The sequence below is a fragment of the Heloderma suspectum genome, chromosome 4 (genome assembly GCF_057233095.1).
Source record: "Heloderma suspectum isolate Gila_16-S chromosome 4, 16-S_ref, whole genome shotgun sequence".
Lineage (NCBI taxonomy): Eukaryota > Metazoa > Chordata > Lepidosauria > Squamata > Helodermatidae > Heloderma > Heloderma suspectum.
The window spans coordinates 113749891-113992895 of NC_139461.1; the positions used below are offsets into that span (position 1 = coordinate 113749891).

A 243005-nucleotide genomic window follows, 5' to 3' on the forward strand; every position below is an offset into this window, starting at 1 on the left:
CAGAGTGGTGTGCAATTTTTTTCCCAGCTTATCCTCACAACAAACCTGTGAAGCAAGTTAGCCTGAGAGAAAGGAACTGGCCCAAGATTCCCAGTGAGCTTCGTGGCTGAGGGGGTGGGATCTGAACTCGGGTTCTTCTAATCCAAGTTTAACACTATGTCCACTACACCATTTTTGCCAAGTGACCTAGTCCATGGACAAGATGGACATCTTATAGCTAAGTAACTCCCAACTAGTCTCTCCTCTGCTGTGCTCTCCTTCAAGGAGTTCAACTTCTGTGGTGTCACACATTCCATTGTTCAACTGCTCTCATAGATATATGTTGAAACAGGAAGCCAGACAACACAACTTTTTGCCTTCAGCTGGTTGGGTCTGTCCAGTCCAACCAGCGGATTTTAGCAGAAGCTCTTTAGAGCTAATTTTAATATCCAGGCATAAAAATTGCATAGTCCTCTGCTGAAGGGAAAAGGCATCCCTGTTGAAAAGTGGCTGCTTACAACAGGTTGGCTCCCTCATTATCAGCCTTTAGATGGATGGACAGTAAAAAAAATATACTGTTGGTGTTGGGCCAAGCTTATTGTGATGAATGCTGCTCTTTGATTTAGGGGCTGCCCTGCTTTATTGTAATGTATGTATTTTATCAGTTTTGTTTTAGTGTTTCTGCAGAATGGTAGGCGAAGCTCTCCCCATGACCTGAGTTCGATCTCAGCTGAAGCTGGGTCCCAGGTAGCCGGCTCAGGTTGACTCAGCCTTCCATCCTTCCAAGGTCAGTAAAATGAGTACCCAGCTTGCTGGGGGGAAGGGTAGTCACGACTGGGGAAGGCAATGGCAAACCACCCCGCTACAGTCTGCCACAAAAACGCCAGCACAAGCGGCGTTCCTCTAGGGGTCAGTAATGAATGACCCAGTGCTTGCACAGGAGGAACCTTTCCTTGAGCCTCGTGTGGCGCAGAGTGGTAGGCAGCAGTATTGCAGCTGAAACTCTCCCCACAACCTGGGGTCTCGGGTAGCTGGCTCAGGTCGACTCAGTCCTCCATCCTTCCGAGGTCGGTAAAATGAGCACCCAGCTTGCTGGGGGAAAGGTAGTCACGACTGGGGAAGGCAATGGCAAACCACCCCGCTACAGTCTGCCATGAAAACACCAGAGAAAGTGGTGTCCCTCTAGGAGTCAACAATGACTCGGTGCTTGCACAGGAGGAACCTTTCCTTTCCTTAAAACAACTGTCATATTTTATTGGGCTGGATCCAGGATCTGCCTTCCACAAGAAGAAGGGCTCTGTTCACCAAAATTCCCCTCACCCAGTTTTTGGGGATCCCCCCTCTGATTCATCAGGGTTTCCAGATTCTCTTTGTAGCACTTTCAGGGAGCTGGAGGGATGGCTGTGGGAGGGAGGTGCAACAAAGTCCTCTTCGATCAGCCCTGTTGATCCAGAATAAATCTGGATCCAACCCATTGTTATCTCTGATCAAATAGGACTTGTAGGCTTTTGAAGCACTACGAAAGCCTGCAAAATCTGTTTAGTAGAGATGGCAGTAAGGTAAAGATTATATACCACAGAAAATGATACTTTTTCATATACCAAGGGTGTAATTGTATGTATGTTTAGACAGAAAAAAAAGTTCTGCAACTCCCAGCATCCTCAGCAGCCATACTGGAGTTGCACCCTAACTCTCTTGGGGGAGGGGGGCAATCTGTTTGCAGCTAGGAATATCTGTCTCAGTATTAAAGTATTTGCCTATTAATTATGAGCTAATTGATTAAATCTTGATAAATGAAACAGTTGTGGGGGGGGGGAATCACTTTTGTTTTTAGGTTAATCATTCATGTGTTATAGCTGGTACTATATTGGAAGGGCATTCCCTTCTGTGTGTGAGAGGAGCAGGGCCAGCCCAACTATTAGGCATAGTGAGGCAATCTCCTGGGGTGGCAGATGTAGGTTCCTCCTGAACTCCTGTGAACATTCCCCCTTGTTGGAATGTGTAAAAAGAAATATTTTTAAAATTAAAAAAGTTAATTAACATTAACTGATAGCACCCTTTTAATCAGTTTTTAAAAAAAAGTCTTACAGCAATTAATCTCGAATTGATTCACCACTGCAGCCCTGGTCTACACTACTGCCATACTTTTAAGCCAGTTTCTACCATGAGTAGCATGTCTACTACTCAGAAGTAAGAAGCAAGCTTCATTAAGGACTCACTTCCAGGTAAGTATGCATAGTTGTTACAGCTCCCAGCCAAAAGAGAAAAAAACACTAACTCTGTGAAGGAGGTAGGGCAGCTTTCCCCAGCCTGATGCCCTCCTGGTGTGTTGGACTACAGCTCCCATCATGCCCAGTCAGCATCTGGGTGGGCATGATGGGATCTGTAGTCCAACACACCAGGCTAGGGAATGCTGAGATAGGGCCCTGTAACCAAGCCCCGAAGCCCAGCTCTCTGGGATTATAGGAAAGAGGGACGAACAGATGTCACGTTCAGTCCTGTTATGGCCGCAGTCCTCTGCAGAATACCTCCCGCTGACCTCAGTGGGCCTTACTTCTGAGCAAAGGAAGTATGTATAGGAATGCACTGTACGGCACGTTTGTGTTTACAAATGTACGTATGGCCCCACCGAACTCAATGGGACTTCCGAGTAAAACACGCATCGGATCGGGCTGCGCGCGTGTATTGCAGATGTGCCCGTGGGAACCAAGCCCGGGCTGTTAAGGGCTGCCCGCGATACTTTGCAGACTTACTTGAAAGCCTGTCCCCACTGAACTCAGCGGGGCTTACTGCCGCGTAAGAAACACGCACGGGCCGCGCACGGTTTAGTCCCATCACCTCCTCCCCCCGAAAGCCAACCCGCTTCCTTCCTCCGCCTCCTGGCGGCCCTTGTCCCGAAGCTTTGGGAACTCTGATGCCGCGAGTCATCCAGGGCTTGAGCCTTCGTGGGCTAAGGGGCGGAGGGCGCTCCTGTGGTTCCCTGCAGGGGGAGAGGGGGGCCGCGGAGGTTTAGTGCGGCGGCGGCGGCGGGAGAAGCAGCAGGTGCTGCGGCCGCCGTTGTTACCTTTACCTCCGGGAGAGGAGGAGACAGAGGCGGGCGATGGGTCAGGGGGTTGGGCTTGCAGGTTGACTGCAACGCGGAGGCATCGGCGGAGCAGCGGGAGCGGGAGTGAGAGAGAGAGAGAGAGAGGGAGGCGAGGCGCTGCCGCGAAGCCTCCCCTCCCCCTGCCCGAGCAGGGACGCCTCTCCTTGCGGACAGCCGAGCCCACCCGGCGCCGAGGAAGGGAAAGGCGCCGCCGCGCACTGGATCCGGCTTCGGCTGGGCGCAGCGAATGCGGCTCCTTTCGACGCCCCGCCCGCCTCTCCGATCCCCGGCGAGGGGAATCGCCCCCCGGCCGAGCCTGATGTGCGGCACTCGGGGCTGGCGAGAGACCTCGACGCGCCGGTCGCCGGGTCCTTGTGCTGCCCTCTCGCGCTGGATTCCCAGTGACCCGAAAGGGACCTTTTAGCCGCGACCGCCGCTCTCGGCAGCAGCTGCTGTGCCCGGGCCGCCCGGCTTCCCGCACAGTGTCGGTGGCCGGAGGGGAAGAGAGAGAAGGGAAGGGGGCCGCGGCGGAGGAGAACCACGAAGGTCTGAAGGGGAGGGAGGCAAAGCGGGCTGGGAGTGGCGGCGGCGGCGGCAGATGGGCGCGCCTTGAAGCCCGGGGAGGCAAAGACGCGAGAGCGGCGTCTCCGAGCGCGCCTAGGCAGATCCGCGGACACCTATGCGTGAGGGGTTGGCGGAGACTCCTGCAGGGAAATCCTCCTCCCCCCCCACCTCCGGCCCGTCGTTGCAGCGTCGCGAAGCCCTTGGATCGCGGCGGCAACGACGACAGCCATCGCCAGTACGCGCCGTGCGTCGCCCGCCGCGGTCCCCTCTATGTGAGCCGCGCCGGCTGCCTCCACCTCCTCCTGCCGGATGGCGATAGACCGGCGACGAGAGGAGGGTGGCGGCAGAGGAGGAGGCCGGCCCCTCCCGGAGGAGAACGGGTCTTTGCCTGCCGGAGAGGCGGACCCTGCTGCTGCCGCTGCCGCCGCCGCCGCCGCTTCAGCCGCACCGCCTGCAGGGGGTCTGGCGGCGGAGATCCAGAGCCTGCCTCTTCCGCCTCCCTCCGGGTCCTGCAGCCCCCTGCTCTTGGATTACGATGGCTCCGTGCTGCCTCTCCTGGGGGGGCTGGGCGGCGGCCACCAGAAGTTCCTCATCTTTCTCACCTGGATCCCGGCCCTCTTCATCGGCTTCAGCCAGTTCTCGGACAGCTTCCTCTTGGTGCAGCCCATCTCTTGGTGCAAGGGCACGGATGGGCAGGGCAACTGGACAGGGCACCCCGCGCTGCCCGCGAGGGGCCTCTCCACTAGCCCGGGCTACAACCACAGCAACATCAGCAGCAGCTATAGCCGGGGGATGATGGCTGCCCCGGAATTGCCCACCCCAGAGGGAAAGAACGACAGTTACTGCCATTGCAGCGAGAGGTACCACCGCATCACGGCTGGCCTTCAGCAGAATATAGTGAGCAAGGTAAGGAGCCCTGGCCACATGAATGGCGGAAGCGGCCCATCTAGTACTGATGGCTGGACTGGAAGCTGCTCTCCTTTAACTGCGAGTGAGCTCTTGAGATCTTCTGCATTCTAACCTGCAACCCAGTTGTGCGGGTGGAGTGTGTGGAACTCTATAATTTCAACTGTAGAGCTGCAAAGGACTTGAGAGAGAGGTCGTCTTAATTTTGGGCTTCCCAGTGGTGCGGGGCTTAATTTGTACCAGGGGTCAATTCCTGAGTTGCACTCGCTTTGCATGCAGAACCAGGGCAGCGCAAAGCCCTTTTCTGTGGCAGTGCTCCACATGGTGGAGGAGGCAATATTTGGGCCGGTAAAGGGGGCACAGCATCTCTCATAGCGTGCAAAGTATGGAGGCCAGCCCCTGTGCTGACAGGGATAGGCTAGCCCTGATGTGTTTACTTTTCAAGTGCTTGTGTGATGCTTGGGGCTTGTACGTGTTGTGATATGCGTGCGGGCTGTTGTCATGGGGAAGGGCCTTTTGGCGGCATCCATGTGGCAGTTCGGACATCCAGTTGCGCCCCGGAATGTGTGACGTAATCGCAAAGTACCTCTGAACAAAGGTAGGGTGCCTTTCCCTCAGTGCAGCTCCTATTCCTGATTAAGGTCTTTTGTAGATACTGTGTATGAGAATGCTGGTGGTGGTGGTGGAGTTGAGTGGCAGCATTTTTCTGAGTGGATCCCAAACAAAGGCATTGGGATGAACAGAGGAAAGAAATGTTAGCTAATTCTGTAAGGGTTATTTTGGAGTGCCTTACTTCTGTATATCGTAAGTCTTTGAACAGTATTCCTGTAATATATTTTTGCCCAGAAGTAGAAATGTGTTCGGTTATGTGTGAGGACATCCCAGGAGTGTCCTCTACTCTCAGCCTTCTTTCTGTCATTTTAGAAAGCTTGGCATGTTTCCAGTCCATAAGATATATCGAGATATGTTTTCATGGCCCCTTTACACAAATCCTGGTGATTCTGTTTCAGCTTTTGACACAAGAGCTTACAGAACACTGATTTACTCCTCTTTCCTGTGCCTGATCAACATTACCTGACCTTACTGGATGAATGTTTGCTCCTGTGGTAAGAAGGTGCCTGGGCTCACCCTCCCTCTCTACCTATATCATATGCTGATGTGAAAACTTATCAGTAGGTAAGGGTATAAATGTCAGTGTTATTACTGGATATAAATGCCAGTGTTCTAGGTGTGGATCCCAGTGTGTACATTTCTCAACTGCGGGTTGCGCCTTTTACCTACATGTCTGACACTGCAATAATGGGTTACCCATTACAAATACAGCATCCTCAATGTGTTACTGAGGTATTTGTAAATGGGAGGCAAGTTGGCACAAGATGACTTGAAACACGAGGAAATAGCCCATCTGCAAGCTTAAGGCTGCAGTTCTAAACACATACTTGCTAGGGAGTTAGGAGTAAATCTCATTATGATTGCACTGTAAGGCAGCTTACTGTGCACTGACAATGATGAGAAGGTGCCAGCCTTGTTAGCTGATCCTGGATTGACGTGTTAGGGATGCTACAACATCTTGCTGTGTTCTAGAGTAAACACACTGTTGATTCCAGAGTAAGGCTGTGGCTGCATTTGGACAGTTTATTATTTAATTATTGAAATATTCATAAACTGCCTTTCATTCTTCCAGCTTTCAGAGCGGTATACAAAAGTATAATAAAAAGTATCATACAGATTCAGTAAAAACAGTAAAACCACACTTCAGTGCTACACACAAGTCTTGGGTTCATGCAGTCTGTTCTCCTGCTTTTCTTCTGGCCTGGCTGTGAGAAGGAGATTGGAAGCTTTCATTTCTGTTTTCAACTAATGATTGTTTCTCATTATGCCAGACTGGAAAATGTGGCTAATGTTAACTGTGGTTTAATGAAAGAAGCCTACTTCAAACCATGGTTAATGATCCTGACTTTTTTTTCATTAAACTATAGTTAACATTAACCACAGTTTCCAGTTTAACCATATGGGGAAACTGTGGTTAGTTGAAAATGGAAGTGAAAACTTCCAGTCATCTTGCAGCTGCACTGGGATGGGCAGCACAGAAGCCCAAGGCTTCTGTACATAACACTGAACAGTGGTTTAGTGCAGCCTCCCCCGACCTTATGCCCTCTAGATAGTTTGTGCTACCTGATAATTGGCCATGCTGGCTGGGGCTTATGGGAGTTGAAGTCCAAAACATCTGAGAACACCAGGTTGGGGAAGGCACACATGTTATAGCAATAATGTATTTGGGTACAGTGCTGACAGCCAGTGCTGAACCTGAGCTGTTTAGCACTGAACAGTATGGCAGAGGGAGGTTTCAGGAGGGTGGGAAAGGAAAAAAGGTTAAAAAAAATCCTCCTCTCTAAAACATCCCCCCCACTCCACGCAAGTCCTGAACAACACTACAAGGGTCCTGTTCCAGGATGGCTGGAGCCTTGAACAGGAGCATTACTGTTCAGTCTGGCAGGGGGAATCACTACAACATTTTGTTGAAGTTCTGCACTTGTATTTCCCATATTTACTAATTACTGTATATATTATGAGATTTCATTTTGCTTTTGCTGATGACCTTAACCCTAAGTACAAGTTGGAGGGCACCTCTCTACCAACTGCCTTTCTAACGTTCCTCTAGTAAACAACTGCACTGTAAAATGAAACTGTTACATCATGATTGTACTTCCCTTAATCCCAAACCATCAAAGCTCAGCAAAATCCAGTCCTCCTGGGAGCTGTGTGTTTGGATTAACTGTGCTGTGAACTGGGCATGCAGTAATCAAGTGACTGCAGTGATACCACCTACGCTGGCTGGAGGCGATCATTGAAACCCATTTCGGCTCTCCTTTAATGTGTGTGGAGGATCCATCACACTTTTTTAAAAAAATAAAAGGAGGTGAAGATGATGTATAAAGCAAGACACCTTGAAAATATTGTGGCCACAGTGGCTCCAAAATGCTATAACACCCTGGTGTAGATGTAGCCTTCCTGATCTCTTAACTATGGTGGGGAAATTAGGAGCAGGTTCACACTCTTGCATCTTCCCCTCTCAAGGGGCAAATCCTGCATTTCCTTGTCATTGTTAACCACATGGTGCAGTGTTAAGGCCTGTGAAAATTTTATGGGGGAAGGGAGGAAATTGGCCTGAGAAGAAGCATATTTTCTGAGACCAATTTCTGTTCCCCATGTGATCCTTTAAGCTGTGTCTGTGTGTCCATCCTCCTTCACAGCCTAAAGGACTTTTGTGGTGGGCAGGAATTGATCTTGGACCATAGGAACATAGGAAGCTGCCTTATACTGAGTCAGACTTTTGGTCTGTCTCGCCCAGTATTGTCGACACTGACTGGCAGTGTTGACACTGACTGGCGGTAGCTCTCCAGGGTTTCAGGCAGGAATTTTTCCAGCCCTACCTGGAGATGCGAAGGATCAAACTTGGGACCTTATGCATGCAAAGCAGGTGCTCTACCACCGAGCCATGGCCCTTTCCCTGTGCTCCTTGGCCTTGCCTACTTTGCCCCCAATGTGTCCAGTTGCTCACTGTGAATCCAGATAATCAGTTTGGTGAGATTGGTTCCAGCTTCTTCCTTCTGATGGAGTGGACAAGGTGCTTTCATCTGTAAGGCCGACCACCTGCTTACTTGATCCTTGCCCATCTTGGCTCATTATGAGCTGCAGAGAGGCTGGGTGAGGTGATCAGGGTGGTGGTGAACGCCTCCCTTGAGGAGGGAGTGATGCCATCAGCTCTCAAGGAGGCAATGATAAGACCGCTTTTAAAAAAGCCCTCCTTGGATCCTCAAGTTCTGAACAACTTTCGCCCAGTTTTGAATCTGCTGTTTTGGGGCCAGGTGATTGAGCAGGTGGTGGCAATACAGTTGAAGACACACTTGGAAGAAGCCAATTATCTAGATCCATTTGAGTCGGGCTTCAGGCCTGGGCATGGGACAGAAACGGCCTTGGTGGATGATATGAGAGGAGGTCTTTGGATAGGGGCGAATGCTCCTTCCTTGTTCTCCTCGACCTCTCAGTGGCTTTTGATACTGTTGACCCTGGTATCCTCCTGGACTGCCTGGAGGAGTTGGGAATTAGAGACACCGTATTATGGTGGTTCCAGTCCTTCCTCTCCAGTAGGTACCAGACGGTAGCACTGGGAGAGTGGGTTTCGGACCTGTGGCCACTCACTTGTGGGATGCCACAGGGTTCCATTCTCTCCCCGATGCTATTTAACATCTATGTGAAGCCACTGGGGGTTATCATCAGGAGGTTTGGGGTGCGGTGTCATCAATATGTGGATGACATGCAGCTCTACCTTTTGTTTAAATCTTCACCAAGGTTGGCTGTAGAATCCCTGTCCAAATGTCTGGAGACGGTGAGTGGCTGGATGGGGAAGAATAAGCTGAAGCTGAACCCTGACAAGACGGAGGTACTTTTGGTGGGAGACCAGAGGAGTTTCGGGGGATGTTGACCTGGTGTTGAATAGGGAATGGTTACCCTTGAAAGACCAGGTCCACAGCCTGGGGGTCATTTTAGACTCCCAGCTGTCCATGGAGGCTCAGGTGTCAGCTGTGAGCCGGACAGTGCTGTAATAACTCCATCTGATACAGCGGCTGCACCCCTACCTTCCCGACCATCTGCTTCCATCAGTAGTACATGCCCTGGTCTCCTCTCGTCTAAGACTACTGTAATGTGCTCTATGTGGGGTTACCCTTGAAGATGGTTTGGAAGCTGCAGCTGGTACAGAACGCGGCGGCTCGCCTGCTTAAAGGCAGCCTCCGGTGTGATCACATCACTCTGGTGCTGAAGGAGTTGCACTGGTTACCAGTTGTTTTCCAGGCCAAATTCAAGGTGTTGGTTTTGACCTTTAAAACCCTATATGGTTCCGGCCCATCCTATCCTAAGGAGCGCCTCCAGCAACACCAGACAGGTCGCTCGGGTGGCCTTCTCTCTGTCCCATCAGCCAGGACAGCTAGGCTGGTGAGGATGAGGGAGAGGGCCTTCTCTGTGGTGGCCCCCACTCTGTGGAACTCCCTCCCTAGCGAACTCCGCCGTGCCCCCTCTTGAATGAGCTCTAATGAGCTTTTGCCATGCATTAAAAACATCGTTGTTCAGGCAGGCATTTGGGGTGGGTAAGGGTATTTTTAGAAATACGATGTTTTAATGTATAATTTTATTGTTTTAAAACTGTCTGGTACATTGACCAGAGTGGCCGGGTGACCGGCCAGATGGGCAATTAAGAAATTTAATAAAATAAATAAATAATGACATTAATCATGGTTAGCATTAAAAAGGCTTTGCAAACCGTCTTCTAGACCTGGTATTAAACTTTGATTAGAACAATGATTTTTTTAGGGAATGGAGGGGGAATTCATACATTGCGCGGCACAAATGTTATGAGAAAAGAAATGGTCTGCTTCATTATAACTTTCTTCATTATAAACAGAAGTTTAATTAAAAACGTATTGTAATAGGTACAGAGGTACTCTTTTTATCTTTTTGTAAAAAAATCCAAATATGAAAATTATATGTTGCAAGAGTGATATCATTTTGGTGGGTTGCCTACCTGACAGCTATGTTTGAGTGCAAGTGTGAAGGTTTGAGGCCTACAGAGGCAAAGGGGAAAATGGTCAGGTGTAGAGGCCTGGGGTTTTCTGTTGAGAGGGAGTAACCCTGAGAGGAGTAGTTTCGTTTCTCCAGTTGGGTGTCAGTTTCATTTCTCCATTTAAGTTTCATTTCTTCAGGTTTGAAGCAGTACTTTCGTGTTTGAGGGAGGAGGGTATATAAAGAGAGCGAGAGAGCCAGTAAGAGCAGAGACATCCGGAGCCTAAAGTGGGATTGAGTCTGAAGAGTGAGCAGGAAGAAGCAGCCTAGAAAAGTCTAAGAACAGCTAGGGTAAAGGAACTTGCATTTTGCAAATTTTCTTTTCTTTTAATGCCTTTGTATCAGGCAGCTCTATTGTGTAAATACCTTTAGTTGTGATTTGCTAGCTTTAAACCCACTAATAAACTGTTGTAGTTAAACCCTGCTGTGCCTAGAGTGTCCGTCATCCCACACCTACAATCTAAACCCCATGTTATTTGGAAGGGGAAGTTTAAAAGAAGGAAGGTGGGACTCTTAAGGAGGCAAGAGATCCTTAAGGGGTTGCTCAGGGGGTCCAGGTCATAAGGGAACCTTGACAGCGAGTTTACATATGGAGGCAGGACGTTTTCTTTCTCTTCTGAACAGTCCCATCTAGTTATCTCTAGGTGCAGGATTATGTGGAGAAACTCAATTCTTGCTACAGTTGTGGGAATTGTAATAAAGTGTACATTATACTTAAAGATGTAAAGACCCAGAACTACCACCGCCCTCCAAGAAAAACCAGTTTTATTCCTGCCTTTCACATCTCTGTGATAGTTCAAGCATTCTACTGAGAGTCGGGGTACAGTGTACAGTGACAGACTTGGAAGACTTGTGTTCAAATCCCAGGTCTCATTTGATGACCTTGGGCCAGTCACTGTCTTTCAGTTTAATGTTTTTTAGGGTTTTTTTTTTAATGAGAATAAAATAGTATACTGCCCCATTAGCCTGCCCCAAATTCCAGGGAGAAAGGGGTGAGATGCAGACCAGAGTCATACATAAATATATAGTTTACATGCAGTTCCTTACCCCTGATCAATCAAAAGGGGAAGAAAAGCTGACTGCTTGCATGTTTGAACAGACATTGAAGTTTACCTAGAAATCTTTTTCATCGGTATGTTTTTAGTTAGTTATTTCCTTATACTCCATTTATTAGTCTCCAAATAACAAAAGTTTTCTGGGTGATGTACAGTTTAAACAAACGGAAGTCACAGTTCTAGTAATGCGCCAATCAACAAAACAGCACAAATATGCTATAAGAATATATAAAGAGCTCTGCTGGCTTGGACTAAAAGTTTTATCTGGTCCCAGCATCCTGATTCCCACAGGGGCCAACCAGATGCCTATGGGGAGCCTGCAAGCCAAAGCAATAAAAGATACCATTTTAACTGTTTTGTGTTTGGGCTGCTGTAGAAGCAGGCTTTGGGAAATAGTTCTGAACATTTTAAAACCTTCTTGCCACATTCCTTGGCATGTGCAGTATTGTCTTGCCTGTTCCACAGCCTCCATGAACATGGAGCACTAGCACGTGCGATGAAGGGATCCTCACACTGTAAGGAGCTTTTAAACTCTTGTGCTGCACCAGCACAAATAAGGGCTTGTTTCTTCCCGCACATAGGGTGCACAACATGCTAAAGGAACCTCAAGTCAGCATTGGTGGGCAGGTCCTGCAGACAAGACCCAAGTTCAACTCAGTATTCTGCTTTACTCACCCTCGTCATTTGTAACTAGCCAATTAGGGGAGATAACATAGCCCGGCTTTCCCCAAGCTGGTGCCCTTCAGATGTGTTGAACTGTAACTCCCATCATTCCAAGCCAGCATAATTAATTGTGCTGGCCGGGAATGATGGGAGTTGCATTCCAACACATTTGGAGGGCACCAGGTAGAGCACATGTTTTGCATGCAGAAGGTCCCAGATTCGAACTCAGGTATGTCCAGTTAAATGGGTCAGAAAGCAAGTGATGGGAAGACCTCTGCCTGAGACCAAGAGATGTCCTGCCAGTCAGAGTAGACAATCCCAGGCAAGATTAACCAATAGTCTGGCCAGATATAAGGCTGCTTCCTGTGTTCCTAACATCTACAGCAGGCTTCCTCAACCTGGTTCTTTCCAGAAGCGTTGGATTCAGTGGAGGCTGGTGGCGCTGATGTCAATGGTGCGGTGAATCCACTCCAGGTTTCAGTCAGAACTCTAACGGAGCTGTCCAGAGTGAAGCAGTCAGAAGTCCTTTAGAGTTCTGACTAAAACCTGGAGTGGATTTTCTGCCCCACTGACATCACCACCACCAGCCTCCAGTGGCTGGACTACAACCCCCATCACCCCTGATCATTGACGAGGCTGGCTGGGGCTGAAGGGAGTTGTGGTCTAAAAGATTTGGCAGGACCCAGGTTACAGAAAGCTGTTTTACAGAGGGGAAGGGACCTGGGGCTCAAGGAAGGCATGCCCTCTCATCTAGGAACTTTGCTGTCATCCTGATCCCAGATGCTGTGTGGCTGCTGTGACTTAGTGGTGAAAGATACTTTCTCCTTTGTTATTAGTCACTTCTTCTAGGGCTGAATCCTGGGATTCAGAACAAGTCCTGGGGCTGAGCCTTCCCTTAAATTAAGCTGTCATCTGTAATCATTAGGGATTGAACTTGACAATTCAAAACACGAGTTACTTTGTGCAACTCAAATAAATACGCTGGAAAAGGGCTGATGTTATAATTCAAAGCTGTCCATCAGTTTATTTAATCACAGATCTAGGTGGATGTCTTGACTCTGATCATATCTCAAAGCTTGTAATGTGGTGCTTCAGTAAATCTCTTGATCTAGATTTATCTATCTGTTTTTATTTAAAGAAACATCTAATGGTATTTGGAATTACTGTTAAAACTTAATCCTGTTCCATAGCCTTTTATTCTTAGCTGATATAGAAGGCGTTTGCAGTTTAGTTACAAATGTCTTTGGTCACCAAAACTCTGAAATACTGCTGTGCATGACTTCGTGCTAGCTGGCCCTTACAGGAGATTTTAAAGATGCTTATCAGTAAATCGTATCTTCAGTGTAGAGGAAAGAGACATTGTTATTTGGATATCAGGAGAGATATAAAGCTGTGTAGAAAGTATAACTGCAAAGAGTTAACTATCCGTTACTGTTCCTCCTCTCAAACCAAGGTCTCTAATTAACATAGGCTGCAATCCTACATTCCTGACCAGGCGCCCTGCAGATATATTTGAGTTCAACTACTATCAACCCCAGCCAGTCACCCTGCTGGCTGGGGATAATGGGAGTTGTGTTCCAACGCATCTGGAGGGCTCCAGGTTGGGAAGGATGCTATACATACACTGGAAGGAAGGCCCACTGAAGTCAGTGGGACTTACTTCTAAGTAGGCATGCACTGAATTGCACTGAGAGACCCCTTGTGTACCCTTACTTAGATCATTGGTTTTCCCAACTCAGAGGTTTTCCAGGTTTTTCACATTCATTCCTCCCCCCCACGCCAGTGTTGTCAGCTTGTTTGAGGGCTGATGCTGACACAGGGAGGAGCTGCCGCATGGGCCAGGGCTACTTGTGTTATCCCCATGGTGCAGGAAAGAATGGTGCAGTGAAGCTCATCGTGTGGCCTAACTTCTTGGTAAATCCCCACAGGGGCGCCAAAGGCTGTAAGAGCTAATGTCCTTAATGGGATTAATTTCTATATAGAATTTTGAGGTGTCTCTGTACAGTTGAGGGGAGAGAAATCTTTACTTTTCAGGGTTAGGAAGAAGTAGATGTTGGAACTGGGCACAGAAAAGACATTTCTTATTGCAGAACCTGTTGTCAGCCAAGGCTGATACATAGGATTGCATAGATGTTTTTGTTCGAAAATCTACCATTATTAAACCATTTGTTCAGTTCCAACAGCATGCTACATGTTGCACAGATGACAGATCAGAGACATGGCTCTTGCCTAGTGGCTTTCATTCTAAGTAACTGGGGGAGCATACACTGGATGAATTAATATGGACTAGTTACTTCTTCACACCGTTTACCCACCCTGTTGTATTCTCAGTTGTGCATGTGAAAGGGTCTCTCCCTGCTTCATTGAAAGTTTATGGAAGAAGTAGGGATTCTAATCAATTTCAGGGTAGTAGCATCTATTTCTGTAAGATTAGAATGTACTCATATTTAAAGTAAGGCAAGTATAAATTAAGGAAGAGACCAGTGCCCATAAATATAAGAGGTTCAAGTTTTGTTGCTTTTAAAAATACAAATAATGGCAAAATCCAACACTGCGCGAGCAGACTTCTACTCATACAATGGGACTGTCTCCTTCTCTTCCCTCTCCCCACTTGTCAGGCTCCTGTGTTCCCCCGCAAACTGCCCCAGAGGGTCCCCCAACCTTCAAGTGCAGATTTTGAGACCTACGGGGGAGTGTGTGCCTGCAGCGACAGGGGAGAATCATCCCTCCTTGTTCCTTCAGCAGGATGAGCTAATTAGCTTCCACCCATATGCTTAAAAAAACCTCCCCACTCATTTCCCAGGTTTTACAGCACACAGTTGTTACTAGTGACAACAAAGTACGTAAATCTGAAGAAGTGGACTTGCTACTAAGTCTTCCTTTACATTTTGTTTTATGTCTTTCTGTTCATTTAAATCATACTGACACTGAAAAAATAAATCAAAGCTCATTTGATCTCAAAAGTGCTTGGGGAATTGGCACTAACTCTTGTATGCTGAATTGCTCATTTTACTCTAGTAAAAATATGTACGTTATCATGCTCCGCATAGCACACATTCTAATGGCCTAATCCACAACTCAATTAATCCAAAGTCCTGGGAATTAAACCAATTTTCAACACTCTCTTGACCACATTTATTTGAAAGTTTCCTTTATTGCATCCCATTATTTTCAGTGAAATAGATTTCCAAGTTTTAAAATAACAAACTGCATAGTGCAGTGGTTTTCAAACTTTCTACTTTCAGAGAGTTCTTTCCACCTCGATTTGCTGTGGTGCAGTTAGGTAATTTTAGACTGTGGACTTCATGTTCTTAAGTCCCAGGGCTTTGGTTTAATTGAGTTGTCGATTGGTAAGGTGTATTCCTTCAAAATGTGGTAAGTCAGCCCTGCTGGGTTTGAGGACTCTCCTGCTCCTTCTGCTGAGTGCGTCCATTGGTCATCTGCCCAAAATTCCTGTCCTGATGCCACCAGTGTAAATTTACCTGCCAAGTAAACCAGCCAGCCCTGTAACCTGTGCGTGATACAGAGGATTCTGGGTGTGTTCTAGAGCCTTCCTGGTTCATGCAGGCCACTGACCAGGCCTAGGGAACCTAACATAAACTGTGTGGGAGCCCTGGAACACACAAAATACTTTCCTGGGGTGCAGGTTGCAGGGAAAGAATAGGAGTGAATAGTAGTGTTCAGGAAATGACAGCCACTGCTACTGAGGATACACACGACTTCAAATGTGGAAGTGAAATTTGTGTAGGGAACTCTTGGATGAAGCTTTCTTAAACATACTTGGGATAATAGTCTTAGTTGCATGAAAATAAATAGGTGGAAGTACAGAAAGGAATAAAACATGGGGGACCTGCAACAAAGTGTTGCAGTATGGAGTGCTCCCTGTTCAAAATTCCAACCACTCCATTCCAGTAACCCCCCCTCCCCAGTTTTCTATGGTCATTGAGCATGGTCAATCCTTAGCACTGCTTTTGAGGTTTCCTCAAAATACCTCAGGTTGTTTGTAAAATAAATACTTCTGCAAACATTGAGGTTCCCCTGCATCTGCTGATACTTCCCTCTTGTGTGTGGATGGTGCTGTTTTGGCTACATAAACAACGGCACACACAGCCTGAACACTGGAAATAGAGGGAATGGTAGAATTCACCAGACATTTCTGTTGTATAATTCCTATTGAAACTGATGGGAGATGACCAAGCTACTATTTGTTAAAGTAAGTTTTTCATAGGGCAATTGGGTGTCTAGAGTGTGACGAAGGGCCTTTCCAGATTGCAAAGCTTACATTTGTTACTCATTTGTTAAGGACGATCCAGACATCTTTCATCCAAGTAGTAGTTCTGTTGCAAGGGACATCACATTTTCTTAGCATGCAGATGTATCACTGGGGAAGTACAGTCAGTGACTGGTGTCACAGGGGGCAAGAAGCAGGCGTAGTGCATACTCTAATAGTGACTCTGAGTACACCCCTTGACAAGTGAGTGGTTGCAGTTCCATCTGTTCCTACATTTGGGTGGTCTGATTTTCATTGATAAGGATCCCACAGTGAACTACAATGTGTGCCTATACTCAAAAGACCCCAGGGGTCCTTGCAATATAAGAGTCCTCCAGGCATACCCTACCTGTCATAATGATGAGCATTTTGCTACAAGGAGTAGTAGTGGTGGTAGTAAATACTATTTAGGCTGCAATCCTAAATACAGTTATGAGGAAGTAAGGGAGGGAGCCTCATTGAACACAATGGGACTTGTTTCTGAGTAAACATGCATAGGATTGTGCTATTTGTGTTTCTATAATGTTTTGAGTGCTTAATATACATTTACCTCTGTAGTTCTTATGCCAACCCTGTAAAGTAGGCCACTTGTAAATCCCGCCCACCATTTCAGATTGGGGAGCACAGAGAGATAGAAACTTATTTAAGCCCACCCAGTGAATGCATAGTTTAGTTGAGATTTCAACAAGTTTTCCAACACATAATTTGTGCTGTTAACTACTAAGTTACAACCCATTCCTTGTGTTAGGCTATGTTACTGATTGAGAACAAGGAACCAGTAGAGTGACAGTTATTCCAGCAAGCTCAAGTAGTATGAACGCATTGATTAGAATTTGGGGGCATTCCGAGATCCAGTAGTGGTCAGTATGTATTTAAATGTTGGGGATGTACGAAACCCCCCTTACCTGGCTCCACCGGGTTCCGCTGGGGGGCTCCGTCCCTCCCCCCGGAATCCTGGCCGGCTGGCTCCACTCCACGGGGATTCCATGGAGCCGCCGGCTGGCTCCGCCAGCAGCTGGACATCCGGCCGCTGGCTAGCAGGGATGCAAATGGCGGTGGCTGTAGCCACCGCCGTTTGCGTCCCTGTAGTCAGCCATGATAGGCTACGTAAAGAATTACGTAGCCTATCATGTCTGGCTTAAAAAAAAAACAAAACCACACGCGTACGCAAATGGCGCGGCTATGGCCGCCGCCATTTGCGTTCCTTATTTTTGGCCGTCTTAGTCTACGTAAATATTTACGTAGACTAAGACGGCCAAAAATAAGGAACGCAAATGGCGACGGCCGTAGCTGCCGCCATTTGCGTACGCTTTTTTTTTTTTTAAAGCCAGACGTGATAGGCTACGTAAGTCTTTACGTAGCCTACCACGAGTGGGGGGAAAAGAAAAAAAAAACAGATTGCAAATGGCAGTGGCGGCGGCCGGTCGGAAGACCAGCCTCTGCCGAAGCCGCTGCTGGAGCCGCTGCCATCCGGAACATCCGCCCCAGGTAAGTCTCGTCCTGGGGGGGATCCGCGGGGGGATGGCAGGCTGTTCTGCCACGGAGTTTGGGGGGCCGAATGCATTGGCATTCGGTGTCACCGAGATCTGTGGCGGAATGCTCTGACATCCTTATTAAATGTACAGTAAAACATTTTGCTGAATAATAGTTACTTTTTCCCCTCCTGCCCGCTGAAAAGTTTTGTGCAACTCAGATGCCTGTCTACTCACTTACTAACAGACATTGCTCCAGCAACAGATAATGTCTTACATGTTTCGTTTCTCTTGTTGTCTTGGTTTCTAAGTGTAAATCGCAAAGGAAAATTAAGATTACAAACCTATACAGACTTACCTGGCCATGTCCCATTGGCGCTTGCTTATGAGTAGCCATGCGTAGGATTGCATTGTGAGAGGACTTAAATTTGTCCATCCCAGTGAAACTAAGAGCTGCACAAAGCAGAAATTTCAGAATTGGTTCAAACAGTCTTGTAAATTTTCCATACAAGTAACTAGCGCACAATACTTGTGTCATTTAGTTGTGGCCTATTGATGGCCTGAAAGAACTAATTCCCATCCAGGTTTATAAAAGCTTCCCTTTCCTGGGGGAGATCTTCATGAAAATGGAATGAGAAGCATGTTGGAGTATTACCCAGATTTTCATGGAATTGGCTTTGGTCTATCGGGGACACAGCCGAATGTCGCATACCTTTAAAATCCAGTTTTCAGGGGTCACATAGTGCTTGAAAGGAACATACTTCCAGGTGGTGTGGGGGAACGGAACGTCATCAAACTGGCAGGGGCTGCTCAACCAATGAGAGAGGCTTGTTTCCTGCCCCATCCAGGCTCCCCCCTGCTACTACATTATTATGAATGGAGAGCAACTAATTTTCCCAATGTGTGTAGATTTCCCTGAAGAAGCCAAAATCTCCAGTTCTTTAGTGCAGCATCTGAAGACTCCCCCGAGAGCTTCCCCCACACCCCAATTTTGCCTCATTCCAGCAATCTGCCGTGGAGTTATTGCTCCCACCCCATTTTTCTCCATGTGTGCACTTTTGTCTATTGCTTCCAACCCTGCCTCCTTCTCCCTTTCTCCTTCTCCCTGCTCGCAATGAGAAGCTCCCCTAAACCCAGAATTTCATTGTTGCGATAAATCGAGGAGATTGGACTTTACATAACAACAGAGAAATGACTTTACATCAGAGAAATTATAGGACATCAAAGAAGCACAGCATTGCAATAATGATTTAAGAGAGCAAGGGAGAAGCAAAAGAGTGCTTTAGGATGAGTTATAAAGTTAGCCTTTAACCCTTTAACTTCAGGGGAGTGAGAGTTATTTCTTACTTCTGAGTAAACATGCACAGAAGGGGGGATATGTTAAAGATTAAAAGCAGGCTAGCTAAGGTGAATGAGCGTCCCCACTACTGCGGTAACATGAGGGGTCACTGCTGCGCTCCCAGGGATTTTCTCAATGGGAAAAGCTACTCCCATTGGGGAAACAGGAGGGAATGGGTTATCCCACCCCGTTGGCCATGTCACTGCCAGGTCACAAAGGCATTCCCAGGATTTAATGCGGGGGGGGGGGGGACATAGCACACTGTGGTGAAACCACTAGGGAGCCGCTTTCAGTAAAAAAAAAAAAAAAAAAGTTGGAATCAAAGGAGTTTCAGAAGATGGGGCTTTTCAAGAGAGAAGCAGCTTGTTGGCAGTGGGTTGGTGATGACATCATCTGCCACAAAGGAACTCAAATGGTTGTAACTTCACACTAAATCACTCGTTAAGGCAGCCCCTTAGTCACTTGGAAGCAATCTCTTTATTTGCCACTGGTGACCAGGCAAGGAGCTATTTCAAAGCCTGAATACATACATACATACACACACACACACACACACACACACACACACACGGAGTTTGGGGGGAAAGAAACAGTGAGGTCAGAAGGAAATTAAATACAGCAAGTATAGACAATGATAATGACCTTATTAACGGTGGCCATTCATAAAATAGTTGTTGGGCTGCAACACAGCTGTCTTTGCATTGGTGAGCTGTTTAAGACATGTAGTGTGATAACCTTTTTCCCTGTTCAAGCCCCAGGAAACAGAATTGAACCTCTTGATAGATTGTAATTCAGCTGTTTTGCATTGCGATCTGTCTTTGAAGTTCCTTTGTTCAGGAGGAGGCTGAAATGCATGTTCCCCCGATGTGTGTGTGTGTTTTTTTAATATTGCCATTTCTGATATCAGATTTGTCTCCATTTATTCCTGTTTGTCCTATGTAGAATGTAGAATATGGCAGTGCTGGCATATATCACCTTGGAAGATGAGCAGGTGTATGGACCCCTGATGTTGTGGATGATATTATCAGTTCCTGTAGTAGTGTTGCCAAGAGTAGACATGGGGACAGAGTTGGCATCTGGGTCTGCCACAGAGTCTGGTTCCTCTTAGGTGGTCTATTGTTGCTGGAGAGTAGCTGTTTTAGGCACTGTGTGTGTGTGTGGGGGGGTTGTTTGTAAGCAAGTACAGGCCTAACACCCAAGGCCTGTGAGAGGGAAGTATCCTTGTCCAGGATGGGCTGCATTTATCTATTTAAATATTAAGCCAACTTTTAAGGGTGGAAGCATATTTATTTATTATTACATTTACATCCCACCTTTTTTCCCCAAGGAACCCAAGGCGACTTAACATGGTCCTGCTGCTCTCCATTTTATTGATGATAATGTTTGAGTGGTTTTAGCCGGGAATTGTAGGTGACAACCAAGTTATATTTTATTGTTTTCTCTTCTGGATCTGTCCTATTAATCCTGGGTCTTCTGCCACTGCCCTAATAGTATTTGCTTTTCAGGATACAGATGTTTAGTACGATCAAATGTTCGTGTTCTGACTCGTACTGGAAAGTGCACTTTCAGAGGCAATTGCTTAGAAGGCATTTAATTTCTACATAATTTAGTGGTTGATCTCTCCCCCTCCCCTTTAATAGGGTCAGATTGTAAATATAGTGCAGTGTGATATAGCGGTATGTATTTTAAGTGCAGCGCATTGCTCTGCTGCAATTATCGCCCTTTAAAACCGTCTTTTACATTTCAGCTTGCACTTTTGAAGGAAAGGCAGCATTTTATACCTTCCAAAACACTCCTAAAGAGGATCTAAATTTAGAAAATGCTGAAGCAAATGCAGCTCTTTTGTCTTCAGCATATCCTTTTACCCTTAAGTCTGACTGCTTGGCTATGGCCTTTTGAAAAACAGGGTGGTTTTTCCCCCCCATGCAGTATGTACAAAGTTGATACTCATTTGTTGCAGAAGATCCAGATGTCTTCTATCAATGGAACACTTCTGTTTTGGAGACATCACATTTTTCCTGCACTCCAAAGTATGATAGTTCTGGCTGGGGAAAAAATACGATTCTGAGGTGTTTCTTCCTCCCCCTCCCCATAGCTTGCACATTTTTTGCTATCACAACAGTTGTGAGGCCTGTGAGTTGCACAAATGTCACAGGCACCAGTCGGATAGGGCCTATGACATAACTAGTGATGGAAAAATAATGCACACATTTCTACTGTCATTTTGTGAAATGTGATTGTTTTTGAAAATATTTCTTTAAAGGCTGAATGCTGCGATGCACTAGTGTTCCAGCACTTAACCAGCCCATACACACCGCCCATAATCATTCCATTGCCACTTCCCCTTGGTTTTCCTTTGTAAAAATCTAGTTCTTTGAATGCTCTGTGACTGTTTTGCTACTGGCACACCATATCCCCGGATTTTTTTTAAAGCTGCCAATGGCATTATATCTATTACCCCAGCATTATGCATACCCCCGCTTTGTAGTGTAGGATATCGTGCCACTGGAGCTGGAAGTATGCCAAGAAGAGAACAGAGACGAGTGTGTTTTTAAGAATTATCCTCCTTGTTTCACTCCATTACACATTCTGTCCTTGACACAATTGTTCTCTCACACGCACAATTATTCTTCCTTTTGGTAGTCATATCCTCTCTCTTAAATTTTCCACATGAAAGTGCATGGTTAATGAAACTTGTTGGATTCCTGGTTTCCAAAATATTGCTACAACAAGCAATATTCTTGCTGTATAGCTGGTGACCAGGAGAAGGGCAAACATAAACCTGTATGGCAAAACTTGCTCCTGTCTCCTCTGCTTTCAAATTTACCAGTCTGGACCAGGGTGGGAGGTCTTGAACAGGGGTAGGCAGAAGCTGACTGTGATCCACTTGTGAATCACTGGCTATTTCCTGGTGGACGACTTAGTGTCTGCTGATTCCTTCATTTATTTCATTCATTTATTACATTTCTATACCACCCAGTAGCCGAAGTTCTCTGGGCAGTTTACAAAGATTAAAACCATTAAAATATATTATAAAAACCATATGCATACAAACATATAAACAGGACAGCACACACAGAGACACACAGAGAGCCAATGTGGTGTAGTGGCTAGAGTGTTGAACTGGGAGTCGGAAGATCCGAGTTCTAGTCTCCACTTGGCCATGGAAGCTCACTGGGTGACTTTGGGTCAGTTACAGACTTTCAGCCCAACCTACCTCACAGGGTTGTTGTTGTGAGGATAAAATGGAAAGGAGGATTATGTACACCGCCTTGGGTTCCTTGGAGGAAAAAAGGTGGGATATAAATTATATATAAACAATTTTTTAAAATCAACAATACGAAAAACCCAGGACCTGATTAAAACCTCATCATCTGCTGCCAGATGCCTGAGAGAAGAAGGAGGTCTTAACCTGGTGCCGAAAAGAACAATGTTGGCACCAGGTGGGCTTCATCGGGGAGATTGTTCCATAATTGGAGGGGTCACCACCAAGGAGGCCTTCTACCTTGTTGCTGTCCTCCAAGCCTCACTCCGAGGAGGTACCTGGAGGAGGGCCTTAGATGATGAATGTAGTGTATGCGTAAGTTCATGCCTAGAAAGGGGATCCATGATTTCTGGGGATTCTTGTGGAGAATGCTGGTCTAGGTGGACTTGGTCTGATCCAGCAAGATACTACTTGTGTTCCTGGCCAGGATCATTTAACACAGATCTCTAAACGCTTGAAATGTAACTCTTTACAGTCTTAAAATTTAAAACATGTTGCGGGGCCTCAAGGACTCTGGCTGAAAAGAAATAAATAGACCATGCGAAATTGAAGTAAGCCCACCTGTGGTCATCACTATTGTCCACCTTGGAAAGTGAGGCAGATCTGTGCTTCCGAACATCCTATCATGGGCTTGTGCCCATGATACTCTTTAATAGCACATGTTCTGGCTTATATTTGGGTAGTTGCCACTTACGCCTTCGTTATGCTTGAGCAACCACCCCCAGTGTGGTGCCCTCCAGATGTGCCATGCTGGTTGGGGGGTTATGGGCATTGTAGTCAGACACATCTGGAGGCTGCCAGATTGGGAAGATTGGGCTAGGTCCTAAGTAGAATCGTATGTGCAAGAACCCTTGGGGCTCTTGCACATGTGGCAATGCTGATGGCCTTAGTCTTGGCATTCCTTCCATTTCCATGCTGCTAGGCCCTTTGGCTTTTAAGATCTGTATGGCTCCTCTATTACACCGTTTCTCTCTCTTTCATGCACTCACTCCTTCGTTTCCACACTCACTCCTAGCATGGTAGTTTGGCTCCGTTGGCTTCCTTCTGAGCCACTTATTGGGCTGTAGCCTTCAGTGAGCTGCTGACCATTCCTACTTTCTCTCTCCTCACTACTTTAGAGCATCCTTCTCAGTTACGCATCAGATTCTTGCTTCTCTGTAGCATCCAGTCTTCTGGTCTGTCTTTTTCCCCTTATGGCAGAGGCGGGCAGCTTGTGGCCCTCCAGATGTTTTGGCCTAAAAGCCCCTTCATCCCTCACTGTTAGCTATGGCGACTATGGCTGAGGGGATTTGTAGGCCAAAACATTTGAAGATCCTCAAGTTAGCCACCCCCAGACTTTGGGGGAGAAAGCATGTCCCTCAAAGGCCAGCCAAACTGGGAGCATTGAGTGAGGTGCCTCAGATACCAAATTTATGGCACAGCACAGGTGCAGGAAACCTTTGAAAAAAATGGCATCCAAAATATCAATCACAGGCTTTAGCAGTGGAGGGCAGGAGCTCCAAGATGGTGGCCACACTGAATGCCATGTGGAGTTTGGCTTTAAGGCGGCACTGCCTTGTGTAAAGTGGTGCCACCCTAGGTCACTTTACGGAAGTTGGCACAATTAGCATGCCTGATACCAACCTGGAGGCTTGCCATTACTATCAGAGGAGGCAGAGCGAGCTAGTCAGCTATGTGGACAGATAGGTCACAACAAGTCCGCCCTTTTGCTTGTGGTGAAGAGGTTGAGGCCAGCTATACTACTGGATTCTCTCCATTTGCACTTCTTGATATTGTCAAACACAGGAGCAAAACCAAGAAGATAGATGTTGGAACTGGGAACTGTGTCATAATACCTACTATGTTTTTTTTGCAAATTGGTGAAGCTGACAATTATGCCAGGGCTCTGTTGATGCATTGTGCCCTGTCCCAGTTTCCACTAGACTCCCAAAATCTAGTTTAAGCGGTCTGTGTGGCATTTAAATGCTGAACTTTGCGGCCAAGGGGGGAATTCCGTCAGTGACAATGCTGTGAACCATAACAAGCAATATTATTAGGGCTGACAGAATGCCAAAGGGGCAGGTTATCTTGTTAAATTAGTCTGTACGTTTCTCTGCTGCACTAAGTAAACAAGTAAATTGAGATGGCAGATGACTTGAATTTCTGCTGTGCCTGTTTATATCCACTAGTAAAAATGTCAAATGAATAAACCACATTTAAAATAACCAAGGATAGCAGTTTTAGTGGGGTTGAGAATGACATTGTGGCGTAGTGGCTAGAGTGTTGGACTGGGAGCCCAGAGATCCGGGTTCTAGTCCCCACTCGGCCATGGAAGCTCACTGGGTGACTTTGGGCCAGTCACAGACTCTCAGCCCAACCTACCTCACAGGGTTGTTGTTGTGAGGATAAAAGAGAGAGGAGGAGGATCATGTAAGCCACCTTGGGTTCCTTGCAAGAGGAAAAAAGGCGGGATATAAATGCAATAAATAAATAAATAATGGAATTCCTGCTTTGCACATTTTTCTCCTCAGAGTCTAAAATGCAATCTTGTTGCAACAAAAACGTGCTTAAATTCACATTTTCTTATGGATTAAATGCGTTTTAATAGCATTATGTGACAGCTGAATCTCCATTCTTGCCTTCCTAGAATTACAGTGAAATCCTATGCATGTTTACTCAGAAGTAAGTCCCATTATGTTCATTGGAGTTTACTGCCTGGTAAGTGAGTTTAAAAATACAGCCTCTGGTTCTTAAGCATCAATATTATGCTGTGGTATTTCCTTTGAATGAATTGCAAAGCATTAAACACCTAGACACCTCCCTACAGTCATCTGATGAATAAAATATTTTTGAAACATTTCTACAATACTACTGAAATACGTAAGTTCATGCAGACCTGGGCCCAGATTTTCAGCACTTCGCCTTCATCTTGGCACCATTAAGAGGACAGAAGAAGAGACAACAGGGAGACAGGAAGGGAAGGGCAGAAGAAAAAGCAATTAATAAATGACAGAATCTCTCTCTCCTGTTTTCTACCTTCACCACATTGCTTCTCTTTCTCTCTCTCCCCTCACCCTGCCCCATCCACCATGCAGCAAAAAGTGCTGGGGCATTATTAAGGCAGCCCTGCCTGGACAATTATCCAGGGCTGGCATCAAGGGTAGGCATAGTTGGGCACCTTCCGAGGGCTTACACTCCAGCAGCCCAATGAGAAGAGTCCCATGAAGTGGCTCCTTGTCTTCACCCTTGCAACCTGCTTATTCAACTGCCTCTCACTCTGGCCCTGACAAAGGTGGTGGTGAGATGGTGAGGAGGAGCAGCAGTAGATGCCCTAGCCTACTTGCTCACTGGCTCTCTGCCAGTCAAACTTACAAGTGGTAGCAATGATGAGAAAGAGGATGAGGAGCAACAGCAACTGGTGACAATGGTGGTGAGAAGGTAGACTCACTGAGGGAGGGGCCAATTGAGGGTGCCTTGCCAAAGAGCCCTCCAAAACCTGGATCTCACACTGCATGTTCCTATTCATATCTATTCAGAAGAAAGTCCCTTTGAGTTCTACAGGGTTTCCTTTCAAGTAAGTGGTTATAGGATTTTAGCTTAAGTCTAGGAAAGGTGTCAAAAGTTCCCCCGTGTTTGTTACCTGGGATGGGAGGTGTCATGGGGTGCTGTTGCAGCGGTCTCTTCAGTCCTTTTCATGAATGTGGAACTCATGACACCTTCACCAATCTGTAGCCCTTGAAACCAGGTCATGAGGCACCTCATGTTGTCCAATCATATCCTGGAGGAACAGAGAAAGACTTTGTTGACAGTTCAGATCCTAGGTGGATAAGGCCAGGAGTTATGCAGTGATTTCAGAGTTTATTGTCTGCCTCCTGGATAAGACATAGACCTAGTGTGCACAACGTGGCAACCCACTGTGAGTTGCCACCCTTGTTTGTTTCAGGGTGGCTTGTTGTGATGTCCAAACCCAGTTCTCCTTTCTCAGCATGGTTTGTTAACCACACACAAGCCACCCTGAGAACCCATGGCTTGTTGTTGGGTAGTTCACAGTGGCTTGTCTTGACATGTGAACCCGGCACGATGGCTTGTGCATAGCTTGTCAGAAAGGGCTACACAGCTGCCTGGCAAGAGTGGCAGAACACTGGGTCACTCCTTGTAATCTCGCTAGTGCCACCTCCCACCACCCTTACCATCCACCCCTCCACCGATATACTGATAATAAATGCAACTTGAGAATGTCTTTTACTCATTCATAAACTTTTAATTTTTTAATTTTTGGTCCTTCGCAAGTGTGCAAATTTGCTTGCCCACTATTTACATTTATGAGTAGTACAGTTGTTAGTACAGTAGACCAGCATAATGATATCTCTTCTCTATTACATCTTGAAATGGCACTTCGCAATTTACAACTCTGCTTTGTCGCCTCCTTAGACAGTGACACTTTCCCCCCCACCTTTGGGGAGATTTGTGCAAATTTAACTCTATTTTATTTTAACAGTCTGGGAGATTTATGCAAATGTACAATAACTACTGTGCTTTAGCAAATTTGCACAAATCTCTCCAAAGGTGAAAAAAAAATCTTCAAAAAGCCCTCTACGTTGCTAATGAGCGTATTTGCACTCATTAGCACAATAGCGTAGTAGACTGCTGAGATGGTGCTCCAGAGGCCCGTGGGATACGTACTGAGACCAGGCGGGAAGAGGGAAACAAGCTACAGGCAAGGCACAGAGCACCTGATCATCTGTCAGGAGTAACGTGGGTTAGTGGTCAAACAGACAAACCCACTGTGGCTTATTTTCTGCATGGCTTATCGTGGCATGTGAATCAGCCCATAGTATTCTGACTACTGAAGTTGTAGCATATCTAGGTAATAGGGTGTTCAGCCCTTGAGGTGCAGAAAGGAGCACCAGTTTTCCAGGATCTAACACCCAACTTAAATACAACTGTGCACAGTGGTCACCCTGGGCTTATTGATTCAGGTGTATATGGGTGTTAGCATTTTGAGAAGCCCCTCAATATCAACCCTTATTTACTTAGTTGAAACATTTCTAGAGTGCCCTTCATCCTAATAGATTTCAGGGTGGCGTATAGTAATTAAGGCACAATATAATAAAAACAATATCTCATCCTTCACATAAAACTGAGAGGCAACGAAACCGCAACACTGTGACACAGGCAATAAAACCAATTTAAAATCCCTGGGCAAATAAAAATGTATTGACTTGGTGCCGGAAGATTGTAATGCCAGTACCAGTCCGACCTCCTTAGGAAGGGTGTTCCAAAGTCAGGGTGCCATCATGGAAAACGTCCTCTCTTTTGTACAGCCGTGGTGTACTTCATCAACTGATCATACTCAGAGAAGGACCTCCTCTGACAGTTTTCTACAGTTTCATACAGAGAACAAAGCCTTGCTTATAGTTGCATCATAGCCCGACTCATGATCACCCTTGGGCTGATTGATTCAGGTGTATATGGGTGTTACAGAGCATTCTGAGAAGCTTTAAATTTGAAATGTGAGATAAGAAGGCTTGGAGCAGCTTACTTCAAGAGTAAGAACTCCATGAGTTGGGAGAGCTTTTATGTTGTCATCCAGGGAAGGGTAAAACTTGGAGTAGAGGGATCTTCTGAATAAGTAGAGCCTGTAGTCCAGGGTTCCTCAACCTTCTTGGGTGGGTGGGCACATCTGGAATGTCGAGTGTGTGTCGTGGGCACTCTCACAAAATGGCTGCCATGAAGGGCTCTTGGCCATTCATAAAATGGCTGCCATGGGGGCCATGGCCAGTTACAAAACACATATTTCCCATAAGGCAAACCAGTAAGACTAAAAGAAAAGTAACTTGCCCGAAACTTAAATACAGGGCAAAGGTAGGGTCCGAGCTCCAAAACAGAAAGCCATTCTTTTAAACCCAAATAAAGATTGTGCTGGAGGGCAGCCCTTCACTTTGCAGCATGCCAGCCTCCCAGTTAATTTTTTGTTTAATTAAATAAAATCTTAAGAAATAATAAAATAAAAATCGTAAGGGGCAGGGAACCTTGTTGGTGCCAGGAGAGGTGTCTGTGGACTCATTGGTGCCCATGGGCACCACATTGGAAATCCCAGCTGTAGTCCTATGAGGAAATGTTGAGGGAGTTGGGTATGTTTAGCCTGCGGAAAATGGGTTGCTCTAGGGCTGTGATGGCGAACCTATGACACGCGTGTCAGCACTGACACGCATAGCCATTTTCGATGACACGTGGCCGCATGTGGTCGCATGCCGAGAAGTATGGGGCCGCATGCCGAGAAGTATGGGGCCGCATGCAGAGAAGTATGGGGCTGCATGCCGAGAAGGACGTTTCATCCTCGGCTACTGCACGGCCAGGTGCAGTAGCCGAGGATGAAACATTTGCTGTTGTGTAGTGTAGACACTCTGTGCTGGAGGTCTGTAGGCCAAAACAACAGAACTCCGGCACAGAGCGTCTAGTTCTGGGACTTCTGGTTAGGCCGTTAGGGGATCTTTGACCTCACTTCCGGCCGGCGGAGCAGGAAGCAGCGGAATGCCGCGGGGGACACATCTCTGGGGGCCCTGTGATCGCCATTACCAGCAACCACATAACCACAGCAACCATCATCCAATCTACTGTTCTGGGGTGTCGCGGATTTCTAATTGACCATCATTACTGAGATAAGTGAGGGGGAGGCTGGGAGAGGCGAGGGCCTGTGCCATGGGTGCCGTTTCCCGCCATTAGAAATAGCGGCAGCCATCTTAATTTATATAAGGAACGCCATTTTGCAGCATAGTGCAGACTCCATTTCACCACTATTACTGTTGTGCATCCTTATTAAGCCCTATTTCTGCTTATTAACCCTGCCCTTTCCTAAAAGACAGTTACATGTGCCATCTTGTGGTCAGTTAGGCTAGTTAACCCCTAATTGCCTGCAGGGCTAACAGGCTATCTATAATTCTATCTTCTGTCACTGCCCCCCTGATGGAGAACCCAAGAAATAAAAAACCAAGGTTAAGTAAAGGAAGTGGTAGTAGCAGTAGCCGACCCTTTCAAGAGACATGGACCGAGATGTATGGCATTATAGAAAAAAATGGCAGATCATTTTGCGTTCTATGTACTGAAACGGTAGTAAGCAGAACGTGGAATATAAATAGACATTTTGAAACTAATCATTCCCAGCTCTTGAAAAAAAGTGAGGATGAAAGGAAGGAATACATTTCCAGGCAGCTACACCTTTAGCAAACACTCTTTCCAACAGCACAAGAGACGACTCTACACATGGACATCACCAGATGGTCAATATCGAAATCAGATTGATTATGTCCTTTGCAGCCAAAGATGGAGAAGCTCTATACAGTCAGTCAAAACAAGACCTGGAGCTGACTGTGGCTCAGATCATGAGCTTCTTGTTGCAAAATTTCGGCTTAAATTGAAGAACATAGGGAAAACCACTAAACCATTCAGGTATGACCTAAATCATATCCCTAATGAATATACAGTGGAGGTGAGGAATAGATTTCAGGGATTAGACCTGATAGACAGAGTGCCTGAGGAACTATGGACGGAGGTCCGTAACATTGTTCAGGAGGCAGCAACGAAATCCATCCCAAAGAAAAAGAAATGCAAGAAAGCCAAGTGGCTGTCTGATGAGGCTTTACAAGTAGCTGAGGAAAGAAGGGAAGCGAAAAGCAAGGGAGAAAGGAGAAGATATATCCAACTGAATGCAGAGTTCCAGAGAATAGCAAGGAGAGACAAGAAGGCCTTCTTAAATGAACAATGCAAAGAAATCGAGGAAAACAACAGAATGGGAAAGACTAGAGATCTCTTCAAGAAAATCGGAGATCTCAAGGGAACGTTTTGTGCAAAGACGGGCATGATAAAGGACAAAGAAGGCAGGGACATAACAGAAGCAGATGAGATTAAGAAGAGGGGGAAAGAATACACAGAAGAACTATACAGGAAAGATCTGAATGTCCCTGATAGTCATGATAGTGCGGTCACTGAACTTGAGCCGGACATCCTCGAGAGTGAAGTCAAGTGGGCTTTAGGAAGCATTACTAACAACAAAGCTAGTGGAGATGACAGTATTCCAGTTGAGCTATTTAAAATCCTAAAAGATGATGCTGTTAAAGTGCTGCATTCAATATGCCAACAAATTTGGAACACTCAACAATGGCCGCAAGACTGGAAAAGGTCAGTTTACATTCCAATTCCAAAGAAGGGCAACGCCAAAGAGTGTTCAAACTACCGCACAATTGCGCTCATTTCGCATGCCAGCAAGGTGATGCTCAAAATCCTCCAAGCTAGGCTTCAGCAGTATGCGAACTGAGAACTACCGGAAGTACAAGCTGGGTTTCGAAGAGGCAGAGGAACTAGAGATGAAATCGCCAACATTCACTGGATCATGGAGAAAGCAAGAGAATTCCAGAAAAACGTCTATTTCTGCTTCATTGACCACGCTAAAGCCTTTGATTGTGTGGATCACAACAAACTGTGGCAAATTCTTAAAGTGATGGGAGTACCAGACCACCCTACCTGTCTCCTGAGAAACCTGTACGAGGGTCAAGAAGCAACAGTAAGAACCAGACATGGAACAACCGATTGGTTCAAAATTGGGAAAGGAGTACGACAAGGCTGCATATTGTCGCCCTGCTTATTTAACTTATATGCAGAGTACATCATGAGAAATGCCGGGTTGGATGAATCAGAGGTCGGAATTAAGATTGCTGGGAGAATTATCAATAACCTCTGATATGCAGACGATACCACCCTAATGGCAGAAAGCGAAGAGGATCTCAAGAGCCTCTTGTTGAGGGTGAAAGAGGAGAGTGCAAAAGCTGGTTTGAAACTCAACATTAAAAAAACGAAGATCATGGCATCTGGCCCTATCACTTCCTGGCATATAGAAGGGGAAGAAATGGAAGCAGTGACAGATTTTATTTTCTTGGGCTCCAAGATCACCGTAGACGGTGACTGTAGCCATGAAATTAAAAGACGCTTGCTCCTTGGGAGAAAAGCTATGGCAAACCTAGACAGCATAGTAAGAAGCAGAGACATCACCTTGCCGACAAAGGTCCGTCTAATCAAAGCTATGGTTTTCCCAGTAGTAATGTATGGCTGTGAGAGCTGGACTATAAGGAAGGCTGAGCGCCGAAGAATTTATGCTTTCGAACTGTGGTGCTGGAGAAGACTCTTACGAGTCCCCTGGACTGCAAGGAGGTCAAATCAGTCAATCCTAAAGGCAATCAACCCTGAGTGCTCATTGGAAGGACAGATACTGAAGCTGAAGCTCAAATATTTTGGCCACCTAATGCGAAGAGAAAACTCTCTGGAAAAGACCCTGATGCTGGGAAAGACTGAAGTCAAAAGGAGAAGGGGACGGCAGGGGATGAGATGGCTAGATAGCATCACGGATGCAATGAATATGAACTTGAGCACGCTCCGGGAGAGAGCGCAGGACAGGAAGGCCTGGCGTGCTATGGTCCATGGGGTCACGAAGAGTCGGACATGACTGAACGACTGAACAACAACAACAACAACACCTTTATAAGAGCCAATCTAATTCCATCCTTAAATTTATGAAAGGCTCTACAAATTTAACATCTGCAAGTTTGAGCATTGCTCACTCCATAGCTCAGCATGGAAAAGCACTCAGTGAGGGAGAATTTATTAAAGAAACTCTCCTAAGATGTGCACCAGTTCTATTTCACGATATGCAGAATAAAGATGCAATTATTAAGAGAATATCTGAGTTACCACTCAGTGGAAATATCATAAAAGACCGAATAATGAGACTGAACACAAACGTACAACATCAATTAAAGAGAGACACAAGTAATTGTAAATATTTTTCGATCTCTCTTGATGAAACTACTGATGTCACATCACATGCTCAGTTGGCCATTACTGGTCGATATTCTGATGGTCTCACAATGAGAGAAGAGTTGATAAAGTTAGTATCAGTGCCAACAAGTACATCAGGAAGCGAAATATGTAAGGTTGTTATACAAACATTCCGTGACCTAAGCATTGATATCTCTAAAGTTGTGTCATTGACGACAGATGGGGCACCAAACATGGTGGGGAAAAAAGTCGGATTTGTCAAATTGTTTACGGAAGCTATTGGACATCCGATAGTACCTTTTCATTGTATTATCCATCAGGAGGTTTTATGTGCCAAGGCAGGATTCACCGACTTAAACGACTTAATGTCAGTTGTTACAAAAATAGTTAATTTAATAGCTGCTCGCCCCCTTCACAAGCGAGAATTTTCTGCACTTTTACTGGAGGTTGATTCCACCTACAGTGGACTGCTGATGTACAATAATGTAAGATGGCTGAGCTGAGGCAAAGTTCTTGAGCGCTTTGTGGAGTGCTTTGAAGAAATTAAGGTATTTCTTGAGGATAAGGATCTGGGAAACTTTTCTCAGCTCAGTGATGATAAGTGGGTCAACACCCTGATATTTCTTACAGATCTCTCTGTTCATATTAACAAGGTTAAAGTTACAAGGTTTTGGCAAAAGTATTGACGTTATGTTTGGATACATAAAAGCTTTTGAAAGTAAACTTAACATTTTCAAGCGAGATGTAGAAACTAAAACTTATAAGTATTTTCCTCGAGTAACAAAGTATTTTGAGAAGGCCAGTGCAGCTGTACAAAATGAAATGGAACCCTTGCATATAAAGTACCAGCATGTTTTAGACTCGTTACTTGACCAGTTCAGTGATAGATTTAATCAATTTAGAAGCCTAGAACAGACCATAAAAATAATTAAGTATCCTGATGTAGTAGTCTACAGTAGTTTGGAATTAAATGGTTTCCAATGGATGCAAATTGATGATTTGGAGATGCAACTTGCAGAATTTCAAGACAGTGTTTGTTGACTTGAGGTCAAAGCTTGAGAATCTGGAAAGGTGCCGCTTGGAGAATCAAGAGAAGTGCCACTACCAACAGGAAATTTGGAGTGCCTGGAACCGATTACCAGACACTTTTAGCACCCTGAAAAATATAGCAATGGCTTTACTCACAATTTTTCCCTCTACGTACTTTTGTGAGACCTTATTCTCAGCATTAAATAATATCAAAACCAACAAAAGAAACAGATTGACAGATAAAGTTAGTAGCGCTTGCTTGGGCTTGAAGTGTACAAAATACCAACCTTCAATTGAAGGTTTAGCCAATGAAATTCAGCAACAAAAAAGTCACTAATAGGCAGGTTAGTTAAAGAATTCCCCCTCCCCCTCACTTATCTTAGTTCACGGCACCCCACACAAGTTAAATAATATCAAGACCAACAAAAGAAACTGACTGACAGATGAACAAAGAAGTCACTAAGCAGGTAAGTTAAATAATTAGTTTTTGGTTTATTAAATACAGTTATATATTACAATTATACATTTTTGTTATTTAAACTATAAATATCGCAAAATTATGGTTTTTTTCTCGAAGTGACACACCACCCGAGTTATGCTCGGTTTTTTGGCGAATTTTGACACACCGAGCTCAAAAGGTTGCCCATCACTGCTCCAGGGTTATCCAAAGGTTGTTTAACCCTCAACCCATGACACCTAGGTTTGCATGACACAACAAGCTGTGGTGCGCCCTTGCTGCAGCTTGCATATTCAGTTAATTAACCCATGGTGGCTTATTGTGATGTGCAAATTAGCACATTGATGATGGAGCAAATTTGTCTTCTGTTCCTTAAGAGAGTAGGACCCAAATCAGTGGGTTCTAATGAAAAGAAAAAGGATTTCAGCTAAACATTGGGATGAACATCCTGATGATATGAGCTGTTCGATAGTGGAACAGACTGCCACAGAAGGTGGTGACTCTCCTTCATTAGAGTTTTCTAAATGGAGAGAACTGGTTTGTACATAATGGTGGCATCAAGTGGCAAATAGTGGCTTAATAAACCCACATTGCCCATGTCCCTGCAAAGTTAACCCATGGTTTGTTGTTAGGTTAACTTTGGGTTGTTTAACTCACGAATAACCCAAAGTGTCCAGGTTCAGATATCACGCGAAAAACCTATGAATGGAACATTTGTAGGTTGTTTATGCAAACTGGAAGTGGCTTGCACACAGCACGCATCCCCACAAATTGTGGGTCAATCAATCATTCAATCAATCATGTGAACAGCCCCAGACTGGATGGCCACCTAACAGGCTGTAGTAATGGATTTCCTGCATCAGCAAAGGGGTTGGACTAAATGACCTTTGTTGTTGTTGTTGTTGTTTATTCATTCAGTCGCTTCCCACTCTTCGTGACTTCATGGACCAGCCCACGCCAGGGCTTCCTGTCAGCCATCGCCACCCCCAGCTCCCCCAAGGTCGAGTCTGTCACCTCCAGAATTTCATCCATCCACATTGCCCTTGGTCGGCCCCTCTTCCTTTTGTCTTCCACTTTCCCTAGCATCAGCGTTTTCTCCAGGGTATCCTGTCTTCTCATTATGTGGCTGAAGTACTTCAGTTTTGCCTTTAATATCATTCCCTCAAGTGAGCAGTCTGGCTTTATTTCCTGGAGTATGGACTGGTTTGATCTTCTTGCAGTCCAAGGCACTCTCAGAATTTTCCTCCAGCGCCACAGTTCAAAAGCATCTCTCTTCCTTTGCTCAGCCTTCCTTATGGTCCAGCTCTTGCAGCCATAGGTTACTATGGGGAATACCATTGCTTGAACTATGCGGACCTTTGTTGTCAGTGTGATGTCTCTGCTGTTCACTATTTTATCAAGATTTGTCATTGCTGTCCTCCCAAGAAGTAAACGTCTTCTGATTTCCTGGCTGCAGTCAGCGTCTGCAGTAATCTTTGCGCCTACAAAGACAAAGTCTGTCACTGCCTCCACGTTTTCTCTCTCTATTTGCCAGTGATCAATCAAGCTGGTTACCATAATCTTGGTTTTTTTGAGGTTGAACTGCAACCCAGCTTTCGCACTTTCTTCTTTCACCTTTATGTTCCTTCTAATTCTAGGATTCTAATTGGGGTGGATGAATCATAGCAGCAGCCTTTAGGAGCTGCTAAAGCTGTGCCCTCCAAAATGGACTCATGGGTTCAGAATGGAACCCGAGGGACTGATCTGTCTGGTAGTTAAGAACATAAGAAGAACCATGCTGGATCTGACCAAGGGTCCATCTAGTCCAGCATTCTGTTCACACAGTGGCCAGCCAGCTGTCCTTGGGAAACCCACAAGCAGGACATGAATGCAACAGTACCCACTTGCCTATGTTCCCCAGCAACTGGTGTACATAGGCATACTACCTCTGATACTGGAGGTAGCATATAGCCATCATGACTAGTTGATAGCCTTCTCCTCCAGGAATTTGTCTAATCCCCTTTTAAAGCCATCCAAATTGGTTGCCATCACTACATCCTGTGGTAGCAAATGCCATAGTTTAACTATGTACTGTGTGAAGAAGCCCTTCCTTTTATCTGTCCTGAATCTCCCACCAATCAGCTTCATGGGATGACCCCGGGTTCTAGTATTTTGAGAGAGGGAGAAAAATGTCTCACTGTTCACATTCTCCACACCATGCATAATTTTGTACACCTCTATCATGTCTCCCCTTATTCACCTTTTTTCCAAGCTAAACAGTCCCAGCTGGTTTAACCTTCCCTCATAGGAGAGATGCTCCAGCTTCTTGATCATTTTAGTTGCCCTTGTCTGCACTTTTTCCAACTCTACAATATCCTTTTTTAGGTGGTGTAACCAGAATTGTGAGTGCATCATAGATTTGTATAAGGGTAGTACAATATTGGCAGTTTTATTCACAATTCCTTTTCTAATTATGCTTATCGTGGAGTTTGCCTTTTTTACAGCAGCCGCACACTGGGCTGACATTTTCATTGAGCTGTCCGCCACAACCCCAATCTCTTTCTTGCTCAGTCACTGCTAGCTCAGAGTCCATCAAATTATACTTTTAAGTTGGGATTTTTTGCCCCAATGTGCATCACTTTACACTTGCATACTTTGAACTGCATTTGCCATTTATGCCAATTCTCCCAGGTGGGAGAGATCCTTTCGGAACTCCTCATGATCCCATTTTGTTTTAACCACCCTGAATAAATGGGGTGTCATCCACAAACTTGACCACCTCACTGCTCCCTCCTAATTCCAAATCATTTGCTAGTCTAGTTCCCTGACCACAAGTCCCACACTCAGGCCAGCATCACAGCCTTGAAGCATGAGCAAATCAGCTTACATGTAGTTAAGCTTTGTTTCAGTTGGGGATCGAGATGCAAAAACAACAAAAGATAACCATGGGAGTTTGGGGGAAATGGTTTGCCACTGAAACTAAGCTTTCAGCCTTTGCCGTGCTATGTAGATAGTGGTGCATGATTTGAACATAAGAAACATAAGATGGCATCTGGTCATGAATCTGTTCATTTACATACGACGAAGAAGAAGCTCTGTCACATAACTGTGTTTTTCAAAATATTCAGTGTAGTCGCCTACGGGGGAAATGAGCAACTGTGCTGAGTTGCTGTGGGAATGGCACCTGGCTCTTTAAAATGAAATAAATGTGATATTTCACACTCTTTTTGTTGGTGGAAGCTACACAGATTATGAAGACACCTACGAGTATTCATTAAGGGATTGCCTTCTAGTATGTGGGCTGGCAAGCTTGAGGATTTGATTTGTGTGAAAGCATTTAAAAGAATTGTGAGAAGTTAGATATTCTTTGTGTGTTTCCTCCTCCCTCCCCCCCACGCCATTCTTTCCTAGCATTTGATTCAGACATTTTGAATAGGCTACTGGGTGGCGGCTTTTAGCTGGAGGCAGCTCCCAAGAGTTCCAGAAAGATCAGAAATTTGGGCAAGAGCCACCAGTGCAGGAGGTAAGCCTTCAGAGCCACCCACGCCAAATACCAGCTGCACTAGTGAACTGAAGCCTAATCAGAGGGAGGTTCCACCCCTGCGACCAATAAGAACTTCTTGGGGGGGATTGTTTTCCTGGGGCAGCCGGTGCCGGTCCCTGGTTTTAGGTGGCTGTTGGGCAAGTTTCTCTCAGTGGGCTCCCTTCTTCCTTGCCCCTCTCACCTTGCCCATTCACTGTTGCCCTTTCTTCTGGGCCCAGTATGCACAACTGCAGCGACAGCACGAAGTGAGCAATGGATGCTGCACCTTCTCCTTGCTCCTGTCACTGGGTGCTCATTCAGAGAAAGCTGGTGAACAGGTAGTGACAGGGAGGAGGAGGGGGAACAGCAGTGCCAGGAGCCTCTAGTGCAGGGGTGGGCAACTTGTGGCCCTCCAGATGTTTTGGCCCACAACTCCCATCAGCATTAGCCAGCATAGCCAATGGTGAAGGATCATAGGAGTTGTAGGCTGAAACATCTAGAGAGGCCACAAGTGGCCCACCCCTAGGGATTGGCACTGGGCCTGCTGCTGGCACATGAGCCTTGGCAGTTGCCTGACAATGCTGATTCTGGGAACGGCCACTAAGTGGCTTGCTGCTGTGAACGGGGTTGATCCCAAAGAGGGTCTGTCCTTTTGGGTTGTCCAGTAGGAGCAGACAGTGTCATGGGTGGGAAATTGTGGTTACTGGAGGACCATGGACAGAAACCAACCCTGCCCTTGTGTGTGTGACCAGCCTACCGCTTGCGGAAACGGCGACGTAGCGCTTCCAGGGGCAAGCCCTGAAATGAGCGAAAATGCTCGTTTCTGGAAGGGCCAGGTCGGTGGAGCTCCATAAGGGCTCCATCGATCTGCCCCTTCCAGAAACGAGCACTTTCGCTCATTTTGGGGCTTGCTCCTGGAAGCGCTATATCGCCGTGTCCGCAAGCGGTGGGGGCTGGCTATGCGCACAAGTGTAGAGTTGGAATCTTCTCATACTATTAATTGTTAGTGATTATGGTATTCCCTGTGATGGCATTAAGTGGTATCCAGCCCTTTATGGTGGTGGGTTTACCTAGCAAGAGCGTGCATTCCCCTGTTAAGAGGGAAGGTTTTTAGCCTGGTTAGAATGGACTCTCTTTTCCTTCTTTGTTTGTTTTTCTGGTGGTTATTGAAGATTTGTGTGGCTTTAGCTATTAGATTAGATATAGTTGTGTAAACTGATGATAATTTCTTTTTATCTTTTCCAGGGTCTTAATTATTCTGAGGTTAGAGCGTTTATATTGTGAGCTTCTGAACACTACTAGCTTCCTCACAAGTACAGAGACCTCTGCGCACCTGTAATAGCTCCGGGGGCGGGGGGGGGGGAGCTGCCTTCACTTGCAGCTTACCTCCTGGCATTGACTTGCTTTTTCTGGTAGAGTGGAATTCAAGAGAGACTGAAAGAACTGGGCATGTTTAGCCTTGAGAAGAGAAGACTGAGGGGAGATATGATAGCGCTCTTCAAGTACTCAAAAGGTTGTCACAGGCTTTCTTCACATGGAGCTTTTATCCCGCGATTGAGATTGCTCCCTCACCGTGAACCTCCAGGGCATCTCCTGCACTAAATGCCCTTTGTTCCATTTTTAAATAGATCGCAGATAATAAGCTATCAAATTACCCTGTTCTGTTCCGCTTGAGTTCCCTCTGTGAAAAGAGGAAAAGCAGCAAGAAGAGGAGCGAGATCAATGAAAGATAATGGAAGACTCAGATTCAGGGAGAAGGGGGGGGGAAGGGGAGGGAGGAAAGGAAACAGGTGAAAAAGGGAGTTGTTGTGATCCTGCATTTAAAATGGAAGCAGAAGGCCCCATTTTAAATGCAGGATTTTAGGCTGGTGTAGAGATGCCCACAGAGAAGAAGGCCGGGATCTCTTCTCGATCATCCCAGAGTGCAGGACACAGAATAATGGGCTCAAGTTACAGGAAGCCAGACTCCGGCTGAACATCAGTAAAAACTTCCTGACTGTTAGAGCAATTACCTAGGGAGGTGGTGGGCTCTCCCTCACTGGAGGCATTTAAGATGCAACTGGACAGCCATCTGTCAGGGATGCTTCGACTTGGATTCCTGCATTGAGCAGGGGGTTGGACTCGATGGTCTTATAGGCCCCTTCGAACCATACTATTCTATGAATAAGGAAGCTGTTCTAGTTTCTCCTTCTCCTTTGCTTGATCTCTTTGTCCTCTGCTGTTCTTGTCTGCAATTCGGAAGGGGAAGAGCAAGAAAAGTAGCAGATGTCAGAAATAACTCTCAGAAAAAGCAAGGCACAACTGAAGTCAGGAAGTGGTTGCCTTTCTCTCCTTGCTTGGAAGAGGGTGTTAGCCACAGGCAGTGGTCAGAAGCAATATCTGCTACAAGCATCTGAGAGCTTCTTTACATGTGGAGTCTTGTTCAGAGTCTTACTGCGTGAATTGGATGTAAGATGCTTCATAATGCCATGCTGTAAAGCAGAAGCTTTAAGCAGCTGCCTAGCAACTTGGATCTAGCAGACTTTATCCAAACCACATGAACATCTTATACATTGTTTTGCATTGATCCACCAGTTCAGGTTCTGCAAGGCTTATTTTAATCAGCTCAGATCCTTGTCAAGCTACCTTACAAAGTTCTTTGCTTTGGTTGAGCCATCTCAGATCATGGACAGCTTATCTTAATCACTAATAGTGAAGATAAGAACACCTTTGAACAAATGCAAAGTCAGGGGATGAATGTCAAAAGTGGTAGAGAGGTAGGGAAATTTCAGAGTGGTAGGACTTTAAAACTGGATGACTCCTGCTCAGAAAGTGAGAGCTTTGCATGAGTTGCTGTCTTTAAAGGGATGGCCTCCCCAACTTTAAACATTTGCACTGCAGCAGTATATCCACCTTGGGTGCTGAAGTGATGTTGCGGCAATATTGATACAATGTCATGTTTGCAATGTTGTGCTGACTTAGCTATTCGCAGGTTTAGGATTGAGCTGTCAGTCATACAGGGAATGCCAATCTCTACATGAGTCTTTCTGTCCCTGAAGATTGGAGGGAAGGACTTTGCTTAAGGCCCCACCAGTTCATGACATCTCTAGGAAATGAAAACAGATGTTAGCTGTAGTGGCCCCGTTTTATAAAATCAGCTTTTTTTTATGATCTGCCTTGGCACAGTTCTTGCAGATATTCTAAAAAATTATGTACAGCATTTTTTGTTTGAGTCAGGTTTCATGGATTTGGGATTTGGACCCCTTCTTTATATAATTTCAAAAGTATATAATATCTAGTTATTCACTTATACTTACATAGTTTCTTCATTAATTGCTGCATAGAATCTGGATAAAATTAAGTAAAAATTAAAAAAAGAAGTAAAAATGCATAAATAAAAATCTTGCAGTTTTTCTACTGAAGATGAATGACTCTTTCTGTTCCTTAGGTGCAAGTTCTCGTTGGCTTGACTGAGGTCAGACACAGATGTGACATTTGTTGCTTAAATGTTAAATGCAATTAATGTGGAAAGTTTTAAAACATGCAAAGATTAGCTGCAGGGGGCTGAGCAGCAGCAGGACTGCAGAGAATGGAAAGGGAGGGTGTAACACCTCCCCCACTTCTGATGAAAATTGCCTCCCAACAGCTGCTATTTGCGCCATTTGAGGCTTTGCTCCCAATGCAAATCAAAGCTTTGGAGAGTTGGTATTCATCAGGACCATGGAAAGGGGGGAAGAGTTAAACTCTCCTTCTCCACCTCTTGTATTCCTGTTGCTGCTTGGTATCCCCCCCACCTCTATTTTATATTTTTGTAAATGTGCATGTTAATTTCATTCATGTAATTAATTATCATGTCTGGTTTCTCCATGAGATATGCAAGTGGCTGTTGATCTCATAAACTAAGAATGGGATTGTGTAAAATACAAGAGGGCTGGATTAGGACCCCAGACAGGCTGGTTTTGGCCCCTGTGCCTGAGATTCTGCACCCCTGGTGTATATATTGGGGTTATAGTTGTTCAGCTGAAGGCAGAACATCTTTTCCTCTTCCTTTTTGTTGCACCCCTCTTGCATAACAGCGATGGACTGCCTTGAAAAGGTGAGAAATAGCAGGTGACTATTCAAACTGATTTACATTGCTTGGATCAGGGCCAAGCCACTTTGCCACCTGACACAACGGTGCCACTGCCATCTTGACTCTAGCACACCCTGCCGCATTGTCAGCAGCTACTTATTGCAGGTGCCACGCTGCTGCAGAGGAAGCCACTCCAAGTCTTGCGAGACTTTGCCAAGCCAGCGGCTAAGTCTTGTGAGAAATCTCACAAGACTTGGCCAGGTGAGACTTGGGGGAGGCCTATATAAGGCCTCTGCCCATATGCCCCAGCCTCCCTCTATGGGCAGCTTCTGCCCAACTTTCAGGTGCTGGACATCACTGGTAATGAAGGGCCTGGTTGGCCAGTTGCCACCGTTTGCGTTCTCTTTTGATTTAAAGTGCAGTTGCTACTGCACATCATACAAAGAAGAAAGCCACCCACCAGCTATGCTCTATTGTCTGGCAGGTTGCCAGCCTGGCTGTGGAGTGTCCAGCCAGTGGCACAGCAGAATGCTGGCCTGACTGTGGACTGCCCGGCCCACAGCAGGGTTCCCCAGGTGCAGCAGGTTCTGGCCTGGTCCTGGAGCAATTGCACAGTGGCAGGGCTCCAGCAATGCAGCAGTTTGCCAGCCTGGCCCTGGAGTACCTGGCCTGGCAGCTGCCGGTGGCGGCGGCCGCAGCAGCTGGCAGGGAAGGCATGCCTGTTCCTGCAAGGTGATTGCATAGTGGTGGGGGCTTGGACAGGTGGCAGCAGAGTGTGTGTGTATATGCTCACTTGACCACCGCTCCCATTTTGCCTCCTGTGTCACGAGGTTCTGTGTACTTCACGGTAGGGCCATCCTTTTCTGGTTTCAGAAACTCACAGCTTGAGACTTGGTCCTGTAGACACACTTTTTGCTGCCTAGTAACTGGATAACATAGCAGTCGTATCTGTGTATTTGCAATGCAGAAAATTGTACTAATACAATACAGTGTGATACATCAGCAAACCGGCAAAAGCTGAAGTTTCAATTTCCTTTGGGTTTGTCTCAGTATATAGGAAGAGTAGGGTGTCTCTTCTTCCTGTACCTTGGCAGTATGTACAGAGATCAGAATCTTGTGTCATTTACAAATGTCCTTATGCAGAAAATTGTGGCCAGGCTGTGTTTGCATGAAAAGAGCTTTTGTGTATCTGGGGGAATCCTGCTGGTGTGGTTTAGCCATTGTGCCTTGTGATGCAGCAGCTATGGGCTCCACATGCCCTCCAGCTAGCATCCATGACTGGAAATATTATCCCAACTGTGTGAGGGCAGCAGGAGAACAGACACTCTGGTGCCATGTTCTGTACCCCCTTCAGCTCATTCCCTCTCTCCCAGAAATTCTCAAAACAGCTTGTTGAGCAGGTTTGGATAATGGGGCAGAGTTTCACTCGCAGTTTCTTATTATGATAGATCTGTTGTGAATCTTTCTTTGATAGTGTGTTGCTTTGATGAAGATGCTCTATAGCAGGATCTCAGACACCCTCTACACAAATGCATATGCATGCAGATACAAAACATGTCTTAAAATGAATATTTTTTTACAAGCATTTAGCCCAAGATATTCAGTCTTCATTTACAACCCAGCATGCATCGCTACTGCACAAACTTCCTTCACTTCTGTGAATTTTGCATGCGGTTTCTTCTCATTTTGACTGGAAATGAATGGAGATTATGTGGGAGTAGTGCCTAATGAGTTGTACCTGATACCTCTCACCACCACCCTATGAAAGAATTTGAATATCTTTACAGGCAATCAAACTCAGTTACTGTATTTACTCTGCTGCTTACCCTAAAAGCAATAGGTTTTTCCTCAATTGGTTTGAAATGGGACTTGGATTTGTTAATCATACTTGGTTATCATCCAGCCCTTTTATTATAAGTGAAATGTGTGTTTTTTCAGTCCAAGTTGCCCATTCTGGAACAGCTTCCAATACTAATAAATATTGATATAAATAATATGCTTGGATTCGGGGTAGTTAAGCTGATTTATGGTGAATTATTCATCTGGGTTAAACATTTAGTCAAAGAAATATCCTCAAAAAGCCTTTTATACTGTGATAATATAATGTAGCCTTCCCTAACCTGCTGCTGTCCAGATGTGTTGGACTAAAGCTCTCAGCATCCTCCAGCCAGCCAGCACATCTGGAGGGCCCCCAGTTGGGGAAGGCTGCTGTAACGTTTATTTGATTAACTAGAAGGAAGATAAATGAGCTTTAAAAGCTCTTAATTAGTTAACAGCCCAGCTGAAATGTTAGTGCAGAAGTCATCTTGTTAACTACAAGACAAATAGTCACCGTAGATGACTAGCACAGATGGCATTTTATTGGGTCAGCTTATGATACTGAGCAAGCTTCCCAGAACTCTAAAGACTTAAAGGAAGCCTAACTTCTCCAAATGGATAATTACAGACGATCTGGCCAGGCCTCTGCACATGTTTGCTTGGGAGGATGATGCAGTAGTAAAACAGACATACACTATTCATTCTTACACTATTCATTCTTACATGTACCTGGGTATCTATCTACACTTAAGAATAATAAATCCACTGGGAAACTGGCTTCAAGTCATGCCCTTTAATATAAAAAGCAACTAGAATTATTATATGAAAAAAAAGCTAGAAGAGTCTTGGGCGATTCTAGGAAAAAAGGGACTAGTATGATGGACATAGGATAGACATATGTCTAAAACAGGGGTATCGACCTCAGGCCCATGGGCCAAATCTGGGTCATTTGGGGTCCCAGTCAGGTCCTCTGGGATTTCCTAGATGGCCATGCCTTGTTCCCCAGGCCATACCCCCTTTCTCTCAACTGCCAATCATTTGGAGGCTTCCTGGCTTTTGCATGTCCCCCTCCCCTTCCCCCAGCTGTAAATGGCTGAAATGTTGCTCCTTAGTTTCTGGCAGTAAGAGCTTTAAGCTAAAATGTGCTGTTGTGGGGGGGATTTTGTTCCTACCCTGTTTGCCTGTGGCTAACCCCCAAAACTGGAATGCAGCCACTGAGAGCTTTTCCCAAAATTGAATTTGGACCTTTAATTGAGTTCGATGCCCTGGTCTAAAAATTATAGATGTATCTATAAAAATGTTTTGTAAACCCATAACAGTGGAGAGAAGGGGCACAGAGAATGTTTCCTCCTCTCCTGCTACTAGAACTGGGCAAGCAGTAAAGCTGATCAGTATCAGTCAGAACAGGCGGAAGGAGATACTTAGTCATGCAAAGCACAGTTTGCTCCTGGAATGTCATGCCACAAGATGCGAGGATGACCACTAGCGCGGATTGATTTTTGTTTTGTTTTGCTTTGCTTTGTTTTAGAAAGGTTAGAGACAAATACATTATCAGGCAAAATAGCCACAGTAGCCAAATGGAGCCTCCATTTTCAGAGGTAATATACCTCTAAAATGCTAGATGCCGAGAACTAGAAAGAGTGGATGCCATCACAATCGTACCATGCTTGTGAGCTTTCAGAGGCATTTGGCTGGCCACTGTTGGGAACAGAATGCTGGGATAGATGAATGATGGTATTGTCTAGTAAGGTGATTCTTATATTAAAAGAAATACATAAAAATGGATGAGTTTGGGGTAAGATCCTTCAACATACCATTTGGTATCCATTACTAGTCAGTGCAATGAAGCTGCTAAGGGATCCAGCCATGGCTCTATGTAGTTCAGTTTGATGTGTTTCAGAATAATGCTGTGCCTTTCTCTTCTTTTTTTTTAGTGGGATCTTGTCTGTGATTCTGCCTGGAAAGTCCACATTGCAAAATTCTCTCTGCTTGTAGGATTAATCTTTGGCTACCTAGTAACAGGATGTATAGCTGACTGGTAAGTGAGGATTCACACATAGATTAAAGGTGTAAAAAATAATCTGTCTGCCTAAAACCATTATGAAATTATTCTTCGCAAGTGACACAATGTACAATTTCTCCTCCTTCAGTGCTGTTACCTCTTCCATAGCATACCACTTCAATACGTGTCCTAAAAGCAAAAATATTTCACAGTTGACTTGATGTTGATTGATGTTGTTGTTATGCAAAATGAAGTAATTTTAAATTTTTAAAGAAAGTGTTTGAGCAACAACACGGATGGTTTAAGCTGATATATTTACTCTACAGCTGGCTGTCAGCCCAATTTTATTAAACTGTAGTAGCTTTGCAAAGGAGGCAGGGATGGCTGCCCAGCTCTCTCCCAGTACATAACAACATTTAAAAAGGGAAATATTAGAATGGGGCAAGGAAGATAAAAGTATCACTTAACTATAAATGTGAATGCCTGGAGAAAATGTGGGAAAATGGGGCAAAAAACAGAAAAAATCAGAAAAAAATCATTCCCATCCAAATTTCCCAAAAATTCCTAAAAAAAGAAAAGAAAGAAAATTTTCCCCAAATTTTCCAAAAATTACTGGGTGAAAAAAGGGGGAATTTCCCCATTTTTTCTGCCTCACCCCCTATTTTTCTCTCCTCCTTCCCACCCAGTCTTCACATCTCTCCTACATACCTGAAATATCCTTCCCTGTGATAGAAGTTTAATACCATTATAGGCGCATAAAGATTTCGTCATATACAAATCTGAATAACAGGCAGGAAAGATTGCCGTTTTCTTTAATAAGTTGGGGGGTGGGCTTTCATTGTGTTTTTGAAATTCTTGTATTTTCCAAAAACATACACCTTCATTCTTGCATCCCAATTCAACTTCAGGTGTGCTTTTGAAAAATATTTTTACATGGCTAGTTGTGTGGGAATGCAGATGGGGATCTGCATTTTTATATGTATGCCATTGAAAGCAATGCAGTTCAGTTAGCATCCATGCTTCGATATGCATCCTGATGTACGCTACGTTTATGCCTGTAGCTTCCAATGTATGCACATGGATTTTCTTAGCTGTTTTATAATCTGTAACAAGAAGAGCTACCAACCTCTGGCACTTTCAAATGGCCTGAATTTCATTTTTTTAAAAATCTCCAAAGTATGAATTTTGGAGTCCTGTGAGTGAATTTCATATTTTTTCACATAATTTGGTGATGCTGCTGTAAAACCTTCTCAGCGGGTCTGCTTCTGTGGAGAACAAAGGCAGGGGTTGTTGGGATGCACAATGCTAATCTTTGCCACAGTCAAAAAATCTCCTGTATTGGATGCCAATGATTTCCCTGATTTTCAAGGCTAAAAAATAGTTATATTGCAAACGGTAACTTTCCTAATGATGATTTTGCTTACATTTAAATAGAATGAATGAAGAGAAGTGAAATTGTTGTTAGATGATTAGGAGCAGCTTACTGTTGCTAGGTAACCATCAGAGACTGGGACTATGGTTTATTAAACATGTTAGGTACTTGAGACTAGATTAGATGTTAGGACTTTGATCTTATCTGGATAATGGCTGCACAGCTATCATAGATGCCATCTTCACTTGCATCTGCTTCACCAGCTGGAACTGGGCTCTTTTGCAGAGCAGGCGCTCTTTAAGGACCAAATATAATTTCTTAAAAATAAAAAACAAATCTGGAGGGACTTCTAGTATTTCTGTTGTTGTTATTTTCTTTTTAGCCTTGTCTTTTTGTTTGTGGTCGGAGAACTGGGGTGGGTAAGAGGTGAATGGAACCAGAACAAAGCATAATTTGTGAGAGAGGTTTATTCTGGGATGTATTAAAAAGAATGACACTAAGGTATTCCTTTAGCCATTTGAAAGGTAGCCATGCAAATCAGTGGCCATCCAGAGTCATTTTCAGTATATCCAGTGTATCTGGGGAGAAAGTGGGTAATAGGGATCCCCCACAAATATTAAGTGAATGAAAAATGATTTTTAAAAGTTTTTCCTCAAAGAAGATATTGACCCTGAAATTGATGAAAGTTATGAATCCTGAGTCTACAGAATAAGGCCGGTAAAAATAGAATAATGTAAGAAATCTAGAGAACTATTTTAAGTGCACCAAAAGCTTTTGTACATCCAATATGTCTTTCTCCTCTCCCCCCACCCTGAAAGCAGATCCCCAATGCCTTATGAAAAGTAGTATATACATATTATTAATGAATAAGAAATAAAATTATAAAGCCCTATTTATCTTAGGACCAAGGTTTCTGAAGGACGAGCTTCTCCCATATGACCCCAAGTACTTATTAATATTGTCATTGGAGGCCCTTGTCCAGGTGCCTCCAGCACCTGAGATGAGGTTGGTGGCAACTGGAGATAGGGCCTTCTCGGTTGTGGCTCCCTGGTTGTTACGCCCTCAACTGGTGTAACTCTCCTAATCTTTAGTCACTGTGTAAAAACAACATTGTTCTCACAAGCTATTAAATTTCTTACAATATGGAGCAGGTCCTGAGCGCAGATCTCCTGTGTGATACTGTTCCCTAAGTGTTTCTGCAGAGAGGGTAAGCATCAGAATTGTTTGAAAGGTGTCTGGGAATGTTGCGTCCAGAGCAGAAGTCTCATTTGCAAAATATCATTTTGAGTATGCGATAAATCGCAGTTGGCTTTGTTCCTCTTTTCTTTCTGTAGGGTTGGTCGTCGGCCAGTGCTGCTCCTCTCTGTGTTATTCATTTTGATATTTGGACTGACGGTGGCTCTCTCGGTGAATGTGACAATGTTCAGCACTCTCAGGTTTTTTGAAGGGTTTTGCCTGGCTGGAATAATCCTTTCACTGTACGCACTGCGTGAGTATTGCCTTCATAATACATCCTAGGTACTTTGTTAAAAAGCTTATGCTCTGCAATATGCTACCATTTCTTGTAGACTATATTTCAATATGACTATAAAAAAAGACAAGAAAAAAACAGTTGCTAATTCTGTATCTGTTTTGTTGCTCAATCGTTTCTTGTCACGTCATTGAAAAACTAGTTAAACTTGCCTATGCAGCTGTTGCATTGTCGCAGTCTCAGAGAGAAACAGGAGTGATTTAGTTGTTTCTTCTTAAAATCTGTCCACCTCTATAAGAGCATAAGAAGTGTCCTACTGGATCAGACTAAGAGTCCACCTTGTTTGCAAGCAGAGTAGCACTCCAGGAAGCCTTCCGAGGTGCGATCCTGCTTGGAAACAAGGTACACACTTCCCATATGCCTTCTTACCTGAACAAGCACAGTGGTTTTTGTCAGCAGTGGCAGCAAATTTGATGAGGTGAGGCGTGGCCCCCTGACCACCAGAAGCTGCCTACCCCTGGTGATTTTTACTTCAGTGAGAGGGTTAATAAGTCATTCATTTCCTCTGTGCAATATTTTTTTCATGCAGCTGCGTCATTCTCAGGGCATGAAACCATGTGGGGAATATAATGGCAGAAATGGTCAACAGCAGTTTCTATGATCTCAGTGGCAGCAAGAAGGAGTTCCTCAAGATGGGGGAGGCCTGTCACGCTGCTACAGTTTAGCTCCCTATGCCACTTCAACTAAATATTCACCGATTTCCAGGTAGAGGCCAGGGCCCAAACACACAACACTGTGTTGTGACACCGCAGTGGTGCAGGCAACTTCCTAAAATTGGAATTTCTATGTTCTTTGGAACTGTCCTCCTTGCTTGAATTCAAGTCTACCGTGTCTGTGTTTTTATTTGTACACTGCGATTGCATATACCTTCTACCATTCTACTTTAATCCAGATTGGAAACAGCAGGGAAAGGAAACAATAATTTTTCTCTGCCGTACGCCCATCCCTCACAAACCTACCCCATTTGACTCATAGTACTTGGCTAGATGCCCACTTCTTGCAGTTACACCTGAAAATGCAGCACAGGATGTATTGTATAACCTAAGAGGTCATAGCAGTAGCATGGCTCCAAAGAACGGCGAGCAGAAGGAGAAAATGTACTGGAACTGTTTTGTGAACTCTTTGCACAAGGTGATGGAACACTTCTCATGATGCAGTTCTGCAGTGTACTGGGCTTTGTGCTGCAGTATGAATACATGTTGAATAAGAAGATATAGGCTGGAGCATGGAGTTCCCCAACATGGTGTGCTCCAGAGGTGAACTACAGCTTCCATCATCCCCAGACAGTATAACATTGGCCGTGTTGGTTGTTGTATGATGGGAGCTGTAGTCCAACATATATGAAGGGCACCAGGTTGGGAAAGGCTCCTATAGCGTACAAGCTCTAGCAGCCCACAAAATGTTTTGGGGAAAGAGCTTGTGCAAAGCCTCGTGCAAAAGCTTGCACAAATGGAAGAACTTCTCTGGATTTGTGGTTGCTATTTTCAAACAACACTCTTTCACTTGATCAGCAACAGCCCTTCTATGAGTAGAAGAAGCTTTCTCCTAGCGGAAAGGCATCTTTGGGACCAAGCCAGTATCAATACAATATGGCATGTTTGTTTGTTTGTTTGTTTATTGTTTTCTTCTTTTTTAAAATGCATACTCCACTTTTCCACCATGAAAGCTCTCAAAGCAGCTCACAGAAACAACACTGCATCACATTTAAAGCATTATAGTCAATATACAGAGATCTAATTTATTGAGCTTACCAAGTTAAAAAGAAAGGGAACAGAAAAATAAATCTTCAACCAACCAAGAACCTTGCAATTGATTTATAGTCCTAGTATAAAATACTATTACAGAATTTTATCATCTGTATAGTCAATCGCCTGAGTCTCCAACATTTGAACTCTTTTGCTGTTTTTAGCAAATCTGGTTACTTTACAAGTTAAAACCTATGCTCCCCACCCAGCAAAAATTGAAACTGTAGTCTCATGGGCCAGTTGCTGGGATTCAGAGCACTATGCAACCAGTTCCACATGCCTAAGGGTGCTTTAGGTTTGTGTTGCTTGAACAGCAGTGTCTTTGCCACATGGCAACCCCTTTAGCATGTGAGAGGAGTTTTAAAAGCAGTTTGTGACATGACCTGAGTGTATACTGATCAAAGAAAAAGAGTCAAACATCCCAGTGGATAAGCCTAAGCATTTGTGTATGCCTAAAATAACTATTTAGATCTTTTGGGTGTGGCTAAAGTAATTCTTTGCTCAAAAGTAAGTGGGTGTTTTTTTTAAATGTCAGGTCTGGAGAACACTTTGGGGAGTAAAATGATTGCTGACTCAGCTTATATTGCTGTATTTTTAGTCATCTGAGAAAGGAATATTTTAGTGACAGCTGGATTCTTTAAAAAGCTCAAACTGAGGCAAACCACATGTTGCAATAACTTCTACATTTGTTGTAACAATGTATTGGAAAATTCATGGTGGACAGGTGAAGTACTGCATCCCTGGATAAGAATGTAAGAAGAGTTGTGCTGGATCAGATCAAGGATCCATCTAGTCCCACATTCTGTTCACACAGTGGCCAAACAGCTGCTTGTAGGAAACCCACAAGTGGGACATGAATGCCATAGCACCCTCCCACTCATGTTCGCCAGCAACTGGCATACATAGTCATACTGCCTCTGATACTGGAGGTAGCATATAGCCATCACGACTAGTAGCCATTGATAGCCTTTACTGAGTTTTAAAATAAGACCCTGAGAGCTGTTTCACACATTGGATGCATTTGCATGGCACGATAAGAATTCTAAACTGAAGTCTCATGGGCCAGTTGCTGGAATCCAGAGCATGGCGCAACTAGTTCCTGCTGCAAGAAGGAATGGCTAAACAAACCATGGGCCTTCCGTCCATGGTTTGTTTATTGTGACATGCAAGCTGGAAACTCTGGCTTGTCTTTCCTGAAACAAACCATGGCATATGACTCTGGCTCATCTGGGAAGAGGCAAGCCAGACCTCCTGGTTCACAAGTCACGATAAACAAAACATGGCCAGAAAGTTTGCGGTTTGTATAGCTGCTCTTGATTACAGGAGAAGCCAAACAGGAGCAATTGAGCAGCATGCACCAAAATTCTTCAGAATTTTGGCTTATCATGAACAAGGCCATTAAATGGTCCTAATCCCACTATCCCAGAGTTACCCCCAAGTATACAATCAACAAGACAATTCAGCCAATCCCCGCTCCCAGTCAAGAGTACCTGTATGATACAGGTCTCTGCTGCATTTTTGCTTTATACATTTTGAAAAAGTGTAATGTGTGAAGTGGCCCTGAGGAACTTACATACCAAATAGCTTGCCTTATCTACATGGGAAAGTGTCTGAACAGCTTCTAAAACAATCAGCAAATTGGTTTTTTTAATTTACCCCTTGCCTGTCCAAAACCCCCCATACCAACCTATTCCAATCTCTTTTGGCCACAAATGACATCCTCCTAACTAAGAGTAACATGGGCTATAATTAAGTCTTCCTGGGCATGTGGCAGGGCAAGTAGTCACAGGAAGCTTGTGGGGATGTGGCCCCTTTCGAGGTTGTTTCAGATCCCTTCTCTGAATCTTCACCTTTCATTTAAAAAAAAGAAAAGTCTCTAGCCCATTTACTTGTAGAGGTGTAAGGATAAGCATGTATGCAGTATTCTACCCAACTGCTCGCTAGGAAGCAATACAGTTAAATAACTTGAAACATACTTGGCTATTTGTATTTATATTCTGGGCTGTTTTACAATGACTGCCCCCCCCCCCCACGCCAGGTTACCTCATCACAAAATATCTGGCCATTGGGCTGCTATGTGTGAAACTGGCTTTAATTGAATTGGTTAAAACAAACTGGTATCAGAATCGGAGGATCTATTAAGGAAGGATTCAGGGACCTTTATCCTCGGTTGGGCCTTTTTACGTTTGTTCAGCTTTTATCACACTACATTTCCCAGAGTATTTGGAATGGTAGAGTTGGGAGTAGTTTATTTGCAATGACTTAGCTATTAGACAATGTAGCAGTTATAGGACTTAGCAATTACATTATCATATTATGTACTGCATTGGCTCAGAACAGAATGGACATGAACCCTTAATAGCATCTTGCCACTCCATATTAACTTACCTTTACTTTCTTCCCCAACACTGCTCTTTTGTAGTTGTCAAGGGTAGTTGCTGTGGGTGGCTGTGGGGTTGGGAGGGGGGCGGAATCTGCTTCCAAAAGGCAATGCTTCCATATAAGCAAAGGCACAGATTTGCACACAATTGCAGAGTGTTCAGTCATTTTATGGATAGCTGAGCTGAAAATTACCCTGTAGAATTAGGAAGCCTACACTGGAATAAGCAAGTGACTGGGCTCTGTAAATAGTTTTGTTATTGCGGAGAATGAGTCTCCCTGCCTTTTGGTACAAGGCAGCTGATGTCGCTGTGCTTTGAACTGCCGTCAAGAAAAAATGCTAAGACAAGATAGTCTCTGCCACAATTGAAACAGACGCTTTCACATTGTGCTAAACACTCTACTAAACAGGGCTCCAAATGAATTGGGGGGGGGGGTGAGAAATCAGCTGTATATTAGTTACTTAGAGCACAATCTTATGCATGTCTACACAGAAAAAAGTCCTGCAGCGTCCAGCATTCCACAGCCAGCATGGCTGGCTTGAGAATGCTGGGAGATGTAGGACTTTTTTCTGTCTAAACAGACATAGGATTACTCCCTTATAAATTTCACAGTTTAAAGGCCATGCCTATCCTGTTCCCTGTAGTCACAACATAGTGGAGATGAAGGCAAGATTTCCACTTGGTGGTTTATTTGTTTTTTGTACATGTAGAAAATACACTGGGAAGCATGTACTGAAATAGATGCACAGTTCTCTTAAAAATTGGGCAGTGTCAGCCCAATCCTTTCCCTGTCACTGCTTCTATGCTTTTCAAAGAGATCAGTACCTAATTTTACACACTATGAGTTGGATCCAGACTTAGTCATCCTTAGTGTAGACTTATTGAAATCAGTGGGACTTTGCATCAATTCTGACTAAAGTTCCATTGATATCAATAGTTCTGCTCTAAGTATGACTAAATTTGGATCCAACCCATAAATGGGAAGTGTGCATTTTATGCCTTACTCCAGTGGTGGACAACATGTAGGCCAGAACATCTGGAGGGCCACAACTCCCATCATATCTAGCTAGCAGAGCCAATGGTGAAGGATGATAGGTGTTGTAGACCTCAACATCTGGATGGCCACAAGTTGCCCACCCCTGCCTTACAATTATCAGTATTTCCTTTAAAAAAAAAAAATCCGTAGAAGGAGAATTGGTCATCATAAAAGGACTTAAATGCTGTGGTCATATAAAATTGCACAGCAATTTAAAATAAAGTTAGTTGGCCTGGCATATGGAGCCTAGAAGCTTTTAGGGTAATGGGGCAAGGACAGGTTTGGAAAATGACGTAATGCAGGAGAATGAAACCAACAGATAAATACAGTGACACAAAGGCAATCATCCAAAATGGTTCATAGCAATGTTTTGGAAAGAATTTTGACTTTCTTGAAGGCTCCAGTCTTACTCATGGATATCTCTGGCCCTTTGAGCTCTTAATTTATTTTTTTTTAAGAATACACTTTACTCTTAGAATACCCTTGATAAAGCAGTTCTGGGCCTGTCCATGATGCTGGCAATGGCATCAGAGATAGATTGCAGGCAGGATGAACTCCTCTTCACCCCTTCTCCTCGCCACCCCATTCACCACTGAGGTGATGGTCTTGTAGTGGATGGGGCAGAGGAAGACCAGCTTCTCTGGGCACTTCAGCAAGAGGCATTTAGGGTAGAATCACCATATCTTATTCACTCACATTTTACCGGGGCAGGGGTGGGGGGTTCTGACTTTTCTTGAGAAGGATGGAAGATTAGTGTAATCTCCACACATGTAGATGCCCTTAGACCCAGAGTCCACATTGCATGAATCATGTAGTGTGTAGCTGAGGTTTGTCTTTTTTCTTACTCTAGTCTAAGTGCATCTGGACCAATTTGGATGAGGACCACCACACTCTGGGAGGGAAAGGTTAATCCTCCCCCACTATTTTTCCTGACCCCAGCCCTATTAGCGGCGGGAGGTTAAAAAAAAGAAAAAATAATCCACTGATGCCAATTGATACTTCTTAAAATCTTTTTTTAACCCCCTGCCAAGGGAGGAGGGATTTGGGGGGGAAATAGTGGGGAGAATTTAGCCCTTCCCTCCCTGAGTGTGGTGGACCCAATCCAAATTGGGGCCATGCACATTTACACTAGGGTACAAAAAAGACAAACCTCAGCTACATGCTACGTAATTAGTGTTACGTGTGGTTTGGCCTGTTTTGACATGGGCAGTGAGTGATGTCTTGGGCAGGTGAACCTATCAGCATACATTCACTATGAACTTTGTGGTGGATGCCATTTTAGCACCCTGTTGGTTTTTTTAAAGGATCTTTTAATTAAATGCTAAAATGCTTTTCAAGCTGTAATTTTTTGCTAAAAGTGCTAAAAATGCTTTTCAAGCTGTAATTTTTTAAACCATTAAAATATTAGTGAAATACCACTTAAAGAAAAGAGTGTTATAGTGGTATAATGCTAATTTTTTTAATGCTGGAGAGAAAACTTTTTCTGGTCACTGCCATTTTAGCAAGGTGGTGTCTTTCTAATTACATTCTTACAATCTATAGTTCTGATAAAAAAAAAGTTAAACACTTGGTTTTTGTTACTTTGACATTTCATGGGTAGCAATGGGAAATCATGGTTAAATTAATAAGTGCTTAGTGCTAAAGAAATTATTTTTTTTAAGGAGTGCTTTGGGGTTTTTTTTGTTTCTTTCGAATGGCTGCTTAGGTGAATTGGACCTTACCCTTTTTCACCTGCAACAGCTAACAGCAATGGTGTGGATGGAATATAGCACAATGAACATACAGACAACGTGCAGTATCTCTGATAGTATGGACCGTCAATTGCAATTTCTCTAATAGCCTACAGTGGAGAGCAATGATTATTGGTGTTTGGAGCCATCCATCTTGAAACAGCCTCTGTTTGAGGGAATGAGTGTGTGGGGTAGGGAAAGGTCTGGAAGTTTCTGTCTCTCCTCTTCCCTCCCCAACCACCAAAGCTGATAGGTCATTTGCTAGCATAGAATAAACACTGGCTGCATTCGTACAGTGCTAACATTCTATCCAGAGACATGGTCAAGTTTTTCAACCTTGCTTTCAGTTTGCACAATTGATCTCTACCCTCTGCTGAGCTTTGGTGTTGCAAATGCTGACAGGCATCTTGAGCAACGCTCTCATTTTTGCGCTACCCTTTATTTACCATGATGGATGAATGAAAAAAAGAAGAGAGGTGAAGAACGGTGCAATTTGTAATTGATGTTGTCTTGAAATTGTGGTGCTAAGGATATTCTGTATAATAAAAGGCAAAGGTGTCCCCAACCAGTCGTGTCCGACTCTAGGGTGCGGTGCTCATCCCCGTTTCTAAGCCGAAGAGCCAGCGCTGTCCGAAGACGCTTCCGTGGTCATGTGGCCGGCATGACTGAACACCGAGGTGCACGGAACGCTGCTACCTTTCCTGCCGAGGCGGTACCTATTTATCTACTTGCAATTTCTTGCTTTCGAACTGCTAGGTTGGCAGAAGCTGGGACTGAAGACAGGAGCTCACTCCATCATGCAGCACTCGGGTCTCGAACTGCTGACCTGCCGACCTTCCAGTCTGCAGTTCAGCTTCTTAACCACTAAGCCACCGCAGCCCCGTATTCTGTATAATATATCTGTCCAAAAGGCCATAACGTGCATTCGGTGATAGCTTCACAATTCTGAGATGAAATAATGTCGCACTTGGGTTAGATATCATCTGTCACAGAGTCAGACTCAAGCAGCAGTTTTCTCTCCACTCATCTCAGATTCAGACCCAGACCTGTGTGTGACTCATTGCTCCGCAGATAAGATAGTACAGCAGTGTCTGGAGCCAAGATGGGGAACCTCAGGGCCGTGGGGTCCCAGGGGGCCATGATTCCTGGCCTTGCTCCCTTTTCCCTGATTGCCAGTTGTTGTGATTTCCTGGCTTTTACGCAGTTTTTCCTATTCTTAAAGGTTGAAGTGCCTCTCCTCAGGCTCATCTACTGGCACTAAGAGCTTCAAGCTAAACCAGACCGGCATTTTTTGTATTTTGACCCCACCCTTTCCCCTTTGGCCCTGCCCACCACTAGAATGTGGTCTCTGAGAGCTTCTCTGAAATTCGCCTGGCATCTACATTGTGCTCGTTTCGGCGTCAGGTGAAGACCTTCTTATTCTCCCAGGCATTTTCATTTTTTCATGTTGCTTTATAGCAGGTATTGTATTTTAAATTCTTGCACTGCTGCTAGCTTCTGTTTGACTTGTATTTTTATATTGTCGCTTTAAACTTTTATATCATGTATTTTATTGTCTTGTATCGCTCCGAACTGGGAAGAGCAAATGGTGCTCAGTGTACGTAAGCATGAAGGGAAGCATGTTAGCTCAAAATGACGACCACAGCAACGCCCCTAACGATCAGATGTGAACTGGCTGTCAGTACCCAGGATGATGGTGGATAGTTCAAAGAAAATACCAGTTCAAGTGTGTAGCATCAATGAAAAGGTCAAATTCCATGCTAGGGATCATTAAGAAAGGGACTGAAACAGAAGCAGCAACGCATAGTTCTGCTGTATAGATTTGGAATGCTGCATACAATTCTGATTGGCCCATCGCTAAAAAGATGTGCTTATACTGTTACAAAGGCTTAGGTAGGAAACAAAAGAAAGTTAACATATATCTAATTCACTTTATTTCTTGCCCCTGATTTTACTTGATTGCCAGCTATAGTTCTTGGCTTTTGCTTAGTTGCCAGTAGGCAGACCCTCCTGCCAGGACTTCTCCTCAGACAAATGACAGATGGTGTCCCGATAGCATCTTCCATAGCAAGCCAAACTAAGCAGGGTACAGTGCAAGAGAGACAGAATATGTGTCTCTCTCACCTCTGAGGCTTCCTTCTTGCCTACTAGTGCAATTTTGGCATGGGAACACAATCTTAGCATCCCATGCCCATGCCAGGTAGATCAACTTGCAACATACCAATCCTGTTCCTCATTCTAAACCATGCTGGCTGGGGATGATTGAAGTTGTAGTCTGACATATCTGGAGGGCACCAGGTTGGAGACGTCTGCTCTAAACAGAGCTCCCAGGTAGCCCATGCATGTGCGGGCTCAAGTAGAACCAGACATGTGGATAGCAGCATTCAGAATCTCAGTGAACAGGGTCTGTTAGCTTAATGCCCTGGCAATTCTAGTTACTAAAGAGTGGAAGGAAACCATTGATGGCTTTCAGGAAAAAAGCTTAATAAATCTAGCAGTGCCTTGGAAATCATGCATTTTCACTACTCCGGCAGTATTCCTTACAAGAAGCTAGGCACAGAATGAGTAACTTTGGATACTGGCAAAGATGGCTTCCCCTATATGTATTGGTTATATTGTAACAGAACGAATGGTTAACAACATAATCACTCCTACATAATTTGCAGTTACAGCATCTTTCTCAAGGAAGCAGTGGATTCGGAAGAATGTCTTGTTTCAATGGCGGGATATAAATGTAGTAGTAGTAGTAGTAATGATAATAATAATAATAAATCCTGAAAATCCTGTCTGTTCCCAAGATTAGGAGCTTGGAATTGAGTAGTGTACATAAATTTCTAATGCCACAGGAAGTAATGCATCATCTCTCTTGGGGCCTTCAACAAAGTTTCCTGTCACAATTTTACAGACAAAAAGGAAGTTTCCTGGACTATACTGTAGTGTCTGGGAGCAGCTTTTGTCAACTTTTAATGTAACATACAGTGCAATCTTCTGCATGCTTAGTCAGAAGTAAGGCTACCGTGTTCAGTGGGGCTTACTCCCAAGAAGTGTGCATATGACTGCAGGCTTAATCTTACTACTGTTTCTACTCTGCCATCATTTGTTGTCTGTTTTAATTGTTGTCATTGTTTTAACTGCTGTCATTTTATTGACTTTTAAAAAATTGTTAGCTACTTTGTGAATCAGTAGGATTAAGAGGTGGAATATCAATATCATAGGTAACTACACTAGCAACATTTTATTTTTAAAACTACTTGCTACTTGAGTCCCTGTGTGGATCTAGAGTATAGCTGTTGTTATTTGGTCACTCCTGATCTATCTGAATCTTGCACCCCTGTTTATCTGAATGGCAGCTCATCCAGTGTAGAGGAGGACAAAAGGTAGACCTGGATCTACTGGTAGATTTCTGGGTGATTTGAAGTAGATGAGCAAGGATTTCTGACTCCCAACAATAGCAGCAATGAAATGGATAATAAGCAGTAGATTTTTGTGTGGAAGGACTGTGAGCTCCATTCAGTTCTCAGAACGAATTTCTGGGCTCAGAATTATTTGAGTCTAAGAGAGCAATCCTATGGCCACTAGACAGTGTCTAGACGGCCATAGGATTTTTCAGTTTCTGGGAACTCTGTTCCCAGAAACCATGCTCCCCACCCACCCCATCTCATAGGTGGCATGGTTCTTTCCCGTCTCCATGCTCGAAAATGCAGTGTGGAGCAGGCAAAAAGGGGGCATTCCCAGGGGAGGGGAGGAGACTGCGGAAGCGTCATTACGATGCTTCTTATGCACCACACGGCCTCTCTCCCTTCTGCTCTGAAGTCCTCAGCTAGACAGACAAAATTGGCTATCTTACCACAAATGCCAGGCAGCTGGCGCGCGGAGGATCCCCTTTGTGCTCTGCCTGCCCTACATTGGATAGTCGTCCACCTTCGAGTTTGGAGGCCACTGACTATCCAGATAGGATTGCGCCCTAAGTGTATGCCTTTTGCACCAGGCTTGGGTTGGTGGATCTCAGGGTTCAAGTAAAAAAGCAGAGTAGACCTTACAAGCCTGAAGTCTGCCCATCTTTGCTGTTTTGTAAGTCTCCCAGGCCCCTTCATGGATCACTGCCTTGTTGTGGTGAAGGGGCTTGTGTAACTCAGTGAAGCCGTAAGCTATGCTGTGCAGGGCCACCCAAGACGGACAGGTCATGGCAGAGAGTTCTGACAAAATGTGGTCCACTGGAGAAGGAAATGGCAACCCACTCCAGTATTCTTGCCAAGAAAACCCCATGGAACGTATCACAAGGCTAAAAGTTATGACGCCGGAAGATGAGCCCCTCAGGTCGGAAGGTGTCCAATATACTATTGGGGAAGAGCAGAGGGTATTTCCAAGTAGCGCCAGAAAGAGTGAAGAGGCTGGGCCAAAGCCAAAACATCACAACTGAGTTTGTGATGTTCACAAACCTCCTAGATGAGCATTGGGCTCAGGTGGTAGAAGAGCAGCCAAAAATCCCAAGCCTCCTTCTCAAGCAGCTTCCACTTGAAAACCCAGGGTGCTTGGGATTTCCCCAAAGCAGCACTCAGCCTTTGAATACTGAAGGATCCTAGTGACTAGTGACAGTGTTATTTCAGTCCATTCAGAAAGGACTCAAGTTTTTATCTCACTTGTTATTGTAATCCCTGTCTCTCTTTATTTTTCCTTCTCCTTGGGCATATCTATGCTGCAAACCTATATTTGTTTTATACCACTTGGAATCTTGGGGATTTTCCAATGAATCCTGGGAACTGTAGTTTGGTGAAGTGCTGAGATTTCTCTGCTAGACATTTCTCACACCTCTCGCAGAACTACAGGCCAAAGTATCTTGCGGAAAGGAAATATATAGTATACCAGTTTAATTCTGAAGCATAACAGTGCCTTTTACATTTCTGGGTGGTTTTTGTTTTTGTTTTGTTTTTTGCATTCTTTCCCCCCTTTTACTGGGTACAGACTCTTACTCAGTGTTGAGCACTTGCTTTGTATGCAACGAGTTCTGGGTTTAGTTGTGTCATCTCCTGTCAAAAGTATCTTGGGAAGACGGGCCGGGAAAGAAAGACCCCCCCCCCCCGCCTCCTGAAGTTTTGGAGAGCTGCTGCCTGCCAAAGTAAAGGGTACTAGGTTCTGCTGACCAGTGGTATAACTTGCTGGTAGGTAGCTTCCTATGTTCACTTAGCTCCTCCTCTGTTTTTGCAAGCAATTTTCTAAGTTCTTGTGGTTAGAAATAAGCTTGCATGTGTGCTGTGAGAAATTCCAGCATGGTCCTCTGTGTCATGACACAAGTAGTTCAGAATTCTTCCCTACCAAGAGTCCATGTCTTCATAGCCCTTCTGGTTAAGAACTGTGTACGTATCTTAATGTTAACTGAAGGTAACAGGACATACATCCTAAAATATCTGAAATATGATATAGGTTTGTATATCTTGCACTGTTGATGGCGATCACTTATGCCCTTGGATAAGCCTCACAGTTCCATGTCCTCAAGAGCTGCTGAGCTGATTGATGACTGTGGAAACTCAAGACGGATGTAACTAACCTTTCTTAACCCCAGTTTCCTTAGCTGTGAAAGGTGATTGTGTATGGTTCAAATTGGTGTTGGGAAGGATTAGTGTTAGTGATGGTGGGGGCGGGAGGGGGAGGGGTGACACAGGAGAGGCAAGGTCATTCAGACCTGCCTGCACTTTTGATTTCCAAATAAACTGCAATGCAGACCTGCTGGAAGTGGAAGCCAATTATGATTAATCTCATTGATCTAATCTTGATTTACCTGGAAGTTGGTAGGTTTGACAAGTATGGAATATATTGTCATTGCATATGTATAATCCATATCTAAATTTGAAAATCTTAACTTAAACACAAAGTCCCCAATCCAGCAGAAGTGAGCCATGGATATTCAAAGCAATAAGACTTTGGTTAGTCATCACTGACTTGAACACTTGGCTTCAAATGGACAGGCAGCACTTATCTATGCACAGTTACTTGGAAGTAAATCCCACTTAGTGTCCATAGGATTGCAGCCTTATGGTGTAATCCTGTATATGTCTACACCATCCTATAGAATTGCAGCCTTAGTAACTACTAATGTTAGCTGGATTGGGGGCAGATAGAATAGATCAAGAGGTAGCAAATTTATCAGTTAGTTTTAAGATTTTAATGCCTCAGCTTTACTTAATAAAACATTCAGGCTGGCAATATTACAGTTCCTTTAAAAACAACAACAACACCTTATAGATGAATCTAAACCTAGGCTGCTAGTTTTAACAGGAAAAAAGAGATCCATTAGTACTGATGTGCCTATTGAAGTGAATGGTTTCACTGGAAAGCTTAATCTCCTAGTGTACATATTAAATGCTAGTAAGTAACTTTTTGGTACACAAGACCATTTGGTACACAAGATAATCCACAAAATAAAATACATAAGACAACCCCCCCTAACAATAAAACAATTGTTTAAAATATTTAAAACTTAGATACAATTGACATGGTATGTTAAAATATCATCAGCCAATTATTACATATAAGTCTGAAGAATGACCTTATGAATTTTCACAGCAGAGAATAACAATTCTGTGGCCGCCTCTGTTACATGTTTATTAGTATCAGCCAGTAAATAAATCAAATACCAGTCGGTGGATCTTCCAGGGAATTTATTTACGTCTTATTCGCTCGTCTCTATAGAAATTACAAAAAAGGAGTACGTGTGATAGAGACTCTACTGCTTCATCTCCACATGAGCAAAGACAATTTGTATAAGGGATTCCCTGGGAGTGACTGTCCAATACAGCAAAAGGAGTTGCATTGAACCTGGCTTTAAAAAAAAATGCAATATTTAGGAATGGTCCAATTTACAAGGTATTTTGCACAACTCTTCATGTCAGATATCAAACCTAGGTGAATTGGGGAACAGGTAGTACAAGCAGCAGATAAGGACTATTGAGTATCCATGTCTTTAATCCAGAGTGCAAGGATAGATTTTGCTTGAGAAATATTTTGGGTGAAAAGAGAGCTATCAGAAAAACCCAACATCTGTAATTTGTTTCTGATACCTTTAGACCACTGGCTGATATAATTGTCTTCCTGGAGAAGGGGCACATATCGTGATTTGGAACTTGCATAAGCAACCTTTAGCCACTACCTAAATGCCCATCGCCAAGCAATATATTCCACCGATGAAAACCCAGCTTCGAGCCTTAAAACTGCTGATGGCACACAGGTGTCAGTGCAGAAGAGGTGAAAGTATTTGTTCTAAGGCAGAGGAAAACCCCAAAATCCACACTGGAACTCCAAACAATAATTGTGGCAACACCTTGGCCTTAAATACTCAGAACGCAGCAGGAATACACTGTCCTCCTCTAGTTCAGAAAATATGAACTACTGCTTTAGCACTATTAGATGCTGACTGTATAACAGAAGTCCAGTGAGCCACCCAAGAACCAGAAGATTGAAAGACAAATCCCCAAATACTTGAACTGCCTGACTTGTTCTGTGGCCTGACCACCTAAAACCCATTTATTCAGGGAAAGGCTCTTAGTAAAAACCATAATCTTGGTTTTACTGAAATTATTAGCACATTTTCTTTACAATAGTCTATAAATGCTCTCAGCATTTGTTTCAAACTAACTTTAGTAAAAGGAAGGAGAACAGCATCATCTGCATATAAAAGTATGGGGATGCTAACTGTGGCCAGTTTAGGGGCATGAAAATCCCATGAAGAATAAACCTTAGATAGATAATTAAGGTACAGATTAAATAACGTGGATGCGAGTATACAACCTTGGCGTATTCCCTTAGTAACAGGGATAGAATTAATTAGGGTGTCCTCCATGCCACACATTAAATGCTAAAATGAAAGTCTGTAGGAGATATAATCTTACTGATGCCTATATAGAGATATACTTGAAAAGCTAGAGTGAAAAGGCTTTATTCTTTCTAATGCTATTGCTATTCCCATTGACTTGAATTATGTAGTAACATGCAGCCCACTTCTATGCATATTTAATTAAAAGTGAGTTCAGTTGGGCTTGCTCTTATGCAAAGGTAAATCTGCAGCCTTAGCCTTTGCTTATTCTTTTTGGCTTCTGGTGGAAAACAATAGGCCCATCTAGTCCAGGATCCTATCTCCATTATTAGCAGGCAGTTCCAGATTTCTGCTAGCTTTCTGTATGCCATTTGATTTGAGCTTTATAGATGTCTGTACTGAAAATTGATTGCATTTTGGCTCTCAAATTCTGCACCTTCCTTCAGTTGGCAGCACATTTTCCCCTTATCAGATGCCCTACATTTCATATATCTACCCAAGTAAACATTCATTAAGGTGAACGAACACCTTTGATCAATATTTGGAACTTTTGAAACGAGGTAGAGGAAAGCGTATTGATGCTGCTTGTACCCAGTAAGAGCATTAAGGGCAGGACAATGAGTGACTAAGTGTGTGTCTGCGTGTGCATGCAATAATATGGATTGGTGTTTTTAACTGTTGCTAAGGTAAAATGTAAGGATGTAATGTGGGTGTTGTGAATTTTCTTATCTAAACAAGGAAGGGCAGGAGGCAAATTGCTGATTATCAAAGTTTCTGCAAACTGAACAATGCATCTCTTGATCATTCTAGTTTACAAGGTCAAAAAGTGTGTGTGTATGTCTCTCTCTCTCTCTCTCTCTCTCTCTCTCTCTCTCTGTGTGTGTGTGTGTGTGTGTGTGTGTATCTATATCTATATATCTCCAATTGTCATATTGATCAAACTGAGTGCTAAGATGCATTGTATCTGAGATGGGTAGCACTAGGTATTCTGCATTACAAATGCCATGCTATCCCCAATCGGCCAGTTCAAACATTCATGGTTATTGGTTGCACAGGCCTCTCATGTACTCACCTGTTTTCATGTTAGAGTTGTTGGTTTGAAATTTTCCTGTTTGTGAAAATCATGTGTTGTGTCAAAATGTGCAGCTTTGGAGAAAAGATTTAAAAGCAAGCCTTTTCTTTGAGGCAGTTTAATTTGAGCCACTTTTGAATGGATGACTCCCCACATGGGGAGCAATTTGTTCAGTTCATATTTTTACACAAGCTTACCGAATTTGCACACAAACCACAGTGCAGTTAAATGTCGATATTCGCACTTCTCCAAAGATTGCAATCAAAGTTTGCACTTAAAAAAGTGAACAAAACTGGATATAGTATAGAAAAGTGCACATAAAAATGCATCTCTCACAGAGAAGTGTGCACAAGCATGTTTGTTCCTGGGGAATTTGCCTGCAAAAATTGTGTATAATTTGAAAAATGCATACAAAATGTGTAGAATTTAGAAATGCACATGGAAATATATATGGATTTTCATGTGGACTTTTAAAAAAATCATAACTGATGTGGAAACAGGATGGAACTAGGTTTGTTGTTGTTCAGTCGTTCAGTCGTGTCTGACTCTTCGTGACCCCATGGACCATAGCACGCCAGGCCTTCCTGTCCTGCGCTCTCTCCCGGAGTGTGCTCAAGTCCATGTTCATTGCATCGGTGATGCTATCTAGCCATCTCATCCTCTGCTGTCCCCTTCTCCTTTTGCCTTCAGTCTTTCCCAGCATCAGGGTCTTTTCCAGAGAGTTTTCTCTTCGCATTAGGTGGCCAAAGTATTTGAGCTTCAGCTTCAGTATCTGTCCTTCCAATGAGCAGTCAGGGTTGATTTCCTTCAGGATTGACTGATTTGACCTCCTTGCAGTCCAGGGGACTCGTAAGAGTCTTCGCCAGCACCACAGTTCAAAAGCATCAATTCTTCGGCGCTCATCCTTCCTTATAGTCCAGCTCTCACAGCCATACATTACTACTGGGAAAACCATAGCTTTGATTAGACGGACCTTTGTCGGTAAGGTGATGTCTCTGCTTCTTACTATGCTGTCTAGGTTTGCCATAGCTTTCCTCCCAAGGAGCAAGCGTCTTTTAATTTCATGGCTACAGTCACCATCTGCAGTGATCTTGGAGCCCAAGAAAGTAAAATCTGTCACTGCTTCCATTTCTTCCCCTTCTATATGCCAGGAAGTGATGGGGCCAGATGCCATGATCTTCGTTTTTTTAATGTTGAGTTTCAAACCAGCTTTTGCACTCTCCTCTTTCACCCTCAACAAGAGGCTTTTTAGATCCTCTTCGCTTTCCGCCATTAGGGTGGTATCGTCTGCATATCGGAGGTTGTTGATAATTCTCCCAGCAATCTTAATTCTGACCTGTGATTCATCCAACCCAGCGTTTCTCATGATGTACTCTGCATATAAGTTAAATAAGCAGGGTGACAATATGCAGCCTTGTCGTACTCCTTTCCCAATTTTGAACCACTCGGTTGTTCCATGTCCGGTTCTTACTGTTGCTTCTTGACCCTCGTACAGGTTTCTCAGGAGACAGGTAAGGTGGTCTGGTACTCCCATCACTTTAAGAATTTGCCACAGTTTGTTGTGATCCACACAATCAAAGGCTTTAGCATAGTCAATGAAGCAGAAATAGATGTTTTTCTGGAATTCTCTTGCTTTCTCCATGATCCAGCGAATGTTGGCGATTTGATCTCTAGTTTCTCTGCCTCTTCGAAACCCAGCTTGTACTTCCGGTAGTTCTCGGTTCGCATACTGTCTAATCCCTGAAATCTATTCCTCACCTCCACTGTATATTCATAAGGGATATGATTTAGGTCATACCTGAATGGTTTAGTGGTTTTCCCTACGTTCTTCAATTTAAGCCGAAATTTTGCAACAAGAAGCTCATGATCTGAGCCACAGTCAGCTCCAGGTCTTGTTTTTACTGACTGTTTAGAGCTTCTCCATCTTTGGCTGCAAAGGACATAATCAATCTGATTTCGATATTGACCATCTGGTGATGTCCATGTGTAGAGTCGTCTCTTGTGCTGTTGGAAAAGAGTGTTTGCTATGATCAGCGTGTTCTCTTGGCAAAACTCTATTAGCTTTTGTCCTGCTTCATTTTGTACACCAAGGCCATGCCTGCCTGTTATCCCAGTGATTTCTTGACTTCCTACTTTAGCATTCCAATCCCCTATGATGAAGAGGACATCTTTTTTTGGTGTTAGTTCTAGAAGGTGTTGTAGGTCTTCATGGAACCGATCAACCTCAGCTTCTTCGGCATCAGTGGTTGGGGCATAGACTTGAATTACTGTGATGTTGAATGGTTTGCCTTGGATTCATACTGAGATCATTCTATCGTTTTTCAGATTGTACCCCAGTACTGCTTTTCCCACCCTTTTGTTGACTATGAGTGCTACTCCATTTCTTCTAAGGGATTCTTGCCCACAGTAGTAGATATGATGGTCACCTGAATTAAATTCGCCCATGCCTGTCCATTTGAGTTCGCTGATTCCCAAGATGTCGATGTTCAATCTTGCTATCTCATGTTTGACCACCTCTAGCTTACCTTGATTCATTGATCCGACATTCCAGGTTCCTAAACAATATTGTTCTTTACAGCATCGGATTTTCTTTTCACCACCAGACACATCCACAGTTGAGTGTCCTTTCGGCTTTGGCCCAGCCGCTTCACTCTTTCTGGCGCTACTTGGAAATACCCTCTGCTCTTCCCCAGTAGTATATTGGACACCTTCCAACCTGAGGGGCTTATCTTCCGGCGTCATCTCTTTTAGCCTTTTGATACGTTCCATGGGGTTTTCTTGGCAAGAATACTGGAGTGGGTTGCCATTTCCTTCTCCAGTGGACTACATTTTGTCAGAACTCTCTGCCATGACCTGTCTGTCCTGGGTGGCCCTGCACGGCATAGCTTATGGCTTCACTGAGTTATGCAAGCCCCTTTGCCACAACAAGGCAGTGATCCATGAAGGGGGGAATGAGGTTACCTTTGGGAAAATGAGCAACATTGAACTTGATGAATTCATCCATTCCTAGTGAGGACTGCCCCTACCTCAGGCAACAAATATTTGAATAGATGCTCGTAAAATAGAAATGATGGCCCTTTTATAGACCATCAGTTAGTTTAATATACTTGAGTTCTCAAACCAGGAAGACTATATCTGAGGGTTTAATGGCTGCCCCCTTGTTCCTGGTTTGGTTTTTGAACTTTATGAGAGAACGAATATGATCAGTTCTCTATTACTGGGCTGACTTTGTCACACAGTAAGCTTTTGTTAACAGCATTTGAGGAGACTCAGCTGAAATTAAACGCTTGCAGTGAACAGATGCCAGTATGCAGACTGTCCTTTGGAGTAAAGCATTTTGCACAGGGATCTGGCGGTCACTCTACCCTCAGGACAGGAAACATAAGCCACCAGTTTAGCATTACAGCCCTAAGGAACACTGTGTTGAGCAAAAGTTTAAAGTGTGGCTTCTCATACTTTATGACAAGTTACATTGCACTTCTGTAATGTTAGGAGACAACTAATTTTGTAAATTTGCAAATATGCAATGAATAAAAGGTATAAAATTGCTGGTTTCACTACCTGAGAAGTAGAATAACCACAGGGCCTCTACCTGGGTTCCCCACCATCACCACCTCAGACAGTATAAAGCATACTGAAAAAGGAAGTTACTACATTTCTTTAATGGGATAGTAAAAATATTCCTCTTATTTGCAGAGTAATGTAGCTGTTTGATATTTGTAACTATGTAGCTTAGCTATATGTAGGGGAAAAAATCTATAATGTAAGGATGCTTAAAATGCAAGGAATTTCAAGTATTGATAATATACCCCTGAATGGATCAACCCTCCCCTTTTTTTACTTTCCTTTTCCTATGATCCTGTTTTAAATCAATTAAACTGTATTGCTTTAGGTAATAACTGATACTCTGAAGTAACTCACGGCTGGCCCTACCATTAGGCAGAGTGAGGTAGTCACCTCGGGCAGCTGAAGTTGAAGGACAAGGAGTAGAAAGCTGTGTGTGCCACATGGCTTGCCCTGCATCTCCTAAGCCTGCTGTCCTCAGGTGTAGTGGAAGATATTGTCCCATCAAGTATGATTCAGCAGCTAGTCTGGTCAGCATTTGGACAAGGAATGGAAGGAGGCACCATCTTGTCCTTTGCCTCAGGTGGCTATATATGAAATGTAGTAATTATGTAAGGCTTGCTCCCTCCTATTCCTCCTTCCTGGCTCTCTGACATGATGTGCTAGCTTAAGATAGTTACCAGACCCAGTAAATCAAACATTTGGATTTCAGGACTCCGGCAGTGTAGGGCAGGCAGTGTTTTTGTTACATGCGCAGACATTTGGCCTGCGCTTTGATGTGCCTTGAAGCTATGCTACTTTACATTTTTCCGTGAAAGCTTTTCTGACCTCTGTCAGGTTGAGTTCTCTATAAAAGTAATTTGGCCCTCCAGATTGTATTCTGCAGTAACACACCAAAATACCATTGCAACCCAAATACTTCTGTACTATGTTAACATTTCTTCTTTGCCAAGCACAATAGTCATGGCTCATAAACTCACACAGTTCTGATACACCAGTTGTGGCACTGTGTTAAGTAAACAATGTCCTTGAAACAAAGTATGAGCAGTGTAGTGATAAACTCAAATGTTTTACATGTCAAGCAGGAGGTTCCATTTGGGGTTTCAGCTGTGGGAGCAAAGAGATTTCAGTGGAGGAGGGAGGGAGAATGTACAGCAAGTTTAAGAGGCCTATTCTTGAAAATTCAAAACTAAATTACAAAAATTGGAACATTTTCAGTGCATTTGTTGTGGCAATTACTTGATATCTCATAATAATCAGTCATTCATGTTCTTGGAGAATATAATAATGTTCTACCTCCACCACTTTCCTGTAGTGCCCCTGTTAAACAAGAGGATCTGTAGAAGATACTTTATCCAGATTTGCTATACAAAGAGTGTTAGTATATCCTGTTGTATTGTCCTTGGGGCCTCCATATAACTTCTCATATTGCTTTTTTTTTAAAGAAAAATATCCTTATATAAAAAAATATTTAAAATATTTATTAAAAATATTTTTAACACATTCTAAAACAATGAGACACATATGTCAGTCAGTTCTGACATTGGCAAAGAAAGGTAAGCCACATGAATGACTTCTTGCACTACCAGTCAAAACACAGGGAGAGAATGTATATCTTTGAAATGACGCTACCGATCAAAAGATATTGTGTAGCTATTCCGTCTTTTCCTCAGTGAATTTTTGTGGGGGAAAGAAAAGATGGAAGAATCTGTGGGAAAACACAGGAGGGTTACAAGTGGAAGATGATGATGTCTGGAACCCCTGTAAAATTCTGTGAATGAAGCAGGGAAATTTCATGATAAAAGTCTCATCTGGAAGCACCTCAGGACTTCCAGAGCAATCCTTTGAAGCTCTGCATTATTGCACAGTTGTGGATCAACTGACGAGTCTTTGACACACACATACACATAAGTGTGCAAACAATGTAAATAACATTGGGTAGAACTACTCGATCCATTCTTGTCGGCCAGTGAAGGGCATGGATGTTGGGAGTCCCCTTTTCCCTTTTGTAGTCCAAGTTATTCTGCTTAATGTGGTAGCCCATGTGGGACTAGTATTTTGTTTAATGGTTAACTAAATAGTGTAGAACTCTGGTTCAAGATTCACATCCCGTGACAATCCCACTCCAACTGTGAATAAAGTTTCAGTTTATTTAAACTAGGCATGCACAATGTGTGATCTTCCAAGCTGAAGGGAGCTCACCAGCCATGTATTGTTGCTTGCCAGGTGATTGACAACTCCCTAGTTTTTGCAGCCCCAGCAATTCGCAAGGATATGGTGGGCTCTGTTTGGTTTGTTCGGATGTAACATGTGTAGGCCTGTTCTAAACTCTCGTTTTAAACAAATGCTGATTATCTGAGTACTTGCAGATTTGTCCTCCCAGTTTATTTCAGTGAATGAGGGCTGACCCAAGACATTTTGTGAAGAACAAGATGGTGCCTTCTCCCATTCCATGTACAAAAGCCAAGTGGACGGGTAATAGAATCTTTCTTCAGCAGTGGTGATGGACAGCATCCTTGCTATATCTGAAGGCAGCAGGCTAGCTTAGGGAGTAGGGGCAGACCACTCTCTTGCAACACTTTGCTGCCATCTGAGGAGAACACCTCACCCTACAGTGCCAGCCCTGCAGTCAACACAACTGTGCAGTTACTATTTTATATGCATTTGTAGAATCATGGAATACTAGGGTTGGAGCGGGACTGTTTGTTCGTTCGTTCGTTTGCTTGTTTGTTTGATTGATTTGATTTGTTAGCCGCCCATCTGGCCAGCTACCTGGCCACTCTAGGTGGCATACAATACTAATAACAAATTTACATAATCAACTGAACAAAAAAAATAACAAAACAACACTGCTCTAAAAAACCCTAACCCACCCCAAATGCCTGCCTGAACAGCCAGGTTTTTAAAGCCTGGCAGAAGCTTCTCAAAGAGGGAGCATGATGGAGGCCACTAGTGAGGGAATTCCATACAGTGGGGGCCACCACAAAAAAGGCCCTCTCCCTAGTCCTCACCAGCCTAGCTGTCCTGGCTGATGGGACAGACAGAAGGCCTACCGAGGCCGATCTCATTAGCAGCATCCCTGGTGTTGTTGGAGGCGCTCCTTAAGATAGACTGGGCTAGAACCATATAAGGTTTTAAAGGATGATGCCAACACCTTGAATTGGGCCTAAAAAACAACTGGTAACCAGTGCAACTCCTTCAGCACTGGAGTGATGTGGTCTCACCGGTGGCTTCCTTTAATCAGGCAGGCCGCTGCATTCTGCACCAGCTGCAACTTCTGAACTGTCTGTATTGCCCCTGCAGTAGGCTTCGAACTCTTAATTCAGAGTTGCCAAGATAGTGATAAATCAGATCCAGGTTTACTTACAAGGAGATACTTTATTGAGTACAATCAGCACACAGGTGTACCCAGTGGTTGGATCAGACAGCTTCTCTGAACCCAGAGCCATTGGGTAAAATGGGTTTTATACCATACATGTCAGCAGTGAGGCAACATGACAGAAGCAAGCGTTAATTAGCATTCATTCCCAGCATAGACTAACAGTGCTTGTTCAGAAGGAAAACAATTGGAGCTTTCTCAGCACAGACACCTTCAGCTTGGCATAAACATAGCCTCACTTCCCAGACACATACTAGGCCCTGATAAGATACTAGCTTTCGTTAGCATGGAATGTGCTGAGGTCGCCATTATCGACCTTTGACTCATCTCACACGCTCAGAGGCCCACTAGCAAGGGAATTGCACTAATAATGAACTTAAGCAAAGCATTATGGATCTCTAGGCCCCTCTAGAACTACAGGTGATTTGGTTACAGGCCTGGGGCCAATACACCATCTTCAAGGGTAACCCCCCACATAGAGTGCATTACAGTAGTCTAGGCAAGAGGAGACCAGGGCATGAACTACTGATGGGAGCAGATGGTTAGGGAGGTAGGGGTGCAGCTGTTGCATCAGATGGAGTTGGTACAGCCCTGCCCAGCTCAGCTCATGACTGACACCTGAGCCTCCATGGACAGCTGGGAGTCTAAAATGACCCCCAGACAGCAGACCTGGGCCTTCAGGGGTAGCCGCACCCCATTAAACACTAGGTCAACATCACCCAACTTCCTCTTGTCTCCCACAAAAAGTACTTTGGTTTTGTTGGGGTTCACTTTCAGCTTAGTCCTTTCCATCCAGCCGCTCACTGACTCCAGACACTTCGACAGGGTTTCTACAGCCACCCTTGGCGAGGATTTAAATGAGAGGTAGAGTTGTGTGTCATCCGCATATTGGTGAGACCATCAAGCCTAACCCCTCGTATGGCAACAGATTAAATTTAATGAATGTGCCCTTCGAAGTTTCCAAGAAAAAGACATCTGTAACTCTGTGTGTGTGTGTGTCTGTGTGTGTGAGTGTGTGTGTGTGTGTGTGTGTGTGAGAGAGAGAGAGAGAGAGAGAATGTGTATGTGTGTTGGCCAGGTGCATTGACAATGATTTCTGGATGAGCTTTCTCAATACAATTTGCTAATTTCAGCTAGAAAGTAATCTATACATTTAAATAAATCACTTCAAATAACATTTCCTCTCTGAAATGTTGCATATTAATATGCCCTTTTCAAAGGATGATAGTTTTGGAACAGATAAAAACAGCACCTACTACACTCCCTGGAGTACTATGCTCTCCCCAATCAGCTTATATGATTTAGACCACAGTGATCCATAAATGGGTGCACATAATAAGGGGCATGCAGAATGCATAGCTCAAGATGCCACAAGCAAGATCTTCTCCCATAAAGTTCTCCCATTTTGTTGCAGAACACTATATCCTTGAATCAAGTGCATTAATTCTACTTCAAAGCAGTCATTTGAATGGAGACCTTGTCATTAGCAAGGCTCTCATGCCAAGTTTGTTTGTTTGGCATGATTGTTTAATACAAATGTGATGGATCATTAGTTATTTGTCATCCATCTTTGTCGGCTTGTCTGGCAGAAGTACAACTAGAGCTGAGGATGCTCCATGCTGAAGGGGGATCTAATTAAAATGCTAGAAAATAATCCAAGAGAACCTGGCATGCCTATCAGGATGTGTGCTGTCTCATGTTTACCCTGTTTCCTGGGGAACCTTTTTTTCATAAAGCGAGACCGACACTGAGATGATGAACCAATGACCTAGGGAGGTGGTGGGCTGTCCCACGCTGGAGGCATTCAAGATGAGGCTGGACAACCAACTGTCAGGGACATTCTGACTTGGATTCCTGCATTGAGCAGGGGGTTGGACTCGACGGTCTTATCGGCCCCTTCCAACCCTACTATTCTATGCTTCTATGAATATTTAAATTGGTTTTTGAAGTTCTGTTAATTAGACTGTAACATTTCCAGTATAGTTATTTTTTCCATTCCTTATTTAAATTATACAAATCTTTAATGGTAATATATTTGTATAATATGTTATACAAATGTTTCCAGTGGGAGGGAATGATTTTTCTTCTGTCCATGGATGGGGAAGAAATACAGGAAGCTCTGTCTACCTCTTCACGTCCGCCCTGCTGACAAGAACCAACAGCGCATAGGACAGAGCAGAGTGCTCTGATCTTGGAGCATTTCATTGAGAGCATAGGATTGTTCTCTTACGTTTCCCATTTAGGAACCTTAATAATGAGAGGGAATTTCTGCAAATAGTCCCTGAAACATCTGAATCATCCTAGAAGCCAGAAGAAGCGGGAAAAGCTAGAGGAAGACTAGCGTTCAGCATCTATTTTTGCTTGTGAGGAAGTTTAGGTACTTCCTAAGCCTGTTCCTCATTGTGAGGTGGAGTTTAGGGAAATCTGGTCTGAAGGAAAAGCTATTGAGAGCTTATTTAGTTGGGGAAGACTCTCTTACCTATTAAGAAAGGTAAGCAAGCATATTTAATTTTAAGAACCTTTAAGCATATTTCCCCTATTTATTCCCTTTTGTAAATAATTCCTCTTAAGAAACATCTCAATTTTTGTTTGTTTTGAAAGGTTGTCTGTAGTGGTGGTATCACTCCCATGCCTACTCCGTAGGAACCAGGCTACTGAGTTTCTTTTAGGTAGGTAGGTTTTATTTTGGTGGAAGCTGTTAAAGATTGTATAGCTGAGGCAGCATTCCTAACAACAAAGTCTAATTGGGAACTTTATTAAAAACTGTGGCAGTGCATCCCATAAACCCAAACCTCACAGTATCATTATCATTATTTTTTAACCACTGCAAGAAAGCTGGGTGGTTGTTTTTTTTATGCCATAGGACTCATTAAACTGACTCATCTTGGATCATTAGGTGTTTGATGTGGTAACTGAACTAACAGACCTGACTTTGCTCTGAATTTCCTGCATGATGTAGAGGTTTGTACTAGATGGCCTAAAAAGCCTCTTTATGATTTATGATGTCCTCCAACTTTATGATTCTGTTCTACCTATGAGGACAGTTGGTTTTATTTTATTTTATTCTTTATTTTGCTTTGACCAGTTTAGTTTGGGAAAGAGTTGTCACCCTGTTATAAATTCACTTTTTGGGGTGCATTTCCTGTATTGGCCCCAGGAGCGTAGACAAGTCATTTGTAGTGTTAGAGGGGCCTAGAGATCCATAATGCTTGCTTAAGTTCATTACTGGTGCAATTCCCATGCTAGTAAGCCTCTGAGCATGTGCAGATGAGTCAAAAGGCCGATAACAGCCTTCTCAGAACATTCCTCGCTAATGAGGAGAATGTCTGATCACTGATGAACCTGAGAAGCAGAGTTTGTTTACCATAAAGCTACAGGTGTCTGTGTTTGAGAACTAAGTGCTGTTAGTTTATGCTGAGAATGAACGCTCGGGGCGCGTGCTGCTGAAACACTGCTTATTGCTAGCCTGGAGAGTATAAGACCTATGGTACCCAATGGCTCGGGGTTCAGAGAAGCTGTCTGATCCCACCATTGGGTACGCCTGTGTGCTGTAAGTTACCCAATAAAGTACTTCTTGTAAGTAAACCTTTGAGTCTGATTTATCACGATCTTGGCACCTCTAACCTAAGCCCACGGCCGGGCCAACACATTTCCTTAAATAATGTAGTCCATTTTAAAGAAAAGCTGAACCAAGTTGGTGGTGTTTTTGGTGGCCTGCAAGAGAGCAATTTTAGGCAACCACCATGAGCCAAATGGTTGTGTTGAACCTCTTTCAGCTCGAGGGCCAGATTCCATTTCAGAGAAGCTCTCAGGGGCCGCGTTCCAGTGGTGGGTGGGGCCAAAAATTAAAAAAATGCCAGCATATTGTAGCTGAAAGTTGTTGCTGTCAGTAACTTAGCCTTCAGAGAGGCATTTCAACCTTTTAGAATGGGGGGGAAATTGCACAAAAGCTGGGAAAATCATTACAAAATCGGTGGTTGGAGGAAAGGGTGTGTGGCCATCTGGGGAACCCTAGAGGGCTGGATTTGGTCCTGGGGCCTGAGGGTCTGCACCACTGATGTACAGGACCCACTCATAGGGTGGATGTGACTCATGAACTGCCAAAAAAGAGGCATGTATCACCAAAAAAAGAGAAGACAGCAATTTGCATAACATTTGCGTGTGCTAATTGATTTTTTATTTATTGCATTTGTATCCTGCCTTTTTTCCTCTTGCAAGGAACCCAAGGTGCCTTACATATCCTCCTCCTCTCCATTTTATCCTCACAACAACAACCCTGTGAGGTAGGTTGGGTGAGAGTGTGTGACTGGCCCCAAGTCACCCAGTGAGCTTCCATGGCTGAGTCGGGACTAGAACCCAGATCTCCTGGCTCCCAGTCCAACACTCTCGCCACTACACCACACTGATATGTACAGATGCAAATTTAGATATGATTATTATAATTTAAATAGAAATACAAAACATCTCACTATAGTGCAGGAGGTTTTGATCAGGTGACCTGTGCGCCTGCCTGTCCGGGTCTTAACTGTGGATGGGCAACAGTTCTTATGGTTCTTTATCTTTAAATCGGAACTGGACTGAATAGCCCTTTAAATCTGTCTGTCTGTCTGTCTGTCTGTCTAATCACATTTCTATACTGTGCAATAGCTGAGGCCTTCAGAGAGGCATTTCAATCTTTTATAATGGGAGGGGAAAATTTATGAAAGCTGGGAAACCACCAAACAATTGGTGTTTGGGAGGAAGGGATGTGGCTATCTGAGGAACCCTGGATCCCCAGATTGGATCCCCAGATTGGATCCCCAGGAGGGCTGGATTTAAACCCCAGGCCTGAGGTTCCCCACCTTGGTTATGGGAATTGAGCCTATGTCATGATGAAGAACAGAAGAAGTGGTTATGTGGGACATAAAGTTAAAGCAGGAAAGGGCTGAAGGGCCAGTCACAGACTCCAAGCCACCATCTATTATGTGTATTGACACACAGTTAAAACAGCCAACTGGCAGCACCATGTAGACCGTAACTGGTTTCTTGTACATAGGCATGGAGCACCTGTGGGGATTTGCGGTGCTGCAGGCACACTCATAGTCCATGTTTACGAGGCAGTTATGCTTGCTTTCCTGGTTCAAGTTTAAAATTATTTTGCATTTATCCCTGATTTCACCTCTTACCACTTCTCCAGGTTTTAAAAGAAAGGAAAAATCCTCCTAATTCTTAATTGGCTCATTTGTGGGTAGATGTGTGCCCCAGACTTATAATACCTGGGGCACAGTGTTGTTTCCCTGAATTAAAATTGGAGGCATGCAACACTCTGTGCTCCAAAAGATACTTAGGTATTTTCTCAGTCAGCTCCTGGAAAAAAAATAGGCAGGCGTTGTCCTTGTTGCAGCTCAGAGGTGGGAGTCTGCTTTTTGAACAATGGTGGTGCGCCTGAGACTTCCTCATTCCTGTGTCAGCTATAGTGTGGGTTGCATCAGGACATCCCACTTGGTCCATACTCTGTCCGTAGGGATGCTGTCATTACTGATACATTGGCAAAAAAGAGCCTACCATGGGAGGTGGGGGTGGCTTGAGAATTTCTTACACATAACACGGTGGCTTAATTTTTGAAGGCACCCTTCAGGCCCTCTGGCAGCACAATAGTGTGTCCTTCCTTGGTACACAGTTTGAGCATTACTGGCCTAGCACGGTGTCCAGGAGTCTCTTCTTGAGCTTTGTTTTGCCATTGGATAGTCTCGCCCTGTGTGACTTTCGTGCCCACTTTAGCATATTCCCTCATCTGCTTTAGGACCAAGCAGAGCTTTTGGTATTCCTGATATGAGCTCTGTTTATGCTTTCTGGCACACACACAACAGTTGCCGTTCCTGAATTTGAGGCACTGTAATCTTTGTGCCACGTTAAACCTGAACGACAAAGCCCTGCTCTCAGGTTTTCAGGGCAGGGTGGCCCTGAATTACGAAACAAGCAGCTTGTTAATGCTGTACGTTACTAAAACACTGTGTGCGGTCCTAATAAACAAGCAGCAGTGGCACTATGCAATTACTTGCAGCGGGTCAGAGAGAGAGAAAGATGGGGGAGGATCGTTCTCTAAGCTGTGGAAGCTCTACACAGCAGGAGAGTGTTATTTGTTACATACAGTAGGGAAGGAAGAGTTGGGATAAAGGTTGCGTGATCTCTCCTCTCAGAGGAGTGGTTTCCATTCGTGCTACTGTGGTTTATCAGCAGTACTGCTGGGTTCCACCCTTAGTATCTGTATTTAGTGCAACTGTCAACTTCAGCCTGGTGTGCAAAGGACAGTGGAGGCTGCTGGCTCTGATTTTGGAGGGGCTATAAATCCATTCCGGGTTTCAGTCAGAACCAGCCAGAACTCTAAAGGAGCTATGCAAGGTGCTGTTGCACTAAAGCAAGGCTGGGCAGACTTCAGGCTTGCAGGATCAGCCTTGTTGCTTTGCCAGAACCCCAAGATCCCCCAATGGGAGCCTGGTGCAAAACAGTGGCCCAGGAAGGCAGACATAACTAAGAATTAATAAACAGGGTGTCTCTGAGCACATCCTCAGCCCAGGAATTTGTGATCGGTATCAGAAGCAAGGTCACAAATTTTTTCATACAGAAATCAACTGGTTTCCCCCCAAGCATTCTTTTTCAGCAGCCTAATTTCGAGGGAGCAAAGTGGGGAGATTTTTTCAGCTTTGCTACTGGTAAACAATTGGGACTCAAAACCTTTGCCCAATCTACTGCAAAATCACCCAGAGATCTATCAGTAGATTCTGATCTGCATTCTGCACCACACACCCCACCCCCAACTGCACTAAAGTATGGATTTGCTTGGTCACTTGCATATCATACATTTTTAGCAGGGAGGAAGGAGAATGTTGTTGGTTACTGGTAATGCTTAAAATTTTGCCCACTTTACAAATGCCAGAAATGTTTGTGTCGTGCCTCAGTTTTGACATTTTACATTTGTGGCATGGGAAGTGTCAGTTACTGCTAAATATTAGAAATGAGGGTGACATTAATAATTAAGGAACCCTTGTTAGATTGTTTTCTGTTGACTCACAATAGGAGCTATGTGTACACTTTGCAACTATCAAACACTTTGGCTTAGTTCGCTCATAATGCTCACCCATTATATGGGTGGCTGAATTCAGGGGCCCTGTTTCCATGACAACAGAAGGAGAAGGGAGGAGTGGCTCACCCACATTTTTGTAGGAGCCACTTTTGGTCCAGGCAGGGCTCCATGAGGGTGTACATCACACCATTCTAAGTGGCTTCACATAACTTACTTCCGGTTAGGGTGGGGAGGTTGGAGTGAACGTCATCTGAGCGGCAGGGTCTGCTCAACCAATAAGAGAGGCTTCCTCCCATCTCCAAGCTCTGTAAGGAAGGTGCAAAGTAGTTAGTTTCTCTTGTGCTCATTTGTAAGGCAAGCCTCCCAACGAGCCCCAAGCCTCATTGAACACAATGGGTGTTACTTCTAAGTGGACACACATATGCTTGTGCTGGGAAAGAGAGGGGAGAGAACACCAGGATGGGAAACCAGCCCCCTTTCTAACCAAACTGATACAGCGCAGGATATCTCTAATGAAACTGTGAATTAGTTATTTCCTAAGGCAATAAAGCAAACAACGGAGAATCGGAGCCTCGAAATCGCACTTTACAGCACTTAGGGAATTGGCCTTAAACTGTGCCATTTCAATTGAGGGGAATCTCTGTAAGTACTGGTGTGGGCATTCAGAAGGCAAGCCTCATTCAGTACAATGGGAGTTACTTCTGAGAAGAGACTAATTGGTTTGTGCAGAGACAGGAAACACACAGGAAACACCCCTTGACCTGGGTCACAATGAAAGGCACATCCCTGGGCAAGGCTTGCATACCCAAGGTAAATGTGGGGGGGTCACACAGCAACTATACTGGGGACAACTCAACTTGAGGAAAAGAATCGGACTTTAAGCAGTCTCAGGAAATCTGGTTTTTCCCAGATCTGGGGTGACTGCTGGATGACGGCTATGTCATGTATTCCTAATGACCTCCACATGCAGCCAGTTCAGAATAAATCACTCGTGGAAACAGGCCCTGGGTTGTCATGATGTGTGAATGTGGCTGTACTAACAAACCATGGTTTGTTCATCATGAACAACTCAGAAAGAGAACCAGTGGTGTGTTGTGAACTCTTTTTATTTTTTTTATTTTTTATTTTTATTGAATTTATTAATCGCCCATCTGGCTGGTCACCCATCGCCCACTCTGGGCGATGTACAACATACAATAAAACAGTTTAAAACAATAAAATTCTACAGTAAAAACATTTTCTAAAATACCCTAACCCACCCCAAATGCCTGCCTGAACATCCACGTTTTTAATGCACGACGGAAGCTCATGGGTTGTTTAAGCCATGAATTTTCATTACTTGCGAATCCAGAACTGTGGGTTGTTTGGCCAGGCTAGAGAAGTGACAGGCAAGAGTGGTAAACAACAACAACAACTCGCCAGTGGCTCTACATGTCAGTACTACAGCACTGCAAAGGCATTTGGGATACAGGGAGGGAGTGGGTGAAGAAGGAATGAAACAAACAATGCAGGGTTTCTGGGGGGAGGGGGGAACGTGGTTTGTTTGATTGTCTGCCAGATAAATCCTGAGTAGGGCAACAAACCATGAGTTAAATAAACCACAAGTCAGTGTTATGTGCCTGTATTTTGTAACACTTCTATGGTAGGTGCTGTATAGCATCTCTGAGATCAATTGGGTTTTGGATGGTATATGTTTTATAAACCCTAAAGAAAAAAATTCAAGAAGATTCACCTCGAAAACCCATCTGCAACTGTATGCCAGTATAATGTAAGCATACAGGTGCATCCTTAATTTAGAAAACATCCTTGTGGAGTCAGAATTGGCTATACTCTGAGCTCTTCTAGTTAAATAAGTAGAGAATTGGGAAATAAAGTGCCTGGGTTGAAAGCATTGCTTAGATCAGCCTTCCCCAACCTAGTGTCCTCCAGATCAAAACTCCCAGCATCCCTGACCATTGGTCATGCTGGCTGGTGCTGATGGGATTTGTAGTCCAATACATCTGTATACCAGTTTAGGGGGAGACTGCTAGTTTTTACCTACGCAAAGTGTTGTTTTCACCAGTTGTACAGAGGAGGTGCAATTTTTGAAGGAGACAAAGGCATTCATGAACTGACCTGAATTAGTTATCAGAATATTAAAACAGAAGCGTGCACAAAAGAAAGTCTATCTGGAGCTTCCCATGGTAGCTTGTAATGGTCTAAAAATAGACTTCCAGTTGCTGGGAAAGACCATAGAATGTTAATTAGGTCATCATTTTGAGTGGGTTCAGCGCATGTCAGCCATTCAACACAGAAGTAATGCCAGCCACTGTCTAGTTACATTTCTTATTTCAGCAATATAAACAGATTGACAGCCTCAGATCTGCCATGGTCTTGTTCAGTTTGAGCCCTGAATTTTGCATTACAGGTGTGTTTGCAGTACGGATGAAATAGAAGATATCACTTATTACTTACTGCATTGCCTATTATATTGCTGCGGAACAAAAGTGGGCATAAGTTTGGAAATTAAGGCTTCCTTGTATAAGCAAATTGGGAAACTCTGACAATGATTGAGAGAACTGAGCATTTGCTAGAAGGAGGTTACATGGATAGAATTAGTTCATCAGTTTGTTTGCTTGTTTAAATAGTTGTACATTGCTTTTCCACAATTTGTATGCAAGGCGGTTTATAACCAGTTATGAAACATTTGAAGAACTGATTGGCCAAATGAATCTCCTATTACTTGTAGAAGCCCTTCAAGATTCTGGTCACGTTACAATCAAATACAGATTCAAATACCCACTACCACCGCCTGCCCAGTAATATTTCAGCAGCAATTTGGTTTTAACTCTCTCAGTAGTTACTGGGCAGGTTTTTTTACAGCGCGATCCTATGTATGCCTATTCAGAAGTAAAGAACTTTGGTGGAGTTCAGTGTCATGTACTCCCAAGCAAGTGGGTATTAGACTGCAGCCTAACCGTCCCACAGACCAGCTGTGGGACAGCACAAGGGTAAATGTGTTTATTCAGAAGGATTGAGCTCAGTGCAACTTACTTTCTAGTAAGTGTGCTTAGAACTGCAACCAAAAGTTATATCAACATTCTGCCAATGCTAGGGGCCAGTTTAGTACATTATTCTTTGGAGGGATGCAATGTGCCGTGGATTTTGTATAATTTGAATTTATCAGGGTTTTGTTTGTTTTTTGGTACATTGCTGTTTTGTACAGTTTTACACATTTGTGGATGTCTGTTTCTTAATCACTTGTGTCATTTCATTTTTATGGTAAATTTAAAATACTATGTACTATTTTATGTAATTAGTATGTACATAAAAATGTACGTACTATTTTTATGGCACATGTACAGCGGGTTTGGCTGTATATATGTGTGGTGTCCACAGTCCAGTTGTAATGAGATGACCGATGAAAATAATAGAATGGGTAATACCTAGTCACAGTCTGTCTCATTCCAAACCAGAACATTAGTGTTTGGTAATAAAAATGTCATTTTGTTTTATTTTTGTAGGCTCTCTGACTAAGCTCAACATCAGTGATAGCCAATGGACTATTTTAAATATGCAAACACGTACATTGATGTATGCGAGAGAATGGCAGCCCTTTTTCTTCCCTTTTGAAAGATTTGTTAAATTACTTTTAAAAGTTGCTGACTGTTCATATCCAGATAGTCAGTTTTCAAGTCTCCCAAAGCATTTGTCTACTTTTCTAGAGTATCGTGTTATGAAAGTTCTAACTATCTGGAGGACTGACCACCTGTATATGCTCACAGAAAATGAAGGTTGTCACGATTGCCAAAACTGTTGCCTTATTTTTCCACTATTTATGGTTGAAAAATTGTTCTCTCCTCTACCATAGTACCTTTTTTATATAAAAGAAAGTTACGAGGAACGATATGAATCTCCCCTCCTTCAACAGGTAGACAAAGCCTAAAACAATAGCAGTAACTGGCAGTCAGCCAGCTCGTCAATGTGTTTTTACATGGCTAGAATTTGAGGAATAGAATGCCAAAGATCGCTCATGTAAAACATTGTTGTTACAAAGTGAAGGAGGAGACTTGTTGCAAATGTATCTTGCAGTAGAATTGACCTAATTTCTTTTTTGTCTGTGTTGGTGCGAGGCAGGGATGGCAGCATCTATGAATCTAAAACGAACGAATAAATACAAGGCTTTAATTGTGTAAATACATGAACAAAGTTCCCACACTTTTATTTCCCCAAGTTTCTAAATAATGGAAGGCCAGCACTATCACTCAAGCAAGCTGGATAGCAGCCAAATTCAACAAATCTTGAATTGATTTATGCTTGTATTTACTTTCTCCTCTTCCTTTGCTCATATATAGGCTACACAAGGCATTTGGACAACTGAGAAATAACAAATAGGGCAGGGTGTTTCATAAACATTTTTGCCCTCATGAAGAGTGCCCATTTTCATTGTGCATGCAGTTTTGCTAAGAAGGGCAAACATGCTTGTAGGCTTGGCTCCTTTCCTAGCACTCAGAGTGTGGGGAATGCTTCCAGCCTTTGCTCTGAATTGGCTTTGTGATGTCATCACATAGCCATATTTGATTGGATAAGTGGAATTTGTCATGAAGCTACTTCAGACTTAGCGCAGGTAAAATTGCTCTTGCTTTGAATTGTCTTTGTTATGTTATCATAGAAACCAATGTTGCTGATCAGCATTGTGATATCATCACCTTCACCACATGATCAGGAAACTTGTTCAGTTTGATGAACAAGAAGAGGCATTGAGGAGGAAAAATAGTGTTCAAACAACAGTTAAGCAAAGCTCAAATATCAGTGAAGAGGTGTGAAAAAGGCAAATATTGGGAGATTTAGAGGAACATTGCAGCTTCTCAAAAACTTTACTTTTGCACAGACAGTATTCACAGGAGAATATTAAATGCTGCCATATTGGCGTGTAACTGAGCCTTGCTGAGGCCCAGTGTATTTATAGGAGCTTCCCTTTCAGTGCATGAGTGTTCTTATTACAGTATTAATAAGCATGAAAAGTGCTGGGAGATGAGGTTCTGAAGCCAATCTAGAGTTATTTTTCTCAGTGATTTAAACATTGCTTACATAATTGAAACAATGACCTGGTTTACACATAACGAGAAGTCACCATGGGGGAATTTCCTTGAGGAGCGTCTTGTTCCTGTAACTGCCATCGTTTTGAATAATTGACCCCCAGTGGGGGCGTACCACAGCTTGTCATTATGTGTGAACCCATTGAGGGTGGGTTGTTAGGATGATTGACAAGCCCCCCAGAACCCATGGGCTGTTTTAGGGTTGTGGATGGCTTGTTAACCACCCCAACAACCCACCCTCATTGGGTTTGCATGTAACGACAACCTATGGTGTGCCCCCGCCATGGCACAAATATTCAGAATGGCAATCGCTGCTGTGATGAGAAACCCTACACAGAAATTCACCCACAGTGGCTTCTCATTACGTGCAAACTGGGCCTTTGTTAATTTCTTGGACATATGTAGGTTTTAATTGCAAAAGCAAGGATCAGATTTTTCTGGTGCAAGCATCCATTTAACATAAGAAAGCCCCTGCTGGATCAGACCAAATGCCTGTCTTAGTCCAGCAACCTGTTTCTCACAGTAGCTAACCGGATGCCTATCAGAAGCCCCCAAGCAGGACATGAAGATAATAGCCCTCTCCTGCTGTTGTTCCCCAGTGGCGGGTATCCACTTCTTCCTTGATCACCCTTTCCTTTTCTCCACACTAACACCCATGTATGCTTACAATATTGCCTAACATATTCTAAATGTTCACACAAACAAGAATAATATAAAAATGTGAAAGTTAGAGTGAGAAAGAGGTAATAACAGTAAATGCCTTGTGGACATATCAGTAGTGCGATGTTGCTTTGCTAGTGCTCTGTGATGCATAAAGTGTTGCATTAAAAATGTTAAGATATGTGAATATCTGCTGTGTATATCTGGATTAAACATTTAACTGTAAGCCAGGAGACCAGCCAAATTGGGGGCCCTGCAGTAATATAAGCTTTTTAAAGGGCATATATAGAGCCCTTTTGTTAGTCAGGACAGATGAAAGTCTCTTCAGACCATTTGGGGTACAGCAGAGGTCAGGTTCCAATTAGGCAGGTGGTCCAGTTTCAACACCAGGTAGAACACAAGGTTTGTAGCAAGGGCTAGAAAAGGTCCATAATCCAGGTGACATGTTCTGTATCTGGATCAGTGGTTGAAGATTTTTTTAAAAAATCAGTAAGCTGGGGTGGAGAGAGCTAAATAATACTGATTGGTGGGATTATTTCTTTATTTAGATCAGTGTCTGCTGCTATGCAAATACCATGGTTGCAAAGAATAAAGCTGACCTCCAAACGGCTGCTGTTGCTGTAGCCAACTAAAGTGTATGTGCATCTGTGCACACCTTATCCCCCTAAGGTTTGGGGGGGGACATGCCCACATTATGTTCATTGCCTTTTCCCACCAGTATGCCCCATTAGCAGCTGGCGCACCTGGCCCCTGATGGGTATGGCTGTCCTGCATGCAATTTCTCCGAGTGGTGCCCAGGTCATTCCTTTGGCTTCAACCCAGTTAGCCCTTTTGACTATTAAGCCTTCCCTTCCCAAGGAGGGTGGGCCCACGACTGCCCATTGCCACCTGCCCTGCTACTGCCCAGCCATGAACCCCCAGTAACCTTCCCAGTAACCATATGCACCAACACCGCATGGTTTCGGGATGGGGGGAACCCCCTTTATTCTCTTATGTAGTGATTTCTGTTGCTGCGGCAGGGCAGCCCCACATGGCCTCTTTGAAGCAACAGCAGCCTCTTCATGGTTGTCATTGGCCTCTTCAGTGGCACTGCCTCTTCACTGCCAGTGGCCTGTACAGTGGTTGCCTATTCCTTGTCTGTCTCGGTGGGGGTCTTCCAGTAGTCCTTGCAATGCTCCCTCAGTTCTCAGCCACAATGCTGGCACCATGGCGTGGGCTGGTTTATATGGGCCTGGGGTGGACCCAAAAGAGAAAGTCTTCCTCTGGTCCCCCTGGAAGTCCTGTGCTTCTCCCAGCTGGGCAATTGGAGCCCTGCTTGGTTCAGCCTTTTCTGCCTCCAGTCAGCCGCTGGAAGCAATGCAATGCCGGCAGCACTACCCAGCCCAGATCCTCCTTCCCTTCTGTGCCCAGTGTCCCCACAATCCACAGTTCCTAGGTAAGTGGGGAGCCATCATTATTGCTACATGCTTTACGTAGGGCTGCCCTTGAAGATGATCTGGAAGTTACAGTTGGTACAAAATGTGGTGACCAGGATGCTGACAGGGACAGCTATCAGGAATCATGTAACACGAATCCTGAAGGAACTGTATTGGGTGCCTGTCAGTTTCCGGAATGAATTCAAAGTGCTAGTATTGACCTACAAAGCCCTAAACAACTTGGGACCTAGGTATCTGAAGGAACACCTCTCCCTGTACTAGCCTGCTGTTAGATCTGTGGGGAAGGCCCTTCTCATAGTCCCACCCCTGAGGGGAGAACCCTGAGTGGTGACACGAAATAGGGCCTTCTCTGTGGTGGCATCCTGACTTTGGAACATCCTCTTCCAACAGGTATGCCTGGTGCCAATTTTATTATTATTTTGGCACCAGGCTAAGAGCCATTTATGAGTAAGCTCTACTGCGAAGTGGTTTTATTTTTAAGAATATAAGATTTGAGATTTTTTTTATGAAGGGCAGGATATAAATGGAACGAATGAAGAATTAAATAATGCACCAGGTATAGCTCTGCTTCTTCCATCCCCTGATTGGCCACCAAGAAATTGCATCTTGGTTTGTTCTTGGCTGTTTAACAGTGGCAGAGATCAGCTGATGTGGTTTCTTGCTGAGCCAGTCTTTAGCTTCTCTGGCATCCCAGCATCTCGTTGTCGAACATTGTTGAACATCCAAGACTACAAAAGATGAGAAGCAACCAAAGCCTCTGGCCTCTCCAAGCCTCTTGGGTCTCACACTCAAATTCTGCTCCCCCTGCCCCCACCAAGCGGTATGACCTTTTACCTAAGTGTGAGACACTTTAGTACATGGGCACTATTGGCAATACATGAAGCAGTGAGATCTCTGAGTATTTAGTATTTATTGTGCCCGGGTGAGCACTCTATTGTTCTGGTCAATCCCTTGGTAATTTCCTTTGGAGTTTCAAATATTGGCTCTTGATAAGGGATCATAAATTTCTGGTGCTCTTAAGCTATCATGTCTGCCCATGCTTGATCCATGCTAATCTTGGCTAGTGGTAGCTTGTTGTAGGGGATTGCTTGCCTAGATCCAGAAGATCACTGATGCTTCCTTACGTGAGGACATCTTTACTTTGGTGTTAAAGGAAGCTGTGGTTAGAACTTTGCTGTTTGATTCCATGTCAATTGCTTTATGGGGTCTCAGAGGGCTCTATTCTATCCCCCATGCTATTTAATATCTATATGGAACCACCGGGAGAGGTTGTCTGGAGATTTGGGGTTTTCACCAGTACACTGATAACATGCAACTAGGGGTTGTCATCACATGATGCAGAAATCCCGCAACTGTACCAGGACTTTCTGTCTCTGGTTCCTTCGCAGGATAAGGACGTGCTGCATTCTCTCCCCCACCCCAGTCCCCCCTCCCTTTTCTCCCTTTATCCGGGAGTTCTGTACGTTTCTGTATGTTTCTATATGTTTCTGTATGTTTCATTTATGCAGCCACAAGGAATCGCGGTTAACGCGGTTTTTTTCACATGGAAAAATCAGAAACAGATCCGTTTATTACTACCTTATTTCCATTTCAAATTAACCCACGAAATTGCTTGGAAAGGACGAGAGAGGCACTGGAGGTTGACGACGTCACGTACAGGACCCGCAAACTTCCCTGAGTGACCAGTCTCAATTGCAGGATAAAAGCCCCGTGAGATGATACCCCAAGTTTCCCCCTTCTCTCAAAGCCCAGTGTTTCAATGAAACTCTTAAGTGCTTGTCTGGAGTTGGTAATGAACTTGATGTGGGAGAATAAACTGACACTCAATCCAGATAAGTTGGAGTTCCTTATGGCAGCAGCTGTGGACTCCTAGATGGGGGGGGGGTCCCTCCTTCCCAAAGGATAAGGCTCATAGCTTTATACTGCTCTTGGATGCAGCCTTGTCCCTAGATTATCAGGTGGCAGCTCTAGCAGATATAGCAGGCAGATGCACTCCTCTCAGTTTAACAATTACATTGTCAGAGTATTCTGTGCTCCAGTACCTTTTCAGCAACTGCTGTAGGTGCTCAACATGGGGCTTCCCTTGAAGACGGCTCAGGCTTTTCAGCTGTTCCACATGTAGAGATGTGGCTTTTTGTCTGCCTATAGGGAACACATTACACCAATTCTGTGAGAGCTCAACTGGCTTCCAGTGGATTATGGGGCTAAAATAAAGGCACTGGTTGATTGTTAAGGCCCTGAGTAGCTTGAGTTCTATATGAAGCATCCCACCCCTGCAATTAAGATATAGGGTTAGGGGTCCTCTTATGGGTGACACAGCTGTCAAAAATAAGGTAGTCAGGGGTGGGCAACTTCAAAGGGGCCCACACTGGATGCCCTTGGAACCCTCTGGGTGCCGCATCCCTCCCCCATCGCAGTCACAACCAGATGGGGCCACGTGGTTGCATTTCCAGCAATTCTGCCTTTCCCAAAAGAATTGTGCCTCTCCCAGTCCACCAAGCAGCTGTTCGGTGAGCTGGGGGAGCATAATTCTGCAGAGAAATGTCACGCAATCCTTGTGTGCCCTGTTTCTCTGCAAAACTGACATTTCTGCTGGGAAGCAGGACATGCAGGGAGCATGCACCTTTTTTCCCAGCAGAGTCATACTCCCCCTCAGCTTGTACCTCAGTGCAGAGTCAGGGGAGCTGATGGGAGCCACAAAATTACCCCTGGGGGCTGCATACAGCTTCCGGGTTGCATGTTGCCCACCCTTGCACTAGACTATGCCTCTTTGGGGGTGATGGTCCCTATTGCATGGAATTCCCTCTTGTGGGAAGTGCACCAGATCCATGTCTTTGGTCCTCTTGGAAGGGCAGCTACATCACAACAACCCAGGGTTGTTCAGTGTTGTGTGTGAACTGGGAATTCTGGGTTGTTGGGGGAGAGACAACCCAGAGTTCCCGAATTCTGCCCATCCTTTCCCAAGAGGGCAGCCTTCTCCAAGCTGCTGCCCTCCAGATGTGTTGACTATGACTCCCATTATTCCCAGCCATTGGCCGTGCTGGCTGGAAATGATGGGGATGTGCTGGAGAAGGCTGCCCTATAGTTATCCTCTCTCCATACTTTCCAAGCTCCCGGGCAGACAGAATGATTCAATTGCTTTAACATAAACATTTCTAACCTTTGATTCTATAATTAGGTTAAAATTATGTGGATTTTACAGTGAAAAGCAGGGTATTCGGAGACACAAAGGAATGGTCATGGTTTCTGGTGAAGGTGGGGAGCCTTTAGAAAGATTAGCATTATCCCCCCCCCCCAGTCTCACAGAGGCTTATTGAAATCTACACCATGGCAGATATTTGTCTAAGAATTGTAATTTTAGATCCTGCGATGCCCTGGTACACTGGTGAAGGCAGGGCTGGCTAAGATGGAGAATATATAAGTTCCTCACTAAAAACTAACTTTCAGATCACTATCTTCCAGTCCAGTTGAGAAAGCCAAATCCAGAGCATGCCTTGATTATATGTGTTGGGCTGATCATAGAGAGGTTCCCTTGGCACCTACATTGTTCTCCTTCCGGTGCCAGATGAAGAACTTCTTATTCTCCCAGTATTTTTAGCATTTTAGCTTCTTAATCTTTTAGCTCTGTTGTTTTAAATCTGTATTTTAAAGCTCTGCATTGCTGTTAGGTTTTATTCTGGTTGTACTGTTATATTGTGGTTCTAAGTTTTCATATTTTACATTGTTTTATGCTGCATTCTGTGGTTTTAATTTTTGTGAACCGCCCAGAGAGCTTTGGCTATTGGGCGGTATAGAAATGAAATAAATAAAATAAAATAAAATAAAATAGATATGTTGGGACAACCCCATGAAGTCCTGAGTCACCCGAGGCAAGGCAATCCCAGCATAATCACTGAAGGGCCTCCAGGACAATCATCCTGGGAATGTCTAATGCTAAGGCCCAGTTTGCACGTAAAGACTACCCCTGGATTGTTTAAACCATGGATAGTTGTGACTGCATGGGAGCAAGCGTCTCTGCTGGTCCTGCTTGGTGAAACAACCCAGGAATCTGCTGTCCAAACTTGGAATTCTGGGGTGTTGAGGGAGAAACCACCTGGTGTTTTAACTCATGGTTTGTTGCTGGGTTAAAACTCTGGGTTGTTTTTCCTTCAACAACCCAGAGTTCTGGGTTTCAGTGTCACAGTTGTTTCACCAAGCAGGAGCAGGCTCGCTCCTGCATGGTCACGACTACTCATGGTTCAAACAACCCATGGGAGTTGTGACATGCAAACCAGGTCTATGTCTGAAACCACCTCCATCAGCTCAGGCAGGGAGATTGGCAGTTCTGTTGTACTACAGGCCACCCTGCTGCCCAAGCTGTCCTGAGTGCCCAACACAAGATACAAACACTCCAGGTTGGTACTCATGTGGACAAGAGGCCTAGACAGGAGGCTGGAACCCCTATAGACTAAAGCAGTTCCTCCTACCTGCCTCTCCAGCCTATGCTGATATCTATGTGGGCATAACTGGGAGAGGCTAACTCCTCCTAGTTCCCTCAACCAGTTTTCAGTGATACAAACCTGGTCAGCCCCTTCATCTGTGATTAAATCATGGATGACAGAGATTTTATTCTGGACCAATCTGGCCTTCAGCAGCAGCAGCAGCAGAAGAAGAAGACCAGAGGGCAAATTGGTAAGGCAACCAGAAACTGAGGAAAGAGCCGGAAGAGGGAACAGGCATAAAATGTTGGATCACTCTTCCTCTCACCTGGCTTAGCTGAACCTCAACACCATATCTCCCCCTACCTATATCCACTCTTATAGGGGCACCCCCATCCCTCCCCAGGTTCACAAAATCACCCAGCCACATAATTAAAATCACCAAGCACCAAAACAAATTGGAATTCTGGCAGCACCAGTTAAGATGGAGCTGGAGTTAGATGGTATTACAGTCCTCGGGCAGTATCCATTGTGAGGCTACCACTTACATAAAATAGATTGTGCTAGTGTATATGACCTCTAGAGCAATGCCAATAGCATTCAGTGTCATGGTGGGTTTTTCGGGGAAACCTGTTCCACCAGCAAACGCTGTTGGTGTTGCTCTAGAGTTCGTACAACATAATTTACATTAGTAGTATCAAATAGGATAATGCCTCTTGCTTGCTTCTCACTCTCCCAGCTGTGCTTCCTCCTCCGTGCTGCTTGACTAGGTAACATCCACCCTCCGGAAGTCCGCATTCCTTGTTGTTATTGTTTGTTATTTTTAAATAACCATCATCCACAGATATCAAACCAGTATATAAAACAAGACCTGAAAACAATCATATAATCCTAATGTATACCAAAAACAACACATAATACAGTCATAAAACAATGTAAAAGGAAGTAAAATATAAAAGGACGAACTAACCAGCTAAAATGCCTAGGCAAACAAAAATGTTTTAAGCTGGCAATGGGCTCCTTCACACTGAGCTTTTATCCTGTGATTGAAATTGCTCCTTCACGGAAGTTTGCAGGCTCTTTACATGACACCGTGATCCTCCAAGGTGTCTCCTGTGCTAAATGCCCTTTGTTCCATTTTTAAATAGATCGCAGATAATGAGCTATCAAATTACCCCGTTCTTTTCCGCTTCAGTTTCCTCCATGAAAAGAGGAAAAGCGGCAAGAAGTGGCGCGAGATCAAGAAAGATAATGGCAGGCTCAGACATGGGGAGAAGGAGGGGGGAAAGGAACCGGGTGAAAAAGGGGGTTGTTGTGATGCTGCATTTAAAAGAGAAACAGAAGGCCCCGTTTTAAATGCAGGATTTTAGGCTGGTGTAGAGATCCTCAATGAAAAGAGAGTACATTTGGTGCCAGTCACACTTCTGTGGGGAGGGAGCTCCCCAAATGGGGTGCCATAACAGAGAAAGGCAGATAATGTCACTCAATTGCAGGGTGGGCTCTCTTTTTTATTCTTAGTGCTATTTATTCATTTATTGTATATATTTGTATCAAACCCTTCAGTGTAAACCATTTCCAGGGGGGCTTACAAAGTAATCAAAAATTATCTTGAAGACACTGGACTGGGCTGCTTCTCAACTTTTTTTGTAATCAGGTTGAGATACCACATTAGAAAATAAATCTTCCTTGCATTAGGAAACGAGTGTGTTTTATAAATAATTGTAGTAATGGACTGCATAGCAGTGGTCACTAGCTAAAATTAAAGCCTAGAACTGCTGTTCATTGATGCCATTTGATGGTGCTTATTGCTGCGTTTCCAACTTCTGTTGCCAGGAATTCAAGAGTTGGCTGTAAGATGAGCTCCTCGTTCCTGCTATGATTCAGCATGTGTACAGGAATAGAGCCTAGAGAAATCTCAAGCAGGTTAAGCATAATTGTGACAGATGGAAGGCTAGTAAATTGACAGCTCCCATCTCAGGGAATCTGCAGTCAAAGTGACTGTGGAACAACAACATAAATGTACAGTTTTCTCAGAAAAGGTTTCGGTCCAAGTCCTTTTGTATATCTCGAACTTCAGCAACTCGCATCTGGATGCCACTTCGCTTTGGTGTGTTTTTCTTCCATACATACTTCTCTTTCAGCAACAATGTATTTTGCAAACAGTTGGGGAACTTGGCAGCAAGCTGTATTAATATGCCATGTTACAAGGCTGTTTCAGTTTTATTGGCTGTAGGCCCTTGCAGGAACAAAATTTCAAAGAAGGTTATATAGTTAAAAGAGCATCAAGACATATAACATTTACAGGCGTTTGTTATAAGTCATTTGACATCAAGACACATTGTTTTTCCTCTCACAGAGAAGAGTAAGGGTCCAATTTCACATTTAGTTGAAGAGTGTGTGTGGGTGCATACAACAGATGTTACATGAGAATAGGGTGACCACTTATTAACACATTCTCCAAAAAAGAAAATTCATCACTAAAAAAAGGACAAAGGAGGACACAAATTTGCATAAAATTTGCATATGCTAATTTATATAGAGAGAGATGCAAACTGAAAAATTATTAATATAATATGAATGGAAATGCAATACAACCCGCATTATAATGCGGAAGACTGTAACCAGGTGACCCATGTGCCTGCTCAGTTTACTGTCCAGGTGCTAACTGTTGATGGGCAACTTCAAGGCCCCTGTTAGAGCTCCCTTCTTATGATTCTTTATCTTTAAACCTGACTTGAGCTGGACAGCCTTTCAAATAGAGGACAAGAATAGCTGCCATAGGTTGAGCTATTGTCTTGTTGTGCATTAGTTCCATTTGGAGGCCTGTATTCTTTTGGTAGTGGGGGTAGTGGTGGTATTTGATTAAGGAGGGTCAAAATATAGTTTTTAGTAATGGTATGAGAAGTGGTTTGTGTGTGTGTGTGTGTGTGTGTGTGTGTGTTTAACTTGGACCCCCTTCTAATTTCACTCTAACTTCTGGAGCCCCTCACAGCAACGTATAAGAAGAGTCATGCTGGATCAGTCCAAGGGTCCATCTAGTCCAGCATTCTGTTAACTCAGTGGCCAACCAGCCGTCCATGGGAAACCCACAAGCAGGACATGAATGCAACAGTACCCACTCGCCCATATTTCCCAGCAACTGGTGTACATAGTGTCTGTGATGCCAGAGGTAGCATATGAGCACATGGAGACTTTTGCTTGCAGGAACAGAACGAGATGTCATTGTCTCCCTCCTAAAACAAGGGTGCTATCATTAGAACCAAGCAACAGCTTTTACTGAGCTACTTTCACCCAGGTCAGGATGGGCTGTTGGAGGCAGTAGGGTGCATTCACCATTACAGATACAATGCCCAGTGCAACAGGACATTCAACCTACTCAGTTCTTGGCCTGCCTCAGGATCTTTCCCCCTACCCCCCAACTACTACTTCATTCTGGTCCCTCACAAAGGGTCCCTGCCCCATAGCTTGGGAACCTAAGTGAGTGCTTAATAGCAGCATTTGCTCTAGCATGTCTTTAAAATGGACAGGGAAGGAGAGGAATCCTGCAATGATTGACAAGGAACCAAAACTGAAGTGTATTTAGAATAGGAAGGCAAATGAAATGGTGAACCAGATGGCTTGGTTTCTCTCCGTATTTTATTAATATGCATGGAACATCACATCTCTATTTGTGGAGATGTCAAGTTACTCTGCTGTAGATTCCTTAGTTACCTGATCTGCAAACACAATTCTCTCTCCAACACCCTGACTCTGGGTGTTTGCTGTATCAAGTTCTCATTTCTTTTTAAGGTGGTGGTGGTGGGATTCTGGTGAAATGGTACCTGTGCAATTAAGGCTTCAATCCATCACATGTTATAGCTCAGTGACACAGCCCATGCTTTGCATGCAGAAGGTCCCGGGTTCAATCCCTGGCATCTAACCCTAGGAAGGAATCCTGCCTGAAATCCCAGACAGCTGCTGCTGGTCAGTGTTGGCATTACTGGGCTAGAGGGGCCAATATATATCTGACTCAATATAAGGCAGCTTCCTGTGGAAGTAAGCCCCACTGAATTTGGGCTTCCCCTGAGTAAACATACATAGCATTGAGCTGCAGGAGTCACTGAGTTGATGGGGATAAGAAATGAGCATCTCTGATATTCTGTAGAGTTCTCATCTGCAGTAAGAAAGGGCCCTGTAAAGTAATGGCTATTAAAATGAAGGACAGCTGGTAACACAAGCTTAGGAATAAAATGCTGCTCTGCCGCTCCTTTTCTGAGGCCGAGTTGTTTTGACTGCTTGACAGCTGGCTTTTTTTAGAGCAGGTGTGGACTTAGATTGGAGATGCTCAAAATTTGCTATCGGAAGCATCTCCTACCCCAAAGCAGCCCCAGATGACTGGCATACGTGGGCTTGAGCCAGCCCCACCATTAGGCAGAGTGAGGCAGCTGCCTCAAGCAGCTGATTTGGTGTGTCATGAAGGGGCAGCAATCATGGATGATTTTCTGCTTGAGGTGCCAGAATAACTAGGTTGGCCTTGGGTGTACTACGCACCTTGACTGGGTTGGGGAAGGCATAATTTGCTGTTTTGCCTTAGGCAGCAAAATGTCTTGGACCAGTCCTGGCATGGGTACAACAGCCTAATATAGTGTTTTCCTTCTCCTTCTCGTTCAGGCTACTAACTCTTGTGGGCATATTAACAAGGGTACAGTTACTGTGAGCCAGTGTCAAAATGGAGTAACTAATTGTGCACGGCTGTGAGGGGCTGTGGCTCAGAGTCAGGGCACTTGCTTTGCACACAGAAGGCCCCAGGCTCAATCCCCAGCATCTCCAGGTAGGGCTGGAAAAATTCCTTGAGAACCGCTGCTGCCAGTCAGTGTTGACAATACTGGGCTAGATGGACCAATGGTCTGGCTCAGCATAAAGCAGCTTCCTATGTTCCTATGTGCAGTTAATCAGGACATTGTGGAGAAGTTGAGGGGAAGAGTCCATCCTCAATCTCCTGTCCTAATCAACACATGTGCAAAAGTGAGGGAGGTGAAGGAGAAGTGTGTGCCTCCACAAACAACTGGGCCACCTCAGTAAGGAAAACCCTGGGCTGAGACTTACCTGGCCCCGTGCTTTTTGTGGCACTACTTCCATTGTACTGCAAACCACTTGTGTCAGGGCAGCCGAAGTTGGAGGGAGTGGGGTATAACTGGGACAGTCATTTGTTATTAATTGATCTTTTCCACAAACAACAACCTAGGCAGAAAGAAGCTCTGGAACTCCACTCTGGTTTGGTGGCTTAAGTATGGGATAGGCCCCTAGCTTATCAAAACCACTTTACACTAAAACTGCTTACTGAGGAATTTGTCCACTGTGCCTTGTATTCCCTGAGGGTGAATATCTAATGAAGACAACACCTACACATTACTTGGACCTTATTAAGAATGTAAGTGACAAGATGGGGGTGTGGTGAAGACATTCCAACTAAAGGTGTGTGGGAAAGGGAAGAGAGGGCAGATGAGAGAGCACAAGTTATTGAGTTCTCTTGTTTACATGAGGCCAGGTGACTCTGAATATAAGACAGTTACCCTTCGGACAAGTCGTCAGAGTTAACTTCAGAAGTTGCTAGATAATATATTAATCATTTTTATGGACACTTTCTCCTCCTAATATCTTTAACGCCATATATAGTTTGTGCTTTCTATTTTGTGTGTGTGACAGAGATTAAATCTGAATTCTTTTTCCAAGCCTGCCTATCATCAATAATTTTTGTAACCACCAAGGCAGGGCCAGCCTAAGGCATTTTGCTGCCTAAGGCAGAGCAGCAAATTCTTCCCTTACCCTTGCCCCACAACTCAAGGTACATAGCACCCAAGGACATTTTAGTTTTTTTGGCACTTGAGGCAGAAAACCCCACAAATGCTTCTTCCCCTCCCTGGCAGTAAAAATACAGTAACTTTAGATAAATTAAGGGCACAGTCATATGCATGTTTAGAGAGAAAAATGTCCTAAAAGTAGTATGACTTTTTTCTGTCTCAACGTACATTGGATTGCACCCTAAATATTTTACAATTTTCTGTCCTTTCATAAAGCCCCAAACCAGCTACCTCACTCTACCTAAAATTAAATGGTAGGGCCAATCCTGTGCCAAAGCATTTGCAATATGTACGTACAGAAGGAATTCTCAAACTTGGTTCAAGTGAATTCCACCCCCTTTTTAAACAAAAAACACAAAACACCTGCATATAGATGTTAGGGAGAAGGTTACATTTAGAAGTCTTTTTCCTAACATCAAGTTTTGTATGTGGACAGGGTTTTTTTTTTAATAGTAAGAAGAGAAGCATTCAATCAAGTGAGTCCTTACCTGCAGCCTGAAGTGGTACAGTCCAGACAGAAATTTATCATCTTAGTGAGAACTAGGCCATTAACACCCTTATCACAAGTCTGGGGACAGGCAGATTAAAAGGAGTGAAGGGCAACATGAATCTATAGCTTGCTTTAAAATTGGTGAAGGAAGTACTTAGGAAAGCAGAAAGTGTGTGTGTGTGTATTGGGGGGCGGGATGACTGTCTTCCCCTATATATACTCAGTAGACCCCTAAGATCTTCTGAGGAAGCTTTACTGGTTGTTCTGCAGCTGATGGAATGTCATGAGGTAGCACTACATAAGCAGGCCATGTGAAGTTCAAGAGGAAGAAACAGTGGCAAGTTTTAAATGCCTCTTGAAAACACTGCTATTCACAAAGGCTTTCCCTGATCTATGGGGGAGTTTGTTACTGCCCTGTTTTATTGTTATGGTGTTGTAATGTTTTAATGTATTATTTTTATCTGTTATATTGCACTTTAATGTAAACTGTTTAAGGATTTTAATATATTAAGCAATATAAAAGTAGATAATAATAATAATGATGATGATTGCTGTTTCCCTGGGTAATATCACCATAACAAATGAAGCAACATAAAATCCACATAATGTCCATCAGCTGGTTCAAAATTGGGCATGCGCATGCACGCACGTGCGTACACACACACACACACACACACACACACCTTTTTGGAAAGGATAAAAATAAATTTGCTCTTCCCTACAGCTCATGCCTCACCTAGGACACCATTCTTACATATTAATAGCTATGGACCTAGCTTCTTAACAAAGCCAACAACCCTTAGGCTGATAACAAAGTTAAGCTAATCTGTCTCCTGGTGCCTTCTTCTAATAGCAAGCCTTGATTTAAGGCATGGGTTTTGAAACATTCTGTCTTCGTAGAACTCTTTTCACACTGAATTATCACAGAACTCCAATGTATTGCAAAGGATTCTGGGGTCTTTTCTGGGATGCGCCAGGCACTGAAGAGGCCTGCTGGATTTTCTCTGGTCCTCCATTGAATACATAGTGTGCCCTGGAACACATCCAGCACTTGCCCGTGGCTGCACACTTCCAGGTTCGATCAGTGATGGTGGGCAAGTTCTTGGTTTAAACAGAATGGCGCTTGTGACTTTGACAGTGGAGTTGCTGGGAAGAAAGCAGCAAGCAAAGCAAGAGTGCATGCCTCACCTTTGCATTATGGCCTATAGTGAGCACCTTGCAAGTCACTATGGGTGGGATCCAGACTTGCACTCAGCAGAGTTCCACTGGCACTGGAGGAAGGAGGAAAGGTGGTGATTTTCTCCAATTTCCCCTTCCCCTTGCAGCGCCCAGCACCAACTTCCATGCTGTTGGGGGGGTGCCCTCCACAATAGCATGGCCGGTGGCACAGGGAGCTGCAGGGGGAAAGAGGGAACCAGAGAAAATCACCACCCCACCCCTTCCTCCAACTGGAAGCCTCTGCTGGATCCTGGTTCCCTCCGCAAACAGAAGGAGCCCTCCCGTTTGTGGAGAGGCAAGTCTGGATCCAACCCTATATATGTCATTGCTTATACCTATTCCGCATCCCCAAGAAAATGACTGCTGCTGTTTCCATGTCTAGTTATGTGTAGACAAAACAAAGCCAAGAAAGAAGAGCCACTAATTACCCTGATTGCTTCTATTGCTTTCAGCTCTCTTCCTATCAACACTTTGAAGGCATAAACAAATTGCAGATTAAAATAGGCTAAGGAGCCAGTGACTAGGGATAACTGGTTGAGTAAACAAGATCTTTAAAAAAAACACCAAACCATTATATGTATGTCCTGCTCTCACATGGAACTCCCAGTGGTCTGCCAAGCAGATTGCTCACCTGCTCAGCTTTGGTCATTGTATAGTGCCTGTTTTCCCCAGCCTGTTCACTGGGCAAGCAAGACCTTACTAGTATTTGAATTAAGAACTGCATTTCTTCGTTAGATGGATTGTGCATCTTCCTTTAGACAAGTGGAAGGTCTGCACTGCTAGGGCTTCATATCAAAATGAACAAAACTGACCTATCATGGTTAAGCCTTTTGGATTGTGAAGTTGTAACGTGGCTATGCATGTTTCTAGGTAGCTCAGTTTTTGTTTCATTATTTTAGTGTTGCCTAAATTGTAATGATGTTCAGTGTGCATGTGCATGAGAGAGAGTAATGTAGGAGACAAGCCCTAACTCAACTGAATATGAATATTTTAAATGGTTTTGATAACTGCTTAATAAATATTTATATATATATATGAATGTGTAGGTCCCTTTTCCACCATAAAGGCCCTCAAAGCTTAAAACATAGTAATAAAAACATTAAAAATTAATAGTCACAATATAATTTCATAAGACTAAAGCAGCAGCTTAAACAGAAAACCACAGTTTGAGGTCTGTTTGATCCTGCCTTGTTTCAAAGTTGGATGAATCAGGAAACTATGGTTAATTAGAGACTTCCTGGATTAATTGCAGCTTGCATAAAGGGAGGAGTGAAGGGGCTGTATCCCAAAATATGATTGTCTGAATGTGGTTATAACCTTTAGTATCTTGTTTAGTATCTTTGGTTAACTTGAATAGCTCAGTGGTGATGGAAAACAGCTCCCCCGCAAAGAGATCAATGTACTTATTTTTAATGGACTTTCTATAAAATCTATGCACAAAGCCACTTACAACTCCCCCCACCCCCAGTGGTTGGCCTATTCTTCAGTCATAGCAGATCTGGTGTTGCCATTGCTGCCCAACTATTAAGCTATCAATATTGTACTGACAGGAGCCACTGGAGCGACAACCAGTAGCTGTTATCTCTCTGTGCAGCTACCCCGTCTGGTGAGCAACCAAAATTAGTTTGGAACTTCTTCCTAGCAGAGAAATATCCTCAGGCTCTGGACTGGTCCCAACCATCCAAGCTGGCCATTGGGCGATCCTATAGGAAGGACTATAAAATGCTTCCTGTTTGGTCTGGGACCCTGCTTGACCAATAACTGGCCTTCTTCTTGGCTCTGGTGTATTTCTTAGCTCAACTCCTGGCTTGATTCTGCTGCTTTAATTCCCTGGCATAACTCTTTGGCCATTTTCCACAACATTGGAAGGAAAAGCTAATGGAAGAGTACTAGATTTTTTAAAAGGAATCAGCTTTGCTATGAGCAGGGTTCCACGAGCAGATTCTCTGGACCAGTAAAAATCGAACATACTTCCTGGTGAGGTTGGGGGTTGGAGTGAATGTCATCTGACTGGCAGGGGCTGCTCAACCAATGAGAGAAGCTTCCCCCCTCTCTCCCCCTTTCTCCTTTCCCCTGAAAGTCCAGATGCACCTACATTTCAGGAGCAAGCCTCATTGAGCACAATGGGAGTTACTTCCAAGTAGACAGACATATGCTTGTGCTGGGAAAGGAGGGGGAGAACACAAAGATGGAAACCAGCCCCCATTTTAACCCACATAACCTCATTGACCTCAATGGGAGCTACTTCTGAGGAGACAGTAATGGGCTTGTAGTGGAAAAGAGAGCAGTAAACACAAAGACAGAAACCAGCCCCCATTGTAACCTATCTAGAATGAAGCTGTGAAGTGCTTACTTCCTAAGGCAATAAATTGGAGCCTCAAGATTGCACTTAATCGTACTTAAGGAATTGGGCTTTAAAATGTGCTGTGTCAATTGAGTGGCTTAATTTTTGTGGGCATTCAGAGGGCAAGCCTCATTCAGCACAATGGGAGGAAACACCCCTTGACCAAGGTCATAGTGAAAGGCACACCCCTGGGCAGGGCTAGCATACCCGAGGTCAGTGTGGGGGTTGGGGGACACAGCAACTCTACCCAGGAGAACCCAACTTGAGGAAAAGAATCAAACTTTAATTCTCAGGAAATCTGTTTTTTCCCCGATAAGCTCCAGGGTGGCTGCTGGATGGCCATGACGTCATCTGTCCATAACGACCTCAATACTCAGCCAGTTCAGAGTAAATCGCTGGTGGAGACACCCCCTTTGTTCCCAGTGCCCAGGTCCCCTCTAACAGCTGCCAACACCTTAGCCCTGACACTTCCCTGCAATTTGAGGTTAAAGCTGACATCTTTGTACATCTTCACCTTTCCAAGCCAGTGATTTCTGTTGCCATGAGGCTTTAACCTGCAGTATGCAAATACTTCAGTATGAATTCTGCACTGCTGTAGCGTTTTCATATTCATCATACAGCTGTATGTATGTCTCATTGATGCAATCTGAAGTGCCAGACAAAGGTGAATGCACACAGAAGACGACAGGCAATATTTATGCTGTCAGAGTTCAGGTTTTCCCACCTTTCAGGACACACCTCTTCTGACACATTCAAAGACCTTCTCAAGAAACCATTGTATCCGAGAGGCGGTCAAACATGATCTCCTTTTGAGCCATGTGTGTTTATTCATTCGTCTAGGCAGCTTGACTGCATCAATTGCACTGGAGCATATCTGGCAACATTTTTCTAACACTACTGCTTAGTGCTATTCATATGTTTATTTCTGATGGTTTAGAGTGTGCAGAAGAAAAGCTACCAGTTTTCGCTGTCAGCCATGCCCAAATGAAAAATAAAACTGTATACGTACATACGCCATTTTGTTTTCAGGGAAGTTGATGAAAACCTACTAATTCCATTCAAAAGGCTTAAAAATCAGACAGTGCTTCAACTCTGTGCTTTGTAGCACTAGGTTACCTGTACCAGGAGAAAGGCTAAACCTCTGTCCTAGTGCTGTGGTTGCTATAAGATCACCCCATTTCACTCCAATGCAGCTGGTATTAACCATTGGCACATCCTGATCACGTATTCTAGGGATGGACGAAAGTCACTTACCTGTCCTCGAAGCTTTTCGCGGTGGGGGGGGAGGCGCTTCGCTGCTCCCCCCGTGAAGTTCAGGCCGGGGGGAGAGGCTTCCCGCCTCGCCCGGCCGAAATTCAGGCCGGGGAGGAGGCGCCTCGCCTCGCCCGGCCGCGAACTAAAAAGTTAAAAAAAAAAAAAAACGCCCCCGTGATAGGCTACTTGACAATTAACGTAGCCTATCACGGCTAGATCTGCAAAGTCAGCCGTGATAGGCTACGTTAATCGTCACGTAGCCTATCACGGGTGACTTAAAAAAAAAAAAGCGCGTACGCAAATGGCGGCCCCCATAGGGAGCTGCCATTCGCGTTCCTTATTTGGTCGCTGTAGTCTACGTAAAGATTAACGTAGACTACGGCGAAAATAAGGGCAACGCAAATAGCATTGCCCTTATTTTCGCCGTAGTCTACATAAATCTTTACGTAGACTACAGCGACCAAATAAGGAACGGGAATGGCGGCTCCCTATGGGGGCCGCCGTTATCCGTACGCGCTTTTTTTTTTTTTTAAGTCACCCGTGATAGGCTACGTGACGATTTACGTAGCCTATCACGGCTGACTTTGCAAATCTAGCCGTGATAGGCTACGTTAATCGTCACGTAGCCTATCACGGGGGCGTTGGTTTTTTTCTTTTCTTTTCTTGGAATGGCGGCGGCGGCAGCTGGTCGAAAGACCGGCTGCCGCTCCCGCCCCGGACAAACACCCGCCGAACCGCTGGCCAGACCCGCCACCGGGAGGGACATTCGCCAAAGGTAAGTCCCGTCCCGGGGGGGGGCGGGGGGGCAGAGAATTTCTCCCTGAAACTTGTTCGGGGGGCCGAACGCGTTGGCGCTCAGCCCCCCGAAGTTTCGGGGATAAATTCTCCTCCAACCCTATCCATATAATATAATTGTACCTTTTAGTGTCCTCATATGTGCACTAGAGTCCATCAGATTTGAACACCTTCCTCTGGTCTCAAGAAATTACATTTCAGGGCCGGGGATGGATGCATCTTGATGTTCAGTCAGCATTCCAAATTTTACTCGGTGCTTCAATCAATACTCCAAATTTTTCAGGGCTCTTGGGACACTTTCAATGGGCCCCTGCCCTCAGTGAGTCTACCTTCTCACTGCCATACCACCAGCTGCTGTTGCTCCTTATCCTGAGAGCTCCCCATCCACACCGAGAGCAGTGTGGTATAGTGGCTAGACTGTTGGACTGGGTGTCGGGAGATCCAGGTTCTAGTCCCCATTCAGCCACAGAATCTCACTGGGTGACTTTGGGCCAGTCACAGACTCTCAGCCCAACCTACCTCACAGGGTTGTTGTTGTGAGGATAAAATGGAGAGGAGGAGGATTATGTAAGCCACCTTGGGTTCCTTAAGGAGGAAAAGAGGTGGGATATAAATGTAGCAAAAAAATAAATAATCCTCTTTCTTATCATTGCTACCACTTGCTTGCATGACAGGGAGAGAGCCAGAGAGCAAGTAGGCAGTGGCGCCTACTGTTCCTCTTCCTCACCACCTCCATTGTCTGAGCCACAACAAGAGACAGGTGAATATGCCAGTTGCAATGTTGAAGAGGAGGAGTAAGTCCAGAGGGGTATTGCCAGTGGGCCCCTGCTGGGGTGTGGGCCCTAACCTTGACTCCAGCCCTTTGTGTAGGGCTCATCCATGTAAGTGCCTATATGTGGACATGGACACACGAAAATGTCAGTGTGCTGCTTACCTTCCATTCCACTCCCCTTAACTTTCCAGTGCTGTGCAAATAGTAAATGTTGCTGAATGTTTACAAATTGCATATACTCCACTATAAGTGCACTCGAAACTATTCATCGTTCTTTTAAAATATGGACACAGTATAAAAACAACTCCTGTAGAATCAAGAGCCTATATAGGTGATGGTGGCAGTGATGCAGCAAGGGACAGGAGGTGTAGATCCACCTGGGATAGCAGGTGGGAGCAGGTCACACAAACCCCTTAATTATACCCCCTCCCTTCCCCCCGGAAAGCCTTTTTTTAGAATAACTACCTCTTCCTAAGTAGCTGTCTGGTGTAATTTCCATCATTCTCTCTTGGTAATTGTAATTCTCTCCCTAGGGAGGTTTGTCTGGCTGACTCCCATGTGAGTTTTGGGAGGGCAGCCAAGACGTTCCTTTTTTAGAAAAGTTTTCATATTGCTGAATTAGCTGGTGTAATTTTGTTTTAACTTCCTTGCTTTTAGCAATTTATGAATATGTCGTGTTTGAACTATGTTGTTTTATTTTTGTTTAATTTTCTAAACTGCTGAGAGATCCATGTTCTGAACATGTGGAATACGGGTTGGATTTAGATTTAGTCATACTTCGAGTAGACCCCTTAAAACCAATGGGACTTCAATTAGTTGTGACCAAAGTCCCACTGATTTCAGTGGGTCTACTCTAATTATGACTAAGTCTGGATGCAGCCTGAAGTAATCAATACTGAAGTTGCCATGAGAGTAGACCAGCATGGCCAAACTGTATCCTGGAAGTTAGACACAGTTCCCAGACGTTGAGGATAATTTTTTTTGCATCCCTTCCCATCTCCTCTCTGAGACTCAGGGTGCTTTCAGACAAGGCTTCTATTGTGCTATAATCACGCCTGCTTCATTCAAGGAATTTTAGTGGGATGGGGTGGGGGGATCCAGTTGATGTTGTCATCCACTTGTAATGCTCCTATGTTTTCCCACTGCTTCTTCTGTCTTTTTTCTTACCTCAGACATTGGTTAAGGAAGAAAAGATGGAATAGCTGCACAGCACCTTCTCGTAGTTAGCGCTAGGATCCCTCTGGCTCCTAGCACTACCTGTCAAAAGGCATTGTGCAGTCATTCTTTTCTGTCGTCTTCCTCTTTTTTCTTTTCTGGTAAAAAGAAGAAGCAGTGGGAAAACATGAGAGGGTTACAAGTTGAAGACGATGTCTGGATCCCCTGTAAAATTTGGTGAATGAGGCAGGATGATTGCACAATACAAGCCTATTCTGGAAGCACCCCCAGCTACATGAGAAGAAGGACTATGAGGGGAGAATAGAATAGCATTAGAAGCATAATCTGTGGAGTCTCAAAGTAGGGATCTCTAGCCAGTAGTGCTGTTAGGTTATTTTAGACTCTGGACTTATTGGCTTCCCACCACCACCTTTTAGGTGATAAAAGGCATTTCTACATGAGGCTTTTATTCCTACATGAGGCTTTACCAAGGCTTCTTCTTCTGGATTCTTTGTGGGATTAAGATTGGCTCCTTTACATGTGCTTTTTTCCAGGGGTTTTTCTTTCTCTGCCTTCCTACGTATATGTTTCATTATACAACCACTAGGTGGCATTGTGGTATAGCGGAATTGCGCAATGACAGGAGACTCTCATTCTGTCATTTCGAAATGAAACCAGACTTTCCTTGTTAAGAAAAAACCCTGCCCTGGTGGATGACAATATTGAGTAAAAGACCTGCAGTCTACCGTGAGTGAGCAATCATGAGCATGCAATAAAAGCTTTGTGTAGAAAATATGGTAAGCCAGCCCTGCTACATTGGGGACCATCCTGCTCATTCTGTTGACTGGGGCCCTGCACATCTGCTCCAAATTCCTGCTCTGACGGCACCACTCTCTCTAGTTATTGTGAGCTGCACACAGGTGGGAAAGATCAGTGATATGTCTGAGGAATAGCATGGCATGAGAGATCAGCAGAACTGGCGGGAGAGGAGACTCAGCCACAATACGGGATGTAGAAAGAATTGAATTCAAAGATGAATAAACCGGAGGGACCTGCAGTTTTCAGCTATGTTGAAGAGTTTTACATTTCATTTGCATTAATTATTCAAGATGAAAATGTGTTCAAAGAACGGGCATTTTGGTACAGAATTCAAAACCTCCCATTTATAATCGTGTATTCAGAACCTCTTATACATATGCACATGATTTTATTTTGCTGGCATAAATAGGAATGGTAGTATCTTTGAGTTTTGCAAAATATGTGCCTGATAGCTTAAATATTATTTCCTCTTAGAATGGGCCAACTCCAGGTGGATCTGATTAAAGTATCTTGGATAATTAATTTGACGTGGGGCTTTTTTGGTAGCTTGCTGCCAAATATAACAGGTACTATTGTAAGAATAAAAAAGTGGCTAGAAATGAAATGTTAAGAGGGGAAATTGCAGTGAGAAATTAATACCTATGAAGTTATGCTGGTCTGAGGGACTTTTTATTATAATTACCTTACATTTGCCTCTCAGAGTCTAACATCGTTGTATCTGCCTAACATTACTATGAAAAAGCCTGCAGCCTTTGATTTCTTTTTCTGTTCCATTGTTTCCTTTTGTCCTATTCATAAACAATTTAAACTGAATTTTGAGTTGGGTCCAGACTTAGTCATGCTTAGAGTGGACCCACTGAAATCATTGGGACTTAAGTTAAAATTGATTTAAGTTCCAATGATTACAGTGAGTCCACTCTAAGTATGACTAAGCATGGATCCAATCCAAGGCTCCCAGGATTCTGAAAGCAGCTGTCACACCTCATCCTTGGCAAGAATAGCTGAAAAACAGAATCTCAGTTGCTGTTGTGATATTTTTAAAAATTGAATATCATCCTTGTGAGTTGCAGAAGGTGGATGCAGCTGGGCTCCCACAAACTAGTCTCCCCTGGTCCGTCCATCCACTCTACCTTATGCAGTTTTTCACTGGAGGAAGAGTGGGACAGGAGGGAGGAACTTGTCTGCCTGTATGAACCTACCCATCTGAGGCCGTCCCCTAGGTGCCTCGGATGGGAGAGGGCCTTCTCAGTGGTGGGCCCTCAATTGTAGAATGCTTTCCCCAGTGAGGCCTACCAGCTTTGTCATCCTTTAGGTTCCAGTATAAGACTTCCCAAAAGATATGATGCCAGAAGATGAGCCCCTCAGGTCGGAAGGTGTCCAATATACTACTGGGGAAGAGCAGAGGGTATTTCCAAGTAGCGCTAGAAAGAGTGAAGCGGCTGGGCCAAAGCTGAAAGGACACTCAGCTGTGGATGTGTCTGGCGGTGAAAAGAAAATCCAATGCTGTAGGAACCTGGAATGTAAGATCAATGAATCAAGGCAAGCTGGAGGTGGTCAAACATGAGGTGGCAAGATTGAACATCGACATCTTGGGAATCAGCGAACTAAAATGGACAGGCATGGGCGAATTTAATTCAGGTGACCATCATATCTACTACTGTGGGCAAGAATCCCTTAGAGGAAATGGAGTAGCACTCATAGTCAACAAAAGGGTGGGAAAAGCAGTACTGGGGTACAATCTGAAAAACGATAGAATGATCTCAGAACGAATCCAAGGCAAACCATTCAACATCCCAGTAATTCAAGTCTATGCCCCAACCACTGAGGCCGAAGAAGCTGAGGTTGATCGGTTCTATGAAGACCTACAACACCTTCTAAAACTAACACCAAAAAAAGATGTCCTCTTCATCATAGGGGATTGGAATGCTAAAGTAGGAAGTCAAGAAATCACTGGGATAACAGGCAGGCATGGCCTTGGTGTACAAAATGAAGCAGGACAAAGGCTAATAGAGTTTTGCCAAGAGAACACGCTGATCATAGCAAACATTCTTTTCCAACAGCACAAGAGGCGACTCTACACATGGACATCACCAGATGGTCAGTATCGAAATCAGATTGATTATGTACTTTGCAGCCAAAGATGGTGAAGCTCCATACAGTCAGTAAAAACAAGACCTGGAGCTGACTGTGGCTCAGATCTTGAGCTTCTTGTTGCAAAATTTCGGCTTAAATTGAAGAACGTAGGGAAAACCACTAAACCATTCAGGTATGACCTAAATCATATCCCTGATGAATATACAGTGGAGGTGAGGAATAGATTTCAGGGATTAGACCTGATAGACAGAGTGCCTGAGGAACTCTGGACGGAGGTCCGTAACATTGTTCAGGAGGCAGCAACTCAATCCATCCCAAAGAAAAAGAAATGCAAGAAAGCAAAGTGGCTGTCTGATGAGGCTTTACAAGTAGCTGAGGAAAGAAGGGAAGCAAAAAGCAAGGGAGAAAGGGGAAGATATATCCAACTGAATGCAGAGTTCCAGAGAATAGCAAGGAGAGACAAGAAGACCTTCTTAAATGAACAATGCAAAGAAATCGAGGAAAACAACAGAATGGGAAAGACTAGAGATCTTTTCAAGAAAATCGGAGATCTCAAGGGAACGTTTTGTGCAAAGACGGGCATGATAAAGGACAAAGAAGGCAGGGACCTAACAGAAGCAGATGAGATTAAGAAGAGGTGGAAAGAATACACAGAAGAACTATACAGGAAAGATCTGAATGTCCCTGATAGCCATGATAGTGCGGTCACTGAACTTGAGCCGGACATCCTAGAGAGTGAAGTCAAGTGGGCCTTAGGAAGCATTACTAACAACAAAGCTAGCAGAGATGACAGTATTCCAGCTGAGCTATTTAAAATCCTAAAAGATGATGCTGTTAAAGTGCTGCACTCAATATGCCAACAAATTTGGAACACTCAACAGTGGCCACAAGACTGGAAAAGGTCAGTTTACATTCCAATTCCAAAGAAGGGCAACGCCAAAGAGTGTTCAAACTACCGCACAATTGCGCTCATTTCACATGCCAGCAAGGTGATGCTCAAAATCCTACAAGCTAGGCTTCAGCAGTATGTGAACTGAGAACTACCGGAGTACAAGCTGGGTTTCGAGGAGGCAGAGGAACTAGAGATCAAATCGCCAACATTCGCTGGATCATGGAGAAAGCAAGAGAATTCCAGAAAAACATCTATTTCTGCTTCATTGACTACGCTAAAGCCTTTGATTGTGTAGATCACAACAAACTGTGGCAAATTCTTAAAGTGATGGGAGTACCAGACCACCTTACCTGTCTCCTGAGAAACCTGTACGAGGGTCAAGAAGCAACAGTAAGAACCAGACATGGAACAACCGATTGGTTCAAAATTGGGAAAGGCGTACGATAAGGCTGTACACTGTCGCCCTGCTTATTTAATTTATATGCAGAGTACATCATGAGAAACGCCGGGTTGGATGAATCACAGGTCGGAATTAAGATTGCTGGGAGAATTATCAACAACCTCAGATACGCAGATGATACCACCCTAATGGCAGAAAGTGAAGAGGATCTAAAGAGCCTCTTGTTGAGGGTGAAAGTGGAGAGTGCAAAAGCTGGTTTGAAACTCAACATTAAAAAAACGAAGATCATGGCATCTGGCCCTATCACTTCCTGGCATATAGAAGGGGAAGAAATGGAAGCAGTGACAGATTTTATTTTCTTGGGCTCCAAGATCACCGCAGACGGTGACTGTAGCCATGAAATTAAAAGACGCTTGCTCCTTGGGAGGAAAGCTATGGCAAACCTAGACAGCATAGTAAGAAGCAGAGACATCACCTTGCCAACAAAGGTCCATCTAATCAAAGCTATGGTTTTCCCAGTAGTAATGTATGGCTGTGAGAGCTGGACTATAAGGAAGGCTGAGCGCCAAAGAATTGATGCTTTCAAACTGTGGTGCTGGAGAAGATTGTTACGATTCCCCGGACTGCAAGGAGGTCAAATCAATCCATCCTAAAGGAAATTAACCCTGAGTGCTCATTGGAAGGACAGATACTGAAGCTGAAGCTGAAATATTTTGGCCACCTAATGCGAAGAGGAAACTCTCTGGAAAAGACCCTGATGCTGGGAAAGACTGAAGGCAAAAGGAGAAGGGGACGGCCGAGGATGAGATGGCTAGATAGCATCACCGATGCAATGAATATGGACTTGAGCATGCTCCGGGAGACAGCGCAGGACAGGAAGGCCTGGCGTGCTATGGTCCATGGGGTCACGAAGAGTCGGGCACGACTGAACGACAACAATAAGACTTCCCTCTACTCCTAGGCATTTGACAGCATATGATAAGGTTTTAATCGGTCCTTGGATTTCTATTGTTGATTTTTTAAAATTGTTTTTGAATACAAATGGTTTTTATATTATGTTTTTAAGGTTTTAATCTTTGTGTTTTTAAGGTTTTAATCTTTTGAGAACCACCCAGAGAGCTTTGGCTATTGGGTGGTATGAAATGTAATAAACAAATAAACCCAAGGTATGTTATCATAACTCACTTGGAGGATTGTGGTATACCTCCCAGGATGCAATATTATCTCCTAAGTGACAGGAATATGCTCAATAAAGAGGCTTTCCCTGATCTTTCCAGCTGGGTCAGTTTTTCTTATCTCTTCTGGGCAGTCTCAGAAATTTGATGAGGGAGCACAGATGTATCCTATGGAGTTCTGGTTGGTGTTTCTTTGCTTCTGTATTCCATCATATATTGGAGCTCATTTGCAGCTGGAGACATCTATCCATTCATGTTCTTTGTGGCCTAAACTTGCAAGAGATAATGATTGGCTATGCAGGAGATACCATGTTCGTCTTCTCTACTCAGTCTGTGAAGGCCACCTGTAGCATTGACTGCTATTTGAAAGAGCCAGCAGTCAAAGAATGTAAGGCTGTTGTGTCATTTTGATCAAAACTCTTAGCTTTCATATAGGAAGAGCCCATAGCGCAGTGGTAGAGCACATGCTTTGCATGCGGAAGGTCAATCCCCCAGCATTTCCAGGTAGGGCTAGGAAGGAACCCTGCCTGAAACCCTGGAGAGCTGCTGCCAGTCAGTGTGGACAAACTGGGTTAGATGGACCAATGGCCTACTCAGTATAAGGCTGCTTCCTACGTTCCTGGGTACCATTTGGATAATGGTCTTCACACACCCCTAACCTCTAATTGCTCCCCATTGTGAGACTTAAAAAGCTGACCAAGGGATCTACAGTGCCAGGCATGTGATCTGTTATAAAACTACTTGCACGTTTAGTAGAGGTGAGCAGAAAAAGCACTCATCACCCTGGGTCTGGGCTGCAAAAAGGCTTTTGGTGATTCTTCAGAGTCTTCATGCACCCCCCACCTTTTGGGTGATTTTTCAGGGAGGCTGTGATCAGGGGGAAACTGTTCACCCAGCCCATTTTACAAATCCAGGCAGTGGCCAAGATGTCAGCTGCCGTGCTCCTCTCTGACACCCCTTCAAAGTATGGGCAGTGTTTCCTCGCCTCACTTTGAATTGGCTTTGTGACGGAAATGGCTAGTGCTGCATAGCCAATCATGTTTGCTACAAAAGAGCATTACCAAGCCAATAAAAAGCAAAGGGAGAATGCATTGTCCCCACCCTACATGAGCAGGTGGGAGCATGGTTGCAACATGATCCCCAGTTTGCTGGCATCACATTCCTAGCCTGTCAAAAATGTTTTTAAAATCGTGTTGACAGACACCTTCCAAGAGCACCTAGCAGCAAACAGGTGTGAAGAAAAGTAAACAGTGGAGAGTATTCAGGGAACATTTTGGGCACCTTTTGTGTGAAAATGTTCAGTTTAAATAGATGCAGCCTGAATGTTTAACCCTGATCTGGGACCCTTGTATCAGAGAGAAGCCATATCCTCTTTTGGGTTGATAGGATGGAAATTAGAACTCCCTAACATTGAGATTGGATGCAAACATACGCCATCAATCTCTAGGATGGCCAGATGGAAAAGAGAACAGGGCTCCCTCACCTTTAATGCCTGTGCAGAAGAAAACATTTCAGCAGGTGTAGCTGAATGACATTTATGCATCTGCCATGCAAGCTGCACCTGCCGAAATTCCCTCCTCTATGTAACTCTTAAAGGTGCAGGAGCCCTGTTCTCATTTCCATCTGGCCACCCTATCAACCTCCCATTTGATATCAAAAGCAGGCTGGAATTTATTTGTAAGTACAATCAGTACGGGCTTCCTTGGCACAGATTTTGGCAGGTATCAGGAATGCAAAATCAGAGGTGAGTATCCCTCACCATAAAATGAGAGCTCTTTTGCATTAGTAGCACAGAAGCCCCATCATCATGTATGTGACTGAATTTGCGAAGCACACCCAGTTGTACTGTCACATAACTTTCGGGTGCTTCCAGCCAGAGGGCTCCTAGTGCTACCAGTCAAAAAGCACAATGCAGCTAGTCCGACTCTCCCCACTTAACAGATTTTTTGTGGTAAGAAAAAAGACAGAAGCAGCAGTGAGAACACACAGGAGGGTTACGAATGGAGGAAGATGATGTTTGGACACCCACCCACCCCCTAGTAAAATTTTGTGAATGAGGCAGGACAAACGCGGGATAAAATTGGAAGCATCCTAGGAGCTAAATCAGTTTTTATCACTTGCTCAATAGTATTTAGTCTGTAACTGGTGCATTTACTTGCACTAAGGGGGTGCGGGATTGGTTTGGGGTTCTTGATTAAGGGTGTGTGTTTTCTTCTGTTGCCCTTGCGTTTCTGTGTTTTAGACAGACTTTGGGGTTGTGCATTGTGGCATCTGTGAATAATCTTTTTCAGATACTCCTTTATTTGTGCGTCCGTACGATAAGCAGAATGGACAATGCAGTGCTTCCTTTTTCACCTCTGCTGACAGCAGAGACAACCACACGAGTATATTTTTTGCCTAAACTCAGCCAAGGATAAATGCAGTTAAGCTGAATCACAGTTGTGCTTGTCACAAGTGAACAATATTGTGAACTGGGCAGTGGTTGTGCAGAAGCTATTGTGGTCTTTTCTATACATGAGCAATACAGTCTGAGTGAGAACATCCAGAATAGCTGCCCTCCTTTGCAACGGTTTTCAATTGCATGTTTGCAACTGGGTTTTAGAAATCTCTTAAGATGGTTGCCAGCCATTCACCATGTCAGTGGGGCAAAATGTGCAGGCCATCAAGGACCTTATTGTGACCTCAGGAGTTTACAGGGTTTAACAGTGTCAAGTGGAATTTGATTTACTGTGATGGTGACAACAAATGAAGACATTTCTCCTGTTCTATGACAATCAGATGTAAGCTGTGGTCCCAGTCCAGGTAAAGTTAGTCATGACTACTACAGTGGGACTTGAGTTAGTCACATCTAATTGGTTTTGATGGGGTTGACAGCACAATCCTATACATGTCTACTCAGAAGTAAGCCCCATTCCCCCAGGGTGGGGGGCTTACTCCCAGGTAAATGGGGATAGGATTTCAGGCTGAATCATGACTAGCTTTAGCTGGATGGGGCCTCTGTTACATTTCTCTGTGGTGAATAGTTGAGCCGAGCTGCATAGAAGTCAAGTAGTTCTATGTGATTTCCCTTCTCTTTAGAAGCAATGAAGTGGCACAAAAGCCACTGTGGCAGGAGTTCTTCCTGATTTTTAGGTTTAAACAGCATCTTGCCATCTCATGTTTGACCACCTCCAGCTTACCTTGATTCATTGATCTGACATTCCAGGTTCCTAAACAATATTGTTCTTTACAGCATCGGATTTTCTTTTCACCGCCAGACACATCCACAGCTGAGTGTCCTTTCGGGTTTGGCCCAGCCGCTTCACTCTTTCTGGCGCTACTTGGAAATACCCTCTGCTCTTCCCCAGTAGCATATTGGACACCTTCCGACCTGAGGGGCTCATCTTCCGGCGTCATACCTTTTAGCCTTGTGATACGTTCCATGGGGTTTTCTTGGCAAGAATACTGGAGTGGGTTGCCATTTCCTTCTCCAGTGGACCACATTTTGTCAGAACTCTCTGCCATGACCTGTCCATCTTGGGTGGCCCTGCACGGCATAGCTTATGGCTTCACTGAGTTACGCAAGCCCCTTCGCCACAACAAGGCAGTGACATCTTGGGAATCAGCGAACTAAAATGGACAGGCATGGGCGAATTTAATTCAGGTGACCATCATATCTACTATTGTGGGCAAGAATCCCTTAGAAGAAATGGAGTAGCACTCGTAGTCAACAAAAGGGTGGGAAAAGCAGTACTGGGGTACAATCTTAAAAATGATAGAATGATCTCAGAACGAATCCAAGGCAAACCATTCAACATCACAGTAATTCAAGTCTATGCCCCAACCACTGAGGCCGAAGAAGCTGAGGTTGCTCGGTTCTATGAAGACCTACAACACCTTCTAGAACTAACACCAAAAAAAGATGTCCTCTTCATCATAGGGGATTGGAATGCTAAAGTAGGAAGTCAAGAAATCACCGGGATAACAGGCAGGCATGGCCTTGGTGTACAAAATGAAGCAGGACAAAAGCTAATAGAGTTTTGCCAAGAGAACATGCTGATCATAGCAAACACTCTTTTCCAACAGCACAAGAGGCGACTCTACACATGGACGTCACCAGATGGTCAATATCGAAATCAGATTGATTATGTCCTTTGCAGCCAAAGATGGAGAAGCTCCATACAGTCAGTCAAAACAAGACCTGGAGCTGACTGTGGCTCAGATCATGAGCTGCTTCTTGCAAAATTTCGGCTTAAATTGAAGAACGTAGGGAAAACCACTAAACCATTCAGGTATGACCTAAATCATATCCCTGATGAATATACAGTGGAGGTGAGGAATAGATTTAAGGGAATAGACCTGATAGACAGAGTGCCTGAGGAACTATGGACGGAGGTCCGTAACATTGTTCAGGAGGCAGCAACGAAATCCGTCCCAAAGAAAAAGAAATGCAAGAAAGCCAAGTGGCTGTCTGATGAGGCTTTACAAGTAGCTGAGGAAAGAAGGGAAGCGAAAAGCAAGGGAGAAAGGGGAAGATATACCCAACTGAATGCAGAGTTCCAGAGAATAGCAAGGAGAGACAAGAAGGCCTTCTTAAATGAACAATGCAAAGAAATCGAGGAAAACAACAGAATGGGAAAGACTAGAGATCTCTTCAAGAAAATTGGAGATCTCAAGGGAACGTTTTGTGCAAAGACGGGCATGATAAAGGACAAAGAAGGCAGGGACCTAACAGAAGCAGATGAGATTAAGAAGAGGTGGCAAGAATACACAGAAGAACTATACAGGAAAGATCTGAATGTCCCTGATAGCCATGATAGTGCGGTCACTAAACTTGAGCCGGACATCCTAGAGAGTGAAGTCAAGTGGGCCTTAGGAAGCATTAGTAACAACAGGGCTAGCGGAGATGACAGTATTCCAGCCGAGCTATTTAAAATCCTAAAAGATGATGCTGTTAAAGTGCTGCATTCAATATGCCAACAAATCTGGAACACTCAACAGTGGCCACAAGACTGGAAAAGGTCAGTTTACATTCCAATTCCAAAGAAGGGCAACGCCAAAGAGTGTTCAAACTACCGCACAATTGCGCTCATTTCACATGCCAGCAAGGTGATGCTCAAAATCCTACAAGCTAGGCTTCAGCAGTATGCGAACCGAGAACTACCGGAAGTACAAGCGGGGTTTCGAAGAGGCAGAGGAACTAGAGATCAAATCGCCAACATTCGCTGCATCATGGAGAAAGCAAGAGAATTCCAGAAAAACGTCTATTTTTGCTTCATTGACTACGCTAAAGCCTTTGATTGTGTGGATCACAACAAACTGTGGCAAATTCTTAAAGTGATGGGAGTACCAGACCACCTTACCTGTCTCCTGAGAAACCTGTACGAGGGTCAAGAAGCAACAGTAAGAACCAGACATGGAACAACCGATTGGTTCAAAATTGGGAAAGGAGTACGACAAGGCTGCATATTGTCACCCTGCTTATTTAACTTATATGCAGAGTACATCATGAGAAATGCCGGGTTGGATGAATCAGAGGTCGGAATTAAGATTGCCGGGAGAATTATTAACAACCTCCGATATGCAGACGATACCACCCTAATGGCAGAAAGCGAAGAGGATTTCAAGAGCCTCTTGTGGAGGGTGAAAGAGGAGAGTGCAAAAGCTGGTTTGAAACTCAACATTAAAAAAACTAAGATCATGGCATCTGGCCCTATCACTTCCTGGCATATAGAAGGGGAAGAAATGGAAGCAGTGACAGATTTTACTTTCTTGGGCTCCAAGATCACCGCGGATGGTGACTGTAGCCATGAAATTAAAAGACGCTTGCTCCTTGGGAGGAAAGCTATGGCAAACCTAGACAGCATAGTAAGAATCAGAGACATCACCTTGCCGACAAAGGTCCGTCTAATCAAAGCTATGGTTTTCCCAGTAGTAATGTATGGCTGTGAGAGCTGGACTATAAGGAAGGCTGAGCGCCGAAGAATTGATGCTTTCGAACTGTGGTGCTGGAGAAGACTGTTACGAGTCCCCTGGACTGCAAGGAGGTCAAATCAGTCCATCCTAAAGGAAATCAACCCTGAGTGCTCATTGGAAGGACAGATACTGAAGCTGAAGCTGAAATATTTTGGCCACCTAATGCGAAGAGAAAACTCCCTGGAAAAGACCCTGATGCTGGGAAAGACTGAAGGCAAAAGGAGAAGGGGACGGCAGAGGATGAGATGGCTAGATAGCATCACGGATGCAATGAATATGAACTTGAGCACGCTCCGGGAGAGAGCGCAGGACAGGAAGGCCTGGCGTGCTATGGTCCATGGGGTCACAAAGAGTCGGACACGACTGAACGACTGAACAACAACAACAACAACAACACGCTCCAACTCTTTGTCTCTGCAATGACATTCCGGTTTGAATATTATTAGACAAGAACATCTTATGTTTATTTATTTGTTTAGAATACTTATATCCAAGAGGCTCTCAAAATGGCTTACAAAAGATTCTCTCAGTAAAATCACACTCAGGTCTAGCATTATGCCTTAGCAATTCTACATGAAAATGCCCCAGGCCCACATCTTCCTGTCTGTGCAGAGCTTTTATGTGAGGAGTAAGGGTTCTGTCCTACTCTTCTGCCTGACTTGTAAGCTGTTCATGTGGAAACATGCTGTCCTCCATGTACATGGAGGAGGAAGATTGCTTATTTGAATTCAAGCAGTCTTGAGCTAGCAGGCTGTACTTCATTTCCCACATCAAAGTTTATTTATTCATTTATTACATTTATATCCTTCCTTTCTCCCTTTTCCAAGGAACCCAAGGTGGCTTACATGGTCCTGCCTGGTCTCCATTTTATCCTCACAACAACACTGTGAGGTTAGGCTGAGAGTCAGTGACTGACCCAAAGTCACCCAGTGAGCTTCATGGCTGAGTGGAGACTAGAACCCTGGTCTCCTGAATCCCAGCCCAACACTCTCCGCCACACTGTCTTTCTTTTGGCCATGAAAAAGTGTCCAAATTAATGTCTCTGCTAGATTAATGGAAATAATAGAGGTTATTAGGCACATAAGTAAAAAGTCTACCCTGGTACTGTTGGGAAGTAGGGAATTGAAACCAAGTTCTCTGAGTATTGTGCTACTCCTCAAAATGGAAAAACAGGGTTGACTCCATCTTTCTGACCTATGTTTGCTTTTGTGATGGCAAAACTACATCATTTCTTATTTCGAAATCCACATTGCAGGTTGCCATATGGGTAATTAAGAACAAGTAGCATAGGAATCTGCCTTCTGGCTCAGTATTGTCTACACCAGGAGTCCCCAATGCCATGGCGCCCATGGGGATCTTCAACCGTGCCCACAAAGCTCTCCATTCCCAGGAATGGACGCCTTCCAAAAAAATTTTTTGACGCCTTCCAAAAAAATTTTTTTTAATAAAAACTTGTAAAATGTTAGTCTTCTTTCTCTTCCTTTCTATAGTCTCTAGCCTTGCTGTTTCTCTCCCCTCTATCATCTTCCTTACTATTTCCTGTCCCTTCCAGTCTCTAGCCTCACTATTTCTCTCCCCACCTCTTCAGCTCACTTTTGACTAGCCACACCCCATGGCAACCATTATGGGAGCCATTTTGTGGTGGTGCCCACAGCAGTTTGTCAAATTTCCAAATGTCCCCATGGGTCCAAAAAGGTTGGGACCCCTGGTCTACACAGACTGGCAGTGTGACTATGTATGTTTTTTTTTCTTTAATGAATCTTTCTCTTTGTTGACGCTATATGGTCTGCTGTGTCATCTGACAGTATAGCCTTGTATTTCTATATGGAGCTCGTTGTTATGACATATGGCAGGGGTGCAGAACCTTGAGGTAGGGGACCAAATCTGGCCCTCATGGGGTGCCAATCCCACCCTCCAGAGTTCCCTAGGTGACCATACCCCTTCCACTGGCCCCATCCCCTTTTCCCCCAACCACTGATGGTTTTGTGGTTTCCCAATTTTTGTGTGGTTTTTTCCCCATGAGCTCTCCTAAGACTTAGTTACTGGCACTTCGAGCTTTAAGGTAAGATATGCTGGTATTTGGGGGCATTTCAGCCCTTCCCCTTTACCTTTGGCACCACCCAGCACCGGAATGCAGGCCTCTGAGCTTCTCTGAAATGGAATTTGGCCCTTGGGCTGAAAGAGATTCCACTAGGGATGCTGGAGAAATTCGAGATGGATTAAAATGAGCTCGGAGGTTTGGAATCTGACCTGCGGAATCTGCTGCAGAGCGACCCCCTCAGGCCCTGCGGAGTCCATGGACTTTCAGATTTTTTTCTTACTTTCCCCAAATGTACGCATATTTATGTATTCGTAGGAAAATATGCAAGTTTCTGCTGAGGAAAAGTTGAATGGAATGGGGGACAATACGCTAAATGTTATGTACCAAGGTAAATTATGTACACTGTTACGAAACCTCTTACCTAATTATTTGCGTATTTTTCTGCATGACAAAGAATAAGTTCGCATCCATCTGTGAGCAGCCGATGGAACAAAAGGTGCCTGACAATCTGCGGAACACAGACAGAGTGGATTTTACACAGTCTGCATTCAACACTCCTGACCTACAGTCTCGACAATGAACTCCTTTCAGTTGCATCTTTCACTTGGTCACCACTTTACAGACATTGAGTAGGGGAAAGGCTGAAGAATCTTTCCTTAAAAAATATAATTTTGTTGGGCAGAAGATTTCCTACTGGATTACTGGACATCTACTGTATATCTGAATTTGTAATTGTGATTTTACAAGCACTTGAGAGCAATAGTTTCAAAGAGAATGTACTTCTGTCCTTTTTGTTTTCATCCTTACCTATTATTTCACAGTAATTTCTTTTTAATATTTCAGGGATCGAGCTCTGCCCTCCTGATCACCGTTTCATGATCACGATGGTGGCGAGTTTTGTGGCCATGGCAGGGCAATTCCTCATGCCAGGTTTGGCTGCCCTCTGCAGGGACTGGCAAGTTCTTCAGGCCGTCATCATCTGCCCTTTCCTGCTGATGTTACTGTACTGGTTGTAAGTATCCGTAGTTTCTTATTTTTCAAAAGTGTTTATTAATAAGACTGAGCACTCGGGGTCAAATTAGCCGAGAGCTTTGGCTATTGGGCGGTATAGAAATGAAATGAAATGAAATAAATAAAAAAATAAAAAATTAGGTGTTACAAGGGAACTCATTCTTACCTTGTAGTATGAATTTGAGGGTTGGGCATTTGCATAGGGGAAACAGTGGGTAAGGAGGGTGCTTAATCCTTCCTCTCGCTGCCAGTTCTCCGCAAATAGTCCCAATCCCAGTTGCTTTTAATTGATTGGTTTTGTCCTCAGACAGGTTCCGAAATCGTAAACGGACCTGGCTGGCGGGGGGGCAGGGGAACAAACCTGAGGGGCAGGGAATAGGAATCGGCAAGCACAGGAGGTGTTAAGCAGCCCTCCCGTGTCCTCCTGTATAAGCCCCCCCCCCGCTTCCCCTGCATTTCCCTTTATCTCAGCAAACAAGGGATTGAGACCCCATATTTGCCAAGATAACATCTAGTTTGGCCCTTAAGGTATTCTGGTAGTCTGCCTGAATTGTAAATTTTGTTTTCTTTTTTAATTGCAAATCATAAAAATAACAGCCTGGCACAAGCTTCAGGGGAAGCTGATAAACCCACATAATCTAACATGATGATCCCAGTTTTCTTACATAAAATGAGGGCATATCTACACCAGAGAATTCACTTGGTTTAATAATAATTCCCTCTCCCAAGAGCTGCTGGGAGCTGTAGTTCTGTGTGAGGGGCCTACGACTCTCAGCAGTCTCACCAACTACAATTACCAGGATTCATGGCAATTGAACTTGTTTAAAAACAACAACAACCCTGTAGTGTAGATAGGGCAAGGATTCAATATCTGTATCTGGCTGATTTTATAAATGGGCACAACTGTTGTTGGTTTTTTGCTTAGGTTGGGGGTTTTGTAGCAGTGGCTAGCATTTTATGTCAGAAAGAGGTGGCAACTCTGCATTCTATATCTGTTTCATTTTTTTAAAGGGGGAAATGTAAAAATGTATTTTTAAACAAAATGATTTTTGCTAGTGTGCCTATTGCAGCTTGAGATATCTCGCCCCCGGTCTTCAAGCCCTCTCGTGCACATGTGGTGAAGTGTTCTTTCCCCCTTCATCCCCCCCCCCCCGCCCTGCCCCGGCCCCCCAGTCAGTGATCTTGTTCCTGGTGTGAACCAGTAACTTCTGCCCTTAGAGACAGCAGCCGAAAGATGTGCGTATCTGTCTCATATGTTAAGCTTGTCAGAAAACAACTGTCTGTTTCCATGGAAAGGAATGAAAACAAAATCAAGGTAATTTCAGGTTGGTTCAAGCTTGCCATTTTCTGAAGTGTGGTTACCCGATGATTGTGCATAATTGTGTATTCAAAGCACATTCCAATTCCTAAAGGAACTGCTCTGGCAGTTTCTCTTTCTCCTGCCTTTCTTCACATCTCTCTCCTGTCTGCATTGCATAGCCGTCGCTCCATTTCTCCCACCATTTTTGCCATGTCAGCACTCTCCCCTGCTCTGTTTGGATTATATATTGCCCTGTCTTGCTGCTGCTGATAACAGAGTTGAAACAACACATCCCTCAGCTCATTTTCCATGTCGATTGGCAGTGAATATCCAGGAGGTCAAGGAAGTGGTAGAATGAATCTATAAGGCTGTATCTCCAGGACTATCCCCCCACCCCCTAGGACTGGCCATCTAGAGTCTTCTGGCCTTAATCTATAGAAACAAAAGGATTTGGTGGATAAGAATGGATCCTTGACATGAGCATATGGCCGCTCCAGTGTACAGACAGATTCTGTCTCCTTTCCAAGCTATAGAACTTCAGCACTGGAAATCTTTGAACATGCTTTTGGAATATACACTGGTCACATCTACATCTTTATTTTGGTTTTATACCAGTGCTGTGGCTTCTCTCAAAGAATCCTAGAAATTCTTGTTTTGGTCAGGGTGTTGAAGAATGATACCAACCTGCCTGAGCCTTCTGATCGGCTTCTGAGGCCGTGGTCTCTTCTTCTTCAGCAAGAGTGTGCAGGAGAATGGCGCACTGGGGAATCCCTGCAGTTACCTCAGATCAGAGGTAATAGCAGGGATTCCCTCCTGGGGGGATTCCTCTAGGAGGTGGGGCTTGGAGGCCAAGCTCCACCCCCTAGAGTAACCTCAGGAGACTCTGCAAATCAAAATGGGGAACCAAGCAGGCTGGATTTGGCCTGCGGGCCAGGGGTTCTGCACTGCTGGCCTAAAAAGCTGAGTTATTAAATCTACTAAATAATTAAAAATAATAGATTTTTGTTCATGATTTCTACCCTTTTGTCCTGCTCCTGAACTACAATTCCCAGGGTTCCCTGGGGTGAAACATACCTATTAAAACAGTTTGTCTGTCATACAGATATGCCCAGTGATGTTCCTGCCTGTTCTTGAAACTAGTATCCTTTCCATTCGTTTTTTGGGGGCGGGGGGTACAAGCTTATGTTAAGAGTAGGGTTCTCCCACTGTTGGAAGAAGGCTCATCTAACCTTAGTTGCTTCATAAGGGGAGGGACATCTCTCCACACACCCCAGACCGCCACTACAAAGTGCTGGTACAATTAACACTTTTTTCAAAACAAAACACCCAAACCCTTGATTGGCCTATGAGCGATTAGATAGGGAAGAACAGGATTCGTTAGGGAAGGGGATCATGCACAAAGACATGAAGGGGGAACCAGGCCAACTGTTCCCAGGGGACCACTGAGATCTGCATACAGCAGCAAGACACTTCTTGACTGCTGTCTCGATGCCTGGCAAGCGGCTAGAGTGGGGAGCTGGACTAAGCAGCTCCCAGAGAATAATAGTTGGTTCCTTGATTTAAAATCGAGTATACTAAATTAACCTGGGAATGCCTGATTTGTGTAGAAAAAGTACATGTCGGCTTTGGTCTTGTACTAGCTGAGACTACAATAGTTAGATATAACATGCTTTAGCTGCTGCTGGCACCCTTTGGAGGCCTCCACTAACACCTTCTCCATCTTTGAAGTATTTTCCCAGAATCGCTTCGGTGGCTGATGGCAACGCAACAGTTTGAAGTTGCAAAGAAGCTCATCCTTCACTTAACTCGCAGGAACAGGACAAGCACAGAATGTGATATCAAAGGAGTAATGCCTGGTGAGTGTTTGCAACTGTGAGTGTGATATAGGCTATGAAAATACAGGCCTACAAATGGTTTTGATGCTGCACAAACAGACACATGATAGATCGCAGGTTGTCACCGCAGCAAAAATATAAAAGAAATATTCTGTGGCTTGCATTGCTTTTGGGAAGATAATTTAGCTCACTCTAGGTTGTGGCTGTATTCTCATGGTTTCACTGGAAATGCAGACTTTTCTACAGTTTGCCTTTGAGATGCTCACAACAAATACAAAGGTGTGAGGAAAATAATGGTCGGGACCCCCCTCTGAAGTTTTGCTTCAAAAATAAGGTATCATTTCTGAATATGGGGTATATACTTCATCGATTCAGGAACTGGGCTTCCTTGGAACGCATAAGTAATTCTTGATTTAACCTAAGGGAGCCAGCCACATTAACTCCCACAACACAAGACTGAGGGCATCTCTACACCAACTTAAAATCCTGCATTTAAAATGGGGCTCTCTGCTTCCGTTTTAAATGCAGGATCACGACAACTCCCGTTTTCACCTGCTTCCTTTTCCCTCTCCTCTTCCCCAGTCCTTCTCCCCATATCTGAGTCTTCCATTATCTTTCATTGATCTTGCTCATCTTCTTCCCGCTTTCCCTCTTTTCAGCACAGCAGGGTAATTTGATAGCTCATTATCTGTGATCTATTTAAAAATGGAACAAAGGGCATTTAGTGCAGGTAGGGATGTACGAAAGGCACTTACCTGGTCCCGAAGCTTGCTTTGCGGTGGGGGGAGGCGCTTCGGTTCTCCCCCTGAAATTCAGGACGGGGGAGGAGGCGCCCCGCCTCGCCTGGCCGAAATTCAGGCCGGGGAGAAGCGCCCCGTCTCCCCGGCCGCGAAATTAAAAAGTGGGGAAAAAAAACACACACACACACCCGTGATAGGCTACGTAACGATTAACGTAGCCTATCACGGCTAGATTTCCAAAGTCAGCCGTGATAGGCTACGTAAATCGTTACATAGCCTATCACGGGTGACTTTGAAAAAAAAAAGCGCGTACGCAAATGGCGGCGCCCATGGGCGCCGCCATTTGCGTTCCTTATTTGGGCCTGGGTAGTCTACGTTGCTACCCGGGCCCAAATAAGGAATGCAAATGGCGGCACCCATGGGCGCCGCCATTTGTGTACGCGCTTTTTTTTTTCAAAGTCACCCGTGATAGGCTACGTAACGATTTACGTAGCCTATCACGGCTGACTTTGGAAATCTAGCCGTGATAGGCTACGTTAATCGTTCTGTAGCCTATCACGTGTTTTGTTTTGTTTTTTACTTTATTTTGTAATGGCGGTGGCGGCAGCTGGTCGGAAGACAGGCCGCCGCCCCCGCCGAACCGCCGCCGAACCGCTGCTGGGACCCACCGCCGAGAGGGACATTCGCAGGAGGTAAGTCCCATCCCGGGGGGGGCGGGGGGCGGAGAATTTCACCGCCAATTTTGGGGGGCCGAATGTGTTGGCATTCGGCCTCCCCGAGATTCGTGGAGAAATTCTCCGCCATCCCTAAGTGCAGGAAACGCCTTGGAGATTCATGGCGTCATCTAAAGAGCCCGCAAACTTCCATGAAGGAGCAATCTCAATCGCAGGATAAAAGTTCCATGTGAAGAAAGCCTGAAAATCGCCCACTTCATAGCACTCTATATTTAATTTATCTCTACAGAAATCCACAGAAGTTATACTGCTATCTTACTAGTTGCAAGTTTTGTTGAGCTACTGTTAGGAAACAGGACACATCAGTTTCTGTATTCTTAGTGAATCCAACTGTGGTTCTAGCTGTTGTTCTTTAAGTATTTTCCTGCCTTCCCTGCTGGAATTTATCAGAAAAAAATGTGACAGGAGAGCACAGTGGCACAATGGGCTTAACAAAAAATGCTGGGCAATTTCTCTCTATGTTTCCTAATGCAAGTACTGTGCAAATGTAATGTATTAGATTTCTATAACTAGGATAAGGAGGGGCAGATTGAAGTTACATCAGAGAAAATCAAATACATATTTAACCGTATTAGAATGTTTGGTAAATAACAATATTAAGAAAATAACCAGTAGAATCCTAAACCCAATTTGAATAACTCTTAACGTTAACACACAGTTCACTGTAACTGCTGTTACTGCTGTTAGGCCAACAACTGTTGCTTGTCCCAGTTCTTTAGTCTTTTGTTGCCAGTCTCTGTTGTGGAGCTTTACTCTTCTTCTAGCTGAAGGCTCCTTTATTTGCTTCTCTCTCTTCACCACCACACTGCTGGTTTTCCCTGAATTTCTTTCTCAGCTCTCCTGTGCCTCCTCTTCTTCTCAGCCACCCACCATCTTTCCCTTTCGAAAGGGGCATTTTTTTCTCCCTCCGCCCTCCATTCCATTCCCCTCCTACTTTGCACAGCCCACTTTCCAAGGCCCTTAGAGGCATTACATACTAGGTATGAGGAGAGTACAGTGACTAATCTTTAGAAGCACATCTTAGCTTAAATGGGGTGGCACTGCCTACCTTAGAAAGTAGGAAAAAGAACTATTATACTTAAAAGTACAAACTAGGAACAGGGAAGGAGACGGTGTTCACCCACAGATGATGTCCAAGAGATGATGACCTCGATGTAGGGAATATTTGCATAATTTGCAAATTGCTCTTTCATTGTGTTATTTTTTAGTTCTTTGCACAGTCAAATTTTAATAGTAAATTGCATAAATCAGTCTCGGTTTGTTCCTGTTTGATGTTTCAAACGGAAGAGAGTGTTACATTTTCATTCGTTAGAATAAACCAAGTGTCATTCTTCTCAAAGCAGAAACCATGTACCCTTTAGCTTCCCCCACAAAACATCCTACACATCCCAAGTTGCATTTGACACATTTTGCCAAACATAGAGCCAGTTCATATTTCCTTTGTAGTGTGATGAAATGTGGGTTGACTTGTTCTGCACTGTGCTTTTGCCATGGTGTGGTGACCATATAAATTGCTTCACTGCCTGCTTCCATTGCAACCCACTTCATATTTTCTGTGCTGCCATGAAGTGGGTTTGAGGCGGAATGCTACATGTAAATCAAGTTACCATCTGGGTGTATGCTGAAGCCAACTTGCAGCCAAATTACCTTGGCTGATCTGTGATAAGGTGCAGGTTGATCCACAGTTCACGCTAAAAGCAATTGAGTGAATTGGCCCATGCTCAGATTTTATAGACACAGATAATGCAGCTGAACTATTAGACCAGGGGTAGGCAACATTGTGCCCACAGGCACCAATGCACCCCCAGACAACTTTCTTGGTGCCCACCAAGGTGTCCTACCCCCCACACACACACTTAAAAAAAAAGAATTAACACATTTTCTTCCCAGCAGCTGGGATTGCTGTGAAATGGGTTTCTGTTGGTGCTAAAAACTGTGGGTTCAAAGGAGTTGTTTAGTGTGTTGGGGCTCAGACCCCACCTCTGCTTTGTACTCCGCTTTTGGAGTAGGTTATTTGTCCTTTGCCGCACTTCCCATAGTAGCTATTTTGTGTAGAGCCCCGGACAGTTACTCAAGTTGCCAAATGTGCCCACAGGCCCCAAAAGGTTGCCTACCCCTGTATTAGACTGATGGCAGAACTGTGTAAGATATGTGTCCCCTACAGCATCTGTTCGTTTTGCTTTTTTATTACGTTCATATCCTACCAGAGAATTCAAAGTGGCTTTTATGGTATTCCCAGGTGGCCTGAGACTGGCCAAGCTCAGGCGTATTTTACTCCAGAGATGGAAACACATCACACGCCTTCACATAATTCTCTGGGTCTATAAATAACTTGCTATAATCCAGATAATTTGATCTATTTTAAATGAGCTCGTTGCAGAAATAAGTTGAAAAAGTCACAGCAGTATTTTTTTTTTTTCCCAGCACAGGAATAGGATAGAAGTTGAATAACTGGCCACCTTTTGAGGCCCGGTCAAATCAGTATGTAAAATTCAGTCCACATACATCAGAATGTAAAATTCAGACTCATTGGCTTTCTGGGCCCACTTTCTCCACACCTCCTCATATTGACTGAGCCATGTATGCTAACCCCACAGTTCTGATCTGCCATGCAGACTACCAGTAAGAGTGCCTTTTTACATAAAAAATAGTTTCGAGTATTCCATCACACTCTGCTGTGACCAAGGAACAGAATCAAGGGTGGAGCTATGCAGATGAAGAGGTGGGGCTATGCAGAAGAGCAGGCTTGATTCTCAGTTACTGGAGTTACCAAGACCAGGAAGCAGGTTTAGCTCGCACCCCAAAGCTGTCACTCCAAGTGTGCACCCCTTTACTTCTTTTCATATTAATCAGTGGTTGCCATCCGCTCCTGGTGGCGTAAGTGCTGCCCTTGAGAACATCAAAGCAAGAAGAGCAAAGCCTGTCTTCCAGCTCTGACACTTGGTGGCCCTGCTCTCGCTGACAGGGATCCCATGGAGTAGCGTGCATCTGGGAGGCCTTTGCAGCATACACATACACCCCTCCCAGTCATTCTGACAGGTGTTTTGGTTGTACTATTGCTTGAATTATCCAGACAGAGATGAGATAAAGTTGGTGTCTGCTTGCAGGCTTGCAATAAGAAGAGCTGCCAAGGAGACAGCATAGGTTATGATCTGATTTTTTATAGCTTGTTGGGGTTGGATGCACTGAACTGGAGTGCTGGAGCCTTTTAAAAAACCACCTGTATGGACATGACTTAGGCAGAAAAGTGCACCTTACTTCCAAGTATTTGTGGCAGATTGTGAACAAGTCTAGGGAGGGCAATGCCACTACTTTCTCCTGAAGCCAGTGCTCTCTCTGTCAATCCATCAAGCTTCATTTACCTGTTTGGTTGGCTCCCTCTCACAGGCCACAGGTGGTTCCCCACAGCTCGGCCAGGAAGTGAGGAAAATGACAGCCTGTCACGGAGCTATCGTGGCTCTGCTATCAGGGAGTTCCAGATGGGGGATGTGGGAAGCAGCCAGGCTGGAGGTAATGTATAAACACATTTTCTCCAGGCTGCAGTGCACAGCAGTTCCATACCAGCCCTGTATCAGGTCGCTTAAAACCAGGCGTCATGATCAACAGCCTCACTTGATTTGTTTGTCGATGGTGAGCTGCCTCGCCACAGATTGCACTGCAAATGTTTGAATGCTTCCCCATATTTAAAATAAGCTTCCTTCACATGCAGATTTAAATTTAATGAAAAAATATATAATTTCATGAATTATAAAATGACAGCCTAGTATGGCAGAGATAATGCTGGGCTGGAAGCTTCTCCTGGGCTAATTTTGTATGTGGATGGCGTTTTTGGAGAGATACAGGGGAGCACTCAAAGATTTGATCCCTTATCTGCAAACTGAAGAGGTCGAGTCCATTGACAGATACATCATGTCAGACTGTTGATCATGCAGCTTGGCTCTCAGATGCCAATCATGGGTGGGCATGCACACTGAAGCCATTACAGTGTTGTCTCTATGAGTAAACTGCCAAAGTTCCCAATATCTCCTCTACTTGTAGGCGAACACATAGAAGAGGGTGTAGAGGAGGCACCCCTTTTGAACAGGTTGCTGCTGCAGCTACATTTCTGTATCCTTTGCTGGGATCTTTTTCACCTGTGTTCCCTGCAATATTTGTTATATGACAGTTATCTGATATCCACAGAAACTTACATTTTGCCCAGTAGTGTTTATAGTAATAGAGGCACTGTGGAAATCCCTTGCCTGCTGGAATTTACAGCCCCATTTTGTTCTTATCTCTTAACAAGAATCTGATCTGGTAAGCCATCCTTGCCATTCTGGAGGAAGACTGGAAATACTGAGAAAATGATACTGGTATAAAAGCAACCTTCAGAAAAGCTTGCTGGATGAATAGTGAAATAGTGCAGGTAGACTGGGATAGGCAGCCAACAAAGTATGCCCATAGGCACAAAAATGAGCTCTTATAGAACGTGGATTTCAGCAGATAAGGTTGTATCCAATATTGCGCTAGCAGAAAACGTTTAAGAGGTGTTGTTCCACTAGTGTTTGTGCAACCAGTAGGGGGCGACAGCTAGCACAACTACTGCAAGGAGCAACTACCCTAATGAAGTCCTAATGAGTTGGAATGGCTTGTGTAAGAGGAATCAAAGTATTAGCTTTGACCCTTGTGCAAGGATGAAAATGGAGTTTCCGCAAGCAGTAGAAGTTTTGCACTACTGGAATGACACTACTGGATACAGCCCATAAAAAGTAGATTTTAGCATCAGTCTGTGTTCAGCCAAGGGAATATAATGGGACAGAAAATATTTGGTTTAGATTGGAGATCTAAAACCTGGCTCACTGACTTGCAACATGTCATTTTAAAAACACACAACATAAGACCAATGTCTTAAAATGCAGACAAAGTATCGTATAGAAACAGTTATGTGCATGTCTTTTTAATAATGAAGATGTCCTCTGGAACCAGCCATCATCTGGAACTTGGTTGATTGTGCATCTTTGATTGTGAAATGGAGACATCTGCAACTCATATTAAGCATTGGTTTTAAGATGCATAGGGGCTGCGGAGGCTTAGTGGTTAAGACGCTGAACTGCAGACCGGAAGGTTGGCAGGACAGCAGTTCGAGACCCAAGTGCCGCGTGATGGAGTGAGTTCCCGTCTTCAGTCCCAGCTTCTGCCAACCTAGCAGTTCGAAAGCAAGAAATTGCAAGTAGATAAATAGGTACCGCCTCGGCGGGAAAGGTAACAGCGTTCCGTGCACCTCGGTGTTCAATCATGCCGGCCATATGACCACGGAAGCATCTTCGGACAGCACTGGCTCTTCGGCTTAGAAATGGAGATGAGCACCACACCCTAGAGTCGGACATGACTGGTTGGGGACACCTTTACCTTTTTTTTTAAGATGCATATCTGCCACCAAGCTCTTGATGAGTTTAGATAGGGAATAATTAATGCCCACAGCATCTCCAAAAAAAGAATAATAGTTAATTGGCCTCTCATGAAAGATATTGTAAAGTGCTTGACACATTGGAAGTGTGAATGTCACATGGTGAATAACATTGCAATACTGTAAAAGCTTGTTCATTCAAAATATTGTACATTTACAACTTTGGTAAAAAAAATTAATTCTGTATTGCCATTTTGTGCTGCATTGTTTTGGTGATGCAATCAGAAATAAACCAGTTTTCCCTTAACTGAAAGGGATCTATGGTTTCCCTAACCATGACTATCCTAAAATGCTAAGGCTTAACATTTTTCATAAACAAGACTTTAAACAGCAGAAGGAAGAATGGCTAGATGCGCTAGTCAATCAGGGAATGTACTTCACATTTATGATGTGACATTGTGCTAGTAGAATGGTTCCAAGGCATGGCCTGAACTCCCACGATGAAGCAATCTTGCTGAAGCTAAGCAGGCCTTTAACCTGATGAATAAGTGAATAGGAGACTCCTGGGGGAATCCATGTGCCCCACCTTGAGATCCATCATGGCAGAAAAGTGAGATATACATGTAACAAATGAAACATAGAATAGCAGTACACAGACAATCTGCCATTTTTTTATATTATGGACTTGAGTGTATGGTCTTGCTCTAGCACATTTGCTACCATGTTCCCCCATGGGGGTTTGGTCAGTTCTCTCTACAGACTCCAGTACCTGAAAATAATTTTCAGGAAACAGGAAAGGTTACTAGCACAGATGTGAAATGAACTCTCTTTTCCCTGCAGTTCTACAGTAGGATAGAAAAAGAATAGGTGTGCATGCCCTGAATAGATGGCCCCTGAGGTACTGTGCTGCTTAGGGCTTCTTCTTTCCTGGTGAACAGTGCAGTTTATCTGTACACTAGTTTTCCTGCACTGTCCTTGAAACTGAAAGGTTACAAATAACCATGCCTGTGCCGTACAGGAAAGCCTACAATAAAGTTTGCAAGAAGATGAGTAAAACATCTTTTTCCCTTTTGGACTTTTCTTCACGTCACTCCAAGGGAAAATGTCAAATGGAATTTCCTGTGTTTGTGGGGTATGTGTGGTGGGATTTGACTAATTCAGAGTTTGAGGGAAGCTCGGTTAAGACGCTGAACTGAAGACCAGAAGGTCGGCAGGACAGCAGTTCGAGACCCGAGTGCTGCGTGACGGAGTGAGCACCCGTCTTCAGTCCCAGCTCCTGCCAACCTAGCAGTTCGAAAGCAAGAAATTGCAAGTAGATAAATAGGCACTGCTGCGGCGGGAAAGGTAACAGCGTTCCGTGCACCTCGGTGTTCAGTCATGCCGGCCACATGACCATGGAAGTGTCATCGGACAGCGCTGGCTCTTCGGCTTAGAAATGGAGATGAGCACCACACCCTAGAGTCGGACAGAACTTGTTGGGGACACCTTTACCTTTTACCTGTTTCCAAGTGTTACTAAGATATATGGGGCAGGGATGGGGAGGAATGCACAGGGACAGTGCAGCAATACTTTTACTAGGACCAACCAAAGTTCACAACACAGAATACATGCTTCCAGATTACACAGAACTCTTTCTAAGGCTGGATGATTAAAAAATAAGTAAAGTGAAAATTACTGGATGTGTCTGGATGGAGGCAAGGGGCAGTATCCTATACTGCCACTGTAATCCTGCTCCTTCTGTTGTACCAGTGGGACCTATCACTAGTACAATGGGGAGTTAGCACTTTGTGAAGGAACCCTGGAAACAAACACTTTTTTCTGGATTGGGACAGATGAGCAGACCTCCTTTCTGCAAGTTCTTGTGACCTGCCCCATTCCAGAAACAAGCATTTCCACTTGTTTTGGTTCCTTTCTAAAGTGCTAGCTCCCCGTTGTACTAGCAATGGGCCCTGCTGGAATGCGGGACGCATAGGATACTGCCCATGATAGTAAGCCCTCTCTGCAGTTTGTTTCAGGCTTAATATGGTAATGGGGAAAGTTCTTCCCCCATAGGTTAAAATGATGCAGAAGAAGTTAGGTTACACAAAAGCATGCTTGGACAGTTAATGGTCGGATCTCCATTTTGAAATTAAAAAATGCCAGAAAGAAAAACATTTTATCTCCCTGTTCCACTTGGTTCTCTGAAGATAAATTGAATGCCCACCAGGTCCTTGCTCAGGGGAACAACTGCATTCTTCCAGTTAATTTCCTAGGATGAAAGCTGCATTTCTTTGCATTTGTTTTCACCATGGTGAAGTGGTGGTGGTGGGATTATCTGCCTCCAAATAGAGTTGCGTAACCCTGCCCACCCACATATTTGTCTTTCTGGCAACATACATGGAGAAACCATGAGGCTTCACGGCAATACAAAGCCCTTCAGGGTTATAGGGCGTTATGACATGCAGTGATCCTTAGCCCTTCGAGAGTTGGCTCTACGTACGTTCGAGGACAGACTCATTCACATGGGCATCCTAAAGATACCATTGATATCAAGCAACCCAACCCAATACTTGTCTAAAAGTGGCTCCTTGCAAATAAATCTACAGAAGTTGCTGAGCCACACAGAGCTACACTAGCCTACGTGCTGTCCCATTCTGAAGTCCTTAAAGTTAAGAAAAAGGAAAATAACCCTCTCTCTGCATGGTCACCTGAAGGCAATTCCTACTTGTCCAAGGTGACAAGGCAAATCCTTCCCTATTTCTAATTCCGCACCCATTTCCAATTGTTCCCAATACCCATATGAATTTCTGAAACAATATAACTATCTGAAGATGAGATGGGACATCTAATGCAGAGGTGGGCAGAAGGTAGATCTGGATCTACTGGAAGATCCCTGGGTGATTTGCAGTAGATCAGCAAGGATTTCTGACTCCCATCTGCTTAACAAATAACGGCAACAAAATTATTCTTCTCTCTCTGTCCTAAACTATATTGCTTGAAAGAAATAAAACTTGGAGTAATGAGGAGTGGGTTTTGTGTAAAAGGACTCCAAGATCCATTCAGTTCTGGTACTCAGATGCCTGGGCTCAGAATCATGTAATTCTCAGTATATATCTTTTGTCCCAGGCTCTGGTTGGTGGATTTCAGGGTTTTAGTAAAAAATAAAGTAGATCCCACAAACCTGAAGGCTGCCCACCCCTAATCCTCAAAACATTGAGGGGAAAAGGGAAGGAGGATTCATTTAAGGAAGAATGCATACATGGGATCAAGATTAAGGGAGGTATACCAAACTCCTCTTTGTACTGTGCCATTATCAAATCTCAGATATGTGTAAAAAGCACATGCAGTCCAAGCGGAGTTCACTGTTTTATAGATCCTTGAAGTAAGGGTCAGAGGACTCCATTGAGAACACCCTTATTTCTGCTGGGCTGCTCTGCATCATTCCAAAATGAATGTATTTTAAAGAAATGAAACATTGCTTTTGTTCCAGAACTAGAGAAAGAACTTGGCAGGAGGTCAAAGAAGGTCTGCATTGTTAAAGTGGTGGGAACCAGGAATTTGTGGAAAAACATTGTTGTGCTCTGCGTAAATTCGTAAGTACTACCATTCTCCTGTCTAGCATATTATTAAAAGCATTAAAACGATTGCTTTTGTTGTTGTTGTTTGTTGTTGTTAGTGACATCTATTATGTTATTTATTATAAATTGATTATTACAATTATTTATAAATTGCTTGTCTGCCCACCTAGTTTAAAACATTACAAATGTTGCAAAGTAAAATGGGAAAAAAAACATTCTTTAAAATAAGCCAAAACAATATTAAGATCTGTCAGAGGCTGGGCAAAACAGTGCAGCTTGTCTAAAACTTGATAGAGATAGAGCTAACCTGACCTCCCTCGGGAGGGAGTTCCACAATTGGGATGCTTCTACAGCCTAGTGGTGCCCACTAGGATCCCTGAGTACACCCGCCAGACCTCCCGCTGCCACCACCACCGATCTCCTCCCTGCTTACCTCAGCAGCCCTAATGAGGGAGGAAGCAGAAAGAGGTGAGCACAACGGTGGGTGGGTGGAAAGGAAATTGCAGGCAGGTGGTGGAGGAGGTCAAAACAGTAGGAAATTGCAGGCAGGAGAAAGAAGAGGAGATGAATGCCGGTTTGGGGAGGGAGGACATCGCAGGCGAGTGAGGGGAGGAAGAGGTAAGTACAGCATCAGGGAGTAAGGGAATTGTGGGCAGGCAAGGGGAGGAGGAGGGGAACATGGTGGTGGTGGTAGTGGCAGGGAAATTGCAGGCAGACAGAAGAGGAGGAGGAGGGGAGCATGGCGGTGGCAGGGGAAGGGAAATCGCAGGCAGGAGGAGGAGGGGGAGGAGGAGATGAACGCAGTGCCAGGGAGAAAGAAGGAGACGGGAGAAGGAAGGGGTGTGGGAAGGAAATCCCAAGCAGGAAGGCTGGGGATGGGGGAGGAGGAGTGGTGGTCAAAAAAGTGAATCCACAGAATGGGTGGAGAAAAATGGGAATCTATTGATGCATGGGGGAGGAAAGAGACTCCCCCCGGCACCAAAAAAAATGGCAGGTGCACCCACAGGCCTGAAAAGGTTGCCTACCCCTGTGCTACAGAAAAGGCCCTGTGTTGTGTATCCCATCAACCCAGCCTCTCTTGATGGTGGGACATACAACAGGGCCTTCGATAAAGATTGCAGATTACATGTCAGCTCATATGGGAGGAGGCAGCCTTTCAGATATCCTGGACCTAAAGCCGTTTAGGGCTTTATATTAAGCATAGGTGTTCACAGGCAATGAGGAGAAGAGAGAGAATGCTTTACCTTTCAGCACCAGTCACCCAGTGTCTTGGATGAGAGCTAAGTAAGTGAGTAGTAGAAAATCTGGCTGCCTTCATCCTCAAAGTGGACTGGTTTGTTCCCAGATCATGCGTAACTCAAAGTGGAACTAAACATTGCACCCACAACATGAGTCAGAAGACTCTTCCTTCTGTTTCTCCCCTGTAAATGGGATGATTTCAAGCAGATGAGAAAAAGTGTGCTTTAGCTCTTGCCCCACCTCCTGCTTTTGCCGCCTGCTTTTCTCCAACTGCGATTGCAGCCCATGTTTGTGGTGGAAACGTGGGTATGGAGCCCCCAGTGGGGGAAAGCGGTTTGGGGAATAAGGAGGAAGCAAACTCTCCACCTGCCTGAAAATTGCTGCTTTTCAATGGAGAGGCAACAGGAAGGGTCTTCTAACATGCACTACAAGGGTAATGTGTAGTCCCACACTGAGTTCTGTTCCAGCTGCACTATCTGATAGTTAATGTTGTTTGCTTGTTAGCAAGCACCATATCATGGGTTGGATTGAAGATCTTCCTTCCGCGAGAGGTAGGGTTCTGCTCATAGAAGGTCCTGTCACCAGATTTGGGGGGATCCCCCTCCCCACACACCACAGCTCACCCCATTCAGCATGGTCTCCTAACTCTTTGTGTAGGATTTTCAGGAGGCTGGAGAGGATGTTGTAAGAATGGGGGAGGCCATTTCTGCAGTGTAGTTGATCCAGTGTAATCTGGATCCAGCCCATTCACTTTTTAAAAATATGTGCTATGGGTACATATTACACGCATAGTATCTATAAAAATAAATACTAAATGATCTATACAGTGCTGTCCCAGCATCTCCACTGATTGTGTTGCACCAGCAGGTCCCACTGCCAGCACAACAGGAAGCTAACACTTCCTAAAGCAACCAGAAATAAGCCAGTATGTTTGTTTACTGAATGGAGCAGAACTCCCCTCTGCAAGCTCCACTGACTTGTTCTGTTCCATAAACTAACATTTTGACTCATTTATAGTTGCTTTTCCCATTGCACTAGTCATGGGTCCCCCTGGTGTGCAGGTAGCACTAGATGCTGCCATGTATCTTATATAAGAATAGAGTAGTGTAAGGATTATTACTAGAGATCTACCAGACCAATTTTGCTAAAAAAAATAAAAAATTAAACTGACGCTTGAGCAGTGTAGACGTGCAGAAAATTTTGAAACTTCAACAAAGTTCAAAGCTTGAGCTTTGGGCAGCTCAGGAGAGAGATGAGGCAAAGGGCAGATTAATGCATATGCCCCACACTGTGCTTGTAATGTAATATGTGTGTTTGCATGTGTAATAATGCTTATTCCTCTGAGCTCTTAGAGTGCTGGGACAATGAAAGGGCAGGCACAAAATCTTGGGGGCTGAAGAAAAGTTGGGGACTAAAGAAAAGTCAGTTGGTGATAGTTATAGTAGGAGACAGAGAAGCTGGGGAGAAAGAGCTGAAAGGACACCAAAGTGAGAAGGGAGAGAAAAATGTTACATCACATGTTTTTGACCTCAGACTTCAAGAAATGGTAAACGGTCTTTTTAAAAAGAACATTTTTTTTGTTTTCACTTTTGCTGATTTATTTGTAGTACATTTATTTGTAGTACATTTATTTTAAAAGTGTAACATTGTTCCAGTCACAAGGGAAACAGACAAACGTATTTTTATCCAATTATTCTCAGACTGCTAGCCACTGTGACAACACAGGATTTGCACTAGCAAGTAATAGTGTAAAATCAGCAGTATATGAAGCAAAATTCAGAGAGGATCCAATGCACAATGTGATTATCTTGAGAGGGAGGGATGGAGGTAGCACAAAACTGACAAAAACAATCTGGATAAGTGGATGCTTCTGTTATCCTTGATCACAAGTGTTCAAGTTTGCCCCCCCCCAAATCACCATTCCCTGTAAACTATGATAAAAGTAACTTACTCCATTTTTTACCCTTCCACAAACAACTCAACAATAAACCATGAGTTCTCAAGGTGGATCATTCAAGAAAAATAAGCCATGCTGCATGGTTAACAAGCCACCCTGCGGAAAATGTCCTGGGTTCAGACAACACGCTAACCCAGGATTCAACAAACAACCCACAGTTCCAACAACAACCCACACTCAACCACTGAGTGTGGGTTAGTGTGTTGAGCAAACCCAGTCATTCAGATAAATTTGCGTATCACCTTAAGTTACTGCAAACCAACACAAGGTGGCTGGCAAAACTGCCTCATGGTAGAAGAAAAGATCTTGTGAATCCACACTAAGAGAGGTTCATATAACCATGTTCATCATGTGGTTACTGCAGCATTAAGTAGTAACATGCTATGTGTGTGACAGAACCACAGATCTAAAACAAGTGATACTTTTATATCACCCAACATCACCTCAAATCACAATACTTTTCTTGGGAGTCATTTCACATGTCTGGTTGCCCATCATCAACTGTTGAGCAATCAAGAGATGTACCTGCATGTGTGAATCTGCTCTAAGAAGCAGCACAACCTTTGGATCTTAGGAACTCCTCATTGCCAAGATTGGTGGTGGCAGGCAGCTTTGTGACCTGAAAAGAAAGGGCTATTTGGGTTGAAATAATAAGATGACATGAAAGCTTGCCAGAGAAGTAGAAACCAGAGGTAGGATGCAGTCAGGCCAAGGTAGGCAACCTGATGCTGTCCAAATGTTTTGGACTGTAACTCCCATAAGCCCCAACCAACAAGGTGAATGGTCAGGACTTATGGGGGTTGTTGTCCAAAACATCTGTATGGCATCAAGTTGCCTACCCCTTGCAGTAAGGGGTATAGTGCTCAGCCAACTCCAGATGAATGAGACTTTAGAACAGGCCAATACAGCTTGTGACCGACAAGCCAAACAGCCAACCAGCCATGGATTGTAGCTCCTTCGGGGCTTGAGACAACCTCCTATTTTTGATGCCTGCCTGGGACTGCAAAAGCTAGAGCAGGGGTGGGCAACCTCTTTCAGCTTGAGGGTCAAATTCAATTTCAGAGAAGCTTTCAGGGGCCACACACACAGGGTGTGTGGCTAAAGTCAAAAGGTGTGAGGCCAAAAATTAAAAAGCAACAACAAACCCAACATATTGCCGCTTAAAGCTATTACTACCAGTAACTAAGCCTCTGGAGAAACATTTCAACCTTTCACAATGGGGGAAAAACTGCACAAAAGCTGGGAAACTGCCCAACAATCAGTGGTTGAGCAGGAAGGGGGCTGGGCTAGGGGGAGGCGACCTGAGGTTCCCCAACCCTACCCTAGACGATTGTCAAGAACCTGCAGAACGCAGTGCCTGCTCATGTGCTGGCAGCTCCCAAGATGCCTGGGGGATCAGTAAGACAGGGCACACACCTCTAATAGAAGCACATTGTTCAGACTTGCTTTAGTCTTTGCTGCTGGTGTCTGCTCTTACTATGAAGCTGTGCATTGCATTAGATTTGCCATTTCCCCTGGAGAGGGTGAAGAGGCCATTTGTTGCTCACCTGACTATGTTAACTGATATGTATACAAATATCACATTGTCCATTGCTGGGGGTGGGTGGGGGGAGTACTGTGAAGCTAATGCCTTGGCTGCTTTCTCTAAATCCATGTTTTTTGCACCAAAATAGGCATCAGTGTATAAGCATCTCATGGTACTACGTTTACATAAGTCTGCTGACAGAGATCTTAAGTAATGATTAATCCAAACTTCCACTGATACTGTACTGCTTCATATTAGGGCTCTGTGTATTGTGCAATTCCATGCAAGTGCACAAAATCCATGCAATTCAGTATTGGGTACACTGAATCTGAGCTTGCTTGCTTTTTAAAATGCAAGTTTCTATCCCCTTACATCTTTGAAGATTGGCTTCAAAGTATGCAGACAGTGAATGTCCAGTGAAATATTGCTGAAAAGGAGACTCGTTGGGATTTCTTGTGGTCAGGGGGCATGGCTTCAGTATCCTCCATAATTCTTTGCCCTTTCCCCAATTTAGCAGGAGTAGAATAAATTATGCAAATTAAGCAATTGTGTGTAAAATAGGTTAGTGTGCATAATGTGTACAGGTCACAGAAAGTGTCTATTTTAGCATAGAATTTTCACAGCCTGAGCTAACATTTAACTTAGTGCCAGTGGTACATTAAATGGTGCATAGGAAGGGCGGGCAGAAGATAGATCTCCAGATGATTTGGACTTCAACACCCAGAAGCCCCTGCCAGCATGACCAATGGTCAGGAATGCTGGGAGTTGAAGTCCAAAACATCTGGAGATCTTTCTGCCCATGCTTGCTGTATAGAACACAAGAGGTACATCATCCCAGCTCTCTTGTCGATGATTGCTAGTTGCAAATTGCAGCTACCCCTACCCTATCTGTGTCTAACTTGAGTTGTGATAGCAGAACTGCTGCTGTGCCATGAGTGTAAGCAAATCTTCAGGTGGGGTCCACATTCATGCACAGCCCTGCCTACCTATGGCAAGCTGCTTTGACACAATGACCCACTTCACGTATCGTAACAATCTACAGTTAACAAACCATGGGTTGTTTAGAAGATGACTCGGAGTAAGCATGCATGCTGGTTCTTGCGCACGCTTGCCCATACTTCTTCTGCAATGAACAACCCATGGACACTTTCTCCCTGGGTTGCTTCCTTGATGTCTGAACCTGTAACTCACAACCCAGAGTTTGAACCCATGCTCAAAGTTCTGGGTTCAGACATCATAGAAAGGGACGTCCTGGGATGTTTATCACAGGAGAAGCAGGCACATTCATTTCCACTTATGAGACAACCCACTCCCATGGGTTGTTATGATGTCTGAACCCAGTCAGTGACTCTCCTCTCCCCCACTGTAGTGTCCAGCAAGACTCACCGCACGGCTCTTCCAAATTACATGGCAGCACTGAATGTTCTGGATGGCATTCACTACTGGCACAGAAATTCTCTGTGTGATGGGGAAGATCCACAGGTCAAGCTATGCCAGATGTTATGGCAGACCCTGGGAATAATTGCTTGGAAGTGGTTTGCCACAGAGCTATGACTGGGTTCACACAACACGACAACCCACACTCAACCCATACTCAGAGTTGAGTATGGGCCATTTCGGATGACACGGCAGCCCATCATGGGTTAATTTACCCTCAAGGAACAGTGGTGCATGCCATCCAACATTATGAATATGCATCCCACAACTGGGGAGGGGGTTAACATTCTGTTCACATAACCTCCCCAGCTGGGTTCAGACAACCCAAAGAGAGAATCCATGGTTTGTTGTTGCATTGCTAACTGTGGTTGTTCATGGTTAAGAAACCATGGTTTGTTAGGACGGTTGGGTTTACACAGCACAACATCCCACATTTCAACAGCAACCCACACTCAATCCATACTCAACCTTGAGTGTGGGTTGTCGTGTTGTGTGAACCAGCCCCCAAAATCTGACATCCGGAGAAAGCAGGAAGAAGGCATTTGTGTGTGTGTGTAATTCTGCCCTTTTCTTTCTATCTTTTCTTTTATTTATTATTATTATTGCATTTATACCCCGCCTTTATTCCTCTTGCAAGGAACCCAAGGCGGCTTACATAATCCTCCTCCCCTCCATTTTATCCTCACAACAACAACCCTGTGAGGTGGGTTGGGCTGAGAGTGTGTGACTGGCCCAAAGTCACCCAGTGAGCTTCCATGGCCGAGTGGGGACTAGAACCCGGATCTCCCAGCTCCCAGTCCAACACTCTTGCCACTACACCATGCTGGCTCTTTTGTAAGGACAAACCATTTGGGACTAGCCTGAGAGGTTTTTTCCTACATTCTAGCTCTGGGGTATATCTCATTCTCTGCCTGGCCTACCCTGTTATTCCTCATGTTTTGTCTCCCACAGGCTGACTGGGTATGGGATACACCACTGCTTTGCAAAGAGTATGATGGGTCACGAAGATAAGATGTCACTCACCAACAATTTCTATGCGGACTACTATACCATGGCAGGGATTACTCTGGCAAGCTGTCTGGCCATGTGCCCAGTTGTTGGTTTCCTTGGGCGGAGAGGGGGACTGCTGCTCTTCATGATCCTCACTGCTCTGGCTTCACTTTTACAACTAGGCCTTCTCAACTGTGAGTGTGGACATCTGGCCGTTGTATATGGTTTACAGAGCCACTGTGTTTCAAATTCACACATGCTGCTGTTCTCAGCTATAGGTGGGAAACTGCGGTTGTAGGGAAACATCCAAAATTAGCAATGCAGATCTGGTACGAACAGAGAGAGAGAGAGAACAATGCAAGTATAACTAGACTGAGGCCTTTTATTCTTTCCTTTCTTTGGCTGTGACCACAGCAGCCTCCCCAGTCTGGTGCCCTCCAGAGGTGTTAGACTACAACAACCCAGCATATTGGCTGGGTATGATGGTAGCTGTAGTCCAACGCCTCTGAAGGGAACCATGTTGAGGGAGGCTGGTCTATACAGTGTAGACTTCTTGTCTGCTTCGTTGTGACCAATCATCCATCTCTCCCATTTGGTTCCCACCTGTTGCATGGAAGGATTCTTCGTTGGCCCTTGAGCTCTGATTGAATATCCAGTTCTGCTGTGGAAACCATCCATGTGATGAGACAGAGTCACACCGTAACTAGAACTGGGTTTTATAACAGGGAGGTAGAAGCACTCTGGGGCCACCACGGTGGCTTAGTGGTTAAGACGCTGAACTGCAGAGTGCAGTGTACTCTGTACTCTAGAGTGCAGTGTACAGTGTACTCTAGAGTGCAGTGTAGAAGCACTCTAGAGAGCAGATATCACGTAGACTGGACTTCATTATGACAAAACAAATGGTTCCCCTTTAAATTTTCCCATTTTCTCTGCTTGCTTCCTTTGGAGACACATTTTCAATGAACATCCAGATTTGACCAGGCATTCTGAGAAAAACAGCAAATTTCACTCCAACACTCCCGCCATGTGTCAATATTGATTAACTTCAGTGCAAGCTTCTTCTTAGAACTGTTTTCCCTTTGATTCAAGGCCATCGCTCGCTGCGTTTGAACTGCACAAGTTTGAAAGCGCAAAACATCATGGGATTTTGAATCTCTGCAAGGTGTATGTTTGTTTCCGCCAACGTCTGCATACTACGTATCAAGGCTCTGCAAATTCCGTGTGGGAACAGATCCCCATGCTTTAAAGCAACCTTTTCTAACTTGGTGCCCTCCAGATGTTTTGGACTATAACTCAGCATTCCTGACCATTGGCTATACTGGCTGGGAATGATGGGGGCTGTAGTCCAACACATCTAGAGGGCACCAGATTGGAGAAGGCTGCTGTGAAAGGATGCACAGAAAAGAAGATTTTGGCTGATGATACCTCCTTCTACCACTGCAAGGAGAATTCTACTGAGCCCCAGGGATCCTGCTGCGTCTGGTGGAAGTAGCTCCAACCAGCTGTAAGGGAAGGGCTGCCATGCTAATTTGAATTAGGCTCCTAAGGAGCAGAGGCAGGGCCGATATTTCTGCCGGGGGTACAAAAATCACCCCATCAAAAACAAACCACCAGCAGACCACTTTAAACCAGACTTGATTCTCGTCTGCTCCCAATTTTAGTCCAGTGCTATCTTCCTGTACAAAGACTAACTCATAGTTGACCAGATGTGTTGCATGGCAACTCCCTCAGGCTCTTTAATGCCTTTCAAAAGAACACTATTCAAATGATACCTGAGGGTGCCACAGGTCTTCCAGTATGGGGACATGCCTTATGGAGGCACAGACATATGCCTGTGTCAAATGCAACTGTTAAAGAGGGCTGGATGTGCCCGATCTCATCTGATCTTGGAAGCTAAGCTGGGTTAGCCCTGGTTAGTACTTGGATGGGAGACCGCCTGGGAATCAGGCTTCCTGCACTGAGCAGGGGGTTGGACTCGATGGTCTTGTAGGCCCCTTCCAACCCTATGATTCTAAAGCAAAACAATTTACATTTTTAGCCTGTGCAGTATAGAAGCAGGCTACAAAACTTCTCCAATAAAGCAGCACTTGAAAGCCTGCTCTGCTCATATTTATATGTTGAATGTACATACAGGGTTGGCTCCAAATTTAGACATATGGAGAGCAGACCCATTGAAATCAATGGGATTAAGTTACTCATGGCTGACCTAAGTCCCACTGATTTCTATGGGTGTACTCTGCTTATGACTAAATCTTGACCCAACCCAATCAATGCATAGAAATGACTCAAGGGTGTGCAAAATAGAGTGAAAGAGGAGGGTTCCACTTTCTGGTAATTGCAAAGTTGTGAGTCTTGAGACTTATAATAGACAGGACTTCAAGTGGGAACCTTCAAGATTCTCTTGACTAAAAATGTCCAGTGTTCCTGGGTGCCAGATTTGTGCAAGAATGAATGTTCCCTTATTGAACATTTCTCTCTCACACACACACACACATACACACACACTTCTGTCTATAGCCACAAGTAGCTTGTGAATAATTGTTCCATCTGTACACACAGTTTGGAGTTCTGGCAGAGGCAACTTCGCTGAGTGATGCAGGAATAAAAAAGAAAATGTCTCAGGGTCTCGCTTTCTAACAACCCCCTCCTGGGTGTTACAGCTAATTGTGACTCTTTTTAAAAATTCTCTATTCGTTATCAACATAAAGGCCTTTGTTTAGTCTCTGCACTAATTCTAGACCTAGAAAGCTCACCAGTGTGCGGTTGATTGTTATTGTCTAATTAGAATTCTATCCTTCCATTGGGAATCAGACAGAAAATTGCACACCCTGCCAGGCATTTTGGGAGAGAATACATTTCCTCCCTCTACCATAGCAGGGAAGAGGAAATGTGCTGGACAGGCAAGGGGACTACTTTATGGTGTAATGTAGCTTCCCCCCACGCGGTGCCCTCAGATGTGCTGGACTACAATCCCCATCATTGGGCATGCTGGCTGGGAATGATGGGAGTTGTAGTCCAGCACATCTTGGAGGGTGCTAGATTGGGGAAGGTTGGTGTAATTTAATGTTAACTTTTTGTCATAACTGCCATTTAATTGTTGCATTTTTTCTTCACGTGCTCTTATTTGTTCGTTCTCTTTTTCTCACGCTTTAATCTATTGATGGTTCTGAATCCAGTGATAGGAAAATACAGTAAACTTCCAGACTCAGGTACAGTTTTCAAATCAGTTTTCAAATGCAACTTACTTATTTTAGATTATCCATGTTTTTCTGATGTTACTTCCCTCCTACCGCCTCAGCACTTGTGGCTGGATCAAGTACAGGCTTCAGGCTCACCCACTTCTCCCCTCTTCCCAAGTGAATAACCTGCACAGCAATTCTCATTTAAATTTGTATTATTAAACATAAGCTCTTGACATGCGCACTTCAAAACTGTTTTCATATATTTTATGAACTGAGAGCTGCACTGAAACCTTCAGGAAATCTGATGGATAAGTTCTGATCCACACATCAGTTTGATTCCCGGCATCTCCAGGCAGGGCTGGAAAAACTCCTGCCTGAAGCTCTGAAGTTGCCAGTCAGCGTCAACAGTACTGGGCTAGATGGACCCAGGGTCTGACTCAGTAGAAGGCAGCCTCTGTAGTCCTGTGTGTAGTATCCCGTCCGCTCGTATTGGAATTCACAAACAAAAAATTCCACAGTGCTTTTGTCTAGATGTCAAGTCACAATATCCTCTTGGCCGACTTTGTTTTCGTTGGGGCATGAAAGCTATCCATCCTCGGCTACAATGAGGTTTTGAAATTCTCTTACGGGAGAATGTTCAGCCATTAGCTGTATGCCATCACAGTGTGGCACTGGTGGCTGTTGTCTCTGAGGATCACACTGAGGGCTAGTCCGTTCAGTGCCGGGGGTGGAGGACAGGCTTTGCCTTCACTGCAAGAGTGTCCCTCAAGTGCAGCACTTTACTTTTCTCTGTAGGAATGAATAGCACTTATATGGAAGAAAGTGCAGGGACACAGAGAGCTCAACCTGCACCCTGCCCCAGCGACCCCAGCCATTAAGAATCAATCCTGCTCCTATCTGCATAGCCCTGCCTCTTTATCTGCATAAGTCCTGCCCTTGGTTCCGTTGCTCGGTCACACTGGAGTGTGACAAAATACTTTGAACTGGCATAAGAAATTGTATTTAATCTCACCTTCACCCACAGGCATGCATTTAATTGGTGTGAAAATATCCACCCTCTTAGGGCTCAGCTGCACATTACACCTATTAACCTAGTTCTCACATAACGACAACCCATACTGTGTTGAGTATGGGTTATCGTTGAATTGTGGGTTGTTGTGTGTGAACCCTGCACTATGGTTTAACTATGGGTTGCTAACAACAAACAATCCAGGAAGAGAACCCATGGTTTGTTGTTGGCCTGTGAACTCAGGGGTTTTTGTGGTTAACAACCCATAGTAAACCAGAGTGCAGGGTTCGCACGTAACGACAACCTATGATTCAACAACAACCCGTATTCAACCCGTACTCTGGGCTGTCATTATGTGTGAACCAGGTCATTAAGTAGCATGTAACTATGTCATGGTTTTTGTTACGTTAATTACAATCACAGGGGGGTGGGAGAGGTCTTACTTTCAATGTAATTTGCAGCAAAGGGAAGCACATCTCTTCACTCCCCAGCTGTGTCCTACTCAAATATTTGTCTCCCAAGCCCCCCAACACACATGACTTAGGGCCTTAGAAAAAAAGTTCCCAGTGGTGCCTCCCCTCACTGTATGCTGCTTTCAAAGTAAAAATCCCCCATCCCACCCTATGTGCAACTGTGATTAATCTAACAAACAAACAAAAGATACAGCTACACACTGTGCAATAAGCCTGACTTATTGGCCCTTGCTCTTCCTTTGCACCACCCTGTATGAAGAGTTCAAAAGGTCAATTAAGGTCTTTGAAGAGAGCTGTAGATGTGTAGAGAGAGAGAGTATTTGGTAGAGGAGAACTTTAAAAGGACACTGCATATTGGTAATTATTAGTGAAATGGAAATTAACTTGTCTTCATGTGTCTTAACAGGTATGAGTGATACCGTAAAGGACAAATTCTCCACTGCTTTTTCCATCGTGGGTATGTTTTCATCACACGCAGTTGGAAGTCTCAGTGTTTTCTTCTGTGCAGAAATCACACCAACAGTAATAAGGTATGGCAACAAAAAGCTCACTCTGGGTGAGAGGAGGCATTCTGTGTTCCCTTATTTTCATACAAGGCAGCCCACTGGCATCTTAGAATGCTGGTCAGCAGCTGTCAGGTTTCCCTTTGCCCCCACTGATCTTCAAATGCCGAATCAAACACAGACAAGAGGCTCCAATCTACAGCTTTTAATTCCATTACCACAAAGGGGCATACAGATGCAAATTCTCCGTGACTCTCAGTCTGCAAGGAAATGCCTTCAGGGGGTTTGAAAGGTAGCTGCGAAAGTTGCCCACCATTTGAAAGAAAGGCGGGCTCACTAGCCTAACTTAAAGGGTGGGGGGAGGTCTCTCGTGAGGTTTCTAAGCACCGCTGTTCACTCAGGGCCAATCGGGAAGACCTTCTAAGTTCTGCCCCTGCCATCTCCCTCTTGGCTCTGCATCTGCGCCTTGCATCTATTAATTCAGACTCACCAAACACTGCCTCTCCATGTTCGCTGTCTGCCACGGGGGGGGGGGGTGATGAGGGACCTTCCTCCAGCTGGACCTTTGAAACCTGAGGAGCCTGCCTATCCATATCTGGACTAGCTTGGGAAGATACCTCCCCCATGTCTGGCGGTTCCTGTTCAGAATCTGAACTGTTCTCCCACTCCCTGCGCTCAGAAGCACTTCTGACAGCAACTAGTGTTTGGGATGGCCACTTTGGGCCAAATTTGGTAATATGTTAAATGCATGATTGGCACCAATGGTAGTTTCCATCCAATGAGGAATAGCAGCTTTGTGGGACAGGAGCAATTTTCATCAGGACCATGAGATCGGGGGGGGGGGCGGTATTCCCCCACCCCATGTGTTGTGGTCCTGATTCTGATTAGGCCCCTCCCATTCCACCCTTGGTTTAAAAAACAAAAACAGGCACACTCGTGCAATCATGCATTTAGGGAGCAATCTTATGTATGCTTAGACTGGGGAAAGGTGGGAGTTGTAGGACTTCTTTCTGTCTAAACATGCATAAGTAAGGATTATGCCGTTAATGTATCACCTAGTTTGGCTCCGGGGGGGTGGTAAGCCACTCTCCACTGCATCCTGCAACAAGTTCCAATGCCACACTCCACATGTATCCCTGATCACACGCGAGTCACACATCTACAGTGTGCACACAGCCTGTGCTGCCATTTCCAGCAGCTGCATGGTTGCTATGGGTCTGTTCAGCTCATTGTTCACATCCATTCTGTCCAATCACAATTGCATCGTGTATCCAAAAACTGACAGACCACTGCTATTTTGTTTTCTTACCAGCAGACTTACACACAGTCAGCCATCTGTGTCTGTGCGGTAGCTTTTACATGTAAATTGGATGAGAGAAAAGCCAGCAAGCCTTTGCTATAGCTGGAAGTTATTAAGGCTACTGTTCAATACATTATTGCCTTTATTTTAGAATTCTCTGTATCCTTCATCACCAAAGGTGATCCCAGGTTGGTGTACATAAAATTATAAAAATGATACAACAGTAGAATTAGACGGAGACATAAAAACCATAAAACTAACAAACAAAAAATAATCATTCTAAAAACAATTTAGAGTGAATTACATTTACTATTTTAAAATTTCAAAATTCTCTTCAAAATGCTTGGGCAAACAAAAACATTTTAATTTGATACTGAAAGGTATACAGCTTTGGCACCAATCATATCTCCCTTGGGAGGGCTTCCAAAATCTTTAGGTTGATTAAGGAATAAACCCAAGGAATAAATCCAGTTGGATTTTGTAGAGTGTCATAACCCAAGGTGCAATTATTTGAAATGTTTCTAGCACACGGTCTTTTAAAACAAAGCAACAGCAAAGAGAAGAGAAGAGAAGAGAAGAGAAGAGAAGAGAAGAGGAAGGAGAAGTCAGTAGCATTCATTACAGTAGCCTTTTCCAACCAGATGCCATGCAGATGGGTTGGACTATAGCTCCCATCATCCCTGGGCATGATGGAAGTTGTAGTCCAACCCATCTGCAGGGTGCCGGGCTAGGGAAAGCTGCACTAAATTTTACACTTCCATTATCACAAGCAAAAGTCTGGTTATGAACAGCTCCAGATTCAAGCATCAAGAATGTGCTTTCATTCCCAAACTACATATCCAAGAGCTGTGGCGTGGAAGCTCTTTGCTATAACATCATTTGTTGAGATTTTTAGTATGCTGATCCCTTAGTTCTGCTCAGTTCCTCCAGTCCCATGTGCCAAGTGCTTAGGCATCACTGAAGAATTTTAAGTCCTTGCACCAAGGAGTTCATTATAAAGCTGCTTTTGAACAGTTAACAAAATGAAATTCCTGATCCTTCTGCAGTAAACTTGTTGATGGAGCAACTGTGTATGTGTGTTTCTGTGTGGGTTCGCCACTACAAAACAGAATGAGAATTTTTTGTAGAACAAGTTAATTGCAGGAGAGGGTAAGGGTGTATTCACCAACTGGATAATAAGTTGCCATCATTCATTTCTCACAGTTTGAGGGATCTCTCACCCCTTTTCCCACTCGGTGAATCTGCAGACCATTAGCAGCAATGGACAAAAGGTATCCTGTCTGTGCTTGAGGCCTGCGTGCCATGATGAGTTATCCTGGGTAACAAAACGTCCTGACATTTGTCTCAGCTTCTGGTTTGTTACATGTGCAAGGAAAGGAATTGGAAATGTTGATGGAAGCTGAAAAAGAATTGTATCGGACTACAGCTCCCAGAATCCCCCTGCCAGCTCTGCTATGCTGGCTGGCGGATTATAAGTAGAGAGGACTTGTTTTCTCAGGAAACCAGTCCTGGGATCCAGGTACAGCCAGTGTACAGGTGCACAGTGTGCTGTTGAACACCACCATGTAGTGGTGGCCAAGGGAGGGAAGGCATAGGCATCCGTCACCTGCCACCGCCCAACAGGGAATAGGCCTGCCTGGCCTGTTGCGGGTTGACACGTTGACGCAGGTTGCTAGAGGTCTGTGCACAAATCAGCGACATAATTGGTTGGCATTGGCATCTGATAATGGTGGCCTCTGCTAAAACGCCCTCCATAGACACCAGAGTGCTTGTGCCTATGTGACACACACACCAGCCCACCCCCTTCTCACCTGGCAATGGTGGGATAACCAGCTATCCATGCCACATAAAATAGCCTGCATACCATTGCACGTTCCAGAAGGATTGCAACTCTCAGAATCTTTAATGGTTAAACAAGCCCCAAGTTGCTGATCATTCTTGGCTGTGCCTTGCATATTAAACCATTTACATTTTTTGCTTTCATGTATGCTAATTTGTCTACTCTGGTATTATATTGAGAGAGAGAGAGAAACAAATGAATGGGGGGGGATCAAAAAGAAAGAAAAGGAAGATGATAAAAGATAAAACTAGAACATGGTGTTGATAGTGCAGAGGACTGGGTGGTGCAAGGGGGAGGAACATGTCCTCTACTCCTCTAAATTATTTTTGAAACAGGAAGTTACCTAAAAGCATGGCTGACAGGAACCATCTTAGAAGAGGCATCCCCCTTTTTCCTGCCCCCTCCCCAAAACAGAATGCCTCTTTTAAGAAGGGGCCTGCTGCAAATGCAGATTTGGGGAGGAGTTCTGCATTTTTGGAAGTGCACACTTTTGAGCATAAATGCAAGTTTGGAAAATTGCAAAAAATTCCAGAGAATTGTCTTCTTGCTTGCGTTTGCGTCCGGGATTGTGAACGGGACATGTTTACATGATTTGCGGACAGGAATGAAATTATCATACATCCCTATCCTGTGCTGCCCACTAAATAAATCTGAGTAAAGCCTACTCCCTAGTGATAACACAGAGAATTTCACAAGTCAAAGTTCCTAAGCTATCTGGAGATAGAAAGCAAGGACTTACTAATGAAAGTAAGTGGGCCATTATTATTTTTACAGATTGGCAATTTCTTGTGGTTGTTACTTGTACATTCTAGCAAGTATTTTCCCACTTGCTAGAATGCTAGGTTGTTATGTTGTATTCAATGAATGAGGGCAAATTTAACGCAGACAGTATAACCGCAGCACTTTCAGTTGGAAGACTTCCTTGTTTCTGTTGATTAGCTAGGGTTAGGTTGTATGAGGTAATTTTCTCTCTGAATATATAGTATCTGGATTTTCATGGGTATTGTATGCTTCTGGATTTTTTCCAATTGTGTGTTAAGTGTTGTTATGCTTTGGGCCTGTGACAGAACAGAGCTGCCCTCTATTTTTGTATTTAGTTTGGTTTTAGGGTATTATGGGGTTAGATATGTGTGTGTGTGTGTGTGTGTGTGTGTGTGTGTGAGCTTCAGCCAAAAGGTTGAAAGTTTAGAGGTCAAAGGTTTAGTTGGAACCTGGAGCTCAGGAAGCCAAGAGATTATGAGGTTCAACAGAAGGTCAGAGTAAGAGGAAGGTGGCAGGGAGTTTTAAACTCTGGAAATAGAAACTTAGTTTGCAGAAATGAACAAGAAACTACCCTCCTTACTGGTTGGAGTTGGGGAGGAAAAAAATAATTTTGAGAAATAAAAGCCTAGGCAGAAAGGCAGGGAAGGAAGGAAGGAAGGAGCCCAGAGTCCTAGAGGAAACAAAGCCTCAGAGCTGCTGGAACTAGAGAACTGATTGAGAGAACTGGATCAATGATAGTAGGATATTGCTTGGATTAGGGACCCAGATAAAATAGAGACACAGTCTAGTTAGGTTAGCAGGATGCATTTATCCCTGGTTCTTTTATTACCCTATTGGTCATATTGTGTGTTGTGTGTATCCATTCAGATTTTAAAACTTTTCTGTATTGGCATTTTTCTTCAGTAGAATTTAAAATTGGTTATTTGAAACTTTGTGGTCTGTATTGTGGGGGGGGGGTTACCCACCCCACATCTAATAGCCAACCCTCACACTACCTAAAGTAGGTAGAGTTTTAAGGATGGTTTGGTGGAGGCAGCCAAAGGAACAAGATTATCACCTAGTCACAGCAGAAAAAGAAGGGAAGGGCAAAAAGGGGTGTGGGCACACTATTTTGCCTATTTTCCCTTCCACTCGCAGAACAGGGCATTGCTAGTCTGTGACAGGGCCACTGGGATGGGCAGGTTAAAAATCTGACTAACTACTTGGTACAGTGAGGTCTTATGGACCTAAAACGTACTCCTTCTGAAATCTGTCTCTCTCTCAAATACAGATAGCTTGAAGTGCATCTTTCAAACTCCACCCCCATTTTCATTCTGGGGCATCATTTACCAGCCAACCAGCTGCTCCTCTTGCTTTTATAGGCCCTGGCCACCCCTGGTGTTGTCGTGTTCTATCTTGTGTAAGCCCAACCCTGAACATAGACAAAAGTCTTCCACAGTACTCATCTTTTGGCTTATAATGGATTCAAGGGTGAAGTAGGATAGGGTTGTGGTAACCTGGGAACCATCTTATTTGAGGAAGATGCTGGGAGAAGAATTTATTTTGGGTTACTAATTGCCATCTTTTTGACACAATTTAGGCTTGTTTTAGTAAGTTTGGTTAATTTGTTGATAGGGGTCTGTTCCCCTCCAGTGGAGGGAAGGACTACTTTAGGGTGCTCCAGGAGAGTGCATGGTTTGGTATCTAGAATAGCAGAAAACGCACAGGGGCATCACTGTAAAACTTGCTTGGGGTGATAGGATTGCTGTAGCTAGGCCTTGTTTGGTATGTTCTGTTTTGTTTCTGTTTCATTTTTGTTCTACGGTACATACCGATTTTAACATAGAACCAAAACATCAGCGGTACACAATACATACATGCTAATGTTTTCCATTGTGATCTTATAATGGTTTGTTTGTTTATTTATTTATTTATTTCATTTCTATACCGCCCAATAGCCGAAGCTCTCTGGGCGGTTCACAAAAACTAAAACCAAACAACACACAATAAAACAATTTAAAATATATAGAACATTAAAACCACAATATAACAATACAACCACAATAAAACCTAGCAGCAGTACAGGAGTTTAAAATACAGATTTAAAACAGCAAAGATAAAAATTTTAGAAAGCTAAAATGCCTGGGAAAATAAAAAGGTCTTCACCTGGCGCCGAAAGGAGTACAATGTGGGCGCCAGGTGAACCTCACTAGGGAGCTCATTCCAGAGCTGGGGTGCCACAACAGAAAAAGCCCTCCTCCTAGTAGCCACCCGCCTCACTTCCTTTGGCAGGGGCTCACGGAGAAGGGCCGCTGATGATGATCTTAAGGTCCGGGCAGGCACATATGGGAGGAGGCGATCCTTCAGGTAACCTGGCCCCAAGCCGTTAAGGGCTTTGAATGTTAACACCAGCACTTTGAATCGGGCCCGGAAATGGACTGGCAGCCAGTGCAGCTGGAAAAATACTGGTGTAATATGAGCTCGCAGGCCAGTCCCTGTTAACAATCTTGCTGCCCTATTTTGGACCAGCTGAAGTTTCCGGACCGTTTTCAAAGGCAGCCCCACGTATAACGCATTGCAGTAATCCAGATGAGAAGTTATCAGAGCATGGATAACTGTAGCTAGGCTATCTCTGTCCAGATAAGGGCGTAGTTGGTATACCAGCCTAAGCTGATAAAAAGTGCTCCGTGCCACTGAGTTCACCTGTGCCTCAAGTGACAGTTCTGGATCCAAGAGCACCCCCAAACTACGAACCTGATCCTTTAGGGGGAGTGCAACCCCCTCCAGAACAGGTTGGTTGTAAACTGCCTTGGGTTTTCTTGTTGTTAAAAGAAGGCAACATATAAGTAATACATTTCAGAGGCGATGTAGTTGTCTGGTGAGGGCTGTACCATTTGTGCAGCTGCACACTGGAATCTGCTTTAGATACTACACCATAGCATTGCTGATGGAAACTCATAGATCGGTTTGGACTATTGATGAGAATTCATTTTGTTTCCGTAGGGGTGGTGGGCTTGGCCTGGTCCAGGCTAGCGCAGGCTTTGGTATGCTGACAGCGCCCATCATGGAACTCCACAACCAGAAAGGCTACTTCCTCCACCATGTGATCTTTGCCTGTTGCACACTCATTTGCATCATCTGCATTCTCCTCCTGCCGGAAAGCAAAAACCAGAACCTGCCAGAGAACATTCCTGATGGCGAACATTACACCCGGCAGCCCCTCTTGCCACACAAGAAGGGGGAGCAGCCCCTGCTGCTGACAAACTCTGAACTCAAGGATTACTCTGGCCTCCATGATTCGGGAGCCGTGAGCGACGGGGTGACCGAGAGTGTCACTGCCAATGGGATGAAGGCGATGTAGCTAGCTGGAGGAGGAGCAGCAGCAGCACATAGGCGTGGGAGTGTTTTCAACAAAAGGTTTACAGAACAGTGACGGAAGGGATGGATACACAGGGGAATTGGACTCTGCTGCTAAAGCCGCTTCTTGTAGGAATCGTTGATTGGGGTGTGCAAATTGATTTGGAAACAGTTATGGAGGGAAATGCATCTTCAAAGCAAACTGGCTGGAGATAACCACCCATCCGACCATTTCTTTTCTTCCTGCCATGAAATGTTTCTATTTATTTTGATGATTTTTTTTTTTTGTTTCCATGAAGCACTTTATTCCCTTTTCCTCTTGTTGACCACAAACATGAAGCCATGCTGTTTTCAAGAAGAGAAGCCATTCCAAGAAAGAAATCATGGGGTTCATTTCATGTGTGTTCTTTAATCATCTCTTATGTTTTTTGTTGGAGGAATGCGGTATCTCTTGCTGCGACAATGAATTTCATTGACTGCTGACATTTTAGGTTCAACCAGTTTTCTTGGTCTCTCCAGGTAATCTGATCCTCCCTTTCCTCCACCCCAACTACTGTAATAAGTGTGCATTCAAAGTTCTGACTTGAAATTCTAGGTAGCAAAAACAAGAGTTTGACTAGTGAGCCCTAGTGTATTTTATAAAGGCTATTTTCTAAATTTTAAAAATAGAGGAGTCCACATATTACTTGCAGTTCAAAGCCGAAAATGAACCACTGCACAGGCAAGCTACGTTTTTTTCCAATGGAGATCAGGTGCATGGATTTAAATTAGAAGTGTGTCTCTTTATAGAGAATCCTTGCAAGTGTTTATTAATAATAACAAGAAGTAATTTCAGAAGGCATTACTCGACGGTAAACTCAAGACTTTACCAAGAGTGGTTTTAACTTAACAGGAGGCCTCAAAACTATTAGGTAGCATTTTTTAGGAGATTATCTCCAGGTTGGGCAGGGGAAAAGATGGCCAGAAGGGTTTGGGACTCTAAAATGCTTGTTCCAAAAGCAGCTAGGCTGGAATTCTGGATATCCCAACATCAGTTCAGCTCTGTACCCTCATCGTCCCCAAGACTGTTGAATTCTGATGGATGAATATAAGTGACAAGCTGTAAATAAACTGACATAATAGGTTAAAGCTTAAGACTAGGGGAAGAAGATAGGGGGAAAGGGGAAATGAGCAATTGAAAGGGCTCTTTGGATGTTTTAAGTAGAGGCCAGAGTGATCTACTTACAAGATTTGTAATAGAGTTTTTCAAAGATAGGGTTGCATATTGTCAGCTGACTGCCATCTCCAGCACGAAAACCTATGGGGAATGGCCATTAAGTGCACCAAAATAAAATCACAAGTGCTCTTGCAGGATTTCTTATCCCCGCCCCCCACAATAAAATAAATAAGCCAGTCCCACAGGATCACTTGGCTGAGAATAGGCGCTTAACACTCTGATCCTAAATGCACTTGGAAGTAACTTCCACTGAAGTTCAACAGGGCCTGCTTCTGCATAAGATGCGTCTAGGGACAGGGTGCTAATGAAGCAAAGAACCCTTCTTCCTTCCTCTTTCCTCAAAGAGCCTGCAGTAATTTAATTTGCACCGGCTGTTTTAACCTTCGTTCTTACCCAAGCCTTGGCCGTTTAAGCCTTGGTTCTTCCGCAAGAGTCATTCAGAGCCACCGTCAGGCAAGGAAGTTCTGTGGCCGTTTTGCATACAGTTACCTGCCCCACTCCCTCCCCTTCCACTCAGACCATGCATTTGTGATTTGATTGCCCAGTGGTCCAGCCAGCCATTTAAATGAATGCAGCAGCCAGATGTGTGGTGATGTACAGAGCCATCCATTTGACTGTCATTTTGTTTGGTGTCCATCCTGCACTCTTGGGCAAAGGGAAGATGTTGCTCCAGTGCTTCCCTCTCTGCCGTGTCCCTTCTTTGCTCTATATATTGTCTCTTGACTTGACTTATCTGTGTTTCTTCTTCCTCTTCCCTCTCTCAGGCTGCGTTTCGCATTCCCATGAGTTGCCCCAGACCAACAAGACTGCTTGTCATGGGGCAAGTAGCGCAGCCTCTGGGGCTGGCTGGCTAATGCCCAGGGGGCAAAATGGGCCTGCAGAAGAGATGGGAGTTTATGTACTTGAGAAGAATAATAATGTTTGTTGTAAGCTGCTAACTTTCATACAGAGGATGAGATGCTCGGGGAAATCTTTCTCAAACCCTGTTAAGAAAAACAACAAAACACTGGATTGTTCAGTGGTCAACTGTTGTTGTTGTTGTTATTCCCCCTGAAGTGCCACTGCTGTGTTCACCTCAGTGGGACTTGCTGAAAAAGTGCGAGTCCAATCTTTCTTACACTCTCTTAGTCAACTGTCTGGCTCTAGCAACCAAAATGGCCGCCTCTCCTCCATACTTATTTAATGGCCAGACAATTACAACCTTCCGTTCGCATTGAAAAATAAAGCCTTTCTGAATTGTGCAGTATTCATGTGCCAAATTTGTGTGATGCCTTTTGCCTTTTATATAATGCTTTTTACAAGCTACATAATCAGGAACAGCAGGTTTCTAGTAAAATCTATGAAGGATAAATCTGATTTGTTTTTAAAGGGAGTGGGGCCTTGAAAAGCATTTGAAGGAGAGAATTGGTTATCGACATGTGAAGGCTCCGAGCGAACACACAGCACTTTTTTGCAATCCGTGTGGTACGGAACAGCTTTTTAATTCCCACCTCTGTGCATATATTCTTAGAATAGAGTACAAATCATGTTTGACCACTTGCCAGCCGATGGAGTTTATTGCATTTTAACACTGTTAAAAGTCCTTGTGCTCATTCCTGTCACCTGCCTTGCTTTCTAGTTTCCTGTTCCAATGTGATGCTCCTTAACTTTACAAACAAGCAAAGCAAGAGAGAAAAACATTGTGTCAACATATTTAAACAATAATGTAAGGTGACAGGAACGCTTGGTGATTTTTAAAACAACAACATAATTTTAATGAAATTAATCTTGATTTGTGTTTCTCCCTTTTTATTTTGATTTGAAAGCTGACATTTGGAATTAGTACTTTACAATTAGTTCCCAAATTATCTTACGGGTTGCTCATTTCAAAAGCATGACTTAATTTTCCATCATTTGTTGAAGAGGTTTTAAAAAACAAATACTTCAATACCTGTCTAATCACTCATGTCGTTTACCTGATTCAAGTCCGGTATGATGAAGAGACAAGACAAACGTTAAATTAGACCCAAAGTACACATTACTTTAAAGCTGTAGCTAGCAGGTACAGCTTTTTTCTCTTTTTTTGCTCTAGAGTAAGTGCAGGGACACTGATCTGGATCAGGATCCTAGCTTGAGTGGTAGGGTGACTTTTAACCTTTACCCTTGCTCAGGATTGGCACCCCGCACCTGCAGTTTATATTGCCAAATACTGATCCATTGGCTTTAATAGCTTACTATTTGGCAATATATATTGCAGGTGCGGGGCCTTATTATAAGCACAGTGGGGTGATTTAAAGCCCCCCTCCCCCCATGCTAGGGTCCTGATCCAGATTTGAATGCCTGTGTTTACTCTGGAGTAAAAAAAGAAAAAGACATAGCAGCTATGTCTTTAAACTAATGTGTGCCTTCACCCTGGGCTACTCAGCAAGAGGACACTACTGAATATGCTATATTGCAGTCCTGTGCAACTTGCAAAGACCACTCATTTCCTGTGCCCTCCAGGTGCTTGACAGACCTGGGTGCTTCCCGATAGAGAGCTCCTAGCACAAGGCATTGTGCAGCTCTTCTATCTTTCCGTCCATGACAGATGTTTTGTTGTGGTAAAAGAAAAAGAGAGAACAAGTGGTGGGAAAACATGGGAGAGTTACAAATGGAAGATGATGTCGTCTGGCCCCTCCCCCGGTAAAATTCCATGTTTGAGGCAGGGTGATAGCAGAATAAAAGCCGTGTCTGGAAGCACCCCCCGACCTCGAGATTCCACATAGGCAGAAGAAAACAAGATGTCTTGAATCCCTGGTGGACCACAGCAGACATAGCTGCTGGGCTGTGTCAAGATGAATGGGTTGCGGGTCATTGCAGGGTGGCTGTAGCATCCCGAGGTCCACTTCTCTGCAGGAACAAGTGGGCTGTCTCAATGACATCCTCCAGTTCCAAGCATTTCATTTGAGTATCTTTCATGTTAACTATGACCGGCCTGTCAAATGCTGGGCCCCTCGGCCTTTCGTGGTACATCAGCTATATGTCTCAGCCTATCAGCCATTTTGATTAGACTCTGTTTTTACTTCTCTAGCGCAGTTTGCAGGTGCACGTGGCTCCTAGTAGCCCTTCAGATACCACTAGCCTGCGCACACGCAGCCAGAGGACTGCAAGTTTGACAAGCCCGCTTTCAAGGAGATGAGACTTCACAGGGCTTCTTCTAAGGCTCCACAACAGCATATATGGAAAACTTGGGGGGTTTAGAGGCAGGCATATATTTTTTCAGTGTGTGGATGTTACAGGAATGACAGAGGTGGTGCTGGCTATTTATCCTACTATTGTCCCTGATGAACAGGTCGTGCAGTGTTTTTGTTGTACTTCAAAGAGCTGCAAAATTCTATTTGAGCAGAGGCAAAAAGAAACCAGTGGCTGCAATCCTCTATCATGCCACGTTCAGCTCTGTTGTTTGTCCCCAGCCTGCACTCCTCAGATCTTTGTTGGTACTCCTTTTCTTTAACAGAAAGGAGACTGTTCAAAAGAACACACTCACCGATTAAGAAAAGGAGCGGAATTGCTCCCGCTGGCCTCTCCCATCAGTGACCATATATTTGGCAGTAGGGTGAAAGGGGGCCTTTGCGTCGACATCCATTAGGCCCCATTGGCAATACTGCGGCATGGATTGCAGATACGATTCCACAACCCCCTCCTACATTAATTGAATGCATGAGAGGGATTGTTTGAACAGCCCATTAGAAGTAATCCTTTGGCAATGACCCAATATTCAGTGCCATTCTTTTCCTGCTCAGGAACAAGCAGTAACTCCAGTGCTGGAGAGTGGGGTCATTGTCACTACAGCCTCAGCCTGTGGCAGCCACAGACGTCTAGCCATGACAGACTGCAGTGAAGGGAGTTGCTTGCCAACAGGTGCTCAGATCAGCTTCTGGTGTGCCACCACAAGCCATCCTAGATATGGGTCAATGGTGGTGTGGCAAAAGCTAATTCAGCCTATAGCTGTGCAATTACAAGAACAGCTTTAGCACAGGGTGGCTGGAGGCTGAGGACCTATCAAATCCTTGCTCATTGCCATATGATTTTAGATGGCACATAACATTTGGCAGGTTTCGTAGAAACCTATGGGGTGGAGCTCAAGAGCCAACTGGCTCATCATTCCAGTTGGGGCCCCTAAGGGGGTTGCCAAGCCTGAAAAAAGAGGGAGGTATAAATCCCACCAAACGTAACAAGTTCTGACGTTTACCCTAACGGAAAGCAACGGCAAATATACTGTCCACTTAATTATTATTTTTCCTGTTTTCTATGAGCCAAGGTCAGCCAGTTTGGTGTTTGGTTTTTGTTTGGTTTTTATTTATTTTTATCTATCTCAAATCTTTTTAACAGCATGAAAGTTAAAATCAGGATTGAACTTTAAAAGAGAATAAAAAACCAGTTTATTTAACCATTTATGTTACCAAGAGTATAAACCATGATATGGATGCTTACAGGAACAAATTCCTATTTGGGTGTTTTGAACTGTTGGCTGCGGTTGTTTTGTTCTTTATTAATTGGAAGTACTTCATTTATGTTGCCAGTTCCTCAAACCAAACAAAAGGGGGGGAAATCACCAAACTCAGAAGTGCCATTAAAATGAACTCTGAATGTCATATTAAGTTGCATCTGTATCTGGGACAGAAAGTCAACAATTAAGTGTGGCAGACCTTTCACGGTTGATTAAAAAAAAAAAAGTTAACAAAACCTCATTTTTAAATGTATTGTATGAAAACCTTTTTTTGGGAATGGAGCAGCGTGCTATGTCTGTAGTGGGTGAGATTTCCCTCCCCCTTCCCCCAGTTTCTGATGAAGTTTTCTTGACTAATTGTTGTTAACTGTATGGGTTTTTTTTATCATGAGTAGTTTGGTGCTTCTTCATAGCACAAGCTTAAAAATCAACTACTGAAGAAACAGTCTTAAAAGCTAAATGTCTGCATGATGTTACATCCGTTGTACCTACTGAACAACTTTGTATGTAAATGTACAGGAATAAAAAGACATTGCCCCATTAAGCATCCCATACCTTGTCTGTCTTTCTTGCTGGCAATACATCATTTGCCCTGCTTGACAATACATCATTTGCCCAAACCTCCATCAGTTTGGGTAATACAGCACAAGTTGAAATAGATTAAGTTCCATCATACACAAACGCACAGGAACACATATATACATTCTACGCTGCTGCCGCCACCACCCTCTTTTTAAGAAGTGCATCTTAGGCCAACTTTTTGTCTAGACAAAAGGGAAACGGTAAAGCAGCTATCAATTTTGTTTAGATGGAGGCAAGTATGCAAGCGTGGCAAAGTTCTACTCAAGTAAGCAAAAGGGTGAACATTGTTATGCTTTGGGGTAAGGAGGAGTTATCATGAAGAGAAGCTTCCAGAATGAGGGAGACAGATTGTTCCAACTGCTCACTCGTCTTTGTCTGATTAGGCTGTTGGAAGTTCAGGTGATGGCTGTAGGAAGGAAAAGTAGCAATAAAAGGCGTTTCCTCCTAGGGAGAATGAAAATGGATCCATGGAAAAGGAAGATAGGACAGAAAGATAAACCATTCCAGAGGGCATGAGAGAAGTCTCCCAACCGGCCTGTTCCAGCACAGGGGAAAATGGTAGTTTAGCTGTAGCTACAGCAGGGGTGGACAACTTACGGCACTCCAGATGTTATTGAACTGTAACTCTCCCATCATGACTCACCACTGGCTATGCTGGCTAGGGCTCATGGGAGTTCCAGTCCAACAACATCTGGAGAGCCACAAGATGCCCACCTGAGCTACAGGATTGTGGCACACAATAGGGGTGAACAAGTCAGTGTATTTCCAGTCTTTCTCAGTTTTGCATGTATTCAGTCGGAAGTCCATTCTGTCCGATTTCCACATCGGTCCACGATTTTTTTAAAAAAAGAACTTTTGCATTTATTTTCATAAATAATTTTGTGTGTAATTTTCCCTAAAGCAAGCATATTTGCATCATAACACTGAGAGAAAAAAAACTCTATTCGTTTTAGAACTAAGTTCAGTTTAAATCCCCAAAACAAGGAAATGCAAAAAGGAGCAATTCCTGCCTGCAATAATTATTCTGCAGTTCTGTGAAATTGGATCCCAACACACCCAAGGAAGAAACACTGAGAGAAAGCAAACAGCGAAAGCAAAGGGCACAACACCTTCGTGCCATCAACCATACCTCTTAGTATTTTATTTCTTTGAACTATTTCCCTCCGCTCTAAAATGTCAAAAGGGGCTCCTAGATCAGCTAACAGCAGATCAAAAGCAAGCATTAAAACTCATGTACTGCTTCTGTGGGACTCACAAAAGAGACTGTCCTGGCGGATTGTGCCCTCTGTGTCATTACTACTGCATTCATTTATTTACAGCAACTTTCCCTAAACTGGATCCCTCCAGATGGTTTCGACTAGAACTCCCATCAGTCCCAGCCAGCATGGGCAATAGTCAGGGATGGATGAGAGCTGCAGACCAAAACACCGGAGGGGCCTCGAGTTGGAAAAGGCCGATTCAAAGCATCTCACCAAATATGAAATTGGACAAATGCTGAATTATCTGTCTTGGCTTTATAACCCAGGATGTTTTAATATAGCAATAGAAGTGATTGCTGTTATTCTTGAAGGAAGAAGGCCACGGCTGGGCAACTTGGGGCACTCCAGATGTTCTGGCCTACACCTCCCATCACTGCTGGCCAGCATAGCCAATGGCAAGGGATGATGGGAGTTGTGGCCTTCCAGGTGTGTTGGCCTACAAGTTGCCCACCTGTGGAATAATTCCACAGATAATCCAGATAATTCAGGAGGATACCCACACACACTTTTTTTTAAGTGTTTGGATTTAAAAAAAATCCAAGAATGGTGAAGTGGTGTTTTAACAGAAAGGAGAAGCAAGGAGCAAACACTAAATGACTCACAAGAGCCACTAGGTGGCTTCCAGCACTTCTTCCTCTCACAGATGTGATTCTAGATACTTTCCTCTTCTCTGTTAGAGGTAAAGTGTCGGACCCAGCTGTCTCGGGTTCTCACAGAATGTACAAGAGGTCAACCTGGTTGTGCGCTGTACCATTTCAGACTGCAGGGGGAGCCTCACATGATTTTGGATCCACACAAAATAATCTGCACGCACAGAAAACCGGCAGAGCAGCCTTCTCCCCGACACCTGGTTTTCTATGTGTGAAGATGTTATTTTGTAGAGAACCAAATCAGCTGAAGCAGTACAGCCGTGAAGCAGGTTTGGTTTACCTCATAATCTGGATGCAAGAGATCTAGACCAGAGCAGAGAGCGCAGAAGAGAAAAATTCCATAATCATGTATGCATTACCCAGCATATCCAGTAGGTGGCAATCTTAGCCAAACATTGCTGCTTACTACTAGGGAATCTACAGCAGCTTTCTGCAAACTGGTGCCTGCCCATCAGACCCAGACAACATGACCAATGGCCAGGGATGCTGGGAGTTGTGGTTCAAAACATCTGGAGGGTACTAGCTTGGGGAATGCACCTCTACAGTATACCAAGTGGAGTGTCCAGAGAACGTCATGCTCACAAAGGGTGCTTCCAGACGTGGCTTTTATTGTGAAACTGAACTACCTAATTCACTGAATTTTACCGGGGGAGGGCAGCCCAAATAACACTGTCTGCCATTTCTACCATCCTGTGTTTTCCTACACGTCTTCCTTCCTTTTTCTTACCACAAAAAAAATCCATTAATGTGGGAAGACGGAATAGCTACACAGTACCTTTTGATTGGCAGCGCCGTTTCACATATATACCTTCTGTTCCCTTGCAACTGACAAGTTCAAAGAAGCTAAACTGAACTGAATGCATTTAACTGTCCAAAATATGTCACGCAGGGACAGAAAAAGCACGAAATCCCATTCTTTATTTTTTTAAAAGGAAAAAATAGACATACAAACGAAAATGCAGATATGCTACAATAATGCCAAGCTAAAACTTGTCTGGAAAAGTTGCCATTTCCTCCTTGATTCGGTTTTCTACGAGTAGTATGAAACTGCTGTCTGTATTTTGGATATTATAGCTGACAAAAATCTGTTTTTTAGTCTTGCTGGCTAAAACACAAACAAAGCAGATGGTCATCAACCTCCTAGGAAAGACATGGCAGGAAATAAATAGTTAATGCAGCATTGAAATACCAGTGCCCAATTCAAAGTCCACAGGAGTTTACAGGAACTGGTCAGCAATTAGGAGACGGACACCTATTGGTGTCTGCGGTAAAATATATACCTAATACTCTAGGCATCCTTCAGAGTTAAAAATGTTTTAAAGACATTTTCATACGATTGTTTCCATTTGGATATGCAAAAAGTTTAAAGCAGGGATGCACCCCTTTCCTGCAAATCATTTTGTGGTTTCCATGCTTTTGCAGGTTCTCCACCTCCCACCTCATTCTACAAGGTTGAACCACCCACCCACCCACCACCAACCCGGCTTAGCCACTGTAAGTAACAGCTTTCAGCTAAAATATGCTGGTATGTTTGGCCCCACCTCATTCTGCCTTTAGCAGTGCCCACCACTGGAATGCAGCTCCCCCCCCCCACTTCTCCCAAATTGAATTCAGCCCCAGGTCTGAAAGAGGTTCAGTACCGCTGGTTTAGACACACACACATACCTAATCTTTGGGCTAAAGAATTGGAGGTGCTATCAGAAGAATTGCCAAAGAGTAAGGTAGATGCTGGAATGGAGTCCTGGAAACAAAGCAAAGGCTTGGTGAGTTGTTTTCCACCCTCAGAGTTTGCTAGAAATAACATTCTTATCCCAGCCACATGCCAAACAAACTAAGAGATGCCAGAAGGTAAAAGCAGAGACCAAAAACATGCTAACTGCTGTTGTTCCTGGCATCCTAAGCAATTAATACATTGTTTCCAACATTTGACTACTGTAGGTAACTATTTCTCCGAAATTAACTATGTCTGCGGTAAATCAAGAGAACTGCCAACAATATTGACAACATAAGCCTGGTATGTTGCTGCAACGCTTCTGAACAAAGCAGGTTTGGGCCTGATCAGTCCTTCAGATAGGAGGCTGCTGAGCACCCCGCATAAGGATGGGCCCAAGTATATCAGGGGAGGAGGAAGCCATATCATCAGGGAGATGTCACAGGTTTTGAGGCTATTCGAGGGGAATTTGTTTGCTTGACTGGTTTTTATGTTTTTTTGACCTGCTGAATCCAGGTCTCCCCATACCTAAGTGATGCCTTTTAGGGTTGACCCTAAAACCAAGGATGACAGCCAAGATGGCTGACGCCCTTTCCTTAATAGCACATGCTTGCCCTTGGAGCCATACTGGAGAATTAATGTGGATGAAATTTTGAGGGCAAGCTGATAATGACCAAACATTTATCCCAAAGATTTTTAGAAGCTTAGGTTGAAAAGTTACAAAATGGCGACCAACTGAAATTGACTTTGGGCAACGATGCAAAATTTGTACCAAATGTGTTAAGGGACCAACCATGCAATTCTATAGAGGTCTACTCAGAACTATGTCCCACTGAATCCTATGGGACTTATTCCCAGATTTGTGGGTATAGGATTGTAGTCCAAATTACTTAGATGTAGAGCATTAAATGACACATAGGGTGTTTCCCTTCAGCAAAGGAGATCGTTACCTTGTTGTGGTGCTGGAGCTTGAGCACCTCAATGACGTCATGAGCTAAACTGTGAAGGGACACCCAAGACGGGAAGGTCATGGCAGAGAGGTCAGACTAAATACGATCCCTGGGGAAGGAAACGGCAACCCACCCCAGTATTCTTGCTATGAAAACTAAATGGATCAGTACAACCAGAGATATGTCGGTATACCATCGGAAGATGGGACTCCCAGGTCAGAAGATGGTCAAAATGCTACTGGGGAGGAACAGAGGATAAGTTCAGCTAGCCCCAGATGTGATGACGCAGCTAGCTCAAAGCCGAAAGGATGGCTAGCAGCTGATGGTGCTGGTGGTGAACGATGAATCCGATGTTCTAAAGTTCAACACACCATAGGAACCTGGAATGTAAGATCTATGAGCCAGGGAAAACTGGATGTGGTTATTGGGGAGATGTCAAGATTAAATATAGACATTTTGGGTGTCAGTGAACTGAAATGGCCTGGAATGGGCCACTTCACATCAAATGACCTCCAGATCTACTACTGTGGACAAGAGGACCACAGAAGAAATGGAGTAGCCTTCATAATTAATAATAAAGTGGCTAAAGCAGTGCTTGGATACAACCCAAAAAATGACAGAATGATCTCAATTTGAATTCAGGGTAAGCCATTTAACATCACAGTGATCCAAATATATGCCCCAAACACAGATGCTGAAGAAGCAGAAGTAGATGAGTTATATGAGGATCTGCAGCACCTACTGGATAGTACGCCAAACAAAGATGTTATTTTCATTACAGGAGACTGGAATGCTAAGGTGGGTAGTCAAACGACACCTGGAATCACAGGCAAGCATGGTCTGGGAGAACAAAATGAAGCAGGACATAGGCTGACAGAATTTTGCCAAGACAACTCACTGTGCATAACAAACACTCTCTTCCAACAACCTAAGAGACGACTTTATGCATAGACTTCACCAGACGGTTGACGCCAAAATCAGATTGACTACATCCTTTGTAGCCAAAGGTGGCGGACATCTATGCAGTTGGTAAAAACAAGACCTGGAGCTGATTGTAGTTCAGATCACGAACTTCTTATTGCACAATTTAGAATCAGACTAAAGAGAATAGGGAAGACCCACAGATCAGTTAGATATGAGCTCACTAATATTCCTAATGAATATGCAGTGGAGGTGAAGAATAGATTTAAGGGACTAGATTTAGTAGATAGGGTCCCGGAAGAACTATGGACAGAAGTTCGCAACATTGTTCAGGAGGCGGCAACAAAAAACGTCCCAAAGAAAAAGGAAACCAAGAAAGGCAAGATGGCTGTCTGCTGAGACACTGGAAGCAGCCCAAGAAAGGAAAGCAAAAGGCAACAGTGATAGGGGGAGATATGCCCAATTAAATGCAAAATTCCAGAGGTTAGCCAAAAGAGATGAGGAATTATTTTTAAACAGGCAATGCACGGAAGCAGAAGAAGGTAATAGAATAGGAAGGACAAGAGACCTCTTCCAGAAAATTAGAAACATCGGAGGTAAATTCCAGGCAAAAATGGGTATGATCAAAAACAAAGATGGCAAGGACCTAACAGAAGCAGAAGAGATCAAGAAAAGGTGGCAAGAATATACGGAAGATCTGTATAGGAAGAATAATAATATTGGGGATAGATTTGATGGTGTGGTCAGTGAGCTAGAGCCAGACATCCTGAAGAGTGAGGTTGAATGGGCCTTAAGAAGCATTGCTAATAAGAAGGCAGCAGGAGATGACGGTATCCCAGCTGAACTGTTTAAAATCTTGCAAGATGATGCTGTCAAGGTGATGCATGCCATATGCCAGCAAATTTGGAAAACACAAGAATGGCCAACGGATCGGGAAAAATCAACCTATATCCCCATACCAAAAAAGGAAGCACCAAAGAATGTTCATCGAACAGTGGCACTTATTTCACATGCCAGTAAGGTAATGCTCAAGATCTTGCAAGGTAGACTCCAGCAATTCATGGAATGAGAATTGCCAGATGTACAAGCTGGGTTTAGAAAAGGCAGAGGAACTAGAGACCAAATTGCCAATATCCTCTGGATAATGGAGAAAGCCAGGGAGTTTCAGAAAAACATCTATTTCTGTTTTATTGACTATTCTAAAGCCTTTGACTGTGTGGATCATCACAAACTGTGGCAAGTTCTTGGTGGTATGGGGATACCAAGTCATCTTGTCTGCCTCCTGAGGAATCTGTATAACGACCAAGTAGCAACGGTAAGAACAGACCATGGAACAACAGACTGGTTTAAGATTGGGAAAGGAGTACGGCAGGGTTGTATACTCTCACCCTACCTATTCAACCTGTACACAGAACACATCATGCGACTTGCTGGGCTTGATGAAGCCAAGGCTGGAGTTAAAATCACTGGAACAAACATTAACAATCTCCGATATGCAGATAATACCACTTTGATGGCTGAAAGCAAGGAGGAGCTGAGGAACCTCATGACGCAGGTGAAAGAAGAAAGTGCAAAAGCCGGGTTGCAATTCAACCTCATAAAAACCAAGATTATGGCAACCAGCTTGATTGAGAACTGGCAAATAGAGGGAGAAAACGTGGAGGCAGTGACAGACTTTGTCTTTCTATGTGCAAAGATTACTGCAGACACTGACTGCAGCCAGGAAATCAGAAGACGTTTACTTCTTGGGAGGACAGCAATGACAAATCTTGATAAAATAGTGAACAGCAGAGACATCACACTGACAACAAAGGTCTGCATAGTTCAAGCAATGGTATTCCCCGTAGTAACCTATGGCTGCGAGAGCTGGACCACAAGGAAGGCTGAGCGAAGGAAGAGAGATGCTTTTGAACTGTGGTGCTGGAGGAAAATTCTGAGAGTGCCTTGGACTGCAAGAAGATCAAACCAGTCCATACTCCAGGAAATAAAGCCAGACTGCTCACTTGAGGGAAGGATATTAAAGGCAAAACTGAAGTACTTCGGCCACATCATGAGAAGACAGGATACCCTGGAGAAGATGCTGATGCTAGGGAAAGTGGAAGGCAAAAGGAAGAGGGGCCGACCAAGGGCAAGATGGATGGATGATATTCTGGAGGTGACGGACTCGACCTTGGGGGAACTGGGGGTGGCGACAGCCAACAGGAAGCTCTGGCGTGGGCTGGTCCATGAAGACACGAAGAGTCGGAAGTGACTGACCGAATAAACAACAAAGGGGGTTTCCAGACCGAGGGCTCCTAGCACTACCAATCAAAAGGCACTGTGCAGCTATTTCATCTTTTCCTCCTTAATGGATTTTTTTTTCTGGTAAGAAAAAAAAGTGGTAGGAAAACACAGGAGGGTTACAAATTGAAGCCAACACCATCTGGACCATCCTGTAAAATTACATGAACGAGCCAAGGGGATTGTGCAGTAAAAGCTGCCTGGAAGCACCCGTAATTTGCATAGACAAACCTTCTGTGACACCTGCAATGCCAATGCCAGGCTGGCATAGATGAAGGGCTTGATCCTAAACCCTCTCAGGGAAAGTAACAACCCTTGGATCTTGTGCAGGGCTGGGCAACCTGCAGCCCTCCAGATATTGTTGGGACTCCAACTCTCATCAGCCCCACTAAGCACAGCCAATCAGCAGGGATGACAGGAGTGGCAGTCCAACATCTACAGAGCCACAGGTTTCCCCACCTCGGACCGAGCAGATCCAAGGCAACCTCCAACCCAGCCCCCAAACACATATTTTCTCCTCCTGCCAGCCCAAGACTTTTGGACGGAAAACTTTCTTGATGCAAGCGCAACATCCCCTGAACGTCAGAATAGAATCTTGATGTATAAACACACAAACACGTAACTTTAGTTATACAGATTTGACATGGCCTCTCCTGGCTCCAGGGAGATGGGGTGAGAAAATTTGTGCCCTGGCTTTTTTGGACTCTATGACTATCACACTATGTGAAAATAAAATGGTGCTCTGAACGATTTCTTATTTATTTTGTTGCTCTCTTGCTAGGGCAAGTTTACCCACCAGACCCAACAATTCTAAATAATAAGCAGAACACGAGAGGAAGAGGCGAGGCGGGGAGGGGAGGGGAGCCTCTTTCAGCCAGAGGGCCGCATTCAGAGAGGCTCCGGGGCCCCACATTCCAATGGTGGGCGGGACCAAAGACAAAGGGGTGGGGCCAAAAAATACACACACGCGCACAAAACAAAACAGCATGTTGCAGCTGAAAGCTCTTCCTGACAGTATCTATGCCTTACGAGAGGCATTTCTATCTTTTAAAATAGGGGGGAAATATGCACAAAGGCCAAGAAACCACCAAAACATCAGTGGTTGGGGGAAAGGGATCGTGGCTGCTGGGAAAGCCCCGAGGGCCGGATTGGGCGCCTAGGCCCGAGGTTCCCCAGCTAGGGGGAGAGAGAAAAAAAGATACCCTTTGTATTTACTCCGACAGCGGGGCGTTTCTCAGAAGAGAACCTTCCTGAAGAATCATGCAAGCAATTTCACCCACGAACTGGCAAGGGCGGGGTGAGGGATCGAGGTGGGGCGGGGGGTGGCGGGCCAGAGGGTGTCCCCTATCTTCCAGGCTCCCAGAAATCCTTCCCGTTATGAGAAATCCGCATCAGCATCGTCGGGGCGATCCTACGCGTGCTTCCCCGGGAGTCAGCCCCGCTTTCATTCACTGGGCTTGACTGCCGGGCAAACGTGCACACTCACGCGGGGGGTGCGCATGGCTACCGCCAGGTTGCCGAGCTGAGGCCCGTCCCCGATCCACAGGAAGAGGGAGTCCCGCAGGCGCATGGCGTGGAAGTGGACCACCTGCTCGGCGAGGCGGCCGCGGAAATTGTGCAAGGAGATGCGATCCGCCGCGGCGGGAGCCGAGCCCCGCTCGGCTGCGCCCCTTCCCGGCTCCTCCATCGCCGGGATTCAGCCGCTCCAGCCGCCGGGCCGCGGGCTGCAGCAGGCCAAAGCAAGCGATCCCCGAGCGTAGCAGCGACGTCCCCGCGGCTTTTCACTTTCAGTTTGCCCAAGGCTCGCTTGAGCCCCCCCTCCCCGCTTTCGTGTCCTCCGGACTGCGCCGGAAGATGGTGGCGTAGGGGGGCCTCCGAGTCGCCAAGGGCAAAAAGAAGCAGCTGGCGGCTCCGATTTTATTCAGATCGAAAGCCTATTTTTCCATAGGCTCGTCTGCAGCAACATTTTCTGATGACAGTATCTGGCCCCAGCTAGGGGGGAAGTCCTGTTACAGAAGTGGGGCTGGGGGCGCGGAGGGCAGGGCAGACGCTCCATATTCTACTGGGATTCCCGGAGGAGTAGAGAAGATCGCGCGCGGCACTTGGAAGCCGTGGAGCAAATGCACCGGGTCGTGAGGGGATCTCTCAGCCACAAGTGGGTGGAGGAAACCAAAAGGGAAGGCGCTGTATGCACAAAACATCGAAGGGGGGGGGCGGATCCCAAAGCGCCTCCGAGTATGGACTGTAATAATTATTTTTTATGCAGATCTCTAAAACACTCGTGGACTACAAAAATATTTATTATGCAGATCTCTAAAATGCTCAATACGTTGCGAGACTGGGCCTCTTCCTCAGGAGCAATTTATCTATTTAAAATAAATTAAAAATACACATATTTTGTTGTATAATAAATTTGCATATACAATTCTTTACAATCTTAAAAATTAGTTGTCAACCATGATATTTAGAGCTATTTTCCTCTACAACACATACACTTGATAAAAACCATACTCATGTGATAAAGGGGAGTAAGATATGATTCTTTATATTCTTTCTATTAAATCTAATAATTATAAAAATAGTATGTATGCTTCAAATTAATATTTACAAACATATAACAAGTCCTTACTTCACCAATTACTTTATGCAAATTGTGCCATATAACACATTTGTTTCTTGTTATGTGTTTTGACTTGTCTATCAATATTTACAAAACAAACTTTTAGTATACCATACTTGTGTTACATTGCCATGAAAATCAAATGGCAATTGAGCACATTGAGTGACAATGTCTAAAGGTCACTGCTGCAATGCACCAAAATACTGATTTATTGCTTGCTTGATTTTGCTTAAAATCTAAAAAGGATTTTAGAGATCTGCATAATAAATATTTTTATAGTCCACAAGTATTTTAGAGATCTGCATTATATATATTTTTATAGTCCACAAGTATTTTAGAGATCTGCATTATATATATATATATATATATATATATAGTTACAGTCTATACTCAGGTGCTTTTGGATTCCCCCCCCCTTTTGATGTTTTGACGAGTGGGTGGAGGACAGGCAGGGGGTCACTGCCCCATTTGTCCCCAGTACAGAGCCACCTCTGCCAGAACCTTCTCCGTCTGTCTGTCTTATCCCCACTGCTACCCATTATAGGACTGTAGGTAGGAGTAAGTCCCATTGAACTCAATAGCACTGACTTCTGAGTAGTTATGTACAGAATTGCACATAAGAGATGCATTTCTCTGATACTGAATGAAAGATCATAGAATCTGAGAGTTGAAACTGGGACTTCATCCAGAAAACATGGAGGTTCGGCTCAGTGATGTTCAACCTGTTCTGGAGGGGTTGCATTCCACCTAAAGGACCAGGTTCGTAGTTTGAGGGTTTTCTTGGATTCAGCATTGTCACTAGAGGCACAGGTGGACTCTGGCACAGAGCACCTTTTGTCAGCTTAGGTTGATAGACCAACTGTGTCCTTATCTGGGCAGCCAGTGATGTGTGTGTGTTTTTCAGAATCATTCATAAGCTGGGTATACTGCAGGGCTATTGTCTCAGTACTGTGCAAGGGCTAATATTTGTAAGGAACTGTGGTAAAGTGCATGAAACAGACTCTGGTGAATGAAGAGTTAATATTTCTAGGAGGGGGCATCTGCCTCCTACAGACAGTGTGGGAAGGAGAACCTCTTGTTGGCTGTTACTGTTAAGATGGCTGATCTGCATCAAGAGGCTCTAGGCCTCCACTGTGTTTTTACAGTCTAAATGGTTTAAGTTCATTGGTATGATGTATCTGTTCTCAGTGAAAGTCAGAGAAGGCTATTGAATCTCTTACAACAGGATCCTGAGCACCAAGTAACAGCATGGGAGATGTGTAAGCATGGAGGGGAATCTTGATGATGATGATTATTATTATTTTAGCCTGGTTCCCATTCCACCTTAGCTATACTTCTCAGAGAAGAGGTGAGAGGGATGGAGCTCTGCCTGCTGAGCTTCTGCCTGGTTATGCACTGGTTGACACACGCTACACTACTTTGTGCAATAAGTGAATAAGTGGCTTATTCCAAAAAATATTTTGAGAGACAGAAGAACCACTGTCGGATCCAGCTTTACCCTGGATCAACTTCACTGGTGGAAGCAAACTTCCCCTTCCCCCCCCTTCCCCACGGCAGCTCCCACCAGCCCCCTGAAAATGGTACAGGAGGAGTAAGGAGACCGTGCTGAATAGGGAGAGGGGGGAATCCTAAAAAATTAGTTGGAGGACCTCCTGCAAGTGGAGCCCTTCCTCTTAGCCAAGGCAGATCTTGGATCCAACCGCTGAGGATATTTACATAGCAAGAGAGGTGGCAAATAGCTAATGGGATGTGCTACTTAGCAGCTTGTGAGTAGCAAAATTGCTTTGTTGCCTTTGGAACACCATGACAAACCTCTTTTCACTCTCAAAGAAGTTTCAAGGAGGACTTTGTTCATCTCTAGCTCCTGCCTCACACTGACAATGCTACAGCTGTGCCAACCAACTTCAACTTCTTAGCTAGAGTTCTCTTTTCTATGATCGCTGTCAGGTCTTCACAGACCGCTCATCTATACTTTGCACCATGTGGTCTCTAATACGTTACACTATTTACCTACATCTCTGGAGGCAACTAGAGTAAAGTATTAGGTGAAAATTACCCACTTAAATGTAGAAACAAGAAAATCACAAGGGTTTTCTTGCAGGGGGAGAGGATAATTAGGGCACTGCCAGTGAGTGGGTTGCTGCAGCTGCTAGTAAAGCATCTGGAGACTACCCAGCCTCTTCCTGACTATCTTTGAAGAGGAATATCACATACAGAATGTGAAGACTTTCTGGCAAAGATAGTAAAAGGAGCCTTCCAAGGTTCCTAAAGGAGCACACCATTTCCATCGTGAGGCTTCTGGGGACATTGGTCATGGGAGTGGGATGTGGGGAGAGAGCCTGTATCCCTCCTGATGTTGTTGAACTCCAGCTCATATCAGCTCCAGCTGCACTGAAGGATGATGGGAGATGTAGTCCAGCAACATCTGAAGAGCCACAGAAAATGGCAGACAACTCTAGCATGTAGGCAAGCTACATGCTCTCACATTTCTCATCTCCTGTCTGCCCTTCCACTGTAGCCACAGCTATCGTCTTCTCATTGGCTGGGGCCCAAGTCCCAAGGTTGCATGGAGCCAATTTGGGTGGGTTGGGGATGAGTAATAGGAAAACATGGGGGCTGGTGCTTACCTCTTACAAGCAGCACACTTGGTCATCTAAACATTTGTTATGCCTGCCAGCCATCCCCAATGTTCTTGCTGCATGCACCTGCTCACACAGATGCACTGTGAGCATGTCTAAAGGTCACTGCTGCAATGCACCAAAATACTGATTTATTGCTTGCTTGATTTTGCTTAAAATATTTCTATACTGCCCTTCATTATCAAATCACAGGGCAGTGTACAAAATTCATTAAAGCAACAATTAAAATACACAGATTAAAAATAAACCAAAAATCCATTAAGCTAGGCATTAAATCAGCAAACACCTGTGATCAGAACTATGTATCTCCAGCTTCTGTTGAAGATCTCAACAGTTTTCTCCAGAGCTGGATCCAGAGATGACATTTCAATGTGTGCCCAAGATCCAGCAAGGACACTTCCACAGTGGGCTCATCATCACAACAACACTATATTCCCCTACACACCTTCACATGTTTTAATGGGGGAGAGGGCTGGAACTTTAAAAGACTTGTAATGTGATCATTGTCACCTCCCTGCCACCTCCTTCATCCTTGTGCCCTCCACTAGGGATGGTCATGATGACATGTCTCCCAGTGCCCCTGATGATGAAAGAGGCCTGCCTTTTCCCTCTCTCAAGGCTCACCTAGCAGCTCACTTGCCTCCTTTGCCCTTAATGACATATCGGACTTCCCAAGGAGGGAGTACACTGAGAGGACCCCAGTCTCTCATATCCACAGCTGGGGACTGTGTATTGCCAGCAAAGCTTTCTTCACAAATCCTTTCTGCTGGTCTTCTGTGAAGATCTTCACAAACACCAAGGAGTTGCATTAGTAAGAGAGTGTGCCAGAAGATATGTTTATGTTGTTTAGCACTAGAATAGAACCCAGCCCCCCAAAATCTTGCAAGAGTGCTCCTCTTTAGGATTCCAGCCAGCAAGAAACCAGGAGGCTTGCAGTGCTGTTTGGGGCTCAGAAAGAGAGACGAGACTTCAAGAGGAGTGAGAGGGAAAAGAACACCCTTTTCCCTCCACCTGTGATGTGATAGTATATATTTAAATGTTGGAACTCACTGAGAGTTCCAAATAGGAAGAGGCACTCAGTCAGCTGGTGCTACAGATTAGACACCATAACCAGAAAAACATGTAAGGACATGTACAGTAATGTTTAATCTGCAAATAGAGCCTGGGGTTATTGAGAACCTGCCTTCAGAAAAGGCAACCTGGAACAATAACACAACCGCCTCCTTTTAAAACTTTCCTTTTCTGTCATAGGACACTCAAGGCATCTCCTTTGGCTACAATGTTGTTGTTGTTGTTCAGTCGTTCAGTCGTGTCCGACTCTTCGTGACCCCATGGACCATAGCACGCCAGGCCTTCCTGTCCTGCGCTCTCTCCCGGAGCGTGCTCAAGTTCATATTCATTGCATCCGTGATGCTATCTAGCCATCTCATCCTCTGCCGTCCCCTTCTCCTTTTGCCTTCAGTCTTTCCCAGCATCAGGGTCTTTTCCAGGGAGTTTTCTCTTCGCATTAGGTGGCCAAAATATTGGAGCTTCAGCTTCATTATCTGTCCTTCCAATGAGCACTCAGGGTTGATTTCCTTTAGGATGGACTGATTGGACCTCCTTGCAGTCCAGGGGACTCGTAAGAGTCTTCTCCAGCACCACAGTTCGAAAGCATCAATTCTTCGGCGCTCAGCCTTCCTTATAGTCCAGCTCTCACAGCCATACATTACTACTGGGAAAACCATAGATTTGATTAGACGGACCTTTGTCGGCAAGGTGATGTCTCTGCTTCTTACTATGCTGTCTAGGTTTGCCATAGCTTTCCTCCCAAGGAGCAAGCGTCTTTTAATTTCATGGCTACAGTCACCGTCTGCGGTGATCTTGGAGCCCAAGAAAGTAAAATCTGTCACTGCTGCCATTTCTTCCCCTTCTATATGCCAGGAAGTGATGGGGCCAGATGCCATGATCTTAGTTTTTTTAATGTTGAGTTTCAAACCAGCTTTTGCACTCTCCTCTTTCACCCTCAACAAGAGGCTCTTGAGATCCTCTTTGCTTTCTGCCATTAGGGTGGTATCGTCTGCATATCGGAGGTTGTTGATAATTCTCCCGGCAATCTTAATTCCGACCTCTGATTCATCCAACCCGGCATTTCTCATGATGTACTCTGCATATAAGTTAAATAAGCAGGGTGACAATATGCAGCCTTGTCATACTCCTTTCCCAATTTTGAACCAATCGGTTGTTCCATCTCTGGTTCTTACTGTTGCTTCTTGACCCTCGTACAGGTTTCTCAGGAGACAGGTAAGGTGGTCTGGTACTCCCATCACTTTCAGAATTTGCCACAGTTTGTTGTGATCCACACAATCAAAGGCTTTAGCGTAGTCAATGAAGCAGAAATAGACGTTTTTCTGGAATTCTCTTGCTTTCTCCATGATGCAGCGAATGTTGGCGATTTGATCTCTAGTCCCTCTGCCTCTTCTAAACCCAGCTTGTACTTCCGGTAGTTCTCGGTTCGCATACTGCTGAAGCCTAGCTTGTAGGATTTTGAGCATCACCTTGCTGGCATGTGAAATGAGCGCAATTGTGCGGTAGTTTGAACACTCTTTGGCGTTGCCCTTCTTTGGAATTGGAATGTAAACTGACCTTTTCCAGTCTTGTGGCCACTGTTGAGTGTTCCAGATTTGTTGGCATATTGAATGCAGCACTTTAACAGCATCATCTTTTAGGATTTTAAATAGCTCGGCTGGAATACTGTCATCTCCGCTAGCTTTGTTGTTACTAATGCTTCCTAAGGCCCACTTGACTTCACTCTCGAGGATGTCCGGCTCAAGTTCAGTGACCGCACTATCATGGCTATCAGGGACATTCAGATCTTTCCTGTATAGTTCTTCTGTGTATTCTTTCCCCCTCTTCTTAATCTCATCTGCTTCTGTTAGGTCCCTGCCTTCTTTGTCCTTTATCATGCCCGTCTTTGCACAAAACGTTCCCTTGAGATCTCCAATTTTCTTGAAGAGATCTCTAGTCTTTCCCATTCTGTTGTTTTCCTCGATTTCTTTGCATTGTTCATTTAAGAAGGCCTTCTTGTCTCTCCTTGCTATTCTCTGGAACTCTGCATTCAGTTGGGTATATCTTCCCCTTTCTCCCTTGCTTTTCGCTTCCCTTCTTTCGTGAGCTACTTGTAAAGCCTCATCAGACAGCCACTTGGCTTTCTTGCATTTCTTTTTCTTTGGGACGGATTTCGTTGCTGCCTCCTGAACAATGTTACGGACCTCCGTCCATAGTTCCTCAGGCACTCTGTCTATCAGGTCTAATCCCTGAAATCTATTCCTCACCTCCACTGTATATTCATCAGGGATATGATTTAGGTCATACCTGAAAGGTTTAGTGGCTTTCCCTACGTTCTTCAATTTAAGCCGAAATTTTGCAAGAAGCAGCTCATGATCTGAGCCACAGTCAGCTCCAGGTCTTGTTTTTACTGACTGTATGGAGCTTCTCCATCTTTGGCTGCAAAGGACATAATCAATCTGATTTCGATATTGACCATCTGGTGACGTCCATGTGTAGAGTCGCCTCTTGTGCTGTTGGAAAAGAGTGTTTGCTATGATCAGCATGTTCTCTTGGCAAAACTCTATTAGCTTTTGTCCTGCTTCATTTTGTACACCAAGGCCATGCCTGCCTGTTATCCCGGTGATTTCTTGACTTCCTACTTTAGCATTCCAATCCCCTATGATGAAGAGGACATCTTTTTTTGGTGTTAGTTCTAGAAGGTGTTGTAGGTCTTCATAGAACCGATCAACCTCAGCTTCTTCGGCCTCAGTGGTTGGGGCATAGACTTGAATTACTGTGATGTTGAATGGTTTGCCTTGGATTCGTACTGAGATCATTCTATCATTTTTAAGATTGTACCCCAGTACTGCTTTTCCCACCCTTTTGTTGACTATGAGTGCTACTCCATTTCTTCTAAGGGATTCTTGCCCACAATAGTAGATATGATGGTCACCTGAATTAAATTCGCCCATGCCTGTCCATTTGAGTTCGCTGACTCCCAAGATGTCGATGTTCAATCTTGCCATCTCATGTTTGACCACCTCCAGCTTACCTTGATTCATTGATCTGACATTCCAGGTTCCTAAACAATATTGTTCTTTACAGCATCGGATTTTCTTTTCACCGCCAGACACATCCACAGCTGAGTGTCCTTTCGGGTTTGGCCCAGCCGCTTCACTCTTTCTGGCGCTACTTGGAAATACCCTCTGCTCTTCCCCAGTAGCATATTGGACACCTTCCGACCTGAGGGGCTCATCTTCCGGCGTCATCTCTTTTAGCCTTGTGATACGTTCCATGGGGTTTTCTTGGCAAGAATACTGGAGTGGGTTGCCATTTCCTTCTCCAGTGGACCACATTTTGTCAGAACTCTCTGCCATGACCTGTCCGTCTTGGGTGGCCCTGCACGGCATAGCTTATGGCTTCACTGAGTTACGCAAGCCCCTTCGCCACAACAAGGCAGTGATCCATGAAGGGGTTGGCTACAATATTGTCATTCAAATCTAATTACAGCTGCCACAGAGGGATGTTCTTATTTTTCCCACCCTGCAGAGATCTGTGTAAGCCAGTAACTCCTGGCTGTATTCTGCTTCCCGGCACCAAAGATCTTCAGCTTCATCTATGCTCAGCCCTGACAGGGAGACACCAGAAGCTAAATTTGTGCTGCTCGCAACATAATGGGATGTTCTGACACAATGGCTTGGGATCTTTCCATTCCCTTTGGATGACAAATGCCATTGGTGCAGAAGCCTGTGAAATACCCCCAGGTTTCCCTCCGAGGGGATTATCCTGAAGTGGCTCATGTCTAGTTGAAGCAAGACTTGAGAAACAGAGCCTTAAGTCTGGCTTCTGAGAGGAAAACTCAACGAGTCCGTGGGCTCATTTCCTACTTCTGTCTTTGTCTGTGGAGTGGGGGAAAGTGCAACAAGGAGCATAGAGCTGATCCCTTAAGAATTGTAATGGAGATTTATATTAGCTCTTTGGGACAAAACATGACCCCACAAGAAGAGGCTGCTGGTTTCACCCTTTCCAGCTTACTCACCCCTCTGTTGGAGCATGCGCTCCTGAAAGCAACAGATGCCTTCCCTGACCTGATGGTTCACATCATCTCCAGCCACCATGATATATGATACAAACTCTGCCACATAATGCCTTAAGACAGGGTGTTGGTCAGATGTCTAGTGGGAAAGAGAACAAGACCAATCTCTACCCAGGCTTCTCTGGCAGCTCCTCCCTTTGCTTTAATTGATCCCCATCCTGCAAATCCATGGGTAGGACAAACCTTCAGCAGGAGCTCCCTACAAGTGTCTGAATTTTGGCAGGGAAGATGATAAGATGAATATCAGCCCTAGAAGTGCATTGCCAGGAGGAGACACGTCCTTTTCAGCTGAAGTCCCTTTCAGCTGAAGGTGGCACGAGAGAGTTGGACTAAGATGAGAAAACATCTAGTCCAAAATATCCCAAAGGAAGTGCTCAGCCAGTACGGCCCGGAAGTGCCCAGTGAGGGAAGTACACCAAGGAGAAATATCCTGACTAACAGCCTTGGTGGGGCAACAGGACATTGCATAGAAGAAGATACCTCATCCACTTCAACTAATGGCTTTTTAGTATTCTTCCCCTCTTGCAGCTAGGAGGATGGAACAATTTTCAAAAACAAAGCCAGCCCTGCCATGCAGCATAATAGTAGGTTAATGCTGTTATAATAACCAACAGTCACAAACTAGGGAGCCAGCTTGAATGTTATCCAGAAGGCGTCTTTGTGCCAAATTATACTTTAAAAGGGGAGGGTCTAGAGCTCTTTATTTTAAGCCCCGTTCTGCAGTTTATAATGAAAAGTATGGATTTCAAATGGAGTCTGTAAGTCCAATTAAACAAAATCCAACTTACATTTAAGTAAGAAAATAGGGGGGGGGGATGTGGCTCCAGGAACTTGTGCAGCCATGTCAGTAGGGTTACTTCTGAGTAAGCTGCATAGGATGATAGCTTATAGCAGCTGCAGTTCTAGCCTCCCATCCCTTTTTCCAGAGGCATTTTGTTTAATTGGACTTACTATATGTCAGAATAGAGTGACTCACCTTAATGAAATCTGTGACAATAGGATATATGGTAGGTTAAACTACACCAGTAAAGCTCGCATAAACAGATGTGCCTTCAGTGTGCACCAAAAACTAAGAATTGTCGCTGCATGTCAAATCTCAGGGGGAAGATTATTCCACATAGTTTGCATGATGCTTCACCCTGTGGAACTGAGAGGCCTAATGCTAGTATTACCAGTCCACTACCACCACCAGGGGAATTTTCTCCCTTTAGCCTGTATCCACAAGAATACCAGCAAAACTATGTTGCTGCTGTATAGCCTGTCACTTCCAGTTTGCATGGGTACTGACCTCCACCAAGCCACACTGGATAAATAACAATGTGTTTATTTCTTTTCCTTAAGGAACAGTAACAGCAGGTCACATTCCTTCAAAGCCAGGTAAAATTATAAACCAGCACATACAAAGATGTCCCCCAATAACTGTCATACCTGCCCTTGGAACCCCACTGGCCAATCCTAACTTGGTAAAGAAGCCCAATCACAATGCACCATCACTACATTAATCCAAGCAATAAATATAATCTGCTGAGATTTCATAACAACAGTTCCCCATTTCACCACAGTGGGCACCACCACACTAAATGTTCTGCTCAGAACAAGTGCAGAGCGGACCTCAGGAGCATGTTCTGGGCATCACCCAGAACGTCTCACCTGATGACCTCAAGGATCAAATGGATCTATAGGGAAGAAAGTAAATTCTCTCCCTCTGAAAACTAAGACATTAATGTCTTGCCTCTCCATCTTGTTGGAGAGCTAGTGTAATGTTGTAGCCAGGATAACAAACTATGAACTGGGAAGTCCCTTGGACAAATATCACCTCTGTCTAGAACCCTGTGGGGGCCCTTAGGAAACTGCTACCTCTCTGCCTCCATTTCCTTATCCTTATGGAATAGTGAAGGAATACTACTTGTCTACCTTGCAATGTTGTTGGAAGGCAGGGGTGAGTAACCTGTTACCCCTCAGATGTTGTTAGATTACAACCCTTGGATTTGGATTCCTGCATTGAGCAGGGGGTTGGACTCGATGGCCTTGTAGGCCCCTTCCAACCCTACTATTCTATGATTCTATGACCCCCATCATCCCTGACCATTGGCTGTGCTGGAGCTGGAGTCTAACAACATTTGGAGGGCCACAGGTTCTTCAGCCCTGTTGTAAGGGCTACTGAGATAATGTATGGAAAGGATTTTGAGCTGTAATCATGCCATTCCATATGTGTCTACTCCAGGGCCGACACTACCATTAGGCAGTGTGAGGCAAGTGCCTCAGGTGGCAGATACTGGGGGGCCGCAGTGGCAGCCCTGTGGCCAATTCTCCTGAACCCCCCGATCATTCTCCTCTGTTAGAGAACAGAGTCATCTGTCTCTTGCTTTCCCTAAACTAGCGCACTGCCCTCAGGTGCAGTGGAGGACACTGTCCTGTCACCAGTGTTGAAGTAAAATTCAATTGCCAGTCCAGTTTGCTTCTGTACATGGAATTGGGGTTGTGGGTGGGGCATTGCCCTTTCCTTCAGGAAGCAAAATGTCTCGGGCCAGCCCTGGTCTACTCAGACATAAGTCCCACTGAATTCAATGGAGCTTACTGTCAGATAAGTGAGCATAGGATTGCAACCTAAATGTTTTCATTACTTAAATCAGAAACAACCTTTGTGACATTCCACTGGAGAAGGCAGGACTGAAGTCTGTCAATTTTGACTGAGCAAGAAGAAGTCATGATGGAACAAGGACTTTACACATCCAATTTTTGGTGCCTCATATTCGAAGATGGTAGCTATGCAAACAAACGGCAAGGAAAATAGAGCAAAGACGTCTGTGAATTGTCTTCAAGCAAACTCTCGAGACATTTTGTTTTTCAAGATATGCAAGAAATACCAAAGAAACTATTTCATTTTCTTAACATAGCAATAGCATCTATTTTCTAGGCTTTTAAGCAAGGAGATGTTATTGTCAAAACTGAAAATGTTACAGGGTGCAGGGTGGGGGTGATCCCTTTATAAATGCAGCTTGTTTCCAAGGCTAGGCTGGTTGCCTAGGAAACTGCAGAAGGTGGAATCTGATTGAATGTGTGGCCAGACTGAGCGTCAGGGCTGTGGGCAGCGTTTCAATGAAGGAGGGCGGGTGTCTCTGTAGAAGTAAAAGGAGACCTAGAAAAAGGGAAGCAAAAAATAAAAATATTGAGAACTAACGGCAATTTCTTTCCTAGCAGAGAATGTGAAATTGTGTATTAGGGAAGCCATATATGAAATGTACGAGAGGAATAAGTTAAGTATGCCTTATTGAGAATAATGGGGATATTGCTATTAAACATGATCGTTTCTACTCTCATTATATATGGAAGTGGTTGTTAGTGTTTAATTTCTTCCCTCTAACAATTTATTGTTTTCCTTTCCATTTTCTAGAGATTAGGTGGGGGATGGATGGTCTCCCCCCACACCTTTGTAAATATTTTCTTAAACCAAGAGATAGCAGTGTTGTTTGGAGAACAAGAAAACCTTCCCCCTGTGCACATGTGGATCTTTTTAATATCACTTCGCTGCTGGTATTCAGGGAGATAACCCAGTTTTGTTTTATATGGGATAGAAAAATATTTTTTCTATCTCATATATATATATATGAGAAAGATAGGCTAATAACAGAGTACTTCCAAAATATATTTAGTGTTAAATGTTTCAGCTTCTGCTCTCATCAGTAGCTGTGATGTTAAACTGATATTCAAGAGTAGCAGTTTGGAATGCTGGAAGATGAAAATTCCTAACCCAGTAGTGTGATTGGTTGAAAGCTTATAAATTGACCTCCAGGTTAAGGTCATATGGACTAAGCATTCTGAGTCTGTAGATGCAGAAGTTCTCCCTGTCAAGCATGTCAGTGTCTTTGGTTTGTTCAGTTAGAAGTATGGAATCTTTCCTATATATTTTTACTTGAGGCTGATTGCATCCAGAGCTTCCTTGTTTCTTTGCTGTTGTGCCACATCATAGTCCATGTACATTCCTATACATGGAATGTAAAAAACTTATGTAAAAAAAAAAAATATGTAAAAAAAAACAGTTCAGTTTTCTGATTGCATTTTCTCATTTATTTGAATATAGTGTTTTAATACTTGGATATTTTTTTAAAATGCATTTCAATCCTATACACAGTTATCCGGCAGTAAGGCCCATTGAAGTTAATGAGGCTTACTTCTGAGTAGACATGCATAGGACTGTGCTGTAATGTAACCTAAAACATTGAAGCCGATGGGCAATTGATAGCATTCATATCTTTCTAATTCTGGTTACCTGATACATGTTTATACAATTGTCCCCAAACAGTAACACAATCTGGGGCATGATACAGTAATGGAGATTCAGCTATGAGCCCTTCCCTGACAATTCAGTCTTAGACTTGTCTACTTAGAAGTAAGTCTATTGAGTTTAGTTGCTCTAAGATAAGTGTATATAGTCTTGCAGCCTAAAGGTGCTTTGGCAACTTTGGAGTCAGCTACATCACATCATTGCAATATGGGGGTGGAGGAACTAATATTTAGTGATCACTAATATTTATTCCTTTAAACAGTTAGACAAAACCCAAGGATGGCAGGTACTGCCTCAGGAGAGGTGTTCATTCCCCCACCCCTTCCACACATGAGGGAATGGCTCTTCTTCTAAGAGGTTGGCTAATGTGACATGGGCAGCCATCATCTAAAAGAGAAAGTAAGCTTTTTAACTTAAGGCTTCAGAATTACTGTTTCTTTATATGCAGATTCAAAATCCACTCATGGATTAGTCATAGGCCTAGTCATCACAATTTCCAAAGGAATTCCAATGGGTTGAGCAGGGCATGGCAGCTATAAATCGATCCATATTCTGGGGCTGAACATGTGCCTCCAAAGCATAAATCATTCAGAGGAACCAAGACAGACACAGAACCCATCAGCACACAGCATCCACCACTCCCCTGCTATTGTGCTTCTACGGTGTAGGCTTCAGTGCTGTGCTTCAGAAGCAGGGCTGGCCCAAGCCATTTTGCTGCCTGAGGTGATGGACAAGATGCAAAAAAGGCCAAGAAGACTGGCAGTTGCATCTTCCTTCAATGCCAGCAACAGGACACTGCCCCCGAGCGCAGCAGGCTAACTTAGAGGGCACAGGGCAGTCCACATGGCACACACAGCTCTATTCTCCAACACTCCACCATTGCTTTCAGCTTCCCAGCATCTGCCACCTGAGGCAGCTGCCTCACTCTACCTAATGGTAGGGTCAGTCCTGTTCATAAGTATTTATTAACAGGGCTGAGCTAACAATAATAGAATATACTAATATTCTTCTCTTTCCTGTATCTGGGAACATGGTTACCGATTCTTTGTCTTGAGACAAGGGAGCAATTGCTGTATTCTTATTTATTTGTTTGTTTGTTGCATTTCTATCCCGCCTTTTTTCCCCTTTCAAGGAACCCAAGGCAGCTTACATTCTCCTCCTCCTCCTCTCCATTTTACCCTCACAACAACAACCCTGTGAGGTAGGTTGGGCTGAGAGGCAGTGACTGGTCCAAAGTCACCCAGTGAGCTTCCATGGCCCAGTGGGGACTAGAACCTGGATCTCCCAGCTCCCAGACTTTTAAGAGAGAGGCATGCAAGGGCCACTGACACTGGGATATTCACATATAATACACTGCAACAGGGCTCCCAATTGAGCTGGGACCCTTTTCTATGGCATAATGAATAAGCTAGCCTTAAGTAAAGTAGATCTCATTTTCTAGGTACATGATGCCACTGTAGCTGCTTTGCCTTAGGCTGGGTGTCATCAGGGTCATATATAAAATCATATGATTATCCTTCTGTGCCTGTGGGGTCTGGCTGTCCTTCACCACCACTACCAAGATGATGTGCCTGGCAAATCCAATTCTGAAAGCCAAGTGACATGATCAGCCAAGCTACATGATAAGTGCTGCACTTGGTGAACCGTACCTCCTTCTGTAGACAGAGGTGTCACATGCTTAAATGCTCCCCCATTGTTATTTATTTATAAACCTCTGAATATCCCAAACCGCTGCCTCCAGCTGTAGATGTGTTGGGAAACCTGAAGTCAGTCTGGCATCCCAGCTTGTTTAGATACAGCAAAATATATGCATCGTATTATGCATGGTAACATATACATACTATTTCTCACATGGAAGTGAGCGCTATATAGGAAAGTATTATTTTAATAGACTAAGGGAGCAATCCTATCACTGCTAGATAGTGGCTAGATGGTCATAGGATATGGTGTTATCTGGGAACTGACCTTCCCCCCCTTCCATGCTGCCTCGTCCGTGCTCGCAAGTGGAGTGCGGAGCAGCCAAAAAGGGGCGTGGCTGGGGGCATTCTGGGGCAGGGAGGGTGGAAATGCCTGTATGACACATCCTATGTGTCATACAGCAGCCTCCTTCCCCGCTCCGTCCTCCCATGGATACAGCTGATTGCGGATAGGATTGCGCCCTTGAATTGTGCCTAATTTTGTGCTGAATTATTATTGTTGTTGTTATTATTATTTCTATACTGCCCCATAGTGAAAGCTCTGTGGGTGCTTTACAGAAGTTAAAACATTAAATACAATATGCAAAGTTTAAAAGCCATTTACATAAAAGCACAGAGACAACATATAACTTAAAACAACTTTGAACAGTCAGTCATAACTAAAGACACATCCAGGACTGATTAAAACTAATCATGTGCTGCCAAATGCGTGGGAAAAGATGTAGGTCTTAACCTGGCACCAAAAAGATAACAATGTTGGTACCAGGCGAACCTCATCAGGGAACTCATTCCACAGATTGGGGGTGGCACCACTGAGAAGGTCCTCTCCCTCGTTGCCGCCTTCCCAGCTTCCCTTGGAGGAGGCACACGGAGGAGGACCTTAGATGCTGAATGCAGAGTATGGGTAAGTTCATTTCAGGAGAGGTGTGCCATCAGATATTGCGGTCCCAAGCTGTGTAGGGCTTTATAGGTTAAAACCAGCACCTTGAATTGAGGAGCATACAGGGAGCCAGTGCAAGCAGGCCAGCCCTGCTTATATGTATGAAGCCACTTTCAGTGGGACTATTCTATAGCTCCTTTATATATCTTGAGGAAAGAAACAAAACAGAAGGAGTGGGTATAACAATAATGGAGCAAAACTGCCTCAAGCAAAGGGTAGAGCATCCCAACAGATCTGAATAATCAGTATTGGCAGTACTGAGTTGTATAAGAAATGAGACACGGGAGAGAGGATTACTCAGTGACTGTGGAAGGAATAAAGAAGATTCTGGAGGAAATGCTATGAAGATTTGCTGCATTTAAAAATAAAACAACATAATTTAACAGCATATCTGGCAATCTTAATCATCATGTCCTGAAATTACTAAATACTCGGTATAGTTGGTGACTCTTCGAGTAATGGATGGGGGAGGAAGCATGACATTTCACATATGAAACAACCCAATTTGATTTGAAATTCAGTCCCACTGTGTTCAATGAGGCTTCCCCCCAAGTGACCATAGGATTGCAGTTTTGCAGCCCCAGCCTATGCATATTTACTCTAAAGTAAGCCTTGTTGTGTTTAATCGGGCTTACTCCTAGGTACTTTGACTTACATGGGACTCAGCTCCACTAAATTCAGTAGGTCTTCCTTCCATATAAATATGCTTAGGCTCTATAGGCACAATAGCTCTGGGACAACGAGATCCAACGAGGAAAAAATAACTGGTTTCTTTTCAGCTCCTCCTATCCGAGTTTGCTGACCACACAGAAACTCAGAGCTACAGTCGAGCAGGGAATGAGCTGCTGTTGCTAATGGCAGGTGCATTGCTGAATCCTTGTTAAACTCTTCGCCCTTCAGATACGTGAAGAGTCCTGCATCGTTCCTCCAATCGCCCCCCACCCGTTCTATTCAAAGGAACATATTGCGATACAATTCACACCATCATTTTGCCACCCACTTCTTCCAATGTAGAAAAATCTGCAACAGAGTAACAATCCGTTACCCCCGCCTTCACTTGGCTTGGCTCAGTTTGCTGCGGGGGGTGGAATTCCCCCTTTTAGTGACAATCAGACAGCCCGATCTGGCAGAAGCAATCCGGCGGTACTGAGTCACCCATACCCCCTCCCGCGATTCTATTTCTCGAAAGCAGCTGTTGGCTCCGTTGCATGAAACCTGGCCTCTTTTTCCTGGAATATAGAAAGCTGACCGACCTCATCATTATCTAGAGATGGCCCTTTTAACAGAGGAGCCCTACGAAAATAAAGCAAGCTAGGGGACGACCCCCTCCCCGCTACACACACACAGCGCAGGGCGTGGACGGGGAAAGACAAGCATTTAGCGACAGTGCTTATTGGCTGTGAACGTCAAAGAAAGAAAGAGCTACCCGATCCTCTGAAACAGGCCCAAATAATGTACACCCCATGTTCTCCGTATCGGAGAAACGGTGTAAAACTCTCCAATCAGAATAAAATACATTTTGCATTTGCTCTCTGAAAGCTTCTCCCTTCTTAAAGTTCATCACTTTCTCCCTCCTCTTCCCAATCGTAACCTTTTTTTCAAAGTGTGCAAGACCGACTTTTGTCTTGAATGTTGCTTTGATCAAAAATAAAAGAGCAAAGTGAAGAAATGGTCGTGTTCGGCTGCAGCCCACGAACGAGGTCACTTATTCCAGATTCTTTGGAAGACTGCAGTTTAGATTAAAAAGGGGACTTCTAGTTATACCCCCCCCTCTTTTCCATACCCCTCCACGACATGAATTCAGTTCTTTAAACGAAATGCGGACCCAGTCCTCTAGTTCTGAACGAGTGAGCGAGCTATCCCATCAAGTCTTTCTCAAGAACCGAGTCACACCCCAAGAACTGTTGATCTGGCTAGGGATGGGATTTAAAAAATGCCCATTCTTTCGTTTGAGTCCAGATGCTCAGACGCCCAGGACAACTCGGAGAGGCCTGCTGATGGCGATGCAAGCCCTGGTATTAATAAAACAAGCCGCCAACTGTTAACAACCCCGCCTGCGAGGCTGAAGCCACAGTGGGAACTCAATCCGAGTTGTAAACGGGCATAGTTCGGGCTGCGTCGACGGGAAAGAAAGCAGCGGGGGACTCGATCCGGCAGGGCCTCACCAGCAGGCCTGGCTCCTGGAGGGAGGGGGAAGCACGTGGCGAGGACAGAAAAGGCGGAACTGCAGCAAGGGCCCCGCCGCGCTACCACCTTGCAGCGCTTGCTGCTGCAAAAGGGGGCGGATGCTGCTCTTAAGAAACAAAGGGGGTGGGGGAGTCGGAGGGCGCGGCTGGTTGCAGCAGCCGCTGGTGTTGATGGATGCTCGAGCCCAACGTGGTGGCTGCCTTCTCCCCCCGCCCCCATTAACCATCTCATTGTTCCCTGCCTGGTGGGAGCCAAGAACAAAGCGCTTCTTCTCCGGCCTTAAAAAAAAGAAAAGAAAAAGCAGGGCCGAGCCGCGTGCGACCGGAGCACCGAATCCCCTGGGTGAGAGCAGCGGGGTCGAGGACAGAGACCTACCGGGGGCAGCGGCAGGAGGAGGAGAGGATGGTTTCCACTCTTCTCCTGCCCATTGTACTTGATCGTCTCCTCTTACACGGCGAACATCGAGCCTCTTGGAATCACATCTCAGGGTGTCTTTTAAAACAACCCCCCCCCCCCACACACACACCAAGATTCAAATCAGAAATTCAAGGACTACAAGGAAATTACGACTTTGTACTCAAAAGGCCACGGAATACAGTCTGCTCGTCTTCCAAGCAGACGCCTTGAGGCACTTTGGGAAAAATCAAGGGAATGTTAAATCATAGACTCGCAAGGGGTCTACAAGACCATCGAGTCCAACCCCCCTGCTCAGTGCAGGAAGCCTGATTCCCAGGTGGTTTCCCATCCAAGTACTAAGCAGGGCTGACTGCTTAGCTTTCGAGATCAGACGAGATCGGGCCCACCCAGCCCTTAGAGACACATTTGATTCATGTGTTTCAAGAATCTAGTCCTTATTGTTGCGCATGGTGTGTATGAGTGTCCTTTAAAAGTGTGCTTATGAGTTTTCCCATGTAGGTGTGGTTGGTGACACTCCTGCCCCTGGAAAAGGAAACTTTGTTTAGTACTAGGACAGAATTTGATTATTTTTTCCCTGGCCTTGTTCTTGCGTATTTGGCACTGAATGGGGAAACCTGCTCGATTTCCGCGTGCCAAGCCGCTGCGAAAGGCAAAGCAGCAGGGCCAGTGAAAAAGATGGCAACCTACTTCGCCTTTGCGCTCTGCCAGTCCCCCACGCCAGAGCAGCAGGCACTGAGAAGGGTGGGGGCTTTGGCTGGCTTCTGGGTTGGCACCAGCCCCCGACCTTCCGCCATGCCCGCCGCGCTCCTGTTCCTCTGCCTTCTTGAGAGTCCCCTTCGCAGGGGGCGGGGGGGGGGCCTTCGGACACCCCCAGCCCCATTCAGCGTCTCCCTCCGCATTACGTCACCCGAGGAGAGGAGGCGGGACGCGAGTGGAGGGGGCGGTGTTTCGGCTGCAGACGGGTGGAGCTCCGCGCCTCCCCTTATAAAAGGCCGAGCCCGACAAAAACGCCCTCCGTTGCCCGTTGCCGGTGCGAGAAGGAGCCGGGGCCAGGTCGGAGGCAGAAGCGGCCAGTGAGTGGGTGTCAGCCCGGAGTGAAGCCGTCGCCATGCGTGAGATCGTGCACATCCAAGCCGGCCAGTGCGGGAACCAGATCGGAGCGAAGGTAGTTGGTGGAGGGGGGCGGGGACTCCGTCGTGGCCGGCGTTGCGGAGGTGGGGGCCGGCAGTGGCAGCGCCTCTCGCCCGGGTGGAGTTCTTTCCCTGGGCATCGAGCCAGTGGGAAAAGCTATTCGGAAGCCCGGTAGTTTGCGCTTCTTTCTGACGGTATTGCCCGTCCCAAAATCAGCGTAGTCTCCGCTGCATTCTCTCCTCCGATGGCTGTGTCCTAAGAGACGCATTCATCGTCGCTGGAGCCTGTTCCTTTGTTACTCGTCCCTTTTTGCGGGGGTGGCGGTGGTGAGTGTGTGTGTGTGTGGGGGGGGGAGCGGACGCGTGTCGGACCCAGTTCCAGACCCAGTTCTCTGCGTGAGGCACCGAGAAAGCTAGCCGAAACCGGGGGAAGGCGTTTCCTTTCGCACTGCGGCCGCTGTGTGTTGTGCGTCGACGATCGCCTTTCGTGTCCCATCGGAGACGGCAGCCGCAAAAACCATCCATGGGGGGAGGGTTCTCCTTGGAGGAGGAATTTTTTTTTTGGGGGGGGGAAGATCTGGGATTTTATTTGGACAAAGTCGGGGTAGCTCGGCCACACCCTTCAATACACCAGTACAGCAATAGCTTCCGATTAGCTGCATTTAGGCTAATGGATACCCCGCTCCTGATATACTCAATCGCAAAACTGGGCTAGAAGAACCCAATGCGCTACTTGTCTTGCCCCCGCCCCCAAGGGAAGTTTAGTGTTCCAGGCGTCTCTGGTAGAGATCGTTGCAGGTGGCTTTCTCTGAAATCAGTTAGGCTGACCGATGCAACCCCGCCTGTCTGTAGCTTAACCAGGTGCAGATCGGGCTGCTAATGCCGGAGTCTGTGTTCCCGTTTGGGAAGGTGTAGAGGGCGAGGAAGAAACGTCCCACTTGCTTTGATAAGCTGCTGGGCTGGCTTGACAGCCCAGGCAGCCACCTGGGCAGCGAGATCCAAGTGGGCAGCAGCTGCAGAGCACGCGGATCCGGGTGCTCAAGGGAAGGGGGAGAGCGCCTGCTCCAGTCTTCTGCAGGGCGGTCTCTGTATGCAAGGAGCGCTCTTGCCCCACCCACCTAGGACAGCTGAAAGCCGGTTCAGAAAATCTTCCACAGATCTTGGGGTAACCTACTCAAGGTCACTGAATATGAGGGTTTCCTTGGCACCCTGTCATCAATCAGAGGAGGCCAAAGGTGGACTTATACCATTTTAGTGACAGCCAGAGGCAAAGTGGGCTGCTTCTAGCCCACTTCTATATCTGAGAGTATGGAGCCAGAAGGTGGTAGCTTTCCCCGGTTCACTAATGTGGTGTGCGGGTGGGTGAGACTGTGTGTTGTGGGTGTAACAGCTGTAGCATCCTGCCTTCCCCCCACTGCTTCACTCCTGCACACAACTGGCCGTACCAAGGGCTTTTCGTTAATCAATTGTGTTTTCATCGCTTAAAACTGCACACTCATCCATCAAGACTGAGGGTTAAATTACCAAAGAGGAGGAAAATATTAATAAACATCCAAGAGTGAAATGACTGCTTTATTTAGAAGATTGTTTAGATTGCCCTTCTGCTCAGTGTATAATAAAAACCACACAGAGTAAAATGCAGGAAGATAATATTGAGGAATATTTGCAGTTATCTTTCCTACTGCTCCCCCCCCCATCCCATGCAAGTATCTAGAAAAATATTTTTTGCATTATAAAGTGGGTCTTTAAAGAACAGTCAGCTGCATACTGGTGCATGCCTTCATCTTTTTGTGTTGAACTATAGAGAAGCCACTTCTTTGTGTCTGTAGCTGTCAAGAAAGGAGCCACTTAGCTTTCCAGAGGCTTTATGGTGACTTGCCTTGATCTGTCTGTTAGAAAGAGACAGGTTTTTTGCTGGGAAGCCAGCACCCCTGACAGCAGGATTTACGCAAGGCGTGCTGGCATCGGTGGTATGTGCTGGGTCCATCTTCTTGGCATTTCAAAGGCAGTTGCTAACCGCTCTCAAAAATCCCATTCCAGTTCTGGGAGGTCATCAGCGATGAGCACGGGATTGACCCCACTGGCAGCTACCACGGAGACAGTGACCTGCAGCTAGAGAGGATCAACGTCTACTACAATGAAGCAACTGGTAACCTTGAAAAAGAAGCTGACAATATATTCTGCAAAAATGTTGCACTAGAGACAGTGCAGGCACATTGAGTGGGGTGGTGACGAAACACTGACAAAGCAGCCCCTATTTAAATAAATCCTTGGCAAAGCTTTAATGCCTACTTAAAATTCAAGCCCTTGTTTCATTAGATGGTCCCTTTTAAGTCTGTGCCTCCCCCTTTTATCTATCTGGAGAGTTGCTGTGTCTCTCCAGTGAATAGTAATGAGGTTGCCAAGAGCACAGGAGCTGCCTTGTATGTGTGCGTTTTTTAAATCTGCTTACAGCAGGTCTGTGATGCTGGTTTTTGTCTCCCCTGCAGGTAACAAGTACGTTCCCCGTGCCATCCTTGTTGACTTGGAGCCTGGCACAATGGACTCAGTCAGGTCTGGACCTTTTGGCCAGATCTTTCGACCGGACAACTTTGTCTTTGGTATGTGTTTCAGCATGGCTGTTGTTCTAAAATGGGTTGCTGAAGCAAAACTGACATGCATAGTGAACTGATCAGTCGTAGCTTGCAAGTGGAGGTGAGCTTCCCAAGGAAAACAGCCATAGTAGTTCAGTTGGTATAGCATTTGACTTAGGCTAGCTAGAGAAATTTGGGGTCCAATTCCTACTAGGCCATGTAGCATTGGGCACATCTTTCTCTTGATCTAACTTATTTCATGGGATGTAGTGGGGTAAATCAATAGATTGTTACTTCTTTTTTTGCCTATGAGCACCAAATGGTTTACTGTGGTTCTAGTTAAAGCAGGAGTGGGGAACCTGTGGCCTTCCAGATGTAGTTGGATTCCAATACCCATCAGCCCCAGCCAGAAAGATCAATGGCAAAGGATGATAGGGGTTGTAATACATCAGTATCTGGAGGGACATAGGTTCCTTAGCCCTGATTTAGGGTCATGAAAGTGTATGAACTAATAATGATTAACTCAGCTGATCTGATTTTGTCCCATATAGTGACAAATAAGGCACAAAAGAGGGGATATATTTATTGGACCTACCAATATTTAAATTGCAAGAGGCTCCAAAATAACATGACTAATTTCAGGCGTAGACATTCAGCGCAGACATCAAAAGTAAAATAGTTTGCATGTGCTTGGGCTGATGGTAACCTGATGAAGCAGAGTGCTCTTCAACATAAAACAATGGAAATTCACTAGCTGGCTGATTAAAAAAAAAACATAGTAGGCACAAGTGAGGCCTGCAGCAAAATATTACCATGCGGAGTCCTCTTGATCAGCAGTCCAGTCAACCAGCCATGCCCTCTTCCAGGATCCTCCATTCCATTCCATTCCACCACCACCACCCCTCAATAGCCAGGAAGCATTCTGTGGCCATGGAGCACGTTCAGTCATCATTTGGCTGTTTGGGGCATTTCTGTCATTTTCTTCTAAAGATTTTTGTTTTGCATTTGGGGTTTGCCAAGCCTGCTGACACCGCCCTGTTGTGTGTGGGTGGTGCTGGTTTAGCCACATAAGTATCTGCATTTGGAGAATTCATTCACTATTAGTATATAGGATTTAAGAAATTGCTTTTCGAACATATTGCCTGAATTGGGCAACATGATCATAAAGACTGACTTCAGAACTGAACTGTCTTGTTCAGAATAGAGCTCAAATGGAAAATTCTGATCTGTCTTGATGGGCCTGATAGCAAACAATACTTTTGCCCCTTCTTATCCTTTTAGCTGGAGTTCATGGGATACTGGTCTTACTCAAATAATGTATGGCAGAGTTGCCAATTCTTTCTTGTCCTTTCTCCTGCTGAAGGTACTTAGCCCCTGTCAATTGGAGCTCAGTGCTATTGCCCAGCTCTTGGATTCCTGCATTGAGCAGGGGGTTGGACTCGATGGCCTTGTAGGCCCCTTCCAACCCTACTATTCTATGATTCTATGATTCTTATCTGTTCCATTCCACTTTCTGTAGCTCCCTTTTTTGCCTCCCCCCACCCCCCAACTTGGAGAAACATGGTTGTCAGAGTCACCTTTGCTTAAAGTCTGTATTACTGATTGCTGTATAGGGTGTCTATTATGAGCTTTCATTATAGGGTTAAGATGGGCAGCTATAAACTTCTTGCTTTGCATATTATGAAGAAACATGACTTGTACTTCCAGAATAATAAAGGGAGAATTCTTGTATTTCTCCTGCAGTGAGATGTATGTGCTATCCCTGCATATGGTGCTATAATATTTAAAAATTATAACAATACACATATTGCGCCAGAAGAGATGCCACTCTTTTCTCTCTTTGACATGTTTTACCAGAGAGAGACTTGGGTCACAATCCTATCAGGATAGTTGGCCGCCACCGAAATCAGATGCGACCAACTATCTAATGCAGGGTGGGCTGATCGTGGAGGGGATCTTCACCACCATGATCCGTCTGTGGCTGGATGGCTGATTTTGGCTGTCCAGCCAGGCCGCCTCAGAGCAGGGGGTGGGGAGGCTGGATGGCACATAGGAAGTGTCATAACAGTGCTTCCGCTTTCCCCTCCCCACCCCCAGGAGTTCCCCCTTTTCAGCTGCTCCATGCTGCTCTTATGAGCATGGAGCCAGGGACGAACTGCGCCACCTACAAGGTGGTGGAGGAGGGGCCAGGGAGTCGGGTTTCTGGGAACTGACCTTGTAGCGCTGGCTCCCAACTCACTTCCCAGAAAATGAAAAATCCTATGGCTGTCTAGATGCTGTCTAGCGGCTATAGGATTGCACCCTTAACTTGCTTTTATAGGAAGTTCTAGTGCAAAGCCACCAAGGACATGGCTTTAGATGTGAAGGTTACAGAAAGTACCACTGTTTCCTGCTTCTGGTCTATATGCTAGATTGAGGTGCTTCCCTGATGCACATACATGTCTGCACATATCCCCATGGACATCTTTAATAGGGACATATGCCACTATGCAGCTGTTCCTTCACGTTCAAATAATGTATTTGGAGGATATATGTAGGGGAAGCAAAAATTCCAGTTCTTTCCATATGTGTTAAATACTGTGGATGTGCAAGAAGTCAGTGGCATCACTTCTTCGATGGGGCTGTAATAGATGCTGTTCCACTAAAGATGTCCTTGAGCCAAAGTCTTACAACCATTTGCATCATCATTAAGCTGCTCTGGGTAACCCATAGAGGTGGGCAACTTGTAGGCCAAAAGGTCTGGAGGATCACAACTTCCATCAGCCCTAGCCAACATAGTCAATGATGAGAGACAATGGGACTTGTAGGTCAAAACATCTGGAGGGCCACAAGTTGTCCACCCTTGCTTTAGGATCCACCCCCTGCCCCATGCTAGTTATCTACCACAGTTGGCTTCACTATGTAGACTACTGGAATTTCTGCTTGTGCTTCATCTTTTTGCTTCTTCCTCTAGGCCAGAGTGGTGCTGGGAACAACTGGGCCAAAGGCCACTACACAGAGGGTGCTGAGCTAGTGGATTCTGTGTTGGATGTGGTAAGGAAGGAGTCTGAGAGCTGCGACTGCTTGCAGGGCTTCCAGCTGACCCACTCACTGGGTGGTGGCACCGGCTCTGGGATGGGCACGCTCCTCATCAGCAAGATCAGGGAGGAGTATCCCGACAGGATCATGAACACCTTCAGTGTCATGCCTTCTCCCAAGGTGTCGGACACAGTGGTGGAGCCATACAATGCCACCCTCTCTGTCCACCAGCTGGTGGAGAACACAGACGAAACCTACTGTATTGACAATGAGGCTCTGTATGACATCTGCTTCCGCACCCTGAAACTCACAACTCCCACCTACGGGGACCTCAACCACTTGGTCTCGGCCACCATGAGTGGAGTGACCACCTGCTTGCGGTTCCCGGGCCAACTGAATGCCGACCTTCGCAAGCTGGCGGTCAACATGGTGCCTTTCCCTCGCCTGCACTTCTTCATGCCGGGTTTTGCCCCCTTGACCAGCCGTGGCAGCCAGCAGTACCGCGCCCTGACGGTGCCGGAGCTAACCCAGCAGATGTTTGATTCTAAAAACATGATGGCGGCCTGTGACCCACGTCACGGGCGCTATCTGACGGTGGCGGCCATCTTCCGGGGCAGAATGTCCATGAAGGAAGTGGATGAGCAGATGCTGAACGTCCAGAACAAGAACAGCAGCTACTTTGTGGAGTGGATCCCCAACAACGTCAAGACGGCCGTGTGCGACATCCCCCCGCGAGGCCTCAAAATGTCTGCCACCTTCATCGGCAACAGCACAGCCATCCAGGAGCTGTTCAAGCGAATCTCGGAGCAGTTCACGGCCATGTTCCGGCGAAAGGCCTTCTTGCACTGGTACACCGGCGAGGGCATGGATGAGATGGAGTTCACGGAAGCCGAGAGCAATATGAACGACCTGGTCTCCGAATACCAGCAGTATCAAGATGCCACTGCTGACGAGCAGGGTGAATTTGAAGAGGAAGGAGAGGAGGATGAGGCTTAGGGTTCAAGGAGGTTTAGCACAATTAGGCAAGTGTCGGGGGTGCGATCTGTTCAGCTGTACTGATGCATGCTTTTTCAGTTATACTTGGTGCTTTTTACTGTTGCCTCTGTCAGCAGTTTTTGTAACTTCACTCTTTATGTAACAGTAGTTGCAAAAGACTTCTGAAAAAGTCTTCTGTCTAAATGTCTGATCTCAAACATAAAAGGCATTTGTGATTCACAATGGTGTCTGGATTCTTTCTCCCATAAATCAACAGAGAAAATTTTCAGCTAGCTTAAGGAATACCGGCAAACTCATACTAGGTTATTTCCGCATCTGAAATGTATTCAGCCTGTAAATAAAATATTAACTTGGGAAAATCTAGTAAGGCTATGTAGCTCTCCCAGTTAAATAACAATCATTGTTGAAAAGGAAAAAGGAATCTTGACAATCTTGGAATCTTGACAATAACAATTAATTACTACTATTAATTGTTACTTGTCAAAGGAATCTTGACAAGTAACAATTAATAGGAGTTTCCTCCATAATATACTTTCTTGATTGAATTTAAGCTCTCCTTGTGTAGCAGGACTTCAACATTCAGGATTATGATCTTTGGTGGTTATTTTTATCATAAGGGACTTTATCCATCTAGGAAGTTTTCAGAGGCATAGCTATGCTAATGTTTCAGCAACAACAATGAAGATTCATCTAGCAAGTGTACTTTTAAAATAGTATTGCCTTAAAGATTTATAATGACATGGTTAAAAACATTGTTTCTAAAGGCTAAATTGGCATCTCTGCCCTCTTCCCTGTAAACAGCAATTACTCTGTGGAAAATGAGTGGTTACTCTACCCCCTTTATGAAACTAGAATTACAACAAGTAGTATTCAAATAATCCATTGATACCAAACCTATGTAGCTGCTGTCTTGAGAGTCTAGATAGTTAATGCTCTCACGTTCACTGAAGTGAGGAGTAGCTTTCTTGTTCAGTTAATCATACTTAAGTTTGTTGTTTTTTATGTTAATTTACTCATTATCTTCAAAGAGGAGAGCCAAGACCTCAGCCTAAAACCAATTGGCTGAGGGAGAGGTGGATGATCATAATCCCAGGAAAACAAGATTGGGCTTGCTTCCTCTAAACTTCACTATGAGAAAGCAGAAAAGGACACTCAGCATTGGTAAGGCGGAGGCTCTCCATCCAATCTCTTCATGCATTTTGAAATCATGGAGTATCTGAGAGTACACTTTTGAGTTTTGGCTACCTTATCTGTATACCTATGTTGTTGAAGTGGGGGATCTCTCTGCTCATCTAGCAGAAGTTCAGTTTACAAAGGTACTTCTAGTGTGTGTGTGTGCGCGTGTGTATGTGTATTTTCGGGGGTGGGAAAGAACCCTTTCTGAAACAGACTATTTGACTCCTAATTTTTAACCAAATGAGGAAAGTTGGAACATTTGGGAGTGGAGAATGCAATGGGGGAACGTGTAGTGTTTAGTGTAAGCTAGAGAGCATGTGGGTTGGTCCCAGAAGATGTAAGACCTCTGTTTGGGTGTAGGGGCAAAGGCCTACTAAAGTGTGTCAACTTTGCAGAAGATTAAACCAGGTACAAGAGAAACCAATATTCTTACTTGCGGTGGAATAAGGAAGCCAATGACAGTAAAGGATGAAAAGAAGGCCTGTTAAAATGAGGGTTAATACATTAGACCATTGTGTTTGCATTTATTAAACCTGTGTAGTGGTTCCAAACACTTCCTTTCAATCTTCCTGAAGAGAGTGTATTTTATGCTAACATCTCTAACACAATAAAAATAATTCACTTCACCTTGTCCGTGTCACTTGGAAGTGGTTGGCTATAATCCTCGTGGCTGTCATTTGTCCCTAGTATTCACTAGGTTCTCACCCCTGAACTTGAATGCTCTCCCTGATTAGTTCTCATGTGAGGAAGATGGATTCATCAAGTGCAGCACTGAAATGCTCTGGGGAGGGAGGGTAACTGGACATGAGAGAAGCATCTGCTTAAAATGGGTGGGGGAAGAAGGTGGGCCCTTGTGTCTTCTGGTACCTACTTTATGATGTATTTTAATGTGGTACATCTGCAATAGGGGTGGGGCTCCTCCCACCCCTCCTAGAGTGCTTCTCAGTGGAGAACACGTCAGTGAGCAGTGTGTGACGTAGCATGCTCAGCCTGCCTCATGCACAGCATTGCGTGTGTTGGTGCTCATGCTGATCAGCTAGCTCAACTGGCTAAAGAGAAGGTGCAAAGCCAACTTTTACATCATTAACTCCTTTGGTGATTACCCTACCCTGTGAAGTGCTTTTGCCGCCCTCATTGCATCCATCTTGGGGGGAGGGGGGAGGAGTTTTCCCTTCTCTCAACCATCAGGGGAGCTAAAGTGGACACACTCAGTACTAAAAGAAAATTAAAACACACCTCATTGCCCTGGTTTTGCATTCATGCATAAGAGTAAAATGCACTTCAGTCCATTGACTAAAATGGTTCCAGGGGTGCTTATTTTTGTCGCTACAACACACAGGAATGCCCTATACACACTTCAGATGAGGTCTCATGCTATGTCTTGTATGTGGCAAACATCTGAGAGACATTAGCCTCTATGCATGCATCATGTGAATGGCCAACACATGTAGAGTGTTGCTGTGGAGCTCTCCCTCTGCCCCACCCCGACGTCCACCCATTAGAGCTGGATATCTGCAAAAGAAAGCCTATACCTGCAGACTTTCCTTGGAGACATCCATGCCTAATGTGTTCCGGCTGCCCCACCTTGGGGTGCTTTCAGATGGAGGGCACTTAGTACTACAAACCATAAGGCACTGTGCAGTTTGTGTGGTGTGACTGTAATGTTTTACTGAATTTTTCAGGTAAGAAAGTTTGAAGAAAACATGGGAGGGTTACAAGAAGAAGATGATGCCTGGACTCCTGTACACTCCTGTAAAATTCTGTGTTTGAGGCAGGGTGATTGCAGAATAAAAGCATATTCTGGAAGCACTCTGAGAGAGAATATGGTGGAGATGGAAAAGATGCAGAAACAGGAAGCCAGAATAATCAGCAGGTTTGAACGCCTTCTCTACTAGGTGACATGACGGGTTTATAAAATTACATATGGTGTAGAACAAATGGATAGAAAGGAGCTTCCCCACTTTCTCATAATACTAGGACTCCCCCCACCCCAGCACCCCAGCAAAATTGATTGGAAGCTGATTCAGGACAAGGAAATACTTCATACGATCCCTTATTAAAGTGGATTTTACTGCTCCAAGATGTGTTGAACAATGGGCATGAAACCTTCATGTGCATAGGTCATGTGCATGTGCACAGAGACCTCTGGTCCCTCCAGATGTTGTTGGACTCCAGCCCCAGCCAAAATGGCCAATGTTCAGGGCTTTGGGGATGTGTAGTCTGACAACATCTGGGGGGGCACAGGGTTTCTACCCTTGGTATAGGCAGCATGCCACTCAATACCGGCTACTGGGCATCAACAGGAGGCACGGAGGAGCTTTTATCTCTAAGTGCAATCCTATGCTACTTTAGATAGAAAAAAGGCCTACAACTCCAGCAGTCCCTGGCCAGCATGGGTAGCTGGGGAATGATGGGAGTTGTAGGACTTTTCTTCTGTCTAAACCATGCTTGTAGGCTTCCCAGTGGCATTTGGTTGGCCCTGTTGTAAACAGTACGCTGGAGTAGCTAGCTAGACCTTTTGGTGTGATCTGCCTAATCTCTTATGTTCATTTCCAGGGGAGATTTGGGGTTTTCTTTTCTCTGAACAGCAGATCCTCACATTATATCACAAGCTGCTTTTGAAAGCTTCCTCCATTTCAAAAGCTGTTTGGTAGTGGGAGAGGCTGCTAGTTGAGAAACCAAAGTACAAATTCTCCCTGGGCATGCAGAATCTATCGTGCAGGGGTTTTGTTGGGGTTTGGGAGCAGGGAATCTTTCCACTGATTATGCCTGTTTGAAAAACACTAGCATGTGTAAACGACACCTTTCCCCTTCACATGGATGCATCAACCAGAAAAGAATTGGGCCCCACTTTTATGCATTTATCGAAAGCATTTGTATCCTGCGTTTTGGTTCCTACGGTGCTAACAGCCATTTGAAACCATGTGGTGGTGGTAATTATAAAAGATTAAAAAAAAAAAAAAACCCAACACAACAGCAGCAATGTCAAATTAGCAGCAGCAGTTACAAAGAGAATTCATGCATCACCCAGGCCAAACGCACATCTGAACAGCGGCATGTTGCCCTGTCTTTGAAAGGGGGAGAGGAAAGACATTTGCTACATCTCCCAGGGTAGAGTTCCACAGCTTGAGCCTTGTCATTTTGCATTCCCACCCACTGTCCCTCAGATAGTGTTGGATCAGGGCCTCAAGTGAAGTCCTAAGCATACAGGTATGGTAGATTCATACAGGCAGAGGTGTTTCTTTTAGGGATCCAGACCACAAATTCTTTAGGGCTTTAAAGATCAAAACAAGCCCTTTGAACTGGGCCCAGAGCCAGTGCAGTTGGTGTTATATGATCTAAATCAGAGGAGGAGAAACTTCTGATCTGTGGGAACTACACTGTTTTTTAAACTGGTACTTGGAGGTCCACCAACTGCAGCCTGGGGAAATCAGTGGCTATGGAGTAGAGTCAGAGCTAGAATGTTGGCTCAGATTAACAGAGCCAGTCACCTACTTTACTCAATGCTGGCCCAGGACATTTTGCTGCCTGAGCTAGAGACCAAATGGCACCCCCTTCCAAGAGCCAACACTTTAAAAAGTCTTGTTGCACCATTCAGAGTGCTAAATCCAATTTCTGCCTTCATATATCCTCCTTCCCTCCCCTTTGAAGGCTGAAAGCCTTTGTATACTTACCTGGAAGTAAGTCCCATTGAACTTAGAGGGCTACATAGAATCTCTCTCTCTCTCTCTCTCTCCTACACACACACACACACACACACACAGAGCTCTAGCTATACCTGCTTGGGAGAGGAGAACCCCTAAGGGCTGGCACCGAGAAGAAAAATGGAAGAAAGGAGAGGAGAAGCCAGAAAGACCAGAAACAAGAGGGGAAGATGGGTGAGAAAGACAAAGGGGGAAGGGGGAGAAAGTGAATGAGAAGGCAAAAGGAAGAGGAAATGGAAGAGAGAAAAACAGAAGCAAGAAACAGGGAAGACAATAAAGAGGCAAATAAGCAGAAAAGGAAAAAACAAGGAGAGCTGCTGAAAAAGCAAGCAGAATGAAAAATGGTAAGGGAAGGCACATAAAACAAAGGCTTTCCACTGCATCAATGCACAGGATTTGTAGCAGCAGGAACCCCACTGGCAAAGCAAGTGCCTGCTGCTGCCATTGCTTGCCTTATCCCAATGGCCGTAGCATTTTGCACACAAGTGCAGGGAGCAGCAACAAGCTGAATCACCACCCTGGAGGGAACAGGGAGGGCCAGGGGTCTTGCTGCCTTTCCCATAATGGGCTGCCTGAGCAACTGGGTCACTTTTGCCTAATGACGGGCCTGGTTCTGCTGCAGAAACAAGTACAGATCTATATCTGAGATACTACAGATCAGGGATGCTAAAAGAAAACTCTGAACTGGTCGGCAACAGAGGTACACAAAGAGGGGGTCAAAGGCAGCCAGTTTTCTCAGGAACAGACTCTTGTGTTCTGGTTGTTCTGAGAACTTGAGATACTCACGCAGCAAAACCATCAAGATGTCACGATCCCTGGAACAAATGATTAATGATTTTGTATTTATTGCTACTGCACCCCCACCCCTGCTCCATTTGCGGAAAGGCCTCGTAAGGCAGGTTTCATGTCACATGCAAACTGTTCCCAGAGTATGGCTGATCGCCATCTTTGAGCTCAAGCTGGAATTTTCTCCCATGTTAGAAGAGCTGCGAGCCTAGGAATGTTTAACATCCCTGTAGTTGGCTTACTTATCTAAAATTGCTGTACTTAAATGAATTCATTCCAAGCAGTTGAACTGAAACACACACACCTTCTGTAAAACACCACTCAAATTGCATTTATTTTAATGTTGGCATTTTTAGACCATGCAGTCCAGTTAAATAACAAACTATTTTAGTGCTTGTTTAGTGCGCCCTTTAATGAGCTGGTAGACTTTAATGATTTGTTAGACTTTATGTTTGCTGAAATTGCCAGGAGATGAAATACTCCTTGGAGGGATCACCCAACAATCCCTTCTGCCCAAGGGACTCTACTTTGAAGGTCTGCTTGTATTTTTGATGCCTCTCCTTGGTGTTGTGTGCAACTTTGTTTCCCCTGAGTAACAAAGCACACACATCTCACCACCCTTTGCACGTTAAGTACACCTTACTTACATGGCAATTTGGGGTAATTTTATTTTTCAGAAACAAAGTTTGCATGCTGATCAAGTCAGCCTTTTCTCAATGTTAGCTCAATGCAGAACATATGCTTTAAAATGTGGAGCGCTGAGGTGTCCTCAGAACCCGGTTATGGCAAATATTCTCTTATGTAATCAAGCCTTTAGCACCGTTATTCTTTTGCATTTATTCTCCTCTAACTGCTGTTGGAATGCATTAGGGTTCTATATAAGCCTCCTTGTTCTGTCACAAGGTAGTTGGCTAATCACTATATTGGGCTCACCCAGCAAGCTGGAAGCTGCATTATGCCAGTGCAAGACATTCATGTAGGTTGGGTATGCCATCAAGATTAAAACAAAAACAAAAAACCATGTGGTGTAGTGGTTACAGTGTCAAACTAGAACTGGGAAGGCCCAGATTCAAATCCCCACGCAGCTATGAAGTTCACTGGGTGACCGTGGGCCAGTCATTCTCTCTCTCTCTCTGTCAGCCTAATTGACCTCACAGGGTTGCTGTGAGGGTGAAAGTGGGTGTGGGTGGAAAGGATCCTATACTAAGCTCCCTTGAGGAAAGGCTGGAAAGAAGCTGACCATTCTGATGCAATCCTATCAGCTTCCGATCTCCTTCCTTCCATTCCCCGCTCCCCTTTCCAGTAGGGTTTGTGAGGAGGGAGACGGGTGGGTCACTGAAGAAATGAGAGGGTGTATTTGTAACAGCCATCTGAAAATGTCATACATGAAGAAGTAGTAGACATGAGAAGTCAAATCATGACACTATGCCCCTAATGCCCAGCCTCTTAAATATCCCTTCTTAATCTCTTCAGCAAGGCATCCAATTTGGCATTTTGGATGATAGGATCATAAGTACCTGGAAGCCAGTTACAATGCAGAAGAAGAGATGGGGATATATTCATAATATATAATGTAATATATGAATAGGAACATGGGAAGCTGCCTTATACTGAGTCTAACCCATTATTGCCAATGCTGACTAGCAACAGCACTCCAGGGTTGCAGGCAGGAATTTTCCAGCCCTAACTGGAGATGCCGGGGATTGAACCTGGAACCTTCTGCATGCAAAGCAGGTGCTCTACCACCGAGCTACAGCTCCTCCCTTTAAGTTTAATGAAAGGTGAGGAGGAGGAGAACATGAGAATATACTCAAACAAAACATGACACTGAATCTGAATGGCCATTTGAGTACATATGCCCCTTCCAAAAGTCCACAGGAATATACTATCTATACCTCTACTTGCTGGCCCCACTATGTTAATTATGCCAGCCCCACTGTATGCATGCTGGGAGTGGGGGCAGTGTAATTAACATGATGGTGATAGTGGGTTACAATAGTGGTGGGTCCTGGTGTCCTGGCATTTGCCTGACCATTCTATGTGCTGGTCCTGGTTCTAGACAAAATAATATATGGACACAAATATGACATTAAAAATAGTAACTTGAATAAAGCAATGAGAAAACATTTCAGTTTTCCAAGACATTCTTCTGCTGATCTGAAAAATCACCACTCTTCAAGAAAATAACTTAAAAGGGAGATCCCAGCATGAAAAGGCTGAATTTTTTATCTTGTTGTTCAGTCGTTCAGTCGTGTCCGACTCTTCGTGACCCCATGGACCATAGAATGCCAGGCCTTCCTGTCCTGCGCTCTCTCCCGGAGTGTGCTCAAGTTCATATTCATTGCATCGGTGATGCTATCTAGCCATCTCATCCTCTGTCGTCCCTTTCTCCTTTTGCCTTCAGTCTTTCCCAGCATCAGGGTCTTTTCCAGAGAGTTTTCTCTTCGCATTAGGTGGCCAAAATATTTCAGCTTCAGCTTCAGGATCTGTCCTTCCAATGAGCACTCAGGGTTGATTTCCTCTAGGATTGACTGATTTGACCTCCTTGCAGTCCAGGGGACTCGTAAGAGTCTTCTCCAGCACCACAGTTCGAAAGCATCAATTCTTTGGCGCTCAGCCTTCCTTATAGTCCAGCTCTCACAGCCGTACATTACTACTGGGAAAACCATAGCTTTGATTAGACGGACCTTTGTTGGCAAGGTGATGTCTCTGCTTCTTACTATGCTGTCTAGGTTTGCCATAGCTTTCCTCCCAAGGAGCAAGCGTCTTTTAATTTCATGGCTACAGTCACCGTCTGCGGTGATCTTGGAACCCAAGAAAGTAAAATCTGTCACTGCTTCCATTTCTTCCCCTTCTATATGCCAGGAAGTGATGGGGCCAGATGCCATGATCTTAGTTTTTTTAATGTTGAGTTTCAAACCAGCTTTTGCACTCTCCTCTTTCACCCTCAACAAGAGGCTCTTGAGATCCTCTTCGCTTTCTGCCATTAGGGTGGTATCGTCTGCATATCGGAGGTTGTTGATAATTCTCCCAGCAATCTTAATTCCGACCTGTGATTCATCCAACCCAGCGTTTCTCATGATGTACTCTGCATATAAGTTAAATAAGCAGGGTGACAATATGCAGCCTTGTCGTACTCCTTTCCCAATTTTGAACCACTCGGTTGTTCCATGTCTGGTTCTTACTGTTGCTTCTTGACCCTGGTACAAGTTTCTCAGGAGACAGGTAAGGTGGTCTGGTACTCCCATCACTTTAAGAATTTGCCACATTTTGTTGTGATCCACACAATCAAAGGCTTTAGCGTAGTCAATGAAGCAGAAATAGACGTTTTTCTGGAATTCTCTTGCTTTCTCCATGATCCAGCGAACGTTGGCGATTTGATCTCTAGTTCCTCTGCCTCTTCGAAACCCAGCTTGTACTTCCGGTAGTTCTCGGTTCGCATACTGCTGAAGCCTAGCTTGTAGGATTTTGAGCATAACCTTGCTGGCATGTGAAATGAGCACAATTGTGCAGTAGTTTGAACACTCTTTGGCGTTGCCCCTCTTTGGAATTGGAATGTAAACTGACCTTTTCCAGTCTTGCGGCCATTGTTGAGTGTTCCAAATTTGTTGGGATATTGAATGCAGCACTTTAACAGCATCATCTTTTAGGATTTTAAATAGCTCAGCTGGAATACTGTCATCTCCGCTAGCTTTGTTGTTACTAATGCTTCCTAAGGCCCACTTGACTTCACTCTCTAGGATGTCTGGCTCAAGTTCAGTGACCACACTATCATGGCTATCAGGGACATTCCGATCTTTCCTGTATAGTTCTTCTGTGTATTCTTGCCACCTCTTCTTAATCTCATCTGCTTCTGTTAGGTCCCTGCCTTCTTTGTCCTTTATCATGCCCGTCTTTGCACAAAACGTTCCCTTGAGATCTCCAATTTTCTTGAAGAGATCTCTAGTCTTTCCCATTCTGTTATTTTCCTCGATTTCTTTGCATTGTTCATTTAAGAAGGCCTTCTTGTCTCTCCTTGCTATTCTCTGGAACTCTGCATTCAGTTGGGTATATTTTCCCCTTTCTCCCTTGCTTTTCACTTCCCTTCTTTCCTCAGCTACTTGTAAAGCCTCATCAGACAGCCACTTGGCTTTCTTGCATTTCTTTTTCTTTGGGATGGATTGAGTTGCTGCCTCCTGAACAATGTTACGGACCTCTGTCCATAGTTCCTCAGGCACTCTGTCTATCAGGTCTAATCCCTGAAATCTATTCCTCACCTCCACTGTGTATTCATAAGGGATATGATTGAGGTCATATCGGAATGTTTTAGTGGTTTTCCCTACGTTCTTGAATTTAAGCTGAAATTTTGCAGCAAGAAGCTCATGATCTGAGCCACAGTCAGCTCCAGGTCTTGTTTTTACTGACTGTATAGAGCTTCTCCATCTTTGGCTGCAAAGGACATAATCAATCTGATTTCGATACTGACCATCTGGTGATGTCCATGTGTAGAGTCGTCTCTTGTGCTGTTGGAAAAGAGTGTTTGCTATGATCAGCGTGTTCTCTTGCCAAAACTCTATTAGCTTTTGTCCTGCTTCATTTTGTACACCAAGGCCATGCCTGCCTGTTATCCCAGTGATTTCTTGACTTCCTACTTTAGCATTCCAATCCCCTATGATGAAGAGGACATCTTTTTTTGGTGTTAGTTCTAGAAGGTGTTGTAGGTCTTCATAGAACCGATCAACCTCAGCTTCTTTGGCCTCAGTGGTTGGGGCATAGACTTGAATTACTGTGATGTTGAATGGTTTGCCTTGGATTCGTACTGAGATCATTCGATCGTTTTTCAGATTGTACCCCAGTACTGCTTTTCCCACCCTTTTGTTGACTATGAGTGCTACTCCATTTCTTCTAAGGGATTCTTGCCCACAGTAGTAGATATGATGGTCACCTGAATTAAATTTGCCCATGCCTGTGCATTTTAGTTCGCTGATTCCCAAGATGTCAATGTTCAATCTTGCCATCTCATGTTTGACCACCTCTAGCTTACCTTGATTCATTGATCTGACATTCCAGGTTCCTAAACAATATTGTTCTTTACAGCATCGGATTTTCTTTTCACCACCAGACACATCCACAGCTGAGTGTCCTTTCGGCTTTGGCCCAGCCACTTCACTCTTTCTGGCGCTACTTGGAAATACCCTCTGCTCTTCCCCAGTAGTATATTGGACATCTTCCGACCTGAGGTGCTCATCTTCCGGCGTCATCTCTTTTAGCCTTGTGATACGTTCCATGGGGTTTTCTTGGCAAGAATACTGGAGTGGGTTGCCATTTCCTTCTCCAGTGGACCACATTTTGTCAGAACTCTCTGCCATGACCTGTCCATCTTGGGTGGCCCTGCACGGCATAGCTTATGGCTTCACTGAGTTATGCAAGCCCCTTTGCCACAACAAGGAATTCAACAGAGACCAAGGTTTTCTTTCTGATACAGGGGTTAAATTAGCATAACAAAGCTAGGAAGATTGTGTTATTGGTTGTTACTACAGTTATAAATGGTTAGTGTTCTTATCTGGTACCTGTAAACATGGGATAGAAATGCTGCAGATTGTACAGCTGTTTACAACTCTGTGTGGGTATACACGTACAGACACACCTGCTGAGGACAAGACTTTATGCTTTGGATGAAGTCTGCTGTAGTCCACAAATTTTTTTAACACAATTAGCCCTTAAGGCGGCAAGAGATTCTTTTGTGTGTGTTTAGGACTGGACTGTAAAAGACCCATCATGTGAAAAGAGGAAGGAAGCAGCAGACCAGAACCCAAAACCAAAATGACAGCCATCTCTGACCTCTTCCAGACAGTAAGCACTTCCAGAGACATTCTTAAACAGAGGGTACATTGTGATCATTTCACATTTAAAAATTCCAATACTGTTCTTAAGATTCAAAGCCAGCCTCTTGGATGCATGGCTGGCTGGGGCATGCTGGGAGTTGTAGGACTTTTTTCTGTCTAAACATGCATAGGACTGTGCCCTAAGTGTTTATTCTACCAATAACTAAGCCTTAGGAGAGGCATTTCAGCCTTTTTATTTATTTATTTATTTATTAAATTTATTAATCGCCCATCTGGCTGGTCACCCAGCCACTCTGGGCAATGTACAACACACCATAAAACAATTCAAAACAATAAAATTCTACCATAATTTTTTTTTTTAAATACCCTAACCCACCCCAAATGCCTGCCTGAACAACCACGTTTTTAATGCACGATGGAAGCTCATTAAAGAGGGGGCATGACGGAGTTCCGTAGGGAGGGAGTTCCACAGAGTGGGGGCCACCACAGAAAAGGCCCTCTCCCTCGTCCCCACCAGTCTAGCTGTCCTGGCTGATGGGACAGAGAGCCTTTTAGAACTGGAGAGGGTGGGGGGGACTGCACAGAAGCTGGGAAACCAGCAAAGAGGTGGTGGTGAGAGGAAAAGTCAGTGCCCATCTGGGGAACCCCTGAGGGCTGGATTTGGCTTCTGGCCTGAGGGTCTGCACCCCTGGCCTTTTCCATTCTAGGGGCTTAATCGTAGCTAGAGAATATCGATATTATTGAACGGTTATTCCTCGTTCCGGAATAATAGCACCGGCTGATGGGGCTGAAGGCGTGTGTGAAACATGATAGAGGTTAGAAACGTCCTCGCTGAGGAGTACAAGAGCTAGAGCACCAGGAAAACGGGGAGTCGACGTGGGAACTGAGCTCCCCCGTTCTCCCCGCGCATGGCAGTGTCTCTGTATCATTGCTGGGCGATCATTCCTGGAGCTTCAGATTCCCAGGGAAGGGCGGGCCAAGGGGTGTGTGTGTGTGTGTGTGTGTGTGTGTCTTTCAGCGCCCCAAAATGGTCTCTGCTGCAGGCAGATCCAAACGAAAGATGCCGAGAGGCCCTGCGGGTGGCCCGCTTTGAAAATGAGGTTCAGGTCCCTAACGAACGACCTGCCTGCTGGGTGGCGCCAGTCCTCTCCGGGGTCCGGCTCCCACACCCACTTCCCCCTGTGCGTTTGGGGAAGAAGGGGGCAAGGGGATCTTCTTCTCGGCGAAAGACAATAAACTCGCGGCGCTCCTGCCGCCCCGCTCCGCCCCGCTCCAGCTCCGCCCGAAGAACCGTGCCGGCTGGTTGCGTGAATGGAAGAGGCGGAGCCACGCGCCTCCCCATATAAACGAGCCGGGCGGAGAGGCGCGCCCAGTTTCCAGCTGCTGGCTCGGAGAGCGTCAGGTCCTGTGCCGAAGGCAATCGGTGGGTGGGAGCCCGGAGCGAAGTCGTAGCAGCCGCCGCAGCCATGCGTGAGATCGTGCACATCCAAGCAGGCCAATGCGGGAACCAGATTGGAGCCAAGGTATCGGAAGGGGGCGGGGTGCGTAGGAAAACGGGGGGAGGGGAGGGGAGGGGAGGGGAGGGGAGGGGGGCCTCTATTGCTGCGAGCGCCGCGTGCGAGAAGCGGCAGCGCCGTCGCCCGCTTCCCTTCGGCGAAGGGGAGGAAGATGGTCAGGGCGGCGGCGCTTCTAAAGGAACCTATGGATCGCCGCTTCCGTAAGGTGGAGGTTGCGGGAAACAATCTAATCTGCAGAAAATAAAAAAAAAAATGCTCCTGTTTAGCCGATGATCTTTTTCTTTCGCGAAGCCTCCGGTGCACCTGCCGTTTCCCCCTCCCTCCCCGTCCCTGCAGCTTCGTAGTGCAATCGCGTCTCCTACGAAACAGCAAGGGCCTCGCTTCTCCGCGTTGAGAAGCTGGCGGATCCTTCGAGCAGCCCAACCCGGCCCCCGTGGCCGGATTTCCTTCCTTCCATGTCTTCAGTCGCTCCCTTCTCGCCTAGCAGAGCAATCCGGCTATAATGGCAGACTTGGGGTTGCCTCGCCTCTCTGCAGAGGATTTAAACTGTAATCGGGGCGGTCGGCGTGCAAGACGGTTGGGCGTGTGCGTGAGCATATCGCCAAGCCAAATGGCCTCTCAAAACGCGAAACAAAACAAAAACGCCCCCTGTGCATGGCCTTAATTCTTCTCTCTTATTCAGTCATCCCTTTCTTGGGTGCCCTATAGGGCCACTGCCACAGCTGTAGCGCTACAAATACCTGTTGGTATCTTCTTGTAAAGGGCTCGCCGCAGTAAAGTGCAGTTTAGTGACAGCTGGTTGCACAGCTGGTCCCTTGGCCGCTGACTGGATCAGCCTTGTCATTTCAAAGGAGTTGCTAACAGCTCTCAAAACTCCTGTTCCAGTTCTGGGAGGTCATCAGCGACGAGCACGGGATTGACCCCACCGGCAGCTACCACGGAGACAGTGACCTGCAGCTGGAGAGGATCAACGTCTACTACAATGAAGCTGCTGGTAATAACTGCACCGCTTCCTCTCTCCTTTTTTGCTTCTGGGTTCCTTTAAATATAAGGCTGTTGCCCCTTGACATAGCTGGGTAGAGCAAGCATGTGTGTGCAGGCGCGTGTAAGCTCCAAAGGTAGAGGAACAGCCTTATCCAAATCAAGAAAGGAGGGGAGAGTGACATTTTCCCCTTTTATTCATTCATTTTCCACCCTCTTATCTTGCAAGGAACCCAAGGTGGCTTATATGGTAGTGGGCCTCTTCATTTTGATCCTCACAATAACTCTGTATGATAGGTTGGGCTGAGAGTCAGTGATTGGCTCAAAGTCACCCAGTGAGCTTCATAGCTGAGTGGGAGCTAGAGCCCAGATCTCCCAAGTCCAGCCCTGTAACCACTACACCATACTGGCTCCTACAAAACACCGCCCTTTTGCCTTTGCTGGTGGTGGAGCGTGGGGCTGTTAGATTGGATCTCTACCTCCAAGGTTGGACCTCTCTCTGCCCTTAGAGGGAGAGATCTGAAACATCTAATGGCTCCCCAGACATCAACCCAGGGACTATAGGCTTGCTGCCTTAGTTGATTAATCATAGGACTACCTTAATAATTGGATTGATTGTATGACTTCTGGCTAATTGATTAGATCTGCATATCCATAAAATAGTTGTTACAAAAAGCCTACTTTTTTGTGTTTTTGATGCTATTCGCATGCCTTCCTCCACTTTAGAAGCATTTCCAACTGTGTGGGAATGATGACTCTTCTGCAGTGGTAACCACCATCCACCATTTCTCTAATTATGTAATTAAAATAATTCAGACTTTTAAAAAAAAAACACCTGTTCAATCAAGTAGTGTTTGATGAACACCTTAACAAATTAAAACTCTCCTTAACCCATCTGGGGAAAGAGGGGCTGTACCATTAGAATTGTCAAGTCCTAATTATCTGATTGGGAAATGTAAACATTGTTGGTTCAAGATGTTGAAGGTTATTTAGGATTTCTGTAAGTAAAAGCAAATACAATAAGCCTACAAAATGTTGTTATAATGAAACTTTCCATTTGTACCTGTAGAGGGGTTGATTGTTCTTCTTCTGTTGGGTCCAGTGTGTTTGTGATCAATAGTACTATGCCCTTCATCACCTTGTTCTGGCCTTACGTGGCACTGCAGATATGGGCACAACTGATGGGATAAACCGTTCTTTGTGTGTTCTATTAGCTTGAAAGGAGTGGCATCCTTACAATACCAAATAAGCTGTTGCTTTGCTTTCCTACTGCACTTTTCTTCAAATGGGTTGGGCTATGCCATCCCTGGCCAGCATAGCCTTTGGGGATTTGGGAAGACCGTTGAGAGGATTAGACCTAGGAGGAGGCCTCGAACATCCTCTGGCTTAGGCAGCAGTTAGGCTGCTTATGCTTTTTATCCTATCCTCGAACCCCTCACTGCATGTTAGTATAGCTCTAGTGGCCACTGACTGGGGAGACAATGCAATTGTCCCCCAAAGTCATTCCAGCAGTGGGCTCTGTTTTACATAACTCTTGTCCTCCACAGGCTCACAGCTTGGGGCGTATCTTAGATGTCCAAATGTTAAACTCTCAAGCCTTAGTAGCTTAAGTATCATAGCTTCTCCACAAGGAACCTGGAAAATATGTTGTGCTAGAGCTAGTGATTCTAAAAATTCTTGTGAATGTCAGCCCCTACGGTTCCTCAGGGAAGGCCATAAAACTTTTAGACGTGTGTAGAATGAGAACGCTGGTTCTTATTCTATAGGCATCAAGTTAAAGCATGCATGTGTCCTCTTTTGATGGCTGTGCTATGGGGAGGGGCCGTAGCTCAGTGGTAGAGCACATGCTTTGCATGCAGAAACTCCTAGTATCTCCAGTTAAAAGGATTGGATAGCGAGTAATGGAAAGACCTCTTCCTGAGGCCCTGGAGAGTGCTGCCAGCCAGGGTAGTCCATACTTGGCTAGATGGACATTCTGACCTAGTATAAGACAGCTCCCTGTGTGTTGAATGGGGAAATCAAACCCATTTTAGGGGTGGACACATTGTGGCCATCAAGATGTTCTTGCCTATAACTTCCATCACCCCTTGCCAGCATAGCTAATGGTGAGGGATGATGGGAGTTCTAGGCCAAACAGTTGGAGGGCCTCAACTTGCCCTGCCCTACATGGCGTTCTCCAGATGTGTTGGCCTACAACCCACATTAACTCTGATGATTGCACCTTGTCTGGAGCTCATGGGAGTTGTAGTCCAAGACATCTGGAGGGCACAAGGTTGGAAGGCTCAGAGAATTTATATTGCATTATGTTGGAGGCATTATGATGGAGCTAGTTCACCCTTTTAGCTGTGGGTTGTCCAGTCAGGTTGTGTAGCTTGCTGTGTGAATGTGTCTGTAGACCAGCCTTTCTCAACCTGATGCCCTCCAGATGTTCTGGACTACAGTTCCCAGCATTCCTGACCATTGGCCATGGTGGCAGGAGTTGAAGACCAAAACATCTTGAGGGCACCAGGTAGGGCAAGGCTGCCTAGGTGTACTGTAAAGTAGGGCCTAGTTGAAGAGGTAAACATTATCTGGGCCATACTACTTTAGAGTGCAGGTGGGGACTTGTGCAGACTGAATACTTTTCCATACAAAAATGTCATGGACAATGGTTCCCGACATGCCCATCTTGTACATGTAGGGATTTTCACATGGGAGCATATCATCATGATCTCTGTGCTCTAACCCTTGCAAGTCAGTCTGGGTTCTGCTGAGCCAGATGGACTTCCAAATTATCCCGCTCCCACCAGCACTTCAGGCTCTGCTTTTGCAGGCAAACAGCTGTTTTCTCTTTGCCTCCCCTCCTTTTGTGATACCTGATTTGGAAATCTCTTGGCTGACAACTGCCCCCTCCCCCCAGAAAACTCCATTGCCTCTCCCTCTTGACTAGTAAAGGATGACCTTGTTTTAGCTTTTGTGCTTGTGCAAACATGCCTCTACGTAAAGGCGTAGCAGAGGATGTAGCATGACTTAAGGCCTGTATTCCGAAGCTGGTGCAGCAAGCTTGCTTCCCAGGGTATGGTTTGATCTTGCTGACTAACAGCTTGGAGAATGCTGATCTGCTTACAGATGCACTACTTGTTGTATATTAGAACTAGTATAAAAACTCTCTGTTCCACCAAGAGTTACTTAATATCCATTCTTTGAATAATGTTGAGACTCCCAAGAGCACTGTAGTCAACAGATTCTTAACAAGGCCACTCTGTCTGTGATGCTGGCTTTTGTCTCCCCTACAGGAAACAAGTACGTTCCCCGTGCCATCCTTGTTGACTTGGAGCCTGGCACAATGGACTCGGTCAGGTCTGGACCTTTCGGGCAGATCTTTCGACCGGACAACTTTGTCTTTGGTATGTAATACTGTTTCAGTTACTGCAGTCTTTTTTTCTTGCTTTGAGTTAAGTTATATCTTAAGACAGCAGCTGCAGAATTACGCCTGCCTGCTCATTCGACGTTCTGTGCATCTGTCTTCTTTGTATAAAAGTGCAGGAACCAGTCTCCTCTAGCTGTGCTGTGGACCACCAGTAGGAAACCTGGTGCCCACTAGATATTTTGGACTACAACTCCCATCAGACCCAGCCAGCAAGGCAGATGGGCAGGCATTATGGGAGTTGTCATCCAAAAAATCTGGAGAGTACCAGGTTGCCTACACCTGCTGTAGACCCTTGAATTCCACTAATAAAAGGAACATTAAACTAATCCCATCAAATCAATCCTGACCATAACTTTTTATCACCTACAGGGTAGAGGCAGAAGGCACAAATGTGGCACAGCTACAGGTTTACTTGGTGACCTGGCACAGAGATCTCTCTGAGCGTGCTCTGTGATTCCAGCCTTAAATGGCCAAAGTATGAGGGGCATCCAAGATTGTGACATTTGAACCAGTGCGCTTTTCTCCTAGAGTGGGGCTGAGTTCTTTGTCCTCACTCAGTGCTATTGTTGACAATTGCAGGTAGAGGCAAAATAACGCTGTTGCTAGCAGGCCAGATTAAAAAGACCTTTGTGGGATTGGCCTGGCTCTGGACATGGTTTATTAGATCAACAGTTGGACATGATATCATTACCACTGGTAGATAAATGAGAAACATCTCTGTAACTATCACTTTTGCTTCTGTTGCTTCCTCTAGGCCAGAGTGGTGCTGGGAACAACTGGGCCAAAGGCCACTACACAGAGGGTGCTGAGCTAGTGGATTCTGTGCTGGATGGGGTAAGGAAGGAGTCTGAGAGCTGCGACTGCTTGCAGGGCTTCCAGCTGACCCACTCACTGGGTGGTGGCACCGGCTCTGGGATGGGCACGCTCCTCATCAGCAAGATCAGGGAGGAGTATCCCGACAGGATCATGAACACCTTCAGTGTCATGCCTTCTCCCAAGGTGTCGGACACAGTGGTGGAGCCATACAATGCCACCCTCTCTGTCCACCAGCTGGTGGAGAACACAGACGAAACCTATTCTATTGACAATGAGGCTCTGTATGACATCTGCTTCCGCACCCTGAAACTCACAACTCCCACCTACGGGGACCTCAACCACTTGGTCTCGGCCACCATGAGTGGAGTGACCACCTGCTTGCGGTTCCCAGGCCAACTGAATGCCGACCTTCGCAAGCTGGCGGTCAACATGGTGCCTTTCCCTCGCCTGCACTTCTTCATGCCGGGTTTTGCCCCCTTGACCAGCCGTGGCAGCCAGCAGTACCGCGCCCTGACGGTGCCGGAGCTAACCCAGCAGATGTTTGATTCTAAAAACATGATGGCGGCCTGTGACCCACGTCACGGGCGCTATCTGACGGTGGCGGCCATCTTCCGGGGCAGAATGTCCATGAAGGAAGTGGATGAGCAGATGCTGAACGTCCAGAACAAGAACAGCAGCTACTTTGTGGAGTGGATCCCCAACAACGTCAAGACGGCCGTGTGCGACATCCCCCCGCGAGGCCTCAAAATGTCTGCCACCTTCATCGGCAACAGCACAGCCATCCAGGAGCTGTTCAAGCGAATCTCGGAGCAGTTCACGGCCATGTTCCGGCGAAAGGCCTTCTTGCACTGGTACACCGGCGAGGGCATGGATGAGATGGAGTTCACGGAAGCCGAGAGCAATATGAACGACCTGGTCTCCGAATACCAGCAGTATCAAGATGCCACTGCTGACGAGCAGGGTGAATTTGAAGAGGAAGGAGAGGAGGATGAGGCTTAGGGTTCAAGGAGGTTTAGCACAATTAGGCAAGTGTCGGGGGTGCGATCTGTTCAGCTGTACTGATGCATGCTTTTTCAGTTATACTTGGTGCTTTTTACTGTTGCCTCTGTCAGCAGTTTTTGTGACTTCCACTGTATGTAATCTAAATCTTTATATATTAATCGGCACAACAGTTTGATGGGGGAGAACATTTACAGGCAAATAGAACATGCTATGACAACAATAAAAACGGAGCGATATGAAGATAGTGCGCTGGTAGCCTAGAAGGAACTGAAAAAAAATGAAATCTTAAGAATAAACTTGCTTCTGTGTTTGAGTAACTGTAGTTCCTACAGCTTTATCAGCGCTGAAGTTAATTGTCAGGCAACGTTACTGCAGCATTGAAAGTTTTATTGCAAAGAGATTTTAATAGTTTATCGAAAATAAGAGGATGACTTATCGCCTTCTTCATAGAAAAACATATTTAGTGGTGAATTATGTTGGTCTTCCGGAAGAGGCAGAAATGTAGAAATATTAGTTTGGCAAGCCCATTAAGGAGCAAGCAGAAAACTCCCCCACACCATGAAACAGATTTTGTAACAGTAAAAGAACAGTCCTCTAAAGATTTGCACAGATGTATGGTATTTTGGCTATTTCCCTCATCTTGCTTGCGTTCTCACAATGCACAGCGTAGAAGTGTTTTATTTGCAGTCTGAGTTGTGTGCTAGGTGTACAACACTTTAATTGCATCTTGAACTGTTGGATTGGGTTCCTCAAAGTATGCAGGTACAACTGCATTATGAAAACCTTTTCTTACAGGGCAGGACCCTTGCTTCTGGGTTGTACAGATAGAAGCTTGATCTCTTTCAATCCAATAGTTAGTATACATTTCTGGAAAGTTTTCTGCTCTCAAACATGAAAGTCATTGTGTGTCCAAAATCACGTCTGCGAGCAGGAAAACTGGGACTAGCTTACCAAATTAAGAGAATGAAAAAAGCTTAAGATGTGGTGGGGGTGGGAGGGGAGGTCACAGCAGCAATAGAGCAGGGATGGATTCTGCGAATAGAGCAGGCATGGATGCTGATAGCAGTGACAGAGCATACTTTCTGTGTTGGTGTGTTATGTTGGCATTCTTTTGTGCATTGTGTAAACTCATCAAGGATGTCTGTCATGAAATCAAATTATACAATGGCTTTTGTGTAATGTCAATGTGGAGGACTCTATATAAAAAGCATGTGTTCCGAGTAATGACTTCTGTTTGTGTTTTCTTCGAGTGGATCTTGGCAATAAAAGTATTTATCGAAACTAGTGTTGCTTAACATTTCTTTAAAGTTGCTTATAAACACAGCGGTCCTGATTAGGCAATGGCAGACTTTACCCCTCATTCAGGGTGTAGTCCTGTGCCTGTTTAGACAGAGAAAAAAGTCCTACAACTCCCAGCATGCCCCAGCCAGCCATGGCTGGGGTATGCTGGGAGTTAAAGGACTTTTTTCATATAGCAAAATTGTTGTCATATGGCAAAACTTCATATAGCAAAATTGTTGTCATATGGCTATGTTATAACTTGGGGACAATAAGTTTAAGTCAGGAAGGAGTTCGATTCAGTTTCTCTCACACTTCCCCCATAACAGCTAAAACTGACGATATGAGTCAAACTTAAATCATATCAAGCCCATGACTAGGAACAGCAAAGAAACATACTTATCCATAAGTATTAACTAACACTATTTTATAGAAGAAAATTTTCCACCATTCCATTAAATTCTTCTGCAAAGCGTAGGTGTACATTGTGTTTTCCTTCAGGCACAAAATGCAACCTGTAAAGACAAGTACTGAATAAATTCTAGTGTGCAGGGAACCTGTGGCCGCTTCTTTGTCACATACACATGTAACATTACCTAAGTGTAATCCAGAACCAATCTACTGATGGAACCAGGTGGATGTAACACAAATGAAATAGGCATAAATGACTTTGGCATAAAAACAAATCAAAGCTGCTATGCCACCATTTTCTGGATAGCAGTGGGAACTTGAAGCAGGCTAAAAAATATTTCTCAATACACATTCCTCTCTTGCAAATAAGCAAATTTCTCAAGGTCTTTGGAAAACACAGGCAGTATAACAATCCATGACTTCAGGGGAAAGAGCATACAAAGCAGTGTGAGCTGTGCTTTTCCTTGGTCTTAAGTTCTTTTACAGCAAACAGTGAATTGGCTGATAGATTTATGGTGCAGTCCTATGCCTGTTTACTTGGAAACAAGTCTGTGTTCAGTGAAACTCGGGACTGCAGCCTTGGTCTTATCATACCTACAAAAAAGTCCTGTGTTCTCTCTATGAAGCATTCCTTACGGAATGTTTTAACAGAGCAACTAATCTGGGAAATGACAACAGTACTGTGTTAATCACAGCAGGAAGTTCAAAATGTTACAATGAGGGCAATATATTCTGTAGCACAAACTCCAGACTGCTGCATAAGCAGGACTGAGAGTTTCAAAATAAGGCTTGTGCCCCAATTAGAAAAAGGTATTTGGGTTTTCATATCATGCTGCTAACCTGAAATGCATCACCAAGTAGTGGCAATTATACTACTAACAGGAATTTGTGCTGCTTTAGGGAAGTTGCAGTTTGAACTTATCTGCTAAAATGGGACCTGCTTACAAATACTTCCTACAATATATTGTGGAACTGTTTGGTTGTGAGCATTTGTGTAGCCCTTGTAGTAGTAGTACACGTGGAGGTACTCCTATAAGCCATGTTTGCGGCATCTGAAGCTGTAAAATTGCTATCTTCCAAGCAACAGAATCGTTAACCTTCATTTCAAGACATGTCCAAAGGAAGACGTGTTTGACTTACTGTGAACCTATGATATGCTTGTGAAGATATTCTGGGTGAAAGCGTGGTACCAATGGATCTTTCTCTCCATGTATTATTAATGTTGGGCATGTAATAAGAGGCAGCAAGGACTGACAGATACTCCCTGTGGGGGAAAAGTGAAAGAATCTTATTTTTCCAGAAGAAAAGTGAACATTGAACTGAACCTACTTCACCACTGCAAGGGAAGAGAAATGGTTGCATTTTCTGGATGTAAAATGGTTGCTTCGTGGCAATTTGGATTAACAGTTTTGACTAATAGTATAAACACCAATTTCACCACAATGGGATTACTTCCTCAAGTGCCAGTCCTCTGGCTGGTTCAGTCTCAGTAACAGCATTTTCTCCCCCTCCAACATCTGGAAAGGCTTTTAGTTGTACTAAGTTCTCAGACAGCCTGGCTAATCAAATGATTATTATTTTATGTGAGAGCTTTCTTGCCATTTCAGCCTACCGCTGTTAGGGAATTTCAATGTGCCCTAGGTATAGACACACACAAAGTAAGAGATGATAAACTACAAGAGTTTGAAAATCAGAATGGCTGTGAACAAGACAATCTCAATTTTGTTCCTAAAGTTTGCATCACAAGTATAATGTAATGTGCTTAGGCATGCTAACATCTCTTTTAATGTTCAAAATCACTGCAGATTAGTATTGGATACGATCAGCTTTAAAATGGCAGTAGCATTCAAAGGTGTTCGTTCTTGCAAGGCCTACCTGAGAAAATCGAGTTGTCAAGAAATTTTTAAAAATGGCCAGCAATTGAGACTGCTGAGTTCATTTCCCAGCTTTGATATCAATTCTGTGTCCTTCAGGTGATTTAACCTCTTTGTCCTTGATATAGTGAACAGCAGTTACCATTCAGAAAGTGCTTTTGACGTCCTTGGTTCAAATGCTCAACTAAGGGGGAAATTACTCCCAGACAGTTATTGCTTCTTAACTAGAACTGGCAATGATTGACTTGACTCAAGATGTATATTTGGGTAACTTTAATTTGTTTTTTTTCCCCCTTCATGGATCACTGCCTTGTTGTGGCAAAGGGGCTTGCATAACTCAGTGAAGCCATAAGGTATGCCGTGCAGGGCCACCCAAGATGGACAGGTCATGGCGGAGAGTTCTGACAAAATGTGGTCCGCTGGAGAAGGAAATGGCAACCCACTCCAGTATTCTTGCCAAGAAAACCCCATGGAACGTATCACAAAGCTAAAAGATAACGATGCCGGAAGATGAGCCCCTCAGGTCGGAAGGTGTCCAATATACTACTGGGGAAGAGCAGAGGGAATTTCCAAGTAGCGCCAGAAAGAGTGAAGCGGCTGGGCCAAAGCCGAAAAGACACTGAGCTTTGGATGTGTCTGGTGGTGAAAAGAAAATCCAATGCTGTAAAGAACAATATCAAAATCAGACTGATTATATACTTTGCAGCCAAAGATGGAGAAGCTCTATACAGTCAGTAAAAACAAGACCTGGAGCTGACTGTGGCTCAGATCATGAGCTTCTTGTTGCAAAATTTTGGCTTAAATTGAAGAACGTAGGGAAAACCACTAAACCATTCAGGTATGACCTAAATAATATCCCTTATGAATATACAGTGGAAGTGAGGAATAGATTTAAGGGATTAGACCTGATAGACAGAGTGCCTGAGGAACTATGGACGGAGGTCCGTAACATTGTTCAGGAGGCAGCAACGAAATCCATCCCAAAGAAAAAGAAATGCAAGAAAGCAAAGTGGCTGTCTGATGAGGCTTTACAAGTAGCTGAGGAAGGAAGGGAAGTGAAAAGCAAAGGAGAAAAGGGAAGATATACTCAACTAAATGCAGATTTCCAGAGAATAGCAAGGAGAGACAAGAAGGCCTTCTTAAATGAACAATGCAAAGAAATCGAGGAAAACAATAGAATGGGAAAGACTAGAGATCTCTTCAAGAAAATCGGAGATCTCAAGGGAACGTTTTGTGCAAAGACGGGCATGATAAAGGACAAAGAAGGCAGGGACCTAACAGAAGCAGATGAGATTAAGAAGAGGTGGAAAGAATACACAGAAGAACTATACAGGAAGTATCTGAATGTCCCTGATAGCTATGATAGTGCGGTCACTGAACTCGAGCCAGACATCCTAGAGAGTGAAGTCAAGTGGGCCTTAGGAAACATTACTAACATCAAAGCTAGCGGAGATGACAGTATTCCAGCTGAGCTATTTAAAATCCTAAAAGATGATACTGTTGAAGTTCTGCACTCAATATGCCAACAAATTTGGAACACTCAACAGCGGCCACAGGACTGGAAAAGGTCACTTTACATTCCAATTCCAAAGAAGGGCAATGCCAAAGAGTGTTCAAACGACCGTACAATTGCGCTCATTTCACATGCCAGCAAGGTGATGCTCAAAATCCTACAAGCTAGGCTTCAGCAGTATGTGAACTGAGAATTACCGGAAGTACAAGCTGGGTTCCAAAGAGGCAGAGGAACAAGAGATCAAATCGCCAACATTTGCTGGATCATGGAGAAAGCAAGAGAATTCCAGAAAATCATCTATTTCTGCTTCATTGACTACGCTAAAGCCTTTGGTTGTGTGGATCACAACAAACTGTGGCAAATTCTTTAAGAGATGGGAGTACCAGACCACCTTACCTGTCTCCTGAGAAACCTGTATGAGGGTCAAGAAGCAACATTAAGAACCAGACATGGAACAACCGATTGGGTCAAAACTGGGAAAGGAGTACGACAAGGCTGTATATTGTTGCCCTGCTTATTTAACTTATATGCAGAGTACATCATGAGAAATGCCGGGTTGGATGAATCACAGGTCGGAATTAAGATTGCTGGGAGAATTATCAACAACCTCAGGTATGCAGATGATACCACCCTAATGGCAGAAAGCGAAGAGGATCTCAAGAGCCTCTTGTTGAGGGTGAAAGGGGAGAGTGCAAAAGCTGGTTTGAAACTCAACATTAAAAAAACTAAGATCCTGGCATCTGGCCATCACTTCCTGGCATATAGAAGGGGAAGAAATGGAAGCAGTGACAGATTTTACTTTCTTGGGCTCCAAGATCACCGCAGACGGTGACTGTAGCCATGAAATTAAAAGACGCTTGTTCCTTGGGAGGAAAGCCATGGCAAACCTAGACAGCATAGTAAAAAGCAGAGACATCACCTTGCCAACAAAGGTCCGTCTAATCAAAGCTATGGTTTTCCCAGTAGCAAAGTATGGTTGTGAGAGCAGGACTATAAGGAAGGCTGAGCGCCAAAGAAATGATGCTTTCGAACTGTGGTGCTGGAGAAGACTCTTACGAGTCCCCTGGACTGCAAGGAGGTCAAATGAGTCAATCCTAAAGGAAATCAACCCTGAGTGCTCATTGGAAGGACAGATACTGAAGCTGAAGCTCAAATATTTTGGCCACCAAATGCGAAGGGAAAAGTCACTGGAAAAGTCACTGATGCTGGGAAAGATTGAAGGCAAAAGGAGAAGGGGACGGCAGAGGATGAGATGGCTAGATAGCATCACCAATGCAATGAATATGAACTTGAGCACACTCTAGGAGAGAGTGGAGGACAGGAAGGCCTGGCGTGCTATGCTCCATGGGGTCACGAAGAGTCAGACATGACTTAACGACTGAACAACAACAAAAAAATTGTTTTTTAAGGTGGAAGCAGAAAAACAAGAACACCTCATGGGCAGTATGTCATCTCCATCCTAGATTTTCTAACGAGCTTGCTTACTTCCCAAAGCAGAACCACTAGAGAAATGTACTGATCTGGTAGCCCAAAGTTTTTTTTCCAGGGTTCAGAGCTATTCAAATTCCAGCTCCTTATTTGCAGGTGGATTCCCTGTGAAATTCTATGGAGACCCAGGAGACATCTTTTACCTAGCCCAGATATTTCTTCTTTTATTTAAAATATTTGTATGCTGCATTTCATTTTGTTAAGTTCCAAGGGGAGAACATAACATTCCCAATCTCCTAAACACGATTAGGGGATCAGAAGCGTGCTGTGGGCTTGCGCTCTTCTCCTGTGTAAAAATTTATCTTACCTTCCATTGTTTGCATTTTAGCAGGGGTGGGCAACTTGTGGTCCTCCAGATGTTTTTGGACTGCAACTCCCATCAACCAACACCACTGACTATGCTGGCTAGGGCTGATGGGAGTTGTAAGCCAAAACATCTGGAGGGCTACAAGTTGCCCACCCCTGCATATCTATATCAGGGGTAACCGTCCATGAGTAATACCAAACAGATTTCCTTGAAACCAGAGTTTGCAGACCTACTTCAAACTCTGGTTACAAGGCTACTTTATTTATTTTTGGATTGCCCCTCTACTCAGTGAGTGCTTGAGGTGATGTACAATAAAAAATAAAAAATATTTAAAGTACATAATAATAAACCTATTTTAAAAACTTGGGATTAATGATAAAAACAGAGTGGCATTATGCTCATGGGCAGCCACCTGAAGTTCCACAACTGGGATGCTGCTACTCAAAAGGATTTTCCTGGTCAGCCTTAATCATGACTGCTCCTGATGCAGATATATTATTACACCAGCCTTCCCCAACCTTTTGTCCTCTAGATGTTGTAGACTTCAATGCCCATCAGACTCGGCCAACGCAATCCCTCCTCCAGCCCTACTCCTTTCGAAAAACTTTCCATGAACCATCCCAGTTGTGCTTTCCTTACATATCTGTTGTCACTTTACTCTTTCCCACCCCAAGTTGTCTATTCAGAGCGTTACCAGAGTGAAAAGGGGATGGGGGGAAGATGCACACATGCACACCTTCACTGTGGTGGATACAGATGCAATTACACAACTTTGGCATTAATGTAAAACAAAAAACAAAAGCCAACCCCAAAACTATGGCAACCCATGAGGAAGACGCAAATGCATGTAAATATTATTTTGAGGGCCACAGTGAAACAAAATGCAACACAAATTTGGGGGCAGCCTAAAACTTATCACTGCTGGTTTGATGTCTTACCACCTGGCTTGTATAGAAACTGGGAGATTCCGTCCACCCAGGCTGCACAGGTTTTGCTGAAATACGCATGTCCATACATTTCCTCCATTGGCTTTCTGGCTCTTTCACTCCATTTTGAAACATCACGGATAGCTGCATATAATGAAATTGCATGTTAAAAGCTTCCCCAATAGCATCAACATCTATGCCAACTTTCCCCCAACTTGGGTGCCCTCCAGATGTTTTGGACTACAACTCCCAGCATTCCTGACCATTGGCCATGCTGGTTGGGGCTGATGGGACATGAAGTCCAAAATTTCTGGAGGGGCATTAAGTTAGGGAAGGCTGGTCTAGGCCCTGGTATTCAGTTGTGAAATGCCTACCTGAGCATTTTGAAACCATATGAGCAGGAACGTTGTGCAAATTAATTAAATTACTTGGAGCAAGTGTGAAATATAACCAGAGTCTCTTTTAACTGCATAAGGTGTACCTGACTTCCCTTTGTTACGCTGGCTGAAGAACAGATATGCTTGTATTTATTTATTAAAATACTTAAATCCTGCAAAGGTGCTGATCTGATCTATGGAAAGAGTGATGTTTGATGCAAACCCATCGGTATCATTCTGGAAAATACAACTCTTCTCTACTTGAGACTGTTTCTAACTCAATTACTTCATGGCCCTTAGAAGTTATCTAGATGGTGCTGATTTTAGGGATGCCACTTCCAGAAAGTTTAAGGGGCTGACATAGTAACACATGGAGGACCAAAATGAGACTCCACAATGGATCCTGGCAGACTAGCATGGGGCTCCCTAAGAACCTTGAAAACTGGGAGATATGAGACAGAACCATCTCTATAGTCAAAAGAGTCATCTTTCCTATCCGTTCTTTCCTTCAGATCTCTCCACCCAACTGTCTGGTTCATCACCAATTTTCATTCCATTGTGCCCTTAATCCACCCCTAAGGTCAGGATAGAGACTCCTCTCATTAAATCGCATGTGGGAGGAATAGCTCTTCTTCAGTCTGGACTTTGAAAATCCTTTCCCCTTCTGTCAGGTAAGATCATGCTGGCTGTTTCTAGCAGTGGGCTTCCCAATTTGGTGGGCAGGTGCCAAGGATCAGTGATTTGTTGGGCCCCCTTATGCCACTTCTATAGAGGCTGGCAACTCTTGAGGAGTATTGAGTTCAATTGCCATAGTCACTGGGCTGGTTTGCATGATCAAAATAAGCCACTGTAGCTTAAATCAGCCACGGTGGCTTATTCTGATCATGCAAACCAGGACATTATCAGAAGGGTGTTAGCATCCATTGTTCTGCACACAGGGCTGGCTCTAGGATAAATAGCCCTCTTGGAAAAGAGTGCCTTTGGTGCCCCCACCCCCGCCCCCACAGTCAGCTTTCTAGGGCCATCCAGAGGGTTTATGGGGCCTGGTGCAGGTGTGATGTGGGGGCCCTACTACTGCCCCTTTCAAGGACCCATGCGTATGTGTACAAAGCTGGGGGCCACATTTGAGAATTACTGGATGCACAGACTACATCTGAGAATTCTCAGCTGTAGCTCCTCCTTGTCCTGGGATCAAGCAGAATGATAGATGTGCTCCATTTTTTCTTACATGGGGAAAAGGGAATAGGGATCGGGTTGTGTTTCTCCTGAGCACTTCCTCCAAATTTTAAACCCTTTCTGGTAGAGCTTCTTTCTGCGTTGTGGGGCTCAGTCTCACAGGTCTTGTGGTTGTGGCCTGCTGCTGGCCTTCTGCATTACTCAGGAAGGAAAGATTTCTCTCTTAAGGCCTGGCCTCACATCACTCCCACGCTTTTCCTTGTGGTAACTGCCACAGAAAATTACTCTTCAGTGGTGCCTTGCCTGGAAATCTCACTCCCTCACTCCTTGAACCCTTTCCCCAGCAGGCCTGGAGTTCTTTCTGTGATGCTTGCTCTGCCACAGAATCCCTCCTTAAAGCCTTCCCTGTTCCTTCTCTCCTCACAACAAACTCTGTCACGGGGGCTACTTGGTCTGGGCCAATCATAAGCCTGCCTGACCTCTTACAGCTTAATTTTATTATTATTTATATTGTACTTATAGTGTTTACAGTATCTGAAGTGCTAAATGCTTGGTAACGTTGCCTCAAAGTAAAGCTGCATTCCACTGATTTTTACCTAGCGCAATGACATCAAAGTGGCAATGGAAAAGGAACCACACTTTAAAGCTAATTGAAAGAAGATCATTTTTGTAGTTAGTACTCAAACAACCTGTAGAACCTTGAAAAAATAGTTACAGACACTTCCTTTTTGCCACCCTAGCTCACTGCAGACAATACATTCAACAAACACAGCCATGGAGCTCAGCTTGGCACCCTGGGCAACCGCCCAAATCGCCCACCCTTAGGCTGGCCCTGACTGCATGATATGGGTGGTGGTGGTGGTCGATGCAGGTGGCGGTTGTTACAGCTGCAGCATCTCCATCCTTTCTGAGATGGACTAAACTAGACAGAATGAGCCATAGGGAGGGGGAAGGCCTCTGGCTGAGATGAGGCGTAAGGCCCTTTTGTTCTCACATAAATCTATTGGTTTTCTCTCCCCACTCTCTTTCTTTCTGTGTTTGTGGTCCCCCGGACCCCCAAATGCATTTCTCCATTCCTGTGATAAGCTCTGAGGAAGCCCTGCCTTCCCTAATGCAGGAAAATGACTGGGGATCTAGAGAGGGGTCCCACCTCATCAAAGGCTCTATCTGTCTAATCTCAGAGGTGGGACTTTCCCTGAACTGAATACCGCCTGTCTAACAAGGGGAGAATTATGATCTAGCACAAAGCTTAGCTTAGAGATCCAGCGGGGTGGCATTCACCCAGCCATACCGCAGGCAACACATACAATGTAAGAAGAGAAATTCTAATGTGTTTGAAAGTCACATTTCCCTAGCAAAGACAACTCACATTTTTCAGTAGAAACATTAGCTGACTTGGGAATCACATTTTCCAGTACTCTCAACAGTATTTTCCTCGTAACCAAAGTACTAGCTTGAGAAAAGATATTTGGATCCCTTCTCAACAGATACGCCAATTTGGGGAACGTTGTTTAAATCCTGGCCAGCTATTCAGTATATTCAAAATGTGAGAAAACCCTTCTCTGAGAAGGCCCTACATGGAACGGTGTGGAGCTTAACATACAGCTTCATATCAAGAGATCACGCAACAAACTGCATGAAACTCATGGCATTGAAATTCTTACTTGAATTATCACAATGAAATGTTAGAACTGAAATGGCCCACTGTTGCTTATTTGTTGGATTCGTCCCCTTGCACCCCACTAATTATGCAGCTAGCGCGCCCCCAGAAGGGGCTTGTATGGTGCAATCACCTTGTCTCATTCAATTAATTTTACAGGGTCTACATGACATCGTTTTCCACTCATAACCCTCCTGTGTTTTCCTAACGCTTCTTGCATTGCTTTTCTTACCACAGAAAGTCCAGTAAGGAGAAAAAAGATGGAAGAGCCACACAATACCTTCTGATTGCTAGGGCAGGGAGTCCTCTGTTTGGAAGCACCCAACTCTACTAGAAACCATTTACTCATCAGCTATCTTTAGATGCACTTGGCAACAATGCAGCTTTGTCCTACGACCCCTTCTCATCAACCTTAGCTCCCACATTTCAGTTTCTACCAAGAATGTAAGTTTTTTTTCATGGAGCAACAAAAAGTGCAAAGGTTTTTAAACTAATTTTTTTCCTGCAGTTATCATTGCTTAATTATTGTAGCCATTTGTATTAGCTTCCCACTCCAAATTTCCCATCAAGAAACATGTGTCAATATTTTGCAGAACTAATTTTTAGTTTTTCTTCTTTTTCTAAGTTACTTGTTAACCATGAACAGTGACACTTAATTCAGGGAAAGCTTCTAGTTTTATTTTGCTGACTTTACTTAGTCAACTCTCAAGTTTTACATCTGGAGCAAAATCAGAAATCACGAGTTTCCTGATCTCTACTTAACTAGTTGATGAAAAACATCAAGTATAGTAGGCAATCCAAGCAAAAAGCAATGTGGATAATTCATGTTTCACTGAAATCATATTCTACTCTTCATATATAATTATGAGTACAGTAGAAAAAATTGTATTCATTCTAATATTATGTTATTATACCATTATATATTATCATAGTATATGATAATTATGGTATTTTGGAGCATTAATTTTTATATCTAGTGTCCTAGCATCCTTTCCCATTGTAAACTTGTTTTATGGAATATGACTAAAGGGTGAGCTCTTAGTCCACATTACTTTGTTTTTTGAAATATTTAAGGTTGTTTAGATAAGAAAACCAAGAAGGGCTTTGACATACCCTTTCTTCATTCTTCTGATACCATAGAACCATAGAATTGTAGGGTTGAAACGGGCCTACAAGCCCATACAGCCCAACCCCCCTGCTCAGTGCAGGAAGCCTGATTCCCAGGCGGTCTCCCATCCAAGTACTAACCAGGGCTGACCCTGCTTAGCTTCCGATATCAGACGAGATTGCACTCAACTTACCATTGTAAAGTTTTACATCCTCCTCTGTAACACTGGGATTGGCTCCCCAAACCACCATTTTATGGATAAGATTTGGATATTTTGCTGCAGCAATGAGTGCTGTTATTCCACCATCACTCCACCCCAGCAAAGAAAACTTCTTAAACTTCAGTGCCTTGTTTAGTACCAGGAAACAGAATGGAAATAATTGGTTTTCACCACTGAATCGCTTTACAGGAAGACAGATGTTTCTTCAAAAGCAACACTCTCTCACTGAAATCAAGGTGAACTAAAAGTGCCAAAGTGTGGCTACACTGTGTCCACTGAATTTCATCTACACATGTGGCCCTGTGGTACAAGAGGCTTGCTAGATCCTGCCAACTTGCCAGAATGGTAGGCGGCTTCCTACCTCCAGAGCTTACCCAATATCTAAAACATTTATAAAACTACAATTTTTTTTTTAATTTGTACCCTGCCTTCCTACCAAAAACTGGCACTCAGGGCGGCTACAGAGTAGAGGCATGATCCATCCCCCACTGCTGGCATGTTCTCATGCTCAACTGTGCCCCAAGTGAGAGCAGCAGCTTATACATGCTGCCTTGAGGAGCATTCTTGGACTTGTCTGGGGTAGGCGGTCCAGGGACCTCCAGGTATTTTGAACGAGAACTCCCACAACCCCTGACTATTGGCCATGCTGTCTGGGGCCGATGGGAGTGCTAGTCCAAAAACATCTGGAGAGCATTGCTTTACCTACCCCCATGATGGATCGTTTGATGCAAAACACAGAAAGGCCTTGTGTTTCAAGCATTGACCAAGCCTAATGTGGAAGGGAAAGAGGGATGAATTGTGCTGCTGGGTTTTAAGACTAAAAACAAAAAAAGAAAAAGAAATTGTGACTAGCTGTGGTCTTTAGCTCTAAACCAACTTCGGACATCCAAACTACATGGAATGGCAGCAGAACCATGTTTTAAATGTGGGTCTGCCACACTCACATGTAAAGTAGGAATGAAATTCCAAAGTGGTTGCTGGGGCATCTGCCCATGGATGCCCTGCACAATCTGTTTTTCCAGAACTTGTACTCCTCGCTGCACTCTAATGCCAGAAGTAAGCCTGGATGAGACAGGCTTCTGGGAGGTGGGGAGAAAGTTTAGCAACCTTTACTGCATCTGCCTTTGGGCCTTTGTTCCATCATCTCCTTCCCCAACGTACATATGAAGGGGCAGTAGTCCTCTGTTTAATCATGCACTAGCCATACACTCCTTTTTATTTGTCAATAGGTTTTATTAAAAATGTTATTTGAAATTAAAAATTAAATACTGTTTCAATAGAATCAGTTGCTCAAGCAAAAACTAGAAAATGCTATAGAAATATCCTGCTACTGGACATTCACAATTCCTCGTTCTCATAAAGTTTCTAAGGCGCAAAATCTGTGGCTTAAAAAAGAAGGGTTGCTTGCTTGTTTATTCCCACAGCTGATGCCTAAAACCCCCAAGAAGAAGAAAGGATGACCGCTTCTCAGAACAGTGTTTCAAAGGACCAATTCCTAACAGTAGAACGGATTTACCTGCATCAGGTCGACAGCATCTCTTGCATCTCTTTCAAAAAAATCTGGAGGAAAATCTCGATCTGGCGGGATAGACTTCCCATATCCTCGGGGATCCCAGGCTACGACTGTGAAGTGCTGCTTGTTCAAAGACTTCAGCTGTGGTCCAAAATCCGTCTGGCCACTCCCTAAAAAAGTGAGTGCAATTTTTTCCTCATGGGTACTACTAAATAACCATCCTTGCAACTTCCCTTCTCTGCTGAAGGAGTTATGAGCTTGACACAATGTTGGGCAACCAGTGGCTACAGACACTCCCTTCCAGAGACCATATCAGGCCGATCCCTTCATTAGGCCAATCAAAATGTTACAAAACAGTGTGCAAGCTGTCACGTTTTCCAGAACTCTTCAGCAGGCTAGATCAGCCTTCCCCAATCTGTTGTCCTCCAGATGTTTTGACTTCAACTCCCATCAACCCCTATCAGCTTGGCCAATGGTCAGGAACCCTGGCAGTTGCAGCGCAAAACATCTAGAGGCAGCAGGTTGGGAATGGTGCTGGGCTAGATGGTAAATGGCAAACAAAGGGGAGGGGGGAGGAAAAAGATTGGCTGATGCTGAAGCCACAGAACCTGTCTTGAGTCGCAGAGCATATCTATATCACCCTAAAATCCCGTATTTAAAATGGGCCTTTCTGCTTCAGTTTTAAATGCAGCATCATGATGGTCTCCCTTTACGCACACTTCCTTCCCCCCCTCCTTTCCCCCCTTATCTGAGTCTTCCATATGTTTCATTATACAGCCACTAGATGGCGCTATGGTCTAGCATCTCTTCTTGCTGCTTTTCCTCTTTTCATAGAGGGAACTCAAGCGTGGTAATTTGATAGCTCATTATCTCCAGTCTTTTAAAAAACGGAATAAAGGTAATTTAGTGCAGGAGACGCCCTGGAGGTTGATGATGTCATCTAAAGGACCAACAAACTTCCATGAGTAAGCAATCTCAATAGCAAGATAAAAGCTCCATGTGAAGAAGCCCACAGTCTTAAGATGGAATGTGGGAGGAGGTAGCAGTAATTCAAATTAGGCTCTCCTAGATGCTATGATGTTTAGGCTGCACTAGGACTGCTGGGATAAAGATACATACACAGTGGTTGATCCCTCATTTTTCAAAATATAAAACCCAGTTGTTACCCAGATCTGTCTCCATCACAGAGGTTCCTTGGTAGATGGAAAACAAACATCAGGGAGTTAACAATAATGGGCTATTTGTAATTAATCCCAATGGTTATATACATGCATGATTCCTTATGATCAGTGGTACGTGAATGCCTTTGACCAAGGAAATGCTCTCCAATGCACCACGGTCATTGTAACTGTTGTGGTTGGTCACACACACATTCCTTAAAAGATAATTTATATAAGGGACTTAAAAGTCAGTCTTTTTAATGATTATTACACTATTCTAACAGGGAATTAACATTATGATCACCAAACATAAACAGGACCTTTAGTGGTTTGCTAAAGGGATGTGCAAGTGTGAATAAGGCAAAGCAACATTTTAGGCTTTTAATATAAAGAGTTTGGCCTGGATTTGGGAGCCTTTTTTCATTTTAAAGAAGGGTATTATGTTCAAAATACACAGTACCATAAAATAGGTCATATTTGAACTCTGTGTTTATGAATTATTCAGCTAGAGTTAAATATGCTTTAACGAATGGAAAAATAGGCTATACAAACGGACAGAAATGTTTGAAGGCAATTTTATCTTGTTATTTAACAGATTTAGCAGAGCTTAAAAAAAAAAAACACAGCACCAAAATTACAGAACTTTGGAAGAACTGATGTTTTGAAGTTAGCCACAAGAAAATTTACAGCGTAATCCTATATATGCCTACTCAGTAGTAAGTCTCACTGTGTAACAGACTATTTGTTAATTCCCTGCTTTAAGACCACAGATTACTTTAAACAATAACATTAGGATTGAATACCTGCTGACACTGGTCAATTGTCCAATTAAACAGTTATGGCATGGACTGGTCAGTGTTTAAGTCCCAGTGGTTTAGCAGGAGACAGTCACAAGATTAAACTATTCACGGTTTCATGTCACTTTCTATATCTGCGTCCTGATTTTTTTTTAAAGTTCAAGATGCTGAACATCTCCATTTGGATGCGATGCTAATTTTGAATTATCATAATGCAGAAGTGGGCAGACTTCAGGCTTGGTGGATCTACTTTGTCTGTGTGGTGTTGTTGCCGTTGTTTTTTACCTTGAGATCTGTTAACCAGAAGCCAAAGGGCTTCTGCACACATAGTTTTGAGGACCAGGGTATCTTTGAGCCCACGCTCAGCCCAGGAATTTGGTTTCAGGTCCAAAACTGAACTGTCCTTTGACATACAAATCCATTTCTGGACTCCCCCCCCCCCTTTCCTTGTTTCAAAAACCAATTTAAGGACAAAAAGCCTTTTTCTTGTTGCTTTTGTTAAACCATTGAGAGTCAGAAACCCTTGTTGATCCACTGCAAATCACCCGGAGATCCCAAATCTACTATCTGCCCATCCCTTTATCTTCTACTTTATCTTGTAATGTTGAGGGGCTAAATAATACAAAATATGTAGTCCAATCATGTTGAGTTAGAAATAAGTCTCGTTCTGTTCTATAGGGGTGACTTCAACTAAGCATGAAAAGCATTGCAACCTAAATGCTGCTGGTGATGCTGAATTCTTAATATCTGCAGTACTCATAACTGTTTTTGATCTAGTGGCTTTGCTCTATGCCAAACACACACAGAACACTACCGGACATGGAAGCGAGTGGGACAGCACCTGCTAAAAATGACTGGAAAAGTGTGCTTTAGATATGCATGTACAAAAATAGTGGGAAGCTCTACACCAGCCTTCCCCAATCTGTTGCCCTCCACATGTTTGGGATTACAATGCCTGTCGTCTGAGCATTAGTCATGCTGACTGGGGCAGATGGGAGCTGTAGTCTAAAACATCTGACAGGTACCAGGTTGGGAAAATCTACTCTACATATACAAAAAGGTGCTGGTAAATACACAGTGCATGCCCCGGGAGATAGCGGAGGACAGGAAGGCCTGACATGCTATGGTCCATGGGGTCATGAAGAGTCGGACACGACTTAACGACTGAACAACAATAAAATACACATCCAAAGCAACCCTGACAGCAGTTACTGCCATTGGTACGCCAGTTGTCCTGATATCTTACTGTAACTGGTTTTTTTAGCTGCTTTAAATTGTTCTTAAATTTTGTATGTTAAAGATTGTATATTATACTTTTATTATTTTGGGATTGTAATTTTTGTGAACCGCCCCAAGAGCTTTGGCTACTGGGTGATATGAAATGAAATGTAAGGCTTCTTCACACAGCGCTTTATCTTGCTATTGAGAGTGGTTCCTTACGAAAGTTTGCCAGTCCTTTAGATGACATCATCAACCTTCAGGGCATCTCCCACGCTAAATGACCTTTACTGCAATTTTTAAAAGATCGAAGATAATGAACTATCAAATTATCCCACCTGTGTTCCACTTGAGCTCCCTCCTTGAAAAGAGGAAAACCTGCAATAAGAGGAGCTAGACCACAGCGCCATCTAGCAACTGTGTAATGAAACATATCGAAGACTTGAATAAAGGGGAAAAGGAGGGGAGGGGAAGGAAGCGCGTGTAAAGGGAGCCCGTCGTGATCCTGCATTTAAAACGGAAGCAGAAAGCCCTGTTTTAAACGCGGGGTTTTAGGCTGGTGTAGAGAAGCTCATAATCTAATGAAATTGTCCAGGCTGTCCAGACACTCCAGTGTATTGAGTTCCAGTAGTAGATCTCTGCGTGATTTGAAGTAGATTAGCAAGGGTTTCTGACTCCCAGCTTTAACAACAGCAACGTGATCTTTCCCAGCTAAATGAGGGTGCTAAAATGAAGAAAGCTTGGGATGGAACAATGGGTTGGATCCAGGATCTGCCTTCCTCAAGAGGAATGGACCTTTCTTCAGATGAAGGTCCCTCCACCTGATTTCTGGGGATTCCCCCTCCCTCCCCCACAGCTCACCCCATTCAGCAGAGTCTCCTAACTCTCTGCATAGCATTTCCAGAGAGCTGGAGGGGCTGGCTTGGGAAGGAAGGGGTGGGGAAATCCACTTCTCCAGCACAGTTGATCCAGCTTAAGTCTGGATCCAACCCCAGAACTGCCAGAAGTCGATTTTTTGTGTGAAAGGACTGTGAGCTCAGTTCTCATACTGAAAACAAATTCTTGGTCTGAGCCATGTGCTCTGAGGTACCCTGTTCTTTAATTCTACTTGGTGTATGTCTGCCCTGAGCCAATATTTTGCAACTGACTCCAGCTGGTGGACGTCAAGGCTCTAGTAAATAAACAGGGTAAATCCTGGAAGCCTGAAGTTTGTCCACCCCTGATGTACGCTCCTTACAGAAGCGTAGTAAAGTAGTTAGAATGATAGCCTTGAGCCAAAGAGACCTGAGTTCAAATCTCTGACCAACCATAAAGCTCACAGGGTGGCCTTGAGCCAGTAACTATTGCTCAGTCTAACCTGCCTCAAGGGGTTGTTATGAGGGAGAAAAATGGGCTAACCTCTCCTGTAGGTCATCCTGCTCCTCCTGGAAGAAGGGTGGAATATAAATAATGAAACAATTAATCAAAATCAAAACTCTTGTTCATGTAACAGGAGTCAACTGCACTGAACGCAACTTATTCCAGACTGATCCTGTGAACACATTTCTCTTGGTGTACGGGACAGTACAAGATGCGGAATCTCAATACTAACGTTAGTACTTCTGATGTGCAAGCAGCGGAGAATGTGCTGCTTGCTGCTCTCCTAAAATGTTGCCCTAAGCAAGTGGAAAGGAGGCGCCTATCATGTCAGGGTTCATTTCTGAACACTTCGTGAAATCACTGCGTATTAGTAAAATGGGTCTGCAATACACAAAGTACGTATTTAAACCTCATCGCTGAGAAAGGCCAACTGGTGCGATATGTAGAAATAAGGCTGGAGACAGGCAGTAGTTTTGTTTTTTCCCAGACAGTTGATTTAGAATTAAGGACCACTGCTTTCACCTCTGGTAAACAAGTTTTGCAGGGGTTTATATCCTTTAAAAAACCTGTTTGACCAGGGGCAACAGAAGAAAAACATCTCTACACCATAGTAAGGAATGGCGTAGAGACCATGTCAGATCCCTTTTTGCTTTCTTAAGAACTACCATCTGTCTTCAGCCTAAGGAAATCAGCAAATAAAACACGTAAAAATCCATTAACAATCCAGAAGAAAATAGACTTTACGCTCAGTTCCCTACACAATTACTTTAGAACAGGGATGGGGTATGCGTGGCCCTCCAGATGTTACTGGGTTACAACTCCCATCATCCTTCACCATTGGCTATGGTGAGAGTTACAGTCCAACAAAATAAATAAACAAACAAACATTTATTTATTTATTTGTTTGTTTGTTTATTTTCTATCCCACCCTATCTCATTAAGATCTCAGGGTAGTGTACAGATTAAATCAATTTAAACAATATAAAGCAATAAATAATTTGAACACCTAACAACATATTAAACCATTAAACAAACTAATACCAGTTAAAATCTAAAACAATAAAACTGTAAAAAAAAAAACAACCCCAATGTACTAGGGAATGCATTTAGCCCTCAAAGGCTTTGGTAAAAATCCATGTTTTTACTTGGTGCTGAAACGAGACCAATGTCAGCGCCAATTAGGCCTCCAAGGGGAGGGCATTCCACAACCGGAGTGCCACAGCAGAGAAGGCTCTCTCCCATGTTCCACCATAGTGTATGCCTTGTACTGGTGGGATGCAGAAGAGGGCCCCTCCAACAACTCTCAGTTCTCGGGCAGGCATATATAGGGAGAGGCGCTCCCTCAAATATCGAGGTCCCAAGCCACTTAGGGCTTTAAATGTCATCACCAAAACCTTGAATACCAACCAGAAGCATATATTTGGAGGGCCACATGCTCCCTACCCCTGCTTTACACTGTAGCCACATGTCTTTGACTTCTGGCAACCATATGAGTACACCCCATTCTTGTGTGTATTCTGATTCATGAAAATACCAATAGTAAGACAACAGATCCAAACCTAACATGCCAGGAAGTAGCAGGACGACATGGTTTCCATCTCCTGTTTGCTGATAGTGCAGGTAGACATCATTCACTTCAACTTTAGCTGAGGTTATTGCAGTGCTAGAAGAAATATTCCCCACACCCCAAGAAACATTCAACATTTTAGCTTTATTAAACTGAAGCCGCTTAATAAAACACGCAGCTACTATTTGTAGATGTCGGCTGCAATCCACAGAAGTGATACATGAGTGCAGGGGGAAAATGGACAGAGCTCAAGGTTCCTTCCTGCGAATGAGAGAAGCAAATTTTGCAGTTTAAAATGCAGCAGTGGAAACTGCTATCGCAGTAACACCAAGCAAAGCTCTGGTTGTGTGCATGGTTCTCCGCTGCATGCACACTGTACAATTTCGGACTGTGAATCTCATTGACAGAAACTAGGTCCCACAGTCAGCAACTCTGCTGAAAAGAGCTAAGAAGGTACCCTAAATCCCTTCAGTAATTGAGGTCTGGTTTATCGTTCTGAAGGTTTGTACTTGGTCACCCCAGATGACTGGCAATTTCTCATGCTGAGATGGGATGCTGGTTTATCTCTTAACTGCGCTTACATGATCAAGTGCAGGCAGCAGAATCATAGATTCCATCTTCCTCTGAAGTGCTACTCCCTCCCTTCGCCAACCTGCCTACGATTAAGCTAATGCAGCCACCAAAGTTAAATGCCATTAAAAGTGAGTTGGGGCTCCCTCCTAACTGAGATGAAACCAGCTTCAGACCCTGGACTCAAACCCCAAGTAATCAGAAATTTGAATTAGGCTTAAGCACACTTCAGAGGGAAATCCCAGCAGTTACTGTAAGGAAAGATAATACACTATTAATGGACTTGGTGCGTCAATTACTTTGGTGAGGCCATACTCCCTGAAGTTGCTTTTGATTGCCCCAAGGTTCCTATGCTTTTAAGAAGCTCATGAAATATTCAGCTGGTGAATCCCTCCCCACTGCGGAAGGAAGCTTCACCTGCTTAATTTCTGTTTATTGCCTGTATGTTAAGGGCAATGCACACACATACACACACACACACCAGGCTGGCAACCTGTTGTGTAAAGCCTTCATTTCACAGCAGGGGTGGGGAAGGTGTGGTCCTACAGATGTTGTTGGACTGCAAATCCCATTAGCTCTACCTAGCCAGCATAGCCAATGGTAAGGGATGATGGGAGTTGCAGTCCAACAATGCCTGGAGGGCCGCACCTTTCCCATCCCTGTTTCATAGTTTACAATAAAAACAACCTCAGAGCATAATTCTGTTGGTTTGGCAAGTTAACTCCTGTTGTACAGAGTACAGAAGCATAAAACTTCCCTTCATTCCTACATTGCAAATAAAACTGGAATAACCACACTTAATTCTCTCTCTCTCTCACACACACACACACACACACACACACACTAACAGCGCTGCCTGAACAATCTGACCAGGCAAGCTGGGCTCCATTTGTATTAGGTGAAAATTAAATAGAATTCTTTCCATTCAGTAAATTGCCTAGATTTTAACATAAAAGATCCAAGACACATAATAGCACATAGGAGTGTGTTATTAGGGTATCGCTAAACAGAATCCCTCATCCTGATTTGATCTGGATTTTCTCCCACACAGATCAATTGACAGTCCACATTCAGAAAAAGCAATTACATCACATTCTTTAGCAAGTAATGTCACTAATCTTATTAAATATTTTTATACTTAGAGAAAAGTAAATAATCTAATGAGATATCATGCTCTCCCAAGGTTCTGTCACATCCTAGTGGAGCCTTCCCCAACTTGGGTCTCTCCAGATGTTTTGGACTACAAATCCCATCAAGCCAGACAGCATAACCTGGGATGATTGGGGTTGTAGTTGAAAACATCTGGAGAGACCCAGGTTGGGGGAAGGCTGATCTAGTGTCACATCTCTTCAAGCAATAGAACCCATGCTATACAGATAGGGGCTGGCTCAGTTCTCAACTGCTCCCACAGTTTTATGAGATGAGAGCCTTATTCTTATAAATAAATCCACATTCACTGAATTTTGGAGGGGGGGGGGCAGGATTGTGGCCTTTCCCTACAGAAGGAATGAAGGGGCTCTATGCACAAAGCCCACATGTACAATACTGAATCTGGAACATGCAGGGTTCCCAACTGCATGGAAGCACTTATGTGCGTGTACCATAGTATGTGCATATACAGCCCTGCTCATTTCCCCCCTCCCTATTCTTAAATCAATGCATGCTGTTTTGTCTGCATATAGCTGAAAACCAGGGTAATTGCAGAGTTAATTACTAACCGAGGCACAAAAGATTGTTGATTAGCTAATCTATAGATATTGGTCTGAGCCCACGAAGCTGATTGGTAGAGATTCAGGACAGATAAAAAGAAATGCTGCTTCACACATCACGTAGCTAAACCATGGATTTCGCATGTAGTGGTGGCCACCAACCTGGCCGCCTTTGAAAGGCAATTAGATAAATTCATAGGGGATGAGGCTATCAACGGCTACTAGTCACGATGGTTAGATGCTACCTCCAGTATCAGAGGCAGGATGCCTTTGTTAACAGTTGCTGGGGAACAGGAGCAGGACAGCTCCAAGGGTTCCCACTGGCAGCTGGTTCATCGCTGTGGGAACTGAATGCTGGACTAGATGGACCTTTAGTCTGATCCAGCATGGCTGTTCTTATGTTTTTATGTCAGGGCAGAAAAGACTGGTCCCTACATCGGCTTTGGGATACCATCAATTGCACAGGTTTGCTGTGGTTTATTATGGGCAATAATTGGGCAATGCCAAATTTTTGCATAGTGTACAAAGGCTGAAACCAATTTGTGTATAATGATGGTGAGACAACTATATGTCACAGATTTGAACTGCAAGTTCAAATACAGGCTAAACTTCATTTATGTCGGTGCACTGTAAAACGAAACTGGCTTTGGTCATTTTATTAACAGTGTTTTATGACCCTTGATTTTGCAGTCTATTTTTAAAATATTCAAGAGGGATAGTACGTTAGCCTATTGCTGCAAGAACAGAATCTTGTGGGCAGTGACACCTTAAAGACTAACAATTTTGCAAACTACTCTCTACAAATATTCTTGGAAACATATCCTATCAATTTCAATGGGCCTTACTTCCAAACAAACAGGCACAGGATCACACCCTTAGCTTTGGGGTTTTTTTTTAAAGCGCCACAAACAACTGTTGATGGATTCTACTTCTGTTTTTTAATTACAATAACTGTGCTAGGTGCTAAGGCTGTCACCTAGCCAGAATTTAGTAGCCCATCCAGAATTTTGTTCTCCTAGTCAGCTGCAAGAACAGGAAGATGTACGGGATGTGTTCTTGTCCTCATTCCCCATTTTTTGTTTTTTTGTTGTTTTTGTCCTCATTCAGATTTTGTTGTTCTTGTCCTCATTCCCCATCATGTCTTTCTGTAGCTTTGGGTAGCGCTCTTCATATGCTCAGGGGCACCATGTTCTAATCTCCTTCTTTCATAAAAAAATATATGCTCCTTTTCCTCACAACGGTATCCTGCACATACTGAGGCCTTAGATTATGATATTGTTGTTAATGTTATTATTAGCTGTAAAAGGCTTTATTCAGGAGTAGTCAGCCGAAGGTGCCATAAACAAGCAAAAATGGCAGCTCTTGCTAGATGTTGCCCCGGAAAACAAACATGTCCTGGCCCTTGTAGCTTGATCAAATGAAGCCCTGCATTTCCTTCGGAAGCCTGAGAGACAGACCTTGCTCTGAGCCCTCCAGGCGACCCAACAACCCCCTAACCTAGCACGCACCTTCTTCCCCACCACCCTTGAACATTTTGCGCAGCCACCCACCCTGCTCCTAAGCAACCAAGCACGTGTGCGCACGCACACTCGTTTCTGCCACCGCCCCCCCTTCTCGGAAGCAGTTGGGATTCACAGCCGCCCCCACGCCGCCCTGTGCGAACACGCCATTTACCTGCAGAATGCCGCCGGTGTCCGGAGCGCAGCCCAGTGCGCAGAGTGCGAGAGCTGCGCGAGGAAGCGCTTCAAGCGGCCTGCGGCTCGAGCCATTTCCCTTCCCTGATGCTGCTACTTGGGCCTGATTGCGGCTCCGCCTTCGTCCCGCCTGCTCCTCCCCGCGCCGAGTGTTTGCTCCCGGGGAAGCTCACTGGGACCGAATGGCGTCGCAAGGGGCCGGGCTGCCCGCGCGCGCCGTCGCCTGTGCCGCAGTCGAACTCGAACTGTGCAGGCAGGTGGGCGGGGGACAGGCAGCAACGAGTACCTCCTTTCTGAGGAGGGGAGACATGTTGGCCCCTTCCTCTCGTAAAACTGGAGCTCAAGATCAGTGAACGTGGCAGAGGAAGTTGTTTCGAGACGGACCAAAGAAAGCTCTTTTTCTTCACGCAGCGCATGGCGACGAATATATGGAAGGCATTGCCGCAAGGTGTGTGGTGATGGTCACTGGCTTAGTAGGCTTTAAAGAGGATTAGACAAATCCATGGAGGGGAGAACAAATCAGGGGCTAGATGAACCACTATAGCAGCCTCCCCAACTTGGTGCCCTCCAGGGCTGGGTTTGCACCAGCAATTTACTTCAACCTGGCTGTGCAGTGAGGTCTCCCTGTTTCCATGATGTCTTGGCCATTCAGCACCAGCCCCGCATTTTAACGTGGAAAAACCGCTTCTTCTGAGACTGATTATAGTCTAACTTCGCCAGCTTACCTCGGCTCCGTTACTGACATGTTTTCACAACCGCACTGGGTTCGGTATCATAGCCCTGCCCATGGGGCATGTAGCCTGGCCTTTGTGGGTGTGTTGTTCCTGGCCTCAGTGACCCAACCCTTTCCCTCCCTGTTTTCTGGAAGTTTCATCATCATTTTGGAGCGGGATGCCAAGGGACCAACTGTTAAGACATCATTGAAAGTAAGCACAAGAACACAGCCCATGACCCCACTCAAGGGGTGTTTTCTGCCATTGTTCTGAATGAGGCTTGCCCTCCCAATGACCACAGAAATAACAGAGAAGCCCCTCAATTGACATGGCACATATCAAAGCCCAATTCCTTAAATGTGATTAAGCGTGATCTCCAGGCTCTGGTCCATTGCCTTGGGAAGTAAGCACTTCACAGGTTTGTTATAGATATCCTGCGGGTTACAATGGGGGCTGGTTTCTGTCTTTGTGTTTACTGCTCTCTTTCCCACAACAAACCCATTACTGTTTCATCAGAAGTAACTCCCATTGTGATCAATGAGGTCCTGTGGGTTAAAATGAGGGCTGGTTTCCCTCTATGTGTTCCCCCCCCTTTCCCAGCACAAGTATATTGTGTCTACTTGGATGTAACTCCCACTGTGCTCAGTGACGCTCCTGAAATGCAGGTGCATCTGGACTTTCAAGGGAAAGGAGAAAGGGGGGAAGCCTCTCTTCACAGCAAAGTCGATTGTTTTTTAAAAATCCGGTACTCCTCCATTAGCTTCTCCTTCCGTTGTCCTGGAAACACAGCCGAGGAGGCGGGAATACTGATGACGTAAGTAACCCAGACTCCACTCAAACTCCATCAAGAAAATAATTCAATTAGAGCTCAGGGGAAACAGCTCAGAGCCCCAGGCTACAGCGATAACCTAGATCTTTAAGGGCTGTATAAACAGGAAAAGGAGAAGATGCGATTGGGGAAACATCGCAACAAAGTAGCAAACAAAGTGAAGCCGATAGCATGGAAACACGCTTCAGAAGTGTTAAGACTACAACTCCTATTGTCCCCAACTAGTGCTGCCTGGGGATGATGAGAGTTGTAGGGCACCAGGTTGTGGGGAGGCCACACTATAGTCAAATGGAACGTCCATGTTCAAATGCAGTATGCCAGTTACTGGGGTGCCACTGTGAGAGAGGACCTTAAATGCCATGCTGGTGAACTTCTCAAAGGCATCATGTCATAGAATCATAGAATAGTAGGGTTGGAAGGGGCCTACAAGGCCATTGAGTCCAACCCCCTGCTCAATGCAGGAATCCAAGTCAGAGCATCCCTGACAAATGGCTGTCCAGCCTCGTCTTGAAGGCCTCCAGTGTGGGAGAGCCCACCACCTCCCCAGGTAATTGGTTCCATTGCCGTATTGCTCTGACACTCAGGAAGTTTTTCCTGATGTTCAGTCGGAATCTGGCTTCCTGTAACTTGAGCCCATTATTCCGTGTCCTGCACTCTGGGATGATCAAGAAGAGATCCTGGCCTTCTTCTCTGTGACAACCTTTCAAGTACTTGAAGACTGCTATCATATCTCCCCTCAGTCTTCTCTTCTCAAGGCTAAACATGCCCAGTTCTTTCAGTCTCTCTTCATAGGGCTTTGTTTCCAGTCCCCTGATCATCTTTGTTGCCCTCCTTTGAACCCTCTCCAGCTTGTCTGCATCCTTCTTAAAGTGTGGTGCCCAGAACTGGACACAGTACTCCAGATGAGGCCTAACCAGTGCTGAGTAGAGGGGAACTAGTACTTCCCGGGATTTGGAAGCGATGCTTCTATGAATGCAGCCCAAAATAGCATTTGCCTTTTTTGCAGCCACATCACATTGTTGGCTCATATTCAGCTTGTGATCGACGACAATTCCAAGATCCTTCTCGCTCGTAGTGTGGTTGAGCCACGTATCCCCCATCTTGTAACTGTGCATTTGGTTTCTTTTTCCTAGGTGCAGAACTTGGCATTTGTCCCTATTAAATGCCATTCTGTTGTTTTCTGCCCAGCACTCCAGTCTATCCAGATCACTTTGAATTTTGTTTCTGTCTTCCAAAGTATTAGCTATCCCTCCCAATTTTGTGTCATCTGCAAATTTGATCAGCATTCCCTGCACCTCCTCCTCCAAGTCATTAATAAAAATATTGAAGAGCACTGGGCCCAGGACTGAGCCCTGCGGTACCCCACTCGTTACCTCTCCCCAGCTTGAGAAGGTCCCATTGATAAGCACTCTTTGAGTCCGATTCTGTAGCCAACTGTGGATCCACATGATCGTTGTTTCATCTAGCCCACTTTGAGCTAGTTTGCTCATCAGGATATCATGGGGCACTTTGTCGAAAGCTTTGCTGAAGTTGAGGTATATGATGTCTACAGCATTCCCACGGTCTACAAGGGAGGTGACTTGATCAAAAAATGAGATCAGATTTGTCTGGCAGGACTTGTTTTTGACAAATCCATGTTGGCTTCGAGTAATCACGGCATTGTTGTCAAGGTGCTTCCAGATGGATTGCTTTATGATCTGCTCCAGAATTTTCCCAGGGATTGATGTCAGACTGACTGGTCTGTAGTTCCCAGGTTCCTCCTTTTTACCCTTTTTGAAGATAGGGACAACGTTAGCCCTCCTCCAGTCATCTGGCACTTCCCCGGTCCTCCATGATTTCTCAAAGAGAATAGACAGCGGTTCTGAGAGTTCTTCTGCCAGTTCCTTTATGACTCTAGGATGCAGTTCATCTGGCCCTGGAGATTTGAACTCATTCAAAGTAATGAGGTGTTCCTTGACCATATGCCTGTCGATCTCAAGCTGCAATCCTGCCCCTTCAGCCTGTACTTCGCCTTTGCCAGGGGGGTCATAGACCCTCTTTTGGGAGAAGACTGAGCCAAAGTAGGAATTGAGCACCTCTGCCTTTTCTTTGTCCTCTGTTATCATTTTGCCATCCTTATTTAATAGCTGAACAACCATTTCTTTCCTCTGCCTTTTACTATGCACGTAGCTGAAGAAAGCCTTTTTGTTGTTTTTAGCATCCCTCGCTAACCTCACCTCGTTCTCCGCTTTAGCCTTCCTGACGCCATCCCTGCAATTCTGTGCTACCTGCCTGTACTCTTCCTTTGTTACTTGGCCTTCTTTCCACTTCCTATATGTGTCCTTTTTTGTTTTCAGGTCATCCCTAAGCTTTTTGTGAAGCCACATTGGCTTCTTCTGTTGTCTTCCACCTTTTCTTCTTGTTGGAATTGTTTGTGATTGTGCCTTGAGAATTTCCTTTTTTAAAAGTTCCCACCCATCTTGGACTCCTTTTCTCGCTAGCATTGCTTGCCATGGGACCTTACTGATCATTGTTCTGAGTTTATTAAAATCAGCTTTCCTAAAATCCAGGGTACGCGTTTGACTACACTCGGCTTTTGCTTCCCTTAGAACCAAGAACTCAAGTACAACATGGTCGCTTTCCCCCAGAGTTCCTGTAACTGCTACTTTATCCACTAAGTCATCTCTGTTGGTTAGGATCAAGTCAAGGATAGCCGATCCTCTAGTTCCTTCCTCTACTTTCTGTAGGAGGAAGTTATCCGCCACACAAGTCAGGAATTTCCTGGAGGGGCCATGTTTTGCAGAATTTGTCTCCCAACAAATATCGGGGAAATTGAAGTCCCCCATTACTACTACATCATGCTTCCTTAAAACATTGGCTATTTGCTTTTCAAAAGTTTCATCCTTGTCTTCCCCTTGATTGGGTGGCCGGTAGTAGACTCCGACCACCAGGTTCCTTTTATTCTTTGCTCCATTTATTTCAACCCAGATGCTCTCGATGGGGCTACCAAGCTCCTCCTCCTGTATTTCTGTGCAGAGATATGTATTTTTCACATACAGTGCAACCCCGCCTCCCTTTCTGTTCCTCCTGTTCTTTTTGAACAAGTTATATCCTTCAACTGCTGTATTCCAGTCATGAGAGTCATCCCACCAAGTCTCAGTTATACCTATCAAGTCATAATTTCCCTCCTGTATTAAGAGTTCAAGTTCGTTCTGTTTGTTTCCCATACTCTGGGCATTAGTATATAGACATCGAAGACCATGTGCTTCATAGTCTGGCTTTCTTCCTACCTGTGTCTGAAGACTATTATTGGACGCTATCAGAGCTGTTCTCTCCGTTGCAGTGCATGCGCCTACGTCCATTGTTACCCCCAACATTACATCTCCCTTCCCCGTAGGATTCAGTTTAAAGCCCTCCTGATGAAGTTCTTCATGCTGTGGCCAAACACATTCTTCCCAGCCTTTGTGAGGTGCAACCCATCCCTAGCCAACAGCCCATCTTCCAGGAAGTATAGCCCGTGGTCCCAGAATCCAAATCTCTCTCGTCGGCACCACCTTCGTAGCCAGTCATTCACCCGGAGTATTTTTCGTTCCCTTTCTATCCCTCTTCTAACTACTGGAAGGATGGATGAGAAAACTATCTGGGCCCCAAAGTTCTTGAGTTTCCTTCCCAAAGCTTCAAAGTCTGACGTGATCTCTTCGTAGCTCCGCTTGGCGGTATCATTTGTTCCCACATGGATGAGAAGAAAGGGATACCTGTCAGTGGGCTTTATGAGTGCAGGCAACCTTTCAGTCACGTCTCTAATCTGTCCTCCCGGGAGACAACATACCTGGCGAGTCCACGGGTCTTCGCGACATACTTGGGTCTCGATCCCACGCAGCAAGGAGTCTCCCACTACTACCACTCTTCTCTTCTTCTTCTTGTAGGCCTGGGTTTCATCGCCTCTGTTTGACTGACCTTTAGCCTCTTGCTCACTCTCATGCAGGTTCCCCTGTGATTCTTCCTCTGCAGGCTGTCCTCCAGTCTCATCCGCAAGTACCTGGAATCGGTTCCACAGCTCCGCCGCTTCCACTGGTGCAGAGTGTCGTCTAGTTCTTCTTCTCCTAACTGTCACCATTTTCCAAGGAGTATCCTCTACTCCATTTTTCTTCACCTCAGCATTTCCCACTGCCTCATCTTGCTGTTGCTCTTCAAGCTTGTGGTCTGCCCTTTGCTGCTGTAGTTCCCCCATTCTGTCCAAGAACTCTTCGTGTTCTCTTATTCCCCGGAGGGTTGACAGTCGCCGCTCCAGTCCACTTACTTTTTCCTCCAGCAGCGTGATCAACTTGCACTTGTTGCAGGTGTAGGCCATGTTGTTCTCAGGCAAGAAAACAAACATTGCACACACCTTGCAGGTCACCACCACTGGAGAGTCTTGTCCTTCCATAGCCTCTTTTCCCTTTTTGTGTCTAGCTTTGTGATTGTTCTAGACTAGCCTGTGCCTGCTCCTCTACTCAGTAGAGGTTAAAAGCAGAGTCCCACTGGTGTGGAAGTGTGTGTTACAAGACAAATAAATGAAAAAAAGTTAGTAAAATAAAAATAAAATAAAAAAAATAAAAATAAATGTTAGGTTAGTGTGAGAAACAAAATCCTGGATTAGATGGACCGTTGGATTTATCCAGCAGGGCTCTTCCCTTGTTCTTAATATTTTTTAGCACAATAAATACAACTTTGTTATTCAACTATTGCACGCAGCTATGGTGCAGTGGGCCTGACACCCACAAAACCAGGTGTGGCAGGAGGGCTGTGCATAGTGTGCTGATAAATTTTCATGTCTCTGCAGTTACCAGCTCTGGAGTGGGGAACTTGTGCTCCTTCAGATCCTAGAATCATAGAATAGTAGGGTTGGAACGGGCCTACAAGGCCATCGAATCCAACCCCTTGCTCAGTGCAGGAATCCAAGTCAGAGCATGGATGATGTTGGAGTACAACTCCCATCATTTCTGCCCACTGGCCATGATGGGAGTTGGAGTCTTAACAGCTGGAGAGGCACAGCCCAAAAGACCAAACGGTCCAAAAGGATGACCATGGCATCGAGTTACAGTTATCCTTACTTTCTTTAGCCCTGTAGTATGCGATCAACTGACCAAGGCTGCAATCTTGTGTAGGATTGCAGCCTTGGGAGCTGCAATCTTAGGAGCGTGCCTCATTAATTTCAGTGGGACTCATCTCCAAGTGAACATCATTAGGATTGAGCTGCAAGATTAATGTAGTGGATTGTAGTTATTATATGTACATCCCCCACCCCCTCTTGTTCAGCCATGATTGGCTCCCAAAGCGGCTCACAATTAAAATCCATACAATTACAATTAAAAGCTATCTACTGCATTCTCAGTGAGATTTGAACTGGAGAACCATTAGCTTACATCACAGTCGGTGAATGCTGAGGAAGCAACAGAGCACTCCGAGTCAGGCCTGATGATGGGGATTGGCAAGGCCAGGCAGCAGCTGAGGGCCCAAGGGCTCAGAAGGGCCCATCCCTGCTGTCCCTCCACTCACTACCACTGCCACCACCCATCCCCTGAAGAGCCGCGTTGGGTGGAGATAGCAGCCAGCACAACTGCAGAACACCATTGCCATGCTTGGCTCTGAAGGGGTCCTTCCTCAAAGCCAGGCATTGCGCAGTCTAGAGAGGTGTTCAAGGAGATTGCCTGTGCCACGGGAGATCTCTCAGAACACCTCTCCTCAGGATCAGCTGCCCATCCACCCTCTGTTTAGCCAGAGCTAATGAGAACTGGCAGCTGCTCCAGAAGAGAGATGTCTCAGGAGATCCCCAGTGGCACAAGCGATCTCCTTGGGCTCCTGTCCAGTCTCCACAATGCCTGGCTCTGAGGGAGGACTCATATGAGCCAGGCATTTGGTGACAGACAGCAGTGAGTGGAAGGGGGCAGCGGTGGCGTGGATAAGTGGAGGAGATGGCAGCAACAACACAGGTGATGGGGGGGCAAGGGAGGCAAGTGACGGTGGGTGGGTGCAGGTGGCAAAAGTCGGGGAGGGGAAGGCAGCAAGACATGGTGGCAGGGAGGGGGGGACTGCAAAAGCAGTGGGGAGGAGAAGCGGCACCATGCCCAAGGACACCCAGAAGCCTGGCACCGGCTCTTCTCGCAAGTCAAGGAATCAGCGAT

The 243005-nt window shown here is 44.6% G+C and overlaps 5 protein-coding genes across 7 annotated transcripts; 3 read left to right on the top strand and 2 right to left on the bottom strand.

Annotated features, from left to right (window-relative positions):
* Positions 1–3148: 3148 nt before the first annotated feature.
* SLC22A23 (solute carrier family 22 member 23) lies at positions 3149–156749 on the top strand. 2 transcript variants are annotated; one of them, XM_084850431.1, is made up of 11 exons: positions 3149–4534; positions 44816–44919; positions 47590–47744; positions 117243–117411; positions 120439–120566; positions 125407–125529; positions 130875–130977; positions 138072–138304; positions 141287–141319; positions 143181–143304; positions 150162–156749. In XM_084850431.1, the coding sequence occupies exons 1-11, from the start codon at positions 3938–3940 to the stop codon at positions 150517–150519; spliced, it is 2127 nt and encodes a 708-aa protein (XP_084706557.1). In that variant the 5' UTR covers positions 3149–3937; the 3' UTR covers positions 150520–156749. The 2 variants fall into 2 exon arrangements, with proteins under 2 accessions (XP_084706557.1, XP_084706558.1); XM_084850432.1 differs by lacking the exon at positions 125407–125529.
* Positions 156750–159279: 2530 nt separating this feature from the next.
* PSMG4 (proteasome assembly chaperone 4) lies at positions 159280–166293 on the bottom strand. Its single transcript, XM_084850433.1, has 3 exons — positions 166039–166293; positions 160356–160431; positions 159280–159795 (listed from the first exon to the last, which is right to left on the bottom strand). Exons 1-3 carry the CDS (start codon positions 166237–166239, stop codon positions 159674–159676), a joined length of 399 nt encoding a protein of 132 aa, XP_084706559.1. The 5' UTR covers positions 166240–166293; the 3' UTR covers positions 159280–159673.
* Positions 166294–185478: 19185 nt separating this feature from the next.
* On the top strand, positions 185479–193982 carry LOC146347315 (tubulin beta-2 chain). Its single transcript, XM_084850434.1, has 4 exons — positions 185479–185627; positions 187633–187741; positions 188082–188192; positions 191119–193982. The coding sequence occupies exons 1-4, from the start codon at positions 185571–185573 to the stop codon at positions 192177–192179; spliced, it is 1338 nt and encodes a 445-aa protein (XP_084706560.1). The 5' UTR covers positions 185479–185570; the 3' UTR covers positions 192180–193982.
* Positions 193983–205040: 11058 nt separating this feature from the next.
* LOC146347316 (tubulin beta-1 chain-like) lies at positions 205041–212678 on the top strand. Its single transcript, XM_084850447.1, has 4 exons — positions 205041–205193; positions 206073–206181; positions 209444–209554; positions 210332–212678. Exons 1-4 carry the CDS (start codon positions 205137–205139, stop codon positions 211390–211392), a joined length of 1338 nt encoding a protein of 445 aa, XP_084706573.1. The 5' UTR covers positions 205041–205136; the 3' UTR covers positions 211393–212678.
* BPHL (biphenyl hydrolase like) lies at positions 211569–235425 on the bottom strand. Of its 2 annotated transcripts, none has more exons than XM_084850448.1 (7): positions 235301–235425; positions 231340–231443; positions 225250–225416; positions 223707–223860; positions 219205–219336; positions 214225–214348; positions 211569–213188 (listed from the first exon to the last, which is right to left on the bottom strand). In XM_084850448.1, exons 1-7 carry the CDS (start codon positions 235393–235395, stop codon positions 213101–213103), a joined length of 864 nt encoding a protein of 287 aa, XP_084706574.1. In that variant the 5' UTR covers positions 235396–235425; the 3' UTR covers positions 211569–213100. The 2 variants fall into 2 exon arrangements, with proteins under 2 accessions (XP_084706574.1, XP_084706575.1); XM_084850449.1 differs by having other exon boundaries at positions 211570–213188; positions 231340–231608.
* Between the last annotated feature and the right edge of the window lie 7580 nt (positions 235426–243005).

Bases quoted from the DNA above. Each gene is read 5' to 3' on its own strand.
- LOC146347315 (XM_084850434.1), top strand. From the start codon at position 185,571: ATGCGTGAGATCGTGCACATCCAAGCCGGCCAGTGCGGGAACCAGATC. The intron at 187,742-188,081 runs GTAACCTTGAAA...TCTCCCCTGCAG, and splicing joins CTACTACAATGAAGCAACTG to GTAACAAGTACGTTCCCCGT. The intron at 188,193-191,118 runs GTATGTGTTTCA...TTCTTCCTCTAG, and splicing joins ACCGGACAACTTTGTCTTTG to GCCAGAGTGGTGCTGGGAAC.
- SLC22A23 (XM_084850431.1), top strand. From the start codon at position 3,938: ATGGCGATAGACCGGCGACGAGAGGAGGGTGGCGGCAGAGGAGGAGGC. The intron at 125,530-130,874 runs GTAATGTATAAA...CTTTTGTTCCAG, and splicing joins GGGAAGCAGCCAGGCTGGAG to AACTAGAGAAAGAACTTGGC. The intron at 141,320-143,180 runs GTACAGTTTTCA...GTGTCTTAACAG, and splicing joins CAGTAAACTTCCAGACTCAG to GTATGAGTGATACCGTAAAG.
- LOC146347316 (XM_084850447.1), top strand. From the start codon at position 205,137: ATGCGTGAGATCGTGCACATCCAAGCAGGCCAATGCGGGAACCAGATT. The intron at 205,194-206,072 runs GTATCGGAAGGG...CTCCTGTTCCAG, and splicing joins GGAACCAGATTGGAGCCAAG to TTCTGGGAGGTCATCAGCGA. The intron at 209,555-210,331 runs GTATGTAATACT...TGCTTCCTCTAG, and splicing joins ACCGGACAACTTTGTCTTTG to GCCAGAGTGGTGCTGGGAAC.
- BPHL (XM_084850448.1), bottom strand. From the start codon at position 235,395: ATGGCTCGAGCCGCAGGCCGCTTGAAGCGCTTCCTCGCGCAGCTCTCG. The intron at 231,444-235,300 runs GTAAATGGCGTG...TATTTCTTCTAG, and splicing joins ACACCGGCGGCATTCTGCAG to CACTGCAATAACCTCAGCTA. The intron at 219,337-223,706 runs GTAAGTTGAGTG...CATTATATGCAG, and splicing joins GGATGTAAAACTTTACAATG to CTATCCGTGATGTTTCAAAA.
- PSMG4 (XM_084850433.1), bottom strand. From the start codon at position 166,239: ATGGAGGAGCCGGGAAGGGGCGCAGCCGAGCGGGGCTCGGCTCCCGCC. The intron at 160,432-166,038 runs GTGAGTGTGCAC...CTTTGTTTCCAG, and splicing joins TAGCCATGCGCACCCCCCGC to GACTCCATTCCAGCATCTAC. The intron at 159,796-160,355 runs GTATGTGTGTGT...TTTGTGTTTTAG, and splicing joins TTCTTTAGCCCAAAGATTAG to CCAGCAAGACTAAAAAACAG.